The 245752-nt window shown below is 45.4% G+C and overlaps 6 protein-coding genes across 20 annotated transcripts; 2 read left to right on the top strand and 4 right to left on the bottom strand.

Annotated features, from left to right (window-relative positions):
• Positions 1 to 2267: 2267 nt before the first annotated feature.
• Positions 2268 to 34724, bottom strand: PFDN1 (prefoldin subunit 1). Of its 2 annotated transcripts, XM_075442111.1 has the most exons (5): positions 34615 to 34724; positions 34271 to 34437; positions 31555 to 31689; positions 19421 to 19505; positions 2268 to 2488 (listed from the first exon to the last, which is right to left on the bottom strand). In XM_075442111.1, the coding sequence occupies exons 1-5, from the start codon at positions 34645 to 34647 to the stop codon at positions 2405 to 2407; spliced, it is 504 nt and encodes a 167-aa protein (XP_075298226.1). In that variant the 5' UTR covers positions 34648 to 34724; the 3' UTR covers positions 2268 to 2404. The 2 variants fall into 2 exon arrangements, with proteins under 2 accessions (XP_075298226.1, XP_075298228.1); XM_075442113.1 differs by lacking the exon at positions 31555 to 31689.
• A 2246-nt stretch (positions 34725 to 36970) lies between these two features.
• On the bottom strand, positions 36971 to 44072 carry HBEGF (heparin binding EGF like growth factor). Its single transcript, XM_075442203.1, has 6 exons — positions 43968 to 44072; positions 43457 to 43627; positions 40845 to 41022; positions 38776 to 38931; positions 38571 to 38663; positions 36971 to 37437 (listed from the first exon to the last, which is right to left on the bottom strand). The coding sequence occupies exons 1-5, from the start codon at positions 44008 to 44010 to the stop codon at positions 38591 to 38593; spliced, it is 621 nt and encodes a 206-aa protein (XP_075298318.1). The 5' UTR covers positions 44011 to 44072; the 3' UTR covers positions 36971 to 37437; positions 38571 to 38590.
• A 3854-nt stretch (positions 44073 to 47926) lies between these two features.
• On the top strand, positions 47927 to 62022 carry SLC4A9 (solute carrier family 4 member 9). Its single transcript, XM_009940269.2, has 20 exons — positions 47927 to 48195; positions 49995 to 50155; positions 50370 to 50510; positions 50648 to 50709; positions 50786 to 50943; positions 52727 to 52814; positions 53112 to 53266; positions 53896 to 54012; positions 54225 to 54399; positions 54695 to 54828; positions 54943 to 55214; positions 55896 to 55951; positions 56048 to 56230; positions 56354 to 56467; positions 57108 to 57269; positions 57469 to 57647; positions 57901 to 57973; positions 60231 to 60299; positions 61178 to 61351; positions 61783 to 62022. Exons 1-20 carry the CDS (start codon positions 47927 to 47929, stop codon positions 62020 to 62022), a joined length of 2982 nt encoding a protein of 993 aa, XP_009938571.2.
• Positions 62023 to 63027: 1005 nt separating this feature from the next.
• On the top strand, positions 63028 to 183453 carry ANKHD1 (ankyrin repeat and KH domain containing 1). 13 transcript variants are annotated; one of them, XM_075442241.1, is made up of 39 exons: positions 63028 to 63391; positions 79766 to 79919; positions 109099 to 109255; positions 112849 to 112996; positions 113903 to 114050; positions 115132 to 115365; positions 116947 to 117041; positions 120486 to 120723; positions 120940 to 121131; positions 122571 to 122680; positions 128768 to 128827; positions 131909 to 131996; positions 132612 to 132739; positions 132906 to 133049; positions 133736 to 133838; positions 143251 to 143994; positions 151160 to 151305; positions 151458 to 151569; positions 153155 to 153300; positions 154792 to 154934; positions 155735 to 155948; positions 157171 to 157346; positions 158007 to 158169; positions 159318 to 159413; positions 159701 to 159817; positions 160870 to 161044; positions 161388 to 161841; positions 162275 to 162352; positions 164530 to 164676; positions 166147 to 166257; positions 167788 to 167937; positions 168245 to 169860; positions 174755 to 174949; positions 176034 to 176288; positions 177609 to 177784; positions 178925 to 179089; positions 179552 to 179598; positions 182878 to 183051; positions 183238 to 183324. In XM_075442241.1, exons 1-38 carry the CDS (start codon positions 63116 to 63118, stop codon positions 183029 to 183031), a joined length of 8055 nt encoding a protein of 2684 aa, XP_075298356.1. In that variant the 5' UTR covers positions 63028 to 63115; the 3' UTR covers positions 183032 to 183051; positions 183238 to 183324. The 13 variants fall into 13 exon arrangements, with proteins under 13 accessions (XP_075298356.1, XP_075298363.1, XP_075298362.1 ...); XM_075442248.1 differs by lacking the exon at positions 128768 to 128827 and having other exon boundaries at positions 63036 to 63391; positions 174803 to 174949; XM_075442247.1 differs by lacking the exon at positions 128768 to 128827 and having other exon boundaries at positions 63036 to 63391; positions 174755 to 174934; positions 176037 to 176288.
• Positions 183454 to 184227: 774 nt separating this feature from the next.
• SRA1 (steroid receptor RNA activator 1) lies at positions 184228 to 186020 on the bottom strand. 2 transcript variants are annotated; one of them, XM_075442167.1, is made up of 5 exons: positions 185866 to 186004; positions 185537 to 185662; positions 184989 to 185206; positions 184732 to 184840; positions 184228 to 184625 (listed from the first exon to the last, which is right to left on the bottom strand). In XM_075442167.1, exons 1-5 carry the CDS (start codon positions 185888 to 185890, stop codon positions 184444 to 184446), a joined length of 660 nt encoding a protein of 219 aa, XP_075298282.1. In that variant the 5' UTR covers positions 185891 to 186004; the 3' UTR covers positions 184228 to 184443. The 2 variants fall into 2 exon arrangements, with proteins under 2 accessions (XP_075298282.1, XP_075298283.1); XM_075442168.1 differs by having other exon boundaries at positions 184512 to 184625; positions 184732 to 184865; positions 185866 to 186020.
• Positions 186021 to 186058: 38 nt separating this feature from the next.
• Positions 186059 to 190938, bottom strand: APBB3 (amyloid beta precursor protein binding family B member 3). The gene is given in 13 exon segments (XM_075442169.1): positions 186059 to 186242; positions 186710 to 187045; positions 187047 to 187177; positions 187359 to 187442; positions 187619 to 187706; positions 187792 to 187906; positions 187992 to 187997; positions 188117 to 188244; positions 188642 to 188782; positions 188960 to 189017; positions 189275 to 189351; positions 189671 to 189861; positions 190803 to 190938. Coding segments are annotated over 13 exon segments (1575 nt in total). The 5' UTR covers positions 190852 to 190938; the 3' UTR covers positions 186059 to 186071.
• Positions 190939 to 245752: the final 54814 nt, after the last annotated feature.

Genomic DNA, 245752 nt, shown 5'->3' with positions numbered 1-245752 from the left:
CAGCTTTGGGCTTCAGAGCATTTCTGTATGCTGCATCCAGCCTCCTTGAGCCCTGGCAGCAGGTGGCAGGAAAGGGAAGGGTGGCCCCAGCCGAGCTAAATGAGGGTTGTGCTTGCCTGCACCCTCAGGCTCTTCCTGTGCTGCAGCCGAGGCAGCAGCTCTGCTCCCGCGAGGGCCCAGCTCTGGCATCCAGGCTGAGGGAACCAACGCAGGGACAGGGCTCTGCTGCTGGACTCCCAGAGACCCCCACCTGGGAACGGTTGCCGTCACCTTCCCGGTTGTGGTCAACTCTGCAGCCATTACTCGAGGCTCAGCAGGGTGGTCCCTGGCTCCGCCGGCCTTGGTGGGCGGTACAAGTGGAGCATTCAGCTGCCCATGCCCTGGCTGCCCCCCTCTCGCCCTCCCTCCAGCCCTCATCTCAGCACAGTGGGCAGCCCACCCACCCTGCTCCCCCGAGGCGGCCCCCAGCCCTGTGCAGTCTCCTCACAGCCACAGGCTGGTTCTTGCTGTGCCTCAGGTAGGACCAGGAGCTTCTCGGGGGGCCTTTTGCCCCCAGTGTGGGAAGGGGTGAGGCTTCAGGCTCGCTGCTGTCTGCCTCCTGCTCCAGCACCCATCACTAATAACATGACTGTGGGCCTGGGCTCGTGTGCCTACAGCAGCACACAGTCCTGCAGCACCCTGCCCCCAAGGCCACAGCCCCTGTCCTTGGGGACACGGAGGGGATGCCACATCTCCCCCCCTCCACTGAGAAGGGTTGCCCTGGGTTCTAGCCACCCTGCACCGTGCAGGGCACCAGCTGGAGAAAAGCAGGGTCTGCAGTCCCCCACTGAGCCTGGACACGGCCTTCCCCATTCTGGTGCCAAGCCAGGGCAGGGGATGAAGCTCAGCCCAGATTGGTGCCCAGCAGCCCAGGAGTCCCTGGCCGCTAAGCCCAGCTATGGGCTGATCTGCCCTGCCCCAGGACCAAAATGGGTGGCCAGACACCTGGTCCAGCACCCACCTGGTTTTCCCATCTCTGCTGGGTGCTGCCAAGCACAGCAGCTGGCAGAGGCTGGGGAGCAGCAGATGTGGCAGCCTGTGGTCAGTTCTGGGACAAAGCACCTCTGCACACCCACACAGAAGCGCAGAGACCCAGCAAGAGGGGAGCAGCACAAGTCATATCCGGCCGGGCCACTTCCAGGCCCATCCACAAGCCCAGAGGTGCACACCAGCACAATGACGGGCAGGAACCCAACCCGAGGGCACTCGAGGCACAGACACCTTGCCCAGAGCCCTTCCCAGCGTCCCCACAGAGCTGCAGCCCCATGTCCAGGCTGTGCCCATCCCCGTGAGTGACCTGCAGCAGCTCTCTGGATTGCCTTGTGGAATAAGAGGCTGATGCCTGGGGTGGGACACATTATCAGATGCAGGGAAAAGCTGTTTGGGATTGCACAGGACTTGCTATGGGATGTTTGGTGGAAATGTAGGTGATTTTTGGGAGGAACAAGCATGGAAAAGGTCAGGTGTGAGGATGAAAGGACCACTTACCAGGGTGTAAATGACCAGCTGGTCGGTATACTTGTCCAGCACCTGATCAGCGCAGTCTGCCCGCTCTTATTAAATTCCTCTTCACCTCTGTCCTGGGTGAGAGCTCCCTACAGAGTGTGCAGATGTGAGTGCAGTGTGTGAACACACTGGGGGGATCAGCCCATGGCCCCCGTATCCATCAGGCAGCGACCAGGTCTGTGATCACTGGCAAAGACGAAAGCAGTGAGCAGGTGACATGGCCTGGGAGCAGGGAGCGGGTGGCAAAGGGTGACAGCACCCATGTGGCTATGGGGCGAGAGCACAGGGGTTAGCAATGGGATCTGGAAACTCCTGCCCAGCTCCAGGATCCCAAGGAGCTGCTGGCAGGGGAGGAGATGTCCCTGAAAGCTCCATTTCAGAGAAGCAGCAAAGCCAGGAAGTAGGGGAAGGAGAAGGCCGGGCTGGTGCACTGCGAGCACAAAGCACAGGGTGGCACTGGGCCTCCACGAGCTCGCTGCCGCACAGGGGTTCTGCCAGCCCCACGTGTACAGGGAGGGAACCAGGGCCTGTCACCACCAAGACCGAATAAATGACTACCCACCGTGGACGTGGAGGTGCCTGTGATGGCCAGTCCCGCACTGTCTGGCCGTGCTTTAAAGTGAAGCAGGATTCCCCGAAGGGTCCTCACCCCAACTCCCACCCCCGCCTCCTTTCTCCATCAAATCCCCGCAGGGAGAGCAGCCACCGTGAGACGCTGAGGCTCAGGCTTCGCAGCAAAGTTTTATTGAAACTGCCACAGAACGGAGCTCGTGCAGCCGGGTGGCAGTGAGCAGCAGCAGGCAGAGCTGCCCAAAACCACCCAGAGGTGTCGTAGGAGGCCTTGGGGGGGACCGCGCAGCTACTGCGCCCTTCGGGCCATCAGCATTTCCCGGATATTATCTTCTGCTTCCTTCACGCTCCGCTCCAGGTACGACTTCTTCTGCTGCAAGGCAGAAAACCCAGAGGAGAGTTAAGGTCCGACTTGACACTGACAGCAGGTGCCCGGGTGCTGGGGCAAGAGCGGCCCGGGGCGGAACAACAAGCAGCCTGCTGAGGGCACGCACCACCCTACGGGTTTCCCGAAGCGAGAACAGCGGCTATTCATTTCCAGAGGTATTCTGGAAGTCTTAATGTTTAGCCTGTGCACTGTTTACACAGACTTTGAATTTTGTCCCCTCTGAAACCTTCTCCTCGGAGGTGCTAAGGTTATTGCAACAGCAGCGCTGCAAAAAGTGGGATACGTTAACTGTAGCAGGGAAGGAAAAAGAAATCAGATCCTGTAACACCTGGCTGGAGCCCAGAGAAGAATCAACATGCTGAAGCCTCCTTTCAGAGACAACAGCAAAATCCTTTCGCACTTTGGTAAAAAAGGCTGTTATTCCCAACTAGGCCAGTTTTCTAAATCCAGACCCTCCTTTCTATCAGAAATTCCCTGGCATCATCACCAAATACGTGTGTTTCCTTAATCATCTCTAATTAGGCTAGGCTTGGCAGGGAAGCAGCCCAAAGCTGTGCATCCCAAGATAGGAATTCATGCAGCGTTTTTTCCTGCTGGTCTGGGTGCTCCTAGGTGACTGGAAAAATCGGCACTTGGCTCTTTTGACTATTTTCTCTGGTTTCCAAACAACAGGCACAACAGTCCCCGGCGGACACCAGGCCGGAGAGGGCGTTGCTGTGTCAGGGCGGGCAGCCCTCCGTGCTGGACGCAGACCTTCAGCGGCCGCAGGGACAGCACCGCTCCCAGCACCCGTCCTTATGGGCTGAGGGGACCCTCGGGGAGGCCCCGCAGAGCTGGGCGTGTGGAGGACCATGGGGAGAGCCCTCAGGGGCACACACAGGGCTCCACAGGTGGTACCTGCTACATGCTGGCATGGGGCTCGCTGTCCTCACAAGGTCCTCTTCTCAGCAAAGCCTGCTGGGGACCTCTACAGCACGATGCTCCCACCACCCTGCCGTGTTCCAGCTACACATTGAGCACCTTCCCATGGGCCTGGGGAGCTTGACAGAGATCAGCCTCCGGGCCAAGCTAGATACCAATACGAAATTACAGCAGTCCAGGCCTCAGCCTAGCACATCGTGCTGTAGGCTCCACTAATGGCCGCCCCAGCCGCAGGCAGAGGAGCCCAGTATGGCACAAATGGCTGCCAAAGCTCACCAAAACCAAGGACAGCTAGAGGGGGACAATCGAAGTCCTCAGCACCGCTCAGCCATGCAACGGGGCTGGAGGAAAGCACAAAAAGCTGCTCCAGGGTGCTCCCCCAGCTGCCAGCTGGCCAAAGCAGAGCAGCACCCATGGGCACAGGCTGCAGCAAAAACTCACGTTGGCCTCTAACCAAGCAGCACTGTCCTGCTATGGGGCGCAGGCCAGGGGGAGCTTGCTTGTAAACCAGAATACACTGCCACTGCCAGCCAGCAACAGGCAAGACCTGCAAAGTTGATGCTCTTCAGACAGCCTTCCCCTGACGCCTACAAGCCGATGGGGAGCTGGGACCCATAATGCTGAAGGAAAAATCATTAGCAGATGGGACAGTCCTGCTGCCATCACTCCGCACCCATCCCCTCGCAGCAGACCTGCGGTGACACTTCTGTACAGTCCGCTGAAATGCCTATGCCATGAGGACATCTCTTCCAGCCTCCTTTCTAAATACTGAAAGGCCTTTCTTTAAACAGTCAAGGTTGTCAGCAACAGCTAGGGCTGTGGGTATGGCAAAGGGCTCCTTGTCCCTCTCACACTGTCCCCAGGCACGTGGGATCCCTCTCGCGTACAAGAGCTGCTTTTCAGGAAGCTGCTGGGAAAGGAGGCACAGCGCGGGTTCCTGCTGCCAACGACTCGCTGACGCACGAGCAGGACTTCTGCCACGCCATTCTCACGCTGCCTGGACGGACGTCGAGGGATTTCACATCAAGGGAACTGAATTCAAAGGCTGTGAGGGGAGACATGTCCCGGAAAACCTGCGTGGGGGTCCAAGCTCCACCTCACTCCACTGACTGGGGAGAGCGGCATCAGCAGAGCTGACTTCTATTCATTCGTTTACTACTGAAGCATTTTTTTAAATGAAATTAAATTAGTCTCTGAAATAGTGCTGGCTTTCTGCCCTCTCCCTTCCCCCGCATGCCCACCAGACAGCAAGAGACACTTCTAGAGAGCAGCTCCCCACGGGCAGGCTGGCCCCGGCAGCAACCTTGGGAGAGCCAGGCTGCCCTGCTGCCGCACAGGGAAGCCTCCACGTGCAGCCAGGAGCTGGCAGACTGCGAACGACGGCTCTGTTCTCCTAACACCTTTCAAACATCCCCTGCTAGGAAGCCATGCTGGCAACCACGCGGGCCCCGCTTCCCTGAGGACGAGGCACCCCGAGCACTGCAGCGGCCTGACGCAGTGCAGGAGCGCTCACGGCTGTCCTGGCCCACGCAGACCCGTGCTGCCCACTCCTGCGCAGCCGCGTGCTCTGCCCTCCCCGGGGAGCAGGGGTGCTGGAGCTACACAGCAAGGGACAGGGTCTAACACCATTTCTTTACTTAAGCATCACCTGCGGTCCCAGGCAGGTGAGGATTCAGGGAATTTCTATTCCCCTCAGTCCCGCTCCTCGGCCGTGCAGTTTCTGGGGCAAGAGGATCAGGGCTGGTCCTCCTGATGCTTTTACTTCTTCCTCCCAAAAGTAGTCTCCAAGGAGACTCATCCCTGGGCTCCAGGAGCATTTCTTGAGCACCAAGGGAAACCCTGCACCTGAAGCTGGCAGGATGCAAACTTCCTGAGCCTTCCTGCAGGCCGGCAGCAGGCAGCACTGGAGACAGCACACCAGCTGGCTCCTGCTCCAACAGCCCAAATCAAGTGGGAATGAGAAGCAGACAATCACCGCATTTTCCGAGACACGTGGCAGAAGTGAGGTGTTCCTTCCTGAGGAGCAGTGGCCTGGTTTCTGCTTTGGTAATCACAGAAGCTTGCGTGCAAACCCCTCCTCATGGTGATTACCGGGGTCTAGACAGGAAACCCCATCTCTCCGCGGTGTGCTTCCCAGGGAGCAGCGCTGTGAGCAAGCCGGCTGACACATACACTGCCTCGTCACACCGGCTCCCCGGAGCCCAGAGAGGGTCTGACGGCGCAGTTCTTCAGTCACCCTGGAGGCTGTTCCGGTCCAGCCAGATCTGCCAGGCTGGCGGTATCTGCTCCCCGTGGGAGGAAGAGCACCCCAGCCTCCCAAGCCCCACCTCCAAGCTTCCCTGAACTCACATGCTTTCATTTGCACTTGATGTTGACTTCCAGCCCTAGTTAACCCTATGTCCTCTGACCCCACATTCTGGGCCAGCCCACAGCTGCTAGGTTTTAGCTCATCACCCAATTAGCTGCATATATTTTTCCTGTGAAGGTGTGCTCACTGCTCCACATGTTAATTCGCTGTTGCCTGTGCCAAGGCAAGTGCAGTTAACAGCAAATATCCAGTGCAATGCCTGAACTGTACTGCTGGTTTTGGTCCCTCATGAAATCAAAGGCTGCTGCTCTCTGCAGCCTGATACTACTTCTACACCAGTAAATCCAGTGCTCACCAGTCAGGAGCCCAACAGGACATGGCAGCAGACTGGCCCTGCACAGCAAGCCACTGACTTTCTAGGCTGCACACCTATGAGCTGCGGATTCAGAGCTCCTACCCACTCCCCACACCAGCAGTGCCATAAATTGCCCCCATCCACCACCTCCTGTGGGCCTCTGTCCAGACAAGGTGGTTACCCAAAACAGCAAGAGAAACCACTGCCTGAGTCATGGAGTCTCAGGGTAGGACTGCGAAAGGAGACGTGCTTTGGGAAGATGACGGGGTGAAAGTGACACAAGCCACTCGGCTCCCAGAGAAGCCCAGACTCACTGCTTACAAACAGGGCCACGCTCTGCAGCGAGGCTGGGCAGTGCCACGAGGTGCTGGCGCTTCCCCAGCAATTATGCCAAGAGTGTGGCAAGGCAGCGAAGGAGGAAACACCGCCAGCACAGCAGGAAGAGGCTGGTTTGTCAGCCAACAGTTCTGCCTGCAGCGAGGGGCTGGTTTCTCCTCTTGGTTTGCAATTGCAACATCCACTTGCTAGAGATTTATTTACCACACTGCAAAGTACACTTCTCGAGTGTTAGTGACACTTACACAGAGGCACAGCTTCTGAACACTGGCTCAGTCAGGGCACTGAGCACACCCCCCGCCAGCCTCCGCCACCCAGCAGCTTCCAGAGGTTTCAGAAACGCAGCTTTGTTTCCACGGCCCGCACACAGTCAGTCCCACGCAGGGAGGAATGACCTGAGGTTGCACGTCTTGTCAGTACATGAGAAGCCTCTCCACCACAGAAGCGAGGAAGGTGAGCCAGAGGCTGCCTTGCAGGTGGCTGAAGGCACATGGAAAGGCAGCAGGATTCCCAGGCAGGCAGCACGCTTCGCGCATGTGCTGAAATCAAGCCAGTGGCCCTGCTCCAGCACAGGCCAAGCTCTTGCACTCTCACTTGTTCCCACCACAGGCCACCCATCAGTTCTCATCCAACCCCTTATTTGTGATGACAGCCCCTTGATCCCCCTCCTGCCCTGCTCCGTCCCCACCCAGGAATGGCACTGCCACCTGCACTAGGACATGAGACCAACACATGGCTCCTGCGACAGGCTAGCGAGGTCTGGGCCACAGGCAGAACAGCTGACGGTGCAAAACTCTAAGAAATGCCCCCAAAAAGCCAGCGCAGTCAATTCCTCACAGTCTGCAGTTTCGTAAATCCTTTAAGCTAATTCTGCTGCCAACAATAGTCACCTTCCCTAGGCAGGAAGAGCTGCAGCACTTGGGAGCAAGACAAACCACAGCCCTGATGATCTGTCTGAAAATTAGCCCAAAATGAAGTGTTCTCACCTAAATCTGCTTTCTGACAGTAGGTTTGCCATGCTAATGGCTGCCTGGCACTGAGATGGAGGACGAAAAGAGATTACCTCTTTGGGCAGCAGAGCCAACCCCACCAGCTGGACCTCCTGGCACCTACCAGGGGCTCTGATGCTCTCCTGTACCTGACCACAGATGGTGCCACCAAGCCTGGCCCCTGCTCTGCCCTACAAATGCTCAGGATCATTCTCCCCTCCCAAGCCTTCCTAAACCAGGTATGTGGGGCGAGGGGCTAACCTGTGTGGGGCTTCAGTACAGCTACGTAGCATAAAAGCGCTGTCTCCCACATGATGAGGGATGCAGCCAAAAATAGGACTGGCTGCTCAGGCAGCCCCATCCAACACGCGATGTGCATCAATTCCCAGGAACCCTTTCCAGGAGGCAGGGCAGCTGCGCAGCTGACAAAGCAGCCCTGCAGAAGCAGCACGGCCTGGCAGGGAGGGCACCGCCAACCCCAGCCCTGCTGCACGGAGGCCTGGGCAGCTGCCCCACACGGTATCCCGTCACCCCAGCAAGGACGGCGGGCTGCGATGCCTGTTGCCAACCTGCTCTGCCCTCAGGCAGCACTGAGTGGCTGGGCTGCAGGCCATGGCTCTGGGCAGCTGCTGCTAACCCTGCTTACCTCTTCACCTGTATATGAAGCACCAGCTCTTGGAAGCGCCAGCTTGATCGGCCCCAGCCGGAGGCTTCGTACAGCAGCACCCACAAGCCATCCCTCACTGCACATGCTTCTTACCGAGGCACGCTGGAGCAGCGAGCCTGTGCCCTGGCGGTTATGGCAAAAGCAACGCCGTAAATACCCACCTCTGCCATTACGCTTTACCACGGCGCTCCCTTGCGCTTCATCCCCTGTCATGGGCAACGCTTGCTTCCTGACCAGCTCTGCACTATTTGCTGTTGGCAGCAGCTGTGGAAATACTAGATTTAATGCAAATACAATTGCAGACCACACCCCAAAGAAGAAAAGGAATTGTGGTTAACAGAGATGGCCCATGGCCTTTTGACACAGTGGGAAGTCACCTCCTGCTCGAGCCTCCCATCTCTGTTCCCATTGCATCATGCTGCTTACAAGGCTGGTGCCTCGCTGGAGAAGCATGACGACGCACCCGGACCTCACATTCCTGGCAGATTAAAGAGCCAGCATCCACAGATTCCACAGCAAGAAAAAACTTTAATCAGCTCCTCTCAGATGGGCTTTCAACGATCAAAGCAATGTATTTCCCCCAGCACTGTGATTCAGATGCCTCTGCCTTCAGAGAGAGCTGGTCAGCCACTGGCCAGAACCGCATGTCTGTGGAAACTTGTCTAGAGCTGGTCATTCAGCCAGTGTTTCACAGTGTGGATGCTCAGCTCCGAAAGCCAAAAAGGCAATTCTGCTCTCAGCAGGAAGCCAATGCACAGCAGCCACAGTTTATTCACGCCGCCTTACGCCTTGTGCTCACAGGTGAATTTCCTGTTTGAAGTAGCGGTTTCTCATTCAACATCTACTCCTTTTGCTCTTCAAATTCCCCTTCTGTCTCTTCACCTCAGCAAGAGAAAAACAGCTTCAAGCCCTGACCTGCAAACACAAATATGCTTAAACCCAAACGAAATGTTTCCACAGAAATTTAATGATCTGGTATTGAATCGTGCTTTCTCACTTCAGCTTTTTTTTTTTTTTCCCAACTGTTTTCCTACAGACTTTTACACCCAACTTGTGAGGACAAAAGGAGCTGGCAGGTTCCTTCCCAGAGAACACCACCCTCCCCATGGCTTGCAGCACACTTGGCTACCAGCCACCAGATGCTAGCATCCCACCCTCGTGCTTAGAAGGCTTTTGTCGAGGAACACTGCAGAGTCTTCAGGCATGATGCAGTACCTCAAACAGGAGCCCTGATACAACTCATCTTGTGACACCGTCTCAATAAGCCTGCTAGCTAAGAGTTTCTGTATCTCCCGGAGTTAACTCAGGTCATTTTTGATATCCCTTGGGGGCTCTGTCTATGCACTCTTTCGGAAAGTGATCAGCAGATCCTGAGACAGCGCTGAGAGCACATGCTTCTCTGGGGAAGGATCTTCCCCGACAGGAAAGCCGTGCTGCCCACATGCTGGGGGCCAGACAGTGGCAGCAGCATGAGCTGCCCTCGCTCTTGAGGCCACTGCTGCAGTTAGGGTGGCTGGAATTGCCCAAACCCCCCTTGCCAGAGAACAGCACACTGAGCCATCACTACACATGCCGCAGGCGAGGCTAACATTTTGGTCAGCCTGAGATCATGGAAGGTGATGTGCCTAGGACATGCACTCTGTAACAGGATTTCACTTGGAACCCATAAATGGGAAGTAGGTGGACCTGCTGAACAGCACCCGGCTGCTTCTGTTTCAGGAGAAACTGAAATAGTGGGCACCAGCTATGAGGCAGGGTGGGTCTGCAGGCAGTCCTACGCCCTGATGGGTCCACCCAGCACTGGTCCTCACCCAGTGAAACACTGTGGCACATGTACACATTGGGAATTACCACACTACAGCAACCACCAAATATTTAGATACAGTTCAAGACTTTCCACAGAGAGTTATTCCTCTCAGGAAGCTGCCCAGAGTTTGCTCAAGAGTGAGTGAACTGCAGTAGGAAGGGAGCCCAGCTGGCTTCTGATGACAGCTGCTGACAGAAGCACAATGATGCCATTTACCTAAGAGGAGAAGTGCTGATTCATATCCCTGGGTTCTCCCTTAGCCATTATTTCCTGAAGGTAACGGGGAGCCTCGGTCACTTCAAAACCATCTGGATTAGAGCGAAGAAGAGAAGACATCAAGCATATGAGTGCACCTTCCATATCAGGGGATCTTTAGAAGCATCTGCCTAAAGAACTGCTGGTGCAAATCCACCTTCATCATGTATTGATCCTACCTACACAGCACAACCAGCAGGACTTCCCCCGTCATTACCGTAGCACCTTGAAACCCTGAGGAACATACTCTGAAAAAGCCGATTCGGAAAAGCGCCCACTGCTTTCCACACTTGGTACCAAGGGAGGCCACTTTCAAATGAAGAAGGGGTCATGTAACAGGCAGGAAAACCTGCCCACAGAGCAGCCTTTCCGTCCCCAAGCCCCAGCCCCGCTGGGAGCACACTGCATGTACCTGTCAACTCAGCCACAGGACAGTATTTTCAACAGAGGTAGAGACAGTTGCTCTCTGTGACTGGAAATGACAGATTATTCCAGTAAATTCCTGCTCCCTAGCCTGATGTTGACTACTACAAAAGCAAGCCAACTGGGAACCTTTCAGTAGGTGGCAGCAGAAATGTATTATCAACCCAGAGGATTCCTTTAGGGACACCTCTTGGCAAAATTACCTATTTAGAGCCGTTTTCAGAGGCACATTGCTTGAGGTCAGATACTGCACCCTAAGCAGACTTACAATAGCAGAGTCAGGTCAAACACAGGGGAAACTCGCCCAGATTCTGAAAATCCCCATGAATTGCTTTGGCGGAAGTGTCCCTCACCAAACTGCCTCTTGCAAAACATGGTAAGTTCCCTAACTTGGTGCTTTGGTTTCTACAGTCCTGCATAGGCAACACAGCTCATCAGGACACCTCCTAGCAATATGACCTTTGCAAAACCATACCACACCTATCACCTCTTGCGGTCCCGGCCAAACAAGGCCATTTTAGAAGAAAAATTATTTCCATAAATTTCAAACACTCAACAAATCAGCAACAAAAAGATGACATAAACTCACAGCTAACCAGCATCCCCCCTTAATTCAGACACCCTAAAACTCAACTGCCTTGCAGGCAGAAAGCAGCCACATCCCCGCTGGGAACACATTTCCAGAGAGAGGAGAGGAGTGACCCGGGCAGCAGGGCCAGCAGGAAGTCCTGACACCTCCCTGCATACCTGGCGAGCAAGGTGCGGCTTTATAAAGCTGACTCAGGGCTGGGTCAGGTCTCCTACACGCAGGAGCATGCTTTGCAAATAATCATTTCCTGTTCTCCCCAGGCGAGATGGAGTAGATGGGGGCAGGATAGAGGTTTATCGAGCACAGATAATCCCCCTCCCCAAAGCTGCTGGGCATAAAGGACAGCAAGGAGTGACTGCATAGGCCTAGTGACTAAGGCAAGGACAGTGGCACTGGTTTTGTGACTAACTATTACTCATGCAAGGAGGAATTTGGAGAGGGACCCGCATCCAACTCAGCTCACTGCTTTGGATACTTCTGCAGCCATAAGCACAAAGGAGAGCTTTGACAATGAATCAGACCCTGGTTTAAAATGACAAAGACAGACTTATCTACCAACTTTGTGTTAAAATGATTTCAGTGTAATCGTGAAAGCAGCTTAATGCTAATCAGAGGAAACAAGCAACGTTTTCAGACTCAGATGACTAAATGTAGGCTCCTGGATGGACAAAACCATTTAGATGCAGCAGAAGTGGTGTTTTATTAATGCATAATGTATTTCACTTTCCCCTGAATTACAAAGGAATGCAAGCATACTGACAAAGTTTGCCTGAAAAATTTTTTCCATTCGATTTATTTATTTAAATCAGAGCAAACTCCCCCAAAAAATCCTAAAACGAGTTCTGAGATACATTTATCATGAAAGCATCTCTATAAAGAGCTTCTAAAGGATTTAAAAGGAAGCTATCGATACCCATGTTAATTATTCTCCTGCTTTTAAAATCTACAATTATCCACCTAAAAATACAAGGTAGAAACAGTGAAAATAAGAGTCATCAAATTCCAGTTCTCCCTTCATGAAGCCTTTGCCCTCTCAGCTAGATTGTGTGCTTACTTTGCAGTCTGCAGTGCAGGGAAGACTGACAAAGAATTACTAATTAAGCAGCTGCTTGTAAAAAACCTGTGAGTTTGAAAACTTGTTGGGCTGAATGAATGCTCCAAATGAAAGATCCAGCCTTGCAAATGCAGACCCATACAAGTGATGTTACAAATACATGTCAAGCCACTAAAGTCGGCATCACCCACAACCACTAATCATAAAAATACGGCAAGATGTTAGTTTTTATAAGCCATCCCAGGCCTAAACTAGTGGAAGACCCTTTCAGAGACTAGGAATTGCCTCGAGTGTGATGATTTCTTCTTTCTGTGCCTCTAAGATTACAACGTCATGTTTTGCAATCACTGACTTGTGCACTCTTTAACACAGGACAAGCTTTGAGCGCAATTTTCAAAGCAACATATATTCTTGTGTGATCTTTGTCCAACAAATCTATTGTAGGAATCAGAACCAGTATTTAAAAAAAATACACCTCCTTTCCTGTGATAACTGAAGAGCATTTGCTCTCTTTTAAAACTGCAAGGTGCTAGCTGCACACAATCAACTTGCATTTATATGGCATGACAGATGATGCAATTTGGATAAAAGAGAAACAGCATAAAACACTGAGTTGGGCTGTAAAAATACAATCCTTTTGCTATCCTCACTCATTGTTTGACAAATGGCAGTAAGACCACAAGGCTTTAAAAATAAAGAAGTAAGTTAAGATAGTGATTTATCACAGCCTTGAGAGCAAGGAATAAGGCCTGTTATTCATGTTACCATCAGCAGAGTCATTTTAGGGGACAGAAGAATTAGAGCAGCATTAGCTATGCCCCATCTCCTCACGTATTTACCTTAAATTCGTATAGCCCCAGTCCACTGTCAGATGGCTTTTTCATAAAGAACGATTTTGTCCTGATAGTATTAGCTCTGTTTCCATTACACTCTCAACCTTCTCACCGTTTGATTATTTTAAAGCCTATTTTTCTCATTGCTCAGACTTTTATTTCAAAAATCAGGACTGAGAATGCAGATTCTACACCCTGTAAGACAGCCAGACCCGGGGGGGTGGGGGTGGGAAGTGCTGGCTACTCCCTTCTTCAAAACAAGCATCTCTGTGGAGGGGAGATCGGTGCTCACAGCTCTGCCCATGGAGGCTGTGCTCTGCTCTCCTATGGGAGTGCCTGTGGATGCTCCCCAGCTGACAGCGAGCTTAAGCAGGCAGCTGGACCAGCCATGTCCTCAAAAAGCAAGCTCAGCCTCCAGCTTTGCAGCCTGAAAAACAGGAGCAAGACCTCAGTGAAGGCACAGACTCAGGCCTGGATGACAGAAGCCAACAGAGTCAAGATGAAACACATTTACCAGGAATGTCACCAAGTCCCAATGTCTGTGCCCTGAAGGATCTGCCCAGACACCTGCAGTTGCCTCAGACACCCAAAGACGAAGGTGATCACCTGGCCTGGTCCTCACAGCAGGCCTGATGAGGCTCTGCAGCTCACTTCCACACCAATCTCCGTAATTTGTGGAGCTCCCACAGCTTCCTCCTGAAATGTCTACAACAGCCTAAATGTTAATCCTACATGTTCACTTCCATACTCCACCTGTTCCCGCACTAAGTGTCCAGCCTCCCTCTACAGCAAGCAGAGCAAGACGATCACCTCTAGGAATGAGTGACCCTCTGGAGGCATTTATTGTCTTTCTCTTGACTGCAGAGAACATCTGGGCTCCTGATTCATAGATGGCCAGGTAGAATTAGTGAAACTCCAAAGTGTGAATCAGGGGTAAGAGGAGAAGGAGATATCACCACTAAATTCCCAAATGTCAGATACTGTAAAGTTGGGGGGGAGAAGATGAAACAAATAGCAAAAAAACCCAACAAACACCAATACAACCCCAAAACACACCACCTTCCAGGATAAGCTTATTAAGAAAATAAAAATCAATCTATGCCCCAAATCTGCAAATGAACCACGTCAGAGGAGTTTTGTACATGTTTGCACACCGTGATCATAGCCCAGCACCGAGATTGCACAGACGGTTCTGGCTTGGCTCCTGTACGAACAACAGTGACAGAAGCATGCCAGCCTTCCTTAGAGCAGACCAGGCCATGAAGCCAACAAGGTTGAAACCAGGCCAGGGACTGATCTCGTTTATGTGCACACTCAGAAACAAGGGGCAGGTTCTGTGACAACTTGTGTTTAAAATCATGTCTTCAGTACGTGCATGTATGCCAGCAATGGAATGAGAGAACAGCGCACTCATCCAAAGTGAAATCTGCTCCAGGCTAAAGCATAGAGGTCTATTCTTGAGGCTTCTCCTCTCCAAAGCAAACAGGAGCATTCCTTATTTTCCCCCTGTCTATTTAAAAAGCCCACCGCACATTCCTGGGCACTGGCCTATGCTGAGCCAACCATGGGATGAGAGCTTCTACGCTGTAAATCCCAGGAAGAAATTGGTCTAACTTGGGAACAGCCTAACAATTGCTACCTTCTGATGGTTGCTTAGTGGTCTGCCAAGTGCACCACAAATCTCAAGATACTTGTTTGCACATCATTAAAGCCACCCTCAGAACTGGCCTCCATGCTGACAGTTTCAGTGTAAAAACCAAAGGCCTGTCTAGAGAGCTGCTGCAGGAGCACATCAGAGGTGTGCGGCCATGCTGAGCAAGCCCACCCGAGCCATACTCGCTCAGAGAACACGAACTTTCAGGCTCCAGCACATCTCCCCAGCCACACCTTACCTGCCTAAATCTTTGTTCCCACAGGGTATGAAAATACTGCTGTGGCAACCATCAGAGACGCCCTGGTCGACTCATGGAGAAGGGGGCACCACCATTACGCCTCAGGGCTGCAGCAAAGCCATTTTAAAGCTCCTAAGGAAAGGAGATTAGAGAAATGGAAGCTGCAGCATGAGCAAGTTCACATCCAGGCAGCACCAGGGAAGAAGTCCATTGTTACCTCTGATGTCTGGTCGCCATAAGGCATTGCAATGCAGTCACTTTTTAACTTTACCAGGAAAAAGCCCTGCAACACCATCTAAGCCTTTAAATCTGGAGCGCAGCAGTATCTGAGAGCACAGTGTTCATTTCTCCATCACGAATGAGAGCAAAGTAGTCTTCTGTGTGGGATAGGGCAGTTCAACATGGCATTTTAGGGATCACATGAAGAATTTCTGAATTAGAAATCAAGCACTTCGGTATAACTTTCCCAATTGTATTTTCTACTCCAGGCAGAGAGAAAAAAAAAACCAACCAACCCTGTTATCTCCACAGCAGTAAACTTTCAGTCTCCCAAACACATGTGAAAGAACTGCCTGGGAAACAAGCACACAACAATGTTGTGGTCAGAGTTTAAAACCAAAATCCAACTCAACCAGAAAGCTGCAGGTTGCTTTTGCCCTTTCCATGAAGGAGCTAAATTCAGTGGCACACAGTAGACAGAGCTGCCCAGCAGAGCCTCCCCCTTATTTGTTATTTTTAGCAATTTAGTCTGACAACGCCTGACAACTAAACACGCTGAATATAGCAGGAGAGAAGGGGACTATCAGATATTACCAGAGAAAACATACAGTGATAATCACTTTCTCCACCCCTAACGAAGAATCAATTTTCCATGTCTTTATAACATCATAGAGTTTGTTCTTTTTAAAATGCCACATTTAAAAACAGAATCCATCTAGCCCTACAATGGAAACGGATAACATTTCCTGAAACAAAGCATTGTTCCACCCCTCACATATCATGTTTCCTTAAAAACAAGGGAAGAAAAACATTACTTGGTTTTTCTTCTAATACTGCACAAACATTGCTGAGCTAAAAAGAGTCTGTGCTCATCCCTTTAGAATGCTTTCAAAATAGATTTAACACATACCCCTCGTACTGTGAAACACAACAAGAATTTGATAGTATCAGGACTGGAAAAATCCAATCGCTACTGCTAAGCAGGACGCTTCCCATGCCAGTATGCGAGCGAGCCTATGTCATCAATCTCTGCAAGATTCAAGCAGGTTTTTGTAAGCCTCACTGGCACAGCCTTTAAGCAGGCTTGTGTATTTTTCCAGCAAGCCTGAGTAGTCTTTTTGGATTCCAAAGGATTACATACGAGTTGTGAAGTTAAGAATGCTACACACGTACATATATACATTCATGTTCATACCTTAGCTGTAGCAAGAAGGGTAAAGCTACCTTGTCTTTTTTGCAGAATAACTGACAGGCTATGCATTTGCCCCCTCGTACACATCCATACTCCTTTGGTGTTTTCAGAACACAGCTCCTCTCACTAAGTACATCCAATGCATATTCCAGCCAAGTCTTATTTTCACAGCCCTGTACAAAGACAGGTCTGGCTCTCCTTGCTGCTTTGCCATGCAACGAGCAGCAGGAAGGACAAAACTAGCAGTATCACATCTGTTTTCTGATGCTGCCTTGAAAAAGGTAATGCATTGCTTCAGCAGGGGAGGAATCCAAGAGAGGGGAGTGAGGGAAAGGGAATAACTGCAATCATGCATTGCAGTGGAGACTATCAGAGGAGGGAGAAAAGAAGCTTTCAAATCAGACGTAAAACCCCTCACTGTTTTCAAAGTTCACTCTGACAGCTGTGAATTTCAGGAAAACCAGTTCACTTCTCTGAAGCAGGTTAAAGCCCACATTTTCATGCACAGTCAGCACTCAGGAGCTCTCCTTGCTACACAGCCAGATGGATTTACAGAAGAGCTCAGCAGTGAATCCAGCCCTCTGTGCTGTGCTCCTCTGCAAATAGCACCAAGCTAGCAGTGAGAGCATTTCTCAAATTCAGGCTTGTATTAAAAATACACATTTCACAATATGTTGGCAATAGTGTCGTAATAGCAAGGCAAAATTGTTTCAAGCTCACGCTACATAAGTAACCAGATGAGCCACACCATACGGATACTGGAGGATTACTCTGACCAGCTTGATTCAACTATGCAAAGTGAGAAATGTGAGTAAATAAGGTAGTTAACAGTGTAAAATATAAACCTAAGCTTTAAAATCCTTCCAGTTTCAATAAGGAACGGAGGGAAGTTTTAACCTATCTTGGTTTGATCTTTGTTTACAATGCTGCAGTGGAAGCACAAGGTCACAAAGTTTCACATTCTTTCCTGCTTCTGTCACAATTTGTTTTCAGGACAGCAAAATCCCCTACTCCTGTGATAAGTGCTCTCTGATTTGGACTCAGGTATTTCCCCTGAAATCTCAATTTCCAGCCCTTGTCAGTCTAAGAACTTGTCCTCTTCCAGGGGGAATCCCAAGCCTAAGGAAAATCCTTTTCACAAAACTGCCAGCCAGCTGGAAGCAGCGTAGTTACAAGATGGACCTGAATGTTCACTTAAAAGACACTGTTGAAAGTTTTGGCAACCTCAGCCCTACTATGCATGGTTAAAAAGAAAAACCAACCCATGTGGCAAGCACCTTTCCACTCCCACCACTTTGAGACAGTCACTATTACTGGGACCTTCAATTCAGTGGCCGTAACCAGAGACTCAAGCAACAGGGAGCTACGAAGCAGAAAAACACATTTGCGAACCAGTCAGCTCCAAGGCTTTGTGTAAGAACGGCAAAGGTTATAATGTGGGGGGAATTCCATCCATTCTGCTGCACTCAGCAATCGGAAAGTTCAGGAGGCAAGATCAGTCCCCACCAGGAACAGGAAGAAACTAAGATGCACAGCTGAAGGGCACAGCGGCCAAGAAGCTGACCACAGTCCGATGGACCTGGCAGTAAGGGAGCCGATGGGCAGTTTGTAAACAGAGACTGTCAACCACACTCCAATCACTTCCAAATCCAGACGTGCTGCTACGAAGTTCTCCAACCCCAGTCACAGCACTGTCTTTGCGCAAAGCCACTGGCATCTGGGATGGCTCCAGTGTAGCCAGGATACAACCACTTTTATCACATAACCATAAAAATGACTGTGCCTTGTCTGCATTAACACCACTTTAAACATATAGCCTATCTATGGAGTACTTGTTTTCCCTGTGCAGAGAAAGTTCTCACAGCCGAACACACAAAACCCCTTAGTATCTGGCACTGAAAACATTCCAGGCAACACAACATATGGCGATGTGCTTGTCCTACAGCTCCCCAGGCAAGCCGAGTTTTAAGAAGGAATTTTAAAAAACACAAACTCTACTTCTACTTTAGTGTAAGCAGGAAAAAACGAAGGCAGAACTGCACAGGTCTGAGTAGGTTTGAGCACTGACTTCCTACCCCTGCTTGTCCCTACTTAACTGGTCTCCACACTCACTCTCCCTAAAACACTAGCAGATGAGATAAGCAGCTTGACACAGCTCAGACTTTGCTGTCTCTGTCACTCCCCAAAAGAAAAAGAACACAGTTTTGTATTAACTACATCTTAGGGGTGTTAAGAAAAAAAAAATACACTAGTGGCCTTGGAAAAGTACATTTTGAACATCTTCTCCGAAGAACTGTAAGCTGTACATGTAGCCACTAGAAGATAGTCCAGATTCACTAGATAACTTGTTTGAACATTGGAACTTGCGCAGACACTGCTTTATATTTCCTAGATATTCTTTTCTGCCTTGAATACTCCAACCAGATAAACATAAGAACACAGAAGTGCTCTGACCACATCATCAAAACAAAGTCCCATCTCCCCCTAGATCAGGTCTCCAACAGCAGCCACAAGTAGATGCCTAGGGCAGAGTAAGCACAGGGCAGGCGTACATGGTACTTCCTCCTCATACTTTCCCAGCCTCCAGACATTTTTAGCTCAGGGACTTCCTGAGCAGGATGCCATTTCTACATATTTGGTAATTCTCAATGGATTTCTCTTCCACGAATTTGTGCAATTGTCCTGGGGCAGTGTAAACTTTTAATAGCCACAGCACTACAGCGCGCACGCGCGCACACACACACACTCTTCTGCTGGTTTTAAACCTTGCTCCTACTAATCTCATTTAAAACCCTCACCCCTAGTTTTCATATCAGGACACACAGAGAACAAGCAATCTCTACTGGGATTGTAAATCTAGCAAATAAACCAAGTGACAAGTAACTTGTAGGTTACTTGTAACGGGCACTGTGTTACAAACCTTGTAACAGGCACTTGTTAAAGGCACTATGTTACGAACCTAGTTACAGTCCTTTAGAATGAAAAGCACCAGATAAAAACAAGCGATGTAGCAAATAGCATCTTGTCGACCTTCAATGTTCCACTTTCATCATCACTATTACCTGCCAAAAACTTACCTCTAATTCCTTAATTTTCTCTTCGGCTATTCTCTGTTTTTCTAAGAGCTGATTATGAATCACTCCTTTAGACTGAAGAATAAACCTACAAGCAAAAATGAAGAGACAGACAACTGTTGGATTTTTTTTTTTTTTTTTTTTTTTTTACACACCTGTTGCACACCTAGCTGCACACAGAGTTAAACTACAGTGATGTCTGCAAAGTATTGATCCTCAACCCACACGTTCTGGACAGAGGCAGAAGAAATTGCTGTGACAGCTCACACAAACCACCAGGCTGGCCTCAGAGACTTGCCCACTAATCTCACCCATGATTCGGGAGGAAGAAGATGGATGCACGCAGATCTTCCTCTACTATTCAGTGTCCTTGAATGATGTGAATGCAGTTCTTGCACACAGCTAGCAAGGGGAGTCTGTCATCACATTCCCTTCAAAGGGATCTAAATCAGTTGATGGCAAATAGTCAAGGAAGCCTCTTTCAATGGGTAAAATCCATTCATTACAAGTTAGTGCTCACAAGCTAAACAAACCCACATAATAAAAACAAAGCTTTCTACAGAGAAAGGCTGACAGAGTTAGGAGTGTTCAGCCTGGAGAAGAGAAGGCTCCGGGGTATTTCAGTACATAAAGGGCACTGGTAAGAAAGAGAGAGACTTTTTACCAGGTCCTGTAGTGACAGGACAAGGGGCAATGCTTTGAAACTGCAAGAGGGCAGGGTTAGACTGGACAACAGGAATAAATGTTTTACAGTGAGGGTGGTGAGACACTGGAACAGGTTGCTCAGAGGAGTTGTGGATGTCCCTTCCCTGGAAGTGTTCAAGGTCAGGTTTGAGGACGAGGCTTTGAGGAACCTGGTCCAGTGGAAGGTGTCCCTGCGCATGGCAGGGGGGTTGGACTGGATGGTCTGTGAAGGTCTCTTCCAACCCAAAACCTTCTGTGATTTAATGATACAGAGCCAGTAGCCTCCACCAGAAACACAGAGCCTTGGTACACCTGCCTTTACTTGAGCTTTCACAGCTCCCACTGCTCAGGGCTCGGCTTTAACACACCCCCTCACTGATCTCTGAATTCCCATGTTTTCTACATTCAGAGGGTTCTGTGGGGTGGGAAGTGGTCATTTTTAACTGAAATTGCAGCCACTGGTTTCAACTTGTTCTGTTTGTCAAGTGCCCAAGGAATTTGAAAGATGCATCCACAACATTTCACTCGCAGCAATCCTGCTTATCAGCATGCAAAAAACTGCCGGACTTGCTCAGAAGAGTCTCTGAGGAAGCACCGGCATACAAAGCAGCTCTCCAGCACGTGGCACTGGCATCCTACAAAGGTAAAGGACAACTAAGTTCAAATGAATTTTAGGAACCCTCCATGGCTGTTTTTTACCCTTCCAGACATAAAGAATGTACAAGCTGCAGATTCACCCCTTCCCTACTTAGAAAGTTCCCCAGGGGATTTAGAAGGAGCCCCCACAGGTCATACCAATGAGGTCAAGGTCTCCCTCCAGCACCAACTAGGGTCAATGTCTTCCTGCCAGGTGACAAGAGCTCATGCTTGAACAGTTAAAATGAGCAGCTTTAGACAGGGCAGAATCAGAGTGCATTCCCCGTCTGCTACAGAAAAATCTGAAATCAGTTTGTAGTGCCATCTCTCATGACAAACGACATTGTTAACATGTTTGCTCAGGGCCTGGTAAACACAAATCCAGATCTGCCACTTGGCTTGAAACCCAGCAAACTTTGCATCAGTGACGCAGCAGCCAAAAGGAAAACTACCTGCCACATGCATTCCTGAAATGCATGGGAGCAGAACTATGGTTAATTATAACAGGTTTCCAATTAAAACTCTTTGGTGCTACTATTAACTGCACTTAGCAATTGCTTCCTCCTCCTTCTCCCACTTCTCTCCCTTGCTCCACTTCACCTCCTCTTTTCTATAGTAACTTCCACTACATCTTTTACATTGCAGTTTTCCCAAATCTCTCCTCGTTTCTTTGCAGTCTCAGCTCGTGTTTATTATTGGTGTCATCTTTGTTCTACGTCTGTTCCTGTTCTTTACAACACAGCCCAATCCTACTCTCTTTGTCCCCCAATCCCTCCTCTTTCCATCAGATGCCCCCACAATCCAATTTCACCCAGTGGTAATGTTTTCAGGCCCAAGCACACACCAGCCTGAGGAAATAAAATGCAGTTTTTGCTCAGCCTTGTGAAAATCCAAGTCCATGACCACCCTTCTAGGAGAGAAGTTATTTACATTGCTATTAGATGCAAAGCCCAGATCCAAGGATCTTTTCAGGACCACCAGCAAACGTATCATTCTGACACCCTTACCTTGAGTGTGCAATAGCAGAACAAACAAACAGTAGCCTTGAAATATACACCCCCTGTAGATTTTGGAGCGAAGACTAAAATTTTGCCTTGCATCTGCAGTAGCTGCCATTAGTGAAAAATCAGAGTTGCAAGATGCCCTCTGTAAACACAGCCATCAGTCCTTTCCCATGTCACAGCTTCTCCAAGCCTATGTGTGTATATGAGTATTTCCTTAATTATTTCCTTTTGGGGTGGGGGGGGGGGGAGGGCAAAGAAGAACAGAATACCTTCACATTTGCTTCCCCAAATTGTATAGCAAGATCAATCATTTTGGTTTCACTGATGCCCCTGGTCTAAGAAACAAAGCTAAACACCAACCCAGCTTGATCAATTGTTCCCATGCTGCAGCTGGGAAGGTCCCTGCTGGGCTGCAGGCACTGAGCGATCCCAGCTGGCTGAAAACCACTATGGGCACTAAAACCTTTGAACAAACAAGCGACTGACTTCACTTCTATTCTGCAAATGTCAACAGCAGTCATCAGGGAAAATATCCTCTCTCACACACCCTTGCAATGCTCTGGCAGACACATGACAGCAAATTAAAATTGGATGGCCAAAGTTAGCGCTGACGAGACTTATGAGGGCAGTTGGGTACAAATACAACCACCCCAACTTTATTTGCCATAAAACAGTGGGTTAGAACCTGTGTCCGTTCACATGCTGGCTCAGAAGCACATCAAATGTCCCTGACTTGGCCAGCAGCATCCCGCTGAAGGTCTTCACCGATACTGGCTTCAAATCACTCAATTTCATTCCCTGCCGCAAGACCACTGAGTCCTCAGCCTAAAGTGCACAAGTGCTGCCGTGTAAGCTGTCAAAGGCCATTTTTCTGAAAGTTGAAGCTATAAATCCACACACAGTTAACTATCTAAATCTGTGGCTTTACTTTCCATCATAAGGACTCAAAAAACTCATCAGTGTTTTAGCTTCTACATTGGGATACACATATTATGGAGATCTTGACCAAAGTTTTTACCTAAGGAAATAATGTGGTTTACAGCAGCACTTGGAAAAGCAGAAGCTTGTTCTGCTCATTAGGTAGGAGGTGCTGCAGGGCACTTGCAATTAACCAGAGTTTAAATTTAATTTGGGTTTCCTTCTTCCAACTATCCTAAGTAAATATGCCAACTTAATGATTTTTTTTTTTCTCAGCAAGCTTGAGAAATAGGGCAGTGTCATTCTGCTGCCTGGTTTTAGTTAAATGTGGTTATTTTATTTATTAATTTCTAAGGTCATGAAAGAATGATGGGAGGTTCTGAGGACTTAGTTCTTCCCTGAGTGAGTTTGTGAACAAGCCTTTCAAACACATGAACTTCGTTCTCTGCCTGGAGGTACACCACCAGCTGAGAACTGGCCCCACATTAGAGTCACTGCATCACAGAGCTGAGGAGCTACTTTCTGCTCTATGACACTAAGCTTGGCAGATGACATGACTAACACCAACCCCTTGGAGCAGACCAGCACCGAAGAGCTACCTCCACAGATCGCTCTGCCACAGTCCATCATAGGAGGCTCCAAGCTCTGAGAGTTTGCACGTTGACCTGGGATGTCTTTTAAGTATTGATCATCCACAGAAGCCAAGCAGCAAACCAAATCCTCTTCCAGATAAGCGAGTTCACTCGCGTCTGCCTTCTTTCAGTGAAATGTCACAGCACACACCAATAGATCTGTCAAACATGACACCGAGAGTATCAAACATACAACAATGATTCACAAAAATGTTCAGCGCCACAGTGGCAATTAAAAAGCTTAGTAACAATCACCAGGAATGTTTTCACTGTTGTTAAATAACACCAGAAATACCTGGGTCAGAACAGACAAGTTCACCACATCTCAGTTGATCATGCATTTCAAAGGGAATGGATAGTAAAATCAGAGCAGGATTTGCCTTATTTCAGATACCTCACAATTTTTCCAGTGTCCACAGATAAAGGTAAAGACTCAAAACAAGACAATTAGAAAAGAAAGCTACAGAGAAGTGGGGTCCTTGAGGACAGCAACGCTCAGCCAAGCCTGGGGTGCCAAGAGTAGCTCTATAACAAGTGAAGCATTTGTGAATTGTCTGTACCTACATGCTCCAGTCTATTGGTGACTGCTGGTTCTTAAGTGACATACCAGGAGCAAAAATAGAGCACAAGCGAACTGAAAGAGAAACCTCACTCTAAATATTCCCACTTGTTTCTATTTTCCTCCCTCTGCTAGCTCCACATGGGGATTTTTGTTTCCCTAAGGCAGATAAAGCGGTTTATGTACTTTCTCGGACTCGTTGCTTGTTTCCTTCTGAAGGGAACTCTTACCCCTTCCCAGTTAGAAATTTCTAGATATCGTGCCCATTTGTTTAGTGTTTATACAGCACTCCCTTATGCCCTGGTCAAAATGACCTTCAGGCTCTAGTCAGACTGGTCAGCAATGCTGTCAACTTCATCATCTGTCTGCTCCTTTGTGTCACACATACACACCCACAAAGTGATGTTCATACAGTAGTAAGTAATTCCATAACTCAGTCTGTGCACAAAAATGTACTGTTTACTTGACTTTAAGACATAATATTAGATACTGAAAGATTTGTCTCTTAATGAATGATGTTATGGAGATGTTTGTTCAGCATATGCCACTCTTCATTATGACATACAAGTCATTAAAGTTATTAAAGGTGGAGTACTAGTGATGCTCACAGTTAGGGTTTTCCATTAAGAACCCCTATTTTCAATTACTTGCAACTGCAACCATCTTCAGCCTTTACATCTAAAGCCTTCAGTGGCAGGCATCTGTCCCAGACACAAGCACTCTCTCCTCTTCCCATTCTGGTTACAGAACATGGTTCAGGTGTTTCTCCTGCACCACTTGCCAGTGCAAGAGGCTGTTCATGTTAAAGTATTAAAACCAGAAGGGAAGGAGCCACACAGCAGGCCATGAGGCTCCCTCCCGCCATCTGCAAAGCAACTCTTCCCACTTGGGTCCATGCAGATCACTGCAAGAACCTGCGCAGGGTACCAGGGGAAGCCTTAGCTTCTCCCCCACCCAATACTAATATTCATACCTCTGTCTCATTTCAGAGAGAGACTATTTTACAAGTAGAAATGCTCCAGTGCTATTTTGCCAGAATAATGATGGATGACAGTCCTAAAAGTCCACTCAGCATGGCTCCCAGCTTACACAAAGGGTCATTACAACTTCAGCTCTATGGTTCTCATTGCACTTGGGAAACTCTCTATAAAAACTTAAGATACTGAAAAGAAAACAAGCTACTTTGTACAAAGCCATAACATTATTTTAACATGTTTATTTTATCTCTAAAACAACTAACATGCTGCGCTATAACACAGCACGGTCATTTTACATGGAATATCCTGCTCCTTGAAACCAAGCATTTGCATTGGACTACTCCATGAGAAAAGTTGAGCTAAGCCCAGTCATGCCCTTATCTATTTAAAGATGCTTTTTAATTCTGAACTTGCACTGCTGTTCAAGCTTTGAGCATACTCAGTAGGGGATTACTGCATTTTAAGTACTGTTCAAAGCCAATGGAAGAGAGGCTTCCAATGAGCTGATCCCAAGCAATCTAGCTTGATTGAACAGGAGCCAGCTGTACACAACTGCAAGCACCCACTAGTCCTCTTCCATTCTCCTAGGGTCTGCCTGTGCTTCTGCAAATGATTCCCTACACAGTTCATAACAGGCACTACTTATACCCCAGCAAATTCCAGTTTCAGTCATCCTAGATGAATTACCCAGTTCCAAACAAGACAAGGAAGCAATATTACAAAAAAAGGAAATTCATGACTAATTATAGTTTGGCTGCCACCCCTCAAGTCTAAGAGTTTCATATTTTTCAATCTGATTTTGAATTTTCCATTCAATATATCTTATGCCTTAACTAGGGCTCGTTCAGAAACGGATGGAGTTGGAACAGATGAGTTGAAACTTTTCCTACGTTTGCTTTGTGGTCTCACTGGGTCACTCTCAATATAGCTAAACCTAACTATTCCCCCCTCCTCCCCCACCAAAGCAGCACATACCTTAAAGTAAAACAAATCTTGCAGCTTATATTGGGAGGATTATATATGAATATAATCCGGAGCAGCAGTTTATAGTTCACGTGTCTTTTTACTACTGCACTCAGAGAGGTGGATATGCACCAGGAGCTGTTTGGGAAGGATACATGGGTTGAAGCATGCTGGCAGCATCACCTATGCATACTCAGCCTGACAGCACTGGAGCACTCACAGAGACCAGGATTAGTGGCACTGGAAGCAGTCCAAACCGAGTCTTATGTAGGCCACAACAAGGGTAACTTTTACTCAGATGAACGCTTGCAAACCATAAGCCTATTTACTTTAAGGAGCTAAAGGAAGAGAACAAGAAGTGCCACACTTTTTGCTTCCTCAGACCTCTCCACAGACAGGCCCAACATATCCATCCCATCCTGCTGAGGGGCAACCAGGTTTGTTCTAAACTTCAGGCCATGTTTACATTGAGTTTTCACTTTTTTTTTTTTTTTAGATCTGTCAATAGCTACAGTATATTATGTTACCTCAAGCCAAGATAGTAACACAGCTTGCAAACAGCAGTTTTTGCATTGCCAGACACTTAACTAGATGGCAGATTTATACCATTGTTCATGCTTGGTTCTTTAAAAAAAGAAAGCAGAAATATACCTCTAAGTGTGTATTAAATATAGCACAACTCAAAATAATAAAATAGTACCGTGGTCGTCTTTTTTGGAAGGCTCAATTGACATAAATGGAATTTAAAAAAAAAAAGCAAGCAAATGCCTCCTTTCTATCATGCAGGAATTAGTAACATTTGACATTCAAACCATGTGGGGAAAACAGTGCAAACAGGACAGCAGTTCATGGAGGTGAAATCTCCATGAGTAGCTTTTCCTCACTATATCCCCGGTTTAGTGATTTTAACTTCTAATTTTGCTTTAACGTAATTTTTTAGTATGTAGCAATGATGATCTGTAGCTTGTTCAAGCAAAGGAAACTCAAATGACTATAGCATGTCTACTAGCAGATGCACTTCAGACAGATTTTCTGCAGTCTAGGTTGTACCATATTTGAAAGTTGCAAGCAGCACAACACAAAAACAGTTTTTCCAATAACAGGAAGTCAAGATCTATATCTAAAGTATCCTATATTTTTAAGAATGCCCCACAAATTCCTAAGGAAGAACATTAAAAACAAAACAAAACCAAAGAACCCCACAACATCAAATGAACACGCACCTAGGAAAACACAAACAAGCAAATGTTGGTATGAACACCCCAGTCAACCAATCTTATAGAAATTTCTATCTTAAAGTTTTTTTTCTATAGGTAAATCATCTGTGATCAGAAAGGTGAACACTGCAGTAGCAAATGACATGGAGATACTGCTATACTACTGACAGGCAAATTTATGTTTACCATTCTCAGCAGCAGCCTTTCACTAAGAACCTATACAGGAAAACTTGAAAGATCAGCACACATCTCACAAAAAGCAAATCCATCCACGGCTGCAAGGAAAAAAAACACAATACAAAACAAAACACTTTGTGCCTTGCCCAGGAAGAAACCTTTGAAGTGCTAAGTGAGGAGGAAGACCCACCTATGGGCTTGTGGTTGTTAAATAGCACAGCCTTGGTTTCTGCACATAGCAAATCCTGCTACAACACATCATCAAAGCAAGCAGTACAGTAAACATTACAGAAGTGGATGTAAAGATAACCGAGTCAAAAAAATTCAAGCATAACACTAATACAGAGATATTTCTGGATGCCAGAGTTAAATTAGCTAACTAAAACAATCACACTGTTGTTTCCTAATCAGTAAGCACAAACTTCTTAGAATCAGCATTTGTGGACTGAAAAGGCTCGATGTTGTTTTGAAAATTGTTTCTTCTTAGCCTGATTTTTTTTTTAACTGGTTGAAACATTCTGCCAACTCAGCAAATAGTTTTGGAGAAAATAAAAATTTGAGACAGCAGTTGCAGCATTCCCGAGTTCAGTACTTTGGTTCTTAAGTTTCTTTACTAAACTTGTGTAAAATAGCAATCTCGTCCCACAGGATTGGTTTACTCATATTTTACTTCACTGTTTTAATGTAGGGGTCATGAATTAAACCCTCCTTCTTTCAGGCTTTGAACAGGCAGCCAGGACAGAGGATGCTCAGACCTAGACTTCTTGTTTATATTAAGGCTGTTCCACATAAAATTTATATATTATGTTGACATACACACATCAGACCAGAGACTGACTCCGGGTATCTCCACCCGACAGCTGTGCGCCCTGAGTGTTGGGTACCTTGTCACACCCTGCCCCGCTGGCTAGATATCCATTGACACCACACCTGGAAGGGCATCCCCACGCAAGACAGGGATACAACAGGAACTCTCCCAGTACTTCTTTGGTCCAGTGATTCAGCCATTCTCTGCCGCAGGAAAGCCAAATCTAAGTGCCTGCACTGAACCAGAGAAACAGTCCTATATTCTGACATAAGTGCTCTAGTACTCAGAATTTCCCAGGGACTCTAACCCTTGATTACATTTCCTTTAGGATATTGGGGAAAAGACTTCAAATCCACTAAATATTAAAATACATGGAAGTTTCTTGCTGTTTCAGAACATCACAGTGACATTTCAAGTGTTTGGAGATTTCAGAAATAAGAAAGTCATGTTTCATAACTTTTTTGCGAAGTCATTTGGCACAGCAAGCCACAAAAGCAGGAGCAGTTCAAGCTCCCCAATACATTTAATACTTGTCTAGCATGTATCTAGAGAGAACTTTGCACCACTGAAGCAACAGATGGGTTGCATTTGCAAGAGACCCCAGATTTCCTCTTTCTGGAGGCAGGGACAAAACAAAAGTGCCGTACTACGGCCCCTGCTCCCCACAACTGTCTGACTTCTAAACTGCTGCCCTGCAACTGCAAGACTTCTTGAAGGCTCTGGCATTTATACAGCAGCACATTGCCTATGGATCAAACCGTCTGTTCTAGCAACAGCAGCAGTCTGCGTGAGTAGAATATCTCTGTTCTGACCCTTATCTTCCCAGTTTAGATTCCATCTCCTTTACGTTTACTCAGGTAGCTCCTTGCTCTGTGCTGTCTAGACAACACACAGGGAAAAAGTTAGGGATAAGGAAAAGACAAATGGAACAGATTTGTTTGACTGTCATACTCCTAGTCCCACCAGAAAAACGTTCCTAAAGAGCTAAATGTCTCCAGGCAAGGGAGACAAGCATCAAGTAAAAGCTGTATTGCTAATCTTCTATCATAAAGTGCATGGAGTAGGGGGGAAGACTATAACCAACAGGTTTATTTCACACAGGGCTAAGTAAAACACCTATTTTTTAAAATTACCTATTATTTTTATTGTAAGACACTTTCTCCTGCTTATACATTTGAGAAACACTGACTTATCAGGTGCATCCACTCCACACCACTTCTCTGTCCAAAGATGACTTTTTAAAGAAATGTAGCTGTTTCCTAGAACTGGGCAGATACACTTCTTGCATGCAAGTCATGGAAATCATTTCTTCTCTGAAGTTTTAGTATTGCGTAGAGAAATTATGCAGAGCAACAGGGCAGAAGAGCTATAACTGGACCAACGTATCCAGGAGATTACAAGTGAGCAGCCCAAGGCAGCAGGAATAAGATCAAGAACTAAGTCGGTGAAGGGCTGGGGGGTGGCATGTTTGAGAAATGAGAGGATGCCAAGTTGGAAAAGGAGCCTGTGCGCAAAAAAACAAGCTCCCTTTCTGATGTGGAACAGAATCCAGCAGTCCAGACTCCCAGTATCCCACTATTGTCAGCAGTTAACCACAAAGCCCACTGACCAGCTGTGCTCCTCTGACATTCCTGATGAGCCAGGAAGACGATGACAACCAACTGGTGCCCCTTACTTCACTACACAAGTCAGACACCTGTACAGACTACTACTGCATTACCCCTGCATGCATCATTTTGATTTTTTCTTTCTGTGACAGCTCTGTAAGAAGATGTTGCAAACTTTTATAGGCCCACTCACTCTTAACACCATGAATAACATTGTTTAGGCTGCAATAAAAGTGAGCAGATCAAAATCAAGAACACCCTGAAATAAAAAAACACAACTGGGTGATAGAAAACCTTATGTCTTATGCACATGTGTCACGCCACGTAGCCTTTGATTCCTCCTGCATCATCTCCCAACACCTCCGGTCTTGTTCAATGTACAGCAGAAACAGTGGTCAAGTAGCAAGCAGCTGGACACAGATTTTATTTTCTTCGCAGTTCAGCATCTGATTGTACTTACTAGACATACAAGACTTATTGTGGAAAACAAAATCTTCCCTTTTTCAATAGCTAGATAGAGGAGCTTCAAGTTTATAAACTACATATTAACCAGAGGCTGATCGCAACATGCTTGTCTCTGGGATTCATTTAAGTATTGCAGCACCTGTCAGCTTCTCAGCAGCTGGGCTTCAGGGCTGAACTCTGCACAAAGTCTTACCCAAGGAGATGAGCGACAGAGAAGCCACTCAGATTTCACAGACCAGCCTATAGTTAGTAACTGAACCATAAAGATTAAGCGTTGTGTGTTCTACAGTTTTTTGAGTTTTTTGAAATGCGAGTGGAAAGCACAGTACAGCTACCATATTCTGCAGTGCTCATACACACATAAAAGTAAAAATGCAGCTACTACGGCTGTATCGGTAAGTGTGTGGTAGTGATCGCTGTCTTCAGGGGTTCACGAAAGAGCTTACAATGATTCATTATGACTCATTTAAAAAAAAATAACAAACAACAAGAATCACAGTGAAAGCAGGAATGCATTTAAATCCCAGGAACAATCAAGAATATTTAATCTTCTCTCAGGTTTCACTTGTGTATGGTTCAGCTACCAAAAATCTGAACCACTCTGAAAAAAAAAGTCAAAATCATATTATTACAGCTATCCCCATAAAACACTATACTTGCACAAAGTCATTTTATAGGGACAGCTGTAATATACTATACTTGCAGAAAACCTTGAACATAAAGTTGTGCTACAGTATTTGCTTGATTTTCACTTACAAAAATAAAGTAAAAGAAAGTATTCTCCCATTTGTTGTAGAAGTAAACTGATAAGGCAATACCAAATCAAAACTATCTATTTTGGCATGGCTCTAAAAACTGCAGTGCTCTCCTCACTGTGCTTAGCACAAGTGCCAGACATTTTTCTTCTGTAAATAAGGATCTTGTCCAGGTTCTGGGTTAAAAGAATGTAAAGAGAAAGGTTTGAAATATTCAGACAGAATTCTGAAGCTTAAACTTTCAGCATAGTTCTCAAAGCAACATGATGATATCAGTTCACAAATAGCTTAAGCAGAGATCCAGCATAGTGGTAGTTGTCTCAGGCTACGTAACAGGCCTTTCAAAAGAGTATGAAGTAACATAACTGAAATGTATTTGGCAAGATGCCACCACTCAGATGATATCCAAGCCTCATGGACATGTACAGTACACAGCAATTCATCATCTCATACTATGTGGCACTGACATTTCTTGTGTCAAGCCAAAAATAGATACAGCAAAAGTAAATTGAGCCCCACATGTGGAAGCCAGTAAGGCCTCTGCATGTTATACACACAACAATATTTAAAAAAAAAAAAAAAAAAAAAAAAGAGACCAAGTTGAGGAACAACAAATGGACTTTCACGGTGACCAGCGGTGCAGTGAAAGCCTCTCAGAAAGGAAGGAGGATCAAGACAGGGGCTCAGAGAACAAGAACTGCACAACGACTTTCCAAGTCATGCAGAAGCAAGTACCGAACTAGGCAGACTTCCTCCCAGGATGCAACAGACCACAGATTCTCAAGCCTCCAAATTGCATGAAGATCTGGAGTATCTTGTCCTATGGAAGTGTATGTACTAGTCCCCTGCACACAGCCCAAATCAGCAAAGCTGGAGAAAAAACAGAGCAACTCTATCAGAACACAGATTTTTAAGTAGCAGCTTAAATAGGTAAAAGAAAGGGGGGCAGAGTTGAGCACAGGAATAGTAGCACAAAACTTGTTTCAAAGAATTCAGCTATTCAAGCAAGCTGTCAGAAGAGCACCAATAATCAGAGCTGACACTGAGGCAGACCTCCACCCTTTCTGGATAACAAATTCACTAGAGCTCTAACATTTGCACGCTAGACTACACAAAAGAAATTGAAACATCCTAAGTATCCCTTTGGTGGCTGAACTCCCACATCTGCACAAGCCAATGAAGCCAACAAATTAAAAAAAATCTGCAATTCCACTTCACAGAACATGGCTTATATGTCCAGCAGAACCATAATTTAATAAAAGATTTCAGCAATAAATTCTCTACTAGTGGTTAGAGTGAGCTCCAAGAAGAGTGTCATGTCGTTGGTGCATGTTCTCCACACTAGGGAGTGACACAGATCATACCAGAGCATTACTGCCAATTGGCAAGGCAGCCTTCAGCCCCACAGACAGAACATGCAGAGCTCACAGTAACACTGTATGAAGCTAAGGCAAGAGAAAAAGAGAAAAAAAAAAATTTAAAACAGTGAGTGAATGAGTAGTATTCAGAGAAAGAGCACTTTCTTAATCTATATTTGCATAGCAACCAGTGCAACAAAGCCCATGAAGAGTTCAGCTTTTAAATACTACCATAATGCAGATACTTTTCTGATGGTGCCTCGTGGAGCAAGAGCTGCCTGCAGTGCTTAAGCCACCCTGTCTGGTCATGAACAGGTAAGCAAAAGATGACTGTCACTCCCGCAGCTGCTGCACACGGAGAAAGTGTAAATGGTTTAGGACACAAGGAAGCTAAGCGTCTCTTACTCCTAAGTGGGAGGCAGAAGCAGAAAGCAGGACAATGCATTTCATCCATAGCCGAAACACCATCTGCTGCCCACATCCGATTCACAATCAGCGTTATGCTAACAACCAACACACATTTTTAAGGTATCTTGAGGGAACTCTCCATATAGGAGAAATATTCTGTAGTTTTTGATTTTAAAAAAGCTTTAAAAAAGTTGCTGACTCCAGAATCATGTTCTACTCTTTGTCCGTCTGCTCTGTGACAAAATCAAACAGACAAAACCCTTATGAGCCGTCCCATGACTACTCCAAACATGAGTGTTTGCTATGCCTACAGCCTGCCTGGGTCAAATCAGTCACCTCTTGCAAGGGATGAAAATTCATCTCCTTTTAAGGTACCAGTTGCTAAAAACCCCACACAAACCCAACTTTTAATTCAGCTACATGGAAAAGTTTATTTACTGGGAGCCAAGACGAGGACTCTTATGTTGAACACCTCCATTAGCCTGGGTACAACTTAATCTGAAAATTCGCAGTAAAGGGCAACTACACACCATTCCTGGCTTCCCAGTCCTGCCACCTCCCTACAACTTGATTTAGAGATTGCGTGGTCTGATGGATCGAGGCACTTGTAGTCTGACCTGGCTCACCGCTTGGCCCTATGATCATCCACTTCGACACAAAAAAGGTGGGGTAAACACAGGGTGGGGAAGAGGTTGATACAATCACCCCTTTTGGCAGCTGTCAGAGCAGATTCAGTGTTTCGCAAAACCACATCGTGAGCTGAGCAGTCATCATTGTTACCCAACTCACAAGAGACACAAGAGAAAAATCGTAGTACTCTCAAATCAGAAACCTAGTGTGCTATTTACCAAGTAAGCACGTGTTTCAGATTTGAAGCCACTTCGTACGGTTGTCTATCAGAGGCTGCTGAAGTCAAACAGAAGTGTGCTGTGGAAGTTAATCAAAACACACTACTTCTGGTTTAAGGTGTTTCTTTTGACAGCCATCCAACACACTGAAGCACATCTTTCAGTGCATATGGGACTACCATGCTCACTTCCAAGGGTTTAAAAAAAATCAGGACAACACCCATTAGATCCATTCCCTGGCATGATACTGCAAAGGGCATTTCTGTAGAACACTGGTGCAAGCAAAGCCCTGAGCACATGAACTGCGCACAGGGTTTTTTGAAGAAGCCTGATCTAAACTACATTGGAAATGACTGAAGCCAGACAAATTTGTGAGAGCTACCTATCATTAGAATGCTGCTCTGCTAGTCTAGATTACAAACTTCCAAAAGGTGCCAGACGAGACCATCATGGCCAGTAGCAGAGCCAGTAAGCAAAACCACACAAAGCCAACATCATTTATAATGGTCCGTCTTCAAGGCATCCGGTAGCTAACCCAGTAAGTCTCACTGCATTCCCAGGCAGATTGTTGGAATTAAGAATGAAAGACAATGAGAAAAATGAAACAAGTGAACACACTGAGAGAAAGCTGGCATGTTCTCTGTAAAGGGCAGAGTCACCTGCCCGGGGCAGCAGCCCAGAGACCTCTTACATGCCACGGCTGTGAGGGTCTCCCCGTGCACAGGGCCACAGCCACCACCCACCCCGCTGAAGCAGCCAGGCAGACCAGATCAGCAAGCGAGCCAGCCACCCTGGCACAGCCTGGAAGCCCCCGCCATGGCCTGGGCAGGTACTCACATCCGCCCCACGCCCTCGTACATGCGGGTCTCGTCCACCAGCATCATGACCTCCGTGTCGGTGAGGTGGGCGTGCTTCTTGGTCTTGCTCAGCTGCTCGATCTGGATGTCGGCGAGCTTCACCTTCTGCTGCGTGTCTATCACCTTGGCCTGCAGCTCGGTGAAGGCCTGCGGGGGGAGAGAGCAGGGGCGATGGGGGGCGGCCCCGCCAGGCCGCGGCCAGCCGGCCCCGCGCTGCTGCAGCCGGGCGGCGGGGGCCGAACCGGCCCCGGGCCGCGGGAGAAGAGTGGACCGGGCAGACGCCGCCCGAGACGCAGCGGGAGACCACCGCGCAGGGCCTCCTACCTTCTTCAGCTCCAGGTCCACGGGCGCCGCCATCTTGTGCCCGCACGGCGCCTGCGCGGCGGGGAGCACCGGCACCGCGTGACGTTACGCAGCCCGCGGGGGCGGGCGGGCGGGAGGGAGACGCGGGACCTGGCAGCGGGGGGGGAGGGGGGCGGCGCGGGGCCGCTCCCCGGGCTGGGCTGCGGGGACGCCTTCTCGGGATGTGGGGGTCCCCGGCCCCGCCGCCTCAACGGGAGGCGGGGGACGCGCCGAGGGCGAAGCCGGGGAGGAGCGCAGCGGGCCCGGGCGTGCTTGGTGCCCTGGGCAGCCCTGAGGTGCCCCGCTCCCGCCCACCCCTCCCCGCTGCCCGAGCTGGCGGAGCTCTGCCGGGGCTGGGGGGCACCTCCCTGCCACCCGCCAGCACGGACACGGCCGCCCCGGCTGGCCTCGGGGTCCCCAAGGCGGGGAGCGCCAGGGACAGACCAAAAATCAGTCGCGGGTGCTAAAACACAACGGGAGCCGTGCTTCGTCAGCAGCACCCGGCAGCCAGACACGGCCTCGTCCTCTGGACCCGTGGAGATGCTGGCGGTGCTGGACTCCTGGGAGCCAGTGGCACGCCGGGGGAAGCTGACGTTGCAGCCTGCTTGCCGGGCAAGGGTACCGAGCCGGGCGGTGGGAGGCCCGGGGGCTCCCCGTGGACGGGCGGCAGTGCTTGCGACTGCTTCTGTCCGCGGGTGAATCGCCTGCGCTCCCTCCGGCCCGGGAGCTCCCCTTGGGGCTTGCCCAGACAGGCTCGGGTAAAGGGCGAGATCATGGTGAGGCCATCGGACGCCTTTTGGGCGAAGGCAGCAAAAGCTGAAGTGGCCAGCACGCCACTCTGCAGCCGGAGGTGGGCAGGGGGATCTTGCTGCAAAAGCCATATTAAAAAGCAGAGCGCAGGATTCAGCTTTCGGGAACTCGGCTCTCGTTGCCACCTGCTCCCAGCAGCGGCAGGGCTGGAGCAACAGGCAGCTCTGGGAAGAGGAGAAGCAGCAGCACAGCAAGGCAGGGACGCAGACAGGCAACCGGGAGCAGAAGCGCCTCCCGCACAGCAGATGGAGGCATTATTTGCTTAATAAACATTGGAAAAGGCCAAAGTTTGGAGTATCTGATTAAACTGGCACCCCCACAGCTTTAAGGCTCAGATTTCCACAAAGCAGAGCCAGTAACTTGTTTCCCTGGCTCTGGGACTCAGGCTGCTGGGTCTTTTACTTTGCCGGTGACAACACACAAGAGTGCCCGTTGTCACCCACCCACTTCCCATCTGCCATAGCTATGTACTTCAGCCCTTCTGTCTTGGGAAGCACTGGAAAGCCAAAGTATTGCTACATTCCCCCTTCCCACACCCCAGGCTTTGCTACCACAAAACTTACCAGCTGCACGAGAGATGAACCTACCCACTCACTTCCTAAGCAACCCCTCCCCACAGTGAGCATAAAGCTTATACCATATTTTACCAGTGATAAATTTTGGCTAAATTAGGCCAAAAAGCTCTGCAGACTACTTGCTGCCCAGCTTTAGTGCACATTGTAGGAGCAGGAGTGGAAAGCAGTAGCTTAGCACTCCCCTTTGAGAACTGAAATTTGACATCTGCTGAAGGGAAAGGGGCTAGAGGAAGGCAGGTTTCCTGCAGGGAGAAAGCCCTTTCTCTCTGCTTCAAGGCTCTCTACTAGAGCCAGCATCTCACCCTGATCTCAGCTACCCCTGGGGAAGATCAAGGAAAAGAAAAGAAGTGGTTTGGGAGTTGTTTTTACTGCAAAGTCGGGAACCAGTCCTGAACCACCACCTGAAGTGATGCTCACTGGAATGACTCCAGCCCCAGGAGCCTACAGCCACCCCAGGAACTGCTGGGATTCCCTGCAAGGGAAGTGTGAGTCCACCTCTTGATTTTTTTTTTTTTTTTTTTTAGCCAAACACTGACTTAAACCCATTTGGATTGATCAGTGGCCAGAATGGCTTCACTCATACCAGAGGCAGCTTTGCTTAATGAGCAGACACCCAAACATCACATCCATCCCTGGGCATCAGCTGGCAAAGATGCAAATCTCCACAGAAACACAGATGGGGCTGGCCTGGCTGCAGGCTCCTGCAGGACAGAACCTGCCACCAGCCAGTTGCACCATGCTGCTCTGCTGCACCCCAAAGACGGCACAAGCTGATCCAGCAACCCCAGCCATGCACTCAGGATCTCTGCCACTGTTTGCAATACCCCACTAGCAAGGGCATGTTGCTACATGCAGTCTTCAGAGGTCCAACTCCTTTCCGCCTCCATCATTAAATTAACAACCCAAACGTTTGTAACAAAGTGTTATTTATTAGAATTACATTGCACTTAAAAAATAAGGGAGGTCTGACCCTGTGATCTTGACCTACGTGAAGGACACAGGGCCAGACCTGCAATAAATATAAATACTATGTACAGTTTATCTAAAATAAATATATAATTTAAAATGAAAAATATCTTGTTAAATAGCTGTTACCCTCCCACCCCTCCTGCGCCTAAGAAAGCCCAGAGCCTGGTCTCCTCGCCTTTCACAGTTTGTTCCTCAGCATGCACTGCAGTGGATAGAGAGCTGCTGGAGAGCCCCTCTGCTGCCAGCTGGTCAGTGAGTGCCTCTCCTGAGCCCCCTCGTCCCAGAGATGGCCACCAAGCTCCCTGCAGTGACACCGCTGCCCGACCAGCCCCGAAGCAGGTCCTGTCCTGGTGCTCCAGTGAGCTCCCACCACACTGCGGGCTCCAAGAGACGGTGCTGGCTCCGTGGCTCTTGCCTCTTCCAGGAGGTAGAAGTGCATTAGTGCCGACCCCTGCAAGACAAGCAACAGGAGAGCTCACAACACAGCCCTGGGCCACTTTGCCCACCAAGCGGTTTGTGCATGGTGGGGCCACGGTGCCCATCCCACCCTGCCCAGCAGGAGAGCCCTCATGGCCACCAAAGCCACAACAGCAGCAGCCACTCGCCACCTTACAGGGCTGGACCTGGGAGGGTGGGAGCGAGGATGCCGGGGGAGCAGTGGCTAAGCATCCCACCCCACGTCCACCATGCTTCCCTTCCAGGAACCACAGCATGTTTCCCACTAGACACATCCACCCCAATAACCTTCAGGGCAGAAGGTACAGTGGTAAAAGCCTTGTGCTGAATCAACTTCCCCAAAATTCAACTCCTAGAAACAGCTAAAAATCCCACCCCCACCACTATCACCAACATTACAGAAATTCTTTGAAGGTATTACTTCATCCTTACAAAGAACAAAGGTTTTTCTTTTTTTTAAAAGAGAGAAGTAGCTGTAATATATATTGGCACATCTAACATCAGGGTTTGGACCAGACCAGAGGAAGTCTGCAAGCTTTCTAGCACCCAGCCATGTGGCCACCCCCCAGGCAGAGCACACCCCACCACCCACCCAGAGTAACATTGCATGGACAGTAAGATCCCCCTGTGCCCAGCTGCAAGGCACTGGTGCAAGTAATAAGCAGAGTGGGAGTGAAAAGAAAGGGGTGGGGTTTTTTTGATATATGTGTATGTATAAATAGAGGCAGTATCTAAGGAGGGGAAGTGACTCAGGGGGTCAGAAAGGGAGCAGAACAAGTGGGAAAAGAAAAGCCCCAGAAGCAGCTTCCCCACTGCCAAACATCCCCAAAGCATGCAGCGACAGGGCAAAGCAGGGACTTAAGGTTAGAAAGGAGGAGGTGGTGGTGGCCAGGGGTGTCAAGGGACAGAGGCTTGAGCAGGATGGGGAGGAAAGAGGGATGGAGCCTCACAGGGCAGCCCAGGGGCTCAGGCCAAATCCAGCCAGCTGCTTTTCCAAGCTCAAATTGCCTTCAGCTCCTGCCTAGTTCTAGCATGGGATCCACATAGTGGCCCCACCCAGCATGAACAAGCAGAGCCCCCAGATGCCCACCAACCCCATCACTGGCCCATGCCCAGTCAGGGTCTCACCTTGCCAGCACCTGGCATCCTCAGTGATTCACAGTGATGCCCAGCTTGATTTTCTCTTCGTTTTCTACATCGTAGCCACCCCTTTTGTGACACCTGTGAGGCCAAGCAAAGAGGTGCTCAGAGCATGCAGAAGTCCCTGCCACCCTCCCCTGCACGTGCTCTTCCCAGGGACACAGATCCAGTGGCTCAGCCCCATCCCACTCACCTGAGCATCAGCAGGGCTGCGATGATGACAAGGCACAGGGAGGATAGGATAACAGCAACAACAGCCAGTGCTGTGGTGTGGTCGTATGCGCTGGGGGGGTGCTCCACAGGTAGTGAGAGGCCATGGCATCTCTCTCCGTGATATCCTGGCTGGCATCTGGGCAAGAAGAAAAGTCTTAAAGGTTGCTGGTGACCAAGCACAGAAGGTCACTGGATCTCTCACACCCCCATGGAAAGGAGCTGCCTCTTTGCTCAGCCTTAGCCAGCACCCTGTCCATTCCTCTTGGTCCCCTCCCCTGAGCTGGGAGCTCTGGTGTCACCATCACCTCCCTGGTACTGTTAAATTAAGTTTCTCCTGCCCCAAGCACTGAATGAAGACTCCTAGAAAGGTTGAGCTCCCCCCAGTAGAAGGCACCGGGGTCTATGCTTTTCCCAATCATCCCCAGGCTGCCCAGACCACCTCTGGAAGCAGGAAGTTGCACACAAGAGAGCAGAGAAGCAGCTGGACTGGAGCTCAGCACTTCCCTCAGAGTAGGATGTCCCTACACAACCTGCCAGCCAGAGAGGTGCCACCTCCCTGCAGACTCAGGAGGTTACTCACAGAACAGAAATAACAATCCCCAGCAGAATTGCTAGGGGCCAACAATCCCCTAGTCTCAGCCTAGCCCTCCTGCCTGGCTCACAACAGCACCACATGTCAGTGTCACCTCCCAGCCATGGCAGTGAAGCTGGGCACAAGGCAGAGGTGCAGGACCCAGCCTGGCAGCACCCTCACCCCATGCCCCGGAGACTAGTGCATGGAAGCAGCAATCCAGGAGACCCTGCAACACAGGCAGCCAGCCACCAAGGGCAGCCACAATCAAGTGACACTGGCCAACATGAGGCCTCATTCCTAAAAACCATGATGGCTCTAGGGATATGTCACCCAGGGATGGGCCACCAGGCTGGAAAGACCCAGCCGGCCTGCAGACCCCTGCTGCTTGCCCATGACCCAGGTCCTCCCCCAGCCCCAGGGATTTGGGCAGGGGACTCCTGGCTGTCCGAGCCCCAGGCAGGGGGTGCTGAACCCCACATGGCACTGGGTCACTAGCCCAAGCTGAGCCAGCAGAGATCTGTTGTTGGCAGTCCTGAGCCCCCTGCGTGAGGGCCCAACTTCATGACAGCTTCCAGGCAGAGAGAAACTAAGCGGTTCAAGGAGCTATGCAGAGCCTGATCCCTGTGGATTGCACAGTGTGAGATCTTGTGGGTACCATGAGCCAGGGAGCTATTATCTTCCCCAGGCTCTGGGTGCAGGGCTGGGTGGCTCAGAAGATTGATAGCAAAGAACAAAGCTTCTTATATATCTGCCAGCTCAACCCCTGCCCACGTCAGCAGGGATCAGATGTGCACCCCTGGGTATCTCCTGCAGTAGCAGTGCTGGAGCCAGGTGCCCCAGCAGCAGGCAAACACTTTCTCCTCCACTTGCCTCGTCTATAGTCCCTGCTCTCTACCTGCATCCCAGGGGAGTGGAGGGGGGTACTCAGCCCTATCCTTCATCAGGGCCAAGGGACAGCTTGGGAATGGCTTTGGCAGACTGTCCACAAAGGTGCTACCTCCAATCTGCCTTGCTGGTGCCACAGCAGAGGTGCTCCTCCTGCCCGCACCAGTGTATCCCAACAGCCACAGGAGCCCCAAGCTCTCAGCCAAGGCTGGCAGCAGCAGGGGACAGGGGGACACAGGGTTACAGAGTCATGATCGGGTCTTGCAAACCAGACCCGCAGAAGACCTCGGCTGCGTGACCCCAGCCCCTGCTCACCATCCTCCAAACCCCATTGCCTCAGATACCGATGCAGCAGCTCAGCCAAAGCTCGCCGTGCCAGCAGGGGATGGTGGGTCTAAGTTCAGGATGGATTTTGGTGGGGGATGGACATTGCTCAAGCAGCAGAAGGAAGAGGCCAAGTCAGAGCCATCCCTGCATGGCCAGGGAACATGCACTAAAAATATCTCCTCTCCTTTTCCTCTGCCCAGCCCAGACAATTGGAGGAACCATGACTAAGGCTCTCCCAGCATAGGCACACACCAGCAACTCACATGCAGGAGGGAGCTCCCAGCTCTCGGATGTATTTGCATTCGCCGTGAATACAGAAATCCTTGTACTTCCGCAGGCATGGGTCTCTCTTCTTCCCCAGGCCTTTGCCTTTTCTTCTTTTATTGCCGTTCCCTTTTTTCTTAGGAGTAACCAGGCCTTGAGGCTTTGACAGGAAAGCAACTGGAAGACAATTTGGGAAGGAGAAAACAGCAGTCAGATCACCTCAGTGCATCAGCCAAAGCGAAGGCAGAGCAGCAAACCCAGGCTGCTGCAGCCAGCTCAGCCCTGGCACTCCTGCAGCCTTTTGTGTTATGATCTGCCCTGGAGCAGAGGGGGTTTTTCCTTTTTTTTTTTTTTTTTTTTTTTTTCTTTTCCAGCTTCTTACAAATATCATGGCCTTTCCGATTCATACGAACAATTCTGAAGGAAAGAAAGGAATCTAGGCAGGGGGGAACAGAGCTTTATGCATCTCAAATGTTGCTATTATATGCCCCAGTTTCCACTGGACACAGAAAATTCATAATTGCCCCTTTATCTGGCTTTTATTTCCCTGATGAGCACGGGTCTTTTATATGACCCTATTCATGGCTCTGATGGACTCTCCTTCCTGTGGGTACAAGCATGCCTTGCACATCCAGAATGGGATTAAGAGAGCAAGACTAACTTTATTTTTTGTTTTGCAGAGCCAAAGAGATGGCTAGGGCAGTGTTCCCATGAATTACAAAGGTATGCTTTAATTGCAGTGCAGAGACCAGTGCTTTCGGTGCAAGGCCAGCTGCCTGCTGGGTTGGTGGGAACCAGAGCACTGAGCTCCTCACCTGTACATGGACCGAAACCAGCAACCTTACTGGAGTAGCTTTAAGACCTGCAGAAGCCCCAAGAAATCAGCCCCCAGCTTAATCTCACAAGGTGCTGAGGTGCTAGCGAGCACTCACTGCTCCAAGCGTGACTTTTCAGCTCCCCTCGAACCATGCCTCTGAATAACTTTGGTGAGCCTGGGGAAATATGAACAAAGCCCTGCGCTGCTCGGGGAGGAGAGAGTGGCTGAGTCTAACCTGGCAAGTTGTAACCTGCCCAATTCCTTCTCAGCCACTTCCTGACGTAACCAAGGGCGTCCTCTCCCCGGCAAGCACCTCTCGTGCTGCAGCAGACCAGTTGCACACCTAGCAAGGTTATTTTGCTATTTCAACATCCTTCACACTACACCTAGAGAAAACCGATACTCCAGGAAACTCTGCAGCTTGGAGAAACCCCTGGATCCGGGTGAGGCCCAGGGCTCTGCCCCAGGCTGGCAGTGAAGGCTCTCTCCTCCCCTGTGGGTTATCTCCCGGCCGCAGCCAGCAGACACACAGTGCTGCTGACCCCCCCAAGCCACCTCCACTGTCATCACCCCTCCTCCTCAGGGCTCTGTCGCTTGAGACAGCCAGAGAAGATTTGGAAGATCTTACTAGTAGGAAAATGCGTCCAGCCCAGGTGAGCAGGGGACTGCTGCTGCTCTCCCCCTCTCAGACACCCTGGGGATTGGGCACAGCTTTCAACATAAAACAGATTTTTCTGACTAGCTCAGCTCAAGGTATCAAGAAAGTGGTCTGAGAGGCTGCAGCCTCAGTAACCAAATATCCACCATGGCCTCAGCCTGTCCCACAGATGCAAGTCACCCCATGCCGGCCAGATCGCTTGCTCTAGGACAGGGTCCCCTCCTCAGGATGATGCACAGAGGAGCAGGCTGGAGCTTCCCCCTCCCAGCACAAGGGGTAACCGTGTTTCCCGGAGTCTGCGTCCCCTTGGATGTGAGGGAGTCAGCCCAGTTTAGTGGGCTTTTTGCTAGTCTGATGGTACAGCCAGAAAGCAAAGAAAAACATGGAAAAATAGGGAAGATGACTGTATGGTGCAAAGCACGCTCCTCCTGCTGCCAGGTTACTGATCTCAGCCTGTCACATGCGCCAGGCACAGGTACAGGTCACCCTCCTTAGCCTGCAATGACTCCCCCCCATCCCACCCCCGTGAGAGTCCCCGGCACACTCTCTGGTCCCGAGCTGGGGCAGAGGTGCCAAGCATGACTGCCCAGCGAGCCTAACAGAGCAACAGTGTCCCCAACGCCCCCGTAGCAGGGCCCGCCGGCTGACTAACCCTGCCTAGGTATGAGGAGCAGCCGTGTGTAGGCGGCGGGTGAGTCACAGCGAGCCCCTCGCCGGCAGCAATTGGGCCACTATCTGGAAGGCAGCACGGGCCCACCAGTGGGGCTGCACACCTGCGGACAGGGGCTGCCCTGCCCCCCCCAGAAGGGCTCTGCCACCCATCTGCCCGAGGAGCTGGGGGGCCACAAACCCTCGGGACCCCCGTGCCAGGGACTCCAGGGTCACAGACAGCCCCTGGCACGAGGCGAGGGGCTGCCACGCGCTCCAGCCCCACGGGTGCTCGGTACCCGGGGACCGGGGGCTCCCCCACAGCCCCCTCCGAAGCACAGCCCGGATACCCGCGGGGCTGAGCCCTGCCAAGCCTGGCCCCTCCGAGGCCAACCGCTCCCCGCCCCGACCCCCAGCCCGGCCCCGCGCCCCCCGCCCCGACCCCCAGCCGCCCCGAACGCCCCGGCGGCGGCTCCGCCCGCCCGTACCTCTCGGCAGCTCGCTCAGGTCGTCCCCCGACGCCGCTCCGCTGCGCTCCTTCTCCGGGCTGCCGCCGAGCAGCGGGGCCGTAGCAGGGACCGGCTCCCCGCCGCCGCTCTTGTGCAGCACCTCGTTGTGCAGCTCGTCCCGGCCCAGCCCCCCCGCCGCCGCCGAGCACACTACGGGGAGGGGGAACGGTCAGGCGGCGCGGGTTGATCCGGCCCGGGACCCCCCCACGCGTGCCCGGGACGGAGGCTGAGCTCTCTGTCTGCTCCGACCCGCGCCCGGGACAGCGCTCCCCGCGCCTGGGACCCCGCACCCAGGACCCCCCGCCCGGGACGGGGACCGCGCTCCCCGCGCCTGGGACCCCGCACCCAGGACCCCCCGCCCGGGACGGGGACCGCGCTCTCCCTGCTCTGGACCCCCCGCCCGGGACCGCGCTCCCCGCGCCCGGGAGCCCGCACGCGTGCCCGGCGCCGGGGCCGCGTTGCCCGTGCCCCTCCCCGCGCGTTCCCGTACCTGCCGTCAGCAGCGCGTGGATCAGCACCGCCCGCCCGTCCATGGCCCGCGGGCAGACGGCTCCCGGCTGCTGCCGAAGCCCCGCTCCGCTCCGCTCAACCCCGCAGCGGCAGCCGCTCTCCAGCAGCGCGGCCCCGCGGCCGGTAGAAGGAGGCCGGCGGGGCGGGGCCGGGCTGGGAGGGGCGGGGCTTCCCGGACGCCCCGCCCCCCGGGAAGGGCTTCCCCGCCGCCTGGGGCGGGGGGGGAGCGGGGGCGCGGGGGACCCCTCGCCGCGGAGCTGCGGGAACCGGGGGGGGTGGCGGGTGGCGGTGGCGGCGTTCGTCAGGCAGCGCCGCCCTGGTCCCAGCCCCGGTCCGGGGCAGCCGGCGCCGCGCCGTGGGGACCCCGGGGAGCCGATGGTCCCTTTTGGGCTGCGCTGGAGCCGCGGAGGGGGGGGACGCGGCTGAGGGAGAGCAGAGTGGAAACGCCATTAAGTGGTCAGTGCGGGCGGGGGAAGCAGAGGAGGGATGGCACACTGCCGCAGGGTGTCCACCGGCTGCCGGGTCTGGTGCCAAAGGGAGACCGGGGCTTTAGCAGGAGCAAGCGCACCCTGCAAACAGAGCGTCGGGCAAAAGGCAGGACCTCATGGTTCTGAGCTAAAACCTCCTGGCCTTGGCGATGGCGTGGCACCCCGACAGCGGGCAGACTTCCAGCCATGTGCCACCCTGTACTGACGGTGGGAGAGGCACGGTGGTGGCAGCCTGAGATGGCAGCAGAGGCCATTTTGTCCACAAGGCTACCTTTGTGCCCCGCTGGAGAGCCCGACCCGTTCAGTCACGGCTTCATCTCGCAGTGTCCTCATAGTCGGCTGCTGTCCTCATCTCCTCTGTCCCAGCCCGTGGCTGTTGTGTTTGGGGGCTGCCAACGCTTCTCTGTCCCCTTCACTGTGCTGGTGACTGCTTGTTGTGTTTGGCATCATCCTCAGCTCAGGTGACGGCCCAGAAAATGCTGCTGATGCCAGTGCCAGCTGAGTGCAGAGTCTTGTCCCAGCTCATGTTTGAGTCAGCCATGACCTCTTGCTGGTTCCTCGAGGTCCCAAGTCCCCAGCCCCACTGCTGGTTTGGGTTCAACAATTAAATATTTCTGCCTTTGTTGTCAGCATCTCCAAGGAATACTGCCACATCTGGCAACCCCCCCCCACTCACACCCTCCTTCTTGCTCAGACTTGACTTTTGCAATTGTTTGCTGGATGTTTTTCCTTCCGCCTCCTCCGGTCATCAGCAGCCTGAAAGACTGGCAGCAGAGTGAGGCAGGTCAGTGGTGACCGGGCTGAGGGGCTGCATCTCTGGGGAGTCCTGCATGGTGGCTCCCTGGTAGCTTCCCCCCATGGGGCTGGGATTTTCCCTCCTGCCAGTTCCCTGCCACGTCCCCAATACTGGGCACGCGCTGGCAGCTTTTGCCAGCTGACCTGGCACCTCGGGAGGGGGAGGCACTGGCTCATGTCATCTGCCAGGGAGGTTATTGGCACAGAGGGCTGGCAGCAGGCAAGGGAGGGGGATTGCGGGCTGCCATTCCTGCCTGCCTCCTGCTGCCTGTTTCCTTGCCTCTGCCTCGCTGCCTTCTGCTGCCAATTCCCCTCTGCCTTCTACAGCCTTTGCAGCCACCCCCTGCCCATCTCCTGCAGCCACTCACAGCCTCCCTGCCTGCACCCCGCTGCCAGCCATGCACCATCCTATGGCAGGGGCTGTACTGGGACAGAACCCACAGGAGGGGGAGGTGGACCCCTGGGAAGGTCTCCTCTGCTCTCCTCTGCCATGGGTCCTGATGCTGGGGTCTCCCCATGGTCCCCACCCTGGCCAAGGCCACCCCCCAACGCCGCAGCACCCACCTTGGGCACACACTGGTATTGGAGAGGAAACAGCCCGGTGGGCACAGGGAGCATGGCTGGGGGGCCATGGGGAGTGTGGCTGGGGGGCAAAGTCCGAGGGAGAGGCAGGTGCCAGGATCCGGCCCTGTGGGCAGCATCGGTGCCCTGGGAGGGTGGCCCTGGGGAGCACTGTAATGGTATTTTGAGGGCAGAAGGACAGGACACAGGGCAGGGCAAGGGCACAGGGCATCCCACCAAGGTCACTACCAAGTCCCCAGGCCTCTACATAGGCGAGGGGGACTGTGGTGGGGGGACCTGTGGCAGCCCTGAAGCTGAGAGAGGGCAGGAATGGCAGAGCCAGGGGACAGCTGGCCAGATATGGCCCCCCCGCAAGTTGTTACTCCTGCCACTGTCTGACCCCCACCACGCTGTGACCTCCCCACGCTGTGGACCCCCACCATGCCATATGAATCCCCATCAGAGTGTGTGAATCCCCACCACTCCATGTGACCCCCATCGCACTGTGTGAGCTCCCAGACCCTGTGACTCCCACACACAATGCAACACCCCAAGCGGTGTGGCCCCCACACACCTCGTGCCCCCCTCAGCACACAGCCCCCCAGCTGGAGGCAGGCTCGCTCCTTCCTCCATCCACGGGGGAATCACACCCCAGCAAAGCAGGATCCAGGTGTTGACCCTAGCCCTGACCCCTCGCTGGGTTCTCCCCCATGCCACTGGCACTACCCCATCCCTCTCCTGGAACAGCTGGGAATCTCCAAGGAGCCAGGGGTGGCCTAAGCGGAACCCGATGCCACATGGCCAGGGGATGCCTCAGCAGCCGGGGTGTCCTGGTGGGGCTTTATCACCAACATGCTGCAGGCTAAAGTGGGCAGGATGAGGCCGGCCCCATTGAGCTGGTGCTGGAGTGAAGCTGGTTGTGGGGCTGGAAGGAGACCCAGGAGTCAGCTATGGGGCAGGGCATGGGCACAAGAGAGGACTGGTTGTACTTCGGAGTAGGGAGGTGCACCCCTGCCTCTCTCGGGGTCAGATCCAGCACCAGCAACTCCTCAGTCTCAGCTCCCGGCTCATCTGCTACGAGGCAGGTACCAGCACCCCAGGGACTGGCTCGCACCCACCCATACTCCCTCCAAACATGACTTTGGCTGTGGTGGTGCCTGGCCCCGTGCCAGAGTACTCCTGGGGCTGAACCCTGCCTGAGGCCAGTGGGTTCCAGCACAACCTGCCCGTGCTGGCTGGGTGTTTGTGCTGCATGCCACCGTGTTTGCACTGCACACAACCCTGCTGTTTGTTTGCATGGAGCCACAGGAGCCAAGCCCGGTGACGGTGACGGTGGTCATGCCGCAGGCAGAGCAAGCACGGGGCGCTGCTCTCCACTGGCAGCACCATGTTGGCTGAGCCATCTCCCCGTGTCCAGCAGTGTGATGTGGCTGTGCCCGCATCCTTCCTCCCCGCACATGCTGCAACATCCGCTTGCCTTCCACAGCCCGTGCGGATGCCCTCTGCCCACCAGGATGGCTGCAGCCCTGACGCACTCCTGCCCCTTTGCTGTGAGCCCCACACCGGCAGCCCCCTCTTGCCCCACTCTGGATTTCCTCAGCAGTGACACATCCTTCCCCACCGCACATCATCACATCCCCTTTCCCGGGAAGAGCTGTCACGTGGCTGTGCCACCCCTCCTGCCATGGGCACAGGCACCCTGGCGCAGGCACCAGTGCTGCCACTGGCTATCCGGGGTTGGCCTCGCCTTCCCCTCACCAAAGCCTTGCAGGGTGCAGGAGGATTTGAGGACACACTGCTCACCCAAGAGCACCAGTGCAGCTCTGTCTCTGCAGGTCACTAGAAGGAGGCAGGAGAGCGCCCTGGTCTCTGGCCCAAGTGGGTGGCCAGGGGTGACAGGAGCCGGCCACGCTGTGACACATGTGGCTGGCCCCGGTGTTTTGAGATCGTTGTTTTGGGCTCGGCTCCCATGTATTGGTTTGTGGCCAGTTTAAACTGGTTAACAGCTTTTATAAGCTGTGGGATGAGTGGGATGCTGTGAGTGCCAGCAGCTCCAGAGGGGAGCCCACACCTGTGGCTGCTGGTGCTCATGGTCATGAGAGCCCACACGCCCCGGGTGGCCGGCACAGCTCTCTGGGCAGCAGATGCCCACTCACAGCCCAGACCAGAGGCGAGCAACACTGAAGCTCCTTACCAGGCTTTGGGCTGCAGCATCTTCCCCTCCAGCACGGCCCCAGCAGCCAAGCAAGCCGGTGCCACCCTGCAGCAGGAGGAGTGGGGGGACGCCACCCACCCGCTGCTCTTCATCCAGCTCAACCAGCTGCTTAGCACCTCGGTGGGGCTGGAATGGAGGGAGACAGCCAGGTAGGCACGCCTGCAGTAACCAAGCTGCTGGACAATGCTTTGGCAAGCCCAGGCTTCAAGACCCCAGCTCTGATGGAGCCCACAGCATCTCTGAAGGATGGTGGTTCCTCAGCCTCAGCCCCGGAGCAGGGCTGCTTGCTGTCCTCTGCCCCTGCCGGTGCCTGCGCTGCTTCTGCCCAGCTTAGGGTGACTCGTTTCATGGGAGTGGGCAGGGTGTCAGGCAGTGTGCAGGCAGCGACCCTGTACGGGCACAGTGCCCATGCTTCTGCTCCTGCCTTTGCTGCCTCTCCAAGGCTCCAGCAGCTGCGCCAGGGCTGGGATGGTGCTTTGATGCTCCCCAGCTCCAGCTGCCTGGCATGTCTCAGAAAGAGACTGGGGGGTAGGGCAGGGCAGGCTTGGCCGGGGATGGTGGGGCCCAATAGAAAGGAGCTGGGGCCCCAGCTGGGTGCCGGTGTGGGGCAGGAGTGTGGCTGGGATGTTCCCATGCCCCACACCACTCCTCCACCTCTCGATAGGGGCACAGGGACATGGGCTGCGGGGGCCTGGGGGCAGCAATGGATCTGCCCCAGGGTTCAGAAGGTCTAGGAGAGGGCTGTGAAGGCTCTCCCCAGCACCCAGCCCTCTTCTCCCCGGCACAGCTGCACACCAGCAGGAGCCTGCTCTACCAGCGCACGCTTGCCCCGTGCAGCACGCTGAGCCACCCCGCAGCAGCGCGCCCACCCATGGGGACAAAGGGAAGCTCTGTCTGAGCGTGGCATTAAAATATTTGGCACAGCCTGAGTGTGGCAAACAGCTCAAGACACTTCTGTTTTGATTCCAGCAAGCGCTGCTAACAGCAGGGCAATCTTGAGTCCCAGCACAGCCTGGGGACGGTTGGACTGGGAGCAGCCCTGTAGAGGACTAGGGGGTACTGGTGGGTGACAAATGCGACATGAGCTGGGTTTGTGCGCTCGCAGCCCAGAAAGCCAATTGCATCCCGGGCTGCATCACCGGCAGCGTGGCCAGCAGGGCGAGGGAAGGGATGCTCTCCCTCTGCTCCACTTTGGTGAGACCCCCTGGGGCACTGTGTCCAGCTCTGGGGTCACCAGCACAAGACAGACATGGACCTGTGGGAGCGGGGCCGGAGGAGGCTGCTGAAATGGTCCGAGGGCTGAGACAGCTCTGCTATGGAGAGAGGCTGAGAGGGTTGGGGGTGTTCAGCCTGGAGAAGAGAAGGCTCCGGGGTATTTCAGTACATAAAGGGCGCTGGTAAGAAAGAGAGAGACTTTTTACCGGGTCCTGTAGTGACAGGACAAGGGGCAATGCTTTGAAACTGCAAGAGGGCAGGGTCAGATTGGACAACAGGAAGAAATGTTTTACAGTTAGGGTGGTGAGACACTGGAACAGGTTGCTCAGAGGAGTTGTGGATGCCCCTTCCCTGGAAGTGTTCAAGGTCAGGCTGGACGAGGCTTTGAGGAACCTGATCCAGTGGAAGATGTCCCTACTCATGGCAGGGGGGTTGGACTGGATGGTCTGTGAATGTCCCTTCCAACCCAAACTCTTCTGTGATCCCATGACTGCTGAAATCCCCCTGATCAGGAGGTTGGAGAGAGGTGTAGGTCAGCAGGAATGCGGACATGATGGCTGAGGCCACCCACCCGGCCCGGCTCTGCAAGCCCACTGCACCCCCCTCTGAGCCTCCCAAACCCTCCCTGCTTGTGCCAGCCCCATGCCAAACTCAGAGATGGACCCAAGCTCCTGCTCCTGCTGCCTGGCACAGGGCAGGGGACTACCCTGACCTCTCACATCTCCCCGGGCAGGTGGATGAAGTTCGAGGAGAAGGTGGAGGATGGCGGGGAGCGCTGGAGCACGCCCCACGTCCCAGCCCTCCCCCTGCACAGCCTTTTCCAGCTGAGGACATGCCTGCAGAAGGGGACAATGCTCCTGGATCTGGACGTCCACAGTTTCAAGGAAATAATCAGTATGTGAGGAATGCAAAGGTCACCTCCTGGGATGAGCTGGTCACCAGAGAGGGACCAGGCCATCATGAGGTCTCTATATAAAAGCACTGATGCATGATAGCTGGGTACCTGGGGTAGCTATCTGCTGCTCCAGCAAAGTGGGCTTTTCCCCGGGTAGCCCTGCACCAGACAGTGAACCAAGAAGGCTCAGGGTCATCCCCATCCCTGTTGCAGACAAGGCACTTTCTGAGGAAGCAGAGCTGCAGCCCGAGGTGAGGGAGCGCCTGGCAGATCTCCTGCTCCGCCAGCCACGGCACCAGCCCACTAAATCTCTGCTGCAGCTCCTCGCCGATCTCGGCCTCTCTCTCTGCCGAGGTAGGCACAGAACCCAGCCATAGGTGGCAATATGGCTGTCCCACTGGGCATCCCTCCACTGCCAGCAGCCCAGAGCCATTCCCATGCTGGCCATTTGCTTGCATGTGTATTTTGCTGCTTGCTCCCTTTCTTTGCAGGGAAGGCCAAAAGCTGGTCTGAACCCGGAGCCCAGCTCTCTGAAACACCTCTTAAGGAGCAGGTAAGGCAGGACAGAGTTGAGCTGAGAGCAGCTGCTGCATCCCGAGTGCCCAGCCGCTGCATCCTTTTCCTTTCAGCTGAGAAACCGATTTCAGAAGAAGGTCCCACGAGGGGCTGAAGCAGCTCACGTTGCTGTTGGTGAAGTTGAATTCCTGGAGAAGCCCTTCACCACCTTCATCCGCCTCAGGCAAGGGGTGGCCCTCGGCTCGCTGGCTGAAGTCTCTCTCCCCAGCAGGTAAATGGAGCATGGCCAATGACCCTGCACCCCATTTCATCCCTGTCACTCTACTCCCTCCTGCACAGGACAAAGCTTTGCTTGGTGAAAGCAAAGGGTATGGCACCCAATGCCATGTGCAGTTCCAGAACCCTGGCTCACTGCTTCCTCTCCCGCTTTTCCCAGCTCCTTAGGAGCATCCCAAGACAGGCTCACCTAGGTTATCCCCACCTGGGCTCTGCATTCACTCTCCTCCTTAGGAGGGTCTGGATGCTCTCCACTTACTGCCTGGGAGCATGGGGGGCTCATGACTGGGAAGGGTTGCAGGTTTGCAGGATCTTCTTGCTCTCCTGCAGCTCATGATGCTCTCCTGAGTGGAGGGGTGGCTCTTGCGGCACTGTTGGTGTGGGGGGAAAGGAGCAGGGCAGGAGGTGTTTCTGCGTGGTTGAGGAATGCACAATTTGAAGCTGTAAGGAGAAACGGTCAGTATGCCCCTTGAGCTGGGGACTTCCTCAGAGAGCGTGCAGAGGAGGCAGGCAGGGATCAGGAGGGACATTGCCACCTCCTGGTCACTCTACCCAGAGCACCCGTCCACCGAGAGCTGGGTGGAGCAGGACGTCCATCCACCTCCTGCTCTCTCCTTGGTGGGAGATGGGTGGCAAGTCCCCAGTGAGCCCCCACGGCTGTCGAGGGGCTCACGACAACCCCTTGCCCTGTATTTTCCTCCCCCAAAGAGGAGGGGAAGGAGAGCTTGTCCCTACCCACCCCTTTGCCCGTGGTGCTATTCCCTTTGCTGGCTGCCCTGGGCTGTTCTGTGGGCACAGCCACCGTTTCAGGGCTATCTCCCACCCAGATCCATCTCTAGGATATTAAGGTTTTCCCATCGCTTTGAAGACGATGCCTGGGTGAAAGCAAGCCCAGGTGGCTACCATCACCTTTCGACCCCTTGGAGCAGGCTCCGCGAGGCCTCCAGCACTGGTGCCCCAAGTCAGGGCTGCAGCAGTTTCTGTCGAGCCACCCTCAGCCCTGCTTGTGCTGTCAGAGGAGTTTCCCTACCCCCTCTCTGGCCATTTGCTCAGGGTACGATCACTGGAACTGCTCCACAGCCTCGGGGTACCAGAACAGTTTTTGCCAGTTTTGGAAAACAATGGAGGGCTTGGTTAAATATTTGGATGGGCTATCCCTCTAGAGACATTATTTTGCAGCACCTGCTGAGGTGTGGGATTTTAGCCGTATTTCTTCAAGGACTCTGAGCTCTCTTTCCAGTCTCCTCCCATGTCCCCATAGGCCTATCCAACCTGCTGCTCGTGCAGCTTGCACGCTCTCCTTCCTGATGCTAATGCTCCTGCATCCTGCCTGTGAGCAACATTTCCATGAGCATGAGCCCACAAACAGCACCAGTCAAGACCTTGACCCCACAGACATCCCCACCCCAGAGCTTGATCCCACAGACACCACCAGCTGAGAGCACAGCCCCACAGACATCCCCAGCCAAGGATGTCTCCTTCTCTGCCCCAAAGACCTGTCCCATTCCCTCCCAGCCTGGGTTTCTGCAGACCCTGCCAGCCAGCGTCCTGGTGTCCCATGGTCTCCCATAGGGTTTCCACTCAGTGGGCAGCAGACACGTGACTTGTCTTCTGCCCCCGAACCCCCACTTAGGGTGACCACCCCTTAGACCTGCAGCAGCCTCCCAAGCCTGCCCAGCCGCCTTCCCCAGCATCCTGCAGCAGCATAATCTCCCCTGGGAGAAGCATCCCCTGGCGAGGAGAGGGCTTCTCATGAGAATGCGCTGTCATACCCACAGGTTTCTCTTCATTCTGCTGGGTCCCCGAGCCAAACTGAAAGCCTACCATGAGGTTGGCAGGGCCATGGCCACACTGCTGACAGATGAGGTGAGCCTGGTGCAGCACTCTTCAGTGGGATGGGTCTGGAATGAAGCCTATGCTGAGGACACTGGGGCTCCTCTCCTCTGCAGGCTGCAGCAGGCAAGGCAGAGGATGGGGTGATATGGTGGCCTCCCTTGCCCTGGATAAGAAAACAAAGGTTTGGGGTGGGTCTGCAGGATGTAGGTGCACCCCTTGTACTGAAGTGGATGGATGCCTTTCCTGGTGATGGCTGCAGGCTCAGAGGAAGTCTCTGAGTGGCTGAGCGCAGGGAGGTGGTAGCTAAACCACAGCATCTCCCTATAGCTCTTCCAAAGGGTTGCTCGGCAGGCTGAGCACCGAGAGGACCTCATAGCAGGGATGGAGGCATTCCTGGATGAGGTGACTGTGCTTCCTCCTGGGAAATGGGACCCCAGTGCCCGAATTCCTCCGCCAAGCTGTCTGCTGTCTCTGCACAGGAGGTAAGCTGGAAGGAGGGCAACTGCAGCCTCTGTCAGCCCCTCTGCAGGGTCTCAGGTGGAGACCTCTGCCAGTGACCCTGAAAACTCCGTCTTCACGGGGATGAAGCCACCCAGGAGCCAATCTTTGCCAGTGAGGTCGTCCCAGCCAAGCCCCTCTGCAGCTTTGGCCGATGACCACAGGTCTGGTCCCCGGTGCTGTCAGTTCTGCTGTCCCACTTGGCAGGGGATGGCAAAACTGCCTCCTTTGCCCTTCAGGCAGGAGCTTCTGGGAACGCTGGGTTTCAGCACTTGGATGTGAAACTCACCCTCCATGAAGGACACCTCCAGCTCTGCCCAGCTCCTCCACCAAAATCAGTCTGGCTAGGGCTGGCTCCAGGGTTTGCTGGAGGAGAGCATGGCTGGGTTGGAAGGGACCCTTGAAGATCATCTAGTCCAATCCCCCATCTCTCCTCCTCCTCCTGATCTTTCTCCTCCTCGTCATTAGCAGGGGATGTACAAGATCCTCACAGACCTGCTTGCACCTCTACCCCATCTCCATCCTTGCTGCCCCCTCATAGCATCCCCTAGACACAGCTGGATTCTGAGGGCTCCAACCTGAAGCCTGTAATCTCAGGCTCTGTCTGCCACAGGCCCACCAGGCACCCACCGGATCAGCAGTCCCACAGCAATGGGGACATGGCAGCAGCTGGGGAGCGAGCTGGCCTGGGGCACCCACACTCCAGGGAGGAGCTGGAGAGGACAGGCAGGTGGGTGCCTGGAAGGACGAGAGTGGTGGGAGGTGTAGCAGGATGCCAAATTCAGGGCAGGGTGCTGGCTTTCCGCAGCCCATGGGACCACCACGTCCAACCACCCTGGGCTGGTGTCTCTCGGGAAAGGGACCATCCTCTGCCTTGCACCTCTCTCAGGGGGTGATGGCTGGCTGCAGGGGGGGCTCTGACATCTCCCTCCACTACCGCAGGCTTTTTGGGGGGCTGCTGCGAGACATCCGGCGGAAGGCACCGTGGTATGGCAGCGACTTCTCCGATGCCCTGCACCCCCAGTGCCTCTCGGCAGTGCTCTACATCTACCTGGCAACAGTCACCAATGCCATCACCTTCGGGGGCATGCTGGGGGATGCGACTGCCAGCATGCAGGTTGGTGGGGCTACGGGGTGCCCTACATCAACCCTGCTCAGCCCAACCCACAGGTCTCCCGGGTGCCCGTCTCCCACCAGTGCCTGGGCAGCCAGTGGTGCTCCCAGGGCATCCTGAGCATCGCCCAAACCCTGCATCCTTCCCCAGCCTCTGTGCTCCCCAGCCGCTGACCCTACACCCTGCAGTGCAGGGAGGTGCAGGCAGCTGCCTGCAGCTGTGCTGCTGGAGGGGACAGGTCTGGGAACCCTGTCCCCACCATGTGTCTGGTGCCTGGCATCCCTCCCCTGCATTTCAGGGGGTACTGGAGAGCTTCCTGGGCACAGCCTTTGCCGGCTCCATCTTCTGCCTCTTTTCTGGCCAGCCCCTGACCATCCTGAGCAGCACAGGCCCCATGCTGGTCTTTGAGCGCCTCCTCTTCTCCTTCAGCCAGTAAGTACCCTGCCAGGGATGGATCCTCGGGCTGCTGCCTCCTGGACAGGGCATGGGCCACCATCATGCCAGGTGGGTGTCATTGTTGAGGCTTTGAGTCACCCTTCCCACCAGGGACCACAGCCTGGACTACCTGGAGTTTCGCCTCTGGATTGGGCTCTGGGTGGCCTTTTTTGGCATAGTCTTGGTGGCCACTGAGGCCAGCTACCTGGTGCGGTACTTCACCCGCTTCACCGAGGAAGGCTTCTGCGCCCTCATCAGCTTGATATTCATCTACGACTCCCTGAAGAAGATGCTGAGCCTAGCGGACGCCTTCCCCATCAACTGGCAGTACCGGCTCGACAACGTCACCTCCTACAGCTGTGTCTGCAACTTGTCCAGTTCTGGTGAGCCCAAGCAGCTGTGGGGCTGGTGGGAGCAGCGGGCTGCCACCCTGGGACCCTGCTGGCACCCTGCTGCCCAGCTAGATGGGGGAAGGTGCTGGAGGAGGAGGGGGCTGCTCAGTTCCATCCTTGCCTGCCTGACCACATTGGCACCTTCCTCCACTCCGCTCCATGCTGTCTGTCCACCCGTCTCTGCCTCCCGGCACTGCCCGGGCACCGGGCAGGGCAGCATCAGGAACAAGGGGAGCCTTGGTCTGGCTTCCGTGGCTCTGGGATGGGGGATGCCAGGGGCTGAAGGTGGGCATCCGGGTGAGTTTGTACTGCTATTTCTAGCCCTATCTGTAAATCAGAGGGTGTTTCTTAGAGCCTGAAGACATGTCCACACTGATGCTGCAAATGGGACCCACACCACGTACCAGAAGCATCAGTGCTGGGCACAGCCTGGGGCAGATGGTGCCTCTGAGTGGCTGGTGCTTCAGCCAAGCCCTTCACAGAGGCATCCCCCCTTGGTCTTCTCTGAGCATCATCCAGTGCTGGGACCTCAGGGGTCCCATGGGGCCTCATCTAGCACTCTGAGCCTCTGAGGAGAGCCTGAGGAGCCACACCAATGGCAATACAGTCCCAGTCATTTGTGATGGAATGTTCCCATGGTGCTGGCACCCTGACCCCCACACCCCCTTTCAGGTCACAGCTCCGCAGGGAATGATACGCCACTCCCCTCGCTCCTGGCACCTCAGCAGGTACAGCCCCTGCTTCCAGGTGGGTGGGCGAGGGGCTGAGGTGAGCCTGAGGTGTCCGTGTGTGACCCCTCCTCGCCACCTGTCCTGTCCCCGCAGCCTGCTGCCACCCTGGCCAGGCTGAGCAGGACCCAGTGCTTGGATCGAGGGGGGCACCTCCTGGGGACCAGCTGCCAGTATGTGCCCGATGTTACCCTCATCTCCTTCCTGCTCTTCGGGGGTACCTTCCTTTCCTGCACCATGCTCAAGTGCTTCAGGAGCAGCCGCTACTTCCCTGCAGGGGTGAGCATCCTTCAGCCATCCCAGTGGCATGGCCACCCATCCCAGTGACATGGGGATGGCACCAGGTGTTCTGGGGCAGCTCCCTGCCCTGGTCAGCCCAGGCCAAGCCCTCTCCATCTGCAGGTGCGGAAGCTGGTGAGCGACTTTGCCATCATCCTGGCCATCCTCACTTCCTGTGCCATCGACGCTGCCCTGGGCCTGGAGACCCCCAAGCTCCTTGTCCCCAGTGAGCTGAAGGTGCCAGCAGGGTGGGCATGGCACTGCCAGGGAGTGGGTCTGTCCCCCCCACAGTGGCCATCCCGCCATGCTGCTGCTGTCTTTCCCACTGCTGGGTCTAGTCCTATAGGGATGCGGGCTGCACCCCAGCAAACAAGATAGGGTTGAATCGCAGCCGATCCCACACTCTGTAAATAACCTGGCTTGGTCCCAGCCTAACCACGTCACAGTACAGCTCATGTTGGAGCGAGAGGCACAAGCTCAAGTCCAGGCTTGGACTCCCCACCCTGGGTGTGGAGCAGGGCTGGCAGCACCTCAGAGAAGGTTGTGCTCGCTGCTATCTCCTTAGGCTTGCCATCACCAACTCCCAATGCCACCTCTTCCACCCGCTCGCAGGGGCACGTGCCCAACTCCTGGCCTGTGATGCCCAGGAGCAACCCTTGCTCTGCCACAGCCAGGGTGTCCTCATAGGAGGTTTGTGGGTCACACTGCTCAGGAATATCCTCAGGATGAGAGAGGATGCTCTTCCCTTCCCAAGGTGGAGCATCCCTGGGTTCCTGCAGGGCTCCAGCCTGGGCACCTGGGGCTGGTCCCATCACCTGGTTGCATGGCAGACCCCACAGGCGGGTGGCAGCTGCTGTGACCCTTCTGCTCTCTGCAGCCCACGAACCCCACACGGGGCTGGATCGTCTTCCCCTTTGGAGCCAATCCATGGTGGGTCTGCCTGGTGTCCGCACTGCCCGCCATCCTTGTCACCATCCTCATTTTCATGGACCAGCAGATCACGGCCGTCATCCTTAACCGTAGGGAGTACAAGCTGAAGGTGAGTGGGGCACAGCCAGTGGGCAGGACCCAGTCAATGGGGAGGACTCAGGTCCTGGCTGGACCCCATGGGTCAAGGGGGCAGCCAGGGGAGAACAGCACCCTGAACCGGCCAGCAAGGTGAGCAGACCCCACTGCCACCCCTCTGATGCTGCCAGCAAGATGGCTTGCCCCCAGCCCCACTGCCTCTCCTGTTGCAGAAAGGAGCAGGCTTTCACCTGGACCTCCTCTGTGTCTCCCTCCTGATGGTGGTCACCTCCGCCACCGGCCTCCCCTGGTATGTCTCAGCCACTGTCATCTCCCTGGCGCACATGGAGAGCCTGAGGAGGGAGAACGCAACCTCAGCTCCTGGCGAGCACCCTGAGTTCCTGGGCATCAGGTACACAATGAGCCTGGACCCCACTCTGATGGACCCCTTGCCCATGGCTGCAGAGCCAGAGGACAGGGACGTGCCCACGCTGGCTGGAAGACCCGGCTTTGGGGCTGCTTGTTTCTCCCCTGGGATGCCGCTGGTCCCTGTGGCCATCAAAGCTGAAAAGAGCAGAGACCCTGGGGGCCGGGAGGGCAGGCAGGGGCTGTGGGCTCCTGAGGGACCCTGGGGCACCTTGTGACACCTGTGATGCTGCCCACAGGGAGCAGAGGCTGACTGGCCTGGCCGTCTTCGTCCTAACGGGGATCTCCATCTTCATGGCACCCATTCTCAAGGTAGGGAGCCTGGCTGCTGGGTCTGGCCTCTTTTCCAAGGCAGGGGGTGACCATATCCTGCAAGGCAGGGGGGTTCCTAACCCTGCCGTCCCTGATCCCATCCATCCATCATGGGAAGCCTGCCCACTAGGTAAGGAGATGTGTGCAGCATGGGAAGGGGTTGGGCTTGAGCGTTGCAGGACGGCTGGCACAAAAGCGCCCTGCTGCCCTGTGTCACCTGGCCAGCCTCCCTGTGGGCATCAGGGTCCCCTGTGGTCCCCAAACACACCCCACCACTACCCTCCACACCACCCCATGGGGGGCTGAGCCTGGCTGGTGTTGGCTCCTGCCGCCGCTGCCACATTAGGCAGAGCCTCCACAGTGTACCCTGGCCACATCTGGGTTACTTAGGGGAAGGTGGAAGGTCACTTTTCCGCCAGCTCAATACTATTTAAAATCCTCATCAATGACACAGTGGGATCGAGTGCACCCTCAGCACATTAGCAGATGACACCAAGCTGAGTGGTGCAGTTGGCATGCCTGAGGGATGGGATGCCATGCAGAGGGACCTTGGAGGACATGGGCCCATGTGAACTTCATGAGGTTCAACAAGACCAGATGCAAGGTCCTGCAGCTGGGTGGGTGCAGCCCCCAATATCAATACAGACTGGGGCACGAAGCGATTGATAGAGGTCTAGGCTCCCCCTGCAGAGAAGGACTAGGGGGTACTGGTGGGTGACAGATGGGACATGAGCTGGCCTCGTGCACTCGAAGGACTAGGGGGTACTGGTGGGTGACAAATGCGACATGAGCCAGCCTTGTGCACTCGCAGCCCAGAAAGCCAATTGCATCCCAGGCTGCATCAACGGCAGCGTGGCCAGCAGGGCGAGGGAAGGGATGCTCTCCCTCTGCTCCACTTTGGTGAGACCCCCTGGGGCACTGTCCAGCTCTGGGGTCACCAGCACAAGACAGACATGGACCTGTGGGAGCGGGGCCGGAGGAGGCTGCTGAAATGGTCCGAGGGCTGAGACAGCTCTGCTATGGAGAGAGGCTGAGAGGGTTGGGGGTGTTCAGCCTGGAGAAGAGAAGGCTCCGGGGTATTTCAGTACATAAAGGGCACTGGTAAGAAAGAGAGAGACTTTTTACCAGGTCCTGTAGTGACAGGACAAGGGGCAATGCTTTGAAACTGCAAGAGGGCAGGGTTAGATTGGACAACAGGAAGAAATGTTTTACAGTGAGGGTGGTGAGACACTGGAACAGGTTGCTTGGAGGAGTTGCGGATACCCCTTCCCTGGGAGTGTTCAAGGTCAGGTTGGACGAGGCTTTGAGAAACCTGGTCCAGTGGAAGATGTCCCTGCTCATGACAGGAGCGTTGGACTGGATGGTCTGTGAAGGTCCCTTCCAACCCAAACCCTCTGTGATTTTTATGATGGACAAACAGGAGACCAAGCCTGCCCGGTCCTCCCTCTCCTTTGCGGGGGGTGGTGAGATATAGGACAGTGAGGGGTATGTGTGGGCTTTGGGAGCCTCCCCCAGGGCAGCTCTTCTTGCCTCCCCAGGCCCAGGACAAGTCTGACTTGGTCCTTCATGCAAGGACCCATCTCTCTTTATAATCTCCCCTGCCACACCTGCGGCAGCCCCAGCACTAGCAGTTACCTACTGGTCGGTCATGTGGATCAATGCTTCCTCTCATACTGCCCTTGTGTAATGCCGGGGAAGCCAACCCAGCCTTGGGCAGTCCCTGTGCCCCTGGGGGAAGCCATGAGAAGCAACAAGTGACCCCCGCCTCCCTCTTTGCCTGCTCCGGCTTGGGAGAAAACCAGACCACGCTGAGCAACACAGGGCAGGAGCCAGTTCACGGTTGCAGAGGAGATAAAAAGGAAAGTGGTGTGCCAGGCAGGCGAGACATCGCCAGCATTTACAGATCCTGAGCCATAAGCCTTAACTCTAAGTGGTTTGGTATCGTGTTCTCCATCTCCAGCCAGGATTGCTCCCACCATGTCCTGGAAAATAGGGAAAGGAACTCCGTATGTGTTTCCCCTCTCTGAAGACTGCAATGTCCTGTCACAAGCAGTGTAGCCAGGAGCACATCTGGGCTTTAAAGCCCTCGAAGACATAAGCTAAGCAAAAAGCCATGAAATTAAACTGGGCAGTTAGAAATTAAGGAAACCAATGCTGTGGCCATGTGGGCAGACTTTTATACAGGAGAAGATGCTCAGCAAGCACAGCCCCCTCAGGCAATCATGTCCTGCTGACCCCTCGCTCTGCTGTTTTGCAGCACATCCCGATGCCTGTGCTGTACGGTGTCTTTCTGCACATGGGAGTGGCAGCGCTGAACAGCATCCAGGTGAGCAGGGGCTGTTTTGGGGATAAGGGGATTTGCTCGACGCCAGCTCTCACCGCACAGCAGAGCCTGGATTTTAACTCTGTGTGATGTGCAGCCTAGCATGGGCATCGGTCTTTCTCCAGCCTGGGCCAGGAGAAGGAGGGACAGATGGACCTTTCTAGGACAGAGGAAAGGGAAAGGGAGCTGTATTGGATGCTGAGGAGCACAAGCAACTTCTGCACTGATGGGTCAGGTGGTTTTGGAGGAGTGGAGGGACCAGTGGATAATCCAGACTTGCACCAAAAGACATAGTGACATCCCCATCTGGGAGCTGCAGGCAGAGCTGGGACCTACTAATCTTTGGTCCTGGCATTGCTGCTGATGTGCCAGCTGCGTTCCTCTCCTGAGAAATCCACAGAGGGGAAAAAAGTCCCCACTCTAGAAATACCTACCCCAGTTTTTCCTCTTAACAGTACATTTTCCTTGCAACTATCCTCCTCTGGATGGCAAGCTGGGAAACCCCCTCCATTGCTCCCTCTGCTTGGGGAATCCAGGGTTGTGCTCTGGCAAAGGCAGCAGCAGTTTCCTGCATGAAGAGAGGGGAATCAAGGTGTTGTTATCTCTCAATTAACCCTTTAAAACCAGCTTGAGTCGTTTCTAGATGTCTGCCTGAAAAGAGCTCAGCTGGTCTGGGGCGATGGTGGTACCAGGACCCCTGGTCTTGCAGACAAACTCACCCGCCCAGGCATCACGCTGGCAGCACTGCAGACAGATGGAGGGCTGAACTGCAAAAACAATGGCAAAACCCCATCCTGTCAGCCCAGGTCCCAGCAGGGAGGTGGGTGAGAGCTGCCTGAAAGCTGGAGGTGTGTGACTCACATGCTGTCTTCTTCCTACAGCTCACAGACCGTGTGCGGCTGCTCCTGATGCCAGCCAAGCACCAGCCAGACCTCACCTACCTCCGCCACGTGCCCCTGCGCCAGGTGCACCTCTTCACTGTCATCCAGCTGCTGTGCCTGGCCCTACTCTGGGTCATCAAGTCCACAGCGGCTGCTATTATTTTCCCAGTGATGGTATGACATTCCTTTTAATTGGGTGGCACTGTTTTGGTGCTGGGCTGGGTGCTGCCCACAAGTGTCCTGAGCATCGCTGGAGCCCCAGCAAGGGGCAAGGGATGCGGGGCTGCCCTGGGTGGGGGCACGCCCTGGCTGGTGGTGTACGTGGGTGCTCAGACCCCCAAGGGCTGGTGGGGTCCCTGCAGGGCCACAGCATGGCTTTGCCCTGGTGGCACTGGCCTCCTGGGTTGGGGCCGGCGGGGCTGTCACTGCTTTGCAGGCATTGAGCGAGTACCGTCCCCTCGGACCAAGCCAGGACACGTGACATGCCACATCCCTGGCACTTACCAGGGGGATGGAGGGAGTGTGACTGGGACCACGCTGTCTATTCCCTGGCCCCCAGCCCCAAGCACTGTGTGATGTTGATCCACGCTTCGCCCTGGCCCTAGCTGCTGGCACTGGTGGGGATCCGGAAGGGGCTGGAGCGGGTCTTCTCCCTGCACGACCTGAGCTGGCTGGACAGCCTCTTGCCCGAAGCAGCCGGGAAGCAGGCCGAGGGGAAACAGCCCAGCAGTCAGAAGGAGGAGGAAAGCCATGGCGAGGAGGTAGGTGATGCCCTGGGTGCTCCGCTCCTTCACAGCCGTCCCCGGGGCTGCTCTGGCGCGGGGGCTGAGCCTGGCCCGAGCTAAGGCTGAGCCAGGTTGGGACCGCAGCTGGCGGCACGGTGGGAGCAAGGGCCGGGAGTGCTGCCAGTCTCGTCCCGCTCTTGCTTCTCCCTCCAGTCTGAGCTAATGCATCGCCAAGGACCAGAGATCAACATCTCCGTCAACTAGGACCGCCGCAGGGCCCCGTCCACCGCGGCCTCGATCGCTCCCGAGAAGGTGGTGGACCCGGCCCCCCGCTGCGGCCTGTCGCGGCCGCCCCACCCTCGCCCCACAGCGCTCCTTCCCGCGTCCCCCCGCCCCGGCCCGCCCCCCGGCAGCGCCAGGCCGCCGCCCCCGCCCCGGCGCCACCCGAGGCAACAAACGGCGCCGCCTTCCCCGAGCCCGGCCGACGGCGCTGACAGAGGCCACGTGGCCGCGCCAGGGGCGTCACCGCGGGCGGAGCGACAAGGGAAGCAGAGTGACGGCGCGCTCAGCCTATGGCGGCCGGCGCTCGGGACGGGAGGGAGGGAAGGCAGGGGGCGGGCCGCTCACCTCGACAGGCGGCGTCCGGCTCCAATCGCCGCTCGGGACATGCGGGCGTGTGACGATCTCTCGCGCTGACCGAGACCTTCAGAAGTGTTCGAAGGGGAGGGGGACCCAGGTCACCGCAGTAGCCAATCGGGCGGCGCCAGGCGCCGCGCGTTGTGAGCGATGTGCCTTCCGACCAATCGCAATCCGCGACTCCCGGATTCGCTTTGAGCGACAGCCCGCTCCCCCCATCGACTCCCGCATTTCTGGCAACGCACATGACTGATGATCCAGACGACCAATCAGCTCCCGGAAAGTTCAGGAAGCGAGGCCGGAGGAACGGGGCGGGGCGGCGGGCTCTAACTGCCTCGGAGTGCGCTCTCAGGGCAGCATGCTGGGAGCGCGTGACGCGACCCGGAGTGGCGGGCGCCGCATCCAATAGCAAGCCGCCATCGGCCGAGGGAGCCCAATGGGCGCGGGTGGAGCGGCGGGTGGGCGGCGCGGCGCCCGCGGCCGGGTAGGGTGTGAGAAGTTAGTGGCGCTGCTGCGGTGCCGTGAGGGGACGGAGACGGCTGGGCTGTGCGAGCGGCGGCGGCCCCGGATCAGCGCGATGCTCACAGACGGCACCGCCGCCCCCGTCGGCGACGAGGAGATCGACTCGGTCGCTCCCCGCGCGCCGCCCGCCGCCGAGCCGCCCGCTGCGGCCGGGCCCTCCCCGCTGGGTTTGCGGGCCGTGCGCCTCTTCGGGGAGGCCGGGCCCGGCGGGCCGGGAGGCCCCGGCGCGCCCGCGGCCGGCGAGGCCGCCCTCGACTTCAAGCTGGCGGCCGCCGTGCTGCGGAGCGGGGGCGGCGGCGGCTCCGGCAGCGATGAGGACGAGGTGTCCGAGGTGAGCGATCCCGCCGGCGGGCCCGGCCCTTCCCTCCGCCGCTTCCTGACAGGCCCGGCTGGTGCCCGGGGCTGGCGCCCGCCCTCCCGCTCGCCGCGCCCGGCCTGCCGCCGCCAGCCGGGTGCTCGGCGCCGCCCCCACCTGGTGCGGGGGTCGCGGTCCGCACCACACCCCCCTCGCCCCAGCGCCGGCCCGGGCCTCCTCGCCGCCATGGGCGTGAGCCTCCGTACCGGGGCCGCGGGGCGGGGTCCCGGCGGCCCCGCACGGGTAGGGCGGCCCGGGGCCTTCTGCCGAGGCCGGGGAGGAGGGAGGCGGCGGGGTCTCGGCGGCGCCGCGCCTCCCGGCGGGCCCTGGGGAGAGCGGGCTGGGCGCTCCGCCCGCAGCCTGCCGGGGCGGCCGGGCCCTCTGCTCGGCACTGCCTCTCTGCGTGCGGAGGGTGGGGGAAAGATGTCTCTCCTGCTGCTGCTGCCTGCTGACCTCGAGGAGCGGTTTGAATCAGGTTTGGAGGGGGAGGTGAGATCCTCCACCCAGCGGAGAACAAAGTAAACTTCTGGCCCCCGGTGCTGCTGCCCTGGGCTCAGAGGGAAGAATATGGGATTCCCAGACTCTGCTAAATTTCTGATATAAAGGTGTATATATACATAGACATTTTTACACAGTAGAAATATTTATCACCCAGCAAAATGGGAGAGGGTAATGGAGGTGTCATCCTTTGATCTTCCAAACCTACAGAGAATTTTAAGGGAAGGGTGTGGGGGAGGGAGTGGAGCCTTATCCCAACCCAAATGGAGCATTGTTGGGCCTGTAAACTTGCATCTAATACAGTGTTATGTAGCCTAGGAAGGGAAGGTAAATGAAGGCTTTTATCTGTCGCTGCTGCCCACTCATCCTACACCAAAGGGTAAATCTTATTTCCTTAGTTGCTTCTGTTCGAAAGAAGATTTGAGACCACAGCCATCATTGTAGCCCTTATGTAGTCATAGTGGAAAGCAGGCAAAGTGGCTAGCACTTGTAGGCTTCTTGTGTTCCAATGTCTTGGACTTCTGTGTACTTCTGCAGGAGGAAGAGGATGGCAATACATACCATTTTTTCTTTGCGGACTGGGAGCGGGTACTTTGGTATATGTCCACATTTCTTCTGAAGAAATGGAAGGAGGGGAGCCTGTGTTCATCCTCCTGTGTCTGAATTTTTTGCTTTCCATTGATGATCCTCTTTCGTCCAGCCCTCCTGAAACCTGAACTGATAGGTCTTAACCAAATAAAAATGATTAAACTGATGCAGACACACACTTAGACTTTACTCGTGACCACCTAACCTAAGTTAAAAATTGTGTTAACAGCAGGACACTTAACCAAACTAAAAATCTAACAATCAGGCAGATGAGCGCTTGCGTGTCAACGTTCCTTGTGTGATTGGTATCCTGAACATATGATGATATGGAATTATGTGTTCAAGTACATACCTGTTCTGAGGAGCTGGAAGGCCTACTGTAGATAGACTAGGATGCAAGTAACTTAGGAGTTTCCGCTCTCTAGGATGTCTTTTATGTCAGATTTTAATGTATCTTTGAAGATACAAAGCAGTAGTTTCCAGAACCTGGAAAATGATGGGAAGTGGGCTGTATCAGTGTTTGTGGCTCTTTACAAGATGAGCAGAGTTCTGCTTTGAAAGCTTATCCCTTTTGAACCCGCCCCATTATTTAAAGGATGTAAAGATTGAACAGCTAAATGTGTTTACTAAGCATGCTATTGGTCTTTTGACTAATAGCAAGTATTAAGAAAGACAGCCTATTATAGTGTGTCTGGGAGTTTGGCATTGAGGTCAAAAAAATAAAGGTTCCCAAAGAGCTTTTAAAGTAAAATTACTCTTTTGGAAAACCTAGGAAAAGCTTTATTATTTAAAACATATAATTAAAAAAAAAAGTTGTAATTAAAACACTTGGAGGCTTCCAGAACGCATGTGTGGAAGAGTTGGGCTGATCTTGAAGCTGAAATTGCCTGGGGAGTTCTTCTGTCTTGTGTTACTGGTTGTGGAGAGCAACCTGGAGAAGCATGGGTGGGAAGGACGTGCCTTACATCTGTGCCACTTTTCTAGACTACAGGGTATGGCTGCGAGGTCCAAGAGTGAATTTTTTTCTTCCTGTTTTTGATTTCTGTACCTATGAGAACTGAAGAAGCACCTGTTGTCAGTGTTATTTTTTGTTGTTTGTTTGTTTTTTTTCTTATTGGACGAAGAAAAGGCAGTTAAACTCCTGGGATGGAACATTGCAATTCTTGAACAGCACTGCTTTGAAAACCCAGCGACTCTTTGGACTGTGGTCTTGTGCCATGAGTCACTGATTTGGGTGTGTGCCTTCAGCTATTACCAGTGAGTGGAATCAGTGAGAACTAGAAGGGGGAATTAAAATAAATAAAGTGAGCGTTTGCTGTGCTGCCTTTTTCTACTCTTTTCTTATCTGTACTTTTTTCTCTACTTTTGAAGTCATAAGAATGATGATACAATATTCTGTAGGCTCTGCTGTGTGGGTCTGCAGTGTTATTTAGGTCTTGTACCCTTGTATTAGTCTGAGTTTAATATGCTAAAATAATTGGATTAGTCAAAATAGGAAGTTAGGTAGAAAAGAAAATCATCAGGGAAGCACAGGACGAAGAGTGAAGTATTTATCTAGAGAATGAAAAAAGCAATATATTTTAGCATAACTTTTTTGAAAATGTATTTAGCTTAACTGTTTTGAAAATATATTGCATTTCTTTCATTGGATCTTCAGGTACTTTACAGTGGGAGTGCTGTCCCCATTTTACAGGTGAAGACAGTGTGCTGCATTTATTCTGCCTTGCAGAACCGGGAGAAAAATGAAAGCTTTCTGGTTTCCTAGCTCAGTGCCCACTTAACCAGGCTGCTGGCTGGGAAACCAGGGACTGAAGTGGATCCCATATAAATGAATTGTATCAGGTCTGCAAGATGAAATTTAAACACAGCTGTATAGAATATTTTCTAGAATTACCAGTTAAAATTATCACATGCAGATAGAAGCAGTTGCAAGCTGAAGCTTGTCTTTGGGCATGGAAGGACGAGGCCAGGAGGGTTTGTGCTATTTCTGTGTTAAACAGAGGGGGAAGCCATGGTTCTCCTGGGCATTTGGAGAAACTTTAGCTACTGGTTGCAGTCTGAGATGAGGTGGTTTTGACCTTGGTGTAAATCGTTGCTTGATTGCCCTTTAAGCTTGATCAGGGTTTGGACAGGGCCTGCAACTTGTTTAGAGTGAGATTTTTTTGTGTGATTTAAAGTATGTTACTACTACTCCTTGCGAATTTTGCTGGCACTTCAAGTGGTGTCAAAGGCATGAGTATTAAACGGCATCCTCTGTACTAGTTGTGAAGCCTGTAGGTCAAGGTGAAGACATGCTGGCAGCGCGGTGATTAATAGTGCATGTGTGTGAAGTCCATAGGGTCCTTGGTGGTTGAGGGCTTCTGGCCACAGAGCATGCAGGTTCATATCAAAAACTGTCATGGCAGAAAACTGGGCTGTACAAATAGAGAATTGAAGCAAGTGATAAATATGGCAGTGTTGGTGCTGACGGGATTGTGTGATTTGCTGATCTGTTATAAATCAAGTAGGAGAAGCCAGCTGTGCTGACAAAAGTACCAGAGGATCTTGGAGCTCAGTTCAGTAGGTGGCTTTTGGCGGTGAGCATATAAATGTAGCAAGTTGCTTGTGTTCTGTATTTCATGGGTTTGAAGGCCTTCAATGGCAACTGGAGCTCACCCACCCCTTGGCTACGGAGTCAACTTGGCTCTCAGCTTCCTTCTCCAGAGCAGGCTGCCTGCCTCTACCAGCTTGCCTTACTTAAGCCTGTACCTATTGCATAAGGCTCTGGGGATATTTACATAAAGCATAATTAAAAATCAGACATAACCTACCTCCTACAATGAGTAGAATTAATAGTCGAATGGCATGCACTCTAGATTAGTTCAGTACTTGGAGATTTTGTCTGGGGCTTTTAATCTTCCCTCACCTCCCTGCCACCCCCCCCCCCCCCCCAGCTATCTGAGGTCTCTTAATTTTTAAACTGGGTTTTGAATTTGGAGTAAATACTTAGGTAGTTTGTTTTAAATTGGCAATGTAGTCTATTACAGTTGTTGCTATGTTAGTGAACCTTCTTAACGTGGCACTGTTTCTTAAATAGTATACACAATGTATCTTTGACTTCTGAGGTTTATTTAATGCTTATACATTTTTTTTTTTGTATTGTATTTGAAATAATGTAAATAGCAGCATTTTCTTGACTATAGGGAGTAGAAATTCAAGAAGTTGATGCAAATTTAGGTAGATAATATTAGGCAGAAAAGCCTTTTCTCTGAAAAGCTGAAGTTTCAGTTTAGCAGTTGATGTTTTCCTTATTTTGATTAGCTCTTTCAAAGTTGAGGAAGTAAGAGGTAGAGCAAAGTGGAAAATTTTCATCAAGAATTATTCACTGATTAGAAAACATCATGGGATAATACGTTCAGATTTCCAAAAGTATTGAGATGATGCTTAAGGAAGCAGAGAGCTGGTTAGTAGGGTGTTCATTTATTCCCAGCCTGACTGGGCATCTAATTCTTGGAAAAATATTGGTAGTTATCTCAGTAACTTTGAAAGTCTGGCCTGTGGTAGCCAGAAGCAATCTGTCTAGTTAAGGTTAATACTTAGTATTCAGTAACACTTTAAAATGAACTGATTTCCAAAGTTTCTTGCAGAATGCTAGTTTCCCTTCAGTGCAGCTTGACCCAGTTGAGTGCATGACCTAAAATAAATGTCAGCAACCATTTTCTAATGATAGGTATAGAAAGTAAAGATGTGAAATACTACTGTATAGTGTTATTAATATGTGGTGTAACGCCATGGTAAGGAGAGCTTTACCAAATTTAGCATAACATCTATATTTAGTTATAAATTTGCACATAGGATTCACCAGTCAACTAGTTGGTCAGGAGGTGAGGAGGAAGGATTCATTTGAGCATTAATGCAAGGCAAGACTACAGCTGGTGAATCGCAAGTTCGTGTGTTCTGATTTACATTGGGACTACTCATCTGCTCCCCCATGGGACTGAAAATGGGATGCTCTCCCCTCTCCTTTCCTCGTCTCAGAGGATCCAGAAATACAGCTGTAAGGACAGCTGGATGATGCTGTTGCAGCATTGTCCTGTGCTTAGAGCTCAAACCGTCCCTGTGACATTCACTTACAGCAAGAGTATGTATGGAGGGAAGGGGAATATAAAAGAACTCCTTTCCCTGTGCACACATGTGGCCTGCCTTTAAAACTGGGAGCAGCGACATTACTGAATTGGCATGCTTGTTGAAGGAGCTCAAAACTGAGGTTTAGACCCTGCAGGTGAGGAGGCTGGAGTTCTTGTAATATATGTGAAGATTCCTTAGAATTATTAAGCCATTGTTGGAGGATAAATGTGACTCTTGGATTTAAAACAGAGGCGAGTCTGACTTGTATGGAAAAAGGAACCTTTCTTAGATGTTTCCCACTTAAAACTTCATGAAGCAAGAAAAATAACTTCTGCATCTTATTTGAGGACTATTTGCAGAACTTGATGTTTAAGTTAAGCTGTGAAGCCTCAGTCTTCTGTAGAGTGCTTTCATTTTCCTTCTGTGGATACTTTATTTCCTAATAGCAGCCCATGTACCATGCAAATACCATCTAAAGTCGTTGTGTAAAGCTTATCTCCTTAATGGGAATGTCCATGTGAGGAATGGGATACTGTAAGCAAAAGTTCAGAGATCAGTGATTTGTTCAAGTACTTCTGTCAATTTAGGAAGTTTTTGGAAAGCGCCTGGCCTCAGGGGTTATCTTAAATAGAAACTTTCTCACTGATACCTAATGTGACCTTGGTCTTCTATGATAAACTGAAGATTAGTTGAACTTTCAAATGATACAAATACTGTTTTTGGTAGCAACCTTGTTACTTCAGTCTGTGTTGTAAAACCATGCTGCCTCTGAATAAGAGGGGAAAAATGGGTAAAGGTGAATTAATACTTGGATTTAAAGGTTTATTTAGTTAGGATGATGTGCTTGTCAGAGCTCTAACCATTTGGTATACCTCATTAATAGATAGTTTCTTTTTTTTTTTTTCCCCCTGACAACTAGCTCTCCCTTTTTGTTGTGAAGGTGCAGAGGTTTCATTCTGGATATTTTTAGAGGAATGCTGGGCAGGTGAAATTTATGGAAATGCATCCTATGAGAGCATAATGTCTTCCTTTTACTCTTGCAACTCATTACTTAAGAGTATTTTCTTGGGTAACATTGATTATTTGAAAGTTTTATAAAATACTATACAATATTCTCAGTTTTTGCAGTATTGTTCATCATCTGTTCAAATGCGTATAGAAAATAAGTAAAAATAAAGAAGTAAAATAATTGGTCCTGTGCTGGATGGTGTTAATTCTTAATTGCTTTTCGTGGGATGAGACCACTTACTCGTGTATGCCTTTTGCTTTTAAGAGGGAGTTGTACAGATTTTTTTCAAATTTCTTTTCATGTTTAGCTCCTCCAAAGCATCCCAGAATGTGAAGGAAAAGTGTCCTAGGCTGAGAGGGGTTACTCATGTTTGAGTTACTGTGTTCTGTTTGTTAGAATGCTGATGGTAAGTGAGAAGGAACATGTGTGGCTGGCTCTTCTGACCGGGGGAGGTTTTAAAAGTTACCTAACCGTATACTTGTCCTGCAGGAAAAATTATTCCTTATTTGTCAAGAAAGAAAATGTTTTACTGGACGATGAACAGTGGACCTACTGAAAAGCACCTCTCTGGATGTTCTAATGTTTCATGGGTGTTAATTTCAGCTAGGTCCCTCAGTTATTCTCGTTTGTGTTCAGTAAAGTGTATAGTTTATTAATTAATGAAGATTTTTCATCTAGGAAAAACCCTAACCCTGTTAAACTCTTCCCTTTGCAGAATAATGAATAAAACTATGGTGTCATGTGGTGACTAGGTAGTAAATCAGTTGTATTTCAGACCAAGGGATAAGAGCTTTCAGGGCTGAATGGTCTAATTCTGAGCCATGTTCCTTGATCATGGTGGCCTCAGAGCACTGCCTGTTCGGAGCATGTGCTTATCCACAGTGTGAGATGGTAGCCAGAGTAAAAGGGAGTCTATGAAGTGGATGCTGAGCACTTAGGATTTGTTAGGGTAAACTCAGTACTTTATGTAAATGTACGTATTTTCATTGTTTTTCTAAAATAGAGGTTTCAGTGGATCACATTTTAGATAGGGATCTCTGCTGTGGTGTTATCATAGTTTATTTTAAATGGCTAATGGATCAGTAGTTACATTATGTTTTCTGCTGGTTTTGCAGTAGTAGAGCATACACAAACCTGTTTATACAGGCCTTGAAAAAATAGCTACCAGTAGCCTCAGCCCTGAGCAGAAAGCCCAGTGTGATTTTCAGTTTGGTATAAGCCTCTAGATAACTTAAAGTTAATCAATCCCTTTAAATATTGAGACTCCTCTCTGTCTGAAACGTATGGGTTGGCCTGGGAACAGATTATTGAATTACTAGACTGGGCTATGTTCATTGGATCTACTTGTATGATTTTTTTTTTTTTTTTTTAAGCATTGTCCCTTTGGATTGACAAGAGATTTTAAAAGGTCATTCCCAAGAAGGTGGCTTAGAATACTTGTCATCTTGGATGAGTGTGAGCTTTTACATCAGCAAACAAATGCATTTGTTCATCTGCTGTTCTGAAGTTTCCTTCACTTTGTTTTAATGCCTGGAATTTAATACATGAGCAAGGATCCCACACTGAAAGCCCTGGCTAAATTGATGCAACAATCCTGATTTATATTCTAATAAATCAGAATATTCAGTTACACCTGCTGTTTCTTTGTTTGAGGTGAGGAAAGAAGAGGGGCTATTTCTGCAGGATAATTAGATAGGAAAAACAGGGGGCAGGAGAGAATCTTAAAGCATGTGGAGAAGATAGAGCACTGAAAACATGATTTAGAGTGGACTAAGAATGCATGAAAGTAAGGAGTGCTTGGTGTAAGCGATGGTTATTTTAGTAAGGTTTGTTGGTCTCCATTCAATGGTTTTCTGCAATATGAAGACTGTGCGTGCCAAGAACAGGCACTTGATTTACTGGGATTCATGTGAATTTTGAATATACTTCAGTTATGGGTTCCAGTTCCGTAAATGGCAGCGGCTTCCTGCTAAAGATTCCCTTGTACATCAGGAAAACTTAGTCAGAATTGTATTTGTTTACCAGACATTGAATATGTGGTGTCTGCAGGCTGGTTTGTAAGTGTGGGGTTTTTTTAGTAGTGATTGAAATGAGTAATGCTTTCTTTTCTGCTATACGGAGAAACTTTTTAATGTTGCCATCCTCTTGTACCTAGAGAACTCAACCTGTGTGTTCTGTGGCTTAGTTTTTATGAGGGTTAACTGGAGGTGCAGTTATGTCTTGGGCTTATTGTTGTGGAACAGTGTTTTAATAAAAAGGAGTTGAAGATTTGTTTGTGGAAGAACCATACATCAGACAGCTCTGTCCAGAGGCATGTGAAAAGGTGTAGTTTGTAGTATTCAAAACTACTTAAATTGTCATGAGGGTATCTAGTGTTACTTGCTTAAGAGAGAAAGTAGGTAAGTGGTTAAACTCATGTGAACCATTTGACAATCGCTCGTGAATGCCTGCTTATGTGTTTAGTATTAGCACAAGACAATTGAAAACGTAGGATCAGAAATCTCTGGCATGGAAGAGTAGTCCCATAAAACATTAATTCTGATGTATTATTTTATCTGCATGTTTCAAATACTATCCATAATTTTGGGAATTGACTAGTGACTTGGGGTGCCAGGCTTGAGATCCTTTGATGGGATGGGACTGAGCAGAGAGGAGCTGCCATACAAATGGCAGGCCTCTCTCAGTGCTGGCTGGCTCACCTGTCGTTTGTCAGCTGAAGTTAATGGTGAGATCAGTCTGAGTGTGTGCTAACACATCAGGAACATACAGCACTGTTTTTGATATGAATGTCACTTCTGGGCCACACTGGGTGCTGAGGGGCACTTCCCTTGTCTCCAGTGACAAAACATAAAGTTGTGTCCGTCTTTATTTACTTTGTATCTAGAGCAGAGTTTGCAAAATGAACCTGTGTGTTGAAACGGACTTATCACAGCCCAGATCCTATAGCTGCTTGTTTCATTATCTGATAATTGCTTAATATCTATTGGAATAAAGGCTGTCCTTTAGATAATCCTGTCTCAAGTTAGTCAACTTCCTATTGTAATTGGAGCTAAACCAATTAGCACCCCTCCTCCCTCCCACCCCTACAATCTATTTTACTGCCTGCAAAAACTGTTGTTGTAGACTGCTAAGCTAAGGTGGTGTGCAGGTACTAATAGCTCTGCTTAAATGTGGAGGGCAGTCGGGTTTGTAACCTCTTGGGGAGCTGAGTTGATACAATGACTTGCTCTTCCCAGAGAAGTGATGTTCCAGTTTATCACATCCCTTTGTACATCCATGAAATTCAGTAAAGTGGTAGAAAATTATTTGCTCCCTCTCTGATTTTTCTCTCTTTTTGATGTATTGAATCAACCCATAAAAGTTGCAGGATCCATGGGGAAGGCACTAGAAGATGATCTCTTGGCAATTCACAGATCCTAGTGGCTTCTGTCTTCTTGGGCTGAAACTTTTTTTTTAATTGAAGAAACTGTCTTCAGGAATTATAGTTCAAGCCTAACAGAGTGGCTGTGGTCCTGTGTCATTATTTATGTCTGAATTGTTGTTTACATTGATTATATGTAGCTCCTATGTACTGACTCGGAAATACTTCCCTGAAATGTTTCTTTTCTTTCTCTAGCTTTGAAGTGCCAAGAAAGGGCAGTGTACTGAGGTCCCACTGAAAGGTTTTGTTAAAGTGTCTGCATCTGTGTGTGGGTTTGCCTCTTCCTTTATACTGTCTCTTGAAACTGAAATACTAATGCCAGGAAGATACCTTAAGTTGGTGCAAAAATGTTTGAGTGGCATGACTGGGTGGGGTGGGGGGGGCGGCAGTGTTGAAAAGTACATCTTAAGGTAAACCCAAGCTAGGCCTTTTGACGGTGTGAAGAGTTTACACCAGGGGTGTAGTGGTACATTTGTCAGAGGAAGCTCCTGAGAGTACCATGTCAATGGCAAAGTCCTTCACTTTACTTTCTTCTTGGAATAATGAGTTTTAATAGTTTTGAAGCTGGCATCTTTTATATGTGGTATTTAAAGGAGTTTGATGTCAAATTTGAAATACAAACTAATTTTCAGTCTTAACTTGGCGTTGTTATCTCATGTTGTATCAGTATTCCATGAAACTTCTAGAGCAGAATTACAAGTAGTAATCAGGTATTGGCATTCAGTGTAATAAAGGACATGACAACATGAACTGTCAGAGGTTAGGTTTATCAGACAAAACCACAGTATCTTCCTAGTGTGATCCTAATACAGTGTTGCACACCGTGTTAATTGCAGAATGCAAACGGTTTAAATATAGATGATCTATTTCATCTTCATAGGCATGAACTTTCAGCCTGATCTACAGGCCTGTATTAGCCTTAAGGAAGCAAAGGTTCCTCTGCATATGTTCAGATGTATTTAGACATATATCCAAATGGAATTGTTATAGAAATAATTAGGAAGGGTTACGTAACACAAAAGAGAAAATCAAGTAGTCCTTTATATAATAAAGGAATTTAGGAGTCCCAGTCAAGGGTTCGAGTCTTCATTATTTGTAGATGCTCCACAAACACAGAGCAAGGAGTGTTGTCACCCCAGAAAAGAGTTCATAGCTCAGGGTGTACCTGGAAAGTGCACGCTCAAGGAAATGATTTAATAGCAGCTTTCTCTTTCCTATCAATGCTTTTTATAAAGGTAGTCTTCCCTCTCCCCAGAAGTGCTAGTTTGGCACAAATGGAAGGAGAAGGTAGAATGAGCTGTCTCTGCTGCTGCTCTTGCCTGCAGTAGGAGGGGGAGAGAATGGTACTGGTACAGCTACGACAGGAAGCTTTTCCATCGTCTGTAGCCTGTGTCACTAACAGACTATTTGTGAGCAGGTCCGGGCTATTCTGAGAAAAGTACATTTTTTTTCAGTAGTGCAATGTGGGAAAGATCAGTTTAGATAGTAGAAATATCTAATATTCACGTATTAGAAATGTGTTTCTGACCCTGTATGTCATTGCCCATCTTGCAAGAATTGATAGTGTTAGTTGTGATGGTAGTGCTTGCAAAGTCGCCTTTACATACCCATGACCCGAGGTAAACTCAGTCATAGTATTAACATATAAATACTGATTTAGTTGAGTCCAAATAGCTGTGAATGTAGCTGCTATGGAGGGAGGAACCAGTGGTGTAACCGGATCTGCAGAGCTGTGAGGCTGCTGCAAGTCCTTGGCAGAACTTCAGCAAAGGTCCATCATTCCTGTGGATGACTGTGAAACATGATGATGTAGTAAAGTACGCTGATGTTCAGCTCCTTGTCCTCAGGTCCCGTGCATCTAGCAGCTTTTTTGGTTTTTGATTGGGAATTATTCCTAGTTGTGGTTGTTTTGGCAGTTACAATAATGTCTTGAATCCATGTGTTCCTAATGAGCCTTACCAAATAAGATGCTTATTAACTGCCCAAAGCAGCTCGCAAAATAGTCCAAAAATAGCACAGTGACTGGTTACTCTATCACTTTGCTGCAGATCTGATTAAGATAGTGCAGAGTGCCTAAATTTTGCCACATGAGCAGTGTATTAAGTCTTCCAGGAATGCTAACATGAAATCTGTATGGTTTAGTTGGTTGGCTCGTTTTTTTCAACAAGATTTATTTTTTGTTTAAAAAGTAAAATTTGTTTGATATATTTGGGGTAGTTTGATTTTTTTAAATTTTTTAAAAATTCTTATTAATATGTGATCATCGCAGGTTACTTCCATTCACAGGAGACAGCTGGTTGATGAGGTGATTTCTTAGTCTGCTAGTGATAAGTTATCCAACTGTTCATCCTCTCTAGCCTTGTCTTGGTGTGTGAGAAACTGCATTGGTTTACAGAAGAGTCAGACGTTTTGACTTGAAAGTGCGCTGAAACTTTTCTGGGAGACTGGCAATGGTACAGCTATTTTAACATTTTGCGTATGGATTTTCAGTATTTTCACACTCAAGTTGTATTGTGGGTATGCTATTAAGCTCTTGCTAAAAACCAAAACTAAAAATTGATGCTCAGCATGTGTAGAAATAATGAAAGCAGCTGCTTGCCTTGCTGTGATGTAAAACTAAGATGAAAATACTGTATAGGAAGTAGGATTTTTGTGTGAGACTTTAAATGTTGCAAGGTCTCTGGAAGTACAGTTGCAAACCTAAAGAAGAGCTGAAAGGCAGTAAGAGTTGAAAAGAAAGATGAAAAGAACAGGCTGCACCAATACAACCCAGCTTGTACCCTGAGTAAAAGCTGTACCTGTAATTCAATTTAAGTAATGTTTGCATAATCAATGTTAAAAAGACTTTTTCAAAGGTTCCTGTAAGCAAAATGTACTTCCTGTTGGGGAGAGAGTTGTTCCTTGCAAGTTTATGAGTGTTTGTGAATGGTGAATTAACACTGATTTAGGTTCAAGGTGTATTGTTATAGGTAAGGTCCTGTAAATATATACAGATGATCTTGGAGTGGCAGCAGTTGGGGAGAAAATTGTCCATATCTTTACCAAAGTGTCAAAAAATGAAGTTTTAAAACTTGCAGTGGGACAGCTTCTGGAAGGCTGATGCAAGGCTGATGTGCCTTGATGTGTGGAGGAAAAGAAGGTTATCAGGAGTAGTCAACGTGGATTCACCAAGGGGAAATCACTTTTGACCAATATGATAGCTTTCTACGATGGCAAGAGTGGCTGGGTAGATGGGGGGGGCAGTGGGTGTTGTCTGTCTCGACTTCAGCAAGGCTTTTGAAACTGTCTCCCATAACATCCTCCTAGGGAAGCTCAGGAAGTGTGGGCTGGATGAGTGGTCAGTGAGGTGGATTGAGAACTGGCTGAATGGCAGAGCTCAGTGTTGTCATCAGCAGTGCAGAGTCTAGTTGGAGGCCTGCAACTAGTGGTGTCCCCCAGGGGTCGGTACTCGGCCCAGTCTTACTCAACTTCTTCATCAATGACCTGGATGAAGAGACAGCGTGTACCCTCAGCAAGTTTGCTGATGACACAAAACTGGGACGAGTGGTGGATGTACCAGAAGGCTGTGTTGCCATTCCGCGAAACCTGGACAGGCTGGAGAGTTGGGTGCAGAGGAACCTGATGAAGTTCAACAAGGGCAAGTGCAGGGTCCTGCACCTGGGGAGGAACAACCCAATGCACCAGTACAGGCTCGGGGCTGACCTGCTGGAAAGCAGCTCTGTGGAGAGAGACATGGGTGTCCTGGTGGACGACAAGTTGACCATGAGCCAGCAGTGTGCCTTTGTTGCCAAGAAGGCCAATGGGATCCTGGGGTTCATTAAGAAGAGTATGACCTGCTGGAAGTTCTCCTCCCCCTCTGCTCTGCCCTGGTGAGGCCCTCTCTGGAGTACTGTGTCCAGTTCTGGGCTCCCCAGTTCAAGAAAGACAAGGGACTACAGGAGAGTGTCCTGCGGAGGGCTATGAAGATGATTAAGGGACTAGAGCATCTCTCCTATGAGGAGAGGCTGAGGGAGCTGGGCTTGTTCAGCCTGAAGAAGAGAAGGCTGAGAAAGGACCTTATAAATGCTTATAAATATCTCAAGTGTGGGTGTCAAGAGGATGGGGCCAGCCTCTTTTCAGTGGTGCCCAGTGACAGGACAAGGGGCAACGGGAACAAACTGAAGCATAGGAGGTTCCATCTGAACATGAGGAAGAACTTCTTTACTCTGGGGGTGACGGAGCACTGGAACAGGTTGCGCAGAGAGGTTGTGGATTCTCCTTCTCTGGAGATATTCAAGATCTGCCTGGACAAGGTGCTGTGCAGCCTGCTGTAGTTGACCCTGCTTCGGCAGGGGGGTTGTACTGGGTGACCCACAGAGGTCCCTTCCAACCCCAAACATTCTGTGGTTTTGTAATTTGTGCATCCCTTTGCCTGGGTGTTATCAAGCTGTTCCTGAGGCTAAAAGTTAAGGCTTGCCAGAAGCCACTTTGAACACTTCTGCAGTATTTGTTGTTTGTAAGTGCGGTTTCTTCAATGGTAGGTAGTATTTTTACCCCTTTTGGTATGTCCTCTGAAGGGAGGACTGCTGTTAAATTTAGTGGTGTAATTGAAAAATTTGAAGAAGTGCTCATTAGCATGTAATAAAATTTCTTGTGTGTAGGTCTCAACTAGATGTAACTAACAGCCACTTATGCACACAGTGGGATTTTCTGTCGGTCACCAGGTCACACAAACATTGTTGCAATAGAATTGTAGAATGGTTTGGGTTGGAAGGGACTGTGAAGATCATCTGCCTCAACCCCTCTGCCATGGGCAGGGACATCTTCTGCTAGAGCAGGTTGCTCGAAGCCCATCCAATAGGATCGGGCTATTCCAAATAGGAATAGTATTTCTAAAATATTGGTGAGGCAGAGTGCCTTGCGTAGTCTTGGGGGAGAAAATGAAAAACCCTGAAGTACTCCTGTAGCTAAGGGTGACTTCTTCCAGAAGTCAGGTTTGCATCAGAGTTTATGCCAATGGGGAGTCCCTAAGTTGACTACATAGACAATAACCTGGAATTTGAGTTCTGCAGAGGGGGATCTTACTGTAGGGATGCTGTGAGTTGTTAGTAACTCTTTGTTTGTAGTGAAAATGTGCGTCACTGGTTTAGGTCACTAATTTCTGCTTGTTTGATGTTCAATTTGTTCTCACAGTGACACTTTTCTTATTAGGACCATTGTCTGGACTAATCTAGTAATCTTGGTTCTTGGAGCCCTAAATCATAGCCTGCTGTCTTAGCTTTAATATTTGTGCCTTGACACACAAGATATAATACCTGTAAGCCTGCCAATATCATGCATATTCACTGAGATGTGGAACTCACTTTCTGTGTTCTAAAAGCCACACTTTTTCCCTGATGCAGATTGTATTCAGATGTTAGCACTGCGTTTCACTGGGCACCTACGAATTGGCTTGGACACCAGGGGATAATGTCACAGAACATTTATGTATCAAAAAGGGGAAGAAATTAACACTGGTTGCTCTTGAATAGCAGTGCTCTATGTAGCTCTCCAGACTCCTGTTAACCTTTTTCACACCATGGGGTACTTCATTTGCAGATGGCCTGATTTGTTTTTTTTGAAGTATAAACTATCCCTTCCTTATGGTGTTGTGGGGTGTTGAGTGGTAGGGCTGAATATGATGATAGTTTACTACTGGTGTGAGAAAGATAGGGGGAAGTATTGGGGAAAAACAGAGGAAGGAAGATGAGACTGAGGCACGAAGTGGGAAAGGGTGGCAAAGGTTGTATAACGTGCATGTCTCATTTGTATGGCATATTTAAGGCACCAGTAGTGTTGAACAGATAATGTCTAATTGTGAAATAGTGTTTTTATCTTATAATGTTACTGAAATTAGAGGAAATTATGTCTGAACTTGGGACGGATTCGGAAATGTAGTTCTGCATGTGTCAGATATCCTCCTTGTTTACCTTGACAAACTGTCATAAAACTACATTGCATGATATTGCATAAGTCAGGAGCTTGTATTTCGAGATAATGTAGGCCACTGGTGGGACAGCATTATTGCTGCTCAGTTGGAATACCTGCTTGTTTAATTGTTCTATGTATCTCTTCTTGTCTAGAAAACATTAATGACTGGGGTAGTACAAGTGCCAGCTTGGAAACAGATGTTTTGGTTTTGAATTTTAGTCAACTATCCTGTTTCTACTCAAAACAAACAAAATCTTCGTGCTACATTAGTTGAAATTACTTTTAAAGTAGAACTGAAAAGCCTCTTGGGAAACCATTCAATCCCTCCTTGGCTCTCGTATAGGTTCAGCTGTACCGAAGTCATTGCTGGTGGGTTTTTTTAATAGCAAGGTAGACAGACTTCTGGTGACGAAGGTGCTACAGCCTCTTGTGGTAGTCTCTGATTTTGGTTTTGACAGTTTGTGGTTTTGGTGGTTAACTGCCCAAACTGTCCATTTCTTTTCAATATTTAATCTGAGATGTCCATGCTGTAGTTTAAGATCTTGTTAATTGTAATTTTTACGATAACCTACTTTTCAGGTAGAGTTTTATCTTTTGTAATTTCAACTACCTTTTTAGCGAGTTCATCAGGTGATTTTTACGGTTATGTCCTACAATCTATGCACTTAAAACATGATTATGATAGTAAAATTAATTTTTTCTGTGTTTTTTTCTAACATTTTAGATGTAGTATAAAGCTTCAAAAATGGTAAAATTATTTTTCTAATTTGGCAAACAGGTTGAATCATTTATTTTGGACCAAGAAGATCTTGATAACCCAGTACTTAAAACCACGTCGGAGTTATTCTTATCGAGTGCTGCAGAAGGTGCGGACTTGAGAACTGTGGATCCAGAAACACAAGCAAGACTAGAAGCCTTACTGGAGGCAGCAGGTACTTTCTTTGTATAATTTTTTTGTGAACCTAACTTGCACACAGATCTGGAAACCTGTAAATTTTGACCCTAGTGAAATATCACAAGTCTGGACATTTACTATGATGGGGAGCAGAACATGGAGAACAAGCTCATAATTCTTAGAGGTGTTGAGGGTTGCTTAGTCCACTCTTTCTGTACATACAAAGTTAGAAAAGTTAGTTTGAATTAAATGTTATTTCATTGACCAGATGAGATTAGATGTGTTACCAGAGGCAGGATTAAAGGGGAGAGAATGGAAGGAGGTAGACTTGCCAAAAGAACATTTTCTGCTGCTTTTAGTCAATATATAATTATTAATTGATTACTCCAGAAATCTACAGGTGAAATACTTGTTTCTTTGTTTTGACTTTCACAAAAATATTCTTCAGTTCTGTAGTTCTGAGATATGACTGTTGGAAAATAAATATTTAATGTTCATGCTTTGGAACCTGACTAGATGAACATAGTACCACTACATTTGTTATTTATAGTGAAAGCTTGACTAATTTAAGTCTTTCAAAGGTTGGTGACTCAGATGTTTGTAATGGATTTGAAAATTACTTGTCAGTTTCAAAATTCCAAGGTCAAAAATACGTTAAAACCCTACTTTGAAACATATCCTGTGTGATCATTATGGATGCATACTCAGTCTAGTAGTAGTGTGCTGAAATCGGAGTTTTCAGTTGTTAGCTTTGAATACACTTAAAACCTAGGTAAAATAGCATTTATTTGCAGGTGTTTAGATGTAAAGCTATGTGCAGTCATAAAGGAGAACTTCATTCTGAGGAATCAAAGGGGTTAGGGTCTGAGGCTTTGGGCTCTCATTGCATTTTGAATTTGAAAAAGACTCAGCTTAGCTTCTGTCAGCAGAAAGTTGCAGCAGCCTAATTAAAGGTGGTCCCCTAAAATTATTCTAACCTGATGTAGCTCTTGGGGACTGAACTTTGCTTTACAGGGATGATAGACTATTTCTGGGATACTCCGGACACTAAGAGAATTTGAATAATATGATCTCACTTTTTGAAATGAAAATTAGTTTCCGTTTCTCTCATGTGCCTGATGACTGTTGTGTCCTAAAACCTGTTGCTAGCCTTATAACTTGTCAGTGGGTATGTCTGATGGCTAGTGTTACGAGGGCAGTCAGTCTCTGAGGCATGTGCTTACATCTAGGGTTGCAGTGTTCAAAATGTTTTAATGGTATTTAACAAATCTGCGAGGTAACATTCCTTCTTGTAATGCCTGTTAGAATGCTTTCTACAGATTTCTAGGCAGTAGTTGGCCACTTGTCCCCAGGATTAGATGATTTGTTTTTAATCTGAGGTTTCCATGCTTGGATTCCCTGAGTGCTTGGAGATGTGGAAAATGGGCAGAACAGAAGAAATCTGGAAAGAAGAGCAAACTGAAAAAAGAGTGCTTTTGTTTGGGGGCTCCATCTCCTTCTCTAAAAAGACTGAACAAAATTAATGCCCCTTGAGGAAAGTGTGAGATGAAAAGACAGAAAACACTCTTGAGAAAGTCCTCTAGTTAAGCAGTAGTTGTCTTTCCCACGGCGAATTTGAACACTAAAAATGTCATTAGGCTAACCTAAAGGAGGCACTGAGAATCTGGTAGTTTATTAATAAAAGCCATAATTCGAAACTGATTGAAAAAGAACGTAGTGTTTCTGGGAGAAGTTCTAATATCTCCACTGGATTTCTCTGGCTGGTTTGGCTGAAAGTATGCTTTCTAACCTTAAGTGAGCATCTAGGTTTCCATCATGGCAACAAATAAAGCAGCCTAGTGTTGGGACTTGGTATTGTTTTGCAGTTTGGCAAAAGCAAGGGATTTCTGCTATTATTTTAGTCCCATTTTAGTCCCCAGCATTAAGGATAGCTTGCAAAAGTAGATGGCAGAAGTGTTGCTTGAGCAAATAGTTTATCTATGGCCTTGTCTGGTGTTGTTTCTGGGGTAGCTTGGCGTTCGTTGTGATGATCGCATCTCCTGTGGGAGGCTTGATCCTAACTTACGACCTAGAGGAAAATTGGTCTTGCATTTAGTGTCTGAGATTTCTTAGGGTTTCTCACATGCAGGGTTCATGGCTATGTCATTAGGATCGTAAGGAGTATGACCTGCAAAACTAGTTTTGCTCATTCTTCATGAATCCTTTAATGCTCAGATCTCGCGTGGACGCACTGTTTATTAATTTTAGAAGTAAAGTTCTAGCAACTGCAGCTAGATGGGATGCTCTTCAGATTACTTATGCAGAAGTGGTTTTTCAACCATTGTACTCTTTAAGTTTTGCTGGAGTTTTTTTTAGTAACTGTCTTGATTTCAGAGCCAGTTAGGCCCGTGTATGCAAGTGTAGGTAGAGGCCAGAGGTTAGTTGAACTGCTTAAAAATGTTTCTATACATTATATTTACCCATCATAAAAGTTCTGTGTTTTCTTTGGGTTTTTTTTGGGGAGTTGTGTTTTTTTTTGTTTTTTTTTTTTTTTTTTTTTGCAGTTCGGCTTGTTTATTTTGTTTCCAAGAGGACTTAAAATATTTTGTGGTTTAGGATGCTGAGAGTGACAACCTTAAGTAGAAGTCCTAGCAAGAAAGTTGTGCTTTCACCTCCCCTTAACACTGCAGCAAGTATACACATACTTACATAGACACGTGCACATAAACAGTGGGTAGATTCCTTATGTTTCCTAGGTCCTCTGAAAACCTGGCTGATTAGCTTTAGTTTGGACAACCATACTTCCTTCTTTAATCTGTTCAAGTGAAGCACAGGCACTTTGTTAATCAATAGCTGTCTCTTAACAACTGTCAGTGATTGTATTATTTCACAAAAAAAAATAGTTTTACATTCTGAAGACTGAGAGACTTCACTGTTCTGTGAATGTCATAAATACGAGTTGTTTTCATCTTCAGAAATTGAAGATAACTTCCCAAAGAACAGGATTCAGTTGTTGTAATTAATCCTAAACAAACTAAGGCTTTTTTATATCTTCCTTCAGTTTGATTCCTAGTAGCAAAGAAGGGATTTGTAGGTAAAATAACCCATGGAAAGAGAACCATACTGTTTCGAGCTGTTTCTGTTTTTCAGACTGTAATTAAACAGATTCTTAGTATTCTGACAGTGGATTCATGTTCTGCATTAGAAACCTTCAGCTCCACTATTAATTAGGGTACTGTTGATTTCTTAAAATAATATTCCAGCTCTGAAGAATCATGATCCTTTTGTGGATCTTCAATAATGTTGCCTGTTAAATTTTTTTTGCTAGGGACAGTAGTTGACATCTGGAGTATGAAAGCTTTTAGCTGGTGTGAGTGAATGGTTATAACATTCAGAGCTCTTGCTCTTCTTGGCGGGTTCCTCTGTGGGTCCCTCAGCGCATGATCTTAAAAGGGCAAACTCGCCTCCAAAGAGCTGGGGAAAGTTTGGCAGGTTAAAACTGTTTTATTTTCTGGTCCTGCCTTTTATAGGTATCAGGAAAGGAAAATGACTTGCTTATGTAGTGCAGTCCTCTTTCTGGAGTACAGGTTGTTTCTTAAAGAGGATAGGGAAAGATGTTGATTGAAGCAGGTGGTCAAATAAAAATCCTGGATGCCCATTTTGTATATTCTGTACCCAAAACACAGAATTCCATGGAAAGTTGTAAAATGTCAAAATGTTAATCCCTGCAGTTAAGATATCCTGTTCATAGTGTTTCAGCATGGTTTTGCTGAGTTTTCTGAGAAGTGACCTAGAATGTTACTGAATCGATTTTTAACTTGAGGAAAGATCTTGGGTGCCTGTATCCTTACCAGCAAATCTTCTGAGCATGTTCCTTCTCAGGCTGAGTGTTGAAGTGCTTTGACAATGAAGCGTCAAAAAATAGGTGCAGAAGAAAGTGGTAAAGAAAATCTTTGTCTAGCATTTGAGCACTTGGTATCCCTGTTGAGTACCTGCACGGGGAGGAGTTGTGTTAGCAGTGAGTTCTTCAGAAGTCCTATCATTGTTTATAAAGAGGCTTGTGAGGAAAATCAGGCTATTTTGGAGAGGAGCCGTGTTCAGCCAAGGGTTTGCCTAACGAAACAAATGTGAGTAGTCCATCCTTATGTTCAAACAGGGAGCAAAGTTATAGGCATCCTTCTTTTCTGTTGAAATACGGGATTAAAGGTGACTAGAGACCCTCTCATAGATAGTTTGGTGTATTTAAGACTTTGGGGGATTAAATGCAGTATAAATGATGAAAGAGAAATCTAGTTTTAATAGCAAGTGTCTGTTAATACCTTGTGGATTTCAGTAGTTGATGCAGGCATGAGGGCCTGATACTGCTCTTTGGAAAGTTGGGGGGGGGCGGGGAACGGGTTGGGTGTTCTGGAACTGGGGAAGGCAAAAAGTGGAAGTAATCACCTGCTTAGTGGAAACACAGAACACAGGTCAGAATATGAATGGGCCCAGATAAAATCTGCCTGCTTTAGGATAAGCTGAAAGGACAAAGTGAGATTCAGCAATTGTAAAATTGAATGCTTTCCAGTGTGTGTATATTTACACTTGCCAAGCTGTTGACCAAACCTGCTTTTTTTCATGATGTGACCAAACCCATTTATTATTCACTAACAGCAAGGGTTTTTTTTGATTAAAATAAAATAAATTATATGAGTTTCCCCAACCTTAGAGGGCTTGAAAGTGACAAGATAGACCTGTGATCCAGCACTACAGGGAAGTGAGCTGTGGTCTAAAAGAACAGTTAAAAGATGCACAGCTTGCTTTCATCATGCACTAGAGACACCCCTTGGAAAGTGTCAGAGACTGGGCTAGATAAATTCTTAGATCATGTTGTTTATGATCAATATGTTTCGTGTGAGGACCTGGTGTTTTTTAGGGCTGATGAGTAACTTGTGATTTCAATCTAATAGTTCTGCTTTGCTTCCAGTCATATTTATCATACCTGCACCAATGCCTGAAAGACCTGGACGAAACTCAGTGTCATTAAAAGCATAAAGTCCATTTACAAGTAATGAAAAAATTTTTTTCCATTTTACTTTTGAAGATGCAGCATCTCACTTATGTGTTCCATTAATAAAGGATGCAATGAAACCTTGTCTTGATTGTGATCAATTTTAACAAGTTGAGTATATATACTTCACTGTTTAATATGATCAATTTGGGAACTGTATCTAGAGCGAGAACACTGTGATTATATTTTATATAAATAGGCTCAATTTTGCACCTTTTCCGAAGACCAAAGCACAGGACTCCTGGCCATTACTCTGTATCAGTGACATGCAGAGAGAATGTCTGGAGAAGAGGAGGCTGAGGGGGGACCTTATTGCTCTCTGCGGCTACCTGAAAGGAGGTTGTAGTGAGGCAGGTGTTGGTCTCTTCTTCCAGGTAACTAGTGACAGGATGAGAGGCAGGGACCTCAAGGTGCGTCAGGGGAGGTTTAGATTAGATATTAGGAAAAAATTCTTTACTGAGAGAGTGGTCAGGCACTGGAACAGGCTGCCCAGGGAGGTGGTGGAGTCCCCATCCCTGGAGGTGTTTAAAAAACATGTAGATGTGGCACTGTGGGATATGGTTTAGCAGGCAAGGTGGTGTTGGGTGGATGGTGGGACTTGATGATCTTAGAGGTCTTTTCCAACCTACGGTTCTATGATTTAAATGGAGGTGGGCATCTAATCCATTAGAAACTTAACCTACGAAGGGTTATCCAAGCTCCACTTCCAACTGAGGAAGCTGAGGGCTGCAGAAAATGGATGATTCATGTTTGTCAATTTAGTGGCTGCACCTGTGTGCTTGTGAAATGTAACAAATACATTTCTACATCTGTATTGGTGTTCTTGAATAAAAAAGAAAAATAGGGTCTTTGTTAGGGGGAACCTGAGAGAGGATTGCTGGAATTTGAGCAAAGATGGAACTTTATTGTAAAAATGTAGCAATACCAAATTTGAAGTGTGTTTAGCAGTCTTCAACATGGCAAAAATCTTACCTTAGTCCAACTATTTTGATGCCTTTTTTTTTTTTTTAAAAAAAAAAAAGGATTTTCACCATAATTTTATCTGATCTGGAATACTTGATGTTATGTGGATGCAGTATACGGATCAAATAAGAGAAGCAGTTTTCATTAAGAAGGTTTGAATATACTTCATTCTAGGTGTTTCTTTAGAGATCAAAGCCGTACTACTAAAATCACCACTGTCTTATTAACTGGAAAATTTTTGCCTTTTGAGATACTGGCACATTACAGTGACTTAGTCGTTTTCTTTCTTCACCACCTAAAGATTCAGAGTGGGAAGGAATATATGGTATGTGAAACGTACAGATGTGTTGTGCTTTTGAGTAAGTTGGATAAACTGTCTGAATGTTGTGCATGTAACTGAATTTAATTGAATTAATTTGAATTATTAATGTTATAGTTCTCTGAGGTTTTGCATGATTTAAATATTTTTTCTAATCTGTAGGCTTTTAGATGAGAAAAAATCTAGTCTAATCCTGCTCTTAGTCAAATTAACTTCCATAATTAAAAGTGTGTAAAATGTACCAGCTTCATATTTTTTGGCTTTCGGTTGGATTTTGCTATGAAGAACAGTTTCATTGTCGTAACACTTAAATTGGTGCTCTTAGGTATCAGACAGCTAGATTATTTTACCAGATCTGAACATTATGCTTTTGGAATTCTTTGGCAAAGATGATTCTGAGATTTTAACTTTTCTTCAGCAGGGATGGGCAGTGGGAAGACAAGACAAAAAAGTTGCAAGTTTTAATTTGTGAAGTATCAAAATTGGCCAGGGTACTCCTGAATCTCTTGTTGTCTGCATATTTATATCTATCTATCTATATATCTGTCTATGCATATCTCAGAAGTTGTTAATCAGCCAGTGCTTCATGACTGTACTGTAAACAACTTATGCAATTCTTCTTTTACCATATTTTTTCAAAGTCATGGCTATATTTTTTTAACTCTACTTTTCTATTTTACTTCTGCCATGTTTTATTTTTTATGCAAGTCAGATTCTTCTGCACAATAAAATCTGCTTTGCTCTGCTGTTCCACTAGGGGTATATTCCTGGTTAAAAACTTTTTTCAGTTCAGTATAGTTTTCAGGACTTAGTGCTGTTTTCAGGATATTAGTGCTTGGAGTAGCCTCAGCTGAAGAAGGAAAGTAGGGAGTATTTGGGCAGGAGAAAAGCAGCAGTGCTTTATTGACAGTTCTGTGTAATGCCTGAACTGGGATGGAATTTATCCTGTACCAAGAGGTGATCCTACTTTTTTTGCTTTCTTCACCTATCAAAGTGAAAATAATCGCATTCAGGCTTTGCAGTGGGGTGCAGAAGCTCATACAGGGCTTTGTGCTGCTGCTGGCCGTCGGCTTAGAGCTGGCTGTATAGCACTGCGATCTGTACTGGGGAGCTGGTACCCCTTACAGGGTACAAGGGATCTGTTGTGGGACAGCTAGTGAAGCTCTAGTTTGTTGATAGTGCATTGAAGTAAGGTTTTGGTTTGGTTGTCTTGAAATTTGTACTGCACTTAGTAAATAAAGAACTTGCATAGCGATGTTGCAGGTAGGCTGGTCATGTGGATCTGTGATATTAATCAGGTACAGAAAAAAAAATAGAGCAGTAGCTCAAACCACAGGTTGCTTAAAGCGAGTATCTGGTACAGGTTGCTGTTGACCCAAATGTCTTACCACAGAATGTATCTTATTTGAGTGTGGTATAGTATTTTGTCTGTGTTCTTCTGTTTCATTCATGTGTATGCTTTCTCTCTCGAAATATGTGGCTACTGGTATGATTCTTTCTTTGTGATGCCTGTGAAAGAGGGGATGGTAGATGTTAACCTTGGGAAATGAAGAAAGTCTGAGTTCATCAAAATATAACTCTTCTCCTGAAGTGCATCAGGAGAGTGAGAAAGGAGTGAGGAGGTACAAAAGCCTGTGTTTCTTCCTTGTATCTCCTGCAAGAAGACACTATTAATAATTTATTAAGAAAAACCTCAGTTACACAGCCTTGGGTTTTAAGTTTGCTTTTTTTTTTCTGCATTTGTCAGTCGTGTAGTTTCATGAGCACAGGATGATAAAACCAGAGTTTAGAAATGTTCAGAACAGACGTTGAGTATTAAGTGAATGCTTCATGGTGTGCAGAAGATCAGATCTGAATCTCCACAGGCATATTTCAATTTTTTTTGTGTGTGTTCTGTAACTTTATGGTGAAGTGTGGTGGCAGTAACTAGTGCCAGCCACTTAGCTCCATAGTAGACAGACTAGTAAGTCAGGTTGGGGGTCTGAATGTGTAGTCACCCCTTCTTGGGCTGATTGGAAGTATATTGTGAGATGTAACATAATTATATTGGAAGCAGAGCTGCTTTCTACCTGTTTATGTAAGAGTTGCTTAAAGTCTCTTGTTCGCGTGCTGTGACAAGTGTCTCGGGACACGTGAGAGGAATTAACTGAGCATTTGTTGACAGGTCTACAATACATTGTTCTTCTATCAGTTTTATAATGGTATTAAATATTTGGGGTTTTTTTAGTGTCAGAAGTAATAGATTATACTGAGTCATTAGTACTTTACAGTATATGGTGTAACAGGTGAATCTGTTGCTTTTTTCAATTGGTATTTCACCTTTGACATAATATTACTATTGTATATTTAGGAAGTAATTACAATAAAGAAGTTTCTGGCAAAACAAATGGTAATACATGCATAGCGTAAATGATCAAATACTGCTTATTTCTGGAAAGTCAACCTAGTTTTCACCAGATCAATGAAAAATGATGTAAAATATACTACCACTCATCTTTGATTCTCCTTGTGGAAGCAAGTGGCTTTTTTTGCAGTGGGGCATGAGCAACTTCATTGCCTGTTGTAAATTATTTTCTGCCTTTTTAAAGACGTTGTTTTGAAAGCTAAGAACTTAAATATCTTGATTTAAAAAATGCTGTACTACATTAAGCATCTTGCACAAAAATGGAGTTTATATTCTTTGTGACTATGAAGTATTTAAATACTTGAGGGTTCAACACATACTAGGAAGCTTTAAAAAAAATATTATTGCACACATTTATCCTCATATCCATCAAGAAAATACTTGCTGTGGAAACAAAAGGCACAGTGCAGTTCTGTAGTGACTTTTTTCCCCTGTATAACAAAGTATTATCTTTGAACCATCTGTTACTAACTTGTTATCTAGCCATCACCTTTTCCTCAATTTCTGTACAGCTGAGAACTTTTTGAAAAATAAGGCTGAAAGAAATCTCAGTAGGTGTAGTTTTATCTCCTTCTCTGCCTTCTTCCCAGGCAAATTGAGCTATGCTTATGCCATTCCTGACAGGTGGCTTTAAGAACTGGTTAGACAAACTATCTCCAGTGCTGGAAGCTCCATGGTATGCCGAGCCAACGGCAGTCCTTAGGATGAGAAGTTTTTTCTGAATATCAGTCCTCAGTGTTACATGCTGAAATATGTAACTTGGGGTTGAAGTGGGCAGTGAGCTGCTTTAGAAGAGCTTCACGAGGGAAGGAAGAAAGTTGTCGTAGCAAAGCGATTGGTGTTTTTTTAGTGAAGTTGCTTTGGCTGCTTGTTTTGTGCGTTGTATCAAAGTTCAGTGTTCCCTTTTTCAATGCAGCCATCCTTAGAACCAACTTGCAGACTGTTACCTTTCTCGGTTTTCTGTGGGTTGTTTTTTTTTTTTTTTGTTTTTGATTTTGTTTTTTTTTTTTGTTAGGCTAAATAACATAAAATCTTTCTCTGCCTTTAACTCATGTTATTTAGACTTTCATCTGCTCTAGTTCTCCTCTGGAGTCTCTGTACGTGTTCTCTGTTCTTCATAGCTTGTTGCCCCAAATCAGTCATAATACTCAAGTTGAGCTGTATTGATGCATGGAGAGTAGGGGTGTTATTTCATCTGTCCTGCAAGCTGTGCTTTTGTTTATACATCTCAGTTTGTTGTCTGCCTGTTGCAGGACAAATGTCAGTTTACAAGTTGAATTTGACTTGAAATGTACCAATACTTTTCTGAAGAACTGTTTCTTGAACAAATTATTCTGTATTTGTGCAGTTGATTATTCCTGTGTGTGTGTATATGTATTTGCTGATACTCCTGTTTGGATATGTCCTTTAAAAAAACTTATGGAGTCTGAGTCATTATAAAGGCTAAAATTCTGTCTTTGCTTTCAAATAATTACATGGCTTTTGAGTAACAGCGAAAGGCCACAGTGAGTGAGAATATTCTAACCAACCTGGCATGAGTTCAAGTTGGCTTTGCCTTGTATTGCCAAAAAACAAGCAAGCAGCATGTTTTGGAAGTATCTGCAGGGAAAGGAGCATATAGGAAGATTTAATAATAAAAAGAGGAGAAATTTGCAATGTGACTGTACTTTTGGCTATTAGCCTTCTCTTAGAGTGAGCACACCCAGTGCCTAATCTTCCTAGACTGTAGAGACAGAATGAGAGGTAGAACAGTTTTATTTTAGTCTTTACACAGATAAGAGCAAAGACCTGGAGAGAAATAATGGAAGAAGTTTGCTTTAGTAAAATCTTAATTGGCTGGACTTTTTCATACTCGCTGTTTGAAGCAACTCCATCCAGAAGCTGTCTGTTCGATTAATGCTTGTTACAATTTCTCTCTGCGTTGTGCTCTGAAGAAGCTCAGTAAAATTTGTGCTCTGTGGTGCCATGCATTGGATTCTGTGACCTCTGGTGGACAAAAACTTCATCTGAAGAAGCAGAGCTTCAGACACACAGACCTAGGTGAAAGTGCATCTCTTGATGCACGTATGTCCTCTTCCCTTTTCATTTTTGGACTATAGGAGGATGCTGCAAAGAATAAAAAGATGTAATGGTATGAGTCCCCAGGACTGTTCTTGTGGAGGGGTGTTCTTTTCTAATGCATTAACAGTAGGTGGGTGTGTTCTTTGTTCCAGTTGGATCATGGTAAAATAATTCCTTATTTTCTTTCTGAAGACTGTAGCATCCTAATTTTTGGTTGTTTTGTACTCTGTAATCTACTGTGGCATTCCCAGAGATTTTATTTTCAGGATGTTTTGTTACGCACTGTATATGTAAAGACAGTACGCTGAAAGGCTGTGGATCTTCTTAGAGGAGAGGTTGTATGAAGTTTCTCTAATGTTCAGTTTGAAACATGGATTTATACACTAGTCTGTGCTACACACCATTAGGGTGTGGTTTTTGTTTGGGTTTTTTTGTAAAGAAGTGGTGCGCTTGGTCAGCCTCTGAAAATACTTGAGCATTTTGGCTTGCTTTGCCTTATGTAATTGGCATAAACGGGGGCTAAAAGTGCGTGGGCTTCTGGGTTAAGTTGATGATGTTACTGGCACTCAAAGTTACTCTTAGTTCTTTGCTTGAAAATATGCAAGTTTTTCCAATTTTTTTTTTCCAAGATAGTTGCTCTGTACTGTATTGAGCCGGAGCCATTTTCTGATTCAAGAAAGGAATTATATTTGGGCTACATTTCTCACTGAATGCTAGAAATTTGGAGAAAAGGTTTCAAGTGGGATGTTGCCCTATAAATAGCATTCAAAGATTGTTTCAGTTCTCTTCCTGCATCTCTGTTGTGCCTAGGGATCATGTCCTGGTGTTAGTCTCCAGAGGGGTATGGTACTTTTCCTCCGTAAGATTTAGGTTACTCAAAAAACAGAAAGCAATTTCACTCTTTTCTCCTCCTACTGCCACAATAGGTGAGAGTGTCCAGTAATTTGTTTTCAAAGGTCAGAAGCCCTAAAGTAGGTGAAGCTTAAAATATTTGGCTTAGTGAGAATACTAGGAGTCAAGAATAGGATTTTTGTGCACCACCTTCAGCATGAATAACTTTTTTTTTCTTCTCTTGATGTTTCTCAAGGATATCTGAGTTTTCACGTTGCTTCTTACTCTCCCACAGTGGATGGCACCATTTCCCTGTTCCGCCTTTCCATGCTTCAGTAGCAGTCTTAGCTCTTTGGGGTGTGTCTTTCATATTCTTGGAGGCAAGCGATTGTCAGGCTTGAAATAAAGAATTATTATTTTTTCTCTCTGATAAGGCATGGGAAGAAGAACCATGAATTAAAGATTGATTGCTTACTTGGTATTTTTCTGTAAAATAATGAAACAAACCTTGTAAATTTTTCCATATTTGGTGGCAGGAAGTTAAGAATTTATATTGAAGCTTTCCTTACAGAGGTCATGATTTCTGCTTCTGGATCATTTACAAAGTTGTTGCCTTTATTAGCTGTATTGGTAAATATTGTAAGCAGTACAACCTCAACTTAAATAAAATAAATTCCCCAAGAGTGACTTGGGGTTTAGTACTACTCTGTATAAGCAACCAGAAGCAATTTGAGTCTTTCTTCCTGGATGCTTCCTTGAAATACAGGAGTGTCAGAACAGATGTCCCAAGCTCTGAATTTGGAGCCTAGCTCCTCTGAATCTTGCTGGGGCACTTGGTAGATGATACCAATTTTTCCATGTTCGTTTAGCACCGTATACTGTTGTTACAATCCAGTTGAGTGTGCTGGTATGTATGTGTGCCCTCACGCCTCATTTGACAGGGTGCAAGCAGGTGACTGCCTGTCTCTAGGGGAGATGTGCTGAGTCTGCCATTTGAGTGTGTGTCCATTTAAAACCTAAACAAAGGCAGGCAAACAACTCAGCTTGTGGCAGAAGTTTTCCCTTAGCTAATCGCAGTAATACTGGCAAGCATCACACAACTAGAAGAGTGTTTGTTTTCAGTGCATAAATGTACTTGAATACTTGCTGGTGCTGCGGCCCTGGAAAAGATGTTGCAGGGTTGTTGCAGCAGGAGGTAGTGAGCGAGGGAAGAGAAGACTGACAGTGAAAAAAGCATCAGGCACCCAAGTAATTTACTGTGATTTTGCTGCAATGGCAAATCTTCCTGGGTGTGTATTGCTGGTGATTATCTTTGCTAAGGGTGAAAAAAACCCTAAAAAAGTCCCTGACTTGGTCATCAAAAAATTTTTTTTAAATGAAGCAATAAGCTCCTATTTAACTGTAGTATCCAGTACCTCCCATTTAATCCTAGAGAAGCACCAAAACAAATTCATGTCCAGAGTAATGTGGATGTTTATAAACTAGTGCTTAATCCCATCCTTTCATAATTCCATAAATTAGCATTGTGTTTTGAATATTCCTCTCAAGTGTGTAAGGTCAAACATTTTCTTACAGTTGAAAGCAAATTAGAAAGGAGGCCTTAGTTGCCATGGGTAAAAGAGCTTTTTTTATTTCAAAAAAACCCCAACAAACCAAACTAACCAAAAAAACAGAGCAAACCCCAACAATTTACTGGAGCTGGTAGAATTAGCTGTCACTCTGTGACCTGTCTAATAAAAATACCTGAGTAGCTGTCAAATCGTGCTGTACAATACTGCACTAAGTAGAACTTACACATAAACTGAGAGAAGACAGGCAGGGTGACTGTGACTTTTCTCTAGGATGCGGAATTTTTTTCCTAAATATTCCATTGTAGATTCCTAGTAGACATTCGATCTTTACAGACTGAGAAAATCTAGAAAAAGAATAGTTTGTGCTGCAGTGATCATCCCTGACTTGACGTGTGCCTTAAAACAGTTGTAGTTACTGGGTTGCAACTGTGCCAGGGTTAGACCAGTTTCTTCATGAATAATTGTTTTGTCTGACTCTTTCCTATTGCAGTTTTTACGTAGCAGTCCCTGTGGATGCCAGTCACATTTTTATTTTGGAGGTATTTTTGCTGGGCTGGTCTTCTACCTTTGCTCTTAACTCATTACGAGTAAACAGAAGCTTTCTTCTCCAAGGCTAAATTGTAGGAATCTCTGTTGCCACACATTGGAAGGATCTTGTTTATCTTTGCCTCTTTTGCCCTATACTTTTTTCTGTTTTTTTTAAGAAAAGACAGGTTCCTTGAAGAAACGAAACTTCTTTTTCTCTAGTACAAAATCATGGGGCTGAGGAAGATGCTCCTGTCTCCACTCCTTTCTGTCTTACCTCTACATCTTGTGCCTCTTGAATGTGCTAGTTGAGCAGATGCTCTGGCCAGCAGGGATGCTGTGGAATCGAAGATGAGATAAACTAGCAGTTACATGTCGATTGAAGCCTAGCTGTTAGTGGTAAGTACAGAGTAAGAACGTCATTTCAGGGGTTCATATGTGTAATAGCTTTCAGTGCATACCAAGTAGTGTTTTGCTATGATTTATTGTAGTATTTCGTAGATGTGGGAAGCGTACTTGCTAGGTTTTTGACAAAGGTTTCATTCCTCCAAAAAGAAGAGAATGAGTGAGTACTCCAGACTAATCTGGACAAGTTCAGCATTAATGTCTGTTCAGTTCAGAACTGTGTTACATTTTTGCTTCTCTACTGCAGGAAATATGAACACTTTCTTGTACTTGAATATAATTCTTCAGGCTTTGTGTTGATCTACAAACCCTCTCATATTCTCCCCTGAGCTTTAGTTTGGTTTGTTTAAAGCAATTCAGCCACTGAATTGCTGTTTAAATGATGGCTGTGACAGAACTGGCAATTTTTGTTTACTGTATTATTGCTTTTGTCCTAATTGTAGATGCTTCTTTAAAGCATGAGGTAATCAGAGGCAGATACCTCTCTCCCAGAAGGTTGTCTGCAATGAGATGGGTGTAAAAACCTAGCCGTTTGCTGATGATGAAGTACATCTGTAACTATGACACAGGAGTAATTCAAGATGCTTCCATATTAACTACGTGTAATACGTATGGGATCAAAGTGCGTTTGGTTGAGTAATCAGCAAGTTTTTATGCACGTATGTGGTAAATATGTTTCAAGGTCCTGGTTTCTGTAAGGAATCAGCACTGTTGAGGATTGTATCTGGGAACTTATCACCTTGTAGTAAGGCAAACATTTCTCTACTAGAGATTTAATAGAAACAAAATCTTGAAAAATACAAAGGTTAGGTTTCTTTATAAAGTTATTTGATTAGGAAGCATGAAAATTTGGACATTCCGAATGAGCGGCACAGGAGGAAGGTATGTGAGGTGGCCAGAGTGGTTTAGTGGCTATTTGCTGTCACCATCAGGCAGGAGTCTTCTGCTCCTGACTGTGCAGTTTTTTCTCCTCTTGCCAGTTCTGATGAACCCTTTGCTGGTCAAATTCATCTTGCTGTGCTGGTAGAAAGCTCCCTCTTTTCCCAAATGTGAGCACAATGGGGTTGATGGGTGTGCCTGGGGAAACCCGGGGAGAGGAGGAGCACTGAGTCATCTTTCTGGTGGTGGCCAGATGTTAGATTGGCACAGAACAGCTCATGTTATTTCAGGTTTAGAAAAGGTAACTCAATTTTCATACAATGGGAGAATGGATGCCTAGTGAAAGCTTGGAAAAATCAAACTGATAGAAAAGTTAAGAGTTATGTTGTAGCAAAGTATGTCATGGTTAGGAATTTAAAGAAGATGAAGAGTATGAGGAGATAGTTATAGGGGTAACTTTTCTGCTATTATTCTTTCCTATTTGAACTCTCATATGGGAACAAAACTCTGTCACAAGGTTTAAACCAATCTTTTCTTCTAGTATTTTAAGTTAAAATGTATGGTATTCCATATCTCTGAAATATCCTTACTCTTTCTTGCTTTAGGAAAACAAAGGAAATGGGTGAATTGGATTGGTGGAGAGGAATTAAATGAAATTGCAGACGATTTAGGCAGATTTGGATTTTACTAGGAACATCTATAAGTCTATGTGGAGCTGGTTTTTGATTGCTTCCTTTGCTTGCAGGGCTTCCAAGCTTTAGTAAAAGTGGAAATCGCTGGCCAAAGTTGTGAATTACCTGACTAGGTAATTTGATGTTAAAGTAACATGAGACTAGCTGAAATCTAATGGGGAAACTCTCAAGAGAAGTGTAGTATTAAAAAATATTGTCTAGTTAAACAAGAATTCGTGTTTGTGATGAAGTAAGAAAAATTAGTTTTCAGATTTTGAGATATCTGAGCACACTGATGTAAAAGAAGATGATCCCAAAAAGGAAGTCTTGTCATCAAAATGTTGCCAACATAACAGTAAGAACTGATTGTAGCTGGAGAAGTACTTCCTAGCTTTTGATTCTGAAAAAAGAAAATCTTGCTGCTACATTTGCCATACTGGAAAGCAGAGAGAAATGTCATCAAGATTTCTGGCTCTTGTTCTGAGTACTGCATTGAAATATATGTAAATGCAAATATAATATTAAGAGTTTAAAGTGTCAAGCAAGTGGAAAATTAGAAGCTGGAATAAAGGGTAATTTTCTCCCTTGGCATGTGTATGTTGTGATGGCCTTTCATTTTTTTTTGGACATCCCCTTTGACTTGTGAATATTGCTCAAGTGGATGAGTTCTTACTATTTTTAGGAGTGCGGACTTGTGAAGAAAGGGATAGTGTGAGGCTAAGACCATGAAATACAACCCAGGAGAATAAAATTATAGATCTGCTTTTGCCAGAAAATGCTTAGCAGATGATCTGAACATGATTTTTTCAGATAGCATTGAATATTTCATTTTTGGGTGTGATGGTTTTCTGTCAGGGATCTGATTTGTAGAAATTGGAAACTCGGCAGCTCTGGGAGTCTGTGGGGAACTGTGATGGTGACAAATGAAATATTGTAAAATACTAATTACTCAAAAAAACCCCCACCAAACCCTCAAGCTGTAGCTGTTAATTTCATGCTAAATGAGTTTTATTTAACATGTACAAATACTAATTGCGAAGAATAAAAATAAGTTGCAGCCAGTGAATTCTGTTTGTGCCATGCACTCGGTGATATAGGGAGGAAAATAAAATTTGTATCCAATGTGTATAAAAGGATAAACTCTTGTGTTTGTCATAGTTACAATAGGGAGGGTAAGGGTACAGTAAATTTTCAGTGCATTAGAACTAAGATCAGACTATAATTTTGATATTCAGTGGTGAAGATTACAAAGGCGTGTGCTTGACTTTGAAAAGACTGAAAGCCTCAGTGTAGTGGATTTTTTTAGTGTTTTAGAAAAAAAGAAAAAGCTAAAATAAACCCTACCATATTGAATCTCTATGACTCCCTGCCTGGAGCTAATAGTGTTGGAATGACCAGTTGACTAACGGAGAAGCATTCTGGTTAACGCTTTTCTCAAAAAGAGACTATAGGCTATACCCACACTAAAATGCCTTCTAAATGAGAACTTTCAGAGGACCAAACATGTTTTTCAGGGCACTCTAGCTAAGCAAAAAAATACCATTTCTTAGCAGGGGAAAGGTAAAATTTCTATGAGGTTTAGTTAGTTGTGGTGGTTGTGGTTTAACTGCAGCTGGCAACTAGGACCACGCAGCTGCTTTCTCACTTCTCACTCCACCCATCCCCCTGGGGGATGGAGAGGAGAATGAATGGGGGAAAAAAAAAAAAAGTAAAACTTGTGGGTTGAGATAAAGACAGTTTAATATGAAAGCAAAGGAAGAGATAATAATAATATGTATAAAACAAGTGATGCACAGTGCAATTGCTCACCACCTGATGGATGATACCCAGCCCATCCCTGAGCAGCGATTGCTGCCCCCTGGCCAATGCCCCCAGCTTATGTGCTGGGCATGACATCATATGGTATAGAATCTCCCTTTGGTCAGCAGGGTAGGTCAACTGTCCTGGCTGTGTCCCCTCCCAACTTCTTATGCACCCCTAGCCTGCTGGCTGGTGGGGTGGGATGAGGAGCAGAAAAGGCCTTGACTCTGTGTTAGCACTGCTCAGCAATAACAAAAACATCCCTGTATTATCAACACTGTCTTCAGCACAAATCCAAAACATAGCCCCATACTAGCTTCTATCAAGAAAATTAACTCTGTCCCAGCCAAAACCAGCACAGTGGTCTAAATAGTTCACAATTATATAATAAAAATGTTTATTCTTGGTCTGTGGTTGCCATCAAGAGAGATTCTTGTTTTGTCTTTCGCCAGCAGGTTTTCTCTCCTAAGGGATTTGGAATTTGCCACCTTCCTCCTCTCCTTCCCCAGTGAAAACAAATTTGTCTATTTTTACAAGCCTTTTGTTGTCTTGAGGGCGTGTTTCAGATGTGTCAGGATTTTAACAGTAGCACTGTCATTAATTGTCCAATTGTTTCATCCTTTTGCATCTGAAGTTAGGCACGATATCAAATTTCCTTTGCACAGTAGTGAATGCTTTCTTTCCCCCACTGGTGTCAGCTCCTGGTGTCACATTAAGCCATGAGAACTATTTGCAGATTTCTTTTATTGAGATTTGGAAGATGGCAAAGGCTTACTCAAGGAATTAAGCTAAGCCTTTCTGCTGTCAGATTGGCAACAAGTACCTAAGCTACATGGAGTTTATCCTCTGTTTGCTGGTACTGTCCACAGGGAAGACCGTTCTTTTCTCTACAGATACTATACTCGTGAAAGTTTGAAGTTTTTCTGTAGCTGTATGGGATTTCCAGGCATATGATTGGAGTTGCTAGATTAAACAACTGTACAGTGTAGGCTGAGGAAGACCAGCTCTTCTAGAAAGAGCTATAGAGCTACTGCAGAGATAGACGTTTTGCAGATACTCTGCACTGTTTGGTCACAGCCCTTCTCTGAGATATCCGATGGGCCAACTGGACGGGCGCAGTAGCTCAAATGCATCTCAAAAGTACCAGATTTAGTTTATGCACATGATCCAGCTCTCATGTACCTGAGTAATAGACATGACTTCCCTGAAGCAGAGGTTATACTGTGAGCTGTGGGAAGATACTCGAAGCTTTTGCGTGGATAGAGGTACGGCGGTGCTAATTACAGGATTTGAATGCCGTAGAGCAGCCTTTTGATGTGAATTAGTTTGCTAAGAAATGCTGTTACTGCTCTGCAAATACGTGGGTATAAAGGACTGAAGCAGAAGGCTCATGGCTAGCTTTGGCTGTACACCTGAGGTGATTGGGTGATACCTCTGCATGATTTTTTTACCTGTATATTTTGTTTGGAGGCATCCCATGAGACAGTAACAGCTTGGTCTGCTCCAAATGGTTTCTGGAGTGAGGTTGGTTTTTTTTAAAATATAACAGTGGTGGTCTGCTCACCCACCACGTTGTGTCAGAAAGAAGCTAAAATTTTGTTTTATTAATCTCAGGAAGGTGTGGGGAAAACTTAGAACTTTAGATCTAGTTCTGTGTGAAAGAATCCCTTCAAGGTGGTGCTTTTTGTAGTGAGGAAATGAACATAACGTCTTGCTGAAGTCTCTTATAATTTGATTTCCCCCTAAAACCTGACCCTTGCAAGTGGGGAGGGAATAGCCAACAGAAGACTTGTCACTTGTCCGAAGATTTTTGTATCTTAACTAGAAGATGACATCTTACTGATGCATGATTTTGAGTTATCATGGCTTTGAGGCAGGGAGGGCAGTTTATATGTTTGTTCGTTGGATTTTATCTTAGAGATTTCGGGTCAGAAGACAAGCTCTATTTTTGATGTATTACGTTGGCTTTATAATACCCTGAACTTTCACACTTTGATAGGTTTACCACTAAAACCAGCAAAAAACAGCCAAGGAACTGAACCTCTGTGGCAACAAGTAAACCAAGTACACTTCAGGGTTACTGCTTCAATTTGGGAATGTCACTGAGGTGAAATCTGGTAAATACAGCAGAATACAATTAGAAGGTACATTCTCCTACCCTGGGTTTTCTGTTTGGTTTTATAAGGTGATAAATTATCTGCTCAGGAAGCTATAAAGCTGCAGGCTGCTCAGCTGACCATGGTGTACAAGAGGAGTTACTTGTATTGTGGAAATCATAGAGCAAGCCAGGGCAGTAGGAATGATCTGAAGCACTCTGGTGGTTGCATAGATCTCGAGCCCTGCTTCCCAGGTTGGCACGGCCTTTAGAGAGGTTGATTTTTAATCGTCACGGTAATAAAGAATGCTGTTAGTCTTCCAGAAATGTTACTGGGTGGTATTAATTGAGGTTCAAAAATTTTGGAAGGTTCTGTTGTAGAGCCTTTAGAGATCTGTATTTGTTGGAAATGGAAAAATCTTTCAGTTATGATATGGCTAGTTCTAAGACAAATCACTCAGGTACCTTATTTTGCCCTAGTAAAAAGGGGACAGTAAGGAGCACAAAAATTAGATCTGTAAACACAGTGTATATGCCATTTAATCAACTTGAATAATCCAGCCCTGCTGTATTTGAGACAGTGTTGTGAATTTTAGTAAGAAGTTTAGTAACAGTCAAGTGAGTTACAGAAGCAAGGAGAAAGAGCAGGTATATGATTTTATTTTTTTTCCTGCTGCTGAAGATGTGCTAGGGAACTAGTTTAGTCGGAATGAAGGTTGTTCAGGCCTTTGAGAACATGATCATTTTGTCACCAAAATTTTGTCTACTTTGGTTTGCATTAACCCTTTCTTTTAAATAGGGATTAAGGTTTCCTGTCTTTGAGTATTATACAGTGCAGGAAGACTGATTTTGGAAGAATCCAGAGCAGGAAGGGGACCCAGCTGCTTTGGTTCATCACGTTTTCTTCTTTGAAACAATTATTGGTGTTTAAAGAGATTCATATTATCTATGAATTTGTGTGCTTATTTAAGCACTAATGGGTAGTCTCATACATAGTGGCACAGTAATCTGTGATAATCTGTTACGTAGTGATTAGAAAGGGTATTGCCAAGTGTTTTAGATACCTTGTCGAGGATGTACCAGACCATAATCAAAGTGATCTTGGATTGGGGTGATACGGTAAGATTATAAGCAAGTTTGTTGCAACACTGAAGTATGTGGCATTTTAAATGTCAGGAGTGAGAATTCAAAAACTTTGAATGAGCATTTCTCTTCAAAGTTCATCTTTCTTCTGAATGATCCAAAAGATGAGGTAAAAAAAAAAAAAAATTGTGGTAGAAGGGTATTTGCTACCAATGTATTTAGTAAGGGCGGGTGTGTCAGGAGAGGTGCATTGTGAAATTGATATAAAAATGTGGGGTTTTGGAAAGGCAATGTAGAATCAGCTATTCCTGAACAGGCTTTATGTCAAAATATACAAATAATGTTAGCAATGAAATGTGGGCAGGTGAGGCAAACTATAGTATCTGATGTAATTAGTTGGATTTGTTGTTGTTTTTTGGTGGGTTTTGTTTTAGTTTTGTGGGGGATTTTTTTGGTGTGTGGTGGTGTTTTTTTTTGTTGTTTTGTGGTTTTTTTTTTTTTTTTTGTGTTAGGGATATTCCTGATGCAAAATCTCTGCAGATTTCAGTGCAGCTCTTCTTTGTGCATCCTCAGGTTACAAGCTCCTGAAGGTCTCCCTTCACACGTGATGCTGGGTACTGCATTATGTGTGATTAGGGTCTGTAAATTATTGTGTGATTTCTTCAAAGGCTGACCAGAATCGTAGGGATATTTAAGTGTGGCATGCTTAACTTAATAAAGAGAGTTTTAAAGTTTAACTGCTTTAATGGAGAAATTTGTTTTAAAGTCTGGATGGCTTACCTCACAATCCCAATGCTGTAGCTCAGTCCATATTGTTACTTAAAACAGTTGTTTTCCTTATATGGCAAGTAAACCTTCTGTTGTAACTCTGATGTTCTTTAGCTTTGTGTGTTTTTTAACAACACTATCTTAAAGACTTTAGAAGCATGTGAATTCTATAAAGATGACTAGAATGAATTATTAGTATTATTAATATGTTGTGTTTTACATATCTTAACGCAGAAACAATGAAACTTGAAAATGACTATTCCTGTAGATTTACTTGGCTTTGGACTGTTTTTTACAAGAAAAGAGAGCCAGCACAATCTACTCTTACTTTAGATGGGCTGAAATAATTTATGTTGTGTCCTTGCTGAAATCTCTTTGCAAGACTGAAGTCTGTCTTTCCATTGCTATGTGGTCTCATAGTCAGTGGGACCCAGGTTTGTTTTTTTTGTTGTTGTTTTTTTCATAACGGGGGTCTATTAGAGAACGGGTGTTTCGGTTTCGGCTGCCGCCGGCAACAAAAGCGCCACGCGGCCGCCCCTCCCCCCGCCGGCGTGCGGAGGAGAATGGAAAGAAAGAGGCAGAAAACTGGTGGGTCGGGATAAGGGCAGTTTAACAGAACAGCAAACAGAGTGAAACAGGAACAACAACGATACAGATAAGGAGAAAACACGACAAAAACAGACCCGCTCTCTCGGACCGCACCGGCGCCGCACGCTCCCGAGCCGGGAGAGAGTTCCCGCCCCGCCGCCCACCCCACCGGAACCCAGCGTGACATCACATGGTATGGAATACCCGGCTCTGTTTGGCCAGGTGGGGTCAGCCCCCACCCCCCGGCTGTGCCCCTTCCTGGAGTCCAGTGAAAATTAACCCTGTCCTGGCCACACCCAGGACAACGGGTGAGACAAAACTGTGTGCAGTGCTTCCGTGCCCAAGTCTTTCTTACCAGCAGTGGCCATGCCGGGAGCCTCGTGTGGTTGTTGAAACCTGACCTGGAGCGAAGTGGGCACAGGTCTCGGTGCTCGCCAGTTCCAGTTGCTTCACCACCTGGATGCTAGCTTCAGGTACTTGTTCAAGGCAACTAGAATTTTTGTGAAATGTGCTTAGACATTAAACAGGGGTAGCAGGTTAGAGCTGATTCAGTGTTTTCCTGGGTTTGCCAGAAGATCAATGTGGGTCTTGGTGAGACACTCTACTTTGGTTTACTGGCTCTGAAAATGATGTAGTATGAACCCAGCGTTTGGTAAAACATTTTGACATTCTCAGAGAGGTGTGTCATGCGCATGTTTTTGTTAGTTATATGGGGAATTAGAAAATCAATTTCTGTTAACATACACAAAGCAGGAAGTTACAGCATCCCAGAGAGCAGCAGCCTGGTGTTTGGTAAGTGACTGATACCATCTCTGCTTGCTTCCGCCACTGTTAGAATTTACAGAAAATAGTTAGGTGGTAATTTTCTGCGGATGCTGCACTGCTGCTAGTTACTACCAGAAACAAACTTAAAACATGTACATTAAAAGGTCCTGAGAAACCTTTTTTCTTTAGGAAGCCTTCCCTTAGGTTCTACTCTTAACATGCCTGAACTGAATTCCTCGGATGTGCTGTTAGGGGAGTCATAACAGTGGTGAGAATTTGAGTTAAGCCACCTGAGCCCTGACAGAACAGGGTGTGCTCAGTCCTGCTACTTGACTTCTTGTCTTGTGGTAGCACCTGTGTGATATGCTAGAATTAACATTTTTCTTGTAGAGTTAGTGCTTGTTGGCACAAGACTATAGCAGTTGCCGTTGACAGTCTAGAACTACTCGATTCCTCTGAATGGGGAATTCCAATAAAAAAGCTAAAACAAAGTCCCCTCTCTCCTTCCCTGAACCCTCTTCACCTTGTTTGAGGTGCTACTTGTATGCCATGCTGATTAAAGCAGGTACTTGATGTGCCATTAAAAAGAAAAGACGTGTTTCTGGGCCATGATTCTCATTTCATTCTTCTTTTGGACTTTTAAAGCTGTCCAGTCCACATTTCTATAAAAACCTGCCTTTGGAGGACAAGTGATGTAAGACCTTAAGGAAACAGAGAGCCCCTTTTAGCTTCTGGGGCCAGCAGATGATTCCTTGTGAGCTGAAGTTGCGACACATTGTGATGAATGTGGGATAAGAAGTTAGCAGGTGAATGGCCTCGTATGGTTAGAACATATGGTGTGCTGGAACTGTCTAGGAAGGAACAAAATCACCACTGAATGTGCAGTATTTTGTGAGGATTATTGGACTTTAGTCTTATGCTTAGATATGTTGATCTCTTTGGAACAGTCTCCTTTGATATGCAAAGCATATATGGAGACCAGTTGTGTATGGTATGAGGGACTTAACTGTGGGCTCCATACCAGAGTAATTTCTTTTTAAGGTATTTTAAATGGTGACAATTAATGAGCTACTAGCTACAAACTGTGCTTAAGTATTTTCTTTATTCAGTTAGGGAGGGTAGAGCAACTGATGCTCCTGTGAGAATATTCATTTTCTTGAAATAGAAGGGAAGGGAATGGTTGCTTGCCTGTGGGTATCTGACTTACTCCTTTACTGCAGTGAGCTTCAAACAGTTTTGGCCTAGGTTATTCATGTTGGTACTTTCAGATTTATTCATGGCTTTTAAGTTCTGTGTTCAAATTGTGAAACTGTACAGACATGGTTTTCAGAGAATGTAAACTCTGATTTCTCTTGGCAAAATTGTAGCAGCGGTGTGAGGTCCTGCCCATTTGAGTTATCCAAAGACACAAACCTGGTTGTGTTCCAGTTTTTTGGAGGTAATATCTGTATCTTTGAGTTGTTAAACTGAGGAAGATTACACTGAGAGGTTACTAGCTCATTTCAGCTTACCCTAAAACTCTAACCTTGGTAGTTACATGGTAGGAATATGCTGATGAGTTTGAAAGTCAGAAGGAAGCCCGTGCTTCAAATTGGAGTGTTGATTATAGGTACGTAGGTGTGTGTATCTGATGAGCAAGCTTTCCCCTTGAGAGATGAGGTCGTTGTTTTAATACACCTCTATAACCAACTTCAGGCTAATTTAAATAGTCCAGTAGTTCAGTAGTATGGCATTAACTTGTGGAACATCTGGCATTATCTGCCGCTAAATTCAGTCATGTTATGTGCTGTAAGTAGCTTTAAGAAATAAGAAGTAATCTACTCCAGACTCAACCTAGTTGTATGGCAGTCAGCTGTACTGGATGCTTCATCTCCATTAAACTGTTGAATTGTTGACTTGATTTAGCTGGTGGAAATACCCTTTTCAGATGCAGCCTGAATCTGCTGCGTACGACAGAATTAGTGATTTGTGGCCCAGTAGAAGGACTAATATGCTTGCAGATCCTGGAATTCATACTCTTCTCTCTAAATTAGAGAGCTACAGTCTAGATGTTGATGTGTTGGATGGGAAGGAGCTAGGTCAGCTATTTCCAGTCAGCAGAGACTACAGCATCATAGAATAGTTTTTGGGTTGGAAGTGACCTTTAAAAATCATCCAGTCCAACCCCCCCACCATGAGCAGGAGCTCAAAGCCCTGTCCAACCTGCCCTTGAACGCTTCCAGGGATGGGGCATCCACAACTCCTCTGGACAACCTGTTCCTGGGGATGGTTAAGAGCTCTCTTTTTTCAGTTGCTGGATAATGCTGCTGGCCTTGTCCCTGCTAGGATTTGTGAACACATTGGCACATGACTTCAACAGAAGGTGCTCAGCTAAAAAACTGCCCCGCAAAGGCAGACTGAAGGTGTGCCCAGCTCCCTGTGCCCTGCAGTGGGCTAGCTGTGGGCACTTGAGGGGAAAGCAGTAAAATCGTAGTACAGGTGATGGTGTTCCTCTCTCTCTGTCCTTCCAGTAGTCTCTTATTTAAGGACATTCCTGAACAATGACTTTGAGGGCCACCATTCTTACTGTCAAACTTGTGCCTTCTGTGAACCTATCTAATCTATTTTTAAATTCTCCATTTTGGCCTTTGCATGGCAGCTGATTTCGTATGACAGTACTTCCTTTTGGTTTGCTTGTGAACATGCTCTTAATAATTTTAGGGGTGAGCTGTAACTTTGCACTGGGAATATCACCATCTCTATATGGTTAATGACTGTAGGCTGTTCTCAATAAAAAAACAGTTCGCAGTGACTCCCATAGTCTCTGTTCAGACTTATCCTGCAACAGTGACAAGTCCATGAAAGATGATGTTACACAACCTCTGTGGCTTCTATTCATGAAAATCTGCCATTGCCCCACAGGAAGCACAGAATGTCAGACATGGGGTTTCAGTTCAGGTAGTGTCAGATCGGTAAGCAGTACCGTGCTAATGAGACTGTAATAATGTGAGAAAATGTGATCACTTGTATGCAAGAAGGATGAATTTGAGCAAATGTGGAGAATGGTCTTGAGGAAACTTTCGGTAGCTCAGAAGAGTTTTTGTCCAGCACCTGCAAGTAGATCAGATTGTTGCTGTCCCTGTGTGTATGAGGTGTCTTGAACACCTGGGAGAGTGACACAAGAGCAAATGAAGGTTCAAGGTTATGAAGTGGACATAAAAACAATTAAATTGGAGATTAAAAGATAAGTGAATATTACAGCAAAAAGATTCTGGCATAGTCATCCTAAATCATAGCAAAGTGAAAACGCAGCAATTATTTAGATGATATTGTAAACCTGCGAAAGGGAAATAAATGGATGGGTGTCTGCGGTGGTAATTCTTATAGTCTGTCTCCCCTTTAGTCCATCCAGCCTACTATGTTTGCTCTGGTATCTTCTGTGGCTGTTCATTAGTTTTGGCATATGCAGTGTAAAAAAAGTATGAAATTAACAGCTGGGGAAGGCACCTGGGTTGAGCCCTGGCTGGTGATGTAAATAAAAGGCATCTTCAGCTTACCATCTGAAGGTCTGTGGTGGTGTTATAGCACCTTTTTTGGAATAAAGGAGGAAACTGTAATGAGCTGTAAGTGTGCTTTCACCAGCTGGAAGGAATAGCCAGTGACCTGTGATAAGCCCTCTGGGAGACCACCAGCAATAGCCAGGAAAATATGCCCTGGAGTAGGAGCTCTGCAGTGGTTGAAGTTTGTCTTTACAGGACACAGGACTGAGGTCTAGGGTGTGACTTCTCTTGCCTTCAGGAATCCTGTGTATGAATGCTTGAAAAAGCAAACTTTAAAGATGGAGAGAGTAGTGAAGTGTAGGTTCTACTTGTGTAGGTAACCTGTCTCATCTACTACCTTAGTGATTTGAAATGATTGAGATATCCAGTTTAGTTTTGGATAGCCAGATAATTTTGAGTGTTTTTGGTTTGTTTTTTTTTTGTTTGGCTTTTTTTGACTGGACTTTTTATTTCTCATTTCTTTTGCCAGCAGTAGAGCTGTTTACAAGCTCCTTCATGGGAAGTGGAGGGAAGCTGCTGTTGTGCTGCTCCTTGTAAGCTAAATCTATGCTTTTTTTTAGCTTTTGCTTGGGGGGTCATTTTTCTAAATCCTGTGGATTTCTCTCAAGTGCTTTTCCACTTTGCTTACTGTAGTGTTCAGCTTTGGTTGCAGTGGTCCTAGATGAGGCCTCAGTGCTGAGTTGTGAAGACTTAATTCCCTTTCTTTCCTGAGGCGGTACTTTTATGTACACTTCAAGCTAGTGTGAGCCAACGCTGCCACTAGCAATAGCTAGTGTAAACATCTGTGTAGTTACTCTGAGAGCAGTCCTGGGGAAGCAAATCTCTGTAAAAACTATCACTTTCTCTGTGTGGTCGGTACTAAATTGATGCCGTGGCACAGTTTTGCAGTGACTGTCCCCCGCTGTCCCACCTGCTGCAACTACACAGCCGACATGACTTACGTCCCCTTTTAAACCAACAACAAACTCAGTTTACGTTAAGATGCGAGGTGTGAGCTGTGGTGTTTGAGGCTTGTTGTTTATAGCCTCACTTTACTTAAGAGCAGTGGATATAGTTAACAAGTGGTATGGCCTTCGCGGCTTGGAGGTGTAAGGGAGCATGTGGCCAGTAGTGTCTTCAAGTACATGGAGTCAAGAGTCCATGGCCCTACGTTTCTCTGCTCTGCAGTGCACTAGGAAGTCTTCGAAAACCAGATGGTGTGGTATGGACAGAGCTATTTGTAATTTCTTATTTTAATCATGGAGTGGGTAATTTACTGTAAATTGTTTTTCATAGCGTCTAGACAGTGCTGAAGTGATCCAGAGGTAGGATGTTCGAGCCAGGGAGGTAGTGCGCTTAGATCTGGCCAAGTATCTTAAGCAGCTGATCTCAACCTTCGTAGCCCATGCTTGGTTTCAGTTGGCCAAGTAAACATCTACACCCCATGGTAGGTGTCTGCCTTGATGACAGGATGGGGATTCTTCATCATTTCCAGCAGCACTGAGTTTGAATACTGTCAGCCAACACTTACCAGCACTGCAGCAGTGATTAGGGTGTGTAATGGAGTATGCCTGGCGTATGTTGGCCTAAATTGTTTTCAGGGTGGAGAAATTTGGTAAGTATTGATTCTTACATTAATGAGAAACAAATTGGATGTTTTCAAACTGGGGAAATACATTGTCTGAAGACAATGTTCGAACTGTCAAAGTATGATTTCGGTATTTATTCTGTAATAATTACAAGCTGGGTTGTGGGAGACATGATGTAAATCAATCTTGCAGAGATATACACATACCAAATAGCGAATCTTCCGAGGTATAGATGTGTTACTTTCAGAGGTTTATATCTAATTTGACGCAGTTTAACAGCCAAAGAGTTGAAAACTTACCGATTCATCACTGATAAATGTAGCTAATCCATAAACCAGTAACCATTTGCTTTTTATAGCATGTGAAATTGATTTTTGGGGGAGGGAGTGGTAGTGTGTAACTGTTCATCAGCGAATTTCTTTACACTATTTGCACATTGATATATGCAAATATAAGCCCTGCCTACACTGTGGAGGCAACCATGCAGTGAGGTCGGTATATGTATAATAGGCTGTGCTGAACTATATGGACCTGTGTGGAGTAAAACTACACAGCTGTACCATAATTTTGTATCAGCCACGTAAATGAGTGCGATAAATATCTTTCTATAGTGCTGTTCTGTGTTGGCTGTCAGCTTTAGTATTGCAGCAAAGAAACTGTTTTTAAAAAAGATACTGTTACAAAAGTTCCTTGAGTCTAAGCTTTCTACTGTGTAATGTTGCTGTAGAGGGGGCATTGATTTTGAGTATTCTTAAAATATTTGAAAAAATTTCATAATTTTTGTGCCTGTAGCTAGAGCTGTGCAGTTTAGGATTTTTAATTATTGGGAATTTAAGCTAATAAATTTTTTTCGTACTCTTAAAGAAAAGGTATATTAGAGCAAAGTCCACTTCATTTTGGGCGGAGTTGGGTGGGAAAGGGAAACTTTACATTTTAAATTTGGAAAATTCTTCACATTCAGAAAATATTAAACCAGTCTTGTAGAGCAATACCTGTTTTCCAAACTTCTGTTTTTGGGCTTGACTCCTAGATTTATCCTTATTTCCCTGAGATTTTTCTTTTTTCTCTTCCCCCTCCCTTTTTTTTTTTTATTCTTCAAAGCTATGAGTTGGGAATCAGGGATGGGTAATGAAGCTGCCAGTTGAAAAATAGTTTTCTTACTGCCATATTATAGTTAATTAAGTGCTCAGGTCTTAAGCAAATGTGAACAGTTACTTTTAAGTAGCTGATTTTCTGGCATGTTTGCAAATGATTTTTAACTAATAGTGCATGTGGCTGAAATCTAAAATAGTGTCTTTGCATTTCTTTTGTGTGACTTTCATACTAACCTGACTGATGAACGTACACTGAAGGAATTGGTAAATTGTCCACTGCCGATGGTAAAGCCTTCGCAGATCCTGAGGTTCTCCGAAGACTGACGTCCTCTGTCAGCTGTGCACTGGATGAAGCTGCTGCTGCATTGACGCGGATGAGAGCAGAGAACAATCACAACGCAGGACAAGTGGACAAGTATGTATTGATCGCTCCCCACCCTCAGTTTCTCAACCGTAGAATGTAAGTTTGTAATTTTAATTTAAAGTTCAGATAATTTTATAGTTAGTACTTATTAATGTATCTGCTCTACTACTAGCAAAGTTATTGAATCTGAAGGTGTAACTACTGTCCCACCAGTTATTGGCTTCGAAGTGGAAGAGGAAAGTACATAAAAAGGTTACTTTCTAACCTGTGCCTCTTTCTGTGTACTAGACAGTTGATTTCTTTTTCAAAAATGAGTTAAATTCTTGGCTGTAGATGTGTTGGTGATAGTTCTCTAGTTACTGGCTGAACATACTTTGTTGGAAACTAATGAATCTAGTTCACGGTATTAAAAGTTGGAAGAGAATACTAATACTTGTAGGACAGCAGTTTGCCCCGGGAACTTGCTCAGGAACTTAGAGGAAAATGAAACTGTATTATCTGATAACTTTTCGTAACTGATAACTAGTGAGGATGGTATTTAACTCTTGTGATGACAGAACTGAGGATTTGTCCTGTGTTGTCAAAAGCTTTCTTCTACGTTGGTAGTTTCAAGGCATTTTTAGGGGTCCTGAAATATTTTCTATTCTGTCAAGTGATGCACATAGTTCCTCAACTGTTGGGATGGTGTGACTGCGTATATTGTTCAACTTCAGATTTAGGATCAAAAATTGAAAGTCTTATGTTTCCTTTCATACGGATGTCCTCTTGAAATTCAGACTTGGAATTTGCAAAAGAAAGTGCTTGCAGTAAGGGCAATAATCTTGAGTCACTGCTCAAAATGTAAATACAAATATAGTTTCATTTCCTAACTGAAACTAGAGGAATTACTTGTGGGTCAAAACATGGGGAGATGAAAATATGCTGGGAAGCATGCGTGAACATAAAAAGGAAGCGTACAAGAGGTGGAAGCAGGCCAGGTGGCCTACGGGGAATATAGAGACAGTGTCCAAGCATACAGGGACATGATTAGGGAAGCCAAAGCCCACCTGGAGTTGAATCTGGCGAAGGGCATGAAAGGCAACAAGGCATACTAGTGTGAGTATATCAGCTGCAGAAGGAAGATGGGGGAAGAAGATGGCCTCAGAACATGGCAAGGGACCTAGTGACAGGGACACAGAAGAGGAAAAAGTAGTGAATGCTGCCTTTGCCTTGGGCTTTACTGGTGAGACTTGCTTTCAGGAATCCCAGGCCCCCGAGATGAGCGGGAAGGTCCGGACCAAGGAGGGCTTTGCCCTTGGTTGGTATCAGGTCAGGCAGCATTTAAACCAGTTGGACGTAGTCCAGTGGACGAGTTCATGAGACCTGATAGGATGCACCCATGAGTACTGAAGGAGCTGGCTGATGTCACTGCGAGGCCAGTCTCAATTTATCTGAAAGGTCATGGGAATGAGGCAGGTTCTTGAGGACTAGAAGAAAGCAAATGTCACCCCTGTCCTCAAGAAGGGCAAGAAAGAGTATCAAAGGGATTTAGATGCAGGTCAGCCTCGCATCAGTCCCTGAAGAGGTGATGGAGCAAAGCCTCCTGGAAGCCATTTCCTAACACAGTAAGCACAAAATGATGATGGGAAGTAGTCAGCATGGTTTTACAAAGGAGAGATCAAGCCTGACCTGATAGTCCTCTATGATGAGATGGCTACATTGGTAGATGAGAGGAGAGCAGTGGATTCTGTTTGTCTGGACTTTATCAAGTCTTTCCACACTGTATCCCACAGCATCCTGTGAGACAAGCTGATGAAGTACAGACCAGGTAGGTGGACAGTGAGGTGGACTGAAAACTGTCTGAGCTACTAGGCTCACAGCTGTTAGCTGCACAAAGTCGAGGTATTGCTTCAGGATATGGACTTGGCTACATAGCCACATAATAAACTTTACCAAAATATCAGTTACTTAACCTACACTTGCATTGTAATCACAAAGTATTTCAAGCAATCAGATACTGGATGTTCTCTTTAGGTCAGGCCTTAGCTTTTATCTACTAGCTGCTAGCACAGTTTATTTCATTTCTGGGGTATATGGTAAATGAGTTCCTTTTGAAATAGGGACTTAACATAGTTAAACCATTACACTTTGAATAATTGATAACTGAAACTTGTACGCTTTCCTGAGGGGTGTTTGTGCTCAAATTGATATTTTCTTCATTGTGAGTGAATTTCTTGAGTGAACTTCCATCTTTTACAGAAGAAAAGTAGAAGTTTGAGGTTTTTAGTGAATCTGAGTGTACTGGTTTTTGGTTTAAGAAGCAAGGTTCCATATCTTGCAAATAAAATGTGCTGATACGGATGCATTATGTACAGTCCACTACAGTTTATAAAAGAAGGCTGCTTCTCCCTTCCCCCTGCCACCAGGGCATTAACTGTGGTTTGATTCCAGGTAGCTGAGGGACCATGATTCCCTGCATATAATTTCTGAATAAAATGTTATCAGTTGGAGAAGTGTAACTGAGTTGGTACTGAGCATAACTTGCTCTTGTTTACACTTGCGTTTAGTAGTGCTGTAACAGTTGTCTTTGCTGTTAGACTTTTTTGTACAGAAAAAGATTTAAGGGACAAGTGATTTGGTTTGAAATAAATTGAAGCTTAGCTCACCTTTTTCAAGATTTGTTTTGTGTACTTTCCAAGGTCTCAGGGGAAGTAGCTATTCTCTCTACTTCAGCAGTTAATGATGGTTAAAGTGCTGATTACAGACTTTGAGCTTTTAGGTGCCAAGAATTCAGGGTTTATCTTGTCTTTCCCTTCTAAATCTCAGTTTGTGAATACCTCTTACGGCTTTTTTTTAAGGATGAGTTAGTATTCCACGTAGGATTTGTGTTGTCATTGCTGTTTAAAAAACATGCAGTTCAGCTGGCTTTTTTCATCCATCTGAAAACTTCTGTAGTATGGTTTTAACAGTGCACGAAAAGAAACACAGTAAACTTCTCTAAGGTCCCTCTCCTTTCTTCTTTTAGGATGCCATTAGGTAAGGTAAAGATTTTTTTTTTTTGAAATGGCTGCTTAAATTAAGAAACTAGTGTTTTAAAATAAGAGGAAAAGCTTTGGGCTAGTGCAGGGAAGGAAGTAGTCCCACTGCAGGAGAGACAATGGTCAGAAATTTGTCTTGTTGCAGTATTTGGTATTAGTGGTCTCTGTGATACTCGACTGTTCACTTTTTGGCTTTGTCTCTACTAGAAATTTGCCTTGGTACCTATAGTCGGTAGTTTGTAGTGGTCATAGCCTCTGTGTGTCTGGCATTCTAGCGAAGTGTTAATAGCATCAGTGAGGTTTACTTCTGTATCTTGAAAACACCACATATTACCTAGTTTTGAGCACTCTGCATCTAGTCTATATGACAGCTTATGTGAGTTAGCAACTGTTGAGGACAAGAGCTAATTTAGACACAAACAACGTCTTTATCTCTGTTTGACCTATGGAAATAATGTGTATAATATATATCCTTTTTCTTAAAAAAAAATCTGTAAGGTGCCTTTTCTAGTAAGGCTTAGTACCAATGTCAGGAGTCATTAAGTAAAGACTTCTGCCTTGCGTAGGAAAGCTACCCATCTATTGCAGATTTATTTTGAACTTATTCTGTGGTAACTGATTTTCCAGTCGCAGTTTGGCAGAAGCATGCTCAGACGGGGATGTAAATGCTGTCCGGAAGCTGTTGGATGAAGGAAGAAGCGTCAATGAACATACTGAAGAAGGGGAGAGTCTCCTTTGCTTGGCCTGTTCAGCAGGATATTATGAATTGGCACAAGTAAGTAACAAATATAATCACAACTAAACCTTTGTGAAGCGTTGTCTAAGGGGCTGCTTTGGTAGGTAAATCTTTCAGCTATTCTGATTATAATTTACAATGTGAACAGAATATCAACTAATATAGCTTACCATGGACTTCAAGTGACAGTTTGTTTTTTTAATGGAATATGCCGTCATATATGTCTTTAGGCTTCAGGGACTTTTGTGAGGAATGTATCTTGTGTTTTATGATGTATCTGCTTTTCTGGCATTGTTGTAGATGCAATCAAGCTGTTCTGCCAAGCAGACATTGCAAGAGAATCTAAAAGAGCAGCAAAGTTGAACACTACAAGTGGTTACCTTCTAAAAACTCATGTCACAGTCACTCAATCCTTTTTTCTAATCACATCTGTATCAACACTGCATTAATTTGTGTTAATTTGTGGCTTTTATACTTTTGTGTCTAAGGGCATTATTTGTGCTACTTTCAAGATGTTTAGGTGACATTTCTCAGAAAGTGGCCAGCTTCATGTTTTGGTGCCAGGCAAGAGTACAGGGAGAAAACTGTTTACCTGTAAGCTTGACCGGATGTGCTGCGGTCATTAGTGCAAGTTTACAATTTCTGTGCTGTCATTCTGGTTAGTGAATTACCCTGTGACTTTTTAAAATGTCAGTATTTTACTGTAACTTAATGCTGATTTTGGCAGATTGAATAAATGTAGAAAAATAGCATTTCCTGAATCACAGCACAGTGCAGGTAGTTACTATACATGGTCCTGGGGAGTGCCATTGGACTTCACCACTGGGGATATTACTGCAAGGGGATATCACAACTGGCTGGGGAATCATTCTCACAAGCCTCACTGAACTAAAAGCAAAATGTTGGTGTTACAATTTATTCATTAAAGTGAACTTTTTTCTCCAGGTGCTACTAGCAATGCATGCAAACGTTGAAGATCGAGGGAATAAAGGAGACATCACTCCCTTAATGGCAGCTGCCAGCGGTGGCTATGTAGATATTGTTAAACTTCTCCTTGTTCATTGTGCAGATGTCAACGCACAGTCTTCAACAGGTAACTGGGAAGCAGGAACATGGAGGATTAATAAGACTGGCCCATAAGACATGCAGCTGTTCTGAACATCAGTGTTCTTGTGTGATAGTTTCATACACAAGAAAACATGACAGTAACTATTAAGAATAGGCCGGATACATAACATTTGTGTTTAGAGTCTTACCTGGCCATTATTAAAGATTGTTTTTAATATAAACTGTAATGGAAAGCACAGTTCCTGTGAAAACCACTGTGGTGTTAAATGACCAGAAAAGTATGTGAAGTTTAGTTTTTCTCATCTGTCTGATCCAAAATTGCCCAGTAAAACGACCATGGGACACATCTGGTCAAGACCAGTTATTTCAGTCTATTACTTTTTATCAAAGAGGAAGTACAGTTCTTTGAGTATTGAGTGTTGTCTACATTGCTGATGCTTGACCACAGCTTAACTAACCTTGCTGAGAGTATTAACCTGCAGTTGGATTATGCTAATATTAAGATAGAATTTAAACTTTGTTCAAATTTTTAAGAAGTCAGGTGTCCGAACTATGAAATGTTGTTTTTATGTTGAAGTTTAGCTATATTAAGCAGAGCTTACCTTAAAATTGACTGTAGCATTTCAAACATGAGCCATATGTGATTGTCTGCCACTTAAAGTACCAGAGTTTTAAATGATAAATTTATTTTTATCCAGCCAGTAAAAATTCTTTTGGGGGATTACGGGATACATTCTTAGGCAAAAAAAAAACCCCAAACACCACCTCCCTGCCCAGACTCTGCACTGACCATGAAAATTGCTCTTTGATATTTGTGCATGTGTTTGATCTCTCTTTGTGTGCTGAAGTAGGAAACATAATAAACAAAGAAAAAAAAAATCCTGATTTGTAATGTTGGCTTAGCATTAAGACACTTTCACGTTATAGTTCTGTTGGGATTTTATACCCAGTCTGAAATTATTGGCTGGAGTAACATTGCTGTCAAGTAAAAGGCGGCTGCTAGTGAGGTACTTGGTTTTGTTCAGAGCTGTTAAAACTAATTTCCTTTCCTGTATTAGGAGTGGGTGACGGAAGGGGCTTTCACGTAAACTACTTCTTCTCTGCAGGGAACACAGCTCTCACTTATGCTTGTGCTGGGGGCTTTGTTGACATAGTGAAGGTGCTATTGAAAGCCGGTGCTAATATAGAAGACCACAATGAGAATGGGCATACCCCCTTAATGGAAGCAGCCAGCGCAGGTCATGTTGAGGTTGCAAGAGTATTGCTGGAATATGGTGCAGGAATCAACACTCACTCCAACGAGTTCAAAGAAAGTGCACTTACACTTGCATGCTATAAAGGTATTGTCTCTTGCCTTGTTTTGTATTTTTGTTTCACTTTATTTGCTAGGATTTATCTAACTAAAGCTTTCAGCTGTACTTTTGAATATTTTCTTAAGAGTTTTGGAATGCTTGATTTTGGTTTTAAACTCTATGTCAGGAAATGCTCATCCATGTTGTAGTGATACTAAGCCTTTGTACTTGTGTCCAAATGTGGTGAACATGTATTCAGTATGCTGCAGGTGAAGATTTATGACTGGATGCATCCAGACTTGTGCTTTGACACACCACCACTCTCCTCTTCCCCCACTACCACATTCTCTGTCATTGAGATTCCCCTCATCAACTATCTGCAGGTTCTGAAAACTTCTCTGTTAGTTGTTAGGAAAACGTGGAGTTACGATGAATGTTCCTGGAATACCTGGTGGGGTGAAAACACTCATATTATTACTGGGTACTTTTTCTTCAGTATAATTTTGGAGGATGCCTATGAATTATATATTATGAACTTTCATGGACTTTTGATTTAACTTGCTACCTAAAGTGTCTACATAAAGTAGCTTAGTGCAATGGTTATCCAATGTACTTCTAAGTTTTTTTTCTTCTTCCAAAAACCTCCATAAAATTTCCAACAATTGTTTTTCTCCTAATACAAGCTTTAAAGATGAGGACTATTGTCAGAATAACTTCAGGTTTTGCCTCTGTGGTTAGAATTGGAGAATAGATACTATGTATAACCCATTTGAAAATTTGCATCTGGATTTGTCATGGATTTCCTGCAGCATGCAGTCATTCCTTACAAAGAAATTTCAGTAATGGTACTCCCGGATATGTTGGAGGGGCATTGCTGTTTCTTGTGACCTAAAACTTAATAGAGTGCTGTAATGTAAGGTCTTCATTGACTAGAGATTTTCTGTATTATCTTTTGTCAAGCTGTTTGAGCTACGTTGTCTTCCTATCATTTTATGTAAAACTAAGTCTTATCTTGGGGGAGGATGCTCATTGAGGGGATAAAATATATAATTTGTAAGGGACAATTTCTAAAGTGACAGAAGCCATAATAGAGTTGAAAACAAGTATTGGTAAAATTCAGTATAAGCTTTTAAAAATAGTGTCAGGTAACATAATATGACATAATGTGTGTATCTTAATTTTCAGAAATGTGTCTGTGAATGCTGTGATTATAAAGCTTAAAGTTAAGTTCAGACCTACATGGACCTATGTCTAAGAGATAATCACCCCCAATTTATGCTGCCTTGGAACACTTAAGTGATATGTTGCTGTACAGTTGAATACGGAATAAGCACAGTCTTTTGTATCTTGAAGTCACAAAGAAAAGTTCCTGTTGTGTAAACTTGGATTAGAGGCCTGTCTTCACCACATAGTTAGGCACTATCTTTGGGAAAGACTGTCTAAAAGTCTGGCTGTCTGTTTTGCGGTGGTATTTTTTAGAGTACTTTAAAAAGAGCAGGTTTGCAAATTACAACTTGTAAAAATCGTAATAGCAAACTATGAAAATATAAATTATTTCATTAAGTATATTGTAGTACTAAAAATTTATGGTACTAAATGCTTATTTATTTTCATCTGTTTTATTTGAAGGCCATTTAGATATGGTTCGTTTTTTGCTTGAAGCTGGAGCTGATCAAGAACATAAAACAGATGAGATGCACACAGCGCTAATGGAGGCCTGCATGGTAAATAATCTTTGTTTGTACTGCTCCATTTTCAATGAGAGGAATAAGAGAGATGATAAAATAAAGTGAGCCTTTGTTAACAAGCTGGTTTGGGTCTGCAAGTGAGTGTATGTTAGCTTTTATTGTAAGAAAGCCTTTACTGTAGTTACCACAGTTGGCCAGCTTCTCTGTCTAATTGGTCACAGGGAAAAATAATTTTAATTTTTGGGGGCATGATGCATTGTTTTAAATGCTCCCTGTGTGAAGTGTAGGGGTAACTAATCCGCAGTGCAGTAAAGTAGTAGGTTAAGCCCAAGTTACTTACACTGCAAAACAAATAGTTAGTTTTCCACCTTTGTCTTTATAAATACCGTCTCAGATCATCATGATAGGAGCCTTCCAGAAGGGCGCTGAGCTGGATGACTAATGCATTGCACTTGTCCTTTCACCACTCCAGGAAGTGTTTTGCATGTAGAGATGGTTTGCTCTCTTCTAGTTTTCTGTAAATGGTGCTATGAGGTTTTTCTTTTGAAAAGAAAAGTGTAGGTCAAAAATAGTTTAGTTCTCAGTTCTTGGGCCATTCATATAATTTCAAAGGTGCCATTGAGTTAAATCTTACCTTTCTAGGAGCTTCATCTGTAAAAGTATATCTGCAACTGTTTTTGGTCAGACTTTAGGTTACCTTTTATGTATTCTTCAAGCTTGGGAACTTCTCTGAAGAAAGAACAAGGACCTTGTTTTCATAGGAAGCACAGCGAATGGAGGAAAACTTAATTTGCTCCCAGTAGCATGTAATCCTGAGAAGACAGGCTGCAATCTTCCTCCAGTCTTCTGAGAGATGGAGGATCAAGTGTTCTTTTAGTGCAGTTGTGAGGTGATGATGCAAGTGACCAAGGTCAGATGATAATGTCTTGAGCTGTGTTGAAGTCTGCTGATAGTGAGATGGTAATAATATCCTTGAATAGTCTTCCCTGTATGAAAGCTTAGTGCCAATAAGGAATTCAAAAGGATGTAGTTGCAGTGGGTGTAAGCTGTCACCTAAAGGAGATTGCAGCATGACTGCGAACTAAATGTTTTAATCAGCCCACTGTTCTGTTTAGGTTTAGTCTCTCCCTTTTTTTTTTTTTTTTTTTTTTTATTTCATGGTGATACAGTCTGAGCAATGGGTTGACTTGGAGGCTATGAAGTGTCTTGCTTGGAGAACATAAAGTTGTGTGGGTTGCCTGCATGTTTTTAGCTCTTGGATGTTTCAGACTAGTTTGCATTACAGAGTGCATATTGACCCTTAAAAGCAGCAGAGAGGAAACTGACCCTTTGAAGTCCCAACTCCGTGTTGAATGATGGAGTTTGTTCCTTGTTATCTTTTGGCTGCACCCTTGTGGAAGGGAACCATTCCACCAAATCAGTGTGACTTTTTCCGGTCTTCACTGTTTTCAAACTAATGAATGCTGCAAATACAGGAAGCTGAGATATCTAATCTCTGATCACCAATTATACTGTAATTGCCTCTGAGTTTTAGTATGTTTTGGTCAAGATGGAGTGCCACACCTAGGATAATGCATTTAGTTAGATGAGGTGGTTGTTGGTTTTAGTCAGCTTCTCTGAAAACAGCCTGGTTTTAATTTACAGACTTGATTGCTGTCAATCTCAGTTTACTTACTACCTGCTTTGTGGTCAACTGAAGACAAGGGTTGACAGGAGTCGTGTGTTTGATATCCCTCTTGTTCCTTTTTCTGTAGCTCTCTGTTAGCTATTTGAGTTACTGGCTGACAATTCTGGTGAGATCACAATGGGGAACTGGTAGCTCACTTGAGGTTGCTGTTCTATTAAGAACATAAGAAGTTCTTTAATTTTGGGAATTAGTGGAATTCTTAGCTTTAAAACTTCATAAATCGCCCGTAGGTATCAGTGCCCTAGCCCAGGCATCTCTGGTTTGAACCTTGGACAGAGAGGTCTTCTAATGTCTTTTTTTTTTTTTTTTTCCCTTCCCTTTAGTATCGCCCAACTTTATTTAGATTTCATTCCAAGGACACAATATAAAAACATCTGCTGTTTGCCACTGATATTGGCCCTTTTTATGTCTTCCTCAGGAAGAAATATTCTTTAGCTCTCTAGCAAAATCTGTCAGTAGGCATTGGGGCTAGTTTAAAGAATTAATCCAGTTTAACTGTCAAATCCCAGGAGAACCACTGTGTCAGGTAAATCATCAAAGCTGGCTGACAGTTTACTCCTTATGGAAGGACCGCATATTTCTGTGGATGGCAAATGGAATGACTGGGGTGATATGTACCTAATACCTATGCAGCTACAGTATGCAAGGCAGCAAGTGGTTTTCTCTCCACTGAGAGATACAAAGAGCATGCTTCAATTCTTTTATCTGGAATTCTCTTTCCATCCTTAAGTTATCCTATTAATTGCGTATGCTGAAGAGAGGTCTAGTATGAAACATCCTCTGATTAGACCCTCAGACCTTCTATAACTCACTGAGCACTCTTTGCACGACTTGAACCTTCCCCCTTCATTAGGTGCAGATCGTAATCTGTTGTAGTTTTCCAAGATCTCTTCTCCAAATTGTTCCACAAGTTTGGGGTCCCAGTTTCTTAAGTTATGTAGGAGAGAGAAACTGTGTGAGTGTTTCTTTTTTCATAATGCCAAAGCTTCTTTGTTTCCCCTTTTCAGACGTATTGTGGCTCTCTACAAACCACACCTTCAGTGAAACATGGCTTTTTGGTACTTGGTCTATTTCAAGTAACTTTGAGGAGTTTAGTAGTAGTTTCTTGAGAAACTTGACAGCTGCCTTTATATTGCTTTGATTGGTAAGGGCTCAGACGGTCTCCTCTGGCAGTCCTAATTCTCTTCCTTCTATGACCAAGATTGCTTCACTGCAAGGCAGTTTTTAATCTCCTTTAAGATTTGAGTCTTCACTCCTCCTGTTACCTACCTCATTGTAACCCACTTCAGTTTCTCTGCAGGTGTCTGTCTCAGGATCTGTCAGTTGGAGATTTTTTTTTTTGTCTGTAGGAGCCATGAATCAACTACAAAGAAAAAGATCTTATTCCCGATGCTTGTTTTGGGGCTTAGTCATGGGGTGGGTTTATTACTTATAGTACTTGTTTGCTCTCTCTATTACTTCAGTGTCCCAGGTATTTTGCTGGATATTTAAGAAAGTTTTACCCTGTAACTCTTTGCTTACTCTCCCCAGAAAAACAAAAAACCAACATATATCTAGCTCTTTTTTCCTTATGCATTTAAACCTAACTTAGATGTAGGTGGAAACCTAAGTGTCAGTTTAATCGTGTCAGTTTGATCAAGTATTGCCATAACTATGTCATAAATTGAACCCTCATAAGTACAAAACCCCTGTCTTTTTAGGATCATTTTCAGACCTAGTATAATAGTGGTTGCAACTACAGCATCAAGTGACTTGAACTGTTTCTGATTTTTGTATTCACCTTTGTTTTGTAGGATGGACATGTGGAAGTGGCACGCTTGCTTTTAGACAGTGGTGCTCAAGTGAATATGCCTGCAGATTCATTTGAATCTCCACTCACACTGGCTGCTTGTGGTGGACACGTGGAGTTAGCAGCTCTTCTGATTGAAAGAGGAGCTAACCTGGAGGAAGTTAATGATGAAGGTTATACTCCTCTGATGGAAGCTGCCCGGGAAGGTCATGAAGAGATGGTAGCCTTGCTACTGGCACAAGGTGAGATCACTGTTGTTTCTTGAGCGTTTGTTATGAAGAATGCAGTGTTGACCATTTGCCATTAGGTATTGTGTGCAAATTCCTCTGATGTAGCATGTGTCTGTCACTGCTCGTTGCTGTAACTACAGAGCAAACACCCAAACTGTGGAGGTGATGAACATTCACCTTCCTGCCCTATGTCTGGTTGGTTAAAATAACAGCTATTTTGTTTCCTAGGGGCAAATATAAATGCGCAGACAGAAGAAACGCAGGAAACAGCTCTTACTCTGGCATGTTGTGGAGGGTTTTCTGAAGTAGCTGACTTCCTTATTAAGGCAGGAGCTGATATAGAACTTGGTTGCTCAACACCTCTGATGGAAGCTGCTCAAGAGGGTCATCTTGAGTTGGTGAAATACTTGCTGGCAGCAGGTATGTGTACAGTGCAAATGATCCAGTCCACAGATATTATAGACTCAATGATCTATATGATTTAGAATATACCTAGGCTTGATGGTGGCAGTGTTGTAACAAGAAACTGTGTTCTCAGATACTTTAGCAAGAAGAAAAAAGCATATGTTATACATTGTAATATTGTTTGATGCTGTTAACAAAGTGCCTCATGGAGCGCTGGATTCTGGTGTGTATCTAAAAAACAAAGTTCTTTAGGAACATTGTTTCTAGCCAGCTGTATTTAGGACAAAATGTTAATACAGATAATGCTTGTTTCTTTATATTACTCTAGCTTTGAGCCTGATTATCTGCAGTCAGTCTCCCTGAATAACTACCACTTCAGGAATTGTGCCCTGGGAAATAGTGTGCAAGACAAATTCTGGAATGTGCTGAATTTCTGTAGTGAATGAGTTTTACCTACTACATTATGCAGTAGTAAAAATTAAATTTTGCTGGAGCTGGGGGGAAATGACACTTCAGTGTTCATCTGTCAGTTTAAAATTAGTAGCAACTGAAGTGTAGTAATCCTGCTTAAAATAATAAATAAAAAGGAGCTGCATCTTGAAAATCTTCCTTGTTATAGGAGGTGATTTATATGTATGCTCTTTTCTAAGCATAAGGATAAAATTGTCTGGATTTGTAATTCTAGAAAGTAATGCTCCCTGTTCATCGAGGGACAGTAACAACTGTGTCTCTTTGTGCAGTGATACCAGCATGTGACATCGGTCACCAGCTCACTCGGAACGCTGCTTGCACTTTGCTTCTGATAATGTAGAAAGTTAAATGAGGACCCTTGTTTTGGCATCAGTGAATCTCTAAATATATCTCATACCTTGAAAATAAGAGAAAGGCTAATCACGTTGGCATTTTTCTTGAAGAATGATGCATTACACAGAAAGAATCATGCGCAGTTTTCACGTAGCTGGCATATGAAGCTAGTCAGATTATTTCAACAAAATGGTTTCAAAGCAAATGATGTTAAAGAGCAGGGAAGAAATGAAATTTATAGAAGTATATGGTCTTGTAGTATTAGCACTAATTCAATAACATGCATTTTGTCTGGTTTTCCTTGGCATGCAGATCCTTGTCAAATGGATAGTCTAGACAACTGTCTGGATTCACTTTTATTTGTTGTAATAACTTAAATCTTCTAAAATTGCTATAGAGGAAACGTAGGAAGAAGTGAGCATATAGGTTTAAATGCTTGTATTGGCAGTCGTGCTTTTTCCCAGCCTTGGCTCATCCCCTCTCCTCAGAGTATTTTTACTGTAAGAGCAATGCCCTTGGGCTGTGGAAGCTGTTGGTCAGTAGGATATAGCTGTTGTCACAGATAAAGTGCCTTGGTTTTTGTGTTTATCTGATATGAAATACTTGATAAGGAGATGTCCAATAAGAAAAAACTAATGCTGTGTTTCTAGGAGCTAATGTTCATGCCACCACGGCGACAGGAGATACAGCTTTGACCTATGCCTGTGAAAATGGACATACTGATGTTGCAGATGTGTTGCTTCAAGCTGGTGCTGATTTGGTAAGACTTCTGCTGCATCTTGTGGGGAAAGTACTTTGGTTTCAAACTGTATGCCAAAGCTTATACGCTTATAGAGCAGGAATATGAATTTCAATTGCTAAAATCATCTATGGGTGTGAAAAGAGCCATGAAAGAAACTTTAAAAAGCCTGCATATTCTGTTTGGTCTAAAAAATAAAAATTTATTGAGTAATCTTTCATTCATTAAGTGAACAGTTTTAGCAGTAACTTAGAATTGTGGCAGTTGATTATCTTCATTGCCGTATAATCCAAAAGTTTAAATGTTTAGCAGGATGTGTTTTCTGCATTGCCTTTATTCATTATGCTACTTCATTATTCCCAAACTCTTGTGGATTAGAGTTTACCTCTTCCACTGCTCTGAATTTAAAATGTTTTAGTATTAGGCGCTACTGCTTCTCTATTTTAGTGTTACTTTCTGAACACTGTGACTCTCTTAATTGTTTAAAAGTACAACACAAAAAACCCCAAACTAAGCAATGCCTTCTAAATGACCAGCATAATATATCTTTGCTTTGTTACAGAACTCCTTTCTTTCTTGTAACTCTTGTTTTTAGCATATTGCTTTCACAGTGTTTATTTTCTGTAATGCATTTAATCATAACAAAGTTGTTTACATAATTGCCTTGACTCTTTTCATATTATGTAGTGGAAGACCTAAAACTGCCTCTTCATCAGCTGCAGGGGTATAATGTTTGTTTGGCTTTTAAGCAGTGAAAAACAATTGATGTGTTAGTCTTCTAAAGGAGTTTAGGAGCTCTATGTCGAATAAGGCGTAAGCAGGGAAGATTGTTCTTTTGGCTGCCTTTTCTCTTTTTTTCACCACTATTCTCCTTTTTCCATACTGTCTGCTTGTGTGGCTTTTTTTTTGGTTTGGGGAGAGGTTGGGCTTTTTTGTTGGATATTTTAGGGGTTTTTGTTCCTTTTAAATAATAAGAGTTCCAGAATAGTTTATCGTTCAAGTGATAAAACAACATCTTGATTAAGTTACTTAAATTTCAGTCTTAAATGAAGTATATTATTTTCTTAAGTTTATATTTACAAATATAAATAAATGAATACTGTAATTGTGAGTGAATAATACTTCCACTCTTCTTTGTGAATATACTTTTTTCAGGCCTTATTAATTCTTCTGTAGTAAAGCTGTGCTTGATATGTTCCTACCAGGAAGGAAGGTCATGTTAATGGGGGGGGGGGTGGTGGTGGTGGTGTGTGTCTCTGGACTTTTTGGCACACCTGCTCCACTTTGCTCAATTCAGTGTTGGTTATTGAGCATCAGTCACTTAAGTAGAGACAGGTTAGATTTTGGAGGTTTTTACTGGCTGTTTAAAAGAAATATTTAGGTACTTGGTTATAAACAGATATAATCCATCAAGTATTTTGTAGTGAGGAGCAAACCCTGAAACAAAAAAGTATGTAAATTGCTATGCATGAATGAGATGCTGCTTAAATGCAACTTCAAATTGTTAGATTTGTGTCATATTTTTCCTCTCATCACTAAGGTGAGCAGGGCTTGTGGCCTTCAGCATCTAGTTCTGATCAGTATTGTTGAGAAAAATCTCTTGACTTTCTAAAGTAAAGTTTTATATTACTGCATTTTCTTGTATTGCCAATCAAAATGGGGAGATGTCAAGAAAAATATGGTAAGGAAGTGAAGGAAAATTGTACATGAAAGGGAGACCTGCCATATAAATCTACCAGTTTTGAATTCTGATTGTAAGTAAATGGGGAAATGCCTGCAAAACTGCAGTGTTGCTTATGGCAGGTGCCTTCGGTCTGCAGCAGTTTCCTTTCAAACCTCTGTGTTGCTTTCCTTTATTAGAGGTTGTAAGCGGTTTTGAATAAATTTGTTACCTTTCGTAGTTGTTCTGAGGAAGTTTTCTGAAGTGTGTTGTCTTACTGCCGGCGTATGAAAAAGCTGCTTTGGCAGTACTGTGGGAGACTGTTCTTCTAGATTTTAGTTTTCGTTAGTAATTTAAATGAGGTCAGGTGATTTCATGAAGTTGTCCCAGGAAGTCTGTGGTGGCGTGGGGAACTGAAGGCAAACCTGGACTTAGACCTCTAGTCTGTCTGTCTTCATTCATCTAGTTAAGTTTGCTTTCCTTCTGGTGTTCAGACACAGTAAATGAAAGAACATCTCTAGTTGCTTTTCTTGCTTTCCTTTTCCATCTTCCAATTTTCATCTTTCCTGGGATTGCTTTCACTAATGTTTCATTGTTTTCCTGAAACCTTCTTTAGACCTGAGGTTTGTATCACAGTCACCAAGGAGCTGGACATACAATATCTTACCCTGTTGTGGAGCAGTCCTTTTTAAGGAGAATACTGGTTATGTCTTAAACAGTAAAATAAAACAGGGTTGAGAGCGGTTCTCTGATTGCAAGGACAAATGGCACCCACTGAATGCATCCATGCTGTGCAGCACTGGGCTTGGCAGGTTACTGAGCCTGGCGCTGTGCCCTTGTGTCTGTAAGAATTCAGTGGCTACGTCGCAGCCCACTAGAGTGGTGTTCTCATAACACAATAGTGGGAGCGTTCATTGGACACCCCTGGGTTGCGGGATGAGGTCCTGATGGGTTCCTGGGGGGGTGCGAGGCCTCCAAGTCAAGTAGAGACTAACTTGATACCACATTTTCCATGCTGCCTGTTGGGAACAGTCCCCGGTGACCTCCTCCCCTGTGGTTCTTGACAGGGACAGAACTGTGCCAGGAAAGCTGCAAAGGAATAAGCAGTGTGAATGACTAGTGATCCCAGGCCTAAGCTTGTCTCCTGGCCCTGTTTTATTTACCTGCAGAGATGTAGGCATTGCTGGATTTTGCAGTTGTTACTTTATTGTTTTGTGAACCACCTGCATATTCTGTTTTATTCCAGACCAGGAAGGCAAGGAGCATAGTTTTTGAGAATTTTTCTTCTCCCTGATTCTAGATTGAGGAAAGAAAATTGATCTTTCTTCCCCAAATGCTCTTGAGTTAAAGGAACAATAAACACTGGCTGTCAAGATCAGTTCGCCCATTTCTTCCTGATGCAGAGCCTTTATTCCATGATTTTGAAAGCATATAATCTACTACAAGACCTTTATTCTTTCTTGGCTTCTCAGGTCTCTCTTAATTGCCAGGAGGTCAGGACTGAGTGGGATTTGAGTTGCAGACTTCAAGACCGCAGGTGTGAAGAGGATCCTCTTTCATGCTGGGTTAGCCAAGTTGACAGAGGGCAGGAGATGTTTCTGTCAGGGTGTTCCCTGTGTTGTGCTCACTGAAAGGTGAAGTCTTCCAACATTTCTGAAGTTAACGCAACTCACTCTACTGAACCAATTCCTGTGCGTTGCTCATGTCCACTTCAGGTTTTGTCAATCTCGAAATAGAACCTTGAGCTAAAGTTTGAGCAAGTTGTATGAGGGTATAACTCGGGTGGTGAGAGACTGCAACAGGTTGCCCAGAGTAGTTGTGGATGCCCCATGCTTGGTAAAGTTCAAGGTCAATTTGGACAAGGCTTTGAGCAACCTGATCTAGTGGAAGATGTCCCTGCCCGTGGCAGGGTGTTGGACTAGATGGTCTCTGAAGGTCCCATCCAACTCAAACCATTCTGTGGTATGATAAGCAAACCTAGCCTCCTAGTCCCCTGTAGAGTTTTGTCTGAGCTGGGGGCGATTATTACCACCACATTTCAGCCCAAAAAGGTGCCTGTTCTTGCAAGTAGAAAATGGGAACTCTCGCTTTTCAGGGCCTCATCCTCTGGCCTAGGTATCAAATATGTAATTTAGTTTGAGAACCAGTGAAGATCTCGAGAGCTCTGTTAAATTCATTAAGGAATGTGGCTTTGTAAGAACCAGGAGGACTAAAAGAAAATGATGGGTGAGATGAACTTTCTTCATTTTTGTGGTTAATTTTTCCTTAAAACTCTGCAGTGGCAAGTTATACTAGAAATGAACAGTGTCAGAGTACACGCTCATCTGTTTTTGTCTGCTGGAGAGCTGCTCAATCGTGTATGGTATTTTGATGAGTTTGTATGTCCTTGTGACTAACTGTTTATGAAGTCTGGCTTGTTACCAATTATTCTGATGCTTTTCTGATGCCCTTCCTTAAGGGATCTGTCTTTGCCATGTCCTTACAGGGACAAAGTTGGCCTGTCAAAATGTGTAACAAAATTAGCTTGGCAGGCATACACCTTTCCTTGTTAATGTATGCATTTTGATATCTGCTTGCTTTTGCCAATTATATGAATGACGTAATATGAGGCACATATGAAGACTTCAGCCTGTGATCCCATCTGTGCCTTAGTTGCATTCTAATTCTTTTATTACCTACAGGACTAGAGATTTTCTGGGTCTTAGTCTGAGCTCCTGCCACTGGACCAAATGTAAATTTTATTTGTTTACAGACTTCTTTATGGGGACAAAACACATTAGATTTTGTGATTAATAGGAGTAAAAATTTTGGAGATTAGAACTCTAAAATACAATTTGATAAAAACATTTTTTTGGGATGATGATGTGGTTTAATAGCTTCAGGAAAAAACCCCATCACTTCAGTAATACAGACAAATCTGTGTGGCAAGGATTTGTCTGATCTCAAAGGGGAGAGGAGACTTTTGTTTTTCCTATGAGTTCTCTTTTTCCCCTTCTTGTCTTTACCAGCAGTTACGTTCATCTCAAAGCTTGTGTAAAGTAACACGTGTGGTGCATGTATGTTCCCACAGGAACTAGGTTAAGAACTGTAAAGCTCACAAAGAGTGTTGGTGATAGTTGATGAGAGGTCATATCCTGCTTTTAAGCTGTATACCTTTCTATAAACTAGAAATGCCTGTTTGGATGCCTGTGCCCTTTTAATGTAGAATCAGACCTGGATGAAGTGCTGCGCACTGAAGATTCCAGTCTCTTTCAAAGCGAGATTGCTCTGGACAAGGTGATTGCATCTTTCCCTGTTTCAGTGTACCTGAAAACAAGAGATTGTTCTTTTCTGGACAGCGATAAGATCACAGCTTTTCTCAGCTGAAAGTACAGAAATGAGTTTTAAATTGGGATTTTCTGATCTGGGTTGCCTTGCAGCTGTATGTGAGGCTCTGCTGTACAGGAGAGTTGATCTACTGATGGAGTTTCTTTCTACTACAAGATAGATGGGTGCTTTTATGCTGAAATTGAGAGATGGAAGAGAACCCCCAAGGACAGCTTCATCCTTGCATTTTTCTCATTTTACACCTCCAAGGTCTCCCCAAAGCTCTTTATACTTGTTAAGATTCCACACATGGCTTTCCTTAAAAGACTAAAACTGGCTACGTGGCACCCACATAACTCCAGCTGAAGGAAAAAAAAAAAAGGCATGCCAAACTACCTCTTGATTCTTCCCCTATGACAAAATATTTTTAGACAGGTGTTTTTGTCATTGCAGGGATCATTGCTTTGCCTTCAGCTGATAACATCCCTCATGCTAACATGGCTCCTTAAGTAGAAATTCAGTTTCCTTTGTGTAAGACACACTGCATGTTTGATGCAGTGTGCATAAGGCAGCATTTAAACGTCTACAAAAGTAGCCAATACTTCATAGATTTGAATGAAACCGTGCTGGAGAAGGATATGTTGTTGTTACGGTGAGGGGTATGAGAAGCTGTCATATTTTTGCATACTGTTTCTTGAACCATCAAGGGGAGTTCAGGGATTTTAGGTCTTTTTTAGACTTGGCCCTCAGTCTTCTACAAGTAAAGCAAAAGATTGTAGGACATGTAAAGCTAATTTTTGTAGTTAACACCTTTTGGATGTTGTGTTGCAGTCTCTGGATGGTGCAAAGTGCAATGGAAGTCCTCTCTCTGGCCAGAAGTGCACAAAAAATCATCTTGTATTTAACGAGATGCTGTGTATGACCTTTGTTCTCTCTTCATGAATCTGAATGGCTTGTGATAGGAGTCTTAACAGGCGACAGCTGCATTGCTTGGTCTTACCTTTGTGCTTGCTTGCCTAATTCCAGCAAAACAGTTTTCAGCTGGTCTATCTGATCCATTTAAGTTCATGTTCCAGGTCTTCATGACCAACAACATTTATTTGCAGAACAAGAGCCGTGAGTTCTTCTTTTTCCTTCCGCAGGACAAGCAGGAGGACTTAAAGAAGACTGTTTTGGAGGGCGTAGAGCCGGGCAAGCATCAGGTGAGGTTGGCCTTTGATGCTTGTAAGCTGCAGCCTCAGGATACATGCTAATGACAAGCATGTTTTTAAGGCATCTAAGTTTCTTCAAAAATACAAAGACTTGCTGTGTAGACCAGACGTGTCATCTTTGTCCTTCATTTTCCCTTCTGTTGGGTTTTCTAAAACCCTGTTTTTAAAAAACAGTATGTCAACATTCACAAATGCAGCAAGTTATCTCATTGAGTGTGTTAGCACCAGTTGCTATGCTAACCCTGTTGGTACATATCTAGCTTCCTGTCAGGTCTTCCCTTTTCAGATATTTACTTTAAACTAGAGGTCTAGCAGGGTTTTTAGGTGCCTCTGAAATACAGATTTCCTACGTATCTCAGGAAGGTTATTTGGGACAGTGAGGCTGGTGACTGCTAGAATACTGTATCTCTTGATAGGAGTTCATTCTTGAAAATTAGCGTAGTGGCATAGTGTGAAGAACTGTATTGTTTGCCTATTGTCTAGCATCAAAAACTTGCCTAAATCATTTTGCTTAGAATAGCATTTAGATTTCTGTTAAATGTTTGCCGTTGTTGTAGATGAGAGGGGCTTGTTAAAGAACTGAAGAGAGCAGTTGGACCTTTACTTTGTAAGTGGAGGTTTTGTTCCAGGCCTTTTAAATAACATATGATGTTGGAAACAAAAAAACATCCTAGTGAATAATGCTTGTGAACCAAGGAGAATAATGGGGTGGGGTGGGGGACAAAGCCCTTATGTAACTGATTTTGGAATTGCCTAAAGCAATGAAATCAAGAACAAAAAAAAAATATCAGTGATTGTTGTAAAGTGCCTCTGATGACACTGCTTTTGCTCTGCTTTATGAAGGATCAATTTGTCTAGAAAGGAAATGATTACTGACTGGATTGTCATCTCCTTTTTGAATCCCGGTGGAAAAGGTGTAGATAATGTAAACTCTTACCTGATTTGGGTAATACTCTCCACTTCCTCTTCCTTCCTATCTGGTACCCAAACCTACAGAAAATTATTCTTGGACGTTGTTTCTATTCAAGCAGAAAGAGCAGAAGAGCATGTCACTCGAGTGTTTAGAGAATGGCTTTTCTAGTCAAAGCTGGCATAGGTGTTCTCCTTTATAGCTCCTTCTGATCTTACTAACCGCAATATTTCTCAGGATTGGAGCAGTGAAGAGAGACAGTGACGAGTCGTACAGTGTAGATAGCCAGGGAAGTTGTCTTTGGAAATGAGTACTCCTTGCTAGTTTTTGTTCTTACAAAATAAGCATTTGCATGTATTTCATATTAATACAAGTTAAAAATGCATTGGAAAGCTGATGGAGGGTACTTTTGGACAGCTTTCATGTTCTCTGTCGTGATTTTGATTATCTACTACAAGCTACAATAAAACCCCAAATCTTTGAAATTTATGGCCATTCCAGGTAGAAGAAAGGATGTGAGTAGACAAACGCACTGCACTAGCTCAGCTGCTTATTTTGGCGGCTTCTAAATGTTTTCCCTTAAAGCCTGAGTTGATGTGAACTGCTAGCCTTTATTAGAGCTAAACAGAGTGCTGAAGTCAGAATTAATTTCATCTTGAAATAAATATGCATTTCTGTCTTCCGTTATGAAAAATACAGTCAAAATGCAGTAACTTTTGAAGATCTACAGCAGGTGGGCACACAAATGGTTTAGTTTGGCTGGACTGATGCTGTGTATGGTACTGCAAGTATTTGAAGTGTATAATAGTTGAGGATCAAGTTCTGCGTGCTTGGTGAAGTGACAGTTGGTTAAACTGGGCAGAATAACTGCATTGCATTTAAATGAGGAAGCCTTCTGACATCCATGTTTAAAACTTCAACAGTGAGGTCTGTTAGGAATAGAAAACGTTGCAGATAGTGATACCTTACTGATAGTTATCTGAAATGCTACATCTGAATGCAATATAGGATGGTTTTTCGCCATCTTGAATATAGCTACAATGACCTAAGATAGATTTTGTTTCTTGGCACATTTGTTGTTGCATTAATGGGCATTTAGAAACGTGTATTCAGGAATACTGAAACTATTGGAAGGAGTTGATTTGTTCTGTCAGATCTATTCTTGTCCTTTTATATTTGTAAATAGCAGTATCATTCACTGTCAGTACTAAATGTTAACTTTCACTGTTAGATTTACATGCAATTCTAGAAGTAAATAGTGAACTTGGAGCTTGGCTTCCCAGATATTTCATTAAAAAAGCCCCGAGGTCCTAGTATATTATTGATCAGACTGAATATTCAGAGTGCAAATACAGCCACTTCCAGGAAGATAGAAGAGAACCCTTGTTGCTGCTGGAGGGTTGGTATGCATTAGTCAACAATTCTTTGTGATGTGGAACATGTCTACATAGAAGGCAAGTTTTCTAATGCTGTAATTTTTCTAAAAGAATTGTATTCAACCACATTTTTCCAGTATTCAGAATCTTTTTAAATGAGAGAACTCGTATTTTCTCTCATTCTTTTTTGTTGGTTTGTATCACCCTTTTGTCTTCTCTCTGCTTTATTCTCCAATCCTCGTATTCAGAGACTTCTTGTGACCTGCAGTGATTTGTCTCATTTTTATTGCTGGCCATATTCAGCATGTTTTAAAAATGTTGTCTGCACTTCAGACGTTATTGCAATTGTAAAGGTCCGGCATGCAGCATGTGATAGCTCCCAGAACTGTTGCACATCAGTTCATAGTTATTTGTAAACTTCCTGATGTTGGATATTTGTGTTAAATAGTTGTCCCTTTTTGAGGAGGAAACAAGACGTTACTGTTCTCGAGTATGTTATGCGTTTGAACACTAAAATAGAACAGGGTATGTAAGTAGGGAAACTTCCTTGTGTGATAACAGTATGGATGTGGTCTTAATGCTTTTTGACAATTGCGATTCAGTGTTTAAGGTAACATGAAAATTTATTCCGGTCAGTTTATATTGATTACAGTCAGCTTGTAAGATAGCTCTTCTGCTGAGACAGGTAATGCTGGTGCCATCATGAGATGGTTCAAAAGCTGAAATAATGGTATAATTTTTGCCCATTTATACATGTATAACAGATTTATTTCTCCTTTACAATAGGAGCATGAATCTGAAGGTGGGAGAACCCCACTAATGAAGGCTGCGCGAGCTGGTCATTTGTGCACGGTGCAATTCCTTATTAGCAAAGGTAAAATGCTAGTTTAACTAATTTTAAAACTTCAAATGCAACTTTACAATTCTGCATGTTTGTGACCCTTCTTCAAAAATAATTGGGTTATGTTTATATGAGCATAAAACCGTTAAGGGTTTTTTGAATTTCATTTAGTTCATGATACAATGAATTACAAAATATTTTGCTAGTTACTTTTCCTACTCTGTTGTATAAATTAATAAATGGATTTGAAGTATAACACATATTTTCAGTTTCTTAAAAAATCACTCATTCAGAAAAAACACATCCTCAAGTACAGTCTGAAACGGTAAAAATTGCACCATGTAGTGTTACTGATAAGTGCTTAGAATGGAAGTGTACAAGTTATGCTTTGTGTACCATAAGTGTTCCCTCTCTTGCCACTTACAAGGCCAACTGTTGCTGTCATTACTGCCTTGTCTTTACAGGATAGGGAGGATGATGTGTAGAAGCCATCAGTTATTAAAATCCCTTACTTTTACCCTAGAAGTGTGTATGAATTAGGAAGATTAGGAGAGAAAAGTTTATCTCTATTCCAGAAAATACTATATTTGTTGATACTTTATTTTTAAAAGAATTTCCTTTTGTTTAATTGAGGTCTGTCTTTTATAGGTGCCAACGTTAACAGGGCTACAGCTAATAATGACCACACGGTGGTGTCACTGGCATGTGCCGGAGGCCACCTGGCAGTTGTTGAGCTGCTTCTGGCTCATGGTGCAGATCCTACTCATCGACTCAAGGTATTCACTTAAAACTATGCAACTAGCATAGGTACTGAAAGAACTATGTAGCTGATTTAATGGATTAGTAAATGTCCAATTTTAAATGGTCTAATTCATTTCTTATGTGCTACATCAGGTAGCAAAATTCATCTTCTGGCTTTTTATTTCTAAAATATCACTTCAGGATGGCTCAACAATGCTCATTGAAGCCGCCAAAGGAGGACATACAAATGTTGTTTCTTATTTGCTGGATTACCCAAACAATGTTTTGTCGGTTCCTGCAGCGGACTTGTCTCAGCTCACACCTCCATCTCAGGATCAGTCTCAGGTAAGGTGTAAGGAATTGTTTTTTAAATATCACCGTGAATGTTGCAGAGAAGCACTTCCTTAGTAGTTAACTTCTGAAGTTACTTTAGATGTGAACATATGCGATGGAAAGAGTTTGAAAGAGTCTGTGCATTTGAAAATGGTGTAGAGAGTGAAAAAGTTGATTGGTATTGTCTGCAGTATCCTGAAGAGTGCATGAACTTAGTTCCCTTTTCTGCTGCTTAGACAGGATAGTCCCAAACCTAGTATCTCAAAAGAATATGATTTTCTTGGTTGCGTTCACTCAGTATTTTGTTTCAACAGTTCTAAACACTTGTGACAGCACACCTCAAATGTTGCTGCTTTTAGTTATTTTATGAAAGAAAATATATTGTGTAAACTTAGAGTTCTGCAGGCTGGAGAGGTAGCGTTCCAGGGGAGTTAGCTGATTGAAAGCCTAAAGATGTTAACAGTTTTCCAGCCTACACAGACCGGGATTTTGTGAAGAATAAGTTTACTTTGACATACTATCCACAATAAAATAGCATGGGACAGGTCATACCAAGAGGTAGCCTAGCATACACAGTTTGGGAAAAGTGGAATGGAGGTCAGCTTAGAAATACATCTTTGTATCAAGACTTCAAGATCTGGTCCATTCAAAATGTTTTTTTTTTTCCTCTGAGTCTGTGTCTGTGGCTTTGTTTTAAGGTTCCACGTGTACCGGTGCATACACTTGCTATGGTTGTACCTCCCCAGGAACCTGACAGAACACCTCCAGAGAACTCGCCACCTCTCTTGGGAGTGGTGAAAGGTTAGTATGTAGCCACTCGGATAATATATGCAATTTGAAAACTGATAGGCTAGGAGCAGTTTTATTAGAGAGTATGCATAGTGTAGTCCGCTCCATCAATTCTTGAACACCTCTAATATAAGTATATCTTTAAAGTATTGTATGTAGTGCATAGTTTTTGCTTATGTTCTGGTATCCTACAGTATAGTAACACTGGTTATTCTAATTTTATTATGCTTATTCTAATTTATTAGAATTATGCTTATTCTGTTTTTTGGAAGAAAATGATTGTGGTAACTGCCATAATGTGCAGACTGATAAAAAACATTAACAAACTCTAGATGTGGTGTTAACTTTTGAATATTGTACATTGGTTGTCTAGAATAGTTGCAACTATTATCCATGAGCTTGATGTATCAACTTTTTCCTGTTCCTACAGTAGAAATGCAAACGTGTTGGCATGGTAAAATGCCAATGCGGATCTACTTAAGGGAGATTTTTTGTTATATTAGTAATAGTACTCTTGTAAGTAATCGTAACACCAGGGTTTTTGCTTTGAACATGGTTGAACTGATTGGTTAAAACTATTTGCAGTTATTAAATGGTGAATGTAACAGTTTATTTCCAGCTATGGATTCTGTAACAAATTCTTCATGTCTGCTAAGTCAGCTCAGAAAGAGAAGCAGATTCTGAAGTGCAAAGTTACAAACTGCAGCTCCTAGTAATTTACAGTTTTGGATGGGGATATTAAATATTATGGTATCCAAAGCTCAAAGCTCTCTTAGCCAGTTTTACTTAATTCCTTTATTCTGGAAGTGCTCAGTGCTTCCTGAAACAAACACACAAAAAAACTCCAGGGGCACAAATAAAGAAAGAAAAAAAAAAATTGTGTGCCTAATGGTGTTTAAATGTGCAGCCGTGACTCTCCATGCATATATGTCATGTGTGTGACTTCTCAAATGCAGTTGTATCATTTTCTTAGGGTCTGCAACACTTGATATTTTGGATTTCATAAAAATAAGTAGCAGACAAATCAAAAGAATGTGCAACTTCTGGTTCAAATAAAACAGCAAAAAGCTATGTACCAGCATATGTGCCCTTACAATTAAAGAACTATTAGTATTGTGAAGTGGGTTAGTGTTCTGGAAGTACATTTTGTGATGCATGGGAATCAGTGAGAGATTAGTTTGTATTGAGTCAGAAGGCTGAAGTTATAAACTTAAAGTCTAATGTTATTTGATCAAATTCTGAAAAGCAAACAGTTCATTGTAGTTTAAGAAATAGCTCACATTTTTAAAAAAAAACCTTATTGCAAATGTCAGCATATACTTCAGGCATGTTTTTAGCAGTACCGTGTTGCTGGAACTGGCACAGAGAGTTCTAGTTGTTCTTAGTGTTTTAGGACATGCTTCATGCATGATGGATGTGCTTCATTGCACAGATCAGCAAAACTGATCTGTGATGTGTTCCAAGAGATGTAGCAATCTGAAATGTGTCATTAGGCTGATGAAACATTCCGGACAACTTTGTGTGCAAAGCTTTTGTGTATCTCAGGTCTTTAGGGGGAAAATGGTATTTTTGTGATAAACACAAATCACTGTGATCATTGTAGTGATACCACTCTGCTACATTAACTGTGATAGAGTTAGTGTTCTTTGAACTTCCATTCTTGTTATACTCGCATGGCTTTAATATACCAGACTTCCATTGTTAGACTTCCTGGGAGACGAGGGGCAAAAAAGGGTGCAAATAAAGGCATGTACATTATTTCCGTGGTGGGGGGAGGAAGCAGACTGAAGTTCTTATGAAGAAAATTGTTTATCCTGGCAAAGACGAATTTATTGCCATCACAGTTAGAAGTAGCCCACTGAGTTTATACAAAAACTCTGAACTACTTGGAGGAAGGAGAGGAGCACCTAGCCTGCTTAACCTCAGTGCAGTCTGGTTCTTAAGGACCTGTATTAGTTTTGCAAGAAATGCAATGGTAACAACTTGTTTCCTGAAGAGTTCTTGGAAACTTGAGTGTAAAACTACAATACTTTTGTATGTTATTGTTATGGTTCAAATATGGTGTGAGATTTTTCAAGAGGACTTTATGGTCTAATATGGTCTAATTTTAAATTATTATTCTTCAGTAAGGTAAGAAAGAGTATGGAATAGTTGCCATCTGAATAATTATTGTGGAAAAGGGTTTAATGTCAATGTTTAGCAACTGAAGAGAGAAACATTTCAGAACTGACAGTGGATCTAGAGAGACTCAGATAAACATGATATGCAAAGATGGTAACCTCGTAAGGAGCTGAAGAAAAATGAGGTGAAAGAAGAAGCAAAATTAGTTCATGGGACTGAACAGACCTCAAATCTTACATGCTTAGGAAGGGTTGTTTCTAGTGCATTACGTTTAGCATGTGTTTATTGTGTCCACATGAAAGTGAAATCCCAGTGAAGTTCAGCTCTTTGCTTTTGTGGGGAGAGGCAGAAGATCCCTCCTTTGGTGTTTTGTACTTGCTGCCGCCCTCATTTGAAGGTGGTCAGGATTGCTCAGCAGCCAGCAGCAATTCTGATGCAGCAGGTTAACTTGAAGAGTCTTTTGGCTAGAAATGTGCTATTTCTCCAGGACTGGAGGGTCTCCTCTGCTTTACACTGCGAGGGGTGTAACACGCAGTGGCTATGATGCAGCTTTAAGTGCCACTGCATCTGGTTCCCTGGGCTGAGGGGTTCTTGGTGCCCAGCATATGAAATGGTCAAAAGGAATGCTGTTGGATTTCTTCAGGAAATCAGCTGGTTAGAATAACCAGTGTTGTCATTGATAAGTTTGGTTTGTAAATGAAAGCTAATGTTTAATACCAGTGGGATCTGAAGCTCTCAGTGGTGTTCGTGATTCTGCCTTAGTCTTTCACAGAGAGTGCCTGGTAAGGACAGTGACTTGAACCCATGGCATGCTTCTAGAACATTATTGAAAACAAACACAGGAGTGCAACAAGGGAATGTTCAGGAAGTCTGTGGAAAGCAGCAGGATTGTTTTCTTAGTTGAAATATTTGAACTATGTAAGGTGTTTTTAAACATGTCAAAATTTAGTCTATTTTTGGAGGCTGAGGTATTCAGTTATTTTGTAAGTTCTTTCCAGATTTGTTTTACTTCATAGCCAATCTGAGATTCTGCTTACAAATTAACTAATTGGTCTTAACTGAGTGCTTAAAACCTATCAACATGCTGTCATTAGACTTCTCCACTGTTGCTTTTAAGTGGGCAGTAACTTGCAGCATTTCTCATTTGGGGTGCATGTTTTTTTAGAATTCCACAAGACCTAACAGACTTAAGTTATTCGTGTGAAAGCTGCCCACATCTACCTTTGATCCCTGAGAAGGAGACCAGAGTTCCCTTAAAGTTGAACAGGATTTTAGGAATCTGTAAGCTTTTTAAGTTAGACCCTCAATGTACGATACCCCCCTGTAAGCCTGTGCTAAGTCTAACAGTCTGATGGCTTGGAGAAAGGAAAGAAAAACAAACTGCACATAGCTTCAATAGCTACAAATTCAATAAACATTTTTCACTTCAGTATCTGACTTTTTTGCCTAATTCCGAGTTATACACCGGCAGAGTTCTCGTACACTGTGTGATTTAATTGAAATAGGGGCCAGGTTAACAGTAGAACTAGAAAGATGATGTTGGTGTCATTGAGGTGAAGGCATTCAGAAAGCAAGCCGATATTCTTCCTTTTCCGTTCTGACTCCTTTCAGACTTCTCCACCGTGTAGTGCAGCTGCCTGTTCATTGTTTCACATGCTTCAACATCTTCTGATTAACTCTTGCCATTTCCTCCATATTTTCTGCCTTGGTCAGCAGCTGACCCAGTATCCAGTATCTGGAATGAGTTACCAAATGAAATATAGCAGTCCATGCCTCATGGCTTTCTAACTTCACTAATACTTTCCTAGTAGGCCTAAAGACTTGTTACTCTTTTATGGGAATCTTTAACAGTGCAGGCAGGTGATTTAAAAACAAGACACGTGTAGGTCCCCGAGAGCACAAGTGTATAAAAATCTTTTCATGGTGATTTGTGAAATTCTGCTCCTTTGAGGCTTCAGTCACCTGCTTGCTACTGACTAGTTTAATTACATCATAACAATTTTCCAGTTAGAAACTGTCAAGCCACTAGAGGAAACTTGGGAAGAAGAGTAAAATTGGAAAATAACTCAAATTTTTGAATGTTATATACTTGAGTTAACTTCAGCTTGGTTTCAGCCATGTAACCACTGTCTGTTGGATGTCATTGCACCTATTCCCTGGAAGTTTTCCATAGAAACAGCTGCAGGAGTGATAAAGGTTGGCAGAAATACTGCATGGTTCACAGGGGGAACATAGTGAAAATACAAACTCATCTGATCATTCAGCCCTCCACAAATTGTCCTGTTCTTTATAAAGAAGAATGAAGTATGTATTAAAAACAATATAGCAGATCGATTTACTTAGGAAAAGTAGGGTACTTTTTTTGTTGCCCAGTTAGCCAGATTATATAATATTGTACCTTGCATATGTGTGTATATGGATTGACTGACTGTTTCCCCGGTTCTTAGAGCTGAATTTCTTACTGATATGAATTAGTTAAACACGGAATTTTCATGAAAATTCAATATTGAATATTCAATATTATTCCTGTTGATGAGGTTGGTGAATTTTAATTGTAGACTGGAAATCTAACTCTCGACTTTGAGTGAAATCAGATTTTTTAAAAACCCAGAAGTGCAAGAACAGTGGACAAGCAATTCTGTTAACAAAGCCCAAAGATCTTAGTATAGATTTATGCTTCCTGACAGCTGCCTTTTGTGAAGTGAGGAACAGACTGAATCTGGGTTTTTTAGTTGGTTATTTTGTGATGTGGCTTTTTTTTTTTAGGATGACATGATGATTCATACAGATTTATGTACTAGGAAGGTGTATTTGAATGTATAAATGTATATCACCCAGTTAAGTCTTTTCTTGCTGTCATTTTTTTCATGCTGGAAAAAATCTTCTGGTATGTAAATATTTGGATTTGGATCCACTCTTTTTTTTTTTTTTAACTTTTTTCATTTAACAACTCCAGAAATTAAGGAGCTGTCAACAAGTCCCAAAATTTCGTCTGATAAAAAATAATGTATAATATAACCATTTCAGGTGGTGCCCAAGATGGAAACCACTAAGCTGAAATGCAGGTTGTGTTGACAGAAACTTTCTGAAGAGTATAATGGATTGTAAAATCAAACTTTTTACTTTTCTGAGAAGACTTTAAGAATATAATGAGTTTTATTAAACTTTTGTGGCTTGCTCTAAAATACAAGTGTCTGTCCTTGCTAATTCATCAGTTAATGCTTTTAGAGTAAGACCTGAACTAGGCTTTGTTTATGTAAGAAAATTGCTTATCTACTTCATGTTTCTCAGACACTGCTTGGAGTAGATATCTCCGTCCTCAGAGTCGCAGAGGACAGTGCAAGTACCTGCCTGTGCTACTACCGTAAATTGGGAGGCTGTCATTTAGGTGTTAGCAAATGTAGATAGTATGTCTAATAACAATGTCATTGGGGTCAAAAAGGTAGTTTTAGGTAGGTTTATTTCAGACCAGTAGCATGTTACCTGTGCTGTTCTATTTGTTGTGAAAGGGCATATAAATTATATCTTTCTTGGGAGAAGATCACATGTCATGGATTAGAGATCAGGGCTAGGGCTAGAAGAGCAAGTTCCTCAACAATCATAAGCACTCAGGGTGAAATATGGTATCAGACTTGTTCATAGGCAGCAACCCTATAAAGAATGAATGTGTTTGAAGCAAATTTAATTTAGAAGAGTTTAATTGCTTAGGAGAGCCACCTGAGAGCTATAAATATGAAGGCTATTTTTCCAAACTCTTGCTCGCAGTGTCTAGGACCTTTAAATGGTACTTGCAGCCAGAAGGCATTAAAAACTGGTAATGGTGTCCTCCCTGCATACTGCTGGGTGCTCAAGAGACCAATAATGGTGCTTGGGGGAGGCTTATCGAGGTGAACAGACTATTGCAGCTCAGGTACTTAGGAGATTATCTACAGCGTACAGGAGAAGTACAGGAAATCTCAGTTTCCACAGGAAACATTTACCTCTCATTTCCTGAGGAGAGTAAGAAGTCAGAGAAATGAATGGGAAGCTGTGTTTGTGCAGAGCAGGTCTTGCCCAGAGTTGTGTGTGTTGATCAGACTGGCTGAAGACATGTACGTGCTCCGCAGGAATGGTGGTGAAGGCTGAGTTGGTCAGGTTAGGGACCAGAACCTGTGGGCATACGGAGATAAAAGTAAAAGAGCAAGTTGTGCTACTGTTAACAAAATAAATTGGGAAACAGTAATTTCCTTACTCTGTGGCTTTCCTGGCATGCCCATAACTGCTCTATGCTTTCTGTCAACCGAACAATTCTTACCCTGTAATCATGATTACCTGATGGCAGGTGGTATTTGTGTAGGGACATCTGGATTTCATGGATCCTCAGTCTTCATTTCATAGTAAGCTGGTCTTCTAAAAGTGGCCAAAACAGTGCTTTAGAGGCTAGATTTACTACCTAATATTGCTAGGTTTAATTTTGTGGTAGGTTGGTTGTGTTGAAGATTGGTGCTCCACCAAAACCATAAATGAAGAAAAAAAAAAAAGGTTGAAGTAATTATGATCAGGCCCGTGAATGGATTTTTAAGTCTTCCTGCACTTACGTATTTCAAAATTGAAAGTATAAAGCAGTGTCTTGTTCATAATTATTTACTAAAATGGGCACGGTATTTTTCAGCATATTGTAATATAGGAAAGATTTGGATAAAACAGGAAACTGCTACTTTTAAATACTTAAAATATTACAATATTATTACAATGCTTACATGTTTGAAGTTACCAACAGCGTCTTCTCCACCTCTGGTTTGAATTGGCTCTTCAGGTGTGCATGTCAGGTTTAGCAGAGCTTTCTTCCTATTCCACATTTTCTTCCAGTGTCCCCAAAATTACAGGTTGCAACTATTTTTCTGGCATGGGAAGGGTTGTCTAGAACCTGAAAAGTGGCCCTGCTAACTAAATGGAAGCTCACTGAAGTAAATCTCCACACCTCTTCTGGAACTTGAGAGCCCCGCTCTTCACTTGCTGGTTTCCTGATGCCTGTCTTCAGAAACTGTCCCATCTTTCTGTGGTCATTCCTGGTCTGGGGAGCGCTGCCCATTGCGAGACCAGCCTTGGCTCCTCTACCCAGTCCAGGCCTTGATACGAGGCTGTACTTCTGCTCTTTACTTTCTCTTGTGCTTGTACAAAAATTTTCCTTTGACAGGCTTGTTTTCTCCCAGGGTGGGATGTAATTGAGAGGGCCAATATGGGTACTTTATTATTTGGGGACTCTTTGAACTGCAGCTTCTCTTTCCTACAGAGTGATGGAAGCTGTCCAGAGCTGCAAGGTCGTAGGAGTACTTTGTGTTAGAATGGAAACAATAGCTGTCATAATCTCAGGAATGACACTAAACAGCAGCATAAAGGGTTCACATTTTAGTCACATCTGAAAGGCAGAGTTAATCTGCAGTTAGGTTACTATAGTGTTTCTGCTACTTCAGCAGTGGAGCATCTTAGTTTCAGAAGACACCAGTTGACTTTTATTAGTTTCTAACAGATTTAGACAAGCATTTCGGAGATTTTTGATGAGTGCAAATGTATTTTTCAAGAGTGGTCTGCAAAACATGTAAGAAGTCACACTCTTTAAAGTGAAAGTGTAACTATATAAACCCTAAGTACACTACAGAGTCGAATAGCCAGCAACCAACACGAAGTAAGTTATTGCTAAACTTTAGTCAAATTCTTTATTATCTTCCAAGAAATTGTCTTGGGATTCACTTATAGTTCAGAAACAAAAGAAGAGTAGAGGTTGGAATGGGTATTCAGCTGGAACTACTGACCTGTACAAGGCAGCATGTAAAGTACTGAGCTGGAGAAAGAGCTTGCTGAAGGGTGTCTACAGTTTGTGGAGTGCTGGGGTATTTCCTGAGGTTATTAAGATTTTTGTTGTTTCTCTTAAATTTAGATGTGGTTTGCTTTCACTCCAGAGAGTCTGGTGAAGGTGTTCAGCACAGAGTTGGTTCAGTTCTGTTTTAATATTTGTTCCTTTCATAAGAGAAAACTCATATTTGTTTGCTTTTTCAATTAGTTCCTCAAAGGTTCATTTTAGAGTGAGGTGTATGTGACTCCTGTTTTGACAGCAGTGCAAAATGAAGTCACTTGTGAGTTAGTATTTTGGTGAAGGAAGGCCCAGAAAGAAATAAATCGGTGTTTTAGGAATCGTAATCCTTCCAGAACTAGTAACTGCTCTGGGAATTAGTTCTTGCATCCAGATTTTCACTTAGCTGTGTGATATTTAGGTAACTTTATTAAGCCATGGCTGAGACTGTGCATGATTTTAGTTCTTCTTTTAATGATTGAGTGCTTTGTAAATATTCACGTTTTCTTTTTTAATTTAAATGCTACGTATATCGCAGTTTGGGTATAGCAAAGGAGTGTTAGTGCAGAAAATTATTTAATCAGGCTAAAGCCTTCCATATTTTTAATTAAAGTTTCTTACCCTGAAGTCAGAATTGAAATTTCAGTGCTTAATAGATTCCTATTAGCAAGATCTGACTGCACGTTTCACAAACATGGCTTTCAGAAGCACAGTCTTGAGCTGTTTGAAGGCAGTGAGCACTCACAGAAGCATTGCCCTGGCTTGGTGTTCCTTGCTAGATTCGTTTTGAAGATTATTTTTAAAGTTTTAATAGTGTGCAGAATTGTTAATCTGTTACTGGAGAGAAGGAGGCAAGCAAGCTGTTGATTGTGTCTCAGAACTTATAAAAAGGTGCTAAAGCTTTCAAATTTATATGTATACATAAAGTCTGCACTGGCAGGATTCCGTTCGTAACTTAAAGATGGAATGCTGTAGTGTTTGGAGAAATACTAGTTCAAAATACTGATCTTACTGTAGAGTTAGTCTTCTCTCAAATATGTACTACTTTTGCTTGTAACCTTGCTGTTGGAAGTTAGCTTCTGGAAAACAGTCTTTGTTTAATTGCTCTGCACACCGGAACAACTTTGGGAACTCAGTAAATTATTTAAATTGCTTTGCTTTTCTTGCTGATTTTACTTCTCAGATGCATGGTCATGTGTGTCAGAAACCATAAAGGTTTCTTATTCCTTAAGATTAAAATAGCTGTGTTAAAAGGGATATTAGGATCAATATTGAAAATTCCAGCTGTATGCTTTGTCCTTTCTTGTCTTAACACACAGTATAGGGTTTAGCTTTCTGTGGTTTGACAGATGTGCAGTGTTAGTTGTAGAGTTTTTTTGGGTTGTGTTTTTTTTTTTTTTTTTTGGTGGGTGAGAGGGGAGGTTTGGGGTATCTTCAGCATGGCATTTTTTCAAACATTTTTCATGTGCTTAGGTGCATCCAAGCAGAAGTCAAGTTCCCTGCAGGTAGCAGATAAGGACCTACTGCCACCTTTTCACCCATACCAACCTTTGGAATGCATAGTAGAAGAGACTGAAGGCAAGCTGAATGAACTTGGACAGAGAATTAGTGCTATTGAAAAAGCACAACTTAAATCACTGGAATTAATTCAAGGTGAACCTTTAAATAAAGATAAGATTGAAGAACTTAAAAAGAACAGAGAAGAACAAGTACAGAAGAAGAAGAAAATATTGAAGGAACTGCAGAAGGTGGAAAGGCAGTTGCAGATGAAAACCCAACAGCAGTTTACCAAAGAATATTTGGAGACCAAAGGTCAGACAGATACACCACTTCCCCTGCAGCAGCAGTGCCCACTTACAGGGGTCTTCCCAGAAGTGGAAGCCGATAAGGGTCAGCCAGAGGATAACTTTTCAGGGTTACCTCAGGCTGACACAATCTTGTCTAAAGATGACGAGCAACAACAGTCTCCACCACCTGCTGAACAAATAGATTTTGTCCCTATCCAGCCTGTGCCAACAACGCAATGTAATTTTTCTGGTAATTTAGGTTATAATGGGACAGAGTCTCTTGAACTTCAGAAAGCATTAGGGAATCAGCAGACTGTAGGACAGCAGCAGCAAATTGCTGGGCAGGGGCTCTTAGTTCAAGAACCAGACGGATTAATGGTTGCCACTCCAGCACAGACGCTTACCGACACTCTTGATGACCTAATAGCAGGTGGGTTAAGAAATATACCTATTTTTGCATTAATTTGTGTGCTCAGTTTCCCTCTCTCTCCTTCCCTCCAAAAACATCTTGGGGTTTTCCAGTTTGGGAATACTTGCTTAAGAATAAAGTTCCTGATTAGTGCTATTAATCCTCACAGTGACTTCCAATTCTAACATGAGACTTTTAAATATCTTTTTTCCAAAGTGCAGAACTTCCTGACCTGGAGACCTGATTTAGTCCCTTTGGCCTCATCTTTTTCTGTGCTTCTTTAAAAAGCTTTATCATGAGTGATTGATAGTGCCCATTAGGAAACCTGAAAGTGTGACAGTTTTATATCTTCTATAGAATTTTCTGTACAGGCTTATACCTCAGTGACTTTCTTCAGTGTAGTACCCATCTCTAGAAAAAGCCAAATTATTGTCACTTGTACAGACAGATGTGTCCCTCTCCTTGCTGCTTGAGATGTTACTATGGTTTAAACAAACTGAAATCCATGCATAGCTGCTCAGTTCTGTAATGGCTTCTGTTTTCTGAATACCCTCTAAAACCTGATTGTTGTATGGGAATATCTCCTTGTTAGATATAACATATGGCAAAAAAGTGTCCTGTTACCTGGGTGAAAAGCAAAAATCCAAACATCCTTCCATTTGGTGATAACGATGTGAAGAGGAAGTTCATATACGTTGGGTTGTGTGAGTCACCTTGTGAAAAAAGAGGTATCATTTTGGTTGACTTCATTTCATGGATTTGACTAGGATTGATGTTTGCTGCTGGAGGTATGTAGGATGTAGCCAGTGTTGTTTGGTCTCTAGTTGTTTTTTTTTTTTAATTCAGTGTTTTTCAACTTTACTTTGCACCTTGTGTCTGTCCCTCAGCCCTTATTTTCCTGTCCCACACCCCTCCCACCCTGCCTCTGTAGTCACTGCCTTGTCCTCTTAAGTTCATTTGAAGGTTGTAGAAAAGTGCAGTAAGACCTTTTCCTGGCCATTCCGGTGAACTTTTACAATGGTAATTGCATGAAGCTCATGCAAGTTGAGACTGCCTGTAGCTTTGCAACCTCCCATGGAAACCGTAGTTGGTGGAATAGTGTAATGTGTTGTACCAGGTCCATTCAGCTATACAGTGTAATTCAAAGAAATCCTCTTGTATTCTAGAGAATCAGTCTTACTTCTCCCTTTTCTGGAATGGCTTGCCTCCCTCCCCCACTCTATGGTGCTCTTCAGAGTATTCAGCCAACATTAAAACAAAAATGCAGTTGGATTATTCTTGATTTTTATTACTAAAGATTTAGTACTGGAGTGTGTGAGGGGGAAAATTTGAATGGTTAATGCAAAATATAATCAACAAGGGCTTAATCTTTGAAGTAGTTCCTGTTGCTGACAGTTTAAACTATCTAGCACAAGACAAGACCATGTAGTGTATACCCTTTCATGGTTAGCAGCTGCATATTACATCCAGAATATTCAGTGCACTCAAAATGAAAAACTGCTGCAGTCAGCAGAGTGTGAGAACCATGCTGTTTGAAAAAAGATTCCAAACAACCGGAAAAATTACATCTTAAGAAAAATTAAAGAAAACTTAAATAGACATTGGTTTGTTTTCTGAAACTGTTTACTATTTTTGCTAAGTAATTAAAGTAATTTTTTTGCTAAGAAATGAGATTTACTGTTTTCAAAAATCGAGCACATTCTTCTACAACTATTATAAACTGTATTTACAGAAATGCAACTTGAGGAAAGTTTAGCTGTCCAATTCTGGAGGCTCCTACAAATGTGTATCGATGTTGCTTTACTGAAATATATTTTCTTCTCAAATTCATAAGTTTGTTTTCTTCCCTCACCAAAAATTATTGTTGGAAGAGAATTAGATATCTAGCTCACTTTTTATATCCAGGCTGTGTAAAAGAGTGACCCCTTTGTAAATTATAATCCTACTGTATCACAAATTTATGTATATTTGAAAACAAACTGTAAATATACCTACTCATACTCCAGACTCTTTGATCCGTATTTAAAATGCACTTGACCTTTTACCCCAAACTTGTCCATTAGTCCTTTATTTTGTAAAGAGATTTTGAGCAATAGAAACTGTTATGAGAACTAATTTGTAGAATTTTATCTGGCGTCTGTAGCACACATCTTAAGGAGTTTGTCTGGTGCGCAGGAAGTATGTCTCTTAGAAATGTTCTCTCACGCTCGGCTGTGCCAATGAAGCGTTTCCCTTGATCACAGTGCTCCTGGTGGAGCTGTAGTAATGGTGGTGAGTGACTCTTGGTTTAGAAGAGGGTATGAAGGTTTTTATTCCTGCCAAGTATTCCAGTTTGTATCGGGTCTACTTCAGAAGAACAGAAATGTTGAATCGTCTTTTTGCCCTCTGCACTGAAATAGGTTTTACTGTTGCTCTTACCAGTGGTGAAGTAAGAGGCAAGTCTTTCAAAGCCTCAGTTGAGACTAATTGTAAGAAAGAACTTGCCTTTCTGCAAAACCTCATTTTTTATTTTGCTGACTAACTTAATTGTGACAACATATATAAATGGAATATTTATCTTGCCAGTCTACTGGCACAATTTATCAGCTGCTAGGTGTTGAGATGGTTGATGTCAAGGTGTGAAGTGCTAGAAGTCTCACTGGCAGTCAGTCACTGGTAGACGTATAACCTAAAAATGAAACAACTCTTTCCACTCCAGGACGTTTTGGTTGTAATGGAGTTGATTTAGATGTGCTAAAGCAAAAATCTTGCAACTAACCCTGTCTTTGAAGATGTGACTTATTACAGTCAAAATCTTAATTGGGTTTACAAAAGAGATGTAGATATTATGTTGTTCAGAGTGGGAAAGCAATGAATGATTTTGGATCACATCTTCCAATAGAACAGGACATTTTGGATCTAAATTTCATTACTCAGTACACATTTGTTTTCTTGAAGCATCTTGTCTTGCATAGTTGTAGTTTCATTTCCATTTACATTGTGCATTTACTGCAGTAGATTTCGTAGTTGGCAGTAGGCTCCTTGGCTGTTTTGGTGTATTCAAGATGAGGAACTTTCTTTTGGTTGCTAGGTTTTATCTTTAATTGGAATATTTTTATTACTGTTTGTTCTACTTGGCTGGAGGCAGGAGGTGGCATCTGTGTGCTTCTGTCTGATTCTCCTGTGAGCTCCCATTTGTATACTGAAATTCCAGGCGTGCTTTGAGAAACTGTAACTGTTGTTTGTTTCTGAAATTCTGGATGTGGTCAGTTATGCAGAATTGTGGTATTTCTGTAATGATTTGGTAATGATTTGGAAGGTGACATCTGAATTACTGTATTTAGGATTGCTGTTTGGAGCAAGGCTGGTTACCAGGATGATCTGGAGTGAGAAATGGTGACTCATAAAATAAGGTGCAGTCACCAATGTGCAAAAGCTTCTGTGCGGTAACACATTACTGAGAAGCTGGGTTGACAGGCTGAAAGAGTGGTCATGAAAAAGGATTGTTTTCTTTGTCCTGAAAATTGCAGTTCCTTTGAGGAGAGAGAAACTGAAATCCAAGTCCAGTATTCGTGAACATCCATGCTTGTGGCATGACAATGGTTAGGTAGATGCACTTTCAAGACTACAGCTGCAATCTTATCCAGAGCTGCTTGCTCAAGGTTCTGCCAATGCCTCCACAGTCAAACTTGGATAAAATACCAGGTTCTTGCTTCATTTTGTTTACTCGTGTTTCCAGTGATATTTTGTCATAACCTTGGAAAATAGTCATCCATGTCTTTGGAGACCTGTCTTCAACTTCGCACTTACTCAAAGAAAGTCCTTTTGGAAAGCTACAAGCCCTTCTTAAAATATGGGGAATGTGTATTTTGTCTTGTGTAGAATATATATATATATATATATTTTTAATACAAGTCTTTTGAATATTGAAGTCTGTAGAAACATTCAAAACCTGTGTCACAAAACAAGTATTTATTTATAAATATCTGAGGTACACGATGTGAAAATTGGTGGGTTTTTTTATTTTTTTTAATCAATGCCTGGCTATCAGTGTGTTTATCTGTACCCTTCCTGGTGAAAAGACAAAAGGTCTGTTCAGCAGGAAGCAATCTGCATGTTGGAAAGTTTCCCCCTGGTCTTCTCAGAGTAAAAACTGCACATTTTTCTAGTCCATTGAAATCCTGCAATGCGGCATAGAGATGCTGAAGGTGATCATCCCCCATGGTTGGTTTTATGCCCTCCAGCTAGCCTTTCCCCTTGGAGTCGCAGGCAGTGCCAGTCCTGCTCTCCACTGCCGAGCTACAGTGCTGCAGTCAGTCCTGTGTTAATGCCAATTATTGAAAGTCCCACTCCAGGGTATGGTGGTATTGCTCCTTAGGGAGACTGCACATTAGCTTCTGGCACTGTAAGTGTGACCAGCCTAAAGACTAGTGATCGACAAGACATCCTTGACTTCCATGTGGCTGGTGTCAGACTGATGGAGCCATCCCCGAAGCCATGACTGAGGTTCTTCTGGTAGCGGGAGGCAGAAGCAGAAAGGTGGCTCTCCCTTGTGTCCTGTTGGTAGGACAATCTCGTCCCCCTGGATGTGGTTTGCAGGAGCAGTAGTTGTCTGACCTGCCATGATAGAGGCTGGTAATCCAGACACAGACTTGGGGAAATAGAAGTTAACTCCAGTTTCATACAAATGCATGCAGAGGGATGTTGGAACCATTGTTGCAAGGACATCTACGAGTTAAAAATCTGTATGATGTGGTGTATCTTAGGCTGAGCTAAATCAGCCCCATGAAACTGGAGGCAGAAGTTCTTGGACGTATTTTTCTCCACAGAGTGTGTGTTATGTTGGTGCTCCATTGGGCCAGATTGCCAGTCACACTAAGGAAATAGAAAATTACACTTCAAAAAATCCTGCGGTTTTGTAAACTCAATAGTTGTAGGGGGGATAATTAATCAGTGGGTTGTGTAGGACTACTACTTGCTAGATTTCATTTTAAACTAGAGTTTGGGATATCAGTACGGGGTTTATCTGCATTTCTACTGGCTTCGGTGTTCTCTCTCATGTTTGACGTTGTTACTGTGCGCATGAAGTGCTTAGTGCACGCTCATATGTTTCAAGCACATGATGAAAATCTAAAGTATGCAAGAAATACTTGGACATTTTCAGTCATGGTTGTGAAATATTACAGGTCCCACAAATTCTCTAGAGCAACACTGAATATGTTACAGTAAGGACCCTTAAATTAGCTCAAGTGGAGTCCCTCTGCACACCCCTGCTTTGTATGCACAGCACATGCACATGTTTTTAGATGTATCTGTAGCTGCAAGATCTGAAAGCATTGGGCCAGTGTCTTTCATGAGAAAGGATTAGTTTGATTTAATGTAAATCCTTAACAGGGTGATTTCGTGTCTTGTATTTTGGAAGGAATAATCTTAAGAAATCCAATTACTATCTTGCACTTCAGTGCATTGAGCAAGAAAATAATTGTATTGCATTAATTAATACTCATCTGCTGCTAGAAGTGGTAATCTGTAGTAAGCAGAGAGCTGTATTTGAAAAGTTTAAGACAAGCCTGATTTGCTTGTGAAGGTTGTAACGTGAAGCAAAAGTGAACTCTAAATTCAGGTACAATACTTTGTTGCTTAAATGTGGTAGCCAAATGTTAATGCTGTTTTTTGCCTGTGTGCCAAGGAGAATGCTTTACTAAAAAAATCCGATTGAAAACCATCACCTCCCAAAACTTCAGTGACAAATCCCCACTGTGTTTGCAGAACCCAGTTGAAGTGACCCATCTAAACTTGTTCCAGTCTGTTTCCTTTGTCACGCATATGCAGTCCTACATGCAGTTCTGTAGGCTGAATTAGTGGTATTGGTGGTCATGTTTAGGATTTTTCAAAGACTTATCCATCTGTACCATTTTCCTATGGGTAATTGCTGGTGTGTGATTTGTCAGTGGAATCGCAAAGGTTGAGCTGGAAGAGATTTGCAAAAATTTCTGTTTAAGCCATATGCAGGTTTGAGTTCATCCTTCATCTTCCCTTATTGCTTGAAACACACAAAAGCAAAATGATGCCGCTTATTTCTTACCTGCAGTTGTTACTGTTTTCCGTCAGTTTCTTGTTCCAGGAATACTACAAAATACTGTATGATTTGGAATAATTAAAGCTAACCAGGCATTCCATCTAATGAGACTGCACAGTATAGAAATCTGGCAATCCAGCAGTGACAGTACTTGTCAAATCCAGTTGCTATATTAGCATTGCTTACTGTAGTTAAAGTGCACTCATAGCTAGTGCGTAGGCTTGATAGGCCTTCCTGCCAAGTAATCCCAACTGAGCCTTGGATTCATTTGGGCTCCGCTTGGGCTCTCATTTGGTTACAAAGGCAGGCGGAGGTCTTGGCACTGCAATACCTATGTGCAGGGATGTTTCTCTGCTTGATTCTGGTAAAGCTTCATTTAAAATTAATTGAATAAAATCTGATCCTAAATTATCAGCTTTTTTAAAAATTGCTTTTGTCTTGTTTTTTGAAAGAAGATAAAGTTGCATTCCTTGTGTTTCTGAGCCGCACTACGTCTTCAGGATGAAATCTTTTATAGGCTGTGGGTTAGAATAAATTTTAGGGAGCACAGACAGTTTTCAGCTTTCTTATTTTTGACTGCTCCCTCCTGTCTGCTTTTATTCCACCCTTCCTGGGTTGTTTTAACTCTGAGACGATTAATGGTATAAGTTGCTGTCAGCCCTCTTGCTTTGAAAACCTTCTCTGGGGACTAGGTGTGCACTAACCTTTACATGAAAAACTTTTGAATTCCAGAGTGAGATTGTATTTCTGACCATTAGGTTTGTGTTTTAGCAATAAATCATTTGCCTACTTAGACTGAGCCTATGATTGAACTTTAACAGTGTGAAGGTTACAATTTGAAAAGGATAACTAATAACCTTCATAATTCATTCCTGTAACGTATACAGACTAATTCATAAAATTATTTTCTAACCTAACACAGTTTGGAGACAATACTTACACTGTTTAACTGCTGGAAAGCTTCTTTGTGCAAGACACCAACTCATTTGTTTTTTAGAAAAGCTAAATTTTGTTTCCCCCAATTACTGTTTTGATATTAGAGCATTGCAGTTTTACTGGACTAAATATTTTTTCATATAAATTGTGGCATTCCTAAGAGTGGATTAATAACATGGTGTTACTTTTCAGCTGTGAACAGCAGAGTGCCCAGTGGCTCCACCAGCTCCTCGCACACTACTGAATCCCCTACACCTGAGCCTGGTTCACAGGCATCGAGCAATGTGTCCTCACAGTCAGTGCTCCCTATGTATCCCTCAGTTGACATCGATGCACATGTGAGTAACTGCAGTTGATTTTGAGTGGATTTGGTTTCTGATAAGTTCTGAAACGAAGAGATTTAATCTAGTACTGTCTTAAAAATGTGAAAGTTCTTTTAAAGTATCTTTGATTTCTGAATATCTGTTTCTTTTTCTTCCCAACCATGAAGACTGAAAGTAATCATGACACTGCTCTGACCCTGGCGTGTGCAGGAGGTCATGAAGAACTTGTATCTGTACTGATAGCACGTGGTGCCAATATTGAACACAGAGACAAGAAGGGTAAGCTAAAAAAAACCCAGTAAACCATTTTGATCATGATTTGAACAGCAAATTTCAAACTGAGATTTGGGATTCTTTGCTTCCAAAAATTACCAAAGCTGCAAAAATGTAGAATTGCATTTGTGCACTTCATGTAGAAATATTTGCCACATAAAGCTAGTAATGTTGCATGCATTTCTTTCTGTATTTTTGAAAGGAAGTGCATCTCAGTGGTATCTTAAGCAGATCTGCAAAATGTGGAGCACTTTTGTAGACAGTGAATCATGGGGACAAAAGACCTTAGCATACTAGATAGAGCGGCTAGTGGGGATAAATATGAAATCATAGCTGACAAAGCTAATGGGGAGTAGTTGTCAGCTTGTGTATCACATTTTTCCCATTAACGAAGTTCGGCAAAATCTCAAATCTTCTGGAGCTGAGAGAATAAAACCACCATGCCTCTCTCCTTGGAACTCACATTGACCCCTGGAAATAAGCGACAAATGCAATGCAGATCATAGAATCATAGGTTGGAAAAGATCATTGAGTCCAACCATCCGCCCAACAACACCATTCCTACTAAACCATATCCCAAAGTGCTACATTCACATGTGTTCTAAGCACCTCCAGGGATGGGGACTCAACCACCTCCCTGGGCAGCCTATTCCAATGCCTGACCATTCTTTAAGTAAAGAAATTTTTCGTAATATCCAATCTAAACCTCACCTGATGCAACTTGAGGCCATTTCCTCCTGTCCTATTGCTGGTTACCTGGGAGAAGAGACCACCAACACCTGCCTTGCTACAACCTCCTTTCAGGTAGTTGTAGAGAGCAATAAGGTCCCCATTCAGCCTCCTCTTCTCCAAACTAAACAGCCCCGGTTCCTTCAGTCACTAATCTTAAGACTTGTTCTCTAGACCCTTCACCAGTCTTGTGCCCTTCTCTGGACACGCTCCAGCCCCTCAATGTCTTTCTTGTAGTGAGGGGCCTAAAACCGAACACAGTACTCATGGTGTGGCCTCACCAGTGCCGAGTACGGGGGTACGATCCCCTCCCTGCTCCTGCTGGTCACACTGTTCCTTATACAAGCCAGGAAGCCGTTGGCCTTCTTGGCCACCTGGGCACACTGCTGGCTCATGTTCAGCTGGCTGTTAACCAACACCGCAAGGTCCTTTTCTGCCAGGCAGCTTTCCAGCCACTCCTCCCCAAGCCTAGCATTGTGTGGGGTTGTTGTGACCAAAGTGCAGGACCCAGCATGTTCACTTGTTGGAGCTTTATTATATAGGAATGAAGTGGAAAGCTTTGACTTCTCTAAAGAGAGGAGGTGATTAGAACTTAATCCAAACTGATCAGTGCAAGTACTATGTAGATTTCATTTGAAGAGCCTTTCATTATATTTGGCTGGAATCAGAGCCTAGATGTGTCAGAGTCAGAAGAGAGCTAGGACAGGGTCTGAGATTGTAGCCTATACCAGGAAACTGCCAGTCTGAGGAAGACATGTCCGATTAATAGCAGGCATTGTGAATTAACCCTTTTGCATTTCTGCTCCTTAGTAATACTTTGGAGATTCTCAAGGTTGCTTTTAACATGAGCTCTTGTTACTAGGTTTTACGCCTTTGATTCTGGCTGCAACTGCTGGACATGTTGGTGTAGTGGAAATTCTTCTAGACAAAGGTGGGGATATAGAAGCACAGTCTGAGCGCACAAAGGATACTCCGCTTTCGCTGGCATGCTCTGGTGGTCGCCAAGAGGTACAGACGTGTTTGTCCTCAGTGGGTTTGAACTGTTTTTTGTAGATAGTTTTTTGTACAGTGTGGGTTTTTTTTTGTTTTGTTGATGATATAATGAATCATCCTTTTTCTGGAAGGTTTTTAACCTGTTGAAGTGTAGCTAGTTTAAGTCTCTTTCTTCAAGAGGAAAGGGAATTTATGCTTTTCTTCGTTGGCTATCCCAACGAAGTAATAGGTGTTACAACTGTTGATGTATCCTTGCAAGAGAAGTACTTTTGTGAAGGAGGTAGAGATGTTTAGTAAATACCTTTATTCACTGAACACTTTCCTTATGCATCCTTCTCGCTCTCAAAACTATAACAGCCAGTGCAGGCACACGAGAACAGAAACTGAGTTTTTGTGTTGGCAGTACATGGTTTTAGTGGTGATGTGCAGGGCTGATAGGTGCAGGAGCAATGCAGGGCACATTATACGAGTCTTTTAAGGATGTTTGTTTTAGCTTTTTTTTTTGTCCAAATAAGATTTGTTAAATTTCTTCATACTTTAGTCATGAGCATACTAGCTTAGAGGATGGCATGGAGATGGCAAAGGGCTCTGTGCCAGATGCGGGAATGGTAAGTTTTGGAACTTAATAAGGATTGAAACAGTTGGCCAGAAATGGAAAGTTTACACTTTGGCTTTTGAATTGCAGTTCTTTAGCAGTAAAAGTGCTGCTCACAAATAAAAGGAGAGATCAATGTGGAGATCAATGTGGCCTGTGATAGCATTGCTTACTCAACTGCTTAAGTCTTTTGTTCTTACTCTTAATTTTTTTACTTTATGCCAGAATCTACCTCTTATGTTTCTGGTTTAGCAACTTCTGAGGCAGCCTTTTTTGCTGGCTTTCTTGAAAATCACCTAGCCTATGTTAGCAGTAAAATGAGGCCCATGAAAGTGCAGTAAGTCACCAGAAATGTTTTAGTTTTTCCCTCTTTCATTTCTTTTAAGCAGCTTCTGATAGAGGAGAGACATCCTTCCTCACACTTGTTCCATTAACATCAGTCAGTCTGAATTTTACCGTGTATTTTGTTGGAAAGACCGTATAATACAGATGGTCAAACTTGGCTGAAGTGTCATTTGAGTTAAAGTTGTGGGAGTTTCTGAAAGAAGGCACACAAACAGTGTGAGACATTGTGGGAGTGGGATGGATCCCTTGTTTGCGAACTTAAGATTCACAGGAAGAGCTTCACTTTTAAAGCCTTGCATTTTTGATTAGGTAGAATAATCTTTCTGGAAGACAAGTGCTGCAGTGCTACAAGCCATGCAGATTAGCTGATGTATTCATCAGTTGCTAAGTCTGTACAGCGCATGTGTAAAAGTAAAGAGGATAAAGGTTTTCCTGTAGAAACATATCTATTGACATTGGAAACTGGTAGCATACTGGAAGGTTTGAACATGTGGTAACATCCTTTCACTTTGCGGATAATAGCGAAGGCCACAATATGTCTTTTAAGACACATACTCTCTTTTCAGGTTGTTGATTTGCTGTTGGCCCGAGGAGCAAATAAAGAACATAGGAATGTGTCTGATTATACACCATTAAGCCTTGCTGCATCTGGTGGCTATGTTAATATCATCAAGATTCTTCTTAATGCTGGGGCAGAAATTAATTCAAGGTAATGTACTATGTACTTCGTCCTCACCAGATGAACTGCAGTATAGCACAGACAATCCATTGTTGGCTACGTACTGAGGCATAGGTTGGAATATCTAGTGTTTTCAGACCTCCTTACAGCCTTTCTATGCTGATGTCCTTTATGTTCATGTTATCTTAGTGCTTTTAAATTGCCTTTTACTATCACAAACTTCCATCTTCCTTATACCTAAATTTTAAGGGATTGTTTTAGTTTGCATACCTGTTCCTTCCCTTTCCCTTTTCCACCATTCTGGGATCTAGAAGTCTAGAAGTCTACTTCCAGTAGAACCAGGTAAAGGAACCAGCCAGAGCACTCAAGGCGGCTCTATTTGTTTGTTTGAAGATGTCTTTTTCAGTAAGAGGAAGAAATTTACACAGCTATGTCTCTCAAGCCTCCTCTTTATTAATTTTAGGAAAACTTACATACACTTTATCACTACAGAAAGTTAAAACTGCAGCTGTGCTAGAAGCATGTGTTTTTTTCTGAAAGAAAAGGATGCAGGCTTAATTTTTAGTATGTGTAGTTTAAGGCTTATGTGTGATTCAGCCATCTGAATGTCTCAAAGTTGAAATGTATCTTCCTTGATTATAATTGCAGATGTATGTTGCATGTAGTTATTCTGATGGTTTCTCCTGATCAATTTTAAAATGCTACTATTTTAGGTCACTGTCTGTATTTCTGTATGTTATATGTTCCTTTCTGGCTTGCAACAGAGCATTTTGTTCCTCTTAGATACATCCCTGTGGGATGGGAACTGCAGTTTATTTCTTTCCCTTTAGGACCGGGAGTAAGCTAGGTATTTCTCCTCTGATGTTGGCTGCTATGAATGGCCATGTACCTGCTGTGAAACTGTTACTTGATATGGGTTCTGATATTAATGCCCAAATTGAGACCAACCGGAATACAGCCCTCACCCTGGCCTGTTTCCAAGGCCGAGCAGAGGTGGTCAGTCTGCTTTTGGACAGGAAGGCCAATGTTGAGCACAGGGCAAAGGTAAGTGTGCGAATCACTTTTCCTTATGACTTATTTCCAACAGGTGATTTTTCTGAGTCATCAAGTTTCTTCAAATTTTCCTGTTATTTTGAGCCTCTCTGGGCTCAGAGGACTTATTTAATCAGAGGACTTATTCAATATTCTGAAATAAGTTTGTTTTTTTTTTTTAAATAAAGGAAGCATCAATGATGATGAACTTTTTTCAGTAGGGAAAAGCTGACTGGTCCTTCTGAGTTCATAATGAAACTTAGATTGGCGCCTGTTCTGTAGTACTGAGAAACTTTTCAGGTTTAAGCTTGACATGATACCCGTTAACAGAACAGATAGATACATGTATTTTTACATATGAGTAAAGTCTAGGCAGGAAAAGAATCGTGTTGCTTATGGCGATTCTCCTATAGAACAGATTTCTAGTCTACAGCAGAAGGTAGTGCAGTCAAACTTTGTAAAGCTTTTACGTTGCTGTAGAACCCGTGGCTTCAGTACTGTGACTTTCTGTGCCTCTGAAATGCTCCACAGGTCCCATCCTTTGGTACTCTGGGACAGCTTTGTGTCTCCTGCCATAAGGCAAGCTTAAAGCTTGTGTAGACAGCCAGACTGATTTCCCCAGCACAAAGGAATTTTTGGTAACTCCTAAGGCTGCTGAAATAATTGCTGTGTCTGTCTACCCCGCCTGCTTCTGGAGTGACTGTGGCTGGAGAAAAGGGGATATGGATAAAAGCCAGCTCTCAAATGGTCAGTTGGGCATGTTAGCAGCTGGTATAAGTTTGTTTAACGGTCTAGCCTGGCAATTAAGTTGGGCCCAGATCAGTCTCAGCACTTAAGGGAGACTAGTGAAAAGCTATAAAGCCAGCATTTTTGTAGAAACACTATTGTCTTTATTTGGATCTGCTCTAACCTCAGTTTTAGAGATCCAGCACAACTTTCTTTGTGCTGTTGAAACAGGTATCTGGTGGTACTTAGTCAACAGCTTGCCCAAATTTGTGTAAATCAAAGCCCAAAAGTATTTGTTTTTTGGGGTTTTTTGTTTGTTTCGTTTGGGTTTTGGTTTGTTTGGGTTTTTTTTTTGAGAAAGAGACTGTTTGAAGTTAGGCTCCTTAACTAAATATAAGCAGCTAAATAAAAAAAAAAAAATCTGATTTCCCTGTGTAGAAATCCTTTATGTCTTATCCAAAGTAAGTTGTACAAATTTCACACTGTGTAACTCATTCTCTTTGCGCAGACTGGTCTCACACCTCTGATGGAAGCGGCTTCAGGAGGATATGCAGAGGTTGGAAGGGTTCTGCTTGATAAAGGAGCGGATGTTAATGCTCCACCTGTGCCTTCCTCAAGAGATACAGCTTTAACAATTGCAGCAGATAAGGGTCACTACAAGTTCTGTGAGCTCCTGATTAATCGGTAAATTATTTCTTCTCCTTAGCAACATGTTTGTTCTGTAGCTGTAGTAGTCTGTGGCAAGGGTGCCCTTGTTTACATGGTCTCTTGCATCTGAGAGCAAAGTGGATGGGAAGCTTTGGAAGTAGGATGTTTCATCTGTTCCCTACTCTCCGGTGTTATCCTAGAGTATCCTGCTACTCTGATGTTAATTAAGCTAAGCAGGCAGCTGGGACCGGAGGTAAGCAAACAGTGTCTGGATTGGCAGCGATGTTGGCTGTGTGTTAATCCAGCAATTCCCATGTGAGCATTTCCCTGCTGTCACTTGGGGGGCAGTGACTGAACTGTTCAAACATAACCCATATGCGCTGCTAAAATCTCAAGAGACTGCTTTGTCCTGTGGGTAGTTACCACATTAATGATAATTTAAAGGACCCATGGTTGCTAGTTGCATAGCTGTGGTGCAGTTGGCTACATTAGATGGGTGTTCATTTCTGTAAGGGAGGTTTAAATAATCCCTGTGTCACTGTGTTGCAACTTGGACAGAATTTCTCTACCTAGCTACTAGATTTCAGTAATTAAATCTATATATCCAATTGTACTCTGATTTTTTTGTGATCTTACTTCCTGATTTCCACCTTTACTCATACCTTATTTCACTCAATTACACTTGTACTTTTTTAGAGGAGCGCATATTGATGTTCGTAACAAGAAAGGAAACACACCTCTATGGTTAGCAGCTAATGGTGGTCACTATGATGTGGTTCAGTTGCTTGTGCAAGCAGGTGCAGATGTAGATGCTGCAGATAATCGGAAAATTACACCTCTTATGTCAGCGTTTCGCAAGGTAGGAGACCAACTTAATTTTATGTTTCAATGGTAAATGTTTTCAAAACACAGTTTCTCATTTGGTCTTAAATTTGAATGCTTGGTTTTAGAAGAAACAAATACAACACATCAAAATTATGATTTTGATAATGCCTGCTTTAAAGTAATCATAATCTGTGTACTTCACTCAGAACTAATTTTTGAGAGGTGAAAAAATCTGTTCCGTAAACCATGTTAAGTTTATTATTTCCAGTTGTATACTGTTCAAAAACATTCACTGTTTGAGATTTCAGTGTTTTGAGATTACCATAGTCTCTTCTAAATTTCTGTAGATTACAATGCTTGTTTCAATCCTGCTTTTGAGACTAACAAAATACCAGTGTGTATTATACCATTGTCCTGCTTCCTTTGTGCTGCTTCTGTTATGTTCCTAATTTGTTGTTGAGTGGGACGCTTTGTGTAGTTGGCTATTTTGTCATCTTGGCAGGAAGAACGTTGCTTTGTGATGGTTTCATCAGTATTGTTGGATGGAAGGGGCAGCATATGGCAGAGGAGTTTATTATCTATAGCTGCTTTGCCTTTAACAAAGTATCAAATAAATGTACAGCTTATTTTGACAAACAGCAATACTGACCGTGATCCCTCTGTTGCTTTCAAATAACTTCAGAGGCAACAGTTGGATTCTTTCTCTGTGGTTGCACAGTGTACCCCATCAATGAGTGGATCCAGCAGCAGAGGAATGTGTTTACCAGGATAATATTCAGGTGGCTTAGTTCCCTGACCAGATTTGCCTTGCAATTGAATAATCTGTTAGCTCTGTGGCATGAGTGGCAAGAGCATGGGTTGGGGTGACAGGTGGGGTCTAAAGAGGGTCATCTTGGCTGTTACTGAAACATGAACAGCTGTCTCTGTGCTTGGGTTTGGTTTGGTTCTTGTGTTTTAAAAAAAAAAAATTACTTGTGGGAGAGCTTGTTTTTGCCACCATGATGTAGAACAGCAGAGATGCTGTCAGCACCAGACAAACACCTTTCTTCTCAAACAGCAGCTTACCAGAAATGTGCTTGCTTATTTTTAATCTTGTGTCGGAATAAGAGATACCAAACTTGTAGTTTATGATGAATGTTGACAGTTGTATATATGGGATTAGAATTTTCTTTGCTATTTTAGGGGCATGTGAAAGTAGTTCAGTTCCTGGTGAAAGAAGTTAACCAGTTTCCTTCGGACATTGAATGCATGCGATACATAGCAACAATAACTGACAAGGTGAGTTTAACTTAAGAAAAAGATCTTATCCCTTATTTTCAGCAAAAATATATGTGAGATTCTTGAGTATTTGAAAACTGAATGTATGTTTGTTCGTGTACATTTGATTTGAGGGTTAGTGCATGTTTCCTTTTTAATACAGAACTTAATAAAATCAGTGTTTAGAGTCCTGTTGAAATAGTTTGTATGTTTATGAATACGGGGAAGCTAATCTCATGTTTGTAGAGCAAGCCTCATTTCTCAGTTTTAGTTTATTATGGAGGTAGTAAGACAAGTTTGCATTTCAGGACCTGTTGAAGAAGTGTCACCAGTGTGTGGAGACAATTGTGAAAGCTAAAGACCAGCAGGCTGCAGAAGCAAATAAGAATGCAACTATATTGCTGAAGGAGCTAGACTTGGAAAAAGTGAGTAGGGAATTGCTGTCATGTACCATAACGGTTTGAACTATGTATGGTGCTTCTTTGGGCAGTAGTTCTTTGTGCTGTGACTGTGCCTTCCTTCCTCTAATATACAAAAAGTGAAATGTACACTGAGGGTGGCAAATTAGAACTGACTTCTGCCTCAGCCACTCCATTGTCCTTTTTAGGAAAGCTTAGAATTCACAGTATTTACCTTTGGTAGAAGCTCTCTTGCATTACTTCAGTGCAGATGATGTGTGAATAAGGGAGGGCTTCAGTCTTGGTGGTGTGATAAATGATATGTTATATATTGTGTAAGACATGTCTGTAAGCATTTTATGGGCATCTATGCAGTGTTACAAAGGAGAGCTTACAAGCTGCCCGATCAGCTATATGGAGTTGAGCAGGAAGTGGGGAAAATCAGCTTCTCCCTCACTGAGAATACTGTGAAGTGTCTCAGAGTAATGCAGGTGCTTCGTAAGCACTCATTAGTAGGCTCTCTTAATGGAGGCTCTTACAATTTTTGACTAACAAATTCCATATTAGTTTATTAATTTTTCTAGGTTGTTGACTTGAGAAACACCTATCAATTGCTGTGCAAAGCTGCAGTATAGTATAGTTGACTTGACTGTTTCCGTATATTAAAAAAAAGTGTGTAAAAGGATAGCAGTTTTTTCTGTAAAATACTCTGGGAGATCTTTTTGAGTCAAAGATATGAACATTGCTGCAAAAAATACTAATGAGGTTATTAAATGTTTTTTGAGAAAGGACTGAGATGATGACAGATTTTGCTGGTTTTCCAGTGAAATTATATTTTCATAATACCTCTGTTTTACTTGTTATTTTGTTGTCGTTCTTTAGAAGTTTTGGGACCAGCTAGTCCTGTCGTTCCATAAGGGTCTGCCCAGTTTCTGCATAATATGTGATAGTCATTCTAGTCCATCATCCTCTCTTCCCCCCCCCCCCCCCCCCCCCCGATTTCTAGGGAAGATCTGAATTATAAGTGTAATTTATTCTATGTGAAAATATTTAAATATGGATCCTTTTCTCCTACATAGTCAAGAGAGGAGAGCAGAAAATTAGCTCTTGCAGCTAAAAGGGAGAAAAGAAAGGAAAAGAGGAAGAAGAAGAAAGAGGAACAAAAAAGAAAACAAGAAGAAGATGAAGAAAACAAGCCTAAAGAAACTCTGGAACTACAAGAAGATGATGATGAAGAAGAAAATGATGATGAAGGTAAAGAAACAGGTGTTTCCATGTGGGTGTGCCTTTTTTAACCTTCTAAATAAGGGAATTTGTTTGAAAGCTGGCTTCTCTGGTACTGTGACATTGTTACAAAGCTTCTGCCCTGGTTCTTCCCTCTGCAGTCAGAGTTCCTGGCAGAACTCCTTTGTTCACTTCGCCCCCTCCCGTTTGTTGTCAGAAGTCTTTCACTCTTCGAGGATTTACAGCTGAATGCTGCACAAAACGGTTCGACAGCTTAGCAAGGACCATAACTTCAGCTGTAGTGTCTTCAGTCAGGACACTGATTTCTGTATTTTGTGGATTTTGATTATATATCAACTGTTTTTTCTTGCAGTGGAGCAAGAAGTTCCTATAGAGCCTCCTAGTGCAACTACTACAACAACAATTGGAATTTCTGCAACGTCAACTACTTTCACAAATGCCTTTGGGAAGAAGAGAGCTAATGTGGTGACTACCCCCAGCACAAATAGAAAAAATAAGAAAAATAAAACAAAAGAGACTCCTCAGAATATGCAGATAATTTTGCCAGATCAGCATATATCTCTAGCACAGCAAAAAGCAGATAAAAATAAAATAAATGGAGAGCCAAGAGGTGGTGGTGCAAGTGGGAATAGTGATTCAGATAACTTGGATAGCACAGATTGCAATAGTGAAAGTAGCAGTGGAGGTAAAAGCCAAGAGCTGAACTTCACAATGGATACAAATTCCTCTGAGCGGCGCTATGCCTCATTGCTTATTCCCTCTCAGGAAGAAAAACCAAGCACCTCGGCTTCAAAAACACCAACGAGGTGAGACTGCCGTATTGCTTCCCTGTTGTTTCACAGGGTTTTACCTATGCCAATGTAAATTTTCTGTAGCTCAAGCTTTACACCAGCTGGTACATTCACAAAGTCTTGAGAGACTAAGTTTGTTTTATTTGCATAGCTATTAAATAAGACTGTCAAAGTCGTTGAACATAACATCTTTAAAATGGTAAAGGTAAGTTTTTGTTTTGGGGTGGTTTTTTTTGTTTTGTTTTTGTTTTTTAGCATTGCTGGTAAAAGCAATCCAGGTTGCATTGTCAGCTTTACTAGAATAGATTTTAAAGTGAATATGTTGGGAATTTAAGAAAGAAGGGACAGCTTTGCTCATAATCTATTTACAAAAGTGTTTTCATTTACCTTTTGATTGTTTTATGGTTTCATCATTAACTCATTTGAATTGCAATCTCTTTGTTTTAAGGAGGGAAGAAGTTGATGACTCTGAGCATTTCACCTGCCAGGTTGATGGCCAGTTTGATTTAACCACGTCAAGCCAGAGGTGAGAGTCAGAAGAACTTGGTGAATGTACAGGGGCCATATGAACGGTTTGGAAGATCATTCAGTTGCCAGGGAATGAGCTAATAACTTTTATAACAACAGTTTCTGAATAGGTCATAGGTCTGAATCAAAAAGTTTAGATACCCTTTGAATCTGTAGTCTTTGCTTATTTTTACATATAAGTAGTATGAGTCTGATCCTCCACAGTTTTCTTCTTTCTTTTCTTTTCCTGCATTAAGGGCAGGGAGAGGGTATAGGCATTGATCTACAGGATACCTGGCTGACTGAGAACCCAGCTTCAATAAGAACATGAGCGTTATGGGATCAAAAAGGGCAGCGAGAGGGCTGTTGCCAGACTGAGACACTTGTCTGGGAGTGGGAAGAGAGTTGGGATTTTCTTTTTTCTTTTCTTTTTTTTTCTGTAGATTAAAGTTAAGTGCAGAATGAGTGGATTTGTCAGCCCTTGTGGCTGGGAGTCTGTGTCTTTAGAATGACCCTTAGGAATGTTAGAAATTAGGCTTTGTCATTGTTTGTTTTCTGGACATGAAGTATTTCTGCCTTGGACCATTAGTCCAAGGTTTCCTACAAAAGCCTTGGAATCCTGTGCCGGATCACTACAGCAGGACTAATTAAATGCATGCTTCTAACTCCTTGTAAGAAGCAGTGCTTCTGTGAAATAAAGTACACCTGAAAAACAAGACAGTATATAAATATATCAAAACGGGGCAACTATATTTTATTTACTTCTGCAGGTGCTCTTTGGCTCTTGCACTAGGCAGACTTTGTCTGAAAATTATTTCTATGTTTACTCTTCCTGAATTCCTCTTCTCTTTAGTCATAGACATGCCAATGACAAGGCTACTGTAATTGAAACTTAAACTCAGACTTCATAGTAATGCTTTTCTGAAAATGTAGCTAGACATTTTCAGACAAAGCAGAAAAAAACTTTTGAAATCTGCTCTGCCATGGAATTAATATTCCACAATGAAATTCATTCTTTTCCTTCCATACACATTTTCTTCTTCTCTTTTGCCTCAGTCTTACAGGACAAGTAAAGTTCTCCATAGACCTTTTAAATGCCTTGGGCAGGTGTATTATCAGAGAGCTAGAACTTAATAAAGTGAAGAGAGAAAATGCTGCCATTTTAAAAGGCATATTGTCTAAATGTTGCTTTTCTTATAATCTGTATGCTTTGGTTACTTAAATGTGGATAGGTGTCTGAAGTTTGCATAAAGTGGAGTATAAACAAACAGTTTGCCTGCAAGAAGGCACAATGAATATAAAATGCTGTAAAGAATGGGGAATAAAATGGATAAATAAAAACTTGCTTATAGTAAAGACGAGGAGTGATGCTTAGCAGGATAGCTGAAACATGACATCCTCTGTAAACATTCCAGCTGTGCCATGGATTTGCTGGGTCAAATTACATAAGGCTAGTTTTTCAATGACTTGTGAAGACTGCTGCCTGTGTTTCAGTGCTGCAGATGAACTTGTGAGCTTGTAGTACTGCTTTTTTTCACCTCCACATAGATCAGTTAGCCTTACAAGGGATTGCCTGTTCTCTCTTTCTCTTTTTCACTAACCCAAACTTTGTGTTGTTTGTATCACTAGACTATTGGTATGGCTGTATTAGTACAGGTAGTGATATTTGGGCACCTGCTTCCAATTTGATGTCACTGGTACTTAAATACATAAATGTGCTCAAGTATCTGTGCCTCAGTTACCCGTTGATAAAATTGGGGATGAGGAGTAGAAACACTTTCCAGGGAATCTGTAACAAGAAGAGCTGAAAAGCAGAGATTTTCCAGTACTTAGTAAGAAAGAGACATTATTTTCAGAGTACCTTTTCTTACAAAGCTATTCAAATGAGAACACAGTCTAGACACATAATCAGAATATGCCGAAGTGGCTGTGTACCGGCTGTTATAAACTATTTTAATCTGATGTCCATAGTGCTTCTGGTATTACTTCATTCAGTTTAGCATTCCACTTCTTGGAGGAAGGGTATAGGCTGTGGACTAAAAAGTATAAAACTACTTATGAAGTCACTCAATAGTTGTTCCAGATAGAAAATATGAATGAAAACAGTTCATGCTAGTAGTTTTAAGCTGCCAGAATGTGTACTGTAATGCTGTCATTTTATTCTGTGATTTGTAATCAGCACATTTCTATTCCCAGACTTGACAGTGAAGGACATTCAAATTCTTTGTCGACTACTTACAAGCCTGTTTCCCTGCCTCTCGCCTCTCCAAATGTAAAGCTGAATTTGACTAGTCCTAAAAGAGGCCAGAAAAGAGAAGAAGGCTGGAAAGAAGTGGTTCGAAGGTAGAGACTTTAATTCTATGTTTTTAAACTGTCTGTGAGCTTTTTAGCTTGTAAATTATTATCAAATATAGAATGTGCAGAAAGTTTTAATTATTTAATTGTATAATTAATTTATAAAAAAATCTACCCCTCCTTACTGTTGCAGTGCTGTGAAAACAAATTGGAGTCTTAATTTGTAGTAACTCCTCACTTAAAGTCAGTATGACATGAACTTTCTATTTGGCACAAGGGTTTTCTTTACCTGTGACTTCAATGGAGTAAGGGATGTGGGGATAATATAAAAAGGGGAGGGAGCATATGGCAGTGAAAAGCCCCTACAGCAGATGACTGCTTGCACATGAACTAAAGGCAGGATGGATGTTAGTAGAGGAGAGGTGGATGATCTCGTCAAATTAGTGTACTTTGGATAATGACCTTGATTGCTAATTCCAGGGAAATGTTGTCACCTTAGAGTGAGAGCTAGAGTTGCAACTAGATTTAAAGATTTTCTGTAGAGCAAACATCACCTCTGAAGATGTACTGATTTTTATTATATGACCATTAACACCCCAGTATCTTTTCTGTAACCTTTATGATGTCGTCTGCTTGTAACTAGAAATGATCATCTGGCTTTCCTTTTTTTGTTCACTTTATCGAAAAGGAATACAGCATGAACACACAAGTGTCAGATGCTTAAGGTGCACTTACAGTGCCCTCCTGCTTTTGCGTTCTGCAATAATAGTGATCAGATATGCTCATTTTAGGGAATTTTAGTCTCAGTGCAAAGTATGTAATTGTGTGGAGGACTGAATGCATTCAGATTAGTGGAAGCCACAGATTGTTCTTAATAAAGGTTAAAAAGGCAGTTTAATCTGAAAATGTAAGCATTTGAACCCTTGGAGAGTTGGTTCAGTCTCTGTCTTTTGTTCGCAAATGGGGTTCTCCACTGTGACATGGGCTTGCTAAATCTATGGTTGCAGACTGTCCACCACTTGGTGAGTTGTGCAGGCATGAAACCATTAAACAGGCAGCTCACTTTTCCAGGGCTGTGCACAGACCCCACCATTGACCTTGGAGCTGCTCCATCTCTCCCTCCAGATCTCTTGAGTTTCATAGGCTCAACTCAACTGCTTGGTTGGGTATTGTTTGCTATTCTGCTGGAGAAGGGTTCTAGAGATGGCATCCAAAACCCGGCCTTTCCTCATCCCAGAGGAATCAGGCCTTGTGTCATAAAGAACATGTCCATAAAGTGTCCTGCCCTGGTGTTTGCTGTGCCCTGACTGACTGAAGCATGCATCCTGCCAAAGAGCTATTTGGTGCCTTTAGATGTGTGTGTGAAGTGCCCGGGAGCTGCATGGTTTCCTCTCCTCAAGTCTATCCTGGTCTCAACAAGGATTCTTCTCCTCCCCTCTCCCCATGAGTAACCCCCTGGCTAGAAGGGATGTCTGTCAAAGAAGTAACCAATGAAAACATCTGTTCTGCCCTTGACAGGCAAGTAGGCAGAGTTTTGAAAGATCCTCCCCCCAGCAATACTCTGCAGCCAACACCAATTGAGCAATTTCAGCTGCAGAGAGGAGGGCGCTGCTGTTCGGGAGCAAAAAGGTACTGTTTTGGGCACTTCTCAAGGTAAAAATCGTCAAGCTTGGCGGGTAGGGAGGGAAATGGCAGTGGGTGATAGGTGAGTTCTTCTGGAGGAGGAATGTCTTCATGGGTGGTGGCGCAGGGTTCCTAGTGGGCTGAGGTGGAGCAGAACAAGGTACAGTTAGGAGCCCTGTGAGTAATGTTGGGCATATCTTGAAAGTTGGGTGATGATGGGAGCTCTAGTTTGAGGAGGGAGTGACTGGGGTGTCTAGATTAAGAAAGGAGTCTTGGGGGTGGAGGGGCGAAGAAAGCCCAAAGCATGAAACAGCCTTGGGAGGTGAGCTGGGTGCATGCTCTGAGGACCTGTTTTCTGGGAATGGAGTGGCTTGTAGTGTGCTGTCCTGGCAGGAGAGGAGGAAAGAAAAAACACCCTGGCAAGATGAGGTGATGCTCTAGAACATTTCCATATATTTAGATGTGTTTAAAATAAAATGGCTTTCCTTTAAATCCTATGAAGTGAGAAATAATTTCCTGAGGATGAAGTTACTTAGAAGTTTCCAAGACTAGAATTGCTAGTTGAAGCTGGCAGCCTTTTCAGGGGGTGGAACTGATATGTACAGTGTTCAAAAGCATCTGCACTGTGATCACAGTGGTTTCTGAAACCCCTTTGAATCCCCTCAGATTGCCTTTGAATCTACATCACTGGCAAGCTTGAGAGATCTAGCTTTTAACGTCTGGGGACAGTGGTGACCCAGAGAGACCTTGACTGGCATCTGGGTGCAAGCATAGCTCGTGTTCAAAGAATTCCTAGTACTGTATTCCTGCACTGACCCACCAATACCATATGAATTAGATAAATCCTAAATGGACTTATTTTGCCGAACACACGGGTTGTAGTGTTGTGGCCTGACTTGAGCCTGCTTCTGAAAATCTGTGCTGCCTTCACAGTGGCTTCCAGCAGTTCCTTAAATCACAGATCTGCACAATTTAGCTGTCTGCCATCCACCATTGTGTGGTGTCACCAATAAACTTTCAGATCTCGAGGTCTGACAGGTGGATACGAGAAGGTTTGTGAATGCAAGTGGTATTACAGAGCTGATCACTGGGAGAACATTGGAAACCCACCTTCTTGATATAAATAAACCCTTGCTATAAACAATCAAAGTAGCTAAGCCATGGGCTTTTATATAGGAAGCATCGTTATTTATGTAAATTTAGGTTGATAAGCTAAGAATTTGTCTCACTGTGAAAGTACACAAGGTAAGATAAAATCCAAAAGTGCTTCCGAAGGAGCATGAGGTACATACCTCTGTGTTGCAAGAGTGGTGGAATAAAAGCTTCTGGAGAATCCTCATGTGGTACTGAGGATGATGAATATTTTGAGTTGGGGAGTTTGAGGGGCTCCAAAGGGTGAAGAAAATACCAGCAGAAAAACGCTTGCTGCCCTGAAACTTAAGAGTATTGCTTCAACCACCTGTCAGACAGCAAGGGATTTTTGTATGCCTTTATGTTTTGAAAACACTTCACAGATTTGTGATCTTTGTCATATAGGTCGAAGAAATTATCTGTCCCAGCTTCTGTCGTATCTAGAATAATGGGAAGAGGCGGGTGCAACATCACAGCAATTCAAGATGTCACTGGTGCCCATATTGACGTTGATAAGCAAAAAGATAAGAACGGAGAGAGAATGATCACTATAAGGTATGGTATCTAGAAATTAAAATCTTGAGTTGGTCTACAATGTCATTTATTAGGATGTTTGATTGCTTTTTAAGATGGGAGATACTTGGCTTCTTGTTACTAGAATAGAACATATATTAGTGCTCCCAAGATGAGCTGAACATCTGCTTCTTCCAAGATAATCAGTAAGATATGCAGAAGTCAAGAAATAACTTATTGGAGTAAACATGCAATAGACTTGCAGATCAGTATAAAATTGAGGCTACAGAATGTTGCACAAAGTGGGGCTTCCTTTTGCAAGTAATAAATATGTTTGTATTTAATGTAGGGGTGGTACAGAGTCAACGCGATACGCAGTGCAACTCATCAATGCCCTTATTCAAGATCCTGCCAAGGAACTGGAAGACTTGATTCCTAAAACTCATATAAGAACACCTGCTTCGAGTACCAAATCAATCCATGCTAACTTTTCATCTGGAGTCAGCACTGCGACCGCTTCCAACAAGAACTCCTTTCCTCTTGGAGCACCGCCCCTCGTTACATCACAGTCATCAACACTATCTACTTTCCAGCCTACTAACAAGTTAAACAAGAATGTCCCAGCTAATGTGCGCTCATCTTTTCCGGTGTCTCTTCCTCTAGCTTATTCTCACCCTCATTTTGCCTTGCTGGCTGCCCAAACTATGCAACAGATCCGGCATCCTCGCTTACCTATGGCCCAGTTTGGAGGAACTTTTTCAGCGTCACCGAATACTTGGGGACCATTCCCAGTGAGACCAGTTAACCCTGGCAGCACAAACAGCTCTCCAAAGCATAATAATTCGAGTCGTGTAGGTAGTCAGAATGGAAATATTTTGCAGACTGAGTCTCCTGGATTAGCTACTTCTAGTTGTCCCATTACTGTCTCTTCTGTAGCCGCTTCCACCCAACCGCTGTGTGTAACCAGTAATCGGACTCCCTCTTCGGTCAGAAAGCAGTTGTTTGCCTGCGTTCCCAAGACGAGTACTGCAGCAACAGCAATCTCAACTGTGACAAGCACCTGTAGCACTCTGCCTTCAGCTTCCTCTGCCCCCTCAAACAATGGGCAAGTGCCCACAGCATTTCTGCCATCTAATGCTCCACAAACGCAGCATTCTGCATTTAAAGCGGACTCTTTCTCAGCTGTCTCAGCACCCAAAGAGAAGGTGTCAACACCAGACCAGCCCGCTGCAAATGCGTGCGCACCATCTTCGGTTGCAAGTAGTTGCAGTGTGTCAGCTAGCAGCAACTCAGGAGTTGCTGAAACTCGCCCATCAAGCAGCCCTGCACCGCTGAATAATGTCCAAGATGAAATACTGCCAACCAGCATATCGGAGATCAGTCCTTCCATGTCGATGCCTTTTTCATCCAGCTCAGAAACTGCTCCTTTAAGCTTAGCATCACCCAGGTCAGTTGTTGCAGATAATCAGGACAACAGTAACTTACCTCAAGTAGCTGTACCAGCACCTCGAGTTACTCACAGGATGCAATCCAGAGGTTCTTTCTATTCAGTGGTACCAAATGCAAACCTCCATCAAGATCCTCAGTCTATTTTTGTTACGAACCAAGTTCCTTTAACACCTTCTCAAGGTCCACCTGCTGCAGTGCAGCTTTCATCAGCCATGAACGTTATGAACGGTTCTCAGATGCACATTAACCCAGCGAACAAATCATTGCCTCCTACCTTTGGGCCAGCAACACTCTTCAATCACTTTAGTAGTCTTTTTGATAGCAACCAGGTGCCAGCTAACCAAGGATGGGGAGACTGTCCACTCTCTACCCGAGCAGCAGCTGACCCATCTTTCACTGTTCAGTCTACCTTTCTGAATAACTCTGTGCTAGGACATGTGGAAAACGTGCATCCTGACAACTCCAAGGCTCCTGGTTTCAGGCCACCTTCCCAACGGGTTTCGACTAGTCCTGTAGGTAAGTCATTAAGATCATGCACTGGACAGAATTCTTTCTCCAACCGTTACGCTTTGATCATCTCAAACTGACTGAGAAGTAGTTTACAAATGACAGTTAGAGAATACTAATGTAATGAGGATGGCCTGTTTTTTTCCAAGTGTTCTTTAAAATGGTGATAATGATTTCCTTCCACCCCCTCCCCCCTTCTTCAGCTTTGTACAATGTTAGGTGTTGGGAGCATTGCAGACATTGCATTGCTTATCCTCTGTAAGACACAGGAATGCTTCCACCTGTTTCTGGAGTTCAGAGTAGCACTGATTTTAGCTTTTGGGTTGGAGTGGAAAATAGGTTCAGGTGATACCAAACCTGAAACAGCGGAGCAGGACTCCTGACAGGTTCCAGCTGAAGGAGTGACTGCATGTAGTTATTCAGTATTTTATCTGAGACTCCAGCTTGACTCACTGAGGGTAAATTGTCTGTACTCTTTGGCTCTGGATGTAGCTCTGGGATTTTAATAAGCTTATGTTGTGCTTTGGGAAATTGGTGTCCTACTGCATGGTGTGTTTTATTAAGAAGTTACTGTTTTTCTGCTGTTAAGTATAGCAGTTCAAACTTATCTGCATTTATTTGAAATGAGTTAGGAATACTCAGTGAGCTCCCTGACCTTGGTGGGCTCTGCCTAAAGGATTAGTATCATCTTAGTGCTCAAACTATGTTACAGGCAACTGGCTGCACCCATTTGGCTAGAAGGGACCCTCAGGAGATCTAGTCTGTTGCCACCCTGTTCTCCCATTCATTCTTGCCACAATGGCTCTATGGTGCCTTGAAGCTGGGTAGCTAGAGAGCCTTGCTTTGAAGTTGTCTTTACCCCCACAGTGTGTGTTAGATATTTGTACTAACACTTCAGAATTTGAATGCTCGACTGGGACAAGTCAAGTAGGTTGACTTTCAGACTAAAGGAGAAGGGGGCATTCGGAAGACGTGATGGTGAGGAAAGATGATTTTCAGCATTCCCATTCCTCTCCGTTGATTTACAAACGTGCAGGACTTCTGAAAACCAAAACACTTCTCTCTGATTACCTTTAACCACAAAAATGGGATGTTTGCTATGACTGTAGTTTTCTGAATAGTTTAATTTGAGCTGTATAGCTCAGCAAAGTAAGTAAGTACTTAGAGCTCTTGTGCCACGCCCAGTCGCAGTGCAGTAAGCAAAACCAGATGTAACTAAAGCTGTGGAAGGTAAAGTAACTGGACCTTGCTGGTCACATAGGCTGCTAATAAAAGAATTGTCAGACCCTCGTCAGCAGACTCCAGAAACACTTCGTGTTGGCTTAGCTTTTTCTCTCTAGTGCTCTAAACTAGTAGTTGGCTGTTGCTGGAATAACCCCTGGGGAAGGAGGCTTATGGCAAGTGGGATCTGCTGATTTTTCTGATGATTGCATCCTGTGTATACAAAGACAGCTGACAGGAACTTCACATAGCAGCAAAAAATTTTGCTGTTCCCTCCTGCTAGGGTCATCTGTTTGCCTTTGGGAAAAAATTCTTAGTCCTTTATATATCCTTCGATGACTGTATGTATTTAAAAGGTAGTCTAAATCTGTTTCTTCGCTGAGTTAGGAAAATTAGGTAGATTCCTAAGGAGACCTCACACAGCTGACTTTCAGGAGATAAGTGTGAACTGAACACACTTCTGAGCTGGAATTTGATTAGGACATTGCAAAGTGAAAAAAAACTGCAAATAGGTAGATGTGCTGCTGAAATTCTGCTTGGCAGGAGGTAACTGGTTAGTCAGGTCCTTAGCTGATTCATTTAATGTCTTCTACTTAATACTGCTTTTGATCACCTTTGTTTTGGAATCTAACTTGTCTGTCACACAGGAGGGGGTGGGGGTTAGGGGAGCTTGGGGAGAAGGGGGTTTTTTGAAGATGGGGTAGTGAGGAAAGGAGTGGGGATGGTAGGCTGAGGACCTGTCTGCCTTCCCTTGGAATGTAAGCGTTCTCCTGTGGTCTGTCCACCCATCTCATTCACTGGCTTTTTCCCAAGAGAACAGACCTTTTTGCTCAGCCTCTGACGTGGATTGAACTGGGGACTACCTTGCCTGTTTCCTCAAGCTTCAGTGGCAGGTTTCATGAGATTTTGAGAAGGGGGGGAAAGGGCCAGTCACTGCTGGCTTACCCTTTGGCCAACAGCAGTGCGATGAACAAGGAGCAGTCTGGGCCTTGCCTGGCAATTCAGTACGCTTTTCTGTGATGAGATGGCCATAGTAATGGCCATCAAAGCAGGTGGACACCAATCCTTGAATCTTGACTATGACTCTACACCTCACAGAGAAGAGGTTGGTCTTTTGTGCCTGTTTTGCACAATTGGGCTGTGGCAATTTTTTCACAAATCAACATCTGTTGGTGATCAACTCTAAACTGATTTGGTGGAGATTTAATGTAACTTGTTTGTGCACTAAACCAGCTTTTTCTCAACAAGTTGTCACCTCAGGGTGGTGTTTGGGTACTCTGCTTTTCCTATGTATGGGTAAGCTGAGTTGCAGCTTGTGTTTTCTCTGACTCACCAGTTCATTTGAGGCACAGATACATGTGCAGATCTCCTCACTGACTGTGGATCTGTTCTGGAAATGGCCTTTTGTCTCACATCTTTAGATCTTTTGTCCTAGCAGCTTGCAGATTGAGGGCAGACTTAGCCCAGCCATTTGGGAAAGCTGTGGAGAAGACCAGAAGTCGTCTATTTGTTACTTCTTTCCTCTGAATTTTAAGAAGGGGTTTGAGACCTTGCTCACGTGGCATTAAAAGGTACCACAAACTTGAAATATGCCAGCTTAGGAAGAAGCACATGACTGAATCTACATGAAATGTAGATTTGGGCTACCTGTTTTACGTGGAGTGACCAAGCATTGTTGCTGTTTCTCTAAAGGTGGAGGTAGCCCTTGCAATAACCAGTTTCTGCAGAAGTGCTTGGGGGCTTTGATAAACTGGATTTTGAGCAGAGTTTGTGTGAGATTGATACACCAGTCTCGAAAGCTCAATTACACTTTCAGAACATGACGAAGAGTTTGAATTTATGGCCCAAGTAACTGCAGAGTATGGTATTGCAAAAGGTTTTAGTATTACAAAACCTAATTTTGTTGGTAAGTACATAAACTAGGAAGCTCATTACTGAAATCAGGGTTCTCTAAGTCCTTGTTCATAGAAGCCATTTTTAATATTGATCAAAGTTGGGGTTTTTTTAATCCACTTCTATAAAAGGCAAGATGACAAAAAGTGTTCTTTAGGACCTGAAAACTGACTACTCTGAATTTGTGCATCTCTGGCTGTCACACTTCAACCTATAGAAAATACACAGCAGTGTTAAAATGGTCTTGGCTGTACAGTCATTGCACTTTGAAAGCTGTGTACCCATCCTACCAAGCCTTCAAACAGTACAGCTAGGCATCTTGTTTCTGCAGAAGAGATATTTTTGTCACAATCTCTGCCTCGTTCTCTGTTTAGGAAACCAGCAGTCCCTATGGGCAGCAGCAGCTCTGTTACCCCTGCTGCGTGGGGCAGAGGCTTGGGATCTTCGGTGATTTGTCAGCCAGCTGGAAACTTGTTTTTGATATGTGGTCACCATGGTGGCCTTTTGACTACCTCTGAGTTGACTTTTGTGGATGGAGGTTTAGCAAGAGTGTCCCCTCCGTGCACAGACATTAGCATCCTCCTCATAGCCATGGAGTCTTGCACTTCGTGCTGTGACAAACCCTGAAAGCTTGTCCTCCCACACTCAGGTTCCCTCATCTGAGCTCCCCATGTTCTGGTGGTAGGGGTGATTTATTTCTCCTTGTCTGTAATGGAGAATACTCTTTTTTAACCTTTCGGATAGGGCTAGTGAGAAAAATCTCCTTCAAATCCAGTGAGTCATTTCTGTCAATGTGAGCAGGTTGGATCTGGTACTTCTGGAAGCAGTAAATCAGGTTGTTTTGATTGATAATATTGGGGAGAGAAGACCTGGCCTTCAGGAAAGTATCCAGGCGATGAAAGGTGTACCTTTAGTCTATGACCTGAAGTATTGCCCATCACCACTGCTGTTGGCAGACTGCTGTGGTGTAAGTAGGTACAACCTTCAACCTTGCTCTGTAGCAATATCGGCTGGTCCTGGTTGTGGTCATTTTGAAATGTTTAAATGGTTTTGAAACTAGTCTTGTGTAATAGGCCCTTGAAACTAAACCCAAAACTCAGGTGAACATATGGCCATGCCTGTTTCTGCTTTCAGGTAATAATGTGTGATTAGAGCTTTTACAACATTTTGGAAAAGTACTTAAAAGCTTTGGCTTATTAAAAAAACCTGTAATTCCCCCTTGCTAATAATTTTTGTGGGACTTTGAACTTTCCCTCCATCTCTCCCTTCCTCTCATGCATCCCTGTAGAAAGCAGCTCTCTCACCTATTGTGCTGTGCATAGTCAGCCCTGTTTCTCTGGACACAGCATGCTCTGATCGATCTGTATGTGAATGTACCTATAGGATGGCAAAAACCATACTGCAACAAACTGCTTCCCTGGTGCCGGATTCCTCTGGGACTTTCACAGAGCCCTGGTATCCCTGTTTGACTTGCGTGGCTTTTTTGTAAGCAAAGATCCTTGCCACTCCCAGCTTTGTTCCTTTGCCCTCCCTGCTAAGATAATTCCCTTTCTAGTGACTAAAGGGATGGCTGTTTTTGTTAAAACTTCAAGCCAAAACAGAGAGCGTACATAAATGCCTCCTGTCGGTTTCAAAGGGAGAATCGTGCACTTATAAAATGAATTTACCATGTGCAGATACCCCCGAAGGTGATGAGATGCTTTAATTATATTTGGAGCACTAGCTCTCTCTGGTGCTTTGAAGCAGGTTCCCAAAGAGAGATATTTAATCAAATTTATGTTTATTTCAGGCTTACCCTCTCTAGATCCATCCAACAGCTCTACAACTTCTTCTTCAGGTCCTTTGACAGGCTTTTCAGCAAACATACAAGGAGCACGGGTTTACCTTCAAGGGCCAGCGCCTGTTGGGACTCCCAGCTTTAACAGACAGCATTTTTCACCACATCCTTGGACAAGCGCAACAAATTCATGTAGGAACTTCATGGGTCTGTCTTAGTTAACTATAAATTCGTAGCTATTGTCTTTAGTAGATTTGTAACTTGAGGGGAAATTACCCAGTGATGCACAAAATGCTTTCCAATTGCTGTTAGCACCTGCGAGGATGGCGTGCAAATCCCAAGCTGTACTATTTTGTGTGTTTTCCCATGTACAATGCCACTACTTCTGGTAGCATTACTAAAGGCATATTTGGGGAAAAAACCCCAGTCATTGTAGGCTCTGAGAGGAGAGAGCATGAAGCTGTGGGGGAGCGGACGCAATTATACCAAGCTAAATACTCCCCTCTAAATAGCGTGAGTGTAATATTAGGTGAAAATGTCATGTGTGTCATGGTTTGAAGCTATAGTTGCCTTTTTTCTTTTTTTTTTTTTTTTTTTTCAAATTGGGATTCTGGAATGATTTCATGTTACTTAAAATGTTCCAAAATCTTTAAGCATCATCCAAGGTAACAGTGGGTTTTTCTCGCAATGGGAAGAACATGGAAGTAGCTTTACAAAAAATATGGGTCTTTGATTCAGAATCTGAAGTCAAGATGCTTTTCATGTCACTGCATGCAGCTTCATTGCCACTCTGAGCTTAAGAACCAAAATATTTAAATGAGTGCTCAAGGATTTTCCAACAAGAGCCAGTGATGCTTCTGAAGTTGGTGGATCTTATGCTCTGATGTTACACATGTGGCTTTGGGACTCAGTCTAATTTCTCTTCTGCTGGAAGTGGTGGATACCAAAATCAGGCTGTTTAGATATTTATGGTATTTTGGCTGATATTTTCACCTCTTCCTGAAACTCTTCCATGTTTCTTATTCTTTCTTTTAATTTAGATGTACTGCTATGTCATGAGAATATCACGTAATTCTGATGGCTGAAAGCATTTGTGTTATAATGTTGATTTTAGAGTTAAAATAAACTCTAAACAGGATCTTTGTGAAAGCCTTAATGCTTGCCAAAAAAGCCTTTAAAACCTTTTTGTCATTTGCTTGGACATAATATTGGGGGGATAGAATGGGTAGCATTTATGCCTTCTAGCTTGTGTGCTTTGTGGGTAATTAAGCAAGAGCAATATTCTTTTCAGCAGGTGAATCTCCTATTCCATCAGTTTCCTCAGGATCATCTTCCCCCCTTTCAGCTGCTTCTGCGCCTTCTAACTTGGGCCAGCCAAAAACGGGTAACGCGAATCAAGATCGAAAGGTACCCCCTCCCATTGGGACAGAAAGGCTTGCTAGAATTCGACAGGGAGGATCTGTCACTCCTACACCCTTAGGAACCAACTTCACAGCTCCAGTTGGTCATAGCGGTATTTGGTCCTTTGGAGTTAACAGTGTATCTGGTAAGTCTGTTTTACAGCCTAGGGTAGCAGAAACAAACTTCTAGGGCCTTTCAGAAGTACTACGTTTGAAAAGAAAGTTGGGGAGGAGGAATAAAGTTCCACAGTCTGTAATCAACTTCCATGTAGTTTGTCATGAAGGGAAAACTGATGTCAGTGGCGGGAGAGTGGGTATCAATGAAAGCACTGTGGTTTTCTCTCCTAATGTAGGTGGTTCTCACCCAACCTAGGTTATCTGTCAGTGTACACTTGTAAACCCTGAGAACAGTTCCGAAATTTCATATTAAGTCTACTGAATGATACAGAATTTAAAAAGTAAACAACTTTTTTCTAAGGGGGTGCATTTCCAAGTCTGACCTCTGGCCTAAAACGACAGCTGCCCACCATCCAAGTTTCTAGCTTGCTTTCCATTAACATTTTAAAGTATTAGTTATGGTACAACTAATGCATCCAGAAAGACGTAGTTGTGGATGACGATTTTTGCGTTGATCTCCTCATGACTCTTGAATAGTATGGGGTAATTTTTGTTCCAGGCAGTCCCAGTTTCAAAACAATGACTTTGAAACAGCTGAAGTTTTACACTGAGTTTCCTGTTAGTTTTGATGTTCTTGTGGAAAGGAGGAGCTGCAGCGTTTGAGGTGTAAAGCGTTTCCATTGGTAATTTTAAAGACAAATCTTTAATAGTCCTGCATTTGTTATATTTTTCAATGAAGCCCTCCATACTTTGGTTAACTTGGTGTTTCAGCATTGCTGTAATTTTTTTCAAGGAAAGCTTATATGTTCTCACAGACAATGCTTGGAGGTTTATTGGATCTTAGGTGTTCTGCTATGGACACCTGAAACTTGGAATTACTAGTAGTCCTCATCTCCGCACTTGTCTGGAGGATGAAGAAGAATGTACGTGTAGACAGCGTGTGCCTGGCCAAACTTCCCTGGCCTCACCAGTCTCTCATCTTTCACTGTTTTTGCCGCTGTCATAAGTGTAACATTTTTCTGCATTCCTGTGGTACATGAGAGAATGTGCGACCTGCAGGGAAAGAAAGTGCGTGTGCACGTAACCAGCCTTATATAGTGTTGCCTGCTGCAGCTTCCCTGTGAGAGGCCTTGATGCTACAAATAAGAGTTGTGTGTTTGCATTGTCTGTAATGGGTTATTAGCCTAAAAACTGCAGATATCTTCCTGCTTTGCATAGGATATGGAAGGTCTGTCCTTGATCAGAGCAGAGCCCTAAGATACGTCTGTGGGTGTGTGTGGCTGCTGAATTCTACTCCAGGGTATCTTCAGTGAATTGTAATCAGCCATTTTCAATCTCCTCCTTTCCAGAAGGCTTGTCAGGTTGGTCTCAGCCTGTCATGGGAAATCATCCGATGCATCAGCAGCTGTCAGACCCAGGCACATTTTCTCAGCATCAGCCAATGGAGAGAGATGATTCTGGAATAGTGGCTCCCTCAAATATTTTCCACCAACCTATGCCAAATAGTTTTGTGGATTTTTCTAAAGTAAGTTACAGAGGGTTGGATTTAGTCTGTAAAATGACCAAGGACTTTGTTGTATCTCCTGTTCTGCCTGTTTACACTGTTTGTGTGTGCCTCTTCTACCATTGCTTCTTGCATGTAGTCCTGAACCTCCTTTCATCCCAGTACTGACTAGAAAAGGTGCCCAAGCCTAGTGGCGCATTCAGACAAAAACAGAATTTGTAAATTGCGCATGTTCTGTTATCTAGTAGCTGAATGCCTCCATTGCTCTCCAGTGTTTCCTTTCTCAGAGGCCCAGTCGCTCGGAAACGTTTCATAAGGCTTGCTCAGCTCTTGAGGCTGATTAAAGGTTTGCTTAATGCTTTCAGTACAAATCATGCCTGTGAATACTACAGGCCTTGCTTAAGGAAGCGGCAGGATGAGAGGACCGCTTGTAAATCTGTGCCTTGTATGTTAACGCTAGAAGGTAGCTTGAGGCAGACAGATGTAGCCAAGCCATAGTCAGCTCAGCTACCACTGGAGGAATGTCCAGGATGATGTCCTCAACAGCAGACCTGCTCACAGCATGTTTCAGAGTAGCTGTAGCATGTACTCTTCTAAATTGCAGAGCAGCAATCATTCAAACATGGGAAAGAAATGTCAGAATTGCAAAAAGCTGCTCTGTAACTTGGTCTTTCTGAACTGGAAGACTATTTTAGATGGCCATTAGAAATTTATAGAAAATCTTCAACTCAGAGTCTTGTAGGCTGAAGCTGTATACGGGCTTTGCTGAAGTACAGCCCCTGGCTGCAGCCCTGCATGCACAAAGGTTACTGCATGCTGCAAAGGTGAGAGAAGGGAGCACTGAGATCACCTTGTACAGCTGCTGTGTCTGGATTTATGGGGTCATCTGAAAGTGCTGTACAGAGGCTGCTGCATACTGGTGAGGTGTAATTTCAAAGAAATGAGTAAACTTACTTGAATCTCAAGCTCTGAAGAGTCGCTGTATTCCATACTCTGCTTAGGTGTGCAGCGATGACCCGTTTCCTCACAGTGCTATTCGCCAGTAGGTAAACGTTACGTATGGATGTGAACTGCCTCTGTCATCTTGCCAAACATGGTACTAAGGTCATCCTTCGCAACCACTGCCTTCTTCACCAACAGTGCTTTCTCTTGTTCCCTCAGGGCCTACCAATTTCCATGTATGGTGGCACTCTGATACCCTCGCACCCTCAGCTAGCAGATGGCCCGGGAGGCCCCCTCTTTAACGGGCTCCATTCTCCAGATCCCGCCTGGAATCCCATGATCAAAGTTGTTCAGAACTCAGCTGAATGTACTGATGCTCAGCAGGTAGTGTGGCTCACTTTTACAACTTTGCTTACCTGGGGCTTTTTACAGTGTTGTGCTTTGTTTTGTTTTTCTTCATTTTCGGGTAGGTGACTTTTTTTCCAGTTCGTTGATACTAGAATTGAGATCGTTTGCATGACTTTTCCCCTACAGTGTGTGTGTGTGTGTGTGTTTATAAAAAATATATGGCGCTATCCATACCAAACCTTTCAGGTAAAATAAGCAGCATTTCACGACTGCTCAGGAAGGTAAATGACTTATAAGTGAGAGGGTTTATATCCTCATTCGGCATCTTGCAGGTTGTCAGTCACACCTTGGCCAGATCTGAAGACGCTCCCAGCCCTTGCACAGTCTGGTTGTATTTTAGGCGGAAGCCTTCAGTTTGCCCTCTAGTGGTTAAACGCTCTGTTAAAGGAACCTTTATTTGTTTTCGTAATAGACTTGTCTTTTTATTTCTTGCTGTAGATTTGGCCTGGCACCTGGGCACCTCACATTGGAAACATGCATCTCAAGTACGTCAACTGATTTAAGGGGGGGTCTATCCATTTTTAGCCTTGTTCGGGAATCTTTATGATCTTGAAGAACCCTGGGGATTTTTTAAATGTGCCTAACTAAGCAATTTTCTGTGGGCTGTAAGAATGGAAAATTGATTGCCCATTGTAAAAGAACAAATTGATTTACTTACACAAAGTGATTCTGTTCTCCAGTTAGTTTAGCCATTTTGAACTTAAAAATCAGACTAAGCTAGTGCTTTTGGCCAAACACTACTAAATGCTCCTTGTATGCAGCAGAGAACTAGTTGATTACATGATTTCAACCTTTTAGGGTGGTAAACACATGTATAATTGTTTACATAAAAGGAAAAGCTGAGTAAATTTCATGTCGTATAGTGGCTCTACTTTATGTAGCCTGTATTAATGTGAAATATTTACCTGAATATTCAATAAAAGGCGAACAGTATTTATAGGTTGTGTGTGAGAATTTTGGAAGAGGCTGTATGTTGTTGTCATTGGTAGCTGCTGCCGTGCCCAGTGATGCATCTTGTTAAGGTCACGTAATGAGCACGTGGATGCAGTCAGGGTTTGGGGGAGGGTTTTGATCCGCAGTTGTCTGCAATACGAGGTCTGCCGAGTCCTTCCTCCAGCCAGTTGTTAGCATTTTTTTTTTTTTCTTGCATGTGAGCACAGTTGTGCATTTTTTTTTTTTCTTCTGGATTAGTTCTGCTGCTTCTAGCACACTATTTCCAGGTGGGTTGCCTTGACAGATCAGGTTTTGTTCAGGGGCTGAGTTGAGAATGTGGCAACTGATGGCATCTTAATTTGCAGAAGGTACATAGGTAGCTCGTAGGTAAGTGCAGGGTTTCCTCACCTGACTCGCTGCGACCAGCTGCCTAGAAGCAGATCTTAGGAAAGCAGAGACCACTTCCCACTAGAGAAACATGATATATTCAATTCTAAGCTTCTTGTAACCCTTTAAATCTGGTAAGAGCTCCTCAAGTCCTTTCCATGAGGAAGAAGGGGATTTTTGCATACTGCTGGAGATGTTTATTCTCTGCCCAGGTGCAGAAGTTCTCCACTTTTTGCACTTGGACTATGCTTGTTTCTACTTTTGCTCAGTGGCGATGTAGTAACTGCACTGAACTTTTGATCCATTACTCAAGCAGGTAACTACAGTGCACGTGGTGTCCAAGCTAATCGACCACTTTTGGTGGTTTCTTGGACCAGGTAGACACTTCTCTACCTTCCTCCACCTGCTCCAGACAAATTCTTTCATGCAGCAGCAGAGTGTCCACAGGAAAAGCTTGAGGAAGGAGTACTGAAAACCCAAACTGCACAAGCAATATCAGAGTACTGCAGGCAAACCTCAGAAACACTACTGGATGATATATTCAGATATTTTTTCCTAGTATTTGAGGAAGAAATGCAAAAAACATGGAACTGCTGCTACCCCACTGATAGTGCAAATGCCAAAGGAGAAACACTCCTGTTAACAGTAATTGTGTTGAAAGCAAGTGGTGTTGCAGTGCAAATAGGCTTTTGCTCTTGGGATGAGTTGCAGGGCAGGAGAGGAGCCTACTGCCCTGCCACCCCACCACCACATGGCCTCCATGGGTGCGACAGGCACAGCCACCCTCTCCTGCCCCATCCCAGGGAGCCACCATCGCCCTGTCCCAGAGGGCTACAGCTCCATGTTGGGTGGCACCATCTATTCCACCACACCGGGGGGTAAGACCTGGGGATGGATGGGGTTGTCCCTTGAAAGGAACGGTGGCTTCAGCCACCCCATCCCTCCCTGATTTAGGCAGCTCCTTCCTAAGCAAATCCCTTGCTGGGCTCTGCATCTCACAGCTTGGTCTCTCAGAGTATGGGCACCTGCTCTGGGCACCAGATCCATGCAGGCCCATGGGGTGGTTGCTTCCCTGACAGCCCAGAGCTGGAGTGGAAGAGGGAACCCCAAAGCTTTGTAGGAAGATACTGGTAGAGGTTAGGGCCATCGTTGCCCCATGGTACCAGGGGGAGCAGGCAGCGGCAGTGCCTGGCGCTTGCGCTGCCAGGGACCGGGCTGCTGGCAGTGCCACGGGGTCACTCTGGGGTAGCTCATGCCTGGGCATGGCTGGCTGGAGCTAGGGGACACGCAGGGGGCTAGCTCAATAAGTCTGCTCCCACCCGAGTCCACCAGCCCTGCAGTAAGGTACTGGGCAGCACAGCTACCCTAGGCCTGCCCTCTTGCCCCTCTTCCAACCCCATCAAAGCTCCCGGTTCAGCTGTCAAGCAGGTCCTTTTCTTTGATGTCTGTCCTTGGGGTAGCATGTGCCCCATCCCTGAGCTGGGCATGTTTCAGTTGAGCAGCAGGCACCCACCCTGTGGGTGCTGGCTCCATTGTGTACACCCGATAAGCTTATCTGGGGCTGGGGAGCCAGGCCTGGGGCTAAAGGGGCTGCTGCAGGTTGTGTAACTTGTTTGTGGTGCCAGGAAGGACCTGGCCCGTGCAGGAGCTCCGAGCTTGCCACTGCGCCCGCTGCCAGAGCCTGGCAGGGAACCCGTGCTCGGCTGCAGGCACAGCTGGGCTGGGAGAGGCAGGCCTGGACCTGGCACAGGGCAGCAGACATGGCACGCATGCTGGCGCGACCTTGGGGATGGCTGGCAGGCGTTTGGTGTGCAGGGCAAGGCAGCGCCTGCCACGGGTGGGCACTGCCCTGGGGCTGTACACCCCGCAGGCTGGTGCACTGGAGGAGGTGTCCCATCAAACCCAGCACATTGCCCTCATGCAGGGCACAGCAGGGTGGGTCACTGGTGGAGCCAAAGGGAGTGGGTCCCTGGGTACAGCTGCCCCTGGTGCCAGTTGGAGGGGCACCCAGCTGTTGCTGTTTGATAGGTGCAGGGAGCCAGCCCTGAACCAGCCACTGCTGGGGACCTGCGTGCTGCCTGGCCGTTGGGATTGGGCTGTGTGCCGAGAGCCCCAGGGCTGGCCCTGCCTTCCAGGCAGCGCAGGGGTGGCTGTGGTGTTAGCTACCACGGGGTACCTGCGTCGAGGCTGAACTCCCCGATGGTGTGCTGTGGCAGAGCTCCAGGAGCTTCAAGGGGAGGAACAATGTGAGGAAGAGCTGCTGGGCAGGACGGGTGTCATAGTCTGCCATGTGGGAAGCCCCACAATGGATCCAGAGCCAGCCGTGCCCTGGAGCAGTGGCCAAGTGCTGGGTCCCACCCCCTGCTCTGGGCTCAGGCTGTGGTGCTCGGAGATGGGGGGCAGCCAGGGGCTGGCAGTGCCTGACAGCCCCCTGCTTTTGGCAGGTACCCGCATCATCTACGACCGCAAGTTCCTGCTGGAGTGCAAGAATTCACCCGTGGCCAGGACCCCTCCCTGCTGCCTGCCCCAGACCCCCGGTGTCACATCCCTGGCCCCGTCCAGCCTCGTCAAGCTGGAGGAGCTCAAGGAGCGGAATGAGAGCGAAGAAGCCATGTCAGGTGAGCAGCCCAGGCACACAGCCCCTGCCTACACGCTGCATTGGGCATGGGCCTCCCACCTGGCCGCAGGGGCAAGGGAAGATCCTGGCTCAGCTCCAGTTCTGCCTCCTGTCCCCCTTGCCTGCATGTTTCTCCCAAGGCAGCCCCATCCTAACCCTAGCCCTGTATCCCTCCGTACACTTGCAGATCAAGACCAGTTTGAGATGGACATCTGAGTTTCCAGCTCCCTGTCTCCAGGCCATGGCAGGGCCTGTTCCTGGGCCTCATGGAGGTGCTGGCACCATGACCAGCTGGCTGCAGCCCTCTCTCATGCTGGGGATGGACGTGTGACACCTCAGGCTCTAGCACAACTGTCTGGTGCAATTGCCTAGGACCTTATGCTTGATCAATAAACACCATGAAACCCCTGTGCTGACGTGGTCCATCTCTATGTTCGGGCTCAGCTGGGTCCCCAGAGCCCCGGGGAGGGGAGCTAAGAGACAGCAAACAGCATCAGGAGCTCTTTGAGGGTGCAGGGAATCTCTCCCTCCTGCACCTAGACCCTGCAGGCTGGGGGTGGAGAATGCAGGACCTCAGGATCTGCTCCCAGACTTGGGCAGGGGCAGCTGGTGAGGCCTTCCTGCAGGCGCGGGAGCGAACAGCACAGTGCAGTCTGCTTGCTGTCCAGGGTAAACGTTAAGACCCTGGGCTTACCTGACCTGGTGGGAATCACTAGCACAGTGATGTTTCTCCCTTGTTCCTGAGGCCACCCAGGTCTCTTTGGTCCCAGACTTGAGTCTGAGCTCTGACAAGATGGGCAAGAGCACAGATGGGAGCACAGGCTGTAGCTGCAGCACAAACCCTGGCCCTGCCAGGCTGCTCTGGGCTGGCAGCATATCAGCCTCCCCCACCAGCCAAGAACTCCTCAGGGTTGTCTCCTCCTGCAGAAGAGCTGGGCCATGTGCCTGATGCTGTAGGCCACAGGCAAGGCCAGAGGGGGCCCCGGTGCAGCAGGGAAATGCGTGGCTGCCCATGCAACCTGGGTGATGCTGGGGGTGCTGCCAGGGTCATTCCTTCTCTTCATGTCTTGTGGGCTGGGAACATCCTGCTAGAGCCCCTTGACCAAGCCTGAAGGTGCTGTGGCCTTGCCCAGCAGTCCTGTCTCCTGCTGCTCACCAGAGAGATCCAGGACCCATCCAGTGCCAGAACCCCAGGGCAGGCTGCGGCCAGGGGCAGGTTAGTGCTGTTTATTAAACATCATGTAGTGAATTGCCACTAAAATGTCATAATGATTAAAATCCCATTTTCCTGGACGAGGACTGGGAGGTGGAGGAGGTGCCCAGACTCCTTTGGGCAGTGGGGTCCTTCTCCTGCTCACAGTCCACAGCGCTGGCCCTGGCATCAGGGATCCTCCTAGGCAGGCCCAGCCTCGGCGCTGCCATCCGTTGCTGCGGCCGGCTTCAGAGCAGGCAGGCTCCTCATCTCGGCAATCAGGCGCTTGACTCCCACCAGCCACTGGCTCACCTCATTCACATGGTCCACCATGAGCGAGCGGTGGATCTCGTCAGCTGCATCCCACTGCTGCTGCTGGAGCTCTGCAAGAAAAAGTGAACCCATCAGTGGCATCAGGTCACCCTTCCCCTGGTGCCCCCTGCCCAACAGCCTGGCGCTGGCCCAGCTGCAGCCCCCTTGCCCCTTCACCTCGCACCAGCAGGCTCATCCTCTTCCTCACCGGTGTCGACAGCTTCCCCTGAGCCCACGCATCCCCCAGCACCACCAGCCGCCGCCCGATGTCGTCGCACACTTGTTTCTGGCAGCGGAGATGAGCGGCAGCTCTGGGAAGCCCCCGGGGCAGGGCTGGCTCTCCTTGCCCCCCGGGCTGCTGCCCCTGCCCGGTCCCCCGGGTGCTGCCGCGGCGGCGTCGGGGGCAGCGGGGGAGGAAGGGGCTGGGGCCTCACCTGCACGGCGGGGCGGCAGGCGCCGAGGGCCTCCCTCAGCGGGGCCAGGACGGCGTCGGCGGGGACGTCGCGCTGCTCCTCGGGCCCCGCCGCAGCGCCGGGCCGCCCGCGCTCCGCCCGCGGGGCAGGGCTGGGGGGCCCGAGGGGGGGCGGCCCCAGCGCTCGGGGGGGCGGCGCGGCGGGGGCAGCAGGGGCGCCGGCCGGGTCCGGAGCAGCACCTGCAGGGAAGAGGCGCCGGCGGGGAGCCCCGTCAGCCCGGCCTCAGCCGCAGGGGTGCCAGCCGGGCGCCGGGACCCGCACGCTCGTCGCCGCCATCAAACGAGCCCGGCTCCGCTCCCGCACAGCCACCGCGATGGAGCGGGGGGAGCCAGACCCAGCGCCCCGGCCGGGCTGCGGTTCCCGAAGAGGAACCCGAAGCCGCGGAGGGGAGGGGAGGCCCCTGCGGCGCCACCAGCCCGGGGGCTGCGCTGGGCCCCGGCTCCCTCGGAGCAGACTCCGGCTGGGCAGGGGTGCAGCAAGGTGGGCCGGGGGGCTTTGCGGGTGCTGACCTGGGGGGGCCCCCGCGGGCGGAGGGGGGGCCCTGCGGGTGAGCGGGGTTCTCCTGGCACCCCCAGCCTGCGCCTGCAGCCCGTAGGAGAACTGGGGGGGATCGTTCCAGCCGCGCTCCTGGTTCCCTGTGACAGCAAAGGACACGGTGAGACCCTGGGGGCGAGAACACGTGAAGACCCCCCGACCCCCCCCCCGACACGGGATCCCGGGCTCCTGCGCCAGGACGGGGCTCCCCCTCCCCGGACACGGCGCCCCGACCCCCCAGCTCGCCCCGCCCTCTCCCCGCCGCACCGGAAGTTCCCCCCAGACGCGACCCGCGTCCCCTCACCCGGTTTCACGTAGAGCTCCGCCATCCCGCCACGTCACGCCCGGCCCCGGCCCTGGCCCCTTCCGTCCGATGGGGCGGGGCAGGACGGGGCGGGGCTGGAGGGGGCGGAGCTTCCTGTCGCCCCGCACCGCCGGGGAGAGGGGGGCCGGGGTTGGGGCCGGCAGCCGGGGAGAGCGACTTCGGCCCCGGCCCCGGCCCCCGGCCCCCTACGGCGTGTGCAGGAGGGCCCGCCGGAGGCGGAAGGCCTCCAGGAAGGAGAAGAGGCCCCGCTTGAGGGCACCGGCCCCCGCCGCCCCGCTGGCCGTGTCCCCCCGGCCCCGGCCTGTCGCACCCTTCGCCCCTGGTGCAGCGGCCACCAGGCACTTCTGGTACTGCACCTGCGGGGACATGAGGGACAGAGGGGGGCCATGAGGTGGGACGCGACACAGTGTCACTGTGGGGCTGGACAGAACATGGCGTGGCTGTGGGGTGAGACACAACAACACGATAGCGCCGTGGGGTCAGACACAGCATGGTGTGGCCACGGGCTCACACACAACACAGCATCACCATAGGATGGGACACAACACAGCGTGGTCACGGCGTCACACACAACATGGGGTGGCCATGGGGTGGGTCACAACACGGCATTGCTGTGGGGTTGGACACAACTGAACGCAGCATGGCTCTGCGTTGGACATGGCACCGCGGGGTCAGCTCCCTCCTGCTGCCCTCCCCAGGGCTGGGCATCCTGCCCAGGCCCCCAGCTTTGCCCTCCCTTGTCACCAGCCCTTGCCTCCTCCTCTGGGTGTTCCCGGAGGGCTGGGAAGCTGAGGGGGTTGGGGTACGCCCCACTCCCACTCACCATGCAGGCTGCCTGTACTGCCTCCGAGATGGTGCCGGCGTCGGGCTCACACCAGAAGGCTGAGCACTGGAAGCGCCGCCCCGTGTCGACGATGAGTGCAAAGGTGTGGGCATCCCGGCCCACCCCCAGGAAGGTTACGTACCGCACCTGGCACTCCCAGATGTGCGCCGCCTCCTCGTCCTCCTGCGGGGATCCCGTGGGCCCATCCACCTCTGGCCACACCCCAGGCAGCCCTGCCACCCCCGCCAGGTCCCCTCTGCCGGGAGGCTGGGCCCCCCATGGGGGCTGCACGTCCCACCCCACTGGCAGCGGTGTTCCTGCTTCTGCTGGAGCCCACCATCCCCCTCCCCACCTGCACAGGGTGCACCCTCATGGCCGTGTCAGACACGCGGATGAGGGACGGTGTCCAGCGCTCCCGCCCAGGGCCCCTCGTCAGCTTCTCAATGGCCTCGTTCAGCACATCCATCCCTGAGGAGCGAGAGAGCCCATCCCATCGGCCCCTGCCCCAGCTGTGGGCAGGGTGCAGCCAGGGTGCTGCCAGTCAGCCCCACAAGCAGGGACTGCCCGGTGCTGGGGCATGGCTGCTCAGCTGCCCCACAGTGGGGGGTTCACAGGCACCCCCAGCTGCGGCGGGGCCAGTGGCGCTTACCCATAGCCCTGGGCACGGGCAGGCTGCCTATGTACAACGCCTCATAGGTCTGCATCGACTGCCTCACCGCTTCCAGTATATCCACTGCCAGGACAGGAGAGGTGAGGGCAATCCGCCCGTGTCCCCTTGTTGTACCCCCCCATCCCCAAGGTCCCAGGGGACACAGCCAGGCAGGCCAAAGGTCTCTGGCTGCTGGGCATCCTGCTGCCCAAGGGTGGACTGGGCAGGAGGAGCAGCCGGCAGTGCTAGGGGGACAGTACCTTGCAGCGGCAGGTCCTCGGTGGACGCAGGCTCCAATGTGGCAGTGCATGGCAGCCCACTGCTTGCTACAGCTTGCTCAGCCATGATCTGCAAGAGATGGGGTCCCAGTGCCTCCCCTCATCCCTGAGAACCCTGAGCCATGCCCGTACTTGCCAGGGCCCCTGCATCTCACCTTGGAGCACATCTCATGCAGGGCTTTGGCGATACCCTTGGCGGGCACGTTGCAGTGGAAGACGTGACACTTGAGGACACAGGTGTCCTTGTCACTGGCCACAAAGGCAAAGTCTCTGCAAGGGCACGAGTAAGCCAGTGAGACCCCAGCAGAAGAAGTCCCCCCCTCGCCACACTTCCCCCAGCTCCAGGCCCCCTTACCTGTCCCTGCAGCCACAGTGGCAGTCGAGGACAGAGGAGAGGGGACAAGTTACTGCTGGGGTGCCTTTCCTCCACAGCAGACAGAGCCACCCCCCAGCCTTTGGCTCTGCGCTGGTCCCCAGCACCTGCCGTTGTTGCAGCCAACGCCCCAGACGCGGATGTTAAGGATGGGCTGGCAGTGGATGAGGCTGTGGTCGAGGGGGTCCACCAGACTCATGGTGTCCTTCTTCAGGATCATCACCAGGTCCTGGCCCTGCAGAGTGTCAAAGGCTCCCTCAGCTTGGCAGATGGTCTGGGCATCCCCAGCACCCAGCCCATGTATAGGGACACCCCCATCCCTCCAGCCTACTCAGCCCCAAGTGTGGGGACAGCCCCATGTCCCCCCACAGGCCTCGCCAGCTACCATTCCCATGCCTGAGGACAACCCATCCAGGCACCCCAGCACTGCCCCAAGGGACAGCCCAGTCAGACCCACCTGCCCCACACTTGTGACCACTGCATGGATGCCTTATGTGGAGAGAGCTGACTGTGCCATGGGCAGTGGTCCCTGGCCACTGCTAGGCACAGTCCCCATTGGTGGGGGCAGCCAGCCTCAGCAACAGTGGCCCCGGGGTGGGACCCTGCCTAGCAGCACAATCTCAGGCTCTCACCTCGCCCCGGTTCTCTGCAGAGCCCTGGCCCTTGCTGTTGGAGAGCTGCTGGATGCAGTTGTTGACGGCAATGCTGCTCTTGCCAGGTGCCAGGTCCTCCTCGGGGATCTCTACCCAGCCCAGTGAGCGCACAGCAAAGCACTGAGCAGAGACACATGGGACTTCAGCCAGCACAGCCACTCCCCCCACCCACGCCCCTCGCTGTACCAGCGTGGCTACCTCTGCTCTTGCTCCTATTGCAGTCCATGTCAGATGCTGCCTCCCCCTCCTCTGCCAGCCCAGCCCACAATGCCACTGTGAAACCCCTATGTGTGGTACCTTGGAACCGGGCTCTGCGCTGTGCTGGAAGTCATCTCCATGCCAGTGCAGCGAGGTTCTGTGGAGTGATGGGGCGGTGAGGGGATGGATCCCACTCAGCATCATGGACCTGGGGTACCCAGGGATGCGCCAGGATGCCCTGGCACTAGCAGACCCCCCCCCTTGCCACCAGTTGGGAGGCATCCCATAGAGGTAACCAGTGTGGTCCTGCTGGCTCCAATGTGTGGGGTGGTTCTGGCTGGGGGCCCAGCACCCCAAAGGTGGTCAAGACTCAATGGTGCCCTACAAGCCAGCAGAGCACATGGGCAGCCCTACCTCCGGGACAGCGAAGCCATGGGGCTGGGAATGGGCCTGTCCTTTGCCGAGTGCTTTGCCGTGGGGGCCTGGTGGTCCTGGGAGACAAGAGGAAAGCAGTGAGGGCAGCCAAACATGGCTGTCAGGAGGCACCAGGTAGGAGACCTCCCTTCCAGGAAGAAGCACCTCAGCCCGTGGGCATTCCATATAGCCAGGATGAGGCCAACACAAGGCTTGCTGGAGCCTTTCAAGGGGCTTAACCCTGGCCAGGAATGGGCTGAACAGGACTTTGAGGTGACAGAGACAGGCCTGCTCCAAGGTGAGGCTGGACCAGTGATGCTCAGAGGGCCCGTCAGCAGGCTTCTGCCAGGGGGTGAGATCCAACACCAGCCCTCAACCCCTGCCCACATTCCCTACCATTCCCTGGAGTATCTCCTCTCCATCAGGCTCCAGGTGCCCTCCTGGGCTGGTGGTGCATGTGGGGTGCTGCCACTGCGTCGTGCCAGTTGGCACATGCCAGTAATAGGTCCCCATAGAGTCATGGATTTTCCTCCAGCCTGGGGGAAGGTCAGGGTCTGTCCCCAGGCTCTGGTCACTCCAGAGGTTGTCTGTGCAGAAGGAGAGTGTGAAGTGAGGTGGGGGACAAGGTCCCCCTGCTGCAGGGCGCCCTGAGAAAGTAGCAGCGAAAGGGTCCTGCAGTGGCCTCTGGGCGCACAGCTGGGCACTTGGCCCAGGAGAGAAGCATGGCGATGGAAGGCTTGGCGCGATGCCAGAGAGGCTGCGGTAGTGGCAGACCTCAGGCAAGCAATCAGTGCAGGCAGCTGCCTCGTTGGTGCCCAGAGGGATGAAGTGATCCTAGAAGGGGCACAGAGCACAGGCAGCCTGGGGCCTGCCAGGAGAGGGTGGCCAGGCAGGGCCCAGGGCCGCCAGCCCACAGCTCCCCCTGCCGGCACGCAGTCACCAGCCCTCCGCCAGCACCTCAGGATACCCCAGACCATCTTCTTCCCGGCTTGGCTGGGGAGAGGGGTTGGGGAGGAGGAAGAACACCCTTGGAGGGTTGGCAGGTAGGAGGGGGTAGATTCACCCCCTCCTGCCTGCACCCCAGGCCCTGGGGAGGTCACGGAAACGAGCCGGTGGTGCAGCACAGCCGTGAGCTTTGCTCCTGGGAACGCAGCCCAGAATCCGCAGGGCTCGGCACTACCCTCCTGGGTGCTCCTCCCCGCGGCCCACCGCTCGGCCGCCGCGCCCCGGGGCGGTCGCAGCCGGGGGTGCCCCCCGCGACCTTGGGAGGTTCGGGGAGGCGGCGAGAGGCGGCACGGCACAGGCCGCCGCGGGCCCCCTCAGCACCGCGGACAGCGCCGGGGCGGCGGCTGCCGCCAGAGCCCACGGGCACCGGCACCGGCAGCGGCCGGGCCCCGGCCGCGACCCCCAGCTCCCGGCCCTCGGCCCCCGGCCCCCGGCCCCCGGCCCCGGCCCCCGACCCCCGGCCCCCGGCCCCCGGCCCGGACCCGCCCCGGACCCACAACCCGGCCCCCGGAGCGCGGCTGACCGTCGCAGTTGACGAGGACGATGGCCAGCATGTAGTCCTTGCCCAGCATGGCCCCGGCGCCCGCCCCTGCGCGGCCCCCCCGGCCCACCGCCTCCCCAGGCCCGGACCCAGCGGCGGCTGCGGCGGGGAGGGGCGGGACCGGGGCGGGGCGGGGGGTGGGTGCGAGCCGGGGAGATCTCGGGCGTTGTTCGGGAAGGGGAGGGGGTGTTTGGGTGCCCGGCAGGGTTACCGGGTACCGAGCGGCAGTGAGGTGTTTCGGGGGCTTGGGTGCAGCAAAGGGGACACTGGAGCGGTGAAGGAGTGTTGGGGGGCAGGAAAGGAGGTTTCTGAGTGCAGTAGCGGGTGCAGGTGAGCCTCTTGTGCCCTTAGGTTTGTCCCCTTTCCCTCCACACATTGTAAGGTTTCCTCATTTCCCCACAGATCACCCTTATTCCTCTCCATCCACATTTATTCCATGGTCATTCTCTTCCATGCATGCTCAGGTCCTCCCATTTCCCTCCACTTGAGGTCCAACCTCCTTCCATCAGTACGGAAGACACTTAAATGTGCATGCTGGTCATTTTCCTCTTGTCGCCAGAGGCTGAGAGCTTTGCATCTCCAGTTTGAGACTCTTGTTTTCTGCACTACCCTGAGCTGACAGTCCTGGTTGATGCTCAGTACCCGGGGACAGATGCTCTGGTGACATTTGTTGTGCACCTCACTTCCCCTATGTCCTGCTAGGGACAAAGTCCTTCCAAGCTTACAGGTGCCTGATGACATATTCCAAGATGGTTTTCTATCCATGGCATGTCCGGACAGTCCACAATGGCCTCTTAACCTTTCCTTTGTCAGAGCCAGAAGCTAGTAGTCCTGGATTACTACATCTGTGTCCTTGAGAGCCTCGCATGCCACCTCAGCTGCGCTGCTTCTTTCCATGCACAGTAGTCCACAGAGCTTGCAGTTTTTGGAAGTGCAAAATTAATTTTCTATGTCTGTTCCCTCGCTTTCAGCAAGGCATTACCTTTTTGCTCAGCTTCCTTCATGCACTCCATGGGCTAACATGCCCCTAACTTTGTGAGACACCCTTCCCTCCTATCTGAATTTTAACCTTGCTCATGTCTGCTGGCCTAAGAAAGGCACCAGCTTCATAATCCAATTTTGCAGTTGTCCAAAATCACTTCTGTTTCTTCTGTTGGCATCTGCCTTTTTTGGCTACAAGCTATTTCTTTTGCATCTGTCCAGAGCTAGTGCGATTTCTGAGAGCCCATTCAAGCACTATGTCCTTGGGACATGTTTTGCCTAACCCAACCCAACACAACAGCACCAAGGGAGGCTCGTGGCTCCCTGCGTTCAGACATGTCTGAGGTGATGGAAGTCAGAGTAGGTTGCAGGCCTTGCCTTGACCTCTGCTTTGCCCAGACCAAGTAATGCCTCCTCTTTTTCCAGTGCCCAGGAGCGAGTTCACCCCTACCAGGAACAAGCTTATGGTGACATGTGACACCATGATATCCTCTCTGCTACACGTGTCTCCTTGTACTTAGTTCAATATGCATTTCAGTTCCAACAACTGATCTTGGCAGATCAGATGGGAGGCAGCAATCCTAACACAAACTGTTCCCACTCCTCTTCCTGCTCAGCAAAGCCCACCACAGTGACTTACTGAGGGCAACTCTCTCTCCTGGCAATGTCATAAAGCTTAACAGCAATGATGGCCTATAGCAGTGTGAGACTTAAGGTGGGATGAAGAGGGAGGAGAATTTGGGTATGGCACAGAGCAGAACCTAGGAATTGTATGAAACTTCGTATGGGATATTTAGGGGAACAGACATAGGAAAGGGAAAGGGAGGAATCAGGGGAGGAACAAGCATGGGAAAATGGAAAGTAAAGGGAGAAAAGGGTTCGGTGGCATGTAAGGAATGGTGGGTATCCTTGCTGGCCTGAGCATCTTGTTTTATCACTGGAGTCTGTCCTACACTCTATTAAATCATATTTCTTCTGTGGGACTGTGGCCCCCATTCCGAACCTGTGTTTTTGACCAGCTGGTGAACCTCAGGCTAGACCAGCTTCTCAGTAGAACAGATCTTGATGCCCAGTACGGCAAAACCATGTAGGGTCCGAGCATCCTCAGCATCTGGGTGCTGGGCACCAAAGAACCATGCTCAGTGTCTGTAAGTGCACACGCACAAATATGTGGGTGGTTGACCATCTCCCAGGTGGACCAGCCAGTGCACAGGACAGGCAAGTAGACCCTGGGCAAAGTTTCGGCAGATGTCTCTTGGCAGAAACAGGGATGGGCCATACCCTGGTTCCTATAGTTCACCCAGGCTCAGCTTCCTCTAAGGTAAACCCCCTTCAACCATGGCTTAAACTGATAGTCTTCTGCCCGAGTAGTTTGCCTTGTGATGCATTCCGATTGTTTTAATGCCTGTGGGTTAGCCTACAATTAGGGTCTCAGTTCTAGAGGTCTGTGGTTTGTTACTTTAATGTCTAGGCTTGGGGTGTGCTGGAGAGAGTGAGGCAAGGGTAAGATCCTCTGCCTAAAAAGAAACCCATTCCTAGCCCCAAACAAAGAAGAGGCGAGTCCTTAGCATTGGAAAAGTATGTTTTTGGGTGACACTATAGCGTAAAAGAGGGCTGCTGTCTCTGAGGAATAACAGTGAGTCTGTGAAGTGGGGCATTGGGATGAATCTCATCACCATTTATAAGTCTGTTACTGCAGTGAACTGACTCTCAGCTGAACTGGAGGTCTGAGATAATAAACTGTACCTAGTACTATGTTTTTACTAACACTCTTCCTCTTTTTTGGAATCGAATTTCCACTTGATTCTTAAAACATCTGCCTGGAGATTGAAAGTTTGGCTGACTTACAGCATGTCAGTTGGTAGTGTCCTGGCAGGGGTGTTTGGTTGCCCTAGTAAGACAGCATCCCTGCATTAAGTGACTTAATGAAGTGACTTAATTCAGAAAGGAAAAGCAATGAAAAGGAATGGGTAGGAAAGAGAAAGTAAAAGAGGAAGAGAACATGACAGCTGTCAGAGGAAAAATTTTCCATACACAGGTTAAGTTTTACTAAAAATGAAACTTCAAATTCAGTGTCAATATCCCAAAGGTTAAGGAAGAAGGTCAGAAGAGAACAAATGCAACTAGTAGGACTTGTTCATCAGATCTATCATCATCATCATCACCATCATCAAACTAATCACATCTTCTTTTAAGGTTTTCTGAGGCAGTGCAGCACACTGGAATGGCACATCCTATGGATGATATCTCCTTCTAGGGATGATTCACTGTAGTCCAGGTACTCCCAAACTCCCAAATTCAGTGCTTGAATAAAGTAGAACGTCCAGCCTACCTCCAGGACTAACCCCCACCCCTCAATGTCGATGGTCACAAACTACAAACAAAATGCAATTGCTGAAATCTAATCAGAATATCTTTGAGTTAGCACTTTAAACTTCACTGAGTGTGAAAATATTACAACTCATTTGGAAGATTTTCTGGTACAACAGTTTCTAATAGCACTCCCAGGTTTTATGCATATAGAGTTTAGTTTTAAACTTAATTGCCAGCTGAGCAAAGTTTTCTTGAACTTCAAATGAAAAGTTAGGGTCCCATGTGCCATCAAAAAGCCCAACTCTGCCCTCAACAAAGAGGCACAGCAAGAGAAAAAACAAAAAAAAAAGTAATCCAATTCAATTCTCATGCTACTGACTCTTATTTCTTCTGCCTTGGGATTGCCTTACCAAAACATGGTGCATTGGGCAATCTGAAACTAATATTCCCAAAATATGGACAAGATATTCATTTGTATTCTTTGCACCAGCAAGGTTAGCTAAGTCTCTCCCAGACACTAACATTCTCTGTCTTATTTCATTCTGAAAACATCACAGTGACCTTATTCTCTGAAAACTGTTCAATTGCTGTTGAATAGATCTGATGCTTTTATTGGATTCTACGCCATAAGAAAACTTGAGCTTCCAAAAAGCTCAGGTCTTTATACTTGAAACACAAGTCACTAGGCTTGATAGGTTCTACATTGCTAACAAATCCAACAGCCATTCCAGATAACATAATCTTTCACGGGGTCTCAGTTATTCGTTACGTTTATTTACTAGTTTGTACTGAGCTACCATTTTGTTTACTGATGAGTTTAGGATGCAAGTAACCTCAGCAAGGTCCAAATTTGCCACTCATTAGCAGCTTTTACCATGCTGGAAAGATACCAAGAACAGGGCCAAAGCTGTTTCCCACACTGCCGAGCTTATCTGTGCCTAAGGTTAAAGAGAATTCTGTTCACAAAAGTGCGCTGAGAACCAACATCCTGGGGAGAACTTCTGCTTGCTTTCTTTCTCATTCTCTGTTCTCCTCCCTTAGCAGAGGAATATGCAAGAAAGAAAGATGTTTTCCCAAGAGTCTATTTGCCACTTGCCTGACTGCTTTTGGCTTCCTGCATTATATCACAGTTATTTCAGCTTCTATGATTTCCGTGTCCAAAGTTTAGCACTGAGAGCATAAGTCGTGACAGAAGATTTTGGAAAGAGTACAGGTGTCCACTAGAAGTGAGACTTAAAATTATTATGTCACAAAACACATGATTACATTTGCAAAGAACATTTAGTTACACTTACCAAATCAAGTCAATGCCCAGACCCCTTTAGGTGACAAGTGGCACAAAGTAACTACACACAAGAAGCAAAATGTGTGTTCGGTACAGTAAAACTCACAGTATGGGTACAGTGAACTGTCTCTCTCACAGCTAGGCTATGCTAGGAGAAGACTCCAAAATAACTAACAAGGATAGCCTACTAGAAGTTGCTGATGCAGCTAAAAAACCCTATGCCATGCTAAAAGGACAAATACTGTTGTCATCAGTGCTTTGTACTAGCCCCGCTCACTCTGTCTTAGCCAACTAATTCCTATTTTAAAGATAAGCCTCAACCAGGAAACAAGAACTGTATCTTTTTTTAACCAACAGACAGAACTCAGCCTTCACTCACCCTCAGTGAAGAGGGAAACAACCAAGGGGGTCAAGTTTGTATTTTCAGGTAGACTCTCCATCTGATCTTCTCCCCCACCCTCCCTCTCTGTCCATATCTGCTTCTCATTTCAGTGCTGCTGGTCCCCTGCACTCATTTTAAGTTATTGTTCTCAGCCTGTTTGACTTTCCTCATCCTTTGTTGTTAAGCAATTTCTCACAGCTGTAGCATTTCTGTTTTCCACTTGTTCTCAGTCGCCTACCTTTGCTTTGTGCAGTAGTCTGATGGCAAACAGATTTTTCTTCTGAAGTTGGAACACAAACCGTCTCCTTCTAATACAAATATTTTGTTCAATGTTAGCAGCACAGAGGGCTCAAATCTCTAGGAACTCTGCAGTGGGGAGGCAGGAGGGAAGCCCTTCTTGCTTCTTTCCCAATAACATAGGAAACAATATCCTCCTTCAGTACCTACAGTAATGTTGCAAGCCTCTGCCGCTACTTCAATATGTGAGTGTAAACAAACATGATTTACAAAGTAACACTTTGGCTATTATTGGCTAATCTGGGTACATATGGGAACAAAATGTTTATATTGCATGTTCATATAATACTTCTATATGCTTGCAATACCCTTCTAAAAGTCCTTTGTTTCCTTACATGCTGCAGTGAATATACTGGTAGTGACACATCTTTCAGTATGCCTTCTGTGTGTGCCGGACTAGCTGCTGGCATCTACCTGTGTCCTTCAGCCTGCCACACCAACAAGAAGGTCTGACTCCAGGCTTTGGAAGTGCTGCAGCTTCTACGCTCTCTCTCACTACATCGTCTTCTTGTGCTATTACTTGTAGCTACAGCAACAAGGGTGGGTGGAAGTCACACTTCCAGTAGCATTGGAGCAGGATGACTTGAGAAGATACAGGAGCCTAAGGGCCCTTTTTGCTTCAGCCATGTTAAAACAGCTATGTTTGTTATTGTCTCTAAGTAAGGATAACAGTAATTCAGTATCCCTACCCCAATTCTCTCCTAAGACTCTCAAGACCTCTTAAAATGCAGTTGAATCTTCATCCCAACATTCAAGGAGATGAGACACAGATGCTCTCTTCCTCCAGTGCCACAACAGACTGCAGCAGAGTGCCCCTCTGCTGAGCCGTGCTGCCTCAGTGTGTGGCACTCCAGTGGTCACGAAAGCCTTGCAGCTGCCACACAAACCCTTGGGCACTCAGGCTAATCATTTTCAGATTGACCTGAGAAGATCTAGATGCATGTAAACCTTACAACTCATGAAGGAATTAATCTCAAAGTGATCTGAAAAATATTGCCCTCAGAAACTGGCTTATAAAGACACCAGTGCTCATGCCTGGAAGGATCCCAAAGTTCTTCTCTTATCTGAATTATGTATTTGGCAAGAGAGGGGCTGCAGGAATGATCAGGACCAACTCCTTCAGCAACCAGTAAGTCCTGGAACGTGCGAGAGCCATGGTAATAATGCTGTTTGTTTGGGTTTTTTTTTGTCATTTCCAATTTGTAAGTCTCTCTCACTTTTCCTTCTTTTTCCCTTTCCCTGGTGGGAAAGGTGGGGGTTAACAGGGAGCATTTGCCACTCTGTTTATTGCTGTCCTGCTTTAAATGGTGGCACTGCCACGTGGAACAAAACCCACACAGTGATGAGGGCTCTTGTAACACCCTATGTGGCAGCACGCCACAATGTCACGGCAGTCACAAAGCAAGCAAAAGTAAAGCAGAAGCAGCAGCAGAAGCACTTCAATGGTTAATCATAACATTTTTATATCTCCTTGTCAACCCCCAGAGTCTCATTGTTCAGGGTCTTTTGGCATGTAGCTCCTTTGTTCTTCTGATTGGTCATCATGCGTCCGTTCACACGATCTTCACGCTTATCAAGGAGTTGGATTTTCCCATCCTGTTTCTTCATTCCTTTCCTCCTGTTTTTCAACCACAGGTGCAGAAAATAATTAACTCAAAATATGGCTCTATTCCATCAAGACCGTCAAGGCCGCCCGTGGCCCAGCCGATTCCCACATCTTCCCCCTTTTTGTTTTTCTACCAAAAATGCCGTGTTTACCATCCTCTGCAGGGCCTTTTGCAGACAGGATAGCAAACACGGAATGATGAGAAGGAGGTGATTCTTGAGACGCCAGAAGCGTTAGGTGGTTCCAGGTGAACATGGCTTTGTGCAAACTGTCATGTACCCGGATGTTAGTTCCTGTGAACTTTCTATCCCAACCAGGCAGCTATTTGCACGAGGTTCTCTGTTCTACTTCTGCCCAATCCGTAGCCATATCACACGCCAGGTCAGCCGATGAGGTTGCTGATCATGCACTGTCCATACTCTGCCTGACAGTACACAACCGCTGTTTTTTAACTCCTTATCGTGTACTCGGCTCCTTCAGCACATCCACAAGTCCTGGTTACTTCAGCATTTTTCTCTTATGTTTATTACAGCAACCTGCTTTTGTCCCATTTCTCTACATCTCCCCCATTTTTATTTAATGAATTTAAAGCAAGTGCTACATTGGCATGCGTAAGCGTCACTATTGGCATTATGGTCCAGTAACAGCCCTGCTACAGTGTAATACTAAAAATAAACATCAGAACACAAATGCTAATAAAAAGACACATAGATGTGAAGTGCATACCGTAACCTGCCGGGTGTAAAGAAGGGTCAGTTTAGCCTGAGAATGGTACATATTAACGGAAAATCTGTTACCTAACATATGGGGATACATTGATTTACTTGCATCCAGTTTTCTTCCTGTGTGGATGGTGGGATCCAAGCACTGCCTGACCACAACATATCATTATTGGCAATTGCAGGGGATGCATCCCCCCATGCCTGGTGTCGAAATAATGGTGTATCAATAATATGAGCTCAGTAAATTTGCATTTGGGTTATAGGTATACTCATCACACATACAAACATCCATAACATTCAGTATTGGCTATCCATATTAATCACCTAGGTTAAGATTAATGTATCTAGAACTATGACACATTAACTGTATAGGCTAAAATTAATGTACATAAAAGCATAAATCTGCAAACATCACCACATCTCTTCCCTGTTGCATGAAATGCTTCCGAAGTCCTGATAAATCAGAGTCCAAAAACAACAGTCTAAAGTCAAAAACATGAAATAATCAATACCTGCAGAACTTAACAAACCGCAAGACGCAAAAGCAGTTACTTAGTCCAGACAAATCCGTTAGATCACAGAAACCAAATAAATCCATCAGATTACATAAATACAAACACATAAAATCACACAATTATAGTCGTGACCACACACAGGCACACCAAGTTTTCAACATAAATCCAGATATTACAAAGGCTTATGAACAGACAAGGACTTACAATAATATTCAACATTTAACAGACAGATTCCCAAGTCTTGGTTTCAGGAAGAGTGCTCTCTTTTCAATTCTGTTTTAGGAAGGGTACTTTCCCTTCTCCCCAGGGATATAGCCCAACGCTGTGAAGCTTTCACTACGACTAGCAGGTAGGCAACAAGAAATAATACTGGAAGAATGGTTTTACCTTATTAATGGTCCCTGCTCAGAACTTTTCGGTCCTGGGATTGGAGGTTCTCCCTGCGATTCCTCGGACCATCGATGTTCAAGAGCAGGGTACTACCTGGGTATCCAAAATCTATTACCAGAAAGCAGCAAAATTATTCACTCTCCAAAACTTAACTCCGGAGCCCTAGAAAGCAGGCACTCTCGAGAACTCATTAGCATATATTAATATCATAATCAGCTAGAGCGGTTTGCAGCAATAAGGATTCTCCAGTTAATACCACAAAGTCATCTTTAGCGAGCAGCAGGTAAATAGCATCAGGATCACGTCCTGTCAATTGCTGACAATGATCTGACCTTGTGCTGTTAAGGACACTATCATGTCTGCCTTTGTGGTTAATGTTTTCATGGGTGTATGAGACAAAAAGATCCATTCCAGAGTCTTCAACTCCTGCGCATTAGCACACCACTGACCTAAAAGAGCATAAGGCTGGAAAAAGCCCCACATAAAATATATGCAAATTTGTTGGTAAATTGACATTAATTCTGGAGGTAAAGGCAGTTGCTATTTTATCCGAAACTTTTTTTAAGACAGTTTTCACTTCTGGTGTCAATGTCCTGGAAGATATCAAATCTGAGTCCCTTTTAACAAGGTAAATAGAGGGGAAAACTCTTCAGTCGTGATGCCTAAAATGGGTCGTACCCAATGAATTGTTCCTAATAATTTCTGTAAATCATGAAGAGCGGTGACCTGGTCAACAACACGCTATGGTTGTGGGAGCACTTGTGAAGTAAAAAGTTTCCATGCCAGATACTTCCAGGGCTGCTCTGTCTGCACCTTTTCCCAGGCTATCTGTAACCCGTAGATCTTTAATGACGATTCTAATTTAGCGAAAGCAGTGAGAGGCACATTTTGTGTTTCAGCAGCAAGGAGGATGTTGTCCATATAGTGATATAAGTAAATCTGTTTAAAAGATTGCTGTACTTCTTTTAGTGCTGCAGCCACGACTATCTGGCAAATTGTGGGGCTATTCACCATGCCTTGGGGCACAACGACCCAATGGTATCGCTGCATGGGTTTGCTGTTGTTAATTGAAGGCACAGAAAATGTAAAACGAGCACAATCATCAGGGTGCAAAAAACCCCGTTAAAAATCCGTCCTTTAAATCAATAACAAAAAGAGGCCAATCTTCTGGAATCATAGCTGGGTTAGGGACACCAGGCTGTAGTGGCTGCATTGGGCTCATTACTGCATTTATAGCCCGCAGATCTTATAGTAATCTCCATTTACCAGACTTTTTTGGAATGACAAATCTAGGGGTGTTCCATGGGCCAGTAGATGGTACCAGGTGACCTAATGTCAGCTGCTTGTCCACAAGGAGTTCTGCTGCAGTAACGGATCCGTGCACACTTTTTCCAACCAAGGGCTTGACTGTAAGGAAGACGCTTCTTGCCGCGCCACTTCCGGGTCAGGCCGGGCCAGGCGGGTGCGCCGGGGCCGGGGGTGGGGGCCCGGCCGCGCCTCCGGCTGCTGATCGAGGGGAGCCCTCCGGCGGGAAGGGGCGGCGCGCGTCAGGGGCGGCCCGGGGAGGGTCCCAGGCCCCAGCAGTGCCCGGTTCGCTGACCCGCACGGTGCGGTGACCCCTGGCGCTGCGGCCAGACCCGGCCCGGTGCTGGGCCGTGCTGTGTCGGAGGCGTTACATGGCTTTGCGCTGGAATTCACCCTGCTCTGATCCCAGGTTGCTGTAGAGGGACCCTGTTGTACACTTTCGGGGTGCTGGGCTTTCCACCCCACTTCCCATTTCTCTGGAATAAAAGGATTGTCAGGTTCTGACGGATTTAACTCCCTCATTTCTCGTGTTGGGTTAGGAATTTCATTGTATGTGAGGTTAAATATTTCAAAAGACTGCGGCTCTGTCTCTGCTTTTGAGATAACGGTGGAGGAGTAGCAGCCGTTTGTAGGAGAGTTTCTGCAGGTTTTAGAGCATTTAAAGCTGTATGCATGGATTTCCAAGTAATGATGTCCTCAGGGATTTTAAGCTGCATCACTTCGTTCTTTCAAAATTCTCTGTAAACTCTTTTGATGGAACTTTCATTTCTGTGTAGCTGACTGTCCCATCCTTCAGTGAGCGGGGGGGGGGCGAAGGGTCTGTTGGACCCAGCCCCTGCTCACGGCTCTGGCCCCTGCTCACGACTCCTGGTCATGGCTCTGGCCCCTGGTTAAGAAGGTTTGTGCGGTACCCTTGCAATCATATGGTGTGAGCTCAGCATAATGGTGACTGAGCATACGGGGATCCTAAGCCATGTTGTATGCACGTCGAACGCAATTCCTTGATGACTCCCCACTGAAAAGGTTCCCATTCTGCTGCTGCACCGCTGGCCTGATAAACCGGATAAGCAGCTTTTTCCACCCTCATTGCCTTAACCGTTTCAACATTGCCGTTGTCATAGGTGTTTCCAGAACTTAGCTGGATCAGGACCAGCGATAGTTACCTGCCCTGGGGAGGCACTACACAACTCAGTGACAACAGAAGACACAGGCACCCCGGCCCTATTAACACAATGTGTACGTCCCGTCCCAGTACCCTCCGTATCAGACAAGCCAATCAGCGGAGGCTCGAGGTGATGTGGAATGACGAGACTCAGGGAGAGGTATTGATGCAGCATCGACCGATTCTCCCACAGTCTGTTGAACCCCTTCAGTAAGGGGGAGTTGTGGTGCCGTGGGCAGGGGGAATGTAGAAGGCGACACTGGCTGAGGAGAAGGCTTGGGGTCAGTAGTACTCGCAGCAGCAACTTTTCCGCCCACAGCTGAGCCAGTGAGTCTTTAACAAATTGCCACATCGTCAGAGACTGTGTTGCAACCTGATCCCCTTTAGAAGCAGCCTCGGACAGTTTTTTTCCTGCTTCCTCCCATGTCTCTGTATCAAAGGCAGTTTTAGCAATAGCAGGCAGCTCATTACACTTACACCATAGCAAAATCGTGCGCACATCTTGTTCTTCATACTTAATGCCGCAGTTTTTGAGTATACGCATTAGTATATTCAGGATAGACATTTGTTCTACAGAAATTTGCGCGCACATGTTCCCAATGGCTCACCTGTCAAGGTGTCGAAATTGCCGGCCAGCTACGGACTCTCCTCGTCCTTCCAATAGCTTCGTTGGGCTCTGCCGTCACCGCTCACCATCCATGGTCGATGCCTCAGCAAGATTTTGTCATGTCAGGTCTCACCATTTGTGGCAGCACGCCACAATAAGTCACAGCAGTCACAAAGCAAGCAAAAGCAAGAAAAAGTAAAGCAGAAGCAGCAGAAGCACTTCAATGGTTAATCATAGCATTTTTATATCTCCTTGTTCCCCCCCAGAGTCTCATTGGTGAGGGTCTTTTGGCAAGTAGCTCCTTTGTTCTTCTGATTGGTCATCATGCATCCGTTCACACAACCTTCACCCTTATCAAGGAGTTGGATTTTCCCATCCTGTTTCTTCATTCCTTTCCTCCTGTTTTTCAAACACAGGCACACAAAATAATTAGCTCAAAGATACGGTTCTATTCCAGCAAGACCGTCAAGGCCGTCCACGGCCCAGCCGATTCCCACACCCTAAACTCCCCAGTGAAAGTCTACCAGGAGCTGGACACTCCACACACTTGCTTGTGCCCATATGTTCATAGTTAGAAGGCTAGGAAGGGTCTTTTGTCCAGCCTTCTATATGCTTTGGGGTTGAGTACATGCTTTGAGAATTTGGGGCATGAGTCCTCTCATTCCTAAAGCACAGAAAGCAAGTAAGACACAAGTGTGGAAGAGGTAGGAGGCAATCTTTTGCATGCCCAGCGGCCTCCAAATTCCTGGATAATCCTGTTTGTTTATGTGAAATTTGCTCTTCTTACATCAGCTTTGGCAGCAGTTCAGATAATGGAAAGACATCAAAAAGAATATGTGACATTAGAATCTGGAAAGTCATTTCTGTTTCATTAGTAATTGTATTTTGTTATACAGCACTGTGAGTTTATGCCACGCATTAAAGAGCATGACATGTCTGCCTTTAACACCAGCTCTTACGGTTCTGGTTGGTGGACTTAGAGCTGTGTTAATGAATACTTCTGTTTGCTATTTAACACAACAAGTGAGGACACCTTCACACACATGCATACACACCCCCTTCCTCTTTTTATCCAGCTGCCACAATCCAGTGTAACAAGACACTGACCTTGCGTTGTGTTCAAGGTCTGCTCTTGCTAGTTTACTGTCTTTGTTGATCTGCCATCATAGCATAAATCCTCTCTTCTTTTGAGAATTTCCATCATAAAAGGGTTAATTGTATCACACATCATTCTCGTGGACTGGTGAATTCAGGGGAATAATCACCTCTTCTGACCAGTTGGTTATGCTGAGTTTGATGCACCTCAGGATGTTGTTTGCCATCTTGGCTGCCAGGGCACACTGCTAGCTCACATTGAGTCTGCTGTCAGTCAGCACCCTCAGATCCCTTTCTGCAGGGCTGCTCTTCAACCACTCCTCTCCTATTTTATACTTGTGTCTGGCTTTACTCCATCCTACATGCGACATCCGACATTTAGACTTACTGAATTTCATCCCATTAATCATTACCCAGTGCTCCAATGTACCTAGATCCCTCTGCAATGCCTCTTGTCCCTCAAGAGAGTTGACAGCACCTCCTAGTTTGGTGTCATCAGCAAGCTTGGTAATGGTGCATTCACCTCCTGCATCCAGATAGTTGAGAAATACCTTGAACAGCACTGGTCCTAGGACTGAGCCTTAAGGAACACCATTGGTGACTGGTCACCAGCCAGATGTAGCCCCATTCACTACAACCCTTTGAGCCTTGTCTTCAGCCAGTTCTTCACCCAGCACAGTGTGCACCTACCCATCTCACAGTTGGACAGCTTGTCCAGAAGGGTGCTGTGAGGGACAGTATCAAAAGCCTTACTAAAATTCAGAAAAACTACATCCACTGCCTTCCCTTCATTCATGAGGTGAACAGCCTTATCATAGAAGGACATCAGATTAGTTAAACAGGACTTTCCTTGGTGAACTCATGTTGACTGTGCCTGATGATTGTGTTTTTCTTTAAATGCCGTTCAATAGTACCCATTATGATCTTCTCCATAATTTTTCCGGAAACTAAGGTTAGACTAACAGGTCTGAAGTTTCCTGGGTCTTCCCTCATGGCCTTCTTGTAAATTGGCTAGTTTCCAGTCAGCAGGGACATCCCCAGAATCCCAAGACCTTTGGTAGATTATCCAGAGGGGTCCAGCTGTAACATCTGCTAGCTCTTTCAGTACTCTGGGATGAATCCCATCAGGCCCCATGGACCTGTGAACATTCAGCTGATACAGCTGGCCCACAAATGGAAAGTCACTGTTCCCACTCACCGGGTCCTCTGACTCAGGGCATCGGGCTTGTCTGTATTGTTAAAGACTGAGGCAAAAAAAAAATATCGAATGCCTTCACTTTTTCTTCATTAGTCAGATGACCATCTTCAACAAGTACCAGTCCAATGCTGTCTGACCCTCAGTCACACTGCCAGTGAGTGTTACCGTTGCCTAGTCTGATAGCTAAAAGATAAAAAGTGATGAACTCCTTTACTGGACACATGAATCAAGAGTCAAACTGGTTAGAAAATAAGCTTTTATTCAAAAGGAAAGTTTAAGGGTTATTGTGAAAAGGAAGGTAAGTTTTTTGTGTCAGTTATTGCAGTCTGTCTGAGAGAGGCTTTTATCAGCTGGAACACTGCACTGAGGCTCTGTGGTGCATACTGCCAGTTTCTAACCCTGCTCACATAGAAAGGGATTTGTTTCTTTATGGACCCACGTATGTCTGCTAGGCCACTCACCACAGCCCTAAAGGGTCTGAATATTCCTGGCATGGTAGCATCCTGGTAACTGGACAGAGTATGAGTGAGAAAACAAGACACAGTAATGTTTGGAAACTTATCAGAAAACACAGGCATGTGGATAGAAGCACAAACCCGTCCTTTATAAAAAAACAGAAACCCTGCACCGTAGTAAAACATCCACTAGGTGTGTGTACACCTATCATTCGATTCATACTTCCTACCCAGGAGGAGAGCATTGTTGAGAAAGGTTCAAGGAGAGTGTTGTTTGTAATAAATGCAACAACATACTTAGTATAGGGAAAAAAAATCATCAAGCACATTCAGTATCCATGCAATAAAAACTTTAAGAAGGATAACCTACGTGAAAACCACTGTTAACCAGCCTAGAACCTTGTGTTTGATGTTTACTACAGGCCACCCTATCAAGGTGAGCCTATTGACGAAACCTTTGTACTCCAGCTGCAGGACGCATCGTGCTCACACGCTCTCATCCTGCTGGTGGACTTCAACCACCCCAACATCTGCTGGAAAAGTAGCACGGTGAGCTGTAGGCAATCCAGAAGACTCCTGTAGTGTATGGAGGATAACTTCTTAAGCCAGGTGAAAAACAGCCCTACCAGAGGGAATATGATATTGGACCTGATAGTCGCCAATACAAGTGAGCTGATCGGTGATGTCAAGACTGGAGGCAGCCTGGGCTGCAGTGATCATGCACTGGTGGATTTCACAGTCCTGAGGAATATGGGTCAGGTGAAGCATAAAGTCAGGACCTTGAATTTCAGGAAAGGAAACTTCCAGCTCTTCAAGGAGTTAAACAATAGAACCCCCTGGGAAACAGCCCTCAGGGACAAGGGAGCAGAACAGAGCTGGCAGATCTTTAAGGACGCTTTCCATAGAATGCATGAGCTCTTGATCCCCAGGTGTAAGAAGTCAGTAAAGCTAGGCAAGAGACTGGCGTGGATGAGTCAAGCCTGCTGGTAAACTTAAAGGGCAAAAAGGAAAAGCAACAGGCAGAGTTAGGATTAGGGTTAGGGTTAGGGTTAGGGCTAGGGTTAGGGTCATTAGGGTTAGGGTTAGCGTCATTAGGGGTAGGGTTAGGGTCATTAGGGGTAGGGTCATTAGGATTAGGTTTAGGGTTAGGGTTAGGGTTAGCGTTAGGGTTAGGGTTAGAGTTTAGGGTTAGGGTTAGGGTCATTAGGTTTAGGGTTAGGGTTAGGGTTAGGGTTAGGTTTAGCGTTAGGGTTAGGGTCATTAGGGTTAGGGTCATTAGGGTTAGGGTTAGGGTTAGGATTAAATTTAAGGTTAGGGTTAGGGTTAGTGTTAGGGTTAGGGTTAGGGTCATTAGGGTTAGGGTTAGTGTCATTAGGGGTAGGGTTAGGGTCATTAGTGGTAGGGTCATTACGATAAGGTTTAGGGTTAGCGTTAGGTTTAGGGTTAAGGGTTAGGGATAGTGTTAGCGTTAGGGTTAGGGTCATTAGGGTTAGGGTTAGTGTTAGGGGTTAGGATGAAGTTCAGGGTTAGGGTTAGGGTACAGGATTAGGGTTAGGGTCACTAGGGTTACGGTTAGGGTTAAAGTTAAAGGTTAGGCTTAGGTTTAGGGTTAGGGTTAGGGTCATTAGGGTTAGGGTCATTAGGGTTAGGGTTTGGGGTTAGGGTTATGTTTAGGGTTAGGGTTAGTGTTAGGGTAAGAGTTAGGGTCAGGGTTATGGTTAGGATCATAAGGGTTAGGGTTAGGGTTAGGGTTAGGGTTAGGGTTAGGGTTAGCGTTAGGGTTAGGGTTAGGGTTAGGGGTTAGGGTTAGGGTTAGGGTTAGGGTTAGGGTTAGGGTAATTAGAGGGTTAGGGTTAGGGTTAGTATTTAGGGTTAGGGTTAGGGTTAGGGTTAGGGTTATGGTTAGGGTCATTAGGGTTAGGGTATGGGCTAGGGTTAGAGTTAGGTTTAGGGTTAGGGTTAGGTTTAGTGTTAGGGTAGGGTTAGGTTTCGGGATATGGGTTAGGGTTAGGGTCATTAGGGTTAGGGTCATTATGGTTAGGGTTAGGCTTAGGGTTAGGGTTAGGTTCATTAGGGTTTGGGTCATTAGGGTTAGGGTTAGGGTTAGGTTTAGGGGTAGGATTACGGTTAGGGGTAAGTGTTAGGGTTGGGGTAAGGGGTTCGGGATTGTTTTAGGGTCATTAGGGTTCGGTCATTAGTGTTAGGGTTATGTTTAGGGTTAGGGTTAGCGTTAAGGTTAGGGTTAGGTTTAGGGTTAGGGGATAGTGTTAGGGTTAAGGTTAGGGTTAGGATTAGGGTTAGGGGTTACGTTTAGAGTTAGGGTTAGTGATTAAGGTTAGAGTCATTAGGGATAGGGTCGTTACGGTTAGGGTTAGGGATAGTGTTAGAGTTAGGGGTTATGTTTAGGGGTTAGGGTTAGGATTAGAGTTAGGGTTAGGGGTCAGGGTTAGGGTTAGGGTTAGGGGTTTGGTTTAGGGTTAAAGTTAGGGTTAGGTTTAGGGGTTAGGATTAGGATTAGGGTTAGGGATTAGTGTTAGGATTCGGGTTAGTGTTAGGGGTTAGGCTTAGGGTAATTGTGGTTAGTGTCATAAGGGTTACGGTTAGGGTTAGTGTTAAAGGTTAGGGTTAGGTTTATGGTTAAGGTTAGGGGTTAGGGTTAGGATTGTTGTTATGGCTAGGGTTAGGGTTTAGGGTTAGGGTTAAGGTTAGGATTAGAGTTAGGGTTAGGGGTCATGGTTAGGGTTAGGGTTAGGGGTTTGGATTAGGGTTAGAGTTAGGGGTTAGTGTTAGGTTTAGGGTTAGGTTTATGGTTAGGGTTATTGTTAGGGTTAGGGTTAGTGTTAGGGTAGGGTTCGGGTTCGGGATGAGGGTTACGGTTAGGTTTAGGGGTAGTGGTTAGGTTTAGTGTTAGAGTTAGGGTTATGGTTAGGGTTATTCTTAGGGTCTAGGGTTAGGGTTAGGTTTAGTGTTAGGGTTAGGGGTTAGGGTTAGGATTACGTTTAGAGTTAGGGTTAGGTTTAGGGTTAGGGGTTAGGGTTAGGGTTAGGGTTAGTTTTAGGGATTAGGTTTAAGAGTTAGGGTTAGGGCCATTAGGGTTAGGGTCATTAGGTTACCGTTATGATTAGGGTTAGGGTTAGATTTTAGGGTTAGAATTAGTTTTAGGAGTTATGGTTAGTATTAGGGTGAGGGTTTTAGGGTTAGTGTTAGGGTTTAGGGTTAGGGTTAGGGGTTAGGATTAGGGTTAGAGTTAGCGTTAGTGCTAGGGTTAGGGTTAGGGTTAGGGTTAGAGTTAGGGGTTAGGGTTAAGTTTAGGGTTAGGGTTAGTGTAAGAGTAAGGGTTAAAGTTAGGGTTAGGGGTTAGGGTTAGGGTTAGGGTCATTATGGTTATGGGTTAGGGTTAGGGTTAGGGTTAGGGTTAGGGTTAGGGTTAGGGTTAGGGTTAGTTTTAGGGTTAGTGTTAGGTTAGGGTTCGTTTTCAGGATTTGGGTTAGGGTTAGGTTTAGGGGTAGTGTTCAGGTTTAGGGTTAGAGTTAGGGTTAGATTTAGGGTTAGGGTCATTAGGGTAACTGGTTAGGTTTAGGATTAGGGTTAGGTGTTAGTTTTAGGATTGGGGTTACTTTTATGGGTTAGGGTTAGTTCTTAGGGTTAGCGTCATTATGGTTAATGTCATAAGGGTTACGGTTAGGGTTACGGTTAAAGGTTAGGTTTAGGTTTAGGGTTAGGTTTAGGGGTTCGGGTTAGGATTGGTGTTAGTGCTAGGGTTAGGGGTTAAGGTTCGGGTTAGGGCCATTAGTGTTAGGGTCTTAAGGGTTAGGGTTAGGGTATAGGGTTAGGGTTAGGGGTAGGAGTTTGGGTTAGGGTTAGAGTTAGGGTTAGGGTTAGGGTGAGATTTAGGGTAATTAGATTTGGGTCATTAGGTTTAGGGTTAGCGTTTGGGTTAGGGTTAGTTTTAGGGCTTAGTTTTAGGGTTAGGGTTAGGGTTAGGGGTTAGAGTTAGGATTAGGTTTAGGGTTAGGGTTAGGGTTATAATTAGGAGTTAGGGTTAGGTTTAGGGTTAGGGTTAGTGTAAGGGTTAAGGTTAGAGTTAGGTTTAGGGGTTAGGGTTTAGGGTTAAGGTTAGTGTTAGGGGTGGGGTTCGGGTTTGGGATAAGGATTAGGGTTAGCTTTAGGGGTAGTGTTTAGGGCTAGAGTTAGGGTTAGGGTTATGGTTAGGGATTAGGGTTAGGATTAGGTTTAGGGGTTAGTGTTAGGATTAGGGTTAGGTTTAGGGGTTAGGATTAGGGTTTAGGGTTAGGGTCATTATCATTAGTGTCATAAGGTTTACGGTTAAGGTTAGGGTTAGGGTTAGGGTTAGGGTTAGGTTTACGGGTTTGGGTTAATGTTAGAGTTAGGGTTACGGTTAGGTTTAGGGTCATTAGGCTAGGGTCATTAGGGTTAGGGTCTTTAGGGTTACGGTTATGGATAGGGTTTAGGGTTAGGGTTAGGATTAGGGTTAGGGTTAAGGTTAGGGTTAGGGTTAGGGTTAGGGTTAGGTTTACGGGTTTGGGTTAATGTTAGAGTTAGGGTTAGGGTTAGGTTTAGGGTCATTAGGCTAGGGTCATTAGGGTTAGGGTCTTTAGGGTTACGGTTATGGATAGGGTTTAGGGTTAGGGTTAGGATTAGGGTTAGGGTTAAGGTTAGGGTTAGGGTTAGGGTTAGGGTTAGGTTTAGCGTGAGGTTTAGGGTCATTAGGTTTGAGTCATTAGGGTTAGGGTTAGCGTTGGGGTTAGTGTTAGGTTTAGGGCTTAGGTTTAGCGTTAGGTTTAGGGTTAGGGGTTAGAGTTAGGATTAGGGTTAGAGTTAAGGTTAGGGTTAGGGTTACGTTTAGGGTTAGGGTTAGTGTAAGGGTTATGGTTAGAGTTAGGGTTAGAGTTTAGGAGTAGGGTTTAGGGTTAGGGTTAGTGTTAGGGTTAGGGTTCGGGTTCGGGATTAGGGTTAGGGTTATGTTTAGGGTTAGGATTAGGGTTAGGAGTTAGGGTTAGTATTAGGGTTAGGGGTTAGTGTTAGGATTAGGGTTAGGGTTAGAGGTTAGGGTTAGGGTCATTATGGTTAGGGTCATAAAGGTTACGGTTAGGATTAGGGTTAAAGGTTAGGTTTAGGATTAGGGTTAGGGTTAGGGGTTAGGGTTAGGATTGGTGTTAGGTCTAGTGTTAGGGGTTAGGGTTAGGATGAGGTTTAGGGTCATTAGGTTAGGGTCATTAGGGTGAGGGTTATGGTTAATTTTAGGGTTAGGTTTAGGGCTTAACTTTAGTTGTATGGTAAGGGTTAGGGGTTAGAGTTAGGATTAGGGTTAGGTTTAGGTTTAGGGTTAGTGTAAGAGTAAGGTTTAGAGTTAGGGTTAGGTGTTAGGGTTAGGGTTAGGGTTAGGGGTTCGGATTAGGCTTGCGGTCATTAGGATTCAGATCATTAGTGTTAGGGTTAGGGTTTGTTGTTAGGGTTATGTTTAGGGTTAGGGTTAGCGTTAGGGTAAGAGGTATGGTTAGGTTTATGGTTAGGGTCATTAGGGTTAGGGTTAAAGTTAGGTTTAGGGGTTATGGTTAGGGTTAGCGTTAGTATTTAGTGTTAGGATTAGGATTAGGGTTAGAGTTTGGGTTAGGGTCATTAGGGTTTGGGTCATTATGGTTAGCGTTATGGTTAGGGTTAGGCTTAGGTTCATTAGGGTTTGGGCCATTAGGTTTAGGGTTAGGGTTACATTTAGGGTTGGGGTTAGGATTACGGTTAGGGGTTAGGGTTAGGGTTAGGGTAAGAGCTTCCTGTTAGTGTCATTAGGGTTAGGGTCATTAGGGTTCAGTCATTAGTGTTAGGGTTAGGGTTATGTTTAGGGATAGGGTTAGCGTTAGGGTTAAGTTTAGGGTTAGGGTTAGTGGTTAGTGTTAGGGTTAAGGTTAGGGTTAGGTTTAGGGGTAGGGTCGTTAGGGTAGGTTTAATGTTAGGGTTAGGATTAGGGTTAGGGTTAGGTTTATCGAGTAAGGTTAGGGTCATTAGGGATAGGGTCATTAGGGTTAGGGTTAGGGTTAGTGTTAGGGGTTAGGGTAAGGGTTAGGGGTTATTGTTAGGGTTAGGGGTAGGGTCATTAGTGTTAGGGTCATTAGGGCAAGGGTTAAGTTTATTGTTAGTTTTAGGGTTAGGGTCCACATTAGGGTTAGGGTTAGGGTTAGCGTTTAATTTATGGTTAGGGTTAGGGTCGTTAGTGTTAGGGTAAGGTTTAGGGGTAGGGTTAGGGTCATTAGGGTTAGGTTTAGGGTTACCTTAGGGTTAGGGTTACGGTTTAGAATAAAATTTATGGTTAGGGATAGGTTTAGGATTAGGGGTTAAGTTTAGGGCTAGGGTTAGAGTTAGGGTTAGGGTTAGGGTGAGGTTTAAGGTCATTATGTTACGGTCATTAGGGTTAGGGTTAGCATTAAGGTTAGAGTTATGTTTAGGGCTTAGTTTTAGGGTTAGGGTTATGGTTAGGGGTTAGAATTACGATTAGGATTAGTGTTAGGGTTAGGTGTTTGGGTTAGGGTTAGAGTTAGGGGTTAGGGTTAGGGTTAGGTTTAGGTTTAGTATTAGTGTAAGGGTTAAGGTTAGAGTTAGGTTTAGGGGTTAAGGTTAGGGTTAGGGTTAGCGTTAGGGTTAGTGTTAGGGTGGGGTTCGGAGTCGGGATTAGGGTTAGGGTTAGGTTTAGGGGTAATGTTTAGGGTTAGTATTAGAGTTAGGGTTAGAGTTAGGGTTATGGTTAGGGTTGGGTTTAGCGTTAGTTTAGAATTTAGGGATTAGTGTTAGTATTAGGGTTAGGGTTAGGGGTTATGGTTAGGGGTTAGGGTTAGGGTCATTATGATTAGGGTCAAAAGTGTTACGGTTAGGGTTAGGGTTAAACGTTAGGGTTAGGTTTAGGGTTAGGGTTAGGGTTTAGGATTAGGATTGGTGTTAGGGCTAGGGTTAGGGTTTACGATTAGGGTTAGAGTTAGGGTTAGGGTTAGGGTGAGGTTTAGGGTCATTAGGTTATGGTCATTAGGGTTAGGGGTTAGGGGTTAGTGTGAGGGTTAAGGTTAAAGTTAGGATTAGGGTTAGGGTTAGGGGTTAAGGTTAGAGTTAGGGATAGGTTTAGGGTTAGTGATTAAGGTTAGGGTCATTAGGGATAGGGTCATTAGGGTTAGGGTTAGGGTTAGGGGTCAGGGTTAGGGTTAGGGTTAATGTTAGGGGTTTGGGTTAGGGTTACGGTTAGGGTCATTAGGGTTGGGGTCATTAGGGCTTGTGTTAGGGTTAGGTTTAGGGTTAGGGGTTACGGTTAGTGTTAGGGTTAGTGTTAGTGTTAGGGTTAGGTTTAGGGTTAGGCTTTAGTTTTAGGGTTAGGGTTAGGATTAGGGTTAGGGTTAGGGGTTTGGGTTAGGGTTAGAGTTAGGGTTAGGGTTAGGGTGAGGTTTAGGGTCATTAGGTTAGAGTCATTAAGGTTAGGGTTAGCGTTAGGGTTACGGTAAGGTTTAGGGATTAGGTTTAGGGTTAGGGTTAGGCTTAGGGGTTAGGGTTAGGATTAGGGATAGGGTTAGCTCTAGGGTTAGGATTAGGGTAAGGGTTAGGTTTAGGGTTAGAGTTAGGGTTCGGGTTAGTGTAAGGGTTAGGGTTAGATTTAGGGTTAAGTATTAGGGTTATGGTTAGGGTTAGGGTTAGTGTTAGGGTAGGGTTCGTGTTTGGATGAGGGTTAGGGTTACGGTTAGGGGTAGTGTTTAGGGATAGGATTAGAGTTAGGGTTAGGGTTTACGGGTTAGGGTTAGGGTCATTAGGGTTAGGGTCATTAGGGTTACAGTTAGGGTTAAAGTTAAAGGTTAGGCTGAGGTTTAGGGTTAGGTTTCAGGTTAGGGTTAGTGTTAGGGTCATTAGAGTTAGGGTCATTAGGCTTAACGTTAAGGTTAGGTTTAGTGTTAGATTTAGGGTTAGGGTTAGGGTGAATTTTAGGGTCATTAGTTTAGAGTCAATAGGGTTAGGGTTAGCGTTAGTGTTACGGTAAAGTTTAGGGATTAGGTTTATTGTTAGGGTTTGTCTTAGGGGTTAGGGTTAGGATTAGGGCTAGGGTTAGCTCTAGGGTTAGGTTTAGGGTTAGGATTAGGGTAAGGGTTAGGTTTAGGGTTAGAGTTATGGGTTAGGTTTAGGATTAGGTTTAGGGTTCCGGTTAGTGTAAGAGTTAGGGTTAGATTTAGGGTTAGGTATTAGGGTCATGGTTAGGGTTAGTGTTAGGGTAGGGTTCAGGTTTGGATTAGGGTTAGGGTTAGGGGTTAGGGTTACGATAGGTTTAGGGCTTATGATTACGTTTAGGGTTAGGGATAGGTTTAGGATTAGGTTTAGGATTCGGGGTTTGGGTTAGGGTCATTATGGTTAGGGTGAGGTTTAGAAAAAGATATAGGGTTAGGAGTTAGGTTTATGGTCATTAAGATTAAGGTTAGGGTTATGTTTAGGGTTAGGGTTAGCGTTAGGGTTAGTGTTAGGTTTTGGGTTAGGGTTAGGGTTAGGCTCATTATTGTAGGGTTAGAATTAGGGTTAGAATTATGGTTAGGGTTTAGGGTTAGAGTTAGTGTTAGGGTTAGGGTTTGTCGTTAAGTTTAGGGTCATTAGGGTTAGGGTCATTAGAGTTACGTTTAAGGTTAGGGTTAGGGTGACGGTTAGGGGTTAGGGGTTAGTGTTAGAGTTAGGGTTAGGTTTAGGGTTAGGGTTAGGGTTAGGTTTAAGGTTTAGGTTTTGGGGTTAGGGTTAGGGTTAGGGTTAGCGTTATGGTCAGGGTTAGGTTTAGGGTCATTAGGGTTAGGGTTAGGGTTTCTGGTTAGGGTAAGGTTTAAGTTAAGGGTTATGGTTAGGGTTAGGTTTAGGGGTTAGGGTTAGGGTCATGAAGGTTAAGGTCATTAGGGTTACGGTTAGGATTAGGGTTAGAGTTAGGGGTTATGGTTAGGGTTAGGTTTAGTGGTTATGGTTATGGTCATTAGGGTTAGGGTCATTAGTGTTAGGGATAAGGTAAGGATTAGTGTTAGGGGTTAGAGTTAGGGTTAGGGTTAGGGTTAGGGGTTAGGGTTAAAGTTAGGTTTAGGGTTAGGGTCAGGGTTAGGGTTAGGGTTAGGGTTAGGGTTAGGGTTAGGGTTAGGGATAGGGTTAGGGTTAGGGTTAGGGTTAGGGGTTAGGGTTAAAGTTAGGTTTAGGGTTAGGGTCCAGTTTAGGGCTAGGGTTAGGGTCATTAATGTTAGGGTTAGGGTTAGGGGTTAGGGTTAATTTAAGATTAGGGTTAGGGTTTTATATTAGGGTTAGGGTTAGGGATAGGATTAGGATTAGGCCTTAGAATTAGGGTTAGGGCTTAGTTTAGTGTTAGGGTTTAGGGTTAGGGGTAAGGGTTAGTGTTAAGGTTAGTTTTAGGGTAAGGAGTTAGAGTTAGGTTTAGGCTTAGGGTTATGTTTAGGGGTTAGGATTAGGGTTAGGGTTAGGGTTAGGGTCATTAGGGTTTGGGTCATAAGGGTTAGTGTTAGGGTTAGGTTTATGGTTAGGGTTAGGGTTACGGTTAGGGGTTAGTGTAAGGTTTAGGGTTAGGGTGAGGGGTTCGGCTTAGTGTTAGGGTCATTAGGGGTAGGGTCATTAAGGTTAGGCTTAGGGTTAGGGTTAGGGTATAGGCTAGTGCTAGGTTTGGGGTAAGGGGTTAAGTTTAGGGTTACAGTTAGTGTTAGGGTAGGGTTAGGGTTCGGGATTAGGATTAGGGTTAGGGTTAGGGTCATTAGGATTAGGGTCATTAGGGTTAGGGTCATTAGAGTTAGGGTTAGAGTTAGGGTTAGGGTTATGTTTAGGGTTAGGGTTAGTGTTAGGGTTAGTGTTAGTTTTTGGGTTAGGGTTAGGGTTAGGGTTAGGCTCATTAGTGTAGGGTTAGAATTAGGGTTAGGATTATGGTTAGGGTTAGGGTTAGGATTAGGGTGAGGGGTTTGGGTTAGTGTTAGGGTAATTAGGTTTCGGTCATTAGCGTTAGGGTTAGTGTTATGTTTAGGGTTAGGGTTAGCGTTAGGGTTAGTGTTAGGTTTTGGGTTAGGGTTAGGGTTAGGCTCATTATTGTAGGGTTAGAATTAGGGTTAGAATTATGGTTAGGGTTTAGGGTTAGAGTTAGTGTTAGGGTTAGGGTTTGTCGTTAAGTTTAGGGTCATTAGGGTTAGGGTCATTAGAGTTACGTTTAAGGTTAGGGTTAGGGTGACGGTTAGGGGTTAGGGGTTAGTGTTAGAGTTAGGGTTAGGTTTAGGGTTAGGGTTAGGGTTAGGGTTAGGTTTAAGGTTTAGGTTTTGGGGTTAGGGTTAGGGTTAGGGTTAGCGTTATGGTCAGGGTTAGGTTTAGGGTCATTAGGGTTAGGGTTAGGGTTTCTGGTTAGGGTAAGGTTTAAGTTAAGGGTTATGGTTAGGGTTAGGTTTAGGGGTTAGGGTTAGGGTCATGAAGGTTAAGGTCATTAGGGTTACGGTTAGGATTAGGGTTAGAGTTAGGGGTTATGGTTAGGGTTAGGTTTAGTGGTTATGGTTATGGTCATTAGGGTTAGGGTCATTAGTGTTAGGGATAAGGTAAGGATTAGTGTTAGGGGTTAGAGTTAGGGTTAGGGTTAGGGTTAGGGGTTAGGGTTAAAGTTAGGTTTAGGGTTAGGGTCAGGGTTAGGGTTAGGGTTAGGGTTAGGGTTAGGGTTAGGGATAGGGTTAGGGTTAGGGTTAGGGTTAGGGGTTAGGGTTAAAGTTAGGTTTAGGGTTAGGGTCCAGTTTAGGGCTAGGGTTAGGGTCATTAATGTTAGGGTTAGGGTTAGGGGTTAGGGTTAATTTAAGATTAGGGTTAGGGTTTTATATTAGGGTTAGGGTTAGGGATAGGATTAGGATTAGGCCTTAGAATTAGGGTTAGGGCTTAGTTTAGTGTTAGGGTTTAGGGTTAGGGGTAAGGGTTAGTGTTAAGGTTAGTTTTAGGGTAAGGAGTTAGAGTTAGGTTTAGGCTTAGGGTTATGTTTAGGGGTTAGGATTAGGGTTAGGGTTAGGGTTAGGGTCATTAGGGTTTGGGTCATAACGGTTAGTGTTAGGGTTAGGTTTATGGTTAGGGTTAGGGTTACGGTTAGGGGTTAGTGTAAGGTTTAGGGTTAGGGTGAGGGGTTCGGCTTAGTGTTAGGGTCATTAGGGGTAGGGTCATTAAGGTTAGGCTTAGGGTTAGGGTTAGGGTATAGGCTAGTGCTAGGTTTGGGGTAAGGGGTTAAGTTTAGGGTTACAGTTAGTGTTAGGGTAGGGTTAGGGTTCGGGATTAGGATTAGGGTTAGGGTTAGGGTCATTAGGATTAGGGTCATTAGGGTTAGGGTTAAGGTTAGGGTTAGGGTCATTAGGGTTAGGTATAGGGTTTGGGTTAGGGTGAGGGTTAGGTTTTGTGTTAGGAGTTAGGTTTAGGTTTAGTGTTAGGGTTAGGGGTTAGGGATAGGATTAGGGTTAGGGTTTGGGTCATTAGGGTTACGGTCATTAGGGTTAGTGTTAGGTTTAGGGTTCTGTTTAGGGTTAGGGTCCAGTTTAGGGTTACGTTTAGAGTTTGGGTTAGGGCCATTAGGGTCAAGGTAAGATTTAGGGGTAGGGTTAGGGTCATTAGGGTTAGGGTTAGGGGTTAGCGTTAAGTTAGGGTTAGGGTTAGGGTTAGGTTTAGTGTTATCGTTAGGGGTTAGTGTTAGGGTGAAGGTTAGGGTTAGGGTTAGGTTTAGGGTTAGGTGTCAGGTTAACAGAATTAGGCATAGGGTTAGGGTTAAAGTTAGGGTTAGGGTTAGGGGTTAGGGTTAGGGTCATTAGGGTTAGGTCATTACGGTTAGTGTTAGGGGTTACGGTTAGGGTTAGGGTTAGTATTAGGGTTAGGTTTAGGGTTAGGGTTATTTTAAGGGTTAGGTTTAGATTTAGGGTTAGGGGTTAGGGGTTAGAGTTTTGTGTAAGGGTCAGAGTTTGGGTAAAGTTCAGGTTAGGGTAAGGATTAGGGTTAGGGTTAGGATTAGGGGTATTGTTTAGGGTTAGGTTTAGAGTTATGCTTCGGATTAAGGTTAGGTTTAAGGGTTACGTTTAGGTGTTAGGGTTAGGGTTTAGGGTTACGTTAGAGTTAGGGTTTATGATTAGGGTTAGTGTTAGGGATAGGGTTAGGATTATGGGTTAGGGTTAAGGTTAGTTTTAGGGTTAGGGGTTAGGTTTAGGGTTTAGGGTTAGTGTTAAGGTTAGGTTTAGGGTAAGGAGTTAGGGTTAGGTTTAGGCTTAGGGTTAGGCTTAGGGGTTAGCGTTAGGGTTAGGGTCACTAGCGTTAGGGTCATTAGAGTTAGGGTTAGTGTTATGGTTAGGGTTAGGGTTACGGTTATGGTTAGGTTTAGGGTTAGACATAAGGTTAGGGTTAGGGTTAGGGTTAGCGTCATTAGGGTTCGGATCATTAGTGTTAGGGTTAGGGTTTGGTGTTAGGGTTATGTTAAAGGTTAGGATTAGCGTTAGGATTAGGGTTAGAGTTAGGATTAGGGTGATGTTTAGGGTCATTAGGTTTAGGGTTAGAGGTAGGGTTAGAATTAGGGTTTAGGGTTAGGGTTAGTGTTAGGGTTAGGGTTGGGGCATGGGCTAGTCTTAGAGTTAGGGTATGGGTTTAGGTTTAGGGTTAGGTTTAGTGTTAGGATAGGGTTAGGGTTCGGGATGAGGGTTAGGGTTAGAGTTACGTTTAGTGTTTAGTGTTAGGGTTATTTTTAGGGTTAGGTTTTGGTTTAGGGTTAGGTTTATGGTTACCGTTAGGGGTTAGGGTTATGGTTAGGGTTAGAGTTAGATTTTATGTTTAGGGTTAAGTTTCGGGTTAGTATTAGGGGTTAGGATTAGGTTTAGGGTTAGGTTTAGGGTTAGGGACATTAGGGTTAGGGTTAGGGTTAGTGTTAGGGGTTATTGTTAGGGTTAGGTTTAGGTCTAGGGTTAGGGTTAGGGGTTAGGGTTAATATCATTAGGGTTTGGATCATTAGTGTTAGTGTTAGGGTTAGGGTTTGGTGTTAGGGTTATGTTAAAGGTTTGGATTAGCTTTAGGATTAGGGTTAGAGTTAGGATTAGGGTGATGTTTAGGGTCATTAGGTTTAGGATTAGAGGTAGGGTTAGAATTAGGGGTTAGGGTTAGGGTTAGTGTTAGGGTTAGGGTTGGGGCATAGGCTAGGCTTAGAGTTAGGGTATGGGTTTAGGTTTAGGGTTAGGGTTAGGGTTAGGATCGGGTTAGGGTTCGGGATTAGGTTTAGCGTTAGAGTTAGGTTTAGTGTTTAGTGTTAGGGTTATTGTTAGGGTTAGTGTTTGGTTTAGGGTTAGGTTTATGATTACCGTTAGGGGTTAGGTTTATGGTTAGGGTCATTAGGGTTACGGTGATTAGGGTTAGGGTTAGGTTTTGGTAAGGGTCCAGGTCAGAATAAGTATTACGGGTTAGGGTTAGAATTACGTTAAGGGGTTAGGGTTTGGGTTAGGTTTAGTGTCATTAGGGTTAGGATTGTTAGGGTTAGGGTTAGGGTTAGGGGTTAGGATTAGTGCTACGTTAGGGTTAGAGTTAGGTTTCATGTTTAGAGTTAGGGTTACGATTAGGGTTAAAGTTAGGGTTAGGGTTAGGGTTAAGGTTAGCTTTAGGGGTCAGTGTTAGGGTCATTAGGGTTCGGATCATTAGTGTTAGTGTTAGGGTTAGGCTTTGGTGTTAGGGTTATGTTAAGCTTTAGGGTTAGCGTTAGGATTAGGGTTAGAGTTAGGATTAGGGTGATGTTTAGGGTCATTAGGTTTAGGGTTAGGGTTAGGGTTAGTATTAGGGGTTAGGTTTAGGGTTAGTGTTAGGCTCTAGGTTTGGGGCATGGACTAGGCTTAGGTTTAGGGTAAGGGTTTAGGTTTAGGTTTAGGGTTAGTGTTACGATAGGGTTAGGGTTCGGGATTAGGGTTAGGGTTAGAGTTAGGTTTCGTGTTTAGTGTTAGGGTTAGGGTTAGGGTTAGTGTTTGGTTTAGGGTTAGGTTTATGGTTACCATTAGCGGTTGGGGTTATGGTTAGGGTCATTAGGGTTACGGTGATTAGGGTTAGCTTTAGGTTTTGGTAAGGGTCCAGGTCAGAATAAGTATTACGGGTTAGGGTTAGAGTTACGGTAAGCGGTTAGTGTTTGGGTTAGGGTTAGGGTCATTATGGTTAGGATTGCTACGGTTAGCGTTAGGTTTAGGGGTTAGGATTAGTGTTACGTTAGGGTTAGAGTTAGGGTTTATGGTTAGGGTTAGGGTTACGGTTAGGGTTACGATTAGGGTTAAAGTTAAGGTTAGGGTTTGGGTTAGTGTTAGGGTTAGGTGTTAGAGTAAAGATTAGGGGTAGGATTAGGGTCATTAGGGTTAAAGTTAGGGGTTAGGGTTACGTTAGGGATAGAGTTAGGTTTTATGTTTAGGGTTAGGTTTAGGGTTAGGGGTTAGGGTTGGAGTTACGGTTAGGTTTAGGTTTAGGGTTAGGGTTAGGGTTAGGGTTAGGTTTAGGGGTTAGGGTTAGGGTTAGGGACATTAGGGTTAGGGTTAGGGTTAGGGTTAGTGTTAGGGGTTAGGATTAGGGTTAGGGTTAGGGTTAGGTTTAGGGTTAGGGTTAGGGTTAGGGTTAGGGACATTAGGGTTAGGGTTAGTGTTAGTGTTAGGGGTTATTTTTTGGGTTCGGTTTAGGTTTAGGGTTAGGGTTAGGGTTAGGGGTTAGGGTTAATGTCATTAGGGTTCGGATCATTAGTGTTAGTGTTAGGGTTAGGGTTTGGTGTTAGGGTTATGTTAAAGGTTAGGATTAGCGTTAGGATTAGGGTTAGAGTTAGGATTAGGGTGATGTTTAGGGTCATTAGGTTTAGGATTAGAGGTAGGGTTAGAATTAGGGGTTAGGGTTAGGTTTAGTGTTAGGGTTAGGGTTGGGGCATAGGCTAGGCTTAGAGTTAGGGTATGGGTTTAGGTTTAGGGTTAGGGTTAGGGTTAGGATAGGGTTAGGGTTCGGGATTAGGTCTAGCGTTAGAGTTAGGTTTAGTGTTTAGTGTTAGGGTTATTGTTAGGGTTAGTGTTTGGTTTAGGGTTAGGTTTATGGTTACCGTTAGGGGTTAGGGTTATGGTTAGGGTTAGAGTTAGATTTTATGTTTAGGGTTAAGTTTCGGGTTAATATTAGGGGTTAGGATTAGGTTTAGGGTTAGGTTTAGGGTTAGGGGTTAGGGTTGTAGTTAGGGTTAGGGTTAGGTTTAGGGTTAGGTTTAGGGTTAGGGTTAGGGTTAAGGTTAGCTTTAGGGGTCAGGTTTAGGGTCATTAGGGTTCGGATCATTAGTGTTAGTGTTAGGGTTAGGGTTTGGCGTTAGGGTTATGTTAAGCGTTAGGGTTAGCGTTAGGATTAGGGTTAGAGTTAGGATTAGGGTGATGTTTAGGGTCATTAGGCTTAGGGTTAGGGTTAGGGTTAGAATTAGGGGTTAGGGTTAGAGTTAGTGTTAGGGTTAGGGTTGGGGCATGGGCTAGGCTTAGGTTTAGGGTAAGGGTTTAGGTTTAGGGTTAGGGTTAGTGTTACGATAGGGTTAGGGTTCGGGATTAGGGTTAGGGTTAGAGTTAGGTTTCGTGTTTAGTGTTAGGGTTAGGGTTAGGGTTAGTGTTTGGTTTAGGGTTAGGTTTATGGTTACCATTAGCAGTTGGGGTTATGGTTAGGGTCATTAAGGTTACAGTGATTAGGGTTAGGGTTAGGTTTTGGTAAGGGTCCAGGTCAGAATAAGTATTACGGTTTAGGGTTAGAGTTACGGTAAGGGGTTAGGGTTTGGGTTAGGGTTAGGGTCATTATGGTTAGGATCCCTAGGGTTAGGGTTAGGGTTAGGGGTTAGGATTAGTGTTAAAGTTAAGGTTAGGGTTTGGGTTAGGGTTAGGGTTAGGTGTTAGAGTAAAGTTTAGGGGTAGGGTTAGGGTCATTAGGGTTAGGGTTAGGGTTTGGGTTAGTGTTAGGGTTAGGGTTCGGGCATGGTCTAGGCGTAGAGTTAGGGTAAGGGTTTAGTTTTAGGGTTAGGGTTAGTTTTAGGATAGGGTTAGGGTTCGGGATTAGGGTTAGGGTTAGAGTTAGGTTTAGTGTTTAGTGTTAGGGTTATTGTTAGGGTTAGGGTTTGGTTTAGGTTTAGGTTTATGGTTACCGTTAGGGGTTAGGGTTATGGTTAGGGTCATTAGGGTTACGGTCATTAGCGTTAGGGTTAGGTTTTGGTAAGGGTCCAGGTCAGAATAAGTATTATGGGTTAGGGTTAAAGTTACGGTAAGGGGTTAGGGTTAGGGTTAGGGGTTAGGATTAGTGTCACGTTAGTGTTAGAGTTAGGGTTTATGTTTAGGGTTGGGGTTACGATTAGGGTTAAAGTTAGGGTTAGGGTTTGGGTTAGGTTTACGGTTAGGGTTAATGTTATGGTTAGGGATTACGGTTAGGCATAAGGTTCGGGTAAGGTTTAGGGTTAGGGTTAGGTGTAGGGTAAATAGAGTTAGTGATAGGGTTAGCGTTAAAGTTAGTGTTAGGGTTAGGGTTTAGGGTTAGGGTCATTAGGGTTAGGTCGTTACGGTTAGTGTTAGGGTTAGGGGTTACGTTTAGGGTTAGGGTTAGTATTAGGGTTAGGCTTAGGGTTAGGGTTATTTTAAGGGTTAGGTTTAGATTTAGGGTTAGGGGTTAGGGGTTAGAGTTTTGTGTAAGGGTTAGTGTTAGTGTTAGGATTAGGGTTAGGGTTAGGGTTAGGATTAGGGGTATTGTTTAGGGTTAGGTTTAGAGTTATGCTTCAGATTAAGGTTAGGTTTAAGGGTTACGTTTAGGTGTTAGGGTTAGGGTTTAGGGTTACGTTAGGGTTAGGGTTTATGATTAGGGTTAGTGTTAGGGATAGGGTTAGGATTACGGGTTAGGATTAGGGTTAAGGTTAGGTTTAGGGTTAGGGGTTAGGTTTAGGGTTTAGGGTTAGTGTTAAGGTTAGGTTTAGGGTAAGGAGTTAGGGTTAGGTTTAGGCTTAGGGTTAGGCTTAGGGGTTAGCGTTAGGGTTAGGGTCATTAGAGTTAGGGTTAGTGTTATGGTTAGGGTTAGGGTTACGGTTATGGTTAGGTTTAGGGTTAGACATAAGGTTAGGGTTAGGGTTAGTGTTAGGTTTAGGGTTAGGGTTAGGGTTAGCGTCATTAGGGTTCGAATCATTAGTGTTAGGGTTAGGGTTTGGTGTTAGGGTTATGTTAAAGGTTAGGATTAGCGTTAGGATTAGGGTTAGAGTTAGGATTAGGGTGATGTTTAGGGTCATTAGGTTTAGGGTTAGAGGTAGGGTTAGAATTAGGGTTTAGGATTAGGGTTAGTGTTAGGGTTAGGGTTGGGGCATGGGCTAGTCTTAGAGTTAGGGTAAGGGTTTAGGTTTAGGGTTAGGTTTAGTGTTAGGATAGGGTTAGGGTTCGGGATTAGGGTTAGGGTTAGAGTTACGTTTAGTGTTTAGTGTTAGGGTTATTTTTAGGGTTAGGTTTTGGTTTAGGGTTAGGTTTATGGTTACCGTTAGGGGTTAGGGTTATGGTTAGGGTTAGAGTTAGATTTATGTTTAGGGTTAAGTTTCGGGTTAATATTAGGGGTTAGGATTGGGTTTAGGGTTAGGTTTAGGGTTAGGGGTTAGGGTTGTAGTTAGGGTTAGGATTAGATTTAGGGTTAGGTTTAGGGTTAGGGTTAGGGTTAAGGTTAGCTTTAGGGGTCAGGTTTAGGGTCATTAGGGTTCGGATCATTAGTGTTAGTGTTAGGGTTAGGGTTTGGCGTTAGGGTTATGTTAAACGTTAGGGTTAGCGTTAGCATTAGGGTTAGAGTTAGGATTAGGGTGATGTTTAGGGTCATTAGGTTTAGGGTTAGAGGTAGGGTTAGAATTAGGGGTTAGGGTTAGGGTTAGTGTTAGGCTTAGGTTTGGGGCATGGACTAGGCTTAGGTTTAGGGTAAGGGTTTAGGTTTAGGGTTAGGGTTAGTGTTGCGATAGGGTTAGGGTTCGGGATTAGGGTTAGGGTTAGAGTTAGGTTTCGTGTTTAGTGTTAGGGTTAGGGTTAGGGTTAGTGTTTGGTTTAGGGTTAGGTTTATGGTTACCATTAGCGGTTGGGGTTATGGTTAGGGTCATTAGGGTTACAGTGATTAGGGTTAGGGTTAGGTTTTGGTAAGGGTCCAGGTCAGAATAAGTATTACGGTTTAGGGTTAGAGTTACGGTAAGGGGTTAGGGTTTGGGTTAGGGTTAGGGTCATTATGGTTAGGATCAGTAGGGTTAGGGTTAGGGTTAGGGGTTAGGATTAGTGTTACGTTAGGGTTAGAGTTAGGGTTTATGGTTAGGGTTAGGGTTACGGTTAGGGTTACGATTAGGGTTAAAGTTAGGGTGAGGGTTTGGGTTAGGTGTTAGAGTAAAGTTTAGGGGTAGGATTAGGGTCATTAGGGGTAAAGTTGTGGGTTAGGGTTACGTTAGGGATAGAGTTAAGTTTTATGTTTAGGGTTAGTGCTAGGGTTTAGGATTAGGGTTAGGGTTAGGTTTAGGGTTAGGTTTAGGGTAAGGGGTTAGGGTTGGAGTTAGGGTTAGGGTTAGGTTTAGGGTTAGGGTTAGGGTTAGGTTTAGGTTTAGGGGTTAGGTTTAGGGTTAGGATTAGGGACATTAGGGTTAGGGTTAGGGTTATGGTTAGTGTTAGGGGTTAGGATTAGGGTTAGTGTTAGGGTTAAGTTTAGGGTTAGGGTTAGGGACATTAGGGTTAGGGTTAGGGTTAGTGTTAGTGTTAGGGGTTATTGTTAGGGTTAGGTTTAGGTTTAGGGTTAGGGTTAGGGGTTAGGGTTAATGTCATTAGGGTTCGGATCATTAGTGTTAGCGTTAGGGTTAGGGTTTGGTGTTAGGATTATGTTAAAGGTTAGGATTAGCTTTAGGATTAGGGTTAGAGTTAGGATTAGGGTGATGTTTAGGGTCATTAGGTTTAGGATTAGAGGTAGGGTTAGAATTAGGGGTTAGGGTTAGGGTTAGTGTTAGGGTTAGGGTTGGGGCATGGGCTAGTCTTAGAGTTAGGGTATGGGTTTAGGTTTAGGGTTAGGGTTAGGGTTAGGATCGGGTTAGGGTTCGGGATTAGGTTTAGCGTTAGAGTTAGGTTTAGTGTTTAGTGTTAGGGTTATTGTTAGGGTTAGTGTTTGGTTTAGGGTTAGGTTTATGGTTACCGTTAGGGGTTAGGTTTATGGTTAGGGTCATTAGGGTTACGGTGATTAGGGTTAGGGTTAGGTTTTGGTAAGGGTCCAGGTCAGAATAAGTATTACGGGTTAGGGTTAGAATTACGGTAAGGGGTTAGGGTTTGGGTTAGGTTTAGTGTCATTAAGGTTAGGATTGTTAGGGTTAGGGTTAGGGTTAGGGGTTAGGATTAGTGCTAAGTTAGGGTTAGAGTTAGGTTTCATGGTTAGAGTTAGGGTTACGATTAGGGTTAAAGTTAAGGTTAGGGTTTGGGTTAGGGTTAGGGGTCAGGGTTAGGGTCATTAGGGTTTTGATCATTAGTGTTAATGTTAGGGTTAGGCTTTGGTGTTAGGTTTATGTTAAGTGTTAGGTTTAGCGTTAGCATTAGGGTTAGAGTTAGGTTTGGGGTGATGTTTAGGGTCATTAGGTTTAGGGTTAGAGGTAGGGTTAGAATTAGGCGTTAGGGTTAGTGTTAGTGTTAGGGTTAGGGTTGGGGCATGGGCTAGGCTTAGAGTTAGGGTAAGGGTTTAGGTTTAGGGTTAGGGTTAGTGTTATGATAGTGTTAGGGTTCGGGATTAGGGTTAGGGTTAGAGGTAGGTTTAGTGTTTAGTGTTAGGGTTAGGGTTAGGGTTAGTGTTTGGTTTAGGGTTAGGTTTATGGTTACCATTAGCGGTTGGGGTTATGGTTAGGGTCATTAGGGTTACGGTGATTAGGGTTAGGGTTAGGTTTTGGTAAGGGTCCAGGTCAGAATAAGTATTACGGGTTAGGGTTAGAGTTACGGTAAGGGGTTAGGGTTTGGGTTAGGGTTAGGGTCATTATGGTTAGGATCACTAGGGTTAGGGTAAGGGTTAGGGGTTAGTATTAGTGTTACGTTAGGGTTAGAGTTAGGGTTTATGGTTAGGGTTAGGGTTACGGTTAGGGTTACGATTAGGGTTAAAGTTAAGGTTAGGGTTTGGTTTAGTGTTAGGGTTAGGTGTTAGAGGAAAGTTTAGGGGTAGGATTAGGGTCATTAAGGTTACAGTTAGGGGTTAGGGTTACGTTAGGAATAGAGTTAAGTTTTATGTTTAGGGTTAGTGCTAGGGTTTAGGATTAGGGTTAGGGTTAGGTTTAGGGTTAGGGTTAGGGTTAGGAGTTAGGGTTAGCGTCATTAGGGTTCGGATCATTAGTGTTAGTGTTAGGGTTAGGGTTTGGTGTTAGGGTTATGTTAAAGGTTAGGATTAGCTTTAGGATTAGAGTTAGAGTTAGGATTAGGGTGATGTTTAGGGTCATTAGGTTTAGGGTTAGAGGTAGGGTTAGAATTAGGGGTTAGGGTTAGGGTTAGGGTTTGGGTTAGGGTTGGGGTCATTAGGATTAGGATTGCTAGGGTTAGGGTTAGGGTTAGGGTTAGGGGTTAGGATTAGTGCTACGTTAGGGTTAGAATTAGGGTTCATGGTTAGAGTTAGGGTTACGGTTAGGGTTACGATTAGGGTTAAAGTTAGGGTTAGGGTTTGGGTTAGGGTTAGGGTTAGGTGTTAGAGTAAAGTTTAGGGGTAGGGTTAGGTCATTAGGGTTAGGGTTAGGGTTAGGGTTAGTGTTAGGGTTAGGGTTCGGGCATGGTCTAGGCGTAGAGTTAGGGTAAGGGTTTAGTTTTAGGGTTAGGGTTAGTTTTAGGATAGGGTTAGGGTTCGGGATTAGGGTTAGGGTTAGAGTTAGGTTTAGTGTTTAGTGTTAGGGTTATTGTTAGGGTTAGGGTTTGGTTTAGGTTTAGGTTTATGGTTACCGTTAGGGGTTAGGGTTATGGTTAGGGTCATTAGGGTTACGGTGATTAGGGTTAGGGTTAGGTTTTGGTAAGGGTCCAGGTCAGAATAAGTATTATGGGTTAGGGTTAAAGTTACGGTAAGGGGTTAGGGTTAGGGTTAGGGGTTAGGATTAGTGTCACGTTAGTGTTAGAGTTAGGGTTTATGTTTAGGGTTGGGGTTACGATTAGGGTTAAAGTTAGGGTTAGGGTTTGGGTTAGGTTTACGGTTAGGGTTAATGTTATGGTTAGGGATTACGGTTAGGCATAAGGTTCGGGTTAGGTTTAGGGTTAGGGTTAGGTGTAGGGTAAATAGAGTTAGTGATAGGGTTAGCGTTAAAGTTAGTGTTAGGGTTAGGGTTTAGGGTTAGGGTCATTAGGGTTAGGTCATTACGGTTAGTGTTAGGGTTAGGGGTTACGGTTAGGGTTAGGGTTAGGGTTAGTATTAGGGTTAGGCTTAGGGTTAGGGTTATTTTAAGGGTTAGGTTTAGATTTAGGGTTAGGGGTTAGGGGTTAGAGTTTTGTGTAAGGGTTAGTGTTTGGGTAAAGTTCAGGTTAGGGTTAGGATTAGGGTTAGGGTTAGGGTTAGGATTAGGGGTATTGTTTAGGGTTAGGTTTAGAGTTATGCTTCGGATTAAGGTTAGGTTTAAGGGTTACGTTTAGGTGTTAGGGTTAGGGTTTAGGGTTACGTTAGGGTTAGGGTTTATGATTAGGGTTAGTGTTAGGGATAGGGTTAGGATTACGGGTTAGGGTTAGGGTTAAGGTTAGGTTTAGGGTTAGGGGTTAGGTTTAGGGTTTAGGGTTAGTGTTAAGGTTAGGTTTAGGGTAAGGAGTTAGGGTTAGGTTTAGGCTTAGGGTTAGGCTTAGGGGTTAGCGTTAGGGTTAGGGTCACTAGCGTTAGGGTCATTAGAGTTAGGGTTAGTGTTATGGTTAGGGTTAGGGTTACGGTTATGGTTAGGTTTAGGGTTAGACATAAGGTTAGGGTTAGGGTTAGTGTTAAGTTTAGGGTTAGGGTTAGGGTTAGCGTCATTAGGGTTCGGATCATTAGTGTTAGGGTTAGGGTTTGGTGTTAGGGTTATGTTAAAGGTTAGGATTAGCGTTAGGATTAGGGTTAGAGTTAGGATTAGGGTGATGTTTAGGGTCATTAGGTTTAGGGTTAGAGGTAGGGTTAGAATTAGGGTTTAGGGTTAGGGTTAGTGTTAGGGTTAGGGTTGGGGCATGGGCTAGTCTTAGAGTTAGGGTATGGGTTTAGGTTTAGGGTTAGGTTTAGTGTTAGGATGGGGTTAGGGTTCGGGATGAGGGCTAGGGTTAGAGTTACGTTTAGTGTTTAGTGCTAGGGTTATTTTTAGGGTTAGGTTTTGGTTTAGGGTTAGGTTTATGGTTACCGTTAGGGGTTAGGGTTATGGTTAGGGTTAGAGTTAGATTTTATGTTTAGGGTTAAGTTTCGGGTCAGTATTAGGGGTTAGGATTAGGTTTAGGGTTAGGTTTAGGGTTAGGGTTAGGGTTAAGGTTAGCTTTAGGGGTCAGGTTTAGGGTCATTAGGGTTCGGATCATTAGTGTTAGTGTTAGGGTTAGGGTTTGGCGTTAGGGTTATTTTAAGCGTTAGGGTTAGCGTTAGGATTAGGGTTAGAGTTAGGATTAGGGTGATGTTTAGGGTCATTAGGTTTAGGGTTAGGGTTAGGGTTAGAATTAGGGGTTAGGGTTAGAGTTAGTGTTAGGCTTAGGTTTGGGGCATGGACTAGGCTTAGGTTTAGGGTAAGGGTTTAGGTTTAGGGTTAGGGTTAGTGTTACGATAGGGTTAGGGTTCGGGATTAGGGTTAGGGTTAGAGTTAGGTTTCGTGTTTAGTGTTAGGGTTAGGGTTAGGGTTAGTGTTTGGTTTAGGGTTAGGTTTATGGTTACCATTAGCGGTTGGGGTTATGGTTAGGGTCATTAGGGTTACAGTGATTAGGGTTAGGGTTAGGTTTTGGTAAGGGTCCAGGTCAGAATAAGTATTACGGTTTAGGGTTAGAGTTACGGTAAGGGGTTAGGGTTTGGGTTAGGGTTAGGGTCATTATGGTTAGGATCCCTAGGGTTAGGGTTAGGGTTAGGGGTTAGGATTAGTGTTACGTTAGGGTTAGAGTTAGGGTTTATGGTTAGGGTTAGGGTTACGGTTAGGGTTACGATTAGGGTTAAAGTTAAGGTTAGGGTTTGGGTTAGTGTTAGGGTTAGGTGTTAGAGTAAAGTTTAGGGGTAGGATTAGGGTCATTAGGGTTAAAGTTAGGGGTTAGGGTTACGTTAGGGATAGAGTTAGGTTTTATGTTTAGGGTTAGGTTTAGGGTTAGGATTAGGGGTTAGGGTTAGGTTTAGGGTTAGGTTTAGGCTTAGGGTTTAGGGTTGGAGTTAGGGTTAGGGTTAGGTTTAGGGTTAGGGTTAGGGTTAGGGTTAGGGTTAGGGTTAGGTTTAGGGGTTAGGGTTAGGGTTAGGGACATTAGGGTTAGGCTTAGGGTTAGGTTTAGGGTTAGGGTTAGGGTTAGGGACATTAGGGTTAGGGTTAGGGTTAGTGTTAGTGTTAGGGGTTATTGTTAGGGTTAGGTTTAGGTTTAGGGTTAGGGTTAGGGTTAGGGGTTAGGGTTAATGTCATTAGGGTTCGGATCATTAGTGTTAGTGTTAGGGTTAGGGTTTGGTGTTAGGGTTATGTTAAAGGTTAGGATTAGCTTTAGGATTAGGGTTAGAGTTAGGATTAGGGTGATGTTTAGGGTCATTAGGTTTAGGATTAGAGGTAGGGTTAGAATTAGGGGTTAGGGTTAGGGTTAGTGTTAGCTTTAGGTTTGGGGCATGGGCTAGTCTTAGAGTTAGGGTATGGGTTTAGGTTTAGGGTTAGGGTTAGGGTTAGGATAGGGTTAGGGTTCGGGATTAGGTTTAGCGTTAGAGTTAGGTTTAGTGTTTAGTGTTAGGGTTATTGTTAGGGTTAGTGTTTGGTTTAGGGTTAGGTTTATGGTTACCGTTAGGGCTTAGGTTTATGGTTAGGGTCATTAGGGTTACGGTGATTAGGGTTAGGGTTAGGTTTTGGTAAGGGTCCAGGTCAGAATAAGTATTACGGGTTAGGGTTAGAATTACGGTAAGGGGTTAGGGTTTGGGTTAGGTTTAGTGTCATTAAGGTTAGGATTGTTAGGGTTAGGGTTAGGGTTAGGGGTTAGGATTAGTGCTAAGTTAGGGTTAGAGTTAGGTTTCATGGTTAGAGTTAGGGTTACGATTAGGGTTAAAGTTAAGGTTAGGGTTTGGGTTAGGGTTAGGGGTCAGGGTTAGGGTCATTAGGGTTTTGATCATTAGTGTTAATGTTAGGGTTAGGCTTTGGTGTTAGGTTTATGTTAAGTGTTAGGGTTAGCGTTAGCATTAGGGTTAGAGTTAGGTTTGGGGTGATGTTTAGGGTCATTAGGTTTAGGGTTAGAGGTAGGGTTAGAATTAGGCGTTAGGGTTAGTGTTAGTGTTAGGGTTAGGGTTGGGGCATGGGCTAGGCTTAGAGTTAGGGTAAGGGTTTAGGTTTAGGGTTAGGGTTAGTGTTATGATAGTGTTAGGGTTCGGGATTAGGGTTAGGGTTAGAGGTAGGTTTAGTGTTTAGTGTTAGGGTTAGGGTTAGGGTTAGTGTTTGGTTTAGGGTTAGGTTTATGGTTACCATTAGCGGTTGGGGTTATGGTTAGGGTCATTAGGGTTACGGTGATTAGGGTTAGGGTTAGGTTTTGGTAAGGGTCCAGGTCAGAATAAGTATTACGGGTTAGGGTTAGAGTTACGGTAAGGGGTTAGGGTTTGGGTTAGGGTTAGGGTCATTATGGTTAGGATCACTAGGGTTAGGGTTAGGGTTAGGGGTTAGTATTAGTGTTACGTTAGGGTTAGAGTTAGGGTTTATGGTTAGGGTTAGGGTTACGGTTAGGGTTACGATTAGGGTTAAAGTTAAGGTTAGGGTTTGGTTTAGTGTTAGGGTTAGGTGTTAGAGGAAAGTTTAGGGGTAGGATTAGGGTCATTAAGGTTACAGTTAGGGGTTAGGGTTACGTTAGGAATAGAGTTAAGTTTTATGTTTAGGGTTAGTGCTAGGGTTTAGGATTAGGGTTAGGGTTAGGTTTAGGGTTAGGGTTAGGGTTAGGAGTTAGGGTTAGCGTCATTAGGGTTCGGATCATTAGTGTTAGTGTTAGGGTTAGGGTTTGGTGTTAGGGTTATGTTAAAGGTTAGGATTAGCTTTAGGATTAGAGTTAGAGTTAGGATTAGGGTGATGTTTAGGGTCATTAGGTTTAGGGTTAGAGGTAGGGTTAGAATTAGGGGTTAGGGTTAGGGTTAGGGTTTGGGTTAGGGTTGGGGTCATTAGGATTAGGATTGCTAGGGTTAGGGTTAGGGTTAGGGGTTAGGATTAGTGCTACGTTAGGGTTAGAATTAGGGTTCATGGTTAGAGTTAGGGTTACGGTTAGGGTTACGATTAGGGTTAAAGTTAGGGTTAGGGTTTGGGTTAGGGTTAGGGTTAGGTGTTAGAGTAAAGTTTAGGGGTAGGGTTAGGTCATTAGGGTTAGGGTTAGGGTTAGGGTTAGTGTTAGGGTTAGGGTTCGGGCATGGTCTAGGCGTAGAGTTAGGGTAAGGGTTTAGTTTTAGGGTTAGGGTTAGTTTTAGGATAGGGTTAGGGTTCGGGATTAGGGTTAGGGTTAGAGTTAGGTTTAGTGTTTAGTGTTAGGGTTATTGTTAGGGTTAGGGTTTGGTTTAGGTTTAGGTTTATGGTTACCGTTAGGGGTTAGGGTTATGGTTAGGGTCATTAGGGTTACGGTGATTAGGGTTAGGGTTAGGTTTTGGTAAGGGTCCAGGTCAGAATAAGTATTATGGGTTAGGGTTAAAGTTACGGTAAGGGGTTAGGGTTAGGGTTAGGGGTTAGGATTAGTGTCACGTTAGTGTTAGAGTTAGGGTTTATGTTTAGGGTTGGGGTTACGATTAGGGTTAAAGTTAGGGTTAGGGTTTGGGTTAGGTTTACGGTTAGGGTTAATGTTATGGTTAGGGATTACGGTTAGGCATAAGGTTCGGGTTAGGTTTAGGGTTAGGGTTAGGTGTAGGGTAAATAGAGTTAGTGATAGGGTTAGCGTTAAAGTTAGTGTTAGGGTTAGGGTTTAGGGTTAGGGTCATTAGGGTTAGGTCATTACGGTTAGTGTTAGGGTTAGGGGTTACGGTTAGGGTTAGGGTTAGGGTTAGTATTAGGGTTAGGCTTAGGGTTAGGGTTATTTTAAGGGTTAGGTTTAGATTTAGGGTTAGGGGTTAGAGTTTTGTGTAAGGGTTAGTGTTTGGGTAAAGTTCAGGTTAGGGTTAGGATTAGGGTTAGGGTTAGGGTTAGGATTAGGGGTATTGTTTAGGGTTAGGTTTAGAGTTATGCTTCGGATTAAGGTTAGGTTTAAGGGTTACGTTTAGGTGTTAGGGTTAGGGTTTAGGGTTACGTTAGGGTTAGGGTTTATGATTAGGGTTAGTGTTAGGGATAGGGTTAGGATTACGGGTTAGGGTTAGGGTTAAGGTTAGGTTTAGGGTTAGGGGTTAGGTTTAGGGTTTAGGGTTAGTGTTAAGGTTAGGTTTAGGGTAAGGAGTTAGGGTTAGGTTTAGGCTTAGGGTTAGGCTTAGGGGTTAGCGTTAGGGTTAGGGTCACTAGCGTTAGGGTCATTAGAGTTAGGGTTAGTGTTATGGTTAGGGTTAGGGTTACGGTTATGGTTAGGTTTAGGGTTAGACATAAGGTTAGGGTTAGGGTTAGGGTTAGCGTCATTAGGGTTCGGATCATTAGTGTTAGGGTTAGGGTTTGGTGTTAGGGTTATGTTAAAGGTTAGGATTAGCGTTAGGATTAGGGTTAGAGTTAGGATTAGGGTGATGTTTAGGGTCATTAGGTTTAGGGTTAGAGGTAGGGTTAGAATTAGGGTTTAGGGTTAGGGTTAGGGTTAGTGTTAGGGTTAGGGTTGGGGCATGGGCTAGTCTTAGAGTTAGGGTATGGGTTTAGGTTTAGGGTTAGGTTTAGTGTTAGGATGGGGTTAGGGTTCGGGATGAGGGCTAGGGTTAGAGTTACGTTTAGTGTTTAGTGCTAGGGTTATTTTTAGGGTTAGGTTTTGGTTTAGGGTTAGGTTTATGGTTACCGTTAGGGGTTAGGGTTATGGTTAGGGTTAGAGTTAGATTTTATGTTTAGGGTTAAGTTTCGGGTCAGTATTAGGGGTTAGGATTAGGTTTAGGGTTAGGTTTAGGGTTAGGGGTTAGGGTTGTAGTTAGGGTTAGGATTAGGTTTAGGGTTAGGTTTAGGGTTAGGGTTAGGGTTAAGGTTAGCTTTAGGGGTCAGGTTTAGGGTCATTAGGGTTCGGATCATTAGTGTTAGTGTTAGGGTTAGGGTTTGGCGTTAGGGTTATTTTAAGCGTTAGGGTTAGCGTTAGGATTAGGGTTAGAGTTAGGATTAGGGTGATGTTTAGGGTCATTAGGTTTAGGGTTAGGGTTAGGGTTAGAATTAGGGGTTAGGGTTAGAGTTAGTGTTAGGCTTAGGTTTGGGGCATGGACTAGGCTTAGGTTTAGGGTAAGGGTTTAGGTTTAGGGTTAGGGTTAGTGTTACGATAGGGTTAGGGTTCGGGATTAGGGTTAGGGTTAGAGTTAGGTTTCGTGTTTAGTGTTAGGGTTAGGGTTAGGGTTAGTGTTTCGTTTAGGGTTAGGTTTATGGTTACCATTAGCGGTTGGGGTTATGGTTAGGGTCATTAGGGTTACAGTGATTAGGGTTAGGGTTAGGTTTTGGTAAGGGTCCAGGTCAGAATAAGTATTACGGTTTAGGGTTAGAGTTACGGTAAGGGGTTAGGGTTTGGGTTAGGGTTAGGGTCATTATGGTTAGGATCAGTAGGGTTAGGGTTAGGGTTAGGGGTTAGGATTAGTGTTACGTTAGGGTTAGAGTTAGGGTTTATGGTTAGGTTTAGGGTTAGGGTTAGGGTTACGATTAGGGTTAAAGTTAGGGTGAGGGTTTGGGTTAGGTGTTAGAGTAAAGTTTAGGGGTAGGATTAGGGTCATTAGGGGTAAAGTTGTGGGTTAGGGTTACGTTAGGGATAGAGTTAAGTTTTATGTTTAGGGTTAGTGCTAGGGTTTAGGATTAGGGTTAGGGTTAGGTTTAGGGTTAGGTTTAGGGTTAGGGGTTAGGGTTGGAGTTAGGGTTAGGGTTAGGTTTAGGGTTAGGGTTAGGGTTAGGTTTAGGTTTAGGGGTTAGGTTTAGGGTTAGGATTAGGGACATTAGGGTTAGGGTTAGGGTTATGGTTAGTGTTAGGGGTTAGGATTAGGGTTAGTGTTAGGGTTAAGTTTAGGGTTAGGGTTAGGGACATTAGGGTTAGGGTTAGGGTTAGTGTTAGTGTTAGGGGTTATTGTTAGGGTTAGGTTTAGGTTTAGGGTTAGGGTTAGGGGTTAGGGTTAATGTCATTAGGGTTCGGATCATTAGTGTTAGCGTTAGGGTTAGGGTTTGGTGTTAGGATTATGTTAAAGGTTAGGATTAGCTTTAGGATTAGGGTTAGAGTTAGGATTAGGGTGATGTTTAGGGTCATTAGGTTTAGGATTAGAGGTAGGGTTAGAATTAGGGGTTAGGGTTAGGGTTAGTGTTAGCTTTAGGTTTGGGGCATGGGCTAGTCTTAGAGTTAGGGTATGGGTTTAGGTTTAGGGTTAGGGTTAGGGTTAGGATAGGGTTAGGGTTCGGGATTAGGTTTAGCGTTAGAGTTAGGTTTAGTGTTTAGTGTTAGGGTTATTGTTAGGGTTAGTGTTTGGTTTAGGGTTAGGTTTATGGTTACCGTTAGGGGTTAGGTTTATGGTTAGGGTCATTAGGGTTACGGTGATTAGGGTTAGGGTTAGGTTTTGGTAAGGGTCCAGGTCAGAATAAGTATTACGGGTTAGGGTTAGAATTACGGTAAGGGGTTAGGGTTTGGGTTAGGTTTAGTGTCATTAAGGTTAGGATTGTTAGGGTTAGGGTTAGGGTTAGGGGTTAGGATTAGTGCTAAGTTAGGGTTAGAGTTAGGTTTCATGGTTAGAGTTAGGGTTACGATTAGGGTTAAAGTTAAGGTTAGGGTTTGGGTTAGGGTTAGGGGTCAGGGTTAGGGTCATTAGGGTTTTGATCATTAGTGTTAATGTTAGGGTTAGGCTTTGGTGTTAGGTTTATGTTAAGTGTTAGGGTTAGCGTTAGCATTAGGGTTAGAGTTAGGTTTGGGGTGATGTTTAGGGTCATTAGGTTTAGGGTTAGAGGTAGGGTTAGAATTAGGCGTTAGGGTTAGTGTTAGTGTTAGGGTTAGGGTTGGGGCATGGGCTAGGCTTAGAGTTAGGGTAAGGGTTTAGGTTTAGGGTTAGGGTTAGTGTTATGATAGTGTTAGGGTTCGGGATTAGGGTTAGGGTTAGAGGTAGGTTTAGTGTTTAGTGTTAGGGTTAGGGTTAGGGTTAGTGTTTGGTTTAGGGTTAGGTTTATGGTTACCATTAGCGGTTGGGGTTATGGTTAGGGTCATTAGGGTTACGGTGATTAGGGTTAGGGTTAGGTTTTGGTAAGGGTCCAGGTCAGAATAAGTATTACGGGTTAGGGTTAGAGTTACGGTAAGGGGTTAGGGTTTGGGTTAGGGTTAGGGTCATTATGGTTAGGATCACTAGGGTTAGGGTTAGGGTTAGGGGTTAGTATTAGTGTTACGTTAGGGTTAGAGTTAGGGTTTATGGTTAGGGTTAGGGTTACGGTTAGGGTTACGATTAGGGTTAAAGTTAAGGTTAGGGTTTGGTTTAGTGTTAGGGTTAGGTGTTAGAGGAAAGTTTAGGGGTAGGATTAGGGTCATTAGGGTTACAGTTAGGGGTTAGGGTTACGTTAGGAATAGAGTTAAGTTTTATGTTTAGGGTTAGTGCTAGGGTTTAGGATTAGGGTTAGGGTTAGGTTTAGGGTTAGGGTTAGGGTTAGGAGTTAGGGTTAGCGTCATTAGGGTTCGGATCATTAGTGTTAGTGTTAGGGTTAGGGTTTGGTGTTAGGGTTATGTTAAAGGTTAGGATTAGCTTTAGGATTAGAGTTAGAGTTAGGATTAGGGTGATGTTTAGGGTCATTAGGTTTAGGGTTAGAGGTAGGGTTAGAATTAGGGGTTAGGGTTAGGGTTAGGGTTTGGGTTAGGGTTGGGGTCATTAGGATTAGGATTGCTAGGGTTAGGGTTAGGGTTAGGGGTTAGGATTAGTGCTACGTTAGGGTTAGAATTAGGGTTCATGGTTAGAGTTAGGGTTACGGTTAGGGTTACGATTAGGGTTAAAGTTAGGGTTAGGGTTTGGGTTAGGGTTAGGGTTAGGTGTTAGAGTAAAGTTTAGGGGTAGGGTTAGGTCATTAGGGTTAGGGTTAGGGTTAGGGTTAGTGTTAGGGTTAGGGTTCGGGCATGGTCTAGGCGTAGAGTTAGGGTAAGGGTTTAGTTTTAGGGTTAGGGTTAGTTTTAGGATAGGGTTAGGGTTCGGGATTAGGGTTAGGGTTAGAGTTAGGTTTAGTGTTTAGTGTTAGGGTTATTGTTAGGGTTAGGGTTTGGTTTAGGTTTAGGTTTATGGTTACCGTTAGGGGTTAGGGTTATGGTTAGGGTCATTAGGGTTACGGTGATTAGGGTTAGGGTTAGGTTTTGTTAAGGGTCCAGGTCAGAATAAGTATTATGGGTTAGGGTTAAAGTTACGGTAAGGGGTTAGGGTTAGGGGTTAGGATTAGTGTCACGTTAGTGTTAGAGTTAGGGTTTATGTTTAGGGTTGGGGTTACGATTAGGGTTAAAGTTAGGGTTAGGGTTTGGGTTAGGTTTACGGTTAGGGTTAATGTTATGGTTAGGGATTACGGTTAGGCATAAGGTTCGGGTTAGGTTTAGGGTTAGGGTTAGGTGTAGGGTAAATAGAGTTAGTGATAGGGTTAGCGTTAAAGTTAGTGTTAGGGTTAGGGTTTAGGGTTAGGGTCATTAGGGTTAGGTCATTACGGTTAGTGTTAGGGTTAGGGGTTACGGTTAGGGTTAGGGTTAGGGTTAGTATTAGGGTTAGGCTTAGGGTTAGGGTTATTTTAAGGGTTAGGTTTAGATTTAGGGTTAGGGGTTAGGGGTTAGAGTTTTGTGTAAGGGTTAGTGTTTGGGTAAAGTTCAGGTTAGGGTTAGGATTAGGGTTAGGGTTAGGGTTAGGATTAGGGGTATTGTTTAGGGTTAGGTTTAGAGTTATGCTTCGGATTAAGGTTAGGTTTAAGGGTTACGTTTAGGTGTTAGGGTTAGGGTTTAGGGTTACGTTAGGGTTAGGGTTTATGATTAGGGTTAGTGTTAGGGATAGGGTTAGGATTACGGGTTAGGGTTAGGGTTAAGGTTAGGTTTAGGGTTAGGGGTTAGGTTTAGGGTTTAGGGTTAGTGTTAAGGTTAGGTTTAGGGTAAGGAGTTAGGGTTAGGTTTAGGCTTAGGGTTAGGCTTAGGGGTTAGCGTTAGGGTTAGGGTCACTAGCGTTAGGGTCATTAGAGTTAGGGTTAGTGTTATGGTTAGGGTTAGGGTTACGGTTATGGTTAGGTTTAGGGTTAGACATAAGGTTAGGGTTAGGGTTAGTGTTAAGTTTAGGGTTAGGGTTAGGGTTAGCGTCATTAGGGTTCGGATCATTAGTGTTAGGGTTAGGGTTTGGTGTTAGGATTATGTTAAAGGTTAGGATTAGCGTTAGGATTAGGGTTAGAGTTAGGATTAGGGTGATGTTTAGGGTCATTAGGTTTAGGGTTAGAGGTAGGGTTAGAATTAGGGTTTAGGGTTAGGGTTAGTGTTAGGGTTAGGGTTGGGGCATGGGCTAGTCTTAGAGTTAGGGTATGGGTTTAGGTTTAGGGTTAGGTTTAGTGTTAGGATGGGGTTAGGGTTCGGGATGAGGGCTAGGGTTAGAGTTACGTTTAGTGTTTAGTGCTAGGGTTATTTTTAGGGTTAGGTTTTGGTTTAGGGTTAGGTTTATGGTTACCGTTAGGGGTTAGGGTTATGGTTAGGGTTAGAGTTAGATTTTATGTTTAGGGTTAAGTTTCGGGTCAGTATTAGGGGTTAGGATTAGGTTTAGGGTTAGGTTTAGGGTTAGGGGTTAGGGTTGTAGTTAGGGTTAGGATTAGGTTTAGGGTTAGGTTTAGGGTTAGGGTTAGGGTTAAGGTTAGCTTTAGGGGTCAGGTTTAGGGTCATTAGGGTTCGGATCATTAGTGTTAGTGTTAGGGTTAGGGTTTGGCGTTAGGGTTATTTTAAGCGTTAGGGTTAGCGTTAGGATTAGGGTTAGAGTTAGGATTAGGGTGATGTTTAGGGTCATTAGGTTTAGGGTTAGGGTTAGGGTTAGAATTAGGGGTTAGGGTTAGAGTTAGTGTTAGGCTTAGGTTTGGGGCATGGACTAGGCTTAGGTTTAGGGTAAGGGTTTAGGTTTAGGGTTAGGGTTAGTGTTACGATAGGGTTAGGGTTCGGGATTAGGGTTAGGGTTAGAGTTAGGTTTCGTGTTTAGTGTTAGGGTTAGGGTTAGGGTTAGTGTTTGGTTTAGGGTTAGGTTTATGGTTACCATTAGCAGTTGGGGTTATGGTTAGGGTCATTAAGGTTACAGTGATTAGGGTTAGGGTTAGGTTTTGGTAAGGGTCCAGGTCAGAATAAGTATTACGGTTTAGGGTTAGAGTTACGGTAAGGGGTTAGGGTTTGGGTTAGGGTTAGGGTCATTATGGTTAGGATCCCTAGGGTTAGGGTTAGGGTTAGGGGTTAGGATTAGTGTTACGTTAGGGTTAGAGTTAGGGTTTATGGTTAGGGTTAGGGTTACGGTTAGGGTTACGATTAGGGTTAAAGTTAAGGTTAGGGTTTGGGTTAGTGTTAGGGTTAGGTGTTAGAGTAAAGTTTAGGGGTAGGATTAGGGTCATTAGGGTTAAAGTTAGGGGTTAGGGTTACGTTAGGGATAGAGTTAGGTTTTATGTTTAGGGTTAGGTTTAGGGTTAGGATTAGGGGTTAGGGTTAGGTTTAGGGTTAGGTTTAGGCTTAGGGTTTAGGGTTGGAGTTAGGGTTAGGGTTAGGTTTAGGGTTAGGGTTAGGGTTAGGGTTAGGGTTAGGGTTAGGTTTAGGGGTTAGGGTTAGGGTTAGGGACATTAGGGTTAGGCTTAGGGTTAGGTTTAGGGTTAGGGTTAGGGTTAGGGTTAGGGACATTAGGGTTAGGGTTAGGGTTAGGGTTAGTGTTAGTGTTAGGGGTTATTGTTAGGGTTAGGTTTAGGTTTAGGGTTAGGGTTAGGGTTAGGGGTTAGGGTTAATGTCATTAGGGTTCGGATCATTAGTGTTAGTGTTAGGGTTAGGGTTTGGTGTTAGGGTTATGTTAAAGGTTAGGATTAGCTTTAGGATTAGGGTTAGAGTTAGGATTAGGGTGATGTTTAGGGTCATTAGGTTTAGGATTAGAGGTAGGGTTAGAATTAGGGGTTAGGGTTAGGGTTAGTGTTAGCTTTAGGTTTGGGGCATGGGCTAGTCTTAGAGTTAGGGTATGGGTTTAGGTTTAGGGTTAGGGTTAGGGTTAGGATAGGGTTAGGGTTCGGGATTAGGTTTAGCGTTAGAGTTAGGTTTAGTGTTTAGTGTTAGGGTTATTGTTAGGGTTAGTGTTTGGTTTAGGGTTAGGTTTATGGTTACCGTTAGGGGTTAGGTTTATGGTTAGGGTCATTAGGGTTACGGTGATTAGGGTTAGGGTTAGGTTTTGGTAAGGGTCCAGGTCAGAATAAGTATTACGGGTTAGGGTTAGAATTACGGTAAGGGGTTAGGGTTTGGGTTAGGTTTAGTGTCATTAAGGTTAGGATTGTTAGGGTTAGGGTTAGGGTTAGGGGTTAGGATTAGTGCTAAGTTAGGGTTAGAGTTAGGTTTCATGGTTAGATTTAGGGGTACGATTAGGGTTAAAGTTAAGGTTAGGGTTTGGGTTAGGGTTAGGGGTCAGGGTTAGGGTCATTAGGGTTTTGATCATTAGTGTTAATGTTAGGGTTAGGCTTTGGTGTTAGGTTTATGTTAAGTGTTAGGGTTAGCGTTAGCATTAGGGTTAGAGTTAGGTTTGGGGTGATGTTTAGGGTCATTAGGTTTAGGGTTAGAGGTAGGGTTAGAATTAGGCGTTAGGGTTAGTGTTAGTGTTAGGGTTAGGGTTGGGGCATGGGCTAGGCTTAGAGTTAGGGTAAGGGTTTAGGTTTAGGGTTAGGGTTAGTGTTATGATAGTGTTAGGGTTCGGGATTAGGGTTAGGGTTAGAGGTAGGTTTAGTGTTTAGTGTTAGGGTTAGGGTTAGGGTTAGTGTTTGGTTTAGGGTTAGGTTTATGGTTACCATTAGCGGTTGGGGTTATGGTTAGGGTCATTAGGGTTACGGTGATTAGGGTTAGGGTTAGGTTTTGGTAAGGGTCCAGGTCAGAATAAGTATTACGGGTTAGGGTTAGAGTTACGGTAAGGGGTTAGGGTTTGGGTTAGGGTTAGGGTCATTATGGTTAGGATCACTAGGGTTAGGGTTAGGGTTAGGGGTTAGTATTAGTGTTACGTTAGGGTTAGAGTTAGGGTTTATGGTTAGGGTTAGGGTTACGGTTAGGGTTACGATTAGGGTTAAAGTTAAGGTTAGGGTTTGGTTTAGTGTTAGGGTTAGGTGTTAGAGGAAAGTTTAGGGGTAGGATTAGGGTCATTAGGGTTACAGTTAGGGGTTAGGGTTACGTTAGGAATAGAGTTAAGTTTTATGTTTAGGGTTAGTGCTAGGGTTTAGGATTAGGGTTAGGGTTAGGTTTAGGGTTAGGGTTAGGGTTAGGAGTTAGGGTTAGCGTCATTAGGGTTCGGATCATTAGTGTTAGTGTTAGGGTTAGGGTTTGGTGTTAGGGTTATGTTAAAGGTTAGGATTAGCTTTAGGATTAGAGTTAGAGTTAGGATTAGGGTGATGTTTAGGGTCATTAGGTTTAGGGTTAGAGGTAGGGTTAGAATTAGGGGTTAGGGTTAGGGTTAGGGTTTGGGTTAGGGTTGGGGTCATTAGGATTAGGATTGCTAGGGTTAGGGTTAGGGTTAGGGGTTAGGATTAGTGCTACGTTAGGGTTAGAATTAGGGTTCATGGTTAGAGTTAGGGTTACGGTTAGGGTTACGATTAGGGTTAAAGTTAGGGTTAGGGTTTGGGTTAGGGTTAGGGTTAGGTGTTAGAGTAAAGTTTAGGGGTAGGGTTAGGTCATTAGGGTTAGGGTTAGGGTTAGGGTTAGTGTTAGGGTTAGGGTTCGGGCATGGTCTAGGCGTAGAGTTAGGGTAAGGGTTTAGTTTTAGGGTTAGGGTTAGTTTTAGGATAGGGTTAGGGTTCGGGATTAGGGTTAGGGTTAGAGTTAGGTTTAGTGTTTAGTGTTAGGGTTATTGTTAGGGTTAGGGTTTGGTTTAGGTTTAGGTTTATGGTTACCGTTAGGGGTTAGGGTTATGGTTAGGGTCATTAGGGTTACGGTGATTAGGGTTAGGGTTAGGTTTTGTTAAGGGTCCAGGTCAGAATAAGTATTATGGGTTAGGGTTAAAGTTACGGTAAGGGGTTAGGGTTAGGGGTTAGGATTAGTGTCACGTTAGTGTTAGAGTTAGGGTTTATGTTTAGGGTTGGGGTTACGATTAGGGTTAAAGTTAGGGTTAGGGTTTGGGTTAGGTTTACGGTTAGGGTTAATGTTATGGTTAGGGATTACGGTTAGGCATAAGGTTCGGGTTAGGTTTAGGGTTAGGGTTAGGTGTAGGGTAAATAGAGTTAGTGATAGGGTTAGCGTTAAAGTTAGTGTTAGGGTTAGGGTTTAGGGTTAGGGTCATTAGGGTTAGGTCATTACGGTTAGTGTTAGGGTTAGGGGTTACGGTTAGGGTTAGGGTTAGGGTTAGTATTAGGGTTAGGCTTAGGGTTAGGGTTATTTTAAGGGTTAGGTTTAGATTTAGGGTTAGGGGTTAGGGGTTAGAGTTTTGTGTAAGGGTTAGTGTTTGGGTAAAGTTCAGGTTAGGGTTAGGATTAGGGTTAGGGTTAGGGTTAGGATTAGGGGTATTGTTTAGGGTTAGGTTTAGAGTTATGCTTCGGATTAAGGTTAGGTTTAAGGGTTACGTTTAGGTGTTAGGGTTAGGGTTTAGGGTTACGTTAGGGTTAGGGTTTATGATTAGGGTTAGTGTTAGGGATAGGGTTAGGATTACGGGTTAGGGTTAGGGTTAAGGTTAGGTTTAGGGTTAGGGGTTAGGTTTAGGGTTTAGGGTTAGTGTTAAGGTTAGGTTTAGGGTAAGGAGTTAGGGTTAGGTTTAGGCTTAGGGTTAGGCTTAGGGGTTAGCGTTAGGGTTAGGGTCACTAGCGTTAGGGTCATTAGAGTTAGGGTTAGTGTTATGGTTAGGGTTAGGGTTACGGTTATGGTTAGGTTTAGGGTTAGACATAAGGTTAGGGTTAGGGTTAGTGTTAAGTTTAGGGTTAGGGTTAGGGTTAGCGTCATTAGGGTTCGGATCATTAGTGTTAGGGTTAGGGTTTGGTGTTAGGATTATGTTAAAGGTTAGGATTAGCGTTAGGATTAGGGTTAGAGTTAGGATTAGGGTGATGTTTAGGGTCATTAGGTTTAGGGTTAGAGGTAGGGTTAGAATTAGGGTTTAGGGTTAGGGTTAGTGTTAGGGTTAGGGTTGGGGCATGGGCTAGTCTTAGAGTTAGGGTATGGGTTTAGGTTTAGGGTTAGGTTTAGTGTTAGGATGGGGTTAGGGTTCGGGATGAGGGCTAGGGTTAGAGTTACGTTTAGTGTTTAGTGCTAGGGTTATTTTTAGGGTTAGGTTTTGGTTTAGGGTTAGGTTTATGGTTACCGTTAGGGGTTAGGGTTATGGTTAGGGTTAGAGTTAGATTTTATGTTTAGGGTTAAGTTTCGGGTCAGTATTAGGGGTTAGGATTAGGTTTAGGGTTAGGTTTAGGGTTAGGGGTTAGGGTTGTAGTTAGGGTTAGGATTAGGTTTAGGGTTAGGTTTAGGGTTAGGGTTAGGGTTAAGGTTAGCTTTAGGGGTCAGGTTTAGGGTCATTAGGGTTCGGATCATTAGTGTTAGTGTTAGGGTTAGGGTTTGGCGTTAGGGTTATTTTAAGCGTTAGGGTTAGCGTTAGGATTAGGGTTAGAGTTAGGATTAGGGTGATGTTTAGGGTCATTAGGTTTAGGGTTAGGGTTAGGGTTAGAATTAGGGGTTAGGGTTAGAGTTAGTGTTAGGCTTAGGTTTGGGGCATGGACTAGGCTTAGGTTTAGGGTAAGGGTTTAGGTTTAGGGTTAGGGTTAGTGTTACGATAGGGTTAGGGTTCGGGATTAGGGTTAGGGTTAGAGTTAGGTTTCGTGTTTAGTGTTAGGGTTAGGGTTAGGGTTAGTGTTTGGTTTAGGGTTAGGTTTATGGTTACCATTAGCAGTTGGGGTTATGGTTAGGGTCATTAAGGTTACAGTGATTAGGGTTAGGGTTAGGTTTTGGTAAGGGTCCAGGTCAGAATAAGTATTACGGTTTAGGGTTAGAGTTACGGTAAGGGGTTAGGGTTTGGGTTAGGGTTAGGGTCATTATGGTTAGGATCCCTAGGGTTAGGGTTAGGGTTAGGGGTTAGGATTAGTGTTACGTTAGGGTTAGAGTTAGGGTTTATGGTTAGGGTTAGGGTTACGGTTAGGGTTACGATTAGGGTTAAAGTTAAGGTTAGGGTTTGGGTTAGTGTTAGGGTTAGGTGTTAGAGTAAAGTTTAGGGGTAGGATTAGGGTCATTAGGGTTAAAGTTAGGGGTTAGGGTTACGTTAGGGATAGAGTTAGGTTTTATGTTTAGGGTTAGGTTTAGGGTTAGGATTAGGGGTTAGGGTTAGGTTTAGGGTTAGGTTTAGGCTTAGGGTTTAGGGTTGGAGTTAGGGTTAGGGTTAGGTTTAGGGTTAGGGTTAGGGTTAGGGTTAGGGTTAGGGTTAGGTTTAGGGGTTAGGGTTAGGGTTAGGGACATTAGGGTTAGGCTTAGGGTTAGGTTTAGGGTTAGGGTTAGGGTTAGGGTTAGGGACATTAGGGTTAGGGTTAGGGTTAGGGTTAGTGTTAGTGTTAGGGGTTATTGTTAGGGTTAGGTTTAGGTTTAGGGTTAGGGTTAGGGTTAGGGGTTAGGGTTAATGTCATTAGGGTTCGGATCATTAGTGTTAGTGTTAGGGTTAGGGTTTGGTGTTAGGGTTATGTTAAAGGTTAGGATTAGCTTTAGGATTAGGGTTAGAGTTAGGATTAGGGTGATGTTTAGGGTCATTAGGTTTAGGATTAGAGGTAGGGTTAGAATTAGGGGTTAGGGTTAGGGTTAGTGTTAGCTTTAGGTTTGGGGCATGGGCTAGTCTTAGAGTTAGGGTATGGGTTTAGGTTTAGGGTTAGGGTTAGGGTTAGGATAGGGTTAGGGTTCGGGATTAGGTTTAGCGTTAGAGTTAGGTTTAGTGTTTAGTGTTAGGGTTATTGTTAGGGTTAGTGTTTGGTTTAGGGTTAGGTTTATGGTTACCGTTAGGGGTTAGGTTTATGGTTAGGGTCATTAGGGTTACGGTGATTAGGGTTAGGGTTAGGTTTTGGTAAGGGTCCAGGTCAGAATAAGTATTACGGGTTAGGGTTAGAATTACGGTAAGGGGTTAGGGTTTGGGTTAGGTTTAGTGTCATTAAGGTTAGGATTGTTAGGGTTAGGGTTAGGGTTAGGGGTTAGGATTAGTGCTAAGTTAGGGTTAGAGTTAGGTTTCATGGTTAGATTTAGGGGTACGATTAGGGTTAAAGTTAAGGTTAGGGTTTGGGTTAGGGTTAGGGGTCAGGGTTAGGGTCATTAGGGTTTTGATCATTAGTGTTAATGTTAGGGTTAGGCTTTGGTGTTAGGTTTATGTTAAGTGTTAGGGTTAGCGTTAGCATTAGGGTTAGAGTTAGGTTTGGGGTGATGTTTAGGGTCATTAGGTTTAGGGTTAGAGGTAGGGTTAGAATTAGGCGTTAGGGTTAGTGTTAGTGTTAGGGTTAGGGTTGGGGCATGGGCTAGGCTTAGAGTTAGGGTAAGGGTTTAGGTTTAGGGTTAGGGTTAGTGTTATGATAGTGTTAGGGTTCGGGATTAGGGTTAGGGTTAGAGGTAGGTTTAGTGTTTAGTGTTAGGGTTAGGGTTAGGGTTAGTGTTTGGTTTAGGGTTAGGTTTATGGTTACCATTAGCGGTTGGGGTTATGGTTAGGGTCATTAGGGTTACGGTGATTAGGGTTAGGGTTAGGTTTTGGTAAGGGTCCAGGTCAGAATAAGTATTACGGGTTAGGGTTAGAGTTACGGTAAGGGGTTAGGGTTTGGGTTAGGGTTAGGGTCATTATGGTTAGGATCACTAGGGTTAGGGTTAGGGTTAGGGGTTAGTATTAGTGTTACGTTAGGGTTAGAGTTAGGGTTTATGGTTAGGGTTAGGGTTACGGTTAGGGTTACGATTAGGGTTAAAGTTAAGGTTAGGGTTTGGTTTAGTGTTAGGGTTAGGTGTTAGAGGAAAGTTTAGGGGTAGGATTAGGGTCATTAGGGTTACAGTTAGGGGTTAGGGTTACGTTAGGAATAGAGTTAAGTTTTATGTTTAGGGTTAGTGCTAGGGTTTAGGATTAGGGTTAGGGTTAGGTTTAGGGTTAGGGTTAGGGTTAGGAGTTAGGGTTAGCGTCATTAGGGTTCGGATCATTAGTGTTAGTGTTAGGGTTAGGGTTTGGTGTTAGGGTTATGTTAAAGGTTAGGATTAGCTTTAGGATTAGAGTTAGAGTTAGGATTAGGGTGATGTTTAGGGTCATTAGGTTTAGGGTTAGAGGTAGGGTTAGAATTAGGGGTTAGGGTTAGGGTTAGGGTTTGGGTTAGGGTTGGGGTCATTAGGATTAGGATTGCTAGGGTTAGGGTTAGGGTTAGGGGTTAGGATTAGTGCTACGTTAGGGTTAGAATTAGGGTTCATGGTTAGAGTTAGGGTTACGGTTAGGGTTACGATTAGGGTTAAAGTTAGGGTTAGGGTTTGGGTTAGGGTTAGGGTTAGGTGTTAGAGTAAAGTTTAGGGGTAGGGTTAGGTCATTAGGGTTAGGGTTAGGGTTAGGGTTAGTGTTAGGGTTAGGGTTCGGGCATGGTCTAGGCGTAGAGTTAGGGTAAGGGTTTAGTTTTAGGGTTAGGGTTAGTTTTAGGATAGGGTTAGGGTTCGGGATTAGGGTTAGGGTTAGAGTTAGGTTTAGTGTTTAGTGTTAGGGTTATTGTTAGGGTTAGGGTTTGGTTTAGGTTTAGGTTTATGGTTACCGTTAGGGGTTAGGGTTATGGTTAGGGTCATTAGGGTTACGGTGATTAGGGTTAGGGTTAGGTTTTGGTAAGGGTCGAGGTCAGAATAAGTATTATGGGTTAGGGTTAAAGTTACGGTAAGGGGTTAGGGTTAGGGTTAGGGGTTAGGATTAGTGTCACGTTAGTGTTAGAGTTAGGGTTTATGTTTAGGGTTGGGGTTACGATTAGGGTTAAAGTTAGGGTTAGGGTTTGGGTTAGGTTTACGGTTAGGGTTAATGTTATGGTTAGGGATTACGGTTAGGCATAAGGTTCGGGTTAGGTTTAGGGTTAGGGTTAGGTGTAGGGTAAATAGAGTTAGTGATAGGGTTAGCGTTAAAGTTAGTGTTAGGGTTAGGGTTTAGGGTTAGGGTCATTAGGGTTAGGTCATTACGGTTAGTGTTAGGGTTAGGGGTTACGGTTAGGGTTAGGGTTAGGGTTAGTATTAGGGTTAGGC

The sequence above is a fragment of the Opisthocomus hoazin genome, chromosome 23, assembly GCF_030867145.1.
Source record: "Opisthocomus hoazin isolate bOpiHoa1 chromosome 23, bOpiHoa1.hap1, whole genome shotgun sequence".
NCBI classification, from domain to species: domain Eukaryota; kingdom Metazoa; phylum Chordata; class Aves; order Opisthocomiformes; family Opisthocomidae; genus Opisthocomus; species Opisthocomus hoazin.
This window is presented reverse-complemented; position numbering and strand designations above follow the sequence as displayed.

What these genes read in the sequence shown, in the direction of transcription:
- PFDN1 (XM_075442111.1), bottom strand. Translation starts at nt 34,647, where the DNA reads ATGGCGGCGCCCGTGGACCTGGAGCTGAAGAAG. An exon ending in TGGACCTGGAGCTGAAGAAG is followed by an intron (nt 34,438 to 34,614) that starts GTAGGAGGCCCT and finishes CTCCCCCCGCAG; the next exon opens with GCCTTCACCGAGCTGCAGGC. An exon ending in GAGGAAGTCTGCCTAGTTCG is followed by an intron (nt 19,506 to 31,554) that starts GTACTTGCTTCT and finishes TTTTGCTTGTAG; the next exon opens with GTTTATTCTTCAGTCTAAAG.
- SRA1 (XM_075442167.1), bottom strand. Translation starts at nt 185,890, where the DNA reads ATGGCGGAGCTCTACGTGAAACCGG. An exon ending in GCCCGCGGGGGCCCCCCCAG is followed by an intron (nt 185,207 to 185,536) that starts GTCAGCACCCGC and finishes TCTTCCCTGCAG; the next exon opens with GTGCTGCTCCGGACCCGGCC. An exon ending in GATGAGCCTGCTGGTGCGAG is followed by an intron (nt 184,626 to 184,731) that starts GTGAAGGGGCAA and finishes TTTTTCTTGCAG; the next exon opens with AGCTCCAGCAGCAGCAGTGG.
- ANKHD1 (XM_075442254.1), top strand. Translation starts at nt 63,116, where the DNA reads ATGCTCACAGACGGCACCGCCGCCCCCGTCGGCGACGAGGAGATCGAC. An exon ending in GCAATTCCTTATTAGCAAAG is followed by an intron (nt 131,997 to 132,611) that starts GTAAAATGCTAG and finishes TGTCTTTTATAG; the next exon opens with GTGCCAACGTTAACAGGGCT. An exon ending in TAGCAACAATAACTGACAAG is followed by an intron (nt 159,414 to 159,700) that starts GTGAGTTTAACT and finishes TTTGCATTTCAG; the next exon opens with GACCTGTTGAAGAAGTGTCA.
- SLC4A9 (XM_009940269.2), top strand. Translation starts at nt 47,927, where the DNA reads ATGAGAGCCCACACGCCCCGGGTGGCCGGCACAGCTCTCTGGGCAGCA. An exon ending in CAGTTTCAAGGAAATAATCA is followed by an intron (nt 50,156 to 50,369) that starts GTATGTGAGGAA and finishes TCCCTGTTGCAG; the next exon opens with ACAAGGCACTTTCTGAGGAA. An exon ending in CGCTCCTGGCACCTCAGCAG is followed by an intron (nt 55,952 to 56,047) that starts GTACAGCCCCTG and finishes CTGTCCCCGCAG; the next exon opens with CCTGCTGCCACCCTGGCCAG.
- HBEGF (XM_075442203.1), bottom strand. Translation starts at nt 44,010, where the DNA reads ATGGACGGGCGGGCGGTGCTGATCCACGCGCTGCTGACGGCAG. An exon ending in CCACGCGCTGCTGACGGCAG is followed by an intron (nt 43,628 to 43,967) that starts GTACGGGAACGC and finishes CCCTCCCCGTAG; the next exon opens with TGTGCTCGGCGGCGGCGGGG. An exon ending in CCTGAGCGAGCTGCCGAGAG is followed by an intron (nt 41,023 to 43,456) that starts GTACGGGCGGGC and finishes ATTGTCTTCCAG; the next exon opens with TTGCTTTCCTGTCAAAGCCT.